This window comes from Ictidomys tridecemlineatus, chromosome 7, assembly GCF_052094955.1.
Source record: "Ictidomys tridecemlineatus isolate mIctTri1 chromosome 7, mIctTri1.hap1, whole genome shotgun sequence".
Classification (NCBI taxonomy): domain Eukaryota; kingdom Metazoa; phylum Chordata; class Mammalia; order Rodentia; family Sciuridae; genus Ictidomys; species Ictidomys tridecemlineatus.
The window spans coordinates 73,399,295-73,687,652 of record NC_135483.1 but is presented as its reverse complement, the minus strand read 5'-3'; the positions used below and the strand labels follow the sequence as shown (position 1 = coordinate 73,687,652).

Below are 288,358 nucleotides of genomic sequence, written 5' to 3'. Positions count from 1 at the left end.
AATTCATAATTTTAATTAACTAGATGAGGCATAGCTGGAAGAAGCAGGTCACTGGGTGGGGGGTGTGCCCTTAGGGATTGGACTTTTCCCCCTCACTCTCTGCTTCTGGCTGCTGTGAGTTGAGCAGCTTCCCCCAACATGCCCTTTCCCTGTGATGTTTCTGCTGTGGAGCCAGCTGAACATAGGCTGAACTTCTAAAACAGCGAGACCAAAATAAACTTTTCCTCCTCTAAGCTGTTCTTGTCAGGTATTTTGATCACGGTGACGTAAAGCTGACTAACACATTGGGGAATTGTGAAAGTCCTGGCTCTCCAGTAGACTTCCTTGGACATACCCCTGTGGGAGAGGGACGCCTTGTTACTGCTGGGTGGGGCTTGTTATCTTATGGTAGAGTGGAAAGACTTGCCTTTTACTTTGGCCTTTCTGACCCCACTATAGAGTTGGCATACCTCGTTGTAGCCCTGAGAGAGTAGGAGTAGATTTCCCAGATGGGCTTTGCTTAGAGGTGTGGGGTTGGGCCAGTTGGTTTCTCTGTGGGGTTTGGCCAGAGTAGAGTTATTGTTGTCCAAAAGTATTGTCTTGCTAAGCTGCTCCTTCTTTGGTCCTTTGGTTAGAGAGAACAGACTTTTGTTGTTAGTCATTGTCATTATTTTCCTGTCTTGTTGACATTTCCATGTTGTTCTCGTTGACTAGAAGAAGTCTGTGATGTATTAGATAAAAAAGAAGACCCATGGAGGTCACTGCCACATCATTTTCTGGGCTCCCATCTTCTCTCCACCCCTTAATGTCTTACTTGCTTTAGGTAGAATGTCCGGGTTTTTGTCCTCAGGGGAAGATGGCTTATTTCACATGATATAATGTCACCCAGGTTCACTCATGTTGTCGTATGTGACAGGACTTCCACTCTTACTTCTTCAGGTTTTCCCTTTCAACATTTCTGAAACCTGTTCCTCTTTCCTGCAAGCTACCCTGTGGCCGGTGTCTCACATTCCTCCTGTGTATGGAGTCTGAGGAAAGAGGAGAGAGCTCAGCTGAAACTGCACGTGGTCTTTGCCTTGTATTAAGGTTTCTCTAATCCTAGGGATGTACTTTGGGCTTCACATAATTTTCTAGTCCAGCGAGAAGCTTCAAAACATAAAAGTTGCTCTTTATTTCTTCAGATTTACTCAAGTCTTCGTAGTAGTAGCGATTTCTGCGACTTCCTACTACTCAAATATAATGGCTTTCAATATAACACTTAGGCATAACATTTTATGGAGTTAATCTAAATTTCTTTCCTGAGCTGCCAACTTTCATATCAAGCTGTGTATCTGATATTATACGTGCATATTCAGTTTTAGGTATATTAACTACTTGTTCTATTTGTATTTGTTTGGCTAGTCTATTATGATTTGATATTAAAGGTCTCCCAAAGGCTCATGCGTTAAAGTATTGGTCACCTGCCTGTCCTGCTATTGGGAGGGGATGTAACCTTTAGGAGGTGGGGCTTAGTGGGAGGAAGTTAGGTCACTGGAAGGGTATGTTCCTGAAGGGGATGATGGGATACTGGCCTCTTCTTCTCCTTCACTTCCCGGAGGCCATGTGCTCCCACCATGATGCTCTGTGCCATCATAGGCCTAAAGCAACAAGGCTCAATGACCAAGGACTGAAACCATGAACCAGAACAATTGCCCTCCTTCTGGTTGTTTATCTCAGGTATTTTGTCACAACCATGGAAAATTGACTAACACAAGTTCATTCTTTTTCTCATTTTTACTTTTTGATGCAGCCACTTTTCATATGTGACTTTCTTTGGTAGTGGATGTCTTTTCAGTCTCTGTTTTTTTCACTAACTCATCTTTTCAATTTTGTGCCAATCATTATATCATAATCCTGATTGGTTTCTCTTTCTAGTAGCTCTTGATATCTGTTGGGCAAGATCCCCCATTTTGTTCTTTTTCAAAATTATTTTGGCCCCTTTACATTCCATGTTAATTTTAGGACTGATTCCAAATTCCAAACAAAACTTGTTGGGATTAAAAGTTTTCAACTTTATTGAAATGAATTGGAATCAATTTTTTTTATTTTTTCCTTTTAGTTATACACGACAGAAGAATATATTCTGACATATCGTACATACATGAAATACAACTTCCTGTTCCTCTGGTTATACATGATATGGAGTTACACTGGTCATGTATTCATATATGAATGTAGAGAAGGAATATCTGATTCATTCTATTATCTTTTATGTTCCCATTCTTTCCTTCTCTTCATTCCCCTTTGCCCAATCCAAAATACTTCTATTCTTTCCTACCCCTCTTATTGTGAGTAAGTATCTACATATCAGAGAGAACATTTGGCCTTTGGTTTTTTAGAATTGGTTTATTTCACTTAGCATGATAGTCTCCAGTTCCATCCATTTACTGGCAAATGCCATAATTTCATTCTTCTTTATGGCTGAGTAAAATTCCATTGTGTTGAAGTAATATTCTATTCATCTGTTGAAGGGCACCTAGGTTGGTTCCATAGTTCAGCTATTGTGAATTGAGCTGCTATGAATATTAAAGTGGCTGCATCATTATAGTATGCTAATTTTAAGTCCTTTGGGTATATAGTAAGGAGTGGGATAACTGGGTCAACTCATTATTCCATTCCAAGTTTTCTGAGGAATCTCCTTACTGCTTTCCAGAGTGGTTGCACCAATTTGCACACCCACCAGCAATGTATGAATGTACTATTTCTCCCACATCCTTGCCAAAATTTATTTACTAGTATTCTTGATAATTGCCTTTCTTGTTGGAGTGAGGTGAAATCTCAGTGTAGTTTTAATTTGCATTTCTCTAACTGCTAGAGATGTTGAACATTTTTTTCCTGAATTAGTTGGCCATTTTTTAAAAAGATTTTTTAAAAAATATTTATTTATTTATTTAGTTTTCAGCAGATACAACATTTGTATGTGGTGCTGAGGATCGAACCCGGGCCGCACGCATGCCAGGCGAGCGCGCTACCGCTTGAGCCACATCCCCAGCCCTAGTTGACCATTTTTATTTCTTCTTTTGTGAGGTGCCTGTTTAGTTTCTTTGCCCATTTTTTGATGGGGTTATTTGTTTTTTGGGTGTTAGTTTTTTTGTATCTTGGAGATTAATGCTGTATCTGAGGTACAGGTGGCAAAGATTTTCTCCCATTCTATGGGCTGTCTCTTCACATTCTCAATTGTGTCCTTTGCTGTGAAGAAGCTTTAGAAAATACTTTAGAAAGATACTATCCCACTTGTTGAGCTTGATTCTACTTCTTGTGCTTTAGGGGTCTTGTTAAAGGAGTCAGTTCCTAAGCCAACATGGTGAAGGTTTTGACCTACTTTTTCTTCTATTAGGCACAGGGTCTCTGTTCTAGTGTCTAAGTCCTTGATCCGCTTTGAGTTTACTTTTGTGCAGGGTGAGAGATACAGATTTAATTTCATTTTGCTATATATGGATTTCCAGTTTTCTCAGCATCATTTGTTGAAGAGGCTATCTTTTCTCCAATGTATGTTTTGGGAGACTTTGTCTAGTGTGAGATAACTGTATTTATGTGGGTTTGCCTCTGTAACTTCTATCTGTACCATTGGTCTACATGTCTGTTTTGGTGCCAATACCATGCTGTTTTTGTTACTATGGCTCTGTAGTATAATTTAAGGTTTACTATTGTGATTCCTCTTGCTTCACTTTTCTTGCTAAGGATTGCTTTGGCTATTCCTATTTTTAAAAAATAAATTTCTTAACTGCTTTTTCTATTTTTAAAAAGACCATCACTGGAATTTTAATAGATATTGCATTAAATCTGTATAGCGCTTTTGGTAGTATGGCCATTTTGACAATGTTAATTCTGCCTATCTAAGAACATGGGAGATCTTTCAATCTTCCAAGGTCTTCTTTAATTTCTTTCTTTAGTGTTCTGCAGTTTTCATTTTAGAGGTCTTTCACCTCTTTTGTTATATTGAGTCCCATGTATTTTATTTTATTTTTTTGAGGCTATCATGAATGGGGTAGTTTTCCTAATTTCTCTTTTATTTGATTCATCACTGATATATAGGAATGCAATTAACTTATGGGTGTTAATTTTATATCCTGCTATTTTGCTGAATTAATTTATGAGCTCTAGAAGTTTTCTTGTGGAGATTTTTGGGTCTTCTAAATATAGAATAATGTCATCAGCAAATAGGGATAGTTTTCTTTTCTTCTTTATATTCCTTTAATTTTTTCTTCTGTCTAATTGCTTTGGCTAGAGTTTCAAGTGGTGAAAGAGGGCATCCCCTTGTTTTATCCCACTTTTTAGGGGAATGCTTTTAGTTTTTCTTCATTTAGTATGATGTTGGCCTTGGGTTTAGCATACATAGCTTTTACAATGTTGAGGTGTGTTCCCACTATCCCTAGTTTTTCTAGTGTTTTGAACATGAATGGGTACTGTATTTTGTCAAATGCTTTGAACTAAATTAAAAAATTTGTTTTTAGTTGTAGATGGATTCAATATCTTTATTTTGTTTATCTATTTTTATATGGTGCTGAGGATCGAACCCAGTGCCTCACATGTGTGAGGCAAGCTCTCTACCACTGTGCCACAACCCCAGCCCTGAAAGTAATTTTTATACAACAAATGCATTCACTTTAAGTTTTCAATTGGTTGAGGTTTGACTAACATATATCCATATTACCATTACCTAAATATCTGTCACACAAATTATTCCCTGTCCCTCTTCCCTTTTAATTCCTTTCTTAGCCCTAGCTCTAGACAACCACTGATCTGGCTCTTTATTATGTATTTTTTGTGTGTGTGTGTGTGTACGTATGTGTGTATGATACCAGGGAGTGAGCCCAGGACCTTAAGCACACAGGTAAGTGCTCTATCTATAAGCTATTTCTCCAGCCCTTTTATTTTTTCTTATTTTTTTATTTTTATTTTTTAAGAATTTTAATATTTTATTTTTTAGTTCTCGGCGGACACAACATCTTTGTTGGTATGTGGTGCTGAGGATCGAACCCGGGCCGCACGCATGCCAGGCTAGCGCGCTACCGCTTGAGCCACATCCACAGCCCTCTCCAGCCCTTTTAAAAATTATTTTACTTTGAGATAGGGTCTCACTAAATTATGCAGGCTGGCCCTGAACTTGTGATTCTCCTGCTTCCACCTTTTGAGTAGGTGAGATTACAGGCGTGTACCACCACATCTGGCTTGTGTTTTTCTTTTTCTAGCGTTTTATACATATGGAATAACATTACTTTTTTTTTGTAGTTGTGTATGGACAGAATGCCTTTATTTGTTTATTTTTATGTGATGCTGAGTATCAGACCCAGTGCCTCACACATGCTAAGCAAGCGCTTTGTCACTGAGCTACAGCCCCAGTCCTGGAATAACTTTAAATTTATTCTTTTATGTCTGGCTTCTTTTACTCAACAATCTTCCATATTGATAAGTGTATCTTTTTTTCTTTTCATTTTATTGCAAAACAATGTTTCAGGGTATAGAAATATCAAAATTTGTTTAGACATTCGTCATATGATGAACATCAAGGTTTGCAGATCTGACTAGTAAAAGGAAACTTGTTATAAACTTTTATGACAAAATTGTTATGGGACATACACTTTCATCTGTTTCAGATTAATTATTTAAAAGTGATATCGTATGATTTGCATGGTAAGTATATATATAACATTTTAAGAAACTGCCAAACTATTTTCTAAAGCATTGTACTATTGTACATACCACTACCAATTAATCAGAGTTACAGTTGCTTCAAGTACTTGACAATAGTTGGTTTCATATCTTTAAGATTTAGTCTTTCTAATGAACATGTGGTGGTATAATGGCAACAGCAACAATAACAATATAATAATAATAATAATTTGTATTTCTCTGATAACTAAAGATATTGAGCATTTTCTGTGTGATTATTTTCCATCCCTGATTTTTTTAAAATATACTTTTTAGTTATAGATGGACACAATTCCCTTATTTTATTTATTTATGTGGTGCTTAGGTTTGAACCCAGGGCCTCACATATGCTAGGCAAGTGCTCTACCACCGAGCCATAGCCCCAACCCCCATGATTTTCCTTTTATGTGTCTATTCAAGTTTTCTTTTTGCTGCTTTTCAGGTGAGTTGTTTGTTTTGTTATTAATGAGTCAAGTGCATTTTTGTATATTCTAAATACAATACTTTTGTCTAATATTTGTATTGTAAATATTTTTGCCAATCTGTGACTTGTTTTTTTATTTCTTGATGGTATCAAAGAAAACAAGTTTTAGATTTTGATAATGTTTAATTTATGAATTTTTATAGTTTGGATTTTGTGTCCTAAGAAAGCTTTACCTAACCAAAGTTTAAAAATATTTTTCCTATTTTTTATAGAAATTTTATAATTTTAGGTTTTATATTTTGGTTATAATCAATTTTGAATTAATTTTTGTGTGTGGGTTGAGGTTCACAGTTTTTTTCATATGAATGTACTGTAGGTCCTTTTCTTTTTCCATACTAATTGTATCATCAGTTTGTCAGTTTCTCAAAAAAAAGGCTTTAGGGTTTAACATTAAAAATGAGTCAAGCATAAAAATCAGTTTCAGAAGAATTAGCATTCTAAAGAGATATGAACTTCCAATCCATGAGCAACTCTCTCAATTTTTTAGATCTTCTTTAACTTCTATAATCAGCATTTTTATTTTTCAGTATTTAAATCTTGCCCATTTTTTATTTATTCCTAAATGTGTTTAATATAGTATTAAAAATTGTAGTGTATTTTAAATTTTAACTTTTAATTATTTGGAGATGCAGCTACTTTTAAAAAATGAACTTGCATGCTGTGATTTTGCTAGCTCATTTAGTTCTAGTACTATTTTTGTACATTATTTGAGATTTTTCTTTGTAGACAATCATGTCATCTGTGAATCAAGAATACACCTTTTTCAATTCATAAGCTTTTTGTTTCTTTTTCTTGTCTTATTGCATGGGTTAGGGCCTTCTGTAGTGTTAAAAGGGAGAAACACCTGAATTTTCCTTCCTTTTATTGTGATATGACTCATTGACAAGTCACTTCCCAAGAGAATAAATATGCCTTTTTCTCCTTCTAAAATCTACCTTGCTTACAGTCATATTTAGAGGCAATCAAACACTTTGGCTTGAGAGGAGGGTAGAGTAAATTTCAGTGGTTTGGGAGAAGAGAAGGTGAATGACTTAAGACTTATGATGGCTCTTCTTGTGGGAATAGACCCCTGCTGATTATGGGTCCCTGATTGATAGACTACAAATATCTCTTTGGGATATTTTCGTTCAGAAGAGAATGGGCATTCCTTTAATTAAGAGGATGGGTCTGTAGGCTAGAACATAGCCAATCTAATGAGAAACTTTTTGAAGCAGGTGTGGTTTTGAGTAGATGGAGGGATCCAGGGGAGCATCTACCTTCCAAAGTCCTTGCCAGTATGTAATAAGATCAAGCAGATCAGCCTTTGCTTTAGACAAAGGGAGGACAGCATCCAATGGCTATACTGTGTGTCAGAGATCTGATAATTCCAGTGGCTGTGGTTTGAGAGATGCCAGAGTCTTGGAGTCTTGAATCCACTTGGGAGAAGATATTAGTAGGATCTCTCTTTGGATTGCATAAGACCCTGAGGTTTTTAGATGATCAAGAAAAGTATAAGAGCTTGGTGCAGTGGTGCATGCCTGTAATCACGCCTGAAATCGAGTGCCCCCGAGTTCAATCCCCAGTCCAAAAAAAAAAAAAATATCAAAGAAAAATATAAAAGCATAAGAGAGAGCTCCTAGGATGTTGAAAATGTACTTTCCACCAATCACACCAATGTGAATTCAGATCAATTTTAATTCTATGCAATAGAATAAATGAAATGTACTTGAATTCCAAGGATTTATATTGATGACAAGTTGAGATAGGTTTTATTTTTATTTTTTGGTACTGGGGATTGAACCCAGGGGCGCTTAACCACTGAGCTACATCCCCAGTACTTTTTATTTTTTATTTTGAGGCAGAGTCTTGCTAAGTTGCTTAGGGCCTCACTAAATTGCTGAAGCTAGCTTTGAACTTGTGATCCTCCTATCTTAGCCTCCCAAGCTGCTGGGAGTACAGGCATGTGCCACCACTCCCAGCTACAAATTGAGATTATAGAGACTCATAAAGATTAAATAAACTAAAGTGTTTGAACTTTTTTTTTTTTGGTGCTGGGGATTGAACTCAGGGGCACTCGACCACTGAGCCACATACCCAGCTCTATTTTGTATTTTATTTAGATAGTCCTACTGAATTGTTTAGCATCTTGCTTTTGCTGAGGTAGCTTTGAACTCGCAATCCTCCTGCCTCAGCCTCCCAAGTCACTGGAATTACAGGCATGGGCCACTATGCCTGGCTAAAAATGTCTGAACTTTAATTAAGCACAGAATCATTTATTTTTCTTTGTAAAGAAAACATGGATTTGTAAAGGGTACCATAAGCAAAGGTGTACTTGTGCTGTACCATTCTCACAGGTATAGGAAATTACATGGATACAGAAACATGGGATCTGGAGCAGGTAGTTCCTATGCTTGACTTCGATTAGCATGTTTGGAGTGAAATGGCACCTAAAGTATACAGCAGCAGTGGGCTGTTGGTTAAGAGACTCAACACTCTTTATTATAACTTTCCTACAATGAGTTAAATTAAGGCAAATATCTGAGCATATTTCCACTCTTTTTGTTATCAGATTAAGATTCATGTTAGTGGGTATTTCTTAGAGTTATCAAGGGAATAGACTTATTGTTCATGTAGAGGGTGGCAGCTCCATTTACCAGGGAGAACCTATTTAAGAACCCCACAGTCTTGGGCTCTTTCCAAGGCATTGTAAAATTGCTTTACAGTGTCTGATTTACTTTAAAGCTTCTTGTTATTGCAGTTTAAAAACAAAATCTATCCTGCACACATCCTGTTTGAAATAGAATTTTCTCCTCTGTTAGGTAGAGATAAAGAATGCAAGAATGGGCACTTTATAGCATTGGTTGCACCTTGATATTAGATGAAAATTGGCCCCAGTGCTTTTAATTATCAGGTTATGGACAAACGGGGTACAAATTAAATATACATTTGAAAATGTAGTTTTGTTATATCTAGAATAATTTTTTGTGGTTTTTTTCATATTTTTTATTGGTGATTCTATTTGTATATCATGGTGGGATTTGTTGTTACACATTTGTAGATGCACACAACGTCACAATATAATTTGGTTATATAATTCCCCAGTATTTGTCCTGAGTAAGTTCTACACATATTAATGGAAAGAAAACTCATTTTTCCTTCTTTCCTCTCCCCCACTTTATTCATTTTCTTAACCTTCTTTTTTAGAAGTGTATATTTTTATGTATACAATCAAGATACTAATTCAACATTTAGAGCATTTAGACATTGAGTAGTTCTCTTTATGTTTTTTCTTCCTTTTTTTGAAAACAGGGTCCTTACTGTGTTGCCCAGGATCAAATTCATAAGCTTGAGTGATCCTCCTGCTTCAGCGTCCCAAGTAGCTGGGACCACAGGCATGTGCTACTCTGCACAGTAGAGGTTGGGGATTGAGCATCTCTAATCCAAAAAATCCAAACTACCAAATGCTCCAAAAATCTAAAATATTTTGAGGGTTAACATGAAGTCACAAGTGAAAAATTTCACACACAAGTGGGAAATGCCACTCTTGTAACCTCATGTGACAGCTCATAGTTAAAACTCAGGTATACTAAAAATATCATACAAAATCACATCCAGACAATATACATAAGGTGCATATGAAACAGGAATGAATTTTGGTTTAGATTTAGGTCCCATCCCTAACTTGGCTCTTGATATATATGCAAATATTTCAAAATCTGCAAAAATATCAAATTGCAAATACTTCTGGTCCTGAGCATTTCAGGAAGGGCGACTCAACTGTCCTGTTTTGTTTCAGAATTCAGCAGCACACTCCTTATGCTGCATGGTGGACTGGAGGATGGCACCTGTTCCTATCCATCACAGGGACATAAACATGTAGAGCAGCATATCCTTGCTGAGCAGCCCAGGTGACTGGCGGTAGTGGTGGTGGTGATGTGGGATTGTGGGTGAAGGGCTCGTGGGCAGCATACTATTTTTCCCTTTGCAATCCTACAGCAGATTTATGTCTTTTTTTTTATTTGTTTGTTTTTCTTCTATGACACGTAGATTCTATCAAGATATATGATTTTTATTGGTAATCAAGTCTGTTTTAAAAACTAAAAACAAAAACAAAACAACAACAACAAAAAAAACCTTACTAGAGATTAAACAACCAAAATGGGGTAAAATTATTAAAAGACAGAAAGGAGCCATTGTTCACAAAGCACTTTTACCTAACATTTAAAGTCAGTGAACCCTAGGAAAACCATAAATGTGTCTTTTAATTTATGTTAGCCTATACATAGAGTTTCTCCAAAATCCTTTTTAATTTTTTAAAAAATTTCACTTACAAGTTTTAACATTAAATGTTCTATGGAGTAGAGAAGCTTTAGTACTCTTTCTATGTAATGTTATCTTTGAATTCCCTTTATCTTATATTATTCACTCAAATGGTTCTGAATTCTAGGAAGTGCCAGGCTTTGCTAAGTATTTGTCCATCTCATGGTCTTCTAAGTATTTAAGTCTTTGATCCTCATGAGAATTAAATCTTCCCATAAAATCAAAAGCCATGGTGATTTTCCATATCAATGGCATGATGGAAATTTAATAGATTCATGTATTTTGGTATAAATGTCTTTACTGACCAAGGCCCTCACCAATGTTATATGTGTTCCCCTCAAATCATGGAAAGAGGAAGGTAGAAGGGTCCCTGCACTGTGCATGGGGCTCTGGGGATCTGATCCGCATCTTCGTAGTTTCCAAGTCAGTTTGTAGAATAGGAGTCAGGCTTTCCAGTGGGAAGCCTCTGAAAGAATGAGGTTCCTACATGCTGGCTCAGGAGATCAGCCTAGTTAACTGGTTAACACTGAGTGAGCAAGCACCTAAGGAATAGGATTTTGCTGGGAGTTTCAAGGAGTTTTTCCTTCCATCTCCTCTCCCCTCCTCCCCTTCTTTCTCTTTCCCTCCCCTGCTCTCCTATCCTCTTTTCTTTCTCAGTTATGATCTAACCCAGGGCCTCACACATGCTAGACAAGTGCTATCCTACCGAGCTGCACTCCAGCACACTCTAAGAGTTTTAATATTGATTGGCCTTGACTATGGGCCACTGAAGCATGATGAGTACTCGATTTGTTTCCTTTCTCTGATGTCTTTTCTTAGGTAACCCCTGGGAAAATGCCAATCTTGTGCAGAACATCCACATTCATCTCATTCTGGAAATAGGGTTCCTTCCTGAGAGTGACTTCTTTCACTTGCCCTCACCCATTTCTTCCTGGTGCTGTCTGTGACTCCTCCTGAGCTCAACCGGTCCCTTGACTTCTCTGGGAGGTCTCTATGGCTTTGATCTGGAAGGTCTTTCCCTGCCCTGTGCATCTGTCTTTGCTGGCCATTACATCCACTGGTTAGGTGCTGGAGAAGCTCCTGGTTTTAAGTAAATACTGAAACTCATCTGACTCTGTGCTACCTCTGGTCTCAGGGAAGAGGCTTCCTGTCCCATGTGAGTTCTTTAAACCTATCAACCAGAATAGTGTCATCTGCTGCTTCAAAGCTAGTTTTCCCAACTATGACTAGTTATTGAATGCTTCTATAATCAGATAATTTATCCAGCAATCCAAAGCAGGAAGAGTGAAGCAGGTGGTATCACTATACCAGACCTTAAACTATACTACAAAGCAATAGTAACAAAAACAACATGGTATTGGCACCAAAACAGGCTGGTAGACCAATGGTACAGAATAGAAGACACAGAGACTAACCCACAAAGTTACAATTATCTTATATTAGACAAAGGTGCCAAAAACATGCACTGGAGGAAAGATAGCCTCTTCAACAAATGGTGCTGGGAAAACTGGAAATCCATATGCAACAAAATGAAATTAGGCCCTTCAACCCCTATCTCTCACCACGAAAAAAACTCAACTCAGAATGGATCAAGGACCTAGGAATTAAACCAGAGACTCTGCATCTAATAGAAGAAAAAGTAGGCCCAAATCTTTATCATGTGGGATTAGTCCCAACTTCCTTAATAAAACCCCTATGGCACAAGAATTAAAACCAAAAATCAATAAATGGGATGGAATCAAACTAAAAAATTTCTTCTCAGCAAAAGAAACAATCTGTGAGGTGAACAGAGAGCCTACATCCTGGGAGCAAATTTTTACCCCTCACACATCAGATAGAGCACTAATCTCTAGGGTATATAAAGAACTCAAAAAGCTAAACACTGAAAAAACAAATAACCCAATCAACAAATGGGCCAAGAACCAGAACAGACACTTCTCAGAAAAGGATATACAATCAATCAACAAATAAATGAAAAAATGCTCATTATCTCTAGCAATCAGAGAAATGCAAATCAAAACTACACTAAGATACCATCTCACTCCAGTAAGATTGGCAGCTATTATGAAGATAAACAACAATAAGTGTTGGTGAGAATGTGGGGGAAAGGTACACTCATGCGTTGCTGGTGGGACTGCAAATTGGTGCAGCCAATTTGGAAAGCAGTGTGGAGATTTCTTGGAAAACTGGGAATGGAACTACCATTTGACCCAGCTATTCCTCTCCTTGGACTATACCCAAAGGACTTAAAAACAGCATACTACAGAGACACATCAATGTTTATAGCAGCACAATTCACGATAGCTAAACTGTGGAGCCAACCTAGATGCCCTTCAGTAGATGAATGGATAAAGAAAATGTGGCATATATACACATGGAATTTTACTCAGCAATAAAAAAGAATAAAATCATGGCATTTGCAAGTAAATGGATGGTGTTGGAGAAGATAATGCTAAATAAATTTTGCCAATCCCCAAAAAACAAATGCTGAATGTTTTCTCTGATATAAGGAGGCTGACTCATAGTGGGGTAGGGAGGGGGAGCATGGGAGGAATAGATATATTCTAGATAGGGAAGAGGGGTGGGAGGGAAGGGGTGGAGGTAGGGGATTAGCAAGGATGGTGGAATGTGATGGACATCATTAAACAAAGTATATGTATGAAGACTTGAAAAAAAAAATCTATCCAGCAAAATGAGTGTCACTCTCTTTTGCGATGACAGATTTCCTCCTTAGCTAGTCCTACAACCAATCATACTCATCATCTAGACTTTCTGACTCAGTTTCCTCATTAACCAAGCAATCTTCTTCTCTCTTTTACCCACCACCCAAGCTTTGGTCTTCTGCACTCTTATATGTTAAAATTTATAGTTTTAATTATTATTTTTGTTTCTGATTCCATGTAATGCAAAAATCAAACCCAAATTAGCTTAATCAGCATCGATCTTATTGAATCACACAACTAAAGTGTTTAGAAATGATAGGTTTTTTTGGTCATGATTAGATTTAGGGACTCAACAATGTTCCCAGGATCAAATTTTTTCCATTGGTTCTGATTCCCTGGGGGTAGACCCATTTTTAGATTTCACCTGGAGGTAAGATGATTGAAATGGCTTCAGGACTTCGTGTCATGGGATCCAAGTCCGGGGAAAATGACTGTCTCTCTCCTGGAGGTTCCAGTAAAATGGTTCCTGTGTTTTACGTACTGTGGTCACATGCTGGTCATTGCTGAACCAAGCACCAAACAGAGGAATGGTTCCTCTAGTCAGATTTTAGTCTTGCGGAAAAGGAAGTGGGCTGATAATTGAGGGAAACTTCCGGAAAGAAGTCAGGTATAATGGCCAGAATTAGAGCAAATACCCAGAAGCAAACAACCCCCAAACCAAAATAGGTATTACTTAAAGAATACAAATCCAGAAAGAGGGATTACATTTTAATAATGAAGTTGAAAATGGTGAAATTTGAATCGGCAGTTTTAATAATGAAGTGGTTTTGTCTCCTTTTATTTTATTTCTTAATTTTTTTGGCACCAGGAATTGAACCCAGGGGCACTTCTCCACTGAGCTACATCCCCAGCTCTTTTTTTTTTTATATTTTATTTAGACAGAAGGCCTCACTGAGTTGCTTAGGGCCTCCCTAAATTGCAGAGGGCTGGCTTTGAGCTTGCAATTCCCCTACCTTAGCCTCCACAGTCACTGGGATTGTAGGTATGCACTACTGCGCCCTGGCAATAGTGGAATTTTACTAGTGCACTTTAAAAGTCACATGGTAAGTAGCTCTGCGGGGCCTGGACATCAATCATTTCAACTCTGGTGCACTTAAAGACTATGCTGTGCTGCCGTCCCCAGGGAGTGGTTTAGGACAACAGTTTAGGACCTTTTCTTTCTTCAGTGTCTCATTAACCATCACTTTCAAGATGGTTGCCTGGGTTCCAGATTTGAAAAAGTCCATTTAGAATTAGGCCAACAGTTGGCTCTTCATGAACTTTGAGGCCCTTGCTAGGGTCATAGAGAAAAGAAGTAGTAGGGAGTAGGGTGGGTTGTGAAGGAGTAAGAGGACATACTTTTGTTTAATTGATCCAAGTTTTAGCCTATCCTATTACATCTAATGGCTCTTGTATTCTGAAATAAACTATCTGGGCTCTGTATCCCCAGATTCAACCAACTGTAGATTTAAAATATTTTTTTTTGGGGGGGGAAAGGAAAAGAAAAATGGTATCTGTAATTAAATCTGTAACAGATTATTTTGTCTTGTTTTTATTCCCTAAACAATATATTATAGCAACCATTTATATAGTATTTATACTGTATTAGGCATTAAAGTGATCTAGAGATGATTTAAAGCACATGGGAGGATGTATGTAGGTTATGTAAAAATATGCCATTTTATATAAGAAACTTGAGTATCCTCAGATTTTGGTACTCATGAGGGCTGGGGAATTCTGGAACCAATTCTCTGGAAATACAGAGGGACAACTATAAATATATACAAAGGAATATTATTCAGTATTTAAAAGAGGAAAATTCTGACAAATACTACAACATGGATGTACCTTGAGGACCTTATGCTAAGTGAAACTGACCAGTCACAACAGGGCAGATAATGTAAGATTTCACTTACATGTGACATGCTGTCATCATCATCACAGGACCATCTCTTTCTGACAGAGGATGTAACTGGGAAAGTCGAGGTGCTGGCATTGGTGGGGAGGATGGGGGAGAGGTACCTTTCCTCCTTACATCTTAGAGTAGAGGGAGGAAAAGGGAAAAGTGAATGGCATACCTAGAAGATAAGTTGGGTGACAGCCAAGGTATTTGAGGAGCATTAGTTCTGTGCATGAAGTAGAAAGGAGACTTCTGCTGAAACTGAGGGTAGCATGTGAGAAATGTGGGTATAGGAAAAGTGCTCTGGAGGCAGCCCTTGAGGCCACTAAGGACAGCAGAGCCTCTTGGTCTTCTCAGTGCCCATGGCTATGTGAACCACCAGCAGAAGATGTTGTGGCTTTATAAACGGGCATTGTGCCACCTTGAGTTATGGTGTGTCCACAGGGACAAATACCAGTACTTTGCTTGTTTGATGAGAGTGGGGTTTGAAGAACACAGGAATGAAAAGGATATGATAAAGGGCACCCAGCTCTTTAGGGAGGCAGAAGAAGAATTCTGGCACAATCAGCACCCACAGCCGTGTATCTTCCCTGACTCACCTGGGGGCACCTCCTGTGAGATATAGGAGTGCTACAAGATTCTGGAAAGGTGCTTAGATCACTAGCATCCTTCTGAGAAGGCATTGTATCCTGATTTATTTTGCCAAGAGAGAGCAGTGGAAGAAATTATGAAGGGAAAGATGGGAGCAAGAGGTTAAGCACCTGCAGGAGGAAACCCCACCAAAGCTCCTAAAACTCAAGCTTTGCCTCCTACCAGGAAGGTAGGTGATCTGTCCTCACTATGGTGGCACATTGTGACCAGAAAACGACATCGGCCCATGTAGAGAGAGAGGAGAGGCAAAGTCACCTCACTATACATGCAGGCAAATAAGTTATAGAACATGCACACTCTTGCCCTAATAATAATAACTAAATATAGTCTGAGGTATTCTTCTGCTGAAGACTACTGTGATGCCAAGTGACTGTGCCATGTCTTTGTTACTTGTCATTTATGCCACATAAAGAAAATTAGTCAGATGTATAACAAATCTTTTACTGTTTTTTCCAGTATTGAGGATTGAACCCAGGATTGGACCAGTGAGTCCTTTTTATTTTGAGACAGCGTCTCACCAAGTTACCAAGGCTGGCCACGAATTTGCCAATCTCCTGCCCCAACCTCCCAAGTGGCTGGGACTATGGGTGTGTGCCACTGCACCCAGCTGTGATAAGTCATATTGATAGCATGTTATCATTTAGGGAAAACTTGGCAGCACAAGTAGCTAGAAATTTTACTTTGAGTATTGAGTTAAAGGCTTAATTAGCTGTGGTGACTAGAAGAAATATACAAAGCTTAAAAGAAATACTGAGGACTTCAAAATACTTTTTTGATTTTCTAAGAATTCCACTAATGGAATTTAGTATATTTTAGTTTTATTGATTTTATTTTTTTAAATACACGACAGCAGAATGCATTACAATTCTTATTACACATATAGAGCACAATTTTTCATATCTTTGTATATAGGGTATGTTCGCGCCAATTCATACCTTTATACATGTTCTTTGTTTTTTCTTTGCATTACAATTCTTGTTACACATATAAACCACAATTTTTCATATCTCTGTTTATATATAAAGTATATTGACACCCAAGTCGTGTCTTTATACATGTACTTTGGATAATGATGTCCATCACATTCCACCGCCCTTGCTAATCCCCTGCCCCCTCCCTGGCCCCCCCACTCCTCTTTCCTATTTAGACTTCATCTAATCCTCCCATGCAAAGGACAACTCTCCCTAATAAAGGACAGTCTACAAACAGGAAAAAAAAAAAAAAGAAAAGAAAACTGCTGTGGAATGGAATGTAAGCTCACACATACAGAGGAGCAGTAGGTCCAAGCTCCGGATAATTCACCTGGTGAGACTTATCAAAAACACAGATTCTTGGGCTCCTGAGTCAGAATCCCTATGTTAGATAATAAGCTTTCATTTGGCTTTATTGTTACCAGCCTGGTATCAGCCAGTATGCTTGAGGAGACACTGTGCTAGATAGTCATGGAAGAATCAGACAAAAATATAAAATGCCAACGGCAGCCGTATGGATCAACTGGAAGGCTGGTTGTTGATACAGTTCTTCTGAAATAAACCACAGTTGACCAGAGAACACTGAGCTGAAAATAAGTTTTAATGAGTGGAAAAGTTGATTTCTTTGCAGCAAAGTGGTTGAAGTTACCATATTTGGAGCTCTCCTTAGAAATGGGTTGGCTCATAAGAAGCACTGATGTTGGGGAGAATGTTGAGCTGGCTTTCTCCTATACAATGTGCAAAAATAAAATAGTGTCTTATATTAATATTTATTCTACTAAGCCATCATGAGTGAGTAGGTTTATGTGCCCTGCTTTCTTCTAACCAGGCCAAAATTAAGAGGGACCAGGATTTAAGGTTGAAGCTTCATTTAAAATTCCCTCCAGGTAGGAGAGGTCCTGGAGCAAATCTATTTGTTTTAAGACCTGTAATTTCATTTCTGTGTGGAAGGATACAAAGAGAAGAGCCTGGCCTTCATCATTTCCCTTGGAAGTTACATTCAAATACTTACAAATTAAGCCTTTTTTTTTTTTTTTAAAGATGCCCCGGGAAGGGGGTGTTTCAATGGAATTGGGTGAGGTATAGTGTTAAACTTTATTCCCTTTCCTTTTGTTCTCTTGGATAGTGCTCTAATTCTTTTTATCTGAAAGCATTTTTATCATCTGTTTTTGTGATGTCAAGCATGGATTGATAAAGCCTGGATTTTAGAATATACGTAATCTTAGCCTTCCTGAACATGGAGGGGCTTTTCATCTGGAGCTTTTAACTTGGAGCCTGCGGATGACCTTCTGAGAGAAAAGAAATCCCTCAAATTGGATGCCAAGTTTCTGTACATCTTTTTTTCTAGGGGAGAAGACTCAGTTGTTTCCTTAGATTTTTCTAAGGGGCCTTTAGTCTCAAAGTGATTAAAAAAAAAAAAAACTAGTACAATCTTGATGCCTAATCCCAGTTCTCTGCAGGAATTTGGCAGTGCTAATCAGTGGTCACTGGATTACCAGGTGTTCCACATCTGAACAATAGAAAGTAATCAGAGACCATGGAAAGTGGACCTCTCCACTTTGGGTCTGAGGGCAGCTTGGGCCGGTTCTCTCTCTCTCTCTCTCTCTCTCTCTCTCTCTCTCTCTCTCTCTCTCTCTCTCTCTCTCTCTCTCTCTCTCGATAATGCCTCTGTTCCTTATTTTGAAACGTGGGCTGCTAAAGAGGTTGAGGAAAGGGACTGAACTGGGAGTGGCCCTCACAGATGTTGCAATGCAAAGAGGGGTCACGACTCAGATAACCCTCCACCCAAGTGCGTTGCATCAAGCCAAGCCTGGACTTCACCTTGAACACTGAGATGTGCCAAGCAATGGTTTTCAAAGACTAATCTTCTCTTCCTGTTGGGTTATCTTGCAAACTGAAGGAGGCTATATAAAGGGATTGTCCTGATAGTGACATGATAATTGATTTTTATGAGACTATATACTTTAAAAAATTACTTTAGCATACTGATTCCTGTTTCCTTAGAACACTTGAGCATGACTAGTTATGTCCAGGAAAGAGAAGAAGAAAAGAAATCATTTTTGAGTATCTAATGTATGCACAGGATTATCTTAGATGATTTCTTCTGGTAATTTATTTCATCCACAATCGACTCTGTGAAGTAGTGTCATGCTTGTTTTATAGATGAGAAGGTGAGTTCCAGAATTGCCTAATACCAATAAGCTGGTGAACAGCCTCTTATGACTCAAGACGAGGACTCTGACGCAGTTTCCAAGTGATTTCCACCTATCACATGTCCCCTAAGCTCTAGATGCAGTGGAGTTAAGACCATGAAGCTTCTCTGTTCATCTCCTCTGTTAATGCTTGTCTAATTATCCCCCCGACCCGCTGCCTGCTGTTCCTCTTGCCTCCACATCCTCAAGTGTTCCCTAATCAAAAACAACAACAATAAAACCAACAAAACACCTCCCCCAACAAAACAAAACAAAATAAATCTTTTTTTAAAATTTTTTTATTACTTGCTCAAAACATTACAATGATCTTGACCTATCATACATTTGATTCAAGTGGGGTATGAATTCTTTTTTTTCCACATGTACAGATTGCAGTCTCACATTGGTTATACAACCACGTTTATACATACAGCCATATTAGTGTCTATTGTATTCTGCTACCCTTCCTATTACAAAATAAATCTTAAGCCTACTTCTGTCCTTTCTAAGTAGATGGACTATTTTTCTTTCCTTAAGACTGGCTGTAAAAAGTTGCTTTGACTTTGTCTTCAGGTTCTCATTTCCATTCCCTCCTCATCTTGGCTTCTCAAACACCATGGGAAATTCTGAATTGTCAACTTATCTTAACAGCCAGAGGACTGACTTGATCTGGGAAGAAAAGTGACTTTGAGAAGGTTGTAGAAAGCTGGGAAGTGGTAAAAGGACAGAAGTGGTCATCAGCTGCCTCTGCGACAGGGGCTAGCCTTCTCAGGAGCACAGTTGAGTACACAAGAGAAAGCTGTGAGTTCCCGAGAAAAGCCAAAGCGCATGATGAAATTCAAGTGTGACAGAGGCATCGTCTCTGCCAAACTTCTTGCAATCGATGAGATCCTCCACCCTGCTCTGTGTTATTTTCCTGACAAGTCTCAGAAGTTGTTAAACTCTTCCAATTGCTTGTCCAATTTTCTTTGGTCTTATGGATTTTATTCCCACCTGTGTGCAGACCAAAATGTAGTCACAGACCCAAAGAAACGTCTATCCAAATTTCTAAAACTCTTTTATTTTTTTAAACAAATTTATTTATATTTATTTAGTTAGTTGTAGTTGGACACAATACTTCTATTTATTTGTATGTGGTGCTGAGGATCGAACCCAGGGCCTCACATGTGCTAGGTGAGCGCTCTACCGCTGAACCAGAACCCCAGCCACCTCTAGAAATCTTTTTTGTGTATCCTCACCTCTGCTAATCTGCTGCATCAATTTCAATTTTCTCAGCCTCCCAAGGTCCAATCCCCCTTTCTCTAACTCAACACAACTGCTTGATTCTTCTTGCGTTCTCTTTTTATATGTTTTTGTAGTACTTCACACCAGGTGATATATTATTTATTTATTTTTTGATCTCTCCTTGGTAGGAAGGAGGGCAGCTACTATCATATACTAGGATTACTATAATATTTTCAGCTTGGAGCATAGGGTTGGGCCTACAATAGGCCCTCAATGAAAATAGACATATTCTGTATGATGATGTATTGGTCAACAATTGAACTGCATATATAACAATGGTCCCATAAGATTATGTTGTCTAGTGTTGCCAAAGCCATCCGGTTTGTGTAAGCACATGCTATAATTTTCATACAATGAATAAATCGCTTATGGATAAAATTCTCAGAACATATACCCATCACTGAGTGGTGCATGATTCTGATTCCATTAAATGATTTATGAATGCATGAACAGAGAAAGTTGGTTGATAACTTTTCTGTTCCTCCTGCTCATTTTTATCCAGGTCATTGTGGGAGAGATACCTCCATATTCTTTTCTCTGCACTCTCTTTTCTGAGATGTAATCTGCACATTAGAGATGCTTTGAAAGCCCAACTGGATTAGCTTCCTCTTTTCTATTCCTAAGTCTATCTGTCTTCAGTGTTCCTTGTCTGGAAAAGCAAGGAATAGAAAAAAATTTCCTCGATTGGAAATAGCAAATCTGTGTTTTTACTTAGTTTTTATTTTTTTGACATACTGGGGATTGAACTCAGGGAAATTCTACTACTGAGGTATGTCACCATGCCTTTTTATTTTATTTTGAGACGAGGATCTCAGTAAATTGCCTGGGCTGGTCTCAGACAGGGAGAAACAGATATCGAATAGTACTAATTAGAAACATATCTTTATATTATCTATGTCAGTTAAAAGTTTTCATATAAACAAACCTAAGCTTAAAATCAGAATATCTAACAGAGAGGTCTTATTTGTAATAATAATGGTAACAATGTACAGAAATGAACTATATAGAAAATATACAGAGACTATATGAAGATAATATTTGGGGGAATTAAAGAGGATTCAAACAAGTGAAAAATACATCTTATTTTTGGAGAAGAAAATTATATCTTAAAAAAATTTAAACAGCTGTATTGGGGAATAATGGACATAAAATTAACTACAAACACTTAACACATACCATTTGATAAGAGTGAAAAATGAACACTGCTGTGAAACCATCACCAGTATCCCAATGAAAATAGAAAACTCAGAAGTGTCTATATGCTTCTTTTCAATCCTTCCTTCTTCTCTTTCCCCCCACAAACTAACAGATTAGTTTGAAAAGATTTCTAGAGAATTATAGAACTGGAATCACACGGTATACACTACTCTTTGGTCTGGCTTATTTGAGATTCATACATTAGTGGTATGTATCAGTAGCTTATTTCTTTTTTATTCCCTGGTGTGGATAAACCACAGTTTGCTTATCTATTCATCTGTTGCTGGACAAATAGTCAAAATAGTTTTTACTAAAAAAAAAAAAAAAACCACAGCTATAAGCATTTCAGTTCTAGTCTTTGCGTAGACATCTATTTTCTTTAGTTTAGGTTAAGTACCTAGGAGTGGAGTGACTGGTTCCTAAGAGAGTAAAAAACTGACAAACTATTTTTCAGAGTGGTTTCATGATTCATTTCCACAGCAGTAATGAGAGTTCTAGTTCCTTTACACACTTAACAACACTTAATATGGTTACTTGTTTTAATTTTAGCTTTCTAGCCATTCTAATAGATATATTGTGATATCTCATCATGGTTTTAATTTTTATTTTTAATTATAAATTGACAAATATGTCTGTACACATTTATGGGATACAAAAGTGGTGTTATGATTAATGAACGTTGTGAAATAATTACATCCAGCTAATTAACATATCTATCACATCAAATACTTATCATTTTTTTGTGATGGGAACATTTGAAATTTACTCAGTGATTTTGAAAAGCATAATACATAATTTACAATATCCATCATGCTGTGCAATATATTTCAAAGGCAAATAAACCTTATTTGTTCTGTATATTTGAGGCTTGTTGAGTTTGACTATCATCTCCTCAATCTCCCCACCACCCCCAGCCCTTGATAAGCACTGTTGTACTCTCTGTGTCTTTGAGTTCAATTGTTCTTGATTCCACGTATGAGAGAACATGTAGGTTTGTTTTTCTGTGTTTGGCTTATTTCACTTAATGTTGGTGAAAATGACAGTTTTTAATATAATGCTGAATAACATTCCATTGTGTATGCATGTGTGTGTATGTGTGTATCTCGTATTATTGATTAATATGTGGATGAAAAATTTGATTGATTCTATAACTTGTCTATTGTTAATAGTGCTGCAAGAAGTATTCGACTGCAGGCATCTCTTTGACATACCAATTTCAAATCTTTTGGATAAATACCCATAAATGGAATTACTAAATAACAGGGCAATTCCATTTTTGTTTTTTTAAGGAATACTCTGCACAGTCTTTTATAATAGCACTACTAATTTACTTTCCCAGCAATCACATTTTTTATTGCATCTCCTTAGGAACTAACGATGTTGAGGATCTTTTCATATATATGTGCCACATATATATTTTTTGGTAGAGTGTCTGTTCAAATCTTTGCCTGTGTCAAAAAATTTCTTTTTGTTGACTTATGAACATTCTTCATATATTCTCTATATGAACTTTTTATCAGCTATATGCTTTGAAATCCTAGCCTATAGATTATCTTTTTATTCTTTTGACAATGTCATTAAAGAACAGAAATGGTAAATTTTGAAGAAGTGAAATTTATCATTTTGTTTCTTTCATGGATTATAGTTTTCCTGTGGTATCTCATAAACCTTTGATTCAAGTCATGAAGATTTTCTCCTATGCGTCTTCTAGAAATTTTGTTGTTTTAGGTGTTACATTTTGGTATATGATGCATTTTGTGTTATTTTTTTTACATATGATGTGAAGTAAAGATCAATTTTCAAGTCTTTGCATATGAACATCAAATTGTTTTGGCACCATTAGTTGAAATTTATATATTTCAATTTATAACTTATCTATTCCTTCTTTCTATTTCTTCTTTTTCTACTGCATTGTCTGTCAATTTTCTATATGTATGTGGGGTTATTCTGGATTCTCTATTCTGTTCCATTGACCTAATTGTTTATCTTTACAACAATACTATGTTTTTTTTTTTTTGTACCAGGGATTGAACCCATTGGTGCTGAACCACTGAGACACAACCCAGCCCTTTTTAAAATTTTATTTAGAGACAGAGTCTCACTGAATTGCTTAGGGCCTTGCTAAATTGCTGAGGCTGGCTTTGATCTCTCATCCTCTTGCCTCAGCCTCCAGTGCCACTGGGATTACAGGTGTGCACCACTGCACCCAGATACCATGCTGTTTTGACTAATAAAACTTTGTAATGTGTCTTGAAATTAGTATTGGTTTTCTAAATTTTTTTCCTTCTTTGGGATTACAGAGATGCTCTGCAGTGCCTGGCTGGTCTTCTTTCTCAGATATTCTAACTAGTAGAGGTTCTCTGTGTTTCCATATGAATTTTTAGAGTCAACTTTTAAATATTTATAAAACAAGCCATACAGGATTTAGGTTGGGATTGCATCAAATATATAGATTAATTTGGAGAAAATTGACACTTTAACAATATTCAATTTTCCAATATTTCCAAGCTATATCTTTCCATTTATTTAGGTTTTTAATTTCTCTCAGCAAAATTTTATATATTCAGAGCATATATTCATATATTTTATCAGGTTTATCCCCATGTATTTCACACTATCTGATGCTATTGAAAATGATGTTGTTTTATGAAATTTAAATTCCTGATTTTCTATTAATAGTATGTAGACATATAATCAATTTTTGTATATTTAATTTTGTAAACTGAAAATTTTGCCCAACTCACTTTTAGTTGTCTTAGCTGTTTTGTAAATTCGGTCAGATTTTCTACATAGGTAATTATATAATTTGTAACAAACACAGTTGTATTTTTTTGTTGTTGTTCTTGTTTTTTCAGTGCTAGGGATTGAACCTAGGTACTTGTGCATGCTAGACAAGCACCTTACCACTGATTTACATCTCCACTCCCTTTACATTTCTTTTCTTGCCTGATTGCAACAACTAGAACTGTAAGTATAATATGGACTGGAAGTAGCCCGAGGTAGCATCCCTATCTTGTTTCTAATCTTAGGGGAAAAACACTCATTCATCACTAAGTACAATGTTAGTTGTAGGGTTTTTTATAAATGTCCTTTACCAAAAACAAAAAAAGTTAAGGATATAACTTTGTAATCTTAGGTTTTGAGAGTTCATATTTGGAATAGATGATATATTTTGTTTAAAATACTTTTTGTCTGTTCCTCCCATGCTTTTTTTTGACAAACTCTAGATAGGGCAGAGAGGTGGGAGGGGAAGGGATGGGGCAGGGGATTAGCAAGGATGGTGGAATGTGATGGACATCATTATCCAAAGTACATGTATGAATACATGAGTTGGTGTGAACATACTTTATATACAGAGATAAGAAAAGTTGTTCTCTATATGTGTAATAAGAATTGTAATCAGTCCACTGTCATGTATTTAAAAAAAATAAAATTAATTAAATGTTAAAAACAGAAAGAAAATACTTTTTGTTATAGGTTGAGATGATCAAACAGTTTTTGTTTTTAGTTTCATAACATCATGAATTATTATATTAATTGATTTTCAAGTTTTAGGACAGTCTTGTTTACTTGGGATAAACCTCATTTGATCATGATGCCATTTCATATATTGTTGTATTTGATTTACTAAAATTTTGTTTAGAATATTTGCTTCTACATCCATGAGGGATACTGGTCTGTAGTTTTATTTATTTGTTTATTTTCAGTACTGGGAATTAAACCCAGGGGTGTTCTACCACTGAGTACCCCTGGTCTCCGGTTTGAATTGAGAATCCTGCTCTGCCTCACACACTGTAAAAACAAACAAATTTCTGTCTTTATTTACAAATTTCATCTATGTAGGAAATCTGACAGAATTTACAGAAAATCTAGGAGAACCAATAAATGAATTTGGTAAGATCTATGGATTATTTAAAATGCATTTTGTAATTTCCAAATAGTTGGAGAATTTTCCAAAGATCTTTCTGTTATTAAAAGTGATCTTGTGGGCATGGTGGTGAATGCCTGTATTCCCAGTGGCTCCGGAGACTGAGACGGAAGGATCACAAGTTCAAAAACAGCCTCAGGAAATTAGTGAGACACTTATCTCAAAGTAAAAATTAAAAAGGGCTGGGGATGTAGCTCAGTAATTAAGCACACCTGTTTTTTTTTTTTTTTTTAAGAGTGATCTTAAAATCTTTGACTGAATAGAGAATTTATCTATTCCTTCTTCCTATTGTATCACTTTTGTTTTGTTTTTAAATATTTTTTTTAGTTGTAATCAGACACAATACCTTTATTTTATTTATTTATTTTTATATGGTGCTGAGGATTGAACCCAGCTCCTCGAACGTGCTAGGTGAGCGTTCTAACGCTGAGCCACAACCCCAGCCCTCGGTTTTTGATTTATATATTTATAAACACTCTGTTAATTGGCATATATGCACTTACATTTTTATGTCTTCTTGATTATTATGAAATGGCATTATTTTGCCATGGTAGTATTTTTCCTCTGAAATTGACTTTGTCTGATACACATATAGCTTCTCTAGGTATGTATTTAGGCTAGTGTTAGCATAATCTGTATATTTCTACCTTTTATTCTTACTGTGCTTGTGACTTTATATTTAAAGTGAGTTTATTATAGGCAGCATATATTTTGGTTTTGATTTTGTATTCATTCTGATAGCCTCTGTATTTTAATTAGTATGTTGGACCATTTATGCCTAATGTAATTATTAGTAAGTTTAGATAAATGATAAAGATAATTTTTTTTGAGTCAGTATTATGTTATATTGTCCAGGCTGGCTTTGAACTTAAGACCCTCCTACCTCAGCTTCCTGAGTAGTTGGGATTACAGGAATGCCACCACTGTGCCTGGCTTTTTTATCAATTTGACTTGTTCTTTTTTTCCCCCATGTAATTATCCAAGTGATTTTAAAACTTTAAACTTAGAGATATTCTGGGGTCTTTCTGTCATTTTCTTTGCCAGATTATTTTTCTTTGTGTACACAATCCTGTTTATATTTGCAAACTATTTTTGTAGAAATAATTTGGGGATGAAATAGTTTTTTCTCTTCAGTGCAGTATATGTTTCATCTTAAAATCCCCTTTGGAAAATAGCACTTTGAGACCAACTTAATTCAATTTTAAGCAGTCAGATGATTCGAGCTTAAACTCCTTTAATATCAACAGGGCCTCCAGTTTATCCTTATTCTGGGGTGTGACTCCATGAAGTGACACCCAATACATACTGGGTGTGGGGGACATTCACTCTGGCCTGATCAGGTCTGAAGGCTAAAGATATTCCCTCTGGATCTATGAGCTCTTCAAAATTGTGCCTTAACTCTTTTAGTTTCTCAGTTTTTCTCTGGAATTGCCAACTTTTTCCAAGGCAGAAGTGCCCCAATACAAGGCTTAATTCTCTGGCCCTCCAAGTTTTTGGTTTCTAACCTGGAAATTCTTCATTATCTTATCATTCTGTTACTTTTTGTTTTGGGCTCTGGGGATTGAAACCAGAGGTGCTTTAACACTGAGATATATCCCTAGCCCTTTTCATTTTGTCACAGGATCTCTCTAAGTTGCCAGGCTAGCCTCAAACTTGTAATCCTCCTTCCCCAGCCTCCCCAGTAGCTGGAATTATAGGTGTACACTTACCATTTCTGGTTAGATTAATTTTTAGGAATGACTGGAACAACATTAAATTTTACTTCAGGAGCACCTTAAATTTATAAAATTCTAGATTTCAAGTCATGACTTTTCTTTTGAAATTAAAAGTAAAAAAGCTTCTAAGTTAAGAGAATGCAGGTTTTTCTCAAAACAGAATGTCATGTTAAGACAAACTTTCCAGAAATTCTAACAAAAAGCTAATAAAATGCTGCCTTACATAATTTAATTTCTTCAACTGGCTATGTCTTTACGGAGTCATTACCACGTGCAACATAATGAATTAGGAGATGGGAAGACACATGATATTCATGGCTGCCAACAAATAGTGCAGATTACTCAAAGGAGTCGTGCATTTATGCTAGGTCTACATTTCCTTGAGACTCAAATTTCCTGGTGAGAATTTTGATGCTAGTGGGAGAGGAAACAAGAGCCCTTACAAGGAACAGAACTTCCTGTCAGGTTGCCTGTTGTGTTTGGCTCATGGATGGCCTTGTAGATGTGGCCAAGAATGGGGACAGCTTATAAGGTACAGGGAATGTTTGCTTTGTACCCTGTGTGTGTGTGGGTGCCTGTGACCAGTGCACTGGCTACTTGGTGTCCACCATTAGGGGGCCTGTTTCACGGTAGTGATGCTCACTGCTTTGAGCATGTGGGCCCATTTGGTATCATCACTGGTGAGACATGCTGCACCTTTCTTGGAGACATTTTTAACTAACATATCACAAGAAAAAACATGTGGTTCTGCCTTGTGTCTTCTGTTTGTCTTAAGCATTAAAAAAAAAAAAGCAAAGTTACTTAAGGGAATATAGTAGTCAGTTATTACTTCTCATCTCATTGTGGTGTCCGAATGTGTCGGTGGCAGATGTTGACCCCTACCCCCTTTTTAATAAACAGACACCAAATTTTTCTCTTACTGAAATCAATCTTACAAGAGAGAAACTAGAACTTCCTTACTATTATTTTTTTGGTGTGTTTGAAATATTTTATCGAGCAGCACTATATATTAGAAACTAAAGGAGAGAGAATCATAAGCAAATGAGTAAATTACATCTTGTTAAGTGTTGAATTGAAAAATGAATGGTTGAAATATAAAAGTGATAAGGAGATCTGCTTTAAATTAAAAGTTAGAGAATAATAAATAGAGCAAATTAATATGCTTTCTTTCTTTGAAGACAAAAAAGTATTCATTGTAAACTTACTGGACTTGACTCCAAGCCATTTTATTTTCTTGACCACACTGTACTGCCTGCTCTTTTTTTTTTTTTACTAATTAATTAATTTATTTTACAGTAGAATGCATTTTGACACATTGTGCACAAATGGAGCACAACCTCTCATTCCTCTGGCTGCACATGGTGCAGAGTCACTCCACTAGTATAATCATATAGGATAATAATGTCTGTCTCTTTCTATTGTCCTTCCCATCCCATAACCCCACCCCTCCCCTGACTTTCTTCAGAACTTCCTTATTATATTAAACGAAAATGGGCCAACTTTGGTTTTAGGCTAAGTAATGGATAACAATACTGTGGTATTTCATGTGAACAAATTTTCTGCTGTTCAATGCTTCTTTTTTTCCTGATTTAGAATTGCAACCATACACATAATTTTTATTGACTGGTATATAATGAGGAATCTTAATGGGGTTCTTATGATTTGGTTTAAAGCAAAAGGAAATGGTATTTTAGACATTTTCCTTAAACATTCTTCTTCTGGGCAGGAAGGGGCAGTGTCAACTGAAAGTGTGGCCGTCAGACAGGAGGGGAACCTGATGGTGTAACAGAATGCCTACCTTCCGTACTTGATCTTGCTAACTTAGGAATTAAACTAAAGCTCATAACATTGCAGGGAGAAAGCAGGTCTAAACTGTAGATGGAGGTGCTTGGGTACTGACTGTGGGCAGAGGCCCTGTTACTGAGATGGGAGCTACAAGGGCTGTCTTCTGCAAAAAGGAAAGACAGTCCCACTTATAGGGTAAGAATTGTATCATAGTCAAGCCCTATTGCTTACTTACTGAGGGCCTTTTTATAAGTCTCTTCTCAATTTCCCCATTATAATGGAGATAATAACATGGAAAGTTCTATAACACCAAAATGATATAACTCATTGGAAATTTTCTTCAGGTTCTCAGAAATATTGTACAAATTTAAAAGCATGGTACTAAGATAATCTAAGTGAAAAAATGCACTTCTATTTTATTGAAAGGAATGCCCGTATTTGCCAATAATATAAATTTAGGTCTATGAAAATAGCACAATCTCCAAGGAGCCCAGCTTGTGTGTTATATTTGCATTTCTTTACATTCTCTTTTCTGTGTTTTTTTTCACAAGTTTTTCTTTAACTGTTAAAGATATTTACTGTTAAAAATAAATAGCTATTGGTTATTGGTTATTTACAATGTGTAAACGCTGTATAGTTCTTTGTGGGACACTCACTCACACACACACACACACACACACACAAACACACACATACACACACGATGACCAAATACTGCTTTCATCCTCACAGAACTTACACTATTTACATTATCTTGGAACTATGCGTTTTGGTTTCATTATTTCTCATCTGTGGATTTTAATAGAATGCTTCCTAAAATCATCCATTGTGTGATGAACAAAATTAATCATGGCTCAAGTGTTAACAGACATTTTCAATGTAACAGTTTTCACCAGATAATATAATGTGTTTCTTAGAAAGGAAGTTCAAAAGGACCAATTCTGTTACATTGCTGACCTTGACCTCCTGTGGCCAAAAATCCTGTTTCCCTATGTTTTTAAAGGAAATACGCTTGAGAAAAGCTCCCCATCCCAGATTCAGTGGTTTTCCTTAAAGCCTGTTTGGAGAGACAACAATGGAATTCTGGGAGAGATCTGACATAAGTAGGTTCATCTGATCTCTCTCAGGAGAGAGGAGTGTTTGTTTACTCTGCACAGAGCGGGGATATTCCTATGCACGTGCTATTATTAGATTCCTTTGAAGTAGAAAAGTCATATGTCATAGACCGCCTTGTGATTAAAAACTTGAGAGTTGTTTTTCTGTTAGGCACGAAGAGTTGATGGAAAAGGAGAAACACCTGTCTGTTGAAAATGAATTCTGAAGAGTTACTGAGCAGAGGTTTAGAGGTTTAATTCTCTGTTTGGTGTGTTTTTTTTTTTTTTTTTTTTTTTTTTTTTTTTTACATCTAGGCAGCTTTACAAGTGTTTTCAGACAGATGGCCTTTAAAAGGAAAATACGACTGCATGTGGAACTGTGGAAATTTATTCAGAATTGTGTGGGATCTAGACACTGTGTCGGAATAGAAGTTACTTTGGAAAAATGAAGTGCCTGCCCTGAGGATATATATTGTGAAGAGCAAGTAAGATAAGTCATGTGAAATCACCTCTAGCACATAGCTTTTGATTCATTTCTTTAGCTCAAGCCCCCTTTTTAGAAGATCTTTTAAAACATAAAAACAGAAAACCCATATATTTTTAAATGGTATGCAGTTTAATTGTTTTACTCCATAGCAATATATCTTTTTTTTTTTTTCTTTTTTGATGGTTCTGGGATTGAACCCAGGGCCTTACACTTGCTGAGCAAGACTCGGCCACTGAGAGAAGCCCCAGCCTGGCAATATACTCTTGACTTTTTTTAATATCTAAATTTTACATTTCATTTTTTAGTGACTATCTAAAATCCCTTGTTTGAAAGTGAAATACGTTTCCTGTATTGGTGGATATTTAAAGAAATTTCTGTTTGACTATTTTTATAAAAAGCTACCATGAGGGATTGGGGATATAGCTCAGTTGGTAGAGTGCTTGCCTCGAATGTACAAAGCCCAGGGTTCAATCCCCAGCACCACAAAAACAAAACAAAATAAACACACACACACACACACACACACAAAACTACAGTAAGCATCCAAGTTATCAATACTTGTATATGTTCTCAAACATCTGTCATTGAAGGTAAGGTATGAGAAAAGAGAAGAAAGACATACAAGATGATATGCTGTTCAAGATGTAAGCTAATTGAGTTTATACTTATTAAGGGATAAAACTTTATATCACGCACTAAGAAAATAGACTATAAGGGTTCAGTCATTTAAAAATTGTAAAAAGGCCACTCCTGGAAGATGGAGTAGACATTTTTTCCTATTCTCCTTGATAATTACATCTAAAATGCTGGACATTTTATATAAAATAAATATTAGAAGACTCTGGAAGATGGAGAACTAAAGTACTGACTAGACACCTTGAAACCTGGATTTTTGGGTGGTCTCATGTATTCCAGGCTTATTAGAGAAACTGGCAGCTTAGAAATGCCAATATGTGTAGAAAAACAAAGATAAGAAAGTTTGCTTTTTTTAGCCAAAGGACCAAGAAAATGGCTCTCTAGCAGGAACACTAATGTTTGTGGTATTTCAGTCCAATACCATAAAAAAAGGTACTTGGTCCCAACTGCCCCACACCTTCCTGCCAGAAAAGGCCTAGAATTCTACCCCTGCCCTTCTGTCCTGGGGTGCCCACATCCCACTGGTATGGGTATCAGTGAGGGTTGCAATGAGAGCTGGGAATTTTACCCTGCTCTGTATTGTGAGTGGACACCACATGGAATGTTACCACCTCTCTCTCCTGCTGGGTGAGGTCTGAGGAAGCAGAGGAGAGAGTCAGGACTTTCACCATGGTGATGTGGGAATCGGCCCACCCCTCCTCAGCGGCAAGACTACATGGTCAAAAAGAATGATGGACCCTTTCCCTTAGGTGTGGACAGAGCCTAAGGCAGAGACCTGACAGTAACAAGATGATACCTTCCTTCCTTTACCAATGTGATAGCATAAAAGGTCGGCTAGAACACAAGAATTAAATAAGATACAGATATATAATACTCAAAAAATTGTAAGTGTTGTACACTCACAGTTCAACTGAATATCATTTATCAGAGCAAGAAACAGGAGGATCTCAACTAGAATGGAAAAAGGGAAGTAAATAGGAGCCAACACTCAAATGATATAGATATTGAAATTATCTAATAAAGATTTTAAAGTATACATCATAAATGGATTTCTGTGAGCAATTACAAATATAGTCATAACAAAACAAAACAAAAAAATAGAGTCTTGGGCTAGTGTCCTGGCTCAATGGTGGGCACTTGCCTAGCATGTGTGAGGCACTAGGTTTAATTCTCAGCATCGCATATAAATAAATGAATAAGATAAAGATCCATCAACATCTAAAAAAATTTAAAAAAATAGTCTCAGCAAAGTGATTAAAAAAATCTCAGAAAGGTATTAGATGATATAAAGAAGAATCAAATAGAAATTCTGGAGTGGAGTAGTATAATAACCAGAGTACAAAACTCAATGAAGGAGCTCAGCTGAGTGGAAAATACAGGTGAAAGAGTATGTGAGATTTTTTGGGAGGAGGGTACTGGAGATTGAACTCAGGGATAGTCAACCACTGAGCCACATCCCTAGCCTTTTTAAAAAAAATATTTTATTTAGAGACAGGCTCTCATTTTTTAAAAAATTTTATTTTTTATTGGTTGTTCAAAACATTACAAAGCTCTTGACATTTTATATTTCATACATTAGATTCAAGTGGGTTATGAACTTCCATTTTACCCCAAATACAGATTGTAGAATCACATCGGTTACACATCCACGTTTTTACATACTGCCATACTAGTGTCTGTTGTATTCTGCTACCTTTCCTATCCTATACTATCCCCCCTCCCCTCCCCTCCTATCTTCTCTCTCTACCCCAACTACTGTAATTCATTTCTCTCCTTTTTTTTTTCCCATTCCCCTCGTGAGGGGAATGAGACAGGCTCTCATTGAGTTGCTTAGGGCTTCACTATTGCTGAAACTGTCTTTGAACTTGCAATCCTCCTGCCTCAGCCTTCTGAGCCACTGGGATTACAGGCATGTGCCACTGTGCCTGGCATATGCGAAATTTAAGACAAAAAAAAGATAATATTCAACCTGAACTACAAAGAGAAAACAGTTAAAAAAAATCAGGTACCTGTAGAACTATTAAATATCTAATGTTCATGCCATCAATGTCCCCAAAGAAGAGAAGAAACTAGGTGGAGTTGAAAAGTTTTTGAAGGAATAGGACTGACAGTTCTTTGAATTTGACAAGAAACATAAACCTATAGATTCAAGGAACAGAGTAAACCACAAACAGGATAAACACAAGCATTTCTGTGCCAAGACAATTCATAGCCAAACATTTGAGAGCTAAAGATAAAGATGTAAAAGCAGCCAGAGAGAAATGCTGCTTCACCTGTAACAAATAATGTGTCAGTGGTTTCTCATCAAAACTTAAGACAGCCGAAAGGGAAGTGGCACGTTTTTCAAGTCTGTAAAGGAAAGATGGATCTGTGTATTTCAAAATTTTATATTTGGAGAAAATATCCTATAGGAATGAAGAGGAAATCAAGACGTTGTCAGTGTATGAGGATAAAATTGGTAACCTTTTCCCCAAACATACCGTAATCGCTAGAATCTAGAGATTAAAAGACGTTGTCCTACATGGATAAAAGTGACTTATCAGATGTGATTAAGTTCACAATCACAATCTTGAGATAGAGAGATTATCATTGACTGTTTGGGTGGGACCAATGTGATCCCAAAGTTGTTTTTAGAAGGAAGGCCGCAGAGTCAGAGACAGAGAAGAGAATATGATGATAGAAACAAAGGAGAGGAAGAGAAGAAGAGAAGGAGAGAGAGAGAGAGAGAGAGGAGAGAGAGAGAGAGAGAGAGAGAGAGAGAGAGAGAGAGAGAGAGAGAGAGAGAGAAAGAAAGAGAGAGAGACTAGATTTGAAGATATTACCAATTGTTTTTAAGGAGGAAGGGGCAACAAACCCAAAAATATAGAAAAAATAAGGAAAGAAATAACTCCCTAGAACCTCTAGAAGGAATTATCAAGGCTGTCTTCTTGGTGTTAGCCCTGTGAGGATAATTTTGAACTTCTGACCTCCATAACTATAAGATGATAAATATTTACTGTTTTAAATCATTAAGTTTTTGGTAATTTCTTATAGCAGTAACAGAAAATTAATATGCTCAGATAAAGGAAAACCAGGAGAATTTGTCTCCAGCATATACACTTTAAAGAAATAGCTAAGGAAATTTATCTAAATAGAAAAAACAAATTATAGAAAATAATTTTGGAACAGGAGATCTGAAGAAGGAACAATGTAAGCAAAAATATGGGTGCACATGATAGATTTCCTTCTCTCCAGTTTTTAAAATTATGTTTGGCAGCTAAAGCAAAAATTATAGTGTGATATTTATTCTTAATGTATGAATAGGAAATATTTGTCAATTATAAGCAGAGGAGAATAAAAAGATGTGAGGGGAGATAAGGTTTCTATATTTCATCCGAACACTAAATTGTCAACACCAGTAGATTATGTTGTTATTGTATATAATTTAATACCTGAGGTATCCACTTAAAAAGCTATGCAGAATAACTCAGGAACACACAAACAAATTAGCTGGAATTCTTTAACAAATTCAAATAACACAAAAAACAAGAAAAAGATGATGGAAAAATAAAAAGTAATAAACAAATAGGAATCACAAAGTAAAATGGCCTACTAAGCCTTAACATATTGCTATTGCAGTAAAGATAAATAGTCTCAATGGACTACTTGGTGGAGACCTGTTGTCAGAGCATAAAAAAAATGGCCCAAGAATATGCTATCCATGAGAAACTCCTTTCAAATATAATAATAAAAAAGGGATTGAAACTAAAAGGATGGTGTAACAGTTAATTTTATATGCCAATTTAACTGGGTCATATGGTACTAAATATTGGCCATGTACTAGTCTGGGGGTGTCTGCGAGGGTATTTATATAGATGAGATAAACCTCTGAGTCAACAGGTTGAGTTAAAGTGATTGCCTTCCCTAGTGTGGGTGGGCCTCATCCAATCAACTGAAGGTCTGAATAGGACATAAGGATGAACAAAAGGGAACTGCCTGCTTATTTGATCTGGGATATTGGGCTTTCTGGTTCTCCTACTCAGATTGAAACATTGTTTTTCAAACCTGCTGGCCTTGAGACTGGAGCTTATACACTTGGCTCTCTTGGTTTTGAGGACTTCAAACTTGGACTGCAAGTATACAACTGTTGTCTGGGTTTCCAGATTGACAAATAAAGAACTTCTCAGGATTGTGTAAGACTTTTCAAAGTGCATGGTATAAGTATTTATGTCTATTTCTTTCTCTGTACCTAGATAGATAGATCTGTCTTATTTATATATAAATATATCTCCTATTTGTCCTATGTCTCTGGAGAACTGTGACTAATACAGATGTGAAAAGATATACTATGCAAGCATTAATCAAAATAAAAACTCAGTATCATCAAGATCCAATAGGATTTAATTGACATTTCTAAATTATTTCATCCAGAATAGCAAAATAAAAATTTATTTCAAATGTTTGTGGGATATTTCCAGAGAGTAAGTTTTACTGATGGTAGCCTCTGATACAAAATTTTAAACTAGAAATCCATATTAGAAACATAATAGGAAAATCTTCAAACACTTTAGAAACTGAATGATACACTTTTAAATAGTCTTTAAATCAAAAAGAAAATCCCAAGGGAAATAAAAAAATACATTAAATAGAATGAAAATGAAAATATATCAAAATTTGATAAAAGTCACAGCATTATTGACAGGTAAATTCATAACATTAAGTGTTTACAATAGAAATGAAGAAAGATATTAAATTGGTAACTAAGCTCCCATCTTAAGGTCCTAGGGAAAAAAGATAAGGAGAAAGCATGGAGTAATAAGCGAAAGTAAAAATTAGTGAAGTTGAAATTGAAAACAGCAAATTAATAAAGTCAATGGAAAAAAACAGAGTCCTTTGTAAAAGTCGATAACAGTAGAAAAACTCTATCAAGACTAACAGAGAAAAAGGGAGAACACAAATTACTGATATCAGAAATGAATTAGGAGATAGTACTACAGATCCTAAAGATATTTTAAAAAGTCAATATTTTGAGCAATTGTACATATGCAAATTTAACAACTTAGATAAAACAGGCTATTTCTTGTGAAAGTACATATTACCACAATTCATCCAATATGAAATATCTGAACAGCACTGAAACAATTAAGAAAATTGATTCTGTAATATAAAAAGTCTTGAAAAAAAATTCCCAGACCCAGATGTTTTCATTGGAGAATTTTACCAAATATATAAAAAAGAATTAATACACATTTCTCCTTCAGAAAACAGAGGGAAAACTTCCCAATTCATTTTATGAAATCAGCATTACCCTAATATCAAAATCAGACAAAGACAATATAAAAAAGAAAACTAATATCCCTCCTTAATATAAATGCAAAAATCTTTCACAAAATATGAGAAATTAGAATTCAGCAATATAAGACAGTATGAACAGTGGAGGTTATTCCAGGGACTGAGGACAACTCGTTGTTTAAAAATCAGTCACTGCATTAGTAGGTTAAAAAACGAAAATCACGTGATAATATTGACTGAAACAAAAAAGTATTTGAAAAAAATCAAATGATAAAAAATCCAGAAAAACAGAGTAGTGGGAAATCTTAATTTGATTAAAAAAAGCCTATATGGCTAATATTATTTTAATGGTAAAAGATTAAATGCTTTCACTCTAACGTGGGCCGTCTATCCTCACCACTGCTATTCAGCAGAGTGGTGAAAGTTCTAGCCAGTGAAATAAAGAAAGGAAAGGAAAGAAAAGGTATATAGATCAGAAAGAAAACAAATAATTTTTTATTTGTCCATGACATGATCATGTAGAAAATCCCTAGAAATAAATGAGAAAAAAAAAGTCCTCCTAGAACTGGTAAGTGGGAAAGATTACAAAATTTAAAAAAATATTAAAAATCAATTATATTTCTTGGTCATACAATACCCTTGAAGATTAAAAAAAAATGAGATATTTACTTGTAACTAACAAAACATGCATAGAACTTGTAAGCTAAAAACTATGAAATTGTGATTCAAAAAATCATAGACTATCTAAGTAAAAGGAGAGACATTCTGTATTTCTGGATTGGAGGTCTTAACATAGTAAATTTATGTCAATTTTCCCCAAATTGATAAACAAGTCAAACACTATTCCTATCATACCTGTAGTAGGATGTAGTTATAAAATGATTGTTCTAAAATCTACATGGAAAAGCAAAGAACTAAAATAGATTTACAAAAAGTTTAAAAATGAAGATAAAATTTAAGGAATTTACTGTACCTAATTTTAAGTTATTATCCAGCAATAGTAATCAAGACTGCATGGTATTAGCAGAGGAATAGACATAATAATCAATAGAACAGAATAAAGTATCCAGAAATACCCCATAAAAATCTGGTGAACTGAATTATGACAAGGGTGCTAAAACAATTCATGGAGAAATTTTCAATGAAGAGTACTGGTGTAGTTCTTTTTCCTAGGCAAAAAATGAATATGAACCTCACTCTTTTTTACAAAAATTAGGTAAAAATTGATGATAAATTTAATGTAAACTTAAGAACCAAATAGAGATCAAATATCAATGTATAACATTTTAAGAAGATAACATGAGAGAACATCTTGGAACCCAGGGCTTGAGAGTTATTGGAGTTTCAATCAATCAAAGAAAAACTGATAAATTTGATTTCATCAAAATAAAAATTGCTACTCTGCAAAACTAAGAGAGAAAGAAAAATTAATCTAAAACTGAGGAAAAATATTTCAACTACATATATGATCAGGAAACCCATATTTAGAATTTGTAAAGGACCCTCAAAACTCAACAGTGAAAAACAATCTAATTAGCAAATGGGCAAAGGACCATGCTGAGACATTCCACTAAATATATATGCAGATGGTAAATAAGTACATGAAAAGATGTTCAATTTTGCTAGCTTTCAGGGATGAGATTTCACTACATATCAGAATATCACAAAGGAAAAAAAAAAAGGGAAATTATCAAATGCTGACCTAGATTTCAGAGGTATCTGTGTAATAGGACCCCAGATCCAGATCAAGGCACCATTCAAAACTCAGGAGGTTCCAAATAAAGATACAGATTTTCAGTTTCTTTTCATAGATTGGAAAAGTCTCAGAGCACTGGGCAGGCTTGGTTACACTACTACAGCTTAGGAGTAAGTACTCCCGTTAGAAAGGTCAGCCCTGTTCTAGTTAGAACAGTTATTGAATGCCTATATAAACTCGCAATTACAATGGTTTTGGGAATATTTTTAAAAAAGCAAATTTTCCTTCTTATAGTTGAGCTAGCTGTAACATAGAACATTTCATATAATAAATATTTTAAAATTTCAAGTTGGAATTAAGTACTGCTAGAGATTGAATGTCTGTATTTGTCAGATTTCATTGTTAAAACATCTGCACTGCGGTGTTTGGAGGTGGGACCTTTCCCTGGTTGATTTAGATCATGAGGAATGGGATTGTGCTTTCATAAAGAGGCCCCAAACAGCTCCCATTCCCACTTCTGCCCAGGGAATTTGATGAAATTCTACTTAGGACTACTTACCAGCAAGAAGTTTCCATCTATGAACCAGAAGTAGGAGCCCCTTCTTAGATATCAAATCTTCTGCTTACTTAATCTTAAACATTCCAGTCTCTAGAACCAGGAGAAATGAACCTTTTTGTGTGTGTGATGTTACAAATAAGTTTGTTGTCAATTATTATTAATTATTCCTTTAACACTCATATTATACAATACCCAATCTATGTATTTCGTTATAGTGGCCTGAACAGTGGAAGATAGGTATGCATCTAATTTTTATAGAGTCTTTTTTTTTTTGTTTAGTCATAAAAATTTCATAATGTTGTTCTATTCTTTCACTAAATTATTTCTCAATTCCTAATTGACAGGTTGTTTCTAGCTTTTAGAATTATTTTTTTATACCATTCCAGTTAAAATTTAAGCATAGGATAATTAGGTAGGTTTTATGAATGAAATATAAGATGGTTTGTTACTTGAAAATATATGAACACTTTATCTATTTTATAAAAATTTTAAGGGGAAAAATCACAATTGTATCACTAGACAACACAAAAAGCAAATGATTAAATTTAGGAGCCAATTCAAACTCCCTTTCTGAAAATAACTAAAGTAAAATAGGAATAGAAGAAAATGACCTTAGAGAGAGTACCAAATCTTAACCACTAGATAACCAGAGAAGGTAAAAATTACTGTGGAAGAAAGAAGCATAGTTGTCATTTGCAGATGGTATGATAATATTCCTAAAAATAAAATAAATTCAACAGAAATGGCTAGACAATTAAGAAAATTAATAAGTTGGATATTTGCAAGATAAATTGCAACAGTAAGTATTACTTGGAGTAACCTGCAGGGCTAATGGGTACAAGGAGGGTGGGTGAAGCCATCAGAGATGAACAATAATAATAAAGGCAAAGGAAGAAAAAAACAAGTAATACTTTCCTTTTTATTAGCACTAAATAATTAGCAATACTTTATGGGTTTTGTATAATATGAGTGTTTAAGGAATAATTAATAACAATTGACAACAAACTTCTTTTTAACATCAAACAACTATTCTTCTAAAATGATGTGCTAGATTATAGTAAGACTGTTCAGGAAAAGGCAAAGAAATAAGAAAAGTTATACCCAAGATTTTGTGAAATTAGTTTTTAAGACATCAAAAAAATAATTTAATAAGAGAATTATATATCCTTTTTTTTTTTTTTTGGAGGGGGGTACCGGGGATTGAACTCAGGAGCACTGGGCCACTAAGTCACACCACCAGCCCTATTTTGTATTTTAATTAGTGTCAGGATCTCACTGAATTGCTTAGTGCCTGCTTTTGCTGAGGCTGGCATTGAACTCATGATCCTTCTGCCTCAACCTCCCAAGCTGCTGGGATTACAGGCATGTGCCATCACGCCAGGCGAGAACTGTATATTCTTAGTAAGAGACATAAGATCATATCAAAATGAGAGACATATTGAAGTTTTTTCTCTTTGGAAGAATAAATGGCATATAGAAGTTGCTCTTTCCCAAATCAATATGCAACTATAATGCAAATTTGATTAGGATCTCAATGAATAGTTTTAGGAGAATGGATTATTTGTATGTGGAAGAGTATACTTTATAAAAGAATAGTCAAGAAGGGGAATTTAGTCTTTAAGACATTGAGAAGTATAAGTATGAAGACAAAAATAGTTGGATAGCAGTACAGAAGTGGATAAATAGTACAGTGGTACATAATAAAGAATGCATAAGCACTCACTTTGGTATATATGGATTTATTACTAGGATAATGAAGGCAGAAAAATATAGTAGATGGGTTTAGCATTTAGATGGGGGGAAAATCTACATTGTTAGTGTAACTCTGCTAAAATAGCAAAATATTTTAGGATTACAGTGGCTTATTGTAGGAAAGCTTCTTGATTATTCAAAGTCTGAAGAGATACTGGGGACTTTTCAGAGCAACTTCCTTCCACGTGGTGACTCAAGCACCAAAGCTGTTTCCATGTTTTGGAATTTGGAACAGTTTTGAGGTGTGCTACTCAAGGGGAGAAGCAAGCTAGAGTCACACACGGGTCTTCAGGATCAGGGTAGATGTGACAAAGACCTGTGTACTTTACTTCTGCCCATATCTCATTGGTTAGAATGCGTCACATACTTTAAATTAATTCTAAAAGAGGCTGGAAAATGTGGGAGGCTATAAATGGACATTCAGTCAGCATTAAATGTTTAAATACTAGAATTATTAATGTCAAATATAGAGTCACACGTTTATAAACTCAGTTTTGGGGTGATTTCTTAAGATTGTCTAGGAAAGAAAAACCAATAAAGGGGAAAATTAAATTGGATTACATAAGAGTCAGGATTAAACCGTGAAAGATGTGGAAATGCAAAGTTAAATGACAAGTGACAGATTAAGAAATGATATTGGCCATATACATAAATGATAAATATTATAATTCCTAATGTCCAGAGTGTGTATAAATAAAAAATTGCAAATCAACCAATAGAAAAAAATAGCAAAGAATACTAACAGTTCAAAAATACAGATGGTCAGTAATATATAAGGAAGTATTGCAGTATCGTGATAGCAGCATAAAATTGTCAATTAAGTGTAGTTTCATTTTCTCCACCTCCTCCTCCTCCTTCTTTTTGGTGCTGAAGACAGAATCTTGGGCCTTGTGCATGCTGAGAAAATGGTCTATTGCTGAGCTAAGAGAGTCTGGCAAAATCATTTATGGGATGTCTACAGAGTTGAATACCATGAGTCATTAAAAGGGAAAAGGTGGATATCTACACCCTAACATAAACAGATGTCCTTGATATATAAGTGGAAAATAAGATACATAATTCTCTATGGACTGTGACTATTATTTTGGGGAAAAATTAATAAGTTAGATAACATAATACAATAAAAAATAAAAACATGACAAAATCAGGAAGGATATAAACAGAACTTAACATTTTAAAAAAATGTTTATTTTTTAAGTTTTAGGTGGACACAATATCTTTATTTTACATTTATGTGGTGCTAAGGATCGAACCCAGTGCCTCATGCATGATAGGCAAGTGCTGTACCACTGAGCCACAACCCCAGCCCAGAACTTAACATTTTATCTCTAAAATGGGGACATTCCCATGATAGTTTTTATAGTTTCTTAAGTGATAACTTTTGTCGTTTTGAGTTCTGTGCCTTGTTTGAATAAAAAACCCGTCAATAATATTCACTCATTCATCATTTATACATCCACCTATCTACCCAACCGTCCATCCATCATCCATTTATTCATTCTCTAATAGGAGATAGACCTATTCTCAGACATTGTGTTTATCATGAATATTGCAATTAATATTCAGGTTAGCTCAGCTGGGAGTAAGAAGGATGCCCATGTGTTTTTTCCTCCTTCTTGTCAACTATTTAAAAACCCACCAAAAAAACATAAAGTGTTTGGTTAGTGGCCTCCTGTACACACCATCTGGCTTGGCTTCCCTAGCCTCTGGCCTTTGTCTGCCCTGAAGATGACAGATTAGTGGGGGACATCCTTTATAGTCGGAAATGGAGGTCAATAAAATTTGCACCAGGCTTTCCAATTTAGTATCATCCCAGTCAGGACATCCCAAAATAAAATTTGTTTCAAAAATAGATCTAGGAGGAGAAAAGTTAGAATTGAAAACAAACAATTAATCCTCTTATGTCACTGATTCTTTGAGAAAACTTATTGAAAAAAAAAATCAGTTTCTTGCTCAGGTGCAATGATTTTGCCGGTAGAAAAAAAGCAGAACAAAAATAGTGCAGTCAAAGAGCCCGGTGAGATAAAGGATACTATAGAACAAAACAGGAAGTTGTTTAATGGGAGGGAATAATTGACCTCAGAGTCAAGAGACAAGAGATCTTTGGATACAAAAGGTTTTACATTTCTGAAATGTTATATTGATACTTTAATCACCAGATTTCAATTGCCACAGTGTGGATTCTTTTGTGCCAATCCACTGGCTTAGCTATCTGGTGAAGAGAGGGTCTTCACAACATTGAATGATAAATTATTTGAAAAGTTATTACATTGGAAAGAGAAACACGTTTCTATTCTAATGCATGTACTTCTGCAGATAGATATTTGTGTGTGTGCATGCACTTTTATAACTTTAATTGGTTTCAATTGATTTTATGTGCAATTGGACAGATATCTCAATCTAAAATGAGAGTTTCCTGTGACAATCTTAAAAATACAACAGATTGCTGGGTGTGGTAGTGCATGCTTCTAATCCTAGTAACTCTAACTTCTAATGCCTAAGTCTGAGGCAGGAGGATCACAAGTTAAGGCTATCCTGGCAATTTAGGGTGACCTTGTCTCAAAATAAATAAATAAATAAGAAAAGAAAAGAAAATTAAAATAAGGATTGGGAATGTCACTCAGTGTCCCCAGGACTGTCAAAAAAAAAAAAAAAAAAAAAAAAAAGAAGAAGAAGAAAGACAGAAAGAAAGAAAATTAAAAAATTTGTATCTTAGAAATATACTTCCTGGGCTGGGGATGTGGCTCAAGCGGTAGCGCACTGGCCTGGCATGTGCGGGTTGCTGGGTTCGATCCTCAGCACCATATAAATAAAATAAAATAATGATGTTGTGTCCACCGAAAACTAAAAAAGTAAATATTAAAAAATTCTTTCTCTTAAAAAAAGAAATATATTTCCTTTTCTTATTTTTTCCAAATTGCATGTTTAAAGTAGACAGTCTTAAAAGGGAGAAAAACATCATCTTAATATTCCATATATTTGGTTCTGACTTCTAGTTTCAATCCAGGAAAACAGGTTCTTCCTGAAGAATTTAGTTCTGTTAAAACTTTTCATCTATCAAAATAAAAATAAAAATAAAAATAGATCTTTAAAGTCCTTACTGGGATAATTCAAGCAAAAGTTCTCCTTAAAATGAGGTAAAGGAGAATATGTAGCAGACTGCTCGCTAGGAGGCGGTTTTATCTTCATTGCCATCTTACAGGGGAGGAAATGAATATTCAAGGAGATTCCGTGACTTCCTCAAGACCCAGCCACTAAGTGGAAGAGCCGGATCTTCCACCAGATAAACCCATGCCCCAAACACCAGCAAAAGGCTCTCTTGAGTCCCCAAAGGGAATTTGTATCTTTTGACTTGCTCCCCTCTGTATTCTTGCCTGTCTGCAGAGAGACTGATTCTAACTCACAAAGACGTGGAGATGATTACAGAATTGAGGATTTTGAAAGAGAAAAGGTTGTTTGTTTTGTCGATGTGTCCCCTAGAGGGGACCTGGTCAGCGCTCGCAAACACCCAGGCTGTTCCCGCTAATTGGCCTCGGAGAGAAGGATCTGGCCTCCCACCCGGTTTGGGGGGAGGTGGTGGAGGGGCGGGGAGGGGGTGCTGCAGACAGAGCCTTGGTCGCTGGAGAAAGGGAAGGGGCATCCCGGGGATCCGCCCTGTCGGGGGAGGGAAAGCGGGACAGGAGGCAGCCGACACGTAGGGGACGCTTGGTAGGAACCCCGGCCCCAGCAGGCTTCCTGAGCTGCGTCCCACATCCCTTCCCTGCCCGGGCGAAGCCGAGGAGTCTGACAACTTGGCCTGGGGCCAGGGGTTTGTAGCCAAAGGGCACTAAATCAAAGTGAAAAAGAGGTGACATTTTAAAAGCAAACGACATTTCTTGTTTGTTTGTTTTAGAGGGCAGAGAGAAATCAGTTATTGTAATGGCAAAAGGGTCGAAGATATAAAACAACATGGCCTAGAATATTTTAAAGTTATTTGTTTGGAAAAGCCCTTTCTTTAATGAGTGCATCCCATTCTTACTAAGCACTTTCCCAGTATTTCTCCAGATAAAGATGATGAGTGCATAAATTCCGGTTTTGTCTGAAAACTGAAGACTCCATATGAGTGAAGCTCTGATGCCTTTAAATTAGAATACTCTAGTTCATAATTTCCAGAGGAATGTTCAAATGTTTTCTGCAATAAAAATTTTTGGTTCCAAAATTTTTCTGTTTTCTTAATTTGAGATTGGTTTCTTATGTTCTTCATGAGTGTTTTATGTGACATTCAAATATGAGAAAAAGTTTCTGAATTCTCATCTCCCACCTTCAGTTGTGAACAGCTTTACATTCCTAGAGAAAGACACTTGGGGGAGTCAGGACTGGACAATGTTATGGGGGCACAAATCTGGGGATGGGTTTCCAAAGAACGGAGGGAAAACCCAGGCATTTGATTGTTTTTGTGATTATAGCTTTATTTTACTTATTTTTTACTTAGAAGTGTAAATATTTCAGGAATATAGAGACTGTTTAAAGAATCTACTTGCTGCCTTGATTAGGAAATAAGGTGAATCACAATTTTATTTATAAGGGAAAAAATACCAAGCTACCAAAGCATGAATTGGAAAACACTGTTAAGAGTAGAAAGAAGGCTAGCTCTGTGGTTCCTTTAACTTTATTAGCAACCTTTAATGAGCTTCTGTTTGTGTCACTGAGGTTGCAGAGATGAAAGGTGCCCTTCCTGACCTCAGTGTGATTCCAGACTCTGAAGAAACTCATGCATTCTTACACACACACACACACACACACACACACACACACACACACACGGCACATGTGCACACACATCCAAGCTTTTACAGACCTCAGGAAGGGCTATGGCAGAAGGCTCTGGGAACTAAGGGATCCCCTGCTGAAGAGCAGGAGGTGAGGATAGACGTGATTGGTCAGCAAATGTTTCTCAGGGAAAATGATCCTTGAGCTGTGTTTGGAAGAGGCAGCTTTAAGATAGGCATACCAGGGGATAGGGTGCACCAGACATCTGCAGAACACTGGGGTGGCACAGAGCACTGGTGAACTGGCTTCTGCCATGAATATGATTGATTGGCTGCACTAGTAGGCTTTGCTGTCCAGGACTGGCAGGAACCACGGAGGGCCAGGGAGCCCCCAACCAGAGAGCTGAGGCTTTTGAGCAAGGAATTCAAATGATCACATTTGCATTTGAGAACAAGTACTCCACACAGAGACTAAAGGTTCTGGAAGAATCTGAAGACAGTTTCAGGGACTCTGCAAGCCCTTGGAATTGTATGCATGATGAGGCTTCTGAGTGGTGTGTATGTGTGTGGGTGTGGGTGTGCGCCTTCCCCTGGGAAGATCCCACTCCGTTCTTCCATCTTACAGTGTTTCATAACTCAAAAAGAGAAAAGATCTGTACTAAGACAGAGAGCATGATCAGATGGGAAGGTGATTGCACTAGTTGAGATGACAAATCGTGAAGTCCTGGATTGAGACATTGTCCTAGGGATGGAAGGCCAGTACAATTTCAGAGAATAAAGATTGGCTGTGAAGGATCAGAATCTAACTGAATGTACAGAGAGAGGGAAGAGGGAGAAGTCAAGTACAAGGCTTTCAAACTTTGATGTGCATGTAAATCACCTAGTCATCTTTCAGATGTAGATTCTGACTAGAAGATCTGGCCAGAAGCCAGCGATTCTGCCTTGACTTCAGGCTTCCCCATGGGTGATGGTGATGCTGGACTACACTCTGGAGAGTGACCTAGCACACTGTCCCTGCAGGATTCTCAACCTTGGCTAGCCACCACCTCTTTCTTTAATAATTCTATATTGGGGACAGGGCATGGTTAGATATTTAGCAGCATCTTTGGCCTCTGGCCATAGGCAGACAGTAGCATTTCCCTGACAGTATAACCAAGATTTTCTCTGAGCTTTACCATTTTTACAGGTGTGGGTGGGGAAGCACTACCCACTGGGACACAGCTCTTCAAAGGATTGGAGGTGCATTAGGAACTGGCCTTACCCGGACTGATTATAGGACTGATTATATTCTAATCTCTGATTGGAGGAGAGGGAGGGCACCAAGGCAGCTTTCTGGAATCCTGATGTGCAACCCACGTTGGGTTGGGAAGGACGACCTGGTTTGGTGGCCGGAAGCACCTGAAGGCAGAGGGGAGCTGGTTGGGTGGGGAGTTGAAGTGAGAGTAAAAGATAAGACTTCAGATGTAAATGACATGAGCTCAGTGTGCCTGGGGGACATGTAAAAGGAGATGCTCATTTTGATTGTCTAGGCCTCTGGAAAGCCTTGTGACCTTGGGCCATGTTTTCAGGTTATTTTCTTCATCTGTCCATTCTGATACTATCTACTTTATATTAAGGGTTGAGGGAAAGGGAACATAAATGCTAATGTGGGAGGAAGTAACAACCATCTCACACTATTACACACACACACACACACTCACACAAACACACAAACACACTGGAGGGTTTTTAGAATTTTATTTGAAAAAAACATATTTTGGAAGTTTTAAGGAAAAATAGGGCAAGATCTTATCACATCAGGGCAAGGAGTGATTTTCAGAAAAAACAAACAAAAATATAAATCATAACTGATAAATTCAAGCAAATTAAAAATAACAATTTTAGTACATCAAAAGGCACCATCAGTGAAGTTAAAAGCCAGACCAAAGATTGGAAGAAAACATTTGCATATCATATAACTTAAACAGCTTTAACATAGAGAATATGCAATAAACACCTAAAAGTCACTTAGAGAAAGACAAACAACCCTAGAGAAAATAGGCAGGAGATATAAATAGGTAAACTACAGGAGAGGAAACTGGAATGACCAGTAAATTTCATATAAGATGCTTAACCTCCCAGTTACAAGGCAAGAGCAAGGTGGAACTGCAGTGTGTGACAAGTCTGATAGTTTGAAGTGTTGCTGAAACTGTAAGACAGAGGAACTCATACTGTATAAATTAGTGTGACTACTCTATGAGCAACTTGATAATATTTAGTAAAGTTAAAAACGCCCAATAACCTATGATACTATAATTTCATTCCTAAATGAGGTATATATGTATAGAGATGATCCTTCCAGTGTTATTTCCAAAAGTGGAAGCTGAAATTGTCAAAATATGTATTTCTGGGAGAATGGATAAGTAAAATTGTTTTTTTAAATAATGAAATATATGCTTTCATGAAGAAGTGTTCTATGTATTAACATGGATAAATATCAAAGGTGATGTTGAATAAAATGATAAATTACAGAAAAACAAAGAGTATCCTGTTTATGTGTGTAAGGTATAAAATACACAAAACAGTGTCATATTTTATTTATAACTGTATGCATTCATACTTAAAAAAGAAATATAAAATTAATGCATGAAAAGACTAAAGTCCATATTCAGGACATTGGTTGTCGGCTGGGGAGGGAAGAAATGAGATATGGAGGACTACATCAGGTGCAAAATTTAAATAATTTGCCCTCCTGTCCATAGCTAGAGGAGAACAGGCGATAGACCCCACCCTAGCCTCTGGTCCAACACCAGAGCTCTTGTGCTATCTCTTTGCTTTGTGGTTCATTCTGCATTTAAAACACTATCTCCCTACTTAAGTTTTCTGGATGAGTTGTTTGACTCAATCCCTTTATGGTAATTTAATTGGAGAGATTCTTGACCAGGTGTCAGTACTGATGAAAGAACAGGACTCCCAAGAGAAATATGGAGTACCTCAAAGGAAGTGGCCAAGGTTGACTATGATGGAGGGACTAAGCAAGGAGGTGGGAATACAAGTGGACTGTCCAAGGAATGCAAAGAAAAAAAATGTTTGAAGAAAGAGGAGTTGGATACTATGTCTTTTGCTGCTCTGAAATCAGTAAAGTAAGAATTGTTAGTCACATGGTAGATAATCTTCAAAGATGGTCCCTAAAGGGCTAAAAAGATATGCTATCTATTCTTCACCCTAAGTAAAAATATTGAAGCTGACACTCCCCTCACAAAAAACAAAGAAAGAAAAAGAAAAAAAAAAGACTAACAAGAGAAGAGCATGAAATTGATTTAATTAAAGTTTTATGAGATGTGGGAGATTTCAGAAATAAAGACCCACAGTTTTCTATTTTCTCACTGAGACAATGTTAACATCTGGTCAGGATAGGAGTGAATATTTTTACGAATTAAGAATTTATCACATGGAAGTCCTTATTGTCTATGTTTAGTAATTAGAATTGCAGTCTTTACTTTTTGTTTTAGGAAGAGAAGTGAGAACCATTTTAATGGATTTTGAAATTACATATATATATATATATTATTAATAGATTTTGACTATATATATATTATTAATGCATTTTGAAATTAAGAATGGTCCGTCACGTGGAAATGTCATTAGACTAAAGGGTATAATCTAACGGTCATAGATGGAGAGGGAAACCCAGCAAAGCCTGTGTTCAGATTCTTCTCAGCCTGAGTACCCCTCAGGTATGGAGCAGGATCCCTCTGGAATGGGGGATCTTTAAAGGAGAAGGGAAAAGGGAGAGAATGAGTTTTTTTAGGTTTTATGGCTTGCTTTGGGGGAGAGAGGTTCTAGTTTCCGCGTCCTGTCTCAGGAAGAGGAATTTAGGTTTCTTTGACTAGTTTCTAGGAGGAAAAGAGGCTGCAGACAGGAGGGCAGGAGAAGATCAGAGAGACCTTGTCCCTGAGGCTCTTCCTTTCATTGTGCTTCAACTTGAAGTAACTCAGTGTGCCAAGGTACTACACTTTGGGGTATTGTGTTCTGATCCCTGACGCCCCCCCACCCCAACCCATCAACACCTTCCTCCCACATGAATGTACTGCTCCTTGAATCAGGACTGGCCTCCTCTGACCTGAACAACAGAACAGTCATGATAATGAAATTGAGACTTCCACTGCCAGGTCATAAAAACCTTGGGGGCTTCTTTAGCCATGACTTCTAGAGTCTTTGCTCTTGGTAAGCCTCTCTGGGAAGCCAGCTGCCATGCTGTGAGGAGCCCCAGTCACATGCAGAGGGCTCTGATGGACAGTGCCAACTGAGATTCCAGACAACAACTAGAATGAACTGCTGACTTGCGTGGGCATCTTGGTCATCCAATCCTACGGATCCTTCAGATGACAGCAGCTTTCTGAAGAACCCTGTGTGAGAGCCATCTGGATGAGGCAGACAACATGTGGGCCCAGGAGATCAGAGTACATTGCTATTTTGAGCCACTAAATTTTGGGGGTAGTTTGATGTAGCAATGGATGACAGAGACTATGGTGACATAGAGCTTGTTGACTAGAGATATCTCAGTGGGTTGGTGGCAAGTAGGAGTGAGGAGAGGGAAGAGGTAAGGTGATAGGGAAAATCACTTTAGCTCTTATATAGCATGAGCTAAAGTAGAAGGGACTCGCCCTTCCAGGTGGGATACCCCTCCCACCTGGGTGTCCGGAGAGCTTGTATACACCAAAGCCAGGGTAGAGGGGACTCGCCCATCCACGCAGAAGACCAGTCCCACCTGTGTGTAATGGGGCGCTTGTATACCGCCTTAGCCAGGGTATGGAAGACTGGGCTCAGTTCCTTTAAGAAACTTCGGGGATGGGAGTGAAGAAATTGGGTGATAACTGAAGTTGGATAAGGGGGAAAGAGACTTTTTTTTTTTAAAGTAGAGAATTCCATGTTTAGAATTCACACATCTTCAGAATATGTTTGATAGGATAGAGAAGGAGAAATAGGTGATGTAGGTTATAAATGTAATTACGAAATGAAAAACATGGCCTTTGATGGGGGTATTTTACTGATAGCAACAGAGTAGACTGCATAATCTGGGTGTAGCAGCAAGTGGATTGTTCCTAGGCAGAAAGAGGATGAAAGCCCTCCTATCTGGTAGTTTCTGTTTTCTCACTGAGACAATGCTAGTATCTGATCAGAATAGGGGAGTATATTTTTACGAATTAAGAAATTATCACATGGAAGGCCTTATCATGTATGTTTAGTAATTAGAATTGCTGTCTTTACTTTTCGTTTTAGGAAGAGAAGTGAGAACCATTTTAATGGATTTTGAAATTTTACATATATATATATATATATATATATATATATATATATTAATGAAAGCCACAACAGTGTCCACATTTGCTTCTGGATATATTTGAAGTGTTTAAAGGAAATGTCCATGGATTATCAGGATTAAACAAAATTATGTGCATTGTCAAACTCTGATGTGTGTAGTATTGGAATGCCACCACAAAGTCAGCTAAAAGTCATTAAATGTCTTAAGAGTATGGTTACCTTCCTTACTATGGGACTTGAATTATATAATTTTGAATTGTATAATTTTTTGTTTGGTCATTTTTTTAATATTTATTTTTCAGTTTTAGGTGAGCACAATATCTTTATTTCATTTTTATGTGGTGCCTCACGCACACCAGGTGAGCACGCTACCACTTGAGCCACATCCCCAGCCCTTGTTTGACCATTTGTAATGGCTAGCCAGAGAATGAAAGTGTCTTAGTAAGAAAGTGTTTATAAAATCAAGTAGATCCATTTTAAAAAAGTAAGTCTGTTAAACATGCTCTATTTTTTAAAAAACAGGAACATTTAACAGATCGATTTTAGATTTCAATTAGTATTTATGGTGAGGGAGCATTTTTCTGTTTGCAGTTGCACAATATGTTCACTGGTTTCTGTTGCTCTAACAGGATAACTGAGATTGGGTAATTCATAAAGAAAAGAGATTTATTTGGGCTCGCATGTTTTGGAGGCTGGAAAGCCCACAAGCATGGCACTGGCATTTCTTTGAATTCCTGTGAGGGCCTCCTGCTGCTTTCTGGCATGGTAGAAAGCAGAATGGTAAGTAGGAATTTATGGAAGAGACAGAACATAGCTGGTGGGCTCACACTCTCATGGTAACTAACTCAGTCCTTGGAGAAGGAGAACTCACTCCTGTGAGAGAGGCATTAATCCCTTTTAACAACCCACTCACCTCTTAAAGCCCACCCCCACCCCCCAATCAAATTTCAACATGAGTTTTGGAGAGGACAAACCATAGCAGTCACCAAATAATCTACACAGTGGTGGACTGGGTCTGCATCAGAGCCCACGGCCTGATCCCCCAGTGGCACCCTGCTGTTGTGTTGTTTCATCCAGGGACATCCATATGGAGGGGTTGAGGAATCCGTCTGTACTTCAGTGTTCTAAACAATTTTTTATTGCTAGAAACTCTAAATCTTCTAAGGCTTGTTTTGTTTCCCTAGAGTCACTGTGTATTGGGAGATGGGAGAGGGTTTCTAGTTTTCACTTTCTGTGATTTTGTGAGCCACTATGTAAAGTGAGGGAGCAGAACTCATCCCCAGTGTCTCTTTCTGTTGTGTGTCTCTGGTCTTGTATAAGTTAAATTCTACCTACCACCCATTTGTAAGTATTCTAAGCTGTTTACTTTTACAGTCACATTCATTGTAGTGCTTGCTGCAAGGGAGGCATATAACCAGATGTTTTGGCTAAAACAGGATGGTAAGGCATTTCTTGGGTTCTAAATAAAAGTATTAACGAGTCTCATTAACTATCACTGGCAGGCTGCTTACATGGATGATATCTCCTTCGTTCATTGTATTGGAAGAACGAGGTGGAAAGGGAAAGAAAGAAACCTAATACTATTCCAATGGTGTAAACTGGAGATACACAAATCCCTTAAGATGCAGATGGCACTTGACTGCCGTTTTATAATGTTGTTCTTTCAAGTGAAACTATTACATTGCCTCTCGATTTCTCTCCAAGTGTCAAACAGTCCTTAATACCATTCAAGATATTTACTTGCCACTCCTATTTAATTCCTGTAAATTTCTTTTTAGTGACATTTTTAAAGCTAGCATAAGTCATCTTGCTTTTTAAGAGTGCACTTTCAGGAACCCAAGATCTACTTTGCTTTTCTCTATAATTGTTTTTGGTCATCACTTAAATAGAAGAGAACTGCTACTTCTTCCTTTCTTTCTATCTTTTGATTTCTTCCTTTTGATCTCCTCTTGTGTAGGTTTCTTTACTTGTATACATTAAAAACTTTGAGGACTTCATCACTCACTCCAGATGTCAAGGTGCCCAGAGCTGTGCTTAACCTTTACTCTTTTAAAGTTGATTACTCAGGTATTTTGTTATGGTGACAGAAAGCTGACTTACACAGTCATATAAATAGAGTTATCCAATAGGAAATCTTTTGTGTCTAGCTTCTTTCACTTCAAAAAGGCATTTAGGATTTATCCATGTTTTTGCATGAATTAATAGTATTTTTGCTTCTTATTGCTGAGTAGTATTCTGTCGTGTGGATATACCCCAGATTGTTTAACCTGGAAGGGCAAGTGAGCGCTTCCTTCAACTTTGCAGTCTTATAGGAGTGACAATCCCATGCATGAGGCTGAAGTCCTTATGACTTAATTACCTTCCAAAGGCCATACCACTGTTGCATTGTCAGCTTTGCCTGCCGTGACCAAAATACCAGACAGACACAACTTAGAGGAGGGAATTTCTTTTGACTTACGGTTGCAGAGGTCTAGTCTGTGGTGGGCTGGATCCATTGCTCTGGGCTCAACCCAAGGCAGAAGGGCTTGGTGGAGGAATGCTGCTTCATTCTTAACCAGGAAGCAGAAAGAGGAAAGGGAGAAGGGATTAAAAAGAAGATGAATCCTTCCAGAGCTTATCCCTAGTGATCCACCTTCCCCGGACACACCCTACCTGTCTACAGGCAGCCTTAGCAGATAAAAACACCTGTTAAGCATTTTATAAGTATTAACTCGTTTAATCCATACAATCAAACCATGAGGCATGGAAAATGGGGCAGGGGCCGGTTGTTAAATACCATAAGAACAAAGCAATCAATGTAATCCAGAATCTGAAACATTCCACAGGTAAATGGTAATACTTTTCCAACAGAATAATGGCATGATTAAAGAAAAAGGAGAATTAAAGTTGCTTAAGAGACAGTAACCATGTCCAACATTGGGCCTTATTTGTGTACTGATATGACACACCAATTGTAAAAATACCTCTTTATTTTTTTTTTAAATTTTAAGACAAGTTTTTACTTTAAGACTAAGCTGCTTAGGGACTAAGTTTCTGAGCCTGGCTTTGAACTCGAGATCCTCCTGCTTCAGCCTCCCGAGTTGCTGGGATTATAGGTGCATGCCACCATGCCCTGATAAAAAATATATATCTTTGAGACAATTGAAGATATTGGTTATGAACCAGATATGAAATGATGAAATGATGATAAGGAATTAATCTTTCTGGATGCTACAATATCATCCTGGTGGTCATGTTAAAATGCATAATTTGTCAGTGTGGGTGAAATGCCCATACTACCAAGGATCCAGAAAAAAAATATTTGGGACCGGCTTACACCTACTGGACACTACCCTAATGGCCATCACACATAAATGGTAGCTCACTCTACTATTCTTTTACTTTTAACAATGTGTTTGAAAACTGAATTTTATAGAAGCAGAGAGTAGAACAGTGGTTACTAAGAGCTAGGAGGTGGGGAAAATGGGGAGATATTTGAAAACTGAATTTCATAGAAGCAGAGAGTAGAACAGTGGTTACTAAGAGCTAGGAGGTGGGGAAAATGGGGAGATATTTGAAAACTGAATTTCATAGAAGCAGAGAGTAGAACAGTGGTTACTAAGAGCTAGGAGGTGGGGAAAATGGGGTGATGTTGGTTAAGGATACAAACTTTCAGTTATAAGATGAATAAGTTCTGGGGATATGTTTAAGTCAGCTTTATGTCACTGTGACCAAAATACCCTACAGAAATAACTCAGAGGAGGAAAAGTTTACTTGGGTTCACGCTTTCAGAGGTTTGGTCCATGGTTGACTGTTTCCATTACTCTGGGCCTGAGGTAAGGAGGGACATCATGGTTAAATGGTCTGGTGGAAGAACACTGCTCAGCTCATGGTCACCAAGACACAGGGAGAAAAAGGGGACGGGGATGTAAGGAAGAACCCTTCTAGAACGTGTCCCCAGACCCATCTCTTTCAGCCATATCCCATCTATCTACAGTTACCAGCCAGTCAGTCCACTCAAGCTAGGATGAATTGATTAGCTCCTGCTCTCGGAATCTAATCATCTCACCTCTGAATATTCCTGCATAAACACAGGAGCTTTGGGGGGACATCTCATATCCAAATTATAACAATTGAGACTGAAGTTTCAGCCTGAATTTTTTTAATGAAAAGTAATAACTTTATGAGTCATCATATAAAAATGAAAACTATTATCAGGTGATAATACCACTGTATACCCACCAGAATGGTTGTATTGGAAAAAAGAGAGTGATTATCAAAATTAGGCTGTAGAGCAATAAGAACTCATATACACCTCTGAGAAAATGTTTATTTGTATAACCACTCTGGAAAAGTATCAGTGAATAACTATTAAAGCTGAATATGTACATATGTATATTCACCAAAAGATATATATGAGATCCTTCATAGAGCACTATTTGAAATATCGCCAAACTGGACACTACCCTAATGGCCATCAATTGTAGAATACATAAAGACATTGTATTATACAGGGCCATAAGCAACAAGAATCAACAGTCTGCAATGACATGTTACAATATGGATGAGGGTCACAAATATGATCGTTTGAGTAAGCACCAGACACAATTGATAATACTCTATGATTCTATTTACATAAAGTGCAAAAACAGGCAAAACTAGACTGTCCTTAGAAATTAGGACTATGGTTGTGTATGATGGTGCACACCTGTAATCTCAGCAACTTGGGAGGCTGAGGCAGAAAGATTGCAAGTTCCAGGCCAACCTCACCAATTTAGTGAGACACTCAAAAATAAAATTGAATTAAAAATAAAATGGACTGGGGATGTAGCTCAGAGAGCTACTGGGTTCCATCTCTAGTCCCCAGGGTTGAGGGAGAAATAAATCAATACAGGGGTTATCCACAGGGAAGAGAAATGACAGTGAGGGGGCTCAAGGAGATTTTGGGGAATATAAAATTTACATTCTCTTCCTTGATTTGGGGAAAGGTCGAGTGGGTTGCTAATTCTGTGAAAACTCATTCAGCTGTACAAATAAGTATCAACCCGACTTGTGAAAGGGACATCATCATTCAAACCATATAGTATTCTAGTTACAAGTCCTTTATCAGATATGGGATACATAAATAGTTTTCTCCCAATTTGTGTCTTGTCTTTTCATTCTTTTAACATTGTCTTTTAAAAAAGCACAAGTTCTAGTTTTCTAAAAGTCCAATTTATCAATTTTTCTTTTATAGGTCATGCTTTTAGAACATCTAAAAAAATTATCAAACTGAGGGTCTCACAGTTTTTTTCTCCTACATTTCTTCTAGAAGTTTTAAAGTTTGAGGTTTAGAATTAGGTCAATTATCTATTTTGAGCTTTATATAAAACATGAGATACGTGTCAAGGTTCTTTTTTTAACACAGGGATGCCCAATTGTTTCAGAAACATTTGTTGATAAGGTAAAAACTTTCACCATTTAATTGCCTTTGTTTCTTTGCCAAAATGCAATTCATTGTATTTTTATGGGTCTATTTCTGGGTTCTTTATTCTGTTTCATTATAATTTCTATCTACCTTTTTCACAATATCATATGATTTAAATAAATGTGACTTTATAATAAGTTTTGAAGTCAGGTTTAATGAGTTCTTCAACTTTGCTTTTCTTTTCAAGATTTGTTTTGGCTTTTTCTAGTTCTTTTAAATATCCATATACATTTTAGAATTAGTTTGTCTGTATCTTCAAAAACTTTGCTGTGATTTTTGTTTGGACTGTACTGAATGTATACACCAATTGAAAAGAGTGGAAATCTTAATAACATTGAGATATAGTTCTTTGTTTATTTAAACTTGTGGTATATCTCTTTGTTTACTTCAATTTCTTTCATTAGTATTTTGTGCTTTTCAGGATGCAAATGCTGCACATATTTTGTTGTATTTATACTTAAGCATTTAATTTTTGGTACTATTGTGAATGATTCTCTTTTTGAAATTTCAAATTCCTACTGCTCATTCTGTGTATGAGAATACACTGATTTTTGTATATTAGCCACGTGTCCTATGACCTAGTTACACTCTCTTTTCAATTCTGAAAGATATTTTTGTAGATTTTTAAAAACTTTCTCCATAGACAATTGTGTCACTTGAAGTCAGAGACAACTGTATTTCTTCCTTTTCTATTTATATGACTTTTACTTCTTTATCTTGCTTTATTGGAAAGGCCAAGGGCTTCTAGTGTGATTTTGAAGTGATACTGAATAGGAGTGGTGTTAGAAGATTTATTGTTTTTGTTCCATTCTTATGAGAAAAGCACAGAGAGGTTTTTTTTTGTTGTTGTTTTTTTTTTACTATTAAGGGTACTTGTAAGTTTTATATAGATATGTAGATATGTTTAATAAGATTAAGATTTTTTTTCTATTCCTACTTTCTACATTTCTGGGAGTTTTTAATCATGAATGGATATTAAATCTTGTTGAGTAATATTTGTGACATCTTTTGAGATGATTATAAAGTTTTCTTCATCAGTCTTTTAATATCATGAATTATATTAATTGATTTTTTCAGCTGTTGAAACAGCCTTGCATTCTTTTTTTTTTAAAGAGAGAGAGAGAGAGAGAGAGAGAGAGAGAGAGAGAGAGAGATAGAGAGAGAGAGAGAGAGAGAGAGAGAGAGAGAGATAGAGAGAGAGAGAGAGAGAGAGAGAGAGAGAGAAATTTTTAAATATTTTTTTTAGTTTTCGGCGGACACAACATCTTTGTTTGCATGTGGTGCTGAGGATGGAACCTGGGTGGCACGCATGCCAGGCGAGCGCGCCAGCACTTGAGCCACATCCCCAGCCCCAGCCTTGCATTCGTGAGATGAATTCCACTTGATCAGATGTATAATCCTTTTTATATACTCCTGGATCCAAATTCCTGGTATTTTATTGAAGAAATTTACAACTGCGTTCTCAAAGGATATTGGTTTGCAATATTTTTTCTTGTAATGACTTTGTTGAGTTTTCATTTAGGTTAATCTCAGCCTTATAAAATGACTTGGAAAGTCTTTCCTATTCTTTCATTTTCTTGAGAAGATCATATAGGTTTGTTATTATTTTTTCCTAAACACAGGTCCAATTCACCTAGGGAACCATCTGGGCCTGGAGTGTTTTCTCTATTGGAAGACAGTATGCAGGTTTTCTATATCTTTTTCAGTGAAATTTGGAAATTTATGCCTTTCAGGGGATTGCCCTGTTTCATCTAAGCTGTCAAATTTATGGGGATACAGTTGTTTATTCCAGTTTTCTATGATCCTTTCGATATCAGTGAGGCCAAGAGTAAAAGTCCCCCTTTGTATTTTCTGGTATTGGTATCTGTGTCCTCTAATTTCTCTTGGTGCATTTGACTAGAGGTTTTATCTATTGCATTGACTTTTTCAGAGAATCAGCTTTTGGTTTCATTGATTTTCTGTTTTTTTTTCCTATTTTTAATTTCATTGATTTCTATTCTTATCATTATTATTTCATTCCATCTGCTTGCTTTGGGTTTAATTTACTTTTTAAGTTGGAAATTTTAAGATGGAAATTTAAAATTTAAGATGACAATTTTAATAACCCCCTGCCCCCTCCCTTTCCCTCCCACCCCTCGGCCCTTAGAGTTCATCTATTCCTCCCATGCTCCCCCCTCCCTATTCCACTATGAATCAGCCTCCTTATATCAAAGAACACATCCGTATTTGTTTTTTTGGGATTGGCTAAAAAGTTATTAATAATAGTGGAATGTGATGATCATTATTATCCAAAGTACAGGTATAAAGACACAAATTGGTGTGAACATACTTTGTTTACAACCAGAGATATGAAAAATTGTGCTCTACATGTGTCATAAGAATTGTAATGCATTCAGCTGTCACGTATAAATAAATTTTTAAAAAGATGGAAATTTTAGGCAATTGGTTTTATATCTTTGCTCTTTCTTAACTTAAGCATTTGATACTCTAAATTTCTTCTGACTACTGTTTTAGCTTCATCTTACAAATTTTGGTATGTTATGCTTTTGTTTTCATTCAGTTCAAAATATTTTCCAATTGGCCTGAGACTGTCTCTCAGACCCATGTGTTATTCAGAAGTGCATAATTGATCTTCTAAATATTTGGACATTGCCCCAAATTTGTATATTGATTTTTAGTATATTTCCATTATGTTCTAAGGAAAACACTTGTTATATGATTTCTATTACTTTAAATGTTTTAAGGCCTATTTTATGGCTCCCAAATTGGTCCTTTTTGATGAATGTTTCATGTTCCAGTGTATTCTACACATCAATTACTCAGTTGGCCAACAGTTTGTTCAGGTCATCTATGTGCTTAGTGATTTTATGTCCATTTGCCTTATCAATTATAGAGAAAGAGGACTTGACTTCTGCAATTATTATTGTGAGTTTGTCTGTTTCTCCTTTTGAACCTATCAGGTTTTGCCTCTTTTATTTTAATGCTCTGTTAGGTGTTGACATATTTAGAATTGTTCTTAGAAAACTTTCTTAGAAAACTCACACTTTTGTTATTAGTTGTTTTCTTTGTTCTATAGTCTACTCTGCCTGCCTTGAAATCAAAGTTCCTCCAGCTGTATAGCATTTTTATATGTTATGCATATATATGTAAGTATGGATTTTCATATTTTTACTCCTAACTTATTTATAGCTTAGTGTTTCAAGTAGGTTTGTTATAGACAACACATAGCTAGGTCTTGATTATTTTACCCGATAAAGCAACCATTTTCCTTAATCTTGATTGTTTAGTCACATTTAAAGTGATAATTAATGAGGTTGGATTAAAATTGCCCATTTGTCATCATGCTACTTTCTGTTTGCTCTATTTATTCTTTGTGTATTTTTCCCTTTTTAAAAATGCTCTCTTTGAGTTTATCCAAGCACTTTTTATTATTCCATTTAAACTGTTTTTTATTGATATTATTTATCTCTTAAGCACTTTTTAGTTGTGGCCCCAGGGTTCACATATAATTTTAAAATAATCAATTTTCATTTTTAAATGATCTGCACCTGCCCCAAAATAACAGTATACCATTCATATGTCATAAACAAATTTGTAGCAGTATGCTCTCAAATTTTCCCCACCATTCTTAGTGCCATTGTCATATAGTTTACTTTTATATATGAATGAACATTTTTTTTAGTATTTACTATTTTTAAACATTCCATTATTTTTCAATTAAAATTTAAAAAGTAAATTAAGAAAGTATATTTTTTTTTAGTTGTCAATGGACCTTTATTTTACTTATTTATATGCGGTCTGAGAAACGAACCCAGTGCCTCACACATGCTAGGCAAGCACTCTACCACTGAGCCACAACCCCAGCCCCTTAAAAAGTAAGTTTTATTTTAACTTTATATTCACCATTTCTAGCACTCTTCATGTCTTCGTGTAGATTGACGTTTTTGACCTCCATTATATTCCTCTGACATTTCCTGCCCAGCTGGACTGCTGTCAGTGAACTTGGACTCCTGCCCATACACTCCTGTCTGCAATCCCCGGGGGCTTCACATTCTCCTTCTGCCCTGACACTGGTCTTTCAGCAATTCATTAGAAATTTCTAGCGGAATCTTCTTTCTGGTTTGTATAACGTCCGATGACATCTGCCCCAGGTAAGCTAAGACTTGGGAACTGTTTCTCCTTGCAGTCAGTCACCTGTTTCTGAAGACTTTGGCTTCATTGCTTCCTCTTATGAACTCAGTTCTCTAGCAGATTCCAGAGAAGTCATGGCTTCACCATTTCTTCGGCCTTTTGCTTGTTGTAAGAGTGGGCATGACACATTTCTCTGCATTCTCATGCGGAATCTAGAAATATAGTGAGTTTAATTTCTATTTTTTTTTTTGTATTATTGGGCTGAGATGTTACAATTTTGGAGTTCATAAATAGGAAAAGTTCATTAATAGGAAAAAAAGATTGTCAGATAAAATGGCCTCTGTTTATTTCCCCGAGGGGCATTGGTCCCAAGGAGGTCTTGCCAGACCTCACCTCCCCCTGCTGTGTTAGGGACTCCCGGAAGTTTCTTATTTCCATATTGTTGTCCCCCAGACGGTACATCAGTGGGTGGGATTCAGTGCCACTGGTTTCTTCTCAGAACTTATCATCACTGTCTTGGGTATTGATTGTCTATGTGACCATGCTGTTTTACTTACACTTTCCTTCAGACCATGAATTCTGAGTTTAGTTTGAGAAACATATTTATATTCCTGATACTGGTATCCCAGGAAATTATTATCCTCACTCCCCCCCCTCCCCAGTACTGGGGATCAAGTCCAGGGCCTCACATATACTAGGCAAATGCTCTACCACTGAGTTATATTCCCAGCCCCATCACTCACCCCTCAGTTTAAACATTTTAATCTTCTACTCCTTCCTTCCCCTCTGTCTCTGTCAGCTTCCAGCCACTGTGACAAAATACCTGAAACAATCAACTTAAAAGGATGAAAGACTTATATTGGCTTTTGGTTTCAGAGATTTCAGTTCATGGTTGCCTGATCCCATTGCTTTTGGGCCTGTGGTAAGGCAGAGCATCATAGTGGGAGCATGTGGTGGAACAAAATGACTCATCCCAGAGCAGCAGTGAAGCAAAGAGAGAGAGATGAAGGGCCTGGAGTCCTGATATCCCTGAAGAGCATGCCCAAGTGACTTAACTTCCTGCCACTAGCTCCCCCTCTTAAAAGTTCCACCACATCACAGTAGTGCCACAGGCTGTCAATCAAGCCTCAAACACATGGGACATTGGGGGACCACTTAAGATCCAAGCCATAACAATTTACTGGAACAGAACTTACCTTTGCACACTTTGACAGATCACTGCCCGCAGCTGATCCCTGACCCCCAATTTAGCCCATGACTTTTTTTTTTAAAGAGAGAGGAGAGAGAGAGAGAGAGAATTTTTAATATTTATTTTTTAGTTCTCGGCAGACACAACATCCTTGTTGGTATGTGGTGCTGAGGATCGAACCCAGGCTGCACGCATGCAAGGCGAGCACGCTACCGCTTGAGCCACATCCCCAGCCCCAAGCCCAAGACTTTTTAAGCCCCCTTTGAAGGCAGGTGGTTGGTTGTGTAGAAATGTCTCCTTAGTCCTAGCTGTTTTAATTCCCTAGAAGTCTACACACCTGAGTAGCCGGGGAAGGCATACCTACCTTACCTGAAGACAGTGGGCTCCAGATATGAGAGGAGCAAGATGGAGTGACCAGGGTGTCAACCTTAGTAAGGTCAGAAGGAAGCTGCTTGGCTGACTTAGCATTGCCTCCTCTTTATTGCTGCCCATTTTATGTATTTATTTATTGTTTATTTTTAATTAATTAATTAATTTTTGCATTACAATTTTTAATACACCATTATACCATAATTTATCATATCTCTGATTATATTGCTGCCCATTTTAAATCAAAGATTTCTTAAAGATAATTTCCAAATCATAATCAGAAGAAAAGGGTAGTGAAAACATATTTTAAAAATTTCTCTTTACCCATATAGCTCATTAAAAAATTATTTTCTAAGCCATCAACGTAGCGTTACATTTATTTATTCACTGTGTGAACAATGAAGGTCAGTTTGATTTTACAAAGAAATGTTGGGAGGAAAAAAGCATTCACTGTGGAGATCAAGACAGCTCTGCAAATACGCTCCACCTGCCTTGCGTCATTCCTCCTCACCTCTGCATGCTCCTCCTCCTTCCCTGTCCTCCAGGTGCGCCGATGCCTGTGCGCCACAAGGTGGAGCCTTCAAAGCAGTTTATCTCTCAGGTCTTCCTCTCCAGTTCCCTCCCAGAGAAATGCAGATCTGAGACTGAGAAAGAACAGCAAACACTCCAAGGCAGAGGGGCTCAGGTAGCAAAGGATCTGCAGGCTGGTGCTAGTCCTTGTAAGGAAAGCTGACCTGCCCTTGACTCTCGATTAACATTGCTATCAGCAAGATTCAGAAGATCTGCTCAGCAGGTGGGCAGATAACACAGGCCAGAGAGGATAATAAGTGCATTTCAATGGCAAAGATTCTAGAAGCTTTCAGTGAGCAGAAACGGACCAGATGCAAGTGGACCGAAGCAAATGTAAGTTTGTTTTTGATGGAAGAGTCAACAGAATCTCTGACGGTGGAAGAGAACCGAATACGTGTTCAAGACAATGTAGCAATAGTCACCAGGGGACTGAGATGATTATGATCACAGTGTAACCTAACAGCTTCACTCAGCGCCTCCCGACTGCCAGCTGGCAAACTGCCAGAAGGTCAGTGAACTTCATCACGAAGCCTGTTATTTAGTAAAGCACCCCCTGCCTTCCTCTGCAGTTTTGCTTTGTGGTTTCGGTTATCTGTGATCAACTAGAGTCCAAAAAATATTGAATGGAAAATTCCAGAAATGATGCCTGTTTTAAGTTGCACACTTTTCTGAATAGTGTGATGAAATCTGGCACTGTCCCACTCTGTCCCACCCCATCCCACCTGGGATGTGTCTAGTGTGTCCACACTTTATACGGTTGCCCTCTCAATTATCTGATTGACTGTCCTGGCATCACTGTGCTCTTGTTTGGGCAACCCGTATATTACTGAATCACAGCCCCAACATGCAAGAGTGGTGATGGTGCTGGCAATTTTATTACAGTTTATTATTGTAATTATTCTATTTTATTATTTGTTATTGTTTTTAATCTCATATTATGCCTAGTTTGTAATTTATGAGAGGTATGTATAAAAAGGAAAAACATAGTATATATAAAATTTAATACTATGCATGGTTTTAGGCGTTCACTGGGTTGTATCCCCTTTGGTTAAGGGGTATGACTACCGATAAAATTAAATTTTGGTGAAGGAAGCAAGGACTCAGTCTATATTTCAGGAACAACCTGCCCTTTGAGCAGTGCTGAATTTTAAAGGCTCCTATGTACTAAGTATGTAGTACTTAGTACTAACTGTGTTAAGTACTTCAAATATATCATCACATTAGTGCAGAAACATAGAACATGTGGAGCCAGCATGGTAGAGTGCTTAAGTACATATGTCTGGACCACACTACCTCACTTTCCTCATCTGATGGGTGGTAACATAAAGGGTTGTCATCATGAAGGTGAGAAGTTTGGAGCACCGAAGAACATATTGCTTCCTTGCACATGATACATGCTCAGTACAAGGATGAATTAATGTGTTTCTCCTTAATAACTCTTTGAGGAGAGTACTGTTACCCATTTTATTGATGAGGAGCTGAACTGAGTTTCTAAAGAGCTTCATGATGTCCTTTCTGCCATTTCTAAATGCCAGACCCCAGACTGTAAACCAGAGATTTTCTGGCTGTATATTTCAAACAAATGCCTATCTATTATGGCTGACTGCTATCTCCTGATTGGACTAGATTGATGGTTTTATTTTTTTTTTTGTGTGTGTGTGTGCCAAATTTCAACTATGGTCATAATCTACATAAATATATAATTGTGTATATAAATAGTTGTGCATAAGATATGAAACAACAAACTTTTTTCATTACTGAGGATTAAATCCAGGAGTGCTCTATCACTGATCTACATGTCCACTCTTCTTTATCTTTATTTTGAGACTGAGTATCACTAAGTTGGCCCGTCTGACTTTGAACTTGACAAACCTGCCTCAGCCTCCTGAGTTGCTGGGATTACAGAGGTGTGACACTATGCCCCATTTGAAACAAGAATTTAGTGAAATAAGACTTGCCATTCACTTGCAATGAACTCTGATATATTCTATTCTATTTTATGTCTTGGATGGATGGATGGATTTATTTATTTATTTATTTATTTATTTATTTATTTATTTATAGAGCTGGTGGTGACTGTCTTAGTCCATTCAGGCTGTTATAAGACTTAAATAGCCGACATTTATTTCTCACCGTTCTCAAGTCTAAGATCAAGGCTTTGGCACTGATGTTTGGTGAGGTCTCATTTTCTGGCTCAAAGATGGCACTTTTTCTCACTGTGCCCTTAGATGCCAAGAAGGGTACGGGGGCTCTCTGGCAGGTCATCTATGAGAGCGCCAATCCCATTTAGGAGAGCTTCATCCTCATGACCTAAACATGATCCAAAGGCCCCACTGTTAATATCATAACATTGATGCTTGGAATACCACTCTATGAATGGGGGCAAAGAAATATTCCATCCTACTAGTGACCTACTAAATTGATTTCACAGTCCCCGAATGGGATATAACCCACAACTTGAAAACATGGTCAGGTTGAGTAGCCCTTACCCAAAATGCTTGGCACCAGAAGTGTTTGGGATTTCTATTTTCTTTTTAAACTGTGGAATATTTGCATATACATTGTAGGATATCTTGGAGGTGGGATCCAAGAGTAAACACAAAATTCATTTTCCGTTTCACATATGCCTTGTATACATCCTATGAAAATATTTTTTTTGCAATATTTTAATGTGCCCGTGTTTTGACCGTGACTGGTCACATGAGGTCAGGAGGGGAATTTTATTCTTGTGGCAAATGTTGGCTCTTAATTTCTGATTTTGGAGCATTTTGGATTTCAGAATTTGGATTAAAGATGCTAAACCTATACCAGCAGTTTCTTGAGAATCTTCAGTTCTAATGTTCTTTGATTCTCTAAAGACAAAAACACAAATAAAAGGCTTCAAACCCAAGCTGATTAGCCCAGACAAAGACCTTGACTTGGGTGCAATGCATGTAATAAAGAAGTAAAGATGTCCACCTAGGTCAGTGTTTGTGAACATTGGACTGTGGGGATAGAAAGCTCACTTTAATTTCCACCAGGAATCTTGTGTTCTCTCTTATGTACATGTCACATTTTAAGAGAAGTCAACAACCTAGAATATGCTCAAGGTACAGTCAAGGTGGGGAAAGATCTTAAGTTATTTCAGGAGCTAAGAATATTTAATCTGATTTAGAAGGAAGCATCTCCAATTTATTTTTCTTTTTTTTAAATTGATTTTATTTTTTAAATACATGACAATGGAATGCACTACAATTCTTATTACATATATAGAGCACAATTTTTCATATCTCTGTATATAAAGTATGTTCATATCAATTCATGTCTTCATACATGTACTTTGGATAGTGATGTCTATCACATTCCACCATCATTGCTAACCCCCTGCCCCTTCCCTTCCCCTTCCACCCCTCTGTCCTATCTAGAGTTCATCTATTCCTCCCATGCTCCCCTTCCCTACGCCATTATGGGTCAGTCACCTTATATCAGAGAAAACATTTGGCATTTGTTTTTTTGGGATTGACTAACTTCACTTAGCATTATCTTCTCCAACTCCATCCATTTACCTGCAAATGCCATGATTTTATTCTCTTTTATTGCTGAGTAGTATTCCATTGTGTATATTCGCCACATTTTTAAAATCTATTCATCTACTGAGAGGCATCTAGGTTGGTTCCACAGTTTAGCTATTGTGAATTGTGCTGCTATAAACATTGATGTGGCTGTGTCCCTGTAGTATGCTGTTTTTACGTCCTTTGAATATAGACCCAGGAGAGGGACATCTATAATTTAAAAAAAAATATGATAGTATTTTGCTAAGTTAGTAAAATTATCTTTCAGGATGGAATAGGTCTTGGCTCATCTTAGGGATTACCTCATGTAAAGCTTCTTTCAATACATTTTTTAGGTTTTGTTGTCCAAAGTTTCGAAAGTCTTGCAAAATGACTGTCAATATACTCTCCTCATACAAGGGGCTGTGTAGAGTAGGCAGGAAACTGCCCTTCCTGTGGAAGGGGAGGAGCCCTCCCGCTTGGCATTGGTTGGAGGCTTTTTGGGCAGCTTTGAAGGGATTGGAAGGATGGTGGTGGGCTTGAGTCTTGGAACGCAGGCACTTTTGTGCCTGGGGTCTGACTTGGTCCTGTGGGAAAGCCCCAGGTTCCTGCCTGTCTGAAGTGGTAAAAAGCATTTGCCAAGGTGGTTTCCCTCCCTTCTTAGGCCCCATAAAAATCAGGAAGGAGACAGAGAAAGGAGTGAGCAGTCCCCTTCCAGGTTTCCATAGTGGGGTGTGGGGCAGGAGCACCTGGAATTCCCCTGGGAAAGGGAGCTACATCATGGAGGTGAGCACTGTGGTTGTTGGAGGAGGGCATTTTACTGATGTAAATAGCAGCAGTTTTGTTGGGAGCTTATTAAATTCATGAAGGAATGGGGAGAAAGGAATCAAGCATGATTGCAAAGTTACTCTGTGGCAAAATCTTGGAGCAAGAGGCGGGGGGGGGGGGGGCTGGCAAAATGAGGTGGGAAAATTGAAGTCATAAATGGTGGGGAGAAAGGATGCAATTTCTTTCTTTTCTTTTTTTTTTTTAAAAATTATTTTAGGTGTCAATGAACCTTTATTTTATTTATTTATTTGTGGTGCTGAGAATTGAATCCAGTGCCTTACACATGCTAGGCAAGCACTCTACCACTGAGCCACAACCCCAGCCCTGGTATTTCTTTTTTTAATTTTTGAAATAATTTTTAATTGGTGCATTATAGTTATATGTAATGTTATTTATTATGGCATATTTGTATATGAATATAGTTTGATCAATTTAATTCCCCAGTACCTCCCTTTTCCATCCCCTACTCTGTCCCCGATTCCCTTCCTCTACTTTTCTGGTCTTATCGCTGCCCTCCCCACCCACTTTTCTAAATTGATGCCTTATATATAAAAGTGGGGTTCATTGTGGTATATTAGACATACGCATAGCATAATTTGGTTGATTTCATTTCCGAATCCTTCTCTATGCCCTTCCTACCTCCCTCTCCCTCCATCCCCATCCTCCACTCTGCTGATCTCCCTTTTACTTTCATGAGATCCTTTTTTAAAAATTTCCTTTTGCCCTCTCAGAAGCATTCCCATATGAGATAAAATATATGACCTTTGACTTTCGGAGTTTGGCTTATTTCACTGAACATGATGCTCTCCATTGAGGATTGATACTTCTGATAGAGTTGTATTTGTGGCTTCGAGTTGGAGCAGTGTCTGTGAAAGTTTGAAATGAAGCCAGAGTGGTTAAAGATATACTGAACTTGTGCCATCACCAACTAGGACCCAAAGTTAAATCTGGGGGCTTGTGCAAAATTCAGCTGAAGTGGTTCTTTGGCATGTTGAAAATGTTCTATGTCCCAGATCCACTATTTATTCATTATTTGTTAGATTAATTAATTAATTGATGTATTTATTTCTGCTGTTTCTTTAAGTAAACTTAAACAAGTTGATGAATTTTTTTTTCAATTTTTTTAGCACCTAACACAGTGTCTAGCACATGGTAAAAATGCCATAATATTATTATTATTTTTGCAGTGTTAGGGATGGAACCCAGGACTTTGTGCATGCTATGCAAGAACAGAGCTACACCTCTAACCCTGCAATAATATTGAATGAGAAAAAAAACAAAAACAAAAAAACAAGAAAACCAGTGTGTCCATATGATCCAGCTCCTTACTTTACAAAGCTCCAGTGAAGGTTAAAAAGTTGCTTCAGGAATGTAATCAACCCAGGTTTCTGGCTGGTCAACCATGGACTTTTTCCATTGCACAATCCTGCCCCCTGCTGTTTTTAACTTGTCAAGAAATGGTAAATGTTTCAAAAGGCCTAGGTTCTTCCAGAAAGAATTTCTTCCCCTCTGTAATTGACATTCCAAGGTCAGACTTGAAGAAACTTTGCTTCTTGCATGTTCCACCTCACACAAAAAGTTATTTCATGCATTGAGAAGACCAAATAAATTTCATCTTTGCTCTAAGCATTAAAACCGATATGAGACTATGACTGAAAAATTGAAAACCAAATAATTAATTGAAAAAATGCACAAAGGACTTGAACAGACATTTCTCTAAGGAAAACATACAGATGGCAAGCAGGTATATTGAAAAATGGTCAGCATCTTTCATTAGAAAGGCAAATCAAAACACAGTGTCATCTCACACCTGTTGGGATGGCTATTATGAAAAAGAAAAAAGAAAGTGTTGATAAAGATGTGAGGAAATTTGGAAACTTTGTACACTATTGGGAATGCACAATGGTGTAGCAGCTACAGAAAACAGAGGATAAATTCTTCAAAAATTGAAAATGAAACTACCATATGATCCAACTATCTCACTCTTGACCTATATATAAACAAAAGAATTGAAATTTGAAGAGATATTAGCACTTGAAGAGATATTAACATTCTATGTATATTGCAATATTATTTATAAATAGACAAGAAGTGGAAACAACAGAAATATCTCTTGATAAATAAATGGATGAAGCAAGTATGCTCTATCTGTCTCTATATATTGGAATATGATTCAGTCTTAAAAAAGAAGATCTTGTCATTTGCAAAGACATAAATGAACCTGGAGGAGATTATGCTTAGAGGAATAAGCTGAGCACAGAAAATACAAATGTTGCATGATTCCATTATGTAAGGGATCTAAAATAGCCAAACACTTGGAAGCAGAAAATAGAATGGTGGTTACCAGGGGATAGTGATGGGGAAATGGGGACATATTGTTCAAAGGGTCTAAAATTTCAGTTATGCAAGATGAATAACTTGTAGAGATCTGCCACACAGGATAGTGCCTGTAGTTGACAATAAAATATTGTCAACTGTGTACTTTAGAATTCGTTAAGAGTATATCTAATGTTAGCTGTTCTTACCACAAGAGGCAAACAAACAACAACAACAACAAATAATTACAAAAAGACACAAGGAATCTTTGGGGGTGTCAGATATATTTATTAACCTGATTGTCATAATGGTTTCATGGATGTATGCAATTCATCAGATTACATATATTAAATATATGCAATATATATTTACATATATGTATATGCAATATACATATACAGTTAATAAAACAACAAAAACAGGAGACCTTGAAACAGTGTTTCTGAAGATGTTGAGTGATCTGATACGTTTATCATCCTCTGAGGCCCCATTTCTCTGGGCCACCTATCTCTCTCAGTGCCTGAATGCCTGGCCCAAATTGGGACTTACATAGTTGTTTAAAGAAACAGTGAAAAGTTGACAGAATGTATGCATATTGATAATTTTATTTCTTTTTTCAGTTGTAGATGGACATAATACCTTTAGTTTATGAGGTGTTTAGGATCGAATCCAGTGCCTCACATGTGCTAGGCAAGTGCTCTACTGAACTACAACCTCAGCCCCTTGATAATTGTCTTTCTATAAAAGATAACTGGCTTGTGAACCAATAGGAAGTCAGAAGTTTTGTTTTCTCAAGGCCAGATTTTAAGGACACAGGCAGTGGAAAAATGTCTGTTGAGCTGAACCCATGTTCTTGTTAGAGGGATGTGAGTTTCATTCACCTCATAATGTCCAACTAAATTATCACACACATTGCAAGACAACCACTGAAAATATCAACCTCAAAATAAGGTAAAAACTCCTGTGTAGTTATGCCACATAATATCTACGTACTACAAAGGATGGTTTGCATAGAAAAAGAACACAATAAGTTATTTTGTTTGCCATCTAACTTAGGTGCTATAGTCGGAACATTTCTTTATCTGAATGAGAGGACTCCACGCACTGATACATAAAAACAGTGGAATTCCAGACCTGTGTTGTTCTCTGCTGGTTCTCTCTGTGTTTGAAAGGATGTTTACCGTTGCTACAGGTGATACTGGTGACTCTGTAAACAATATCTCTATTCCCTGTGACCAACACAAATAGAGGCCAAGTTCATTCCTCTGCAGTTGAGCTACAGGCCTGCAGCAAGATCATCATTTTGCTTTGATTCTTCCAAACTCTGGCTCTCTTGAAACAATTGAGGGATTTCTACATATGTTTTAGAAATCACAGGTACAATATCTGCATTTTTTCCCTCCTCCTTCTGCTCCTCCTCCTCCTCCTCCTTCTCCTCCTCCTCCTCCTTCTTCTAAGCAGGGAATGGTGACTAAAATGTTAAGTTTTTAAAATTAGGTTTTAGAAAGGAAAGGTATATTTCACTTTAATTTAAATGTGGCAGACTGCCAAAGATGGTAAAGGAAAGGCGTGGGCCAAATAACTTTTGGTCTTGGTTGCTACAAGGAAAGTGACAACTATTTTTCCTATGAGGCATTTTTGCAGATATTTCTGAGGACTTCTAGCTTTGAGAGGGAAAATGTTGTCAAGTATAAGACCCTGTGAACCACCCCTGGGGCTTGTACTTGATCTGTAAAATCTATGTTCCCCCAAATTCTTAATGTCCTAGAAAGCGATAAACAGAGGAATAATATGACCAGCCTTAGGTTTTCAAAGCAACAGTGACATTTGTTAGTGATGGAGCCAAATAGCAGAGTGGCTCATAGAGAGATGGGATCAGAGGGATGCATGAGACCCACCAGGAGGCTGTTGAGATGGACTGATGTGGGAAGACTTTGAGGGCCTGAGAAGGGCTAGATCAAGAGAACTGAAAAGAATAGGGAGAGGATGAGATGGAGTGGGGATATATTTTGATTTTTTTTTAACTTGGGTGATATTAATTTCTCTCGTTGAAATTGCAACTTTAATCATGTTTAATCAGTCAAGCCGCACATTTCCAGTCTGCAGTAGCTGGAGAGGAGAAAATTCAGGGCATTCCTCCTGGAGCACAGAAGTGAAATCAGAGGGCGTGGTCTGCAGATGCACTCTGCTCCCCTAGGCACCTCCAAGTTCCTCAAGAAGGGAGGAGTGATGTGGAGTGATCTGCCCCACTTCCCAGGAACTCCCACCTCCCAGGAGGGTTGGAGATGGTCAAGTTGGGCGAGACGGTCTGAGTGAACACACTTTCAGTGTTAGTTATTGCTTTCGATTTCTTTTCTTCCTGGGCAAGTGGAAGTTTATTTTCATTTCAGTTGAGTTACTAACTGCCGTGTCTGTAATGGAGGATCTCACACACACCTCCTAGAAGGTTGGAGCTGGAAGGAGCATTAGTGAGTCTATCCGTCTTATTTACAGAGGTAGAGATGGGCCCAACATCTTAGAGTAGGTGCCAGAAAGATGCAGGTGAGAAGTTCCCCTAGTAACTCACTCAGGGCTGTGTTCCTATTCCACACTTTGTGAAACATGGTTGGTTTGTAAATGTGAAGAATGTGACTGGTCTGTAAGGCATCTCATGGGGTCAGAGGCAGCATTGCCTAGCGATTCAGAACACCTGCTCTAAGATGTTTAATTGACCTGGTGTGCCTTATCTTACGTCTTGTGATTCTATTTCCAAATCTGTCATTGGGAATGATACCAGTAAGTCTGGGTAAACTATTGCATCCAGCATTTAGCAGGTTGAGAACTCTCAGTTTGGAAACAGGTATTATTTGTTTTGGGTTTCACAGGTAGCTCCACATGGCATGGACACATTTGGTGTCCTCTCTGTTGATGGTCTTAGTGGTGTGAGTGGGAACTAGAACTGGGACCTCCAGGTGGGGGTGCTGCTACCTGGTTTCCCCTCGTCCTTTCTGCATGGGGACAGGTGCCACTTTGCAGTTTCAGGAGGTAACAGGATCTGGAGGCTAGACAGATTGATACTGACTGGGGAATGGCTGTGGGACTCTTGGAGACTTGGCTCCTCAGAAGGGAGTCCTGTTCCTCTGATCCCATGAATCAAAAACCAATCAACCCAAAGCTTCAATACTTCAGCTTCTTGATGAACCCTCAAACTCTTTACTTCACTTGATAAATTTACAATGAACCCATTTTGTCCCATATCTCAGATATGGAACATTTATAAAAAATTATAGTGAGCTGGGCGTGGTGGCAAACATCTGTAATTCCAGTGGCTCAGGAGGCTGAGGCAGGTGGATCATGAGTTCAAAGCTAGACTCAGCTACTTAGTGAGGCCATAAGCAACTCAGTGAGACCCTGACTCTAAGTAAAGTATAAAAAAGGGCTGTGGATGTGGCTCAGTGGTTGAGTGCCTCTGGGTTCAACCCCCAGTACCCAAAACAAAAAACAAAAACACCAAAACTTAAAGTGAACAACAAATACACCTCTCATGATAATTTTGAAATGATTATTATGCTCACAGAATTAGAAACTTGGGACTTAATAATGGGTTAATGATGCAATACTTTTTTTTATAAGATATGCTACACAACACTTTTGAGCAACCAGAGTTTATATATAATCGAAAAAAATGTAACTCAGATTCTGAGTACACAAAGTGCTTATTTTAATTACTTGCCATTAACACCATAGCGATAAATGTTTGGTTTCTGTTTCTGTTTGTTTAGTATGTTAGATTCATTTAGTAGCAACATAATAGAGAAGCAAAACAAGCAGCTTTAGAAACTTTGTAAACACAGTAAGAGGACCGGACATTGCCACCACCAAAGCACTCCTTCAGGACAAGGAAATGCTGGAGAAGTTTGACAGGCAGGGTTAAACCAGCCAAGTCTTACAGAAAGTGAACTTCACAGATGGTCAACTTATTACAAAGCAAGTTGTGATTTTTCAGGTGATGAATTGGCAGAGTGTGTAAGCTTTTCGACTGGCTTCTTTTTATTCCAAGTTGACTCACTTGGTGAAAGAAAAATTTTAGTAAATATCAAACAGAAGAAGCATCAATGACAAATATCTAGATTGCTAGAACAATCTATAAGTAAACTGCTTTCTATGCATGGATGGTGAATGTTATATTTCAATTAATTGTATACCCTTATAACATACAAACAAATACCATGTTATCTTATACACAATAACTATACTTAATGAGAATACAGTAAAATATAAATGATTTTTTTCTCTTTTGAAAAAAAGAAAATTATTAAAAATATTTCAAGTTTTTGTGGCATTTCTGGGATATTAACGTCACTTGTTACACTTAGTGAAGCAAAATACTGTAACTACAGCACATATAGGAAATTAGCTTGCGATGACTGGATGATTCCCTTACTTATGTAGGGAAGGATGAAATCCTGACAATATTGAGTAATTTAAAATGATGTCCCCCACCAAATTCAGCAGCTTTTCTGTAATTCAAATGATTAGAACTTAGAATTTCCAATTTCTTATTATTATCATGTTCATATGTGAAACCAGTTAATGCAGCTGTAACATTTTTCATTAAGAAAATGAAGATCGATGATGGCTTTTTAGTGTGCGATTTCATGAGTCACATCTGAAGTTCCCTGACATTTCAGAGGAGGGATCCCTGGAGATGTGTTAGCATTCTTCTAAAATATGTAAACCGGTCTCTGGAATGAGTTAAAAATACATTTTCAGGAATATTAGGGTAGTGAAATATTAAATTAAATCTATAACGAATAAGATTTCAATATTAATTGATCAAAAAAGCCTTTTCATAATAGATGGTAGACAGACGGCGTCTTCTGCAAAAGAGAACAGAGCCAAGCAGTTTTTCAAAGGTTACTAAAACTCCCCAAGGGATTTCTGTGTGGAGAACGTGGAACCAGATAAAAACCTTCTGTTTTTCTCTGCATGGAAAATGCAGTTGCAGGTTCATCAGGCGGGATGTATGGGGTCACCCTTTACCAAGGCCCCTGCTGTGCCCAAGTCCTGTAACACTTAAGGTATCCCTGCAGCACAGCATGGCAGCCTCTTTTCCTTAAGCCGACACCCTCTTATCTGCCCCTTAAGTCTAAATCAACTCTACAGAAAGACAAAACATTGTCTCCTTTCATGGCCCATAGCAAAGGGTCAGCCCTGTTAGCTTCACATATGGCTTGTATTCTGGAGGGTATTTCACTAGCCAAAGGGTTTTCTCTGGTGCAAAATACATTGTCCACAGGATTTATGCTCTGGTCATTCAGATAACACATGAAGCTCAACTCATTCAGTTACACCTAAGCTCCTTTAGTGGAACTCTAGAAAATAATTTTTAAAGCTCTAGATCAAGAGGATATTACAGATCCAATCGTGAGTTGACAAATGAAGGGACAGCAATAATTTTTTTTTGTAAGAAGCAAAGAAAGGAAATTCTTAAAAAAAAAATGAAAGAATCGGTACCCCACGGGCTAGATTAGGAAAGATAACAGGAAACAAATCAATGTCCAGGAGGCCAGTGCATTAGGACAGGTGTCAGGTATTTCTTCTGTTTCCTTGTTGTGGGCTCCTTGCTGGTTACTTTGTGGCTTCCTTAGGAGATATGAGACTGGGAATAGGCCGGTGGATAGGGGAATGAAGAATGAGGGGTGGGTCTTATCCCCTCAATCATATGGGAAATGCCTCTGAGATACTTGGCTTGGGACCGGCTTCTCAAAAGAGATGGGCCTCAGGGAGCGAGGCCCTGGCAGTTTAAGAGAGATGCCCATGAGTCAGTGCGCTCTCATCTCTGAGGCATATTATTTCTGTGGGTCTATATTTCATGGACATGATGCCGATGAAATACCTCCCTTGTTGACGTGGTGGCACACAGCTACTCAGCAGGCTGCAGCGGGAGATCACAAATTTGAGACCAGCCTGGGCAATTGATCAAGACCCTGTCTCCAAATAAAAACTTAAAAAAAAAAAAAAGGGCTGGGTAAGTAGCTCAGGGGTAGAGAGCACTTTGCCTAACGTGTGTGAGGCCCTGGGTTCCATCTCCAGTACTGTTCTCCTATAGGATCCTTTATTATTTAAGAGGCCAGCATAGTTTGAAGGTCTCAGAATTTCAAAAGAGGGCTGGGGATGAATAAACTCATCCCTGAAAAAGCTACTTCAAGTTAAATTGATAGAATGGACTTGGTGGCCTTAGAACACACCTTTGGGGATGGAAAGAGCCAGAGGAGTTTGAAAGGTTGTTGATTTGGAAAGCCTGTGGATGTGCACATCGGGATGTGGGGAACCTGGGCTTCTCAGGAGGAAAGTATGACACATGGGTGTGTCATTGGGATGGGATATACAAGAGGCAGAGAACTTCTGTGGGATGTGTGCTCTTAGCTGTTTCTTAGAAGAGTGTTTACTGGGATTCACTGTGTGAGGCCCAGGAACACTGCAGGCTGCAAAACCCACAGCCATCACAGACTGTGAGCAACTTAAATCTGAGCCCACTCAAAGCCTTTTGTACTGGCCCATTAGCTAGGGGGGGATCCACCTAGATATCAGGGTTGCCTCCATCCTCCTTATGGGGGTGTGATGAAAGGGAATTCACAGAGCCCAGCAGCATCAGGCTGCGCTAGAGAGAAATTTCCCATGATGAGAATTCAGTCATATTGTATTAGGAGATCACCCCACTCCAGGGTGACCTGGTCTTAGCTGATGCATCTACAAGAAGCCCATTTCCAAATAAGGTGCATCGTGGGGAACTAGGGTTAGGATCTCAACATATAAAATTGGCTCTAGGGACAGGAGCTGGGTGGGGATGCAGGGTAGCCATGGTAATTTCACCTGTAACACCTCCCCTTTCCTTGACAATGATCTTCAGCTCCTCTCAACCCATCCTGAATGGCGTTCTTCTGATAAAGAGCGAGATAGAAAAAAAAACTGAAGTCCTGTTACAGAAGGCTGTGGGCTTATCTCAAATTATTCTAGACGTAGGTCAGGATGCTGACGTTTAATAATAAATTATCTGTGTAGACATCTTCCAAATCAAAGGAAGGTGCCCATTTTTCTGAAGAGCCTCACAAGGCAAAGCCCGCACCCCCATTTCCTTCTCTCTGGGAGAAGAGGTGCCAGGCAGGTCAAGGGCTTTCAATTACAGAATGTCCACCAGATGTTCCTCTTAGGACTCTGGAAGTTGGATTAGTTATTTTTCTCTAGTGTGAACCTTGGTGTTTGTAACCTGAGGATGGCTCAGGAGGGCTGCAGGGGGCAGCTCTCTGCTGAGCTCAGAGCCAATTCTTATTAAATTTAATTAATTAATTAATCAATCTTTTTGTAGTGCTGATTATCAAACCCTTGCCTGGTAGGCAAGTGCTTTATCACTGGCCAACATCCCCAGCCTATTTTATTTGTTTTTAATTGTTCAGAGCCATTTCTACCTCCCCAGGCCCTGGGCTTTCACCCTGTGCTAGTTTCAAAGTGATAGGAAACAGATTTAATGCTGACAGGTTTTACAAAGGGCTCAAACCAGCAATTACTGCAAAACACACAGACAAAACAACCCCAGGGCCAGGCAGAATGTACTGCAACAGCAAGAACTAAAGGGTAGAACAATTCCCAGGGCCCACGGTACATTGCAGAGAGCAATGGGAAGTAATTAGTGGGGTGAAGAGCTGGGGACTCTACCTGTGGGTCCCTGGTGGGAGGCCCAGCAGAGCAGACCTGGCCACACCTCTCACAAATCCTGGCTGCAATGTGGAGCTTACCCTTAGCCCTGGGTGTCCCCTGATTTCTCTACAATTCATTTGAATTTTTAAGTCCCCATATTTCAAAAGGTGATTTGAGTTTTGCTTCTCCTAAGAAAACTTTTAAAACTCTTTAGTCTGAGCAATTATTTTGTCTATCCATCTTTCTCTCTCTCTCTCTCTCTCTCTCTCTCTCTCTCTCTCTCTCTCTCTCTCTCTCTCTCTCTCTTTGATGGTACTGGGCATTGAACCCAGGATGCTACCACTGAGCTATATCCCCAGCCTTTTTATTTTTTGATTTTGAGACTGGGTCTTACTAAATTGCCCAGGCTGGCTTTGAATTTGTGATCCAACTGCCTCAGCCTCCCTGGTCTCTAGGATTATAGGCGTGCACCACCATGCCCAGCTTATGTTCTCTCTTTTGTCTAAAAGACTATTTGACATATTTGTTAGTTTCTGTTTTAGGCACAAAATGTACATTGCAATTTATCCGTCTTCAGGCAGACAGAAGGATGCCTGGTAAAATCTCAGGGGACTTTCCTTGTATTAGGATAAGTGCCAATTAAGGTGGGCATTTGTATATGGAAATTTCTTTTACACTCTCAATCCAACTACCTTTCCTCCCTATTCAGGAATTCCTGAAAGTACCACATAACACTATTGCTTCCAGATTACTGGTTCTAGCAGTGACGTAGTCACAGGTCATTGGGCATCTGCTGCAGCAGAGACTGGGATGGTGCCTGGTTTAAAAACAAAGTTAGAACTTTGTATTACAAAGAAGAAGGAAAAGATTTTGACAGAGAGCTAGCGAGCAATCCTTACTATGCTTCTCAAAATATATTTGTTCAGTTGAATTTAATCAATTGGGCAGAACTGGTGTTGGATATTTTGTTGATTGATCTTCCTCCATGAACAACTAGGTAGGAGATTTCTATAACTTGGGACTGGAGAGAAAGGATGCTGAGCACAGGTATATTTTTGGACTGACCCTGAGCTACCCTTGGTTCTTTTATTTATTATTATTATTATTATTATTATTATTATTATTATCTGTACTTGGATTAAACCACTGAACTCCATCCTTAGTTCTTTTCATTTTTTATTTTGAGACAGGGTCTTGCTAAGTTGCTGAGGGTCTCTCTAAGTTTCTGAGGCTGGCCTCGAACATGACATTCTCTTACCTCAGCCTCACTAGTTGCTGAGATTATAGGCATCCACACCTACACCTGGTGAGGTTTATAAGATTTTTTTTTAATTTTTAATTTTTTAATTTTTTAGTTATACAGGAAAGTAGAATGTATTTTGGTATATCATACACACATGGAGTATAACTTCCCATTTATGTGGTTGTACGTGATGTGTAGTTACACTGGTTGTGTATTCATATAAGAATATAGGAAAGATATGTCCAATTCATTCTAGTATCTTTCCCATTCCCATCCTTCTCCCTTCCCTTCATTCCCCTTTGTCTAATCTAGTGAACTGCTATTCTCCCCCCTCATCCCCCCAGCCTATTATGAGTCAGCTTCCCCATATCAGACAGAACATTTGGTCTTTGGGTTTTGGGGATTGACTTAGTTCACTTAGCACGATACTCTCTAGTTTCATCTATTTTGTGGTAAATGCCATAATTTCATTCTCCTTTATGGCTGATTAATATTCCATTGTGCTTATATACCACATTTTCTTTATCCATTCATCTGTCAAAGGACACCTAGGTTGGTTCCATAGCTTAGCTATTGTGAATTGAGCTGCTACAAACATTGATGTGGTAGCATCACTATAGTATGCTGATTTTGGGGTCTATATGTTGAGGAGTGGGATAGATGGGTCAAATGGTGGTTCCATTCCAAGTTTTCTGAGGAATCTCCATACTGCTTTCCAGAGTGGTGGCTTGCACCAATTTGAAGTCCCATCAGCAATGTATGAGTATGCCTTTCCCCTCGAATCCTTGCCAACATTTATTGTTATTTGTATTCTTGATAATTGCCACCTGGTGAGTTCTTTTATCCTTAAGGAAGTCGGATGTGAATGTGAGTGGTGTGAGACCAGTGCCTCCAAGTTCCATGAGATAAAAATCTAGTGCTCTCATGATGAGTGAGAAACATCTGAGGATCTCTTCAGTTTCCTTCTTATCATCTGTGTGTGTGATGGTTTCAGGGGAAGTCTCTGGTTTCCCTGTGAATTTTGAAATTGTTGACATTATAATTGGTTGTACCATTTAGTTTCCATATGACCATGTAAGTCATTTAACCTTGTTAAACTTCACTTTACTCATTTAAAAAATGGAATAATAAAGGTCTCTACTTTCCTGGGTTGTTGTAAGGATTAAAAAAAATTGCATGTAAAGAGCTTTGCTCAGTGCCTGGCACATACTAAATACTCAATAAATATTAATAATGCAAAACAGAAGAGAATAAGAACACTAAAGGTTATGCTCCCAGATAAGAACAAGTAGTCCTGATTGGATGATTAAGTATTGGAAAAATGTTACTAATCAGAAGTTGGAAGGTGGGAGGACTGATCAGGATAGGGCTGGGAAAGGAGATTGCATGAAGGCCAAGTTGTCTGTCTCCTTTCCCTCAAGCCTAAGAAGCCTGCTGAATGAACGGGTTTGGATTGTTGGGGTCCCATTGGCCACACTCTCTCAGGAATGCCCTTTGTATTTGATTTTGATTTTTTTGTTCCCTACATAAATTTTGATTATAATTTGGCTTGCCTTATGGGTCTGCAGGCAGGACAGCATGCATGTGCCACACTGGTTTGTGAACTCTTCTGCAATCCCTTTGTAAGATGAATGAGTTGGCATTCTGATGTTATACATCATTCCCTGGGAAGTTGGTCAAGGTGATTCTGGCAGCAAAGTAAGAGAACTTTTGTTGTCTTGCTGACCATGTGCTTTATGGGAAACTTCTGGAACTTTTTCACAAAAGCTTTGGCACCAAGGAATTATTGCAGAAAGCTGATTGCCAGATTTACTGAGAGCTTTCTGGTTGTCAGATACTGTGCTAAGTTTTGGGGATACAGCCATGAATAAGAGGGACACCATCCCCATCTTGTGGAGATTACAATCCAGCAGGTCAGAGAGCTGGTAGGCAAAATCATCACAAACAGTGAATTGCATCATGTCAAAGTAGAGTAGGAAGGTTGAACTGAGTAGAAAGACAGGGGGTTGGGTGTCATGTGGCAGGTAGGGGTTGGCATAAGAAAGTTCCCTTCTCAGTCTTCTTCTGAGATCCTTGGCACAAGTGAGAGTGGGAACCTCACGTTGGACTTGTGGGTGCTTCTCTGTTCTTTCTTGTTGTGAGTAGTGGGTGAGGTAAGGGGAAGGTACATCTTGGATATCTTCTTGTCCACTCTACATGTTCTATGGAACTTCCTGAGACTTGTGCCCTGCATGGCACCCAAGCTTGGTTCAAGCTCATGGGGACCCTAATGGCTTTATTCCAGGATTGCCATGATGGAGGGAGAGGAAAGAGCATAGTGACACAAAATCCCGCAGGATGGTTTTCATTTTTCAAATTTGAGCATTTAGTGTTCTGTGAGTCTTTCCTTTTGTGTAGTTGGGAGTGTGTAGTTTGGAGCCATTATCCAACTCTTCTTTGACTTTTTCAAACAAAGAAACAAACACCTGGAACACACTCTCTCACAGGAGCCTAACAACCCAAAGGGGTTGGAAAGAAAAACTGGCTGTGTGGTCTAGATTAAATGATGTGTGTTTATTCATAATTTGCGTTTCCAGTCTGCTAGACTCCTCGCTTACGTAGAGCACGGAAAGAATGCCATCGGGTCCAACCGAAGTCTAAACATGCCTTTGAAGTTTGGAAGTGAGTCATGAGGGGAGCCTGGAAGTGTGGGATTCCTTTGAAATAGTGTGTAACTGCTGCTGTTATAAACAGGGCCCACTCAGCACGCACTGACCGGCACAGGATCCATTTCTGTAGTAACTTGTGGCTTCACCACATGCTGAACAATACACTTGCTCCTTCTGTCACCAGCCTTACTTTCTCTTTTTTTTCTGCCCATCAAGACGGTCCCTTCGTTTAGAGAGGGACAGACAGTGAGAACTCCGTGCTGGTCCTGCCTGGAGCATGCACCCCATGCCCTTCCCTCCTTACTGTTGGGGTGCTAATTCTTCCCCTCCACTCTTGGTTTTCTCTTACCTTCACTCCATAAGCCTCAGGTGTTAGTCAGCTTTTTGTCACTGTGACCAAGATACCTGATCAGAACAACTCAAGGAGGAAAGGGTTATTTTGGTTCATGGGTTTGGAGTTTTAGCCCATGGTTGGCCACACTGTTCTGTTGTATATACACAGGGGGCAGAACATCATGGCAGAAGGGTGTGGCAGAGGAAAGCTGTTCTGCTCATGGCAGCAGGAAAGCAGGGAGAGAAGGAGAAAGAGAAGATCCAGGCACAGAAACAGTCCCCAAGGGCATGCCCTCAGGGACTCACCTGCCTATAGTCCTATACTACCTGCTGACAGTTACCACCCAGTAGTCCAACCAGCTATCAACAAATAATTCCAGAAAATGGATTAATCCACTGATGAGGTCAGAGCCTCTATCACTGCCTAAAAGTCCAACCTCTGAACCTTGCTGCTTTGGGGATCATGCTTCTAACACATGAGATTTTTCTGGGGACATACGAGGACCAAACCATAGCGCCTTGTTTGCTTAGGGAAGCCTGTCTGGCACACCCACTAGTCTGATGCTCCCAGGGCCACCTGTGTTTCCTTAGTATGTGTCTCACTTACAGCTTCTTGATGGAAACTGATCTTCCCTGGGAAACCGGATTTCCTCCTCAGCGGGATTAGGTCTTCCTGCTTATGGCTGCCCAGTGCCTGACGCGCTTAATAGGGGCTTGGTAAATATTTGTTCCTTGTCTGAGAGGCGTGGCCTCTCCCCTCCCATGGCCAGAGTCATGTTTCCCAGGGCCAGATGTGGACTCGGAGCCCCTGTGTTAGTCTACCTTTACCTGGAACCACAGTCATTGAGCTGGAAGGCTCACTCTAATAACAACTCCTCCTTTTCACTTGGGGCAATGGTATTAGTTTGCAAGGGTTGCTGAACAAATACAGACTATGCATCCCCAGTCTGAAAATCCCCAATTCAAAATGCTCCAAAAAATAGAAAACTTTTTGAGCATCACCATGATCCACAAAGAAAAAAAATTCTTCACCATGAAACATTTGTTTCATGCACAAAATAATTAGTAACGTTGTATTAAATTATCTTCAGTCTATGTGTGTGAGGTGTATATGAAATAGAAATGGATTTTATGTTTAGATTTGGGTCCTATCCACAAGATATCTCACTGTGTATATGCAAATATTCCCAAATAAAAAAAATCAAAATTGGAAACATTTCTAGTTTCAAACATTTCAGACAAGGAATCCTAAGTTTGTATCACAAAGTGAACTGGGTGATTTAGATAATGAAAATTGTCTAAATATTCTAGAGGCTAGAAGTCAACATCAAGATGAGTTCCTTCTGACAGCTGTCCAGGAGAATATGCACCATGCCTCTCCCTTAGTGATTTGATGGCAATCTTTAGAGTTTGTTGGCTTGTGACAGCAAAAATTTAATCTTTATATGGTACTTGCCCTGTGTGTGTGCCTGTGCACAATTTTTCCCATTTTTTTTAATGTACTGGGGATTGAATTCAGAGGTGCTTAACCACTGAGCCACACTCCAGCCCTTTTTATTTTTTTTATCTAGAGACACCTCTTGCTAAATTGCTTAGGGCATTACTAAGTTGCTGATGCTGGCTTTGAACTTGAGATCCTCCTGCCTCAGCTTCCCAAGCTGCTGGGATTATAGGCATGCACCAACATACCTGGCCAATTTTTTTCTGTTCTTGTAAGGACTGTAGTCATTGGATTAGGGTATTAATGATCCTAATGACCTCATCTTCAAAGACTCTTTTCCTTAAAAATTTCACATTCACAGGTACTGAGGGTTAGGACTTCAACATATTTTGGAGGACCCAATTCAGCCCACAACTGCAGCTAAACTTATAATATTTAATTCATCCTCCCTATTGAAAGATGGTCTTACATAGTCACCATTTACAGCGCTTGGAGATGGTGTTATTTTCCCAGGGATAGTCTTTATTTGTTGTCTTCTGTGAGTAAGATAAGAACTGGAAGACAGAGAATGCCTGGTTATAAATTAATAGCTGGTCAATAAGCTCAGAGTTGGAGCTTGTTGGCTAAGTTTGGAAAATTGACCTTACCTGATGCTTTTGACTGACATTAGACGCACTTGGCTGCGTAGCCTCGAAGAAACCCAGTCTCATGGGTCCATTTATTCTTATGGATCAATAAACATTTAGAAAGCGACCTTGTCAACAATTTAATTAATATTACCCAACCTTTGAAATTAGAAATAATTCAGGTTTTGCCAAGTATTCTCTGCGTGGCTGTAGGCAAGTCACTGAACTGTGTGGATCTCAATGTGCCATCTGTAAAGTTCCAGCGCTGGGTCAGGTAACCATTGGCTAGAAGGTGGAAGAAACTTTCTTTGGATTATGTGGTTCTTTTAATGTTGAAGGCAGAAAAGTCCTCTATGGAATTGGGCTCTGCAAGTATAAAAAGAGGTTAATTATTGAAATAATTTTTTATTATCCCCAGTAGATATGAGCTGGATCTAGCCTTGGCACAGAAGAAAGAGATGATTCTTGCTTTAGTCTACTTCTGTGTACTGAACATCTACCCTTTGCAAGAGATGGATCATCACACAGTAGGTCAGCTACTGCTGACAGGGCCTTGTTCCCAGCTCACCCCAGTGTCACTCCTATGCAGTGACAATTTGCATGGGTCAAATGTGTTGTCTTCATTTTCAGAATAATTGAGTTTTTCAAAGAGTTCTTTTTTGGGGAATCTGAGAATTGAACTCAGGGCCTTGTGCTTGCTAAACAAAAGCTCTACTTCTAAGCTAACCCCCTAGGTCTGAAGAGTTATTTCTGTAAGTATCTCATAAGATGTTTAAGCACCAGAGTGTTGGTTACTTGTTTCTTGTACAATGTAGCCCTCAGGGTGTGATGCTTGCCCTTTATAATCTTGGCATTAAAAATGCCAGCTATTAATAGAATCTTGAGTATAAATAGAGATTTTTAGGTGTCCTCATCTTCTATTGTATCACCTGTTACAATGCTCATTGTATCATAATCCTTTCTGGTTTTTTTTTTTTTTGCCACCAAATTGTGACTCTCGATTGTGGAGAGAACATAAAATAGACCAGATGTCTTAACTGAGTTTGGATAAATCAGTCATCACCTTCTATTTTCCACGAAGAAGGAGGCCTAGCAGCCTCCTTCACTTTCCATTCCATCTTTCCAAAGCAAACAGAACAGAGATGTCCAGGTCTGCCAACCATCCTGGGCCGGCCCTGGGGGTATTCAGTTTTAAGGATGTGATTACTGTTGCTGTGAACAGAAGGGGAAGTCAGACTGTCAGCACTTTGTCTCAAAGACTGAAAACAAAACAAAAAACAAAAACCCCGAAACCAAAAACAAAACCACCTCAGTAGGAAGAGAACCAAGGAGCCCACTCATTTCTAGTGTGACGTTCTAGAGGAGCACAGACCCACATAGGAAGCTGGAGAGACAAGCTCTTGATCCTGTAGCCTGGCCTTCAGATTCAAGAATTCTTAAGTTCACATTTAAATAGGAAGTGACTTTAGAGTCTTTTTTTTTTTCTTAAAAGAAGAAGAAGGAGGAGAAGGAAGAGGAGGAGGAGGAGGAAGAGAAGAGAAAAAAAGAAAAAAGAAAAAAATTGCCTCCTTACCAAGGTCATTATGAGACTGAGTGGATTTTATAGTCATAATAACAGTCAAACATCTAAGTGTCTTACCCAGATATGAGAGCCAGATGAATAAAAGGCCCGTTGTGACACTGATTCCCACTGATTCCAAGGGTGCCACTAAATGCAAGCCAGGCCAGTACTGGTGGAGTTAGGAGGAGAACTGGAATCAGGCCCTATGGGACTCCCAGAAATGAGAGAAACAGTTCCTCAAACCACTTTTAGGAAGAACGCCAATAATAAAAGGGACAGTGTAAGTGCCACCATGCAATTGCTAAATGATGCGATGGGGAGCCTAAGTGTGTGTGCACGTGTGTGTGTTTGTGTGTGTGGGGGGCTGAGAGCCTGGTCTCCACAAGCCTTTCTGAACCTGGTTCCTTCTTTGCCTGGTGGCGGCCACGCTGGGTGAGAAGAAAGAAAAGCCCTGTTAGGATTAAGGGGGTGAGAGACGGGCCTGAAGGATGGTTGGGATTTTCAGCAGATGGGACTCCAGACAGAGGGAAGGAACACGAAGAGGGAGCCGCCTAATGATGGGAACGCTTTCTATGGAGGTGCATTGCTTGGGTCGAGGCTGGGACCTGGGAGCATGTCATTTTGGGAACTTTAGACTTGGTCTCATGGCACACTCCCTCAAGAATTTAGGAATAGGTTTCAGTGAGTCTCAGAGGTTTTATTTGAAACTCCGAGTATATGTGCACCTTTCAGTTACCTGTTGTTGCACTGAAAACCACCCCAGAGATGACTTAAGAGGCTTAAGACGGCAGCTTCCCATTTCTTATGATTCTGCAGTCTGGCCTGGTTTAGGAAATAGAAACTTGCCCCAGGACCCCAGCCTTCCATTGGGGTCCTTCCACCTAATGTCAGAGGCCCTTCATGATTAGTGCCTGCAGTCTCGCTGAGAGTTGAAAGTGACAGCTAAGCCCATCAAGGGGTTCCCCACTAAAGACCATCTTTGGGGACGTTTTCACAATTCCCCTTGAGACTACCACTGCAGTCAAGTACAGGACTTGTACAAAAGAGTAGACATCTCAGAGGCCAGTTTTGACTCAACATGACTAATGACTTTCTTTTTTTAAATTGATTTTTTAAAATAAATGATAGCAGAATGCATTACAATTCATATTACACATATAGAGCACGATTTTTCATCTCTCTCTCTGTATATACAGTATGTTCACACCAATTTGTTTCTTCATACTTGTACTTTGGATAAAGATGTCCATCACATTCCACCATCCTTGCTAACCCCCTGTCCCCTCCCTTTCCCTCCCACCCCTCTGCCCTATCTAGAGTTCATCTATTCCTCCCATGCTCCCCCTCCCTACCCCACTATGAGTCGGCCTCCTTATATCAGAGAAAACATGCAGCATTTGTTTTTTTGGAGATTGGCTAACTTCACTTAGCATTATCTTTTCCAATTCCATTCTTATAGCTATAGCTTTCAACTATGAACTTGGCCGTAAGCCCGGGAGTCCTCTACTATTAGATGAGATTAAATAGAGGATGAATAATGGTGACTCAGGGATTCTGTAGAAGTAAATATTTCACTCCAAGAGTCTACTGCACTGGAGGGTGGTCTTGTGATGGCTGGTAAACAAAGGGTCCTGATCTACTTGTGCTTCAATATACAGAGCTCTCGAGATGGAGAAAAGCTGGGGAGCGGGGAGGTGCGGCAAGAACAGTGCACTTGGTAACTGGAAGTGTGGAAAATATCCATTTCCCCGCTGGTGAGAGAGGGGTCCTTTCTCTCCAAGAGTGCAGGCAGAGAGAAAGAAAGTACCGTTTTCTCAATCGCTCTTTAGTTTCTGCTTTCCCAATCCATGTGCTGTTTACATGTCCTAGGGAGAGAAAGGAAGAATGAATATGTCAGACTTAATGCTGATTAATGCTGGTAATCAGCCTGGCAACAGCTGCTGGCTTAACAACTTCATTAGCAGCCTTGGAAGTGTGTTTCCACTTCTTCTGCCTTACTTAACGGCAACCTAATTTACATTCGACCTCTTCTTCTGCGTTGAAGACATTCATCAAGGATACATTAGACACCAGAGGAGTCATCGACATCCATGTTAAAGAAAAAAGATGCCCTGTGGGTTACCACGAAGAGATTCTCACCTACAATTTCCCGTTTTAGCTTGGGATGGTAGTGTAGTGGATACTCCTTGTTGCAGACATGGAACAGATTACACTGCAGTTGAAACGATAGGAAAAGTGTTAGAAGACTGGAAGTGAAAATTCTGGGAAGTGATTTATCTTTAGGGCCTGAGTTAATCTCTTTCAACTTTGGGTCTGGAAAATCATGGATTTTGTTTTCTATACAAGACTCTCTACAGCACCAGCCAAAGGGAATGTAATTACCGTCAGGTAATTTTAGTGTGGAAAGAGTTATCGATAGCACAAGTTACATTCAGAGACATTTCTGAAAACTTGACTTGATTAAATTGATTGATCAGAGTTCAGAGTATATTTTAGGTTTCTTTCTAATGCTGCTATTTATAGTTGCTCTATGGACTATGCTAAAAATAAAAATATGAAATAAAAACTTCTTTGCCAGAAGTAAAACCCAAAATCCATAAATGGGATGGAATCAAACTAAAAAGCTTTTTCACAGCAAAGGAAACAATCAAGAAAGTGAACAGAGAGCCTACAGAGTATGAGAAAATCTTTATCAACTGCACCTGAGATAGAGCTTTAATCTCCAGGATATATAAAGAACTCAAAAAACTTAACACCAAAGCAAAACGAAACAAATAACTCAATAAATAAATGGGCAAAGGAACTGAAAGGTATTTCACAGAAGAAGAAATACAGTCAATCAAAAAATACATGAAAAAATGCTCAACATCTCTAGCAATTAGAGAAATGCAAATTAAAACTACACTGAGATTACATCTCACGCCAGTCAGAATGACAATCATCAAGAATACAAATAACAATAAATATTGGCAAAGATGTGGGGAAAAAGGTACACTCATACATTACTGGTGGAACTACAAATTGGTGCAACCACTCTGGAAAGCAGTATGGAGATTTCTCAGAAAACCTGGAGTGGAACCACCATTTGACCTAGTTATTCCACTCTTTGGCATATACCCAAAGAACTTAAAATCTGCATAAGATAGTGACACAGCCACATTAGTGTTCATAGCAGCACAATTAACAATAGGTGCCCTTTAATGGATGAATGGATAAAGAAAATGTGGTATATATACACAATGGAATATTACTCAGCCATAAAGAAGACTGAAATTATGGCATTTGCTGGTAAATGGATGGAACTGGAGATTATCATGTTAAGTGACATAAGCCAATCCAAAAACCAACCAACCAACCAACCAACCAACCAACCAAAGTCCAAATGCTATGTGGATGCTGACTCACACTCACAATAGTCCAAATCTCTCTGCTATGTGGATGCTGACTCACACTCACAAACAGAGGGGTAGAGGGAGGAATGGAAGTTCACCAGACGGGACAGGGGGAATACAGGGAAGGGATGGGGGATGGAAATGGGAAAGACATTAGAATGAATTGGACATAACTTTCCTATGTTAATTTATGAATACACAACCAGTGTAACTCCATATCATGTACAATCACAAAAATGGGAAGTTATACTCCAAGTATGTATGATATGTCAAAAATACATTCTACTGTCATGTATAACTAAAAAGAACAAATAAAAATTTAAAAAAGAAAAAATCTTCTTTATGTAAAAGGAAGCTGTCTAAATAGAAGGGAAACAATAATTGCTTACTTTGGGGGTAAAATTGTCAATAATTTATGTATGATTTATTTATAAAGAGGACTATGTCACTGTCATTGTAAAAACTGAGAAACAAATGCAAAAAAAAATGAGTCTGAATTCAAAGTTAATAGTGTATGTTTTTAGTATGAATTTGTACATTATTGCCCATGTAAATTTGAGAATAATAAATGATCAAATTCATATTATTAATAATGATAATGGTGAAAATGATTTGTTTAGTTATTATGCTACTTTACTTTGTTTAACCCTCAAAATAATAGTATAAGATACATACTATAACTTCTCCATTTGTAGATAAGGAAATGGAGATTCTGAGGTGAGTTAAATTTGTAGATTATTTGAGCAAGAAAAATGTAGTAGAACTAGGCAGTATTCCAGTTGAAGTTAAGTTAGAATATTCTGACCTGCCTCATGAAAAGGTGGTATTTATGGCCAGAGAAAAGGAAATAATATATGAAGCAACCCATTTGGCTGCAGTCACAACATTCAACCTTATATGGGCATTACGTGATGAGGCATTCGCCTTTTATAGACATGATTAGACAATTGGCAGCCTGTGATTGACTGAAGCTCTATGGCTGTGATTGGCTGAGACTCAGTTATCTGTAGCAGAAATATATTCTTGGGTTAGTCTGCAGTTTACTTACACACACTAAGTTAGAGTTCAGTTTCCTACCTACAGGGGCAGCCTTGGGCCAAATTTTATCATGCAAGTACAGAAACAGACTTCGGCCAAATTCATCAATTTAATAGGCTCCAATTGAGGAATTCCCATTGTCAAAACTACATTTTTAATGAGTCTACTTCACTTACTTTTCACAGAGTGCCGGGTAATCTCAGACTTGGATAAATTCCAATGAGGAGCACCTTGGTAGACATTTTCAGAAAGGAGGAAATAGAAGCACTATAATATTTTGTCTTTCTTTCTAGAGAAAGAAATGAGGGCTCAGAGGAATCAACTAATTTTTAAAAAATAATATTAGTTGACAAAAATTAGTTAAAACTTCACAAAAGCAGCTCTCTATATTATGCTATATTTTATTTCTTTTGCCTCTGAATTTTACTCTGGTGATAAAATATTTTAAACTTTCTAATGAGATTCCCAAGATCATATGGTCCCTTTCAAATAAAAATGTCTTATGCCATGACTTCACAAATTGAGTGACTGTGTTCTATTGTGCAGTGAATCAAAGGAAGACTGTCAGTGTTTGTTAAACACAAAGACATTGAGCTGAGGAAGTTACTTCATGTAAACCTCATGAACTCTGTGAGCTAGGTGTTAGTATAGCCATTTTTTTTCCAAGCTAAGGAAGGAATTCAGGAACATTAAGTGCCTTAACAAAAGTCCTGCGTGTTATAAAGTCAACCCAAGTCTGTCACCTTCTCTTCTTAGAGATAGATTGATGATTCCCTGAAAAATGATGGAAATCAAAACACTTTCCAAAATAAGCAGATTCTTTATAGTTGATTTTCCAATTTTCTTTGTTCTGATGCCTCATTCCTAAGATTAGTTTTTGACATAATCAATATACATTCCAATTTAAAGTCTGCTGCTGCAAAGTTTGCAAAACTGCATTGGTGTGTCATTACATGAACTGCCAGGCTAATCACCGTAGCCTCCTAAGTGTCCAGATTTTGACTTTGTGTTATGGCAGTAGACACACAGCTGCAAATCAGTAGCTACAGACAGCTTCATAGGATGATTCTTAACATTTCTTCCAAACAAGAGAGAAGAAAATCAGCAAACTGATGAGGAGTCGAGTCAGCACATTTTGTCTATTCAGATTCAGGAAGTTGGAGTGCAGGATCAATTCTGAAAGCAGAATAACTCAAAAGTACTAGTGACTCATATTCCCATGCAGATCTGCTCCTCTATTGTCACTTAAGTTTTGGTGTCTGGTAGCATTTTTACACTGTGTGACTAGTCTGGGGTGTTTGGGATTGGCTGTAGGAATGAGTCCTCATATCCTCTTAGGGCCTGGAGCCAGATACCTTAAAACACCTGGTCCCCAAATCTGTTCTGATTTTGACTCTAAGCTTTGGATAGGTCCTGAGTCCTTAAGACCACTGTGAAGTGGTCTGCAGTCTGAATGAGCATTGGGAACTCTAGTCCTTTGTCCTGCTGACAGTTAGGGAAGCAGGGACCTTTTTACTCTACTCCATACCTTGGCATTTCCATGGTTTCTGAGCTGGTTTCTCCACGCATCAGTCTCTTCCTCAGACTCAATCTGCATACAGAGCTGTGATACTCCCTTCTTTCTGAGCTTGTTTCAGAGACTCTTGGAGGCAGCCTGTCTCCTGGGATGTATAGTGCTCTGCTCTGTCCTCATCTTCATGTTGCTCCCAGATCAGGAGAGAGTCTTCTGCTTGGACTTGGAGTCCTCAACCAGGTACCAACATCACCCCACAGATGCCATAGTAATGGTACAGGGTAATGAGACAGTTGGGGACCACTAGAAGGTCAAAAGGGCAGATAAGGGGCTGGGATTGTGCTCAGATGTAGAGCGCTTGCCTAGCACATGTGCAGCTCTGGGTTCGATCCACAGCACACATAAAATAAATAATTTTTTTTTAAAAAGGTATTGTGTCCAATACTAAAAAAAAAAAAAAGGCAGATAAGTTCCAAGGTCTTAATCCATAATCTGTTATCTATTAAATCTTTCCCTACCCTTCCATTCTTTCAATACTATAAATGGTATGTGTCTTTCCTTACCTTCCTATTCTTATCAGATTGACCATGAAGAACAGGTGCATAATGGTACCATGATGTTTTCATCATGCTATCATTGCTGACTGCTGATCTGTATCTTCTGCAATGAAGAGACACTTAAAAAAATAAAACATACTCATGGCCAGTGGAGAAAAGCAGACCCTTGCCTACCCCAGCAACTTTATAAAAGGCTGGCGACTTGCTTCATTTGGGGACTGATCTGCTTTCTCTCTCAATCAGTGGTCGTCCCCCTCTCCTTGAGGTGAAACCTCTTTTCCCAAATGAAAGACTTTCCTTAATATTTGTGCTCCTTTGACTCAATATCTTTTTATCTATTTTTTAAAAAATATCACTGAGTCAGAAGTAGTGGCATCAATAGCAGAAAAAAAGAGTTGTTTTTTTTTTTTTTTTAAGATGGGCTTGATTGAAATATTGACTCCAATATGTTCACCTGGCTTTGAGACGCTTGGCAAGTCTCAGTTTCTTCATCTGTAGAATGAGGTGAATAATGGGGGTAAAGAACTATTGTAAGGTCAGAGCTAATGAATATAAAGCACATGGAATAGTACCTGGCATGAAATAGCCCTTTAATAATTCAGAACATTTATTAAATCTTTCCATGAACCATCTGAACAGTGGAAAGCAAAATGTAGTCTGGACTTTTTTTTTTTTTTTTTTTTTTTAGCCTTTGAGATACTTGGTAATAATGGCAAAGCAATGAAATCAGCACTGGAGTTCTTGTGTCTTAGCACCAGTGATCTTTAGAGAATGCCTGTCTGGCTTGGATGAGGTCCCACCCTTCCCAGGTAATTTAAAGGCAGATTCCTTAAGGTAGTGAAAATCCTCCCTTTAGTCCTGTAAATTGAGCTGTAGCCAGGAAAGTCCATGGAAACCTTAGGAACTTATTGGGAAGTTAAAAATTTAGACTGAAGAGCTGGAAGGGTTGTCAATTTCTCTGAAGGCTCATTAGACAGCAGAAGAGCTTTACAAATGAAGGGCCTGAAGCCCAGAGTCTCAGGTCATCTAAAATTAGACACTTGAGAATGAGCTATGCCAGCAGGAAGGGAGCAAGGTGGCCCAATGACCTTTCCACTTCTAATTTCTGTGAGTCTATGGAAAGGTCTATTACTTCTCTGTATTTACTAGTGTATTTTTTTTTCCTTATCCTTCTTAGCATTTTCACCCTTGGGTATATTTATAGATTCTACTGTCAAAGCTTAAAATTATAACAAAAATGCCATTTCATACCCTATGAGGTTTAGTCCATGTTTAATTCCATCTTGCACATTTCTCTTTCTAGAAAGCAAAGTTCCCCCATCCATGTTGCCTTATTTCTGTTGCTATTTTTGAGTTACATTTACAGTAGAGTTAATCCATTTTTGATAAGGAATTTAATATGCATGGCCAGGTCAACTAGTAAACTTTACGGTGTGAGTACTGCTGAAAATTATGAAGAATATTTCATCTTAGGTTATTCACTGGATACAAAAATGGTCCAGATATAGAAGGGAAACTTTGCTATAAAGTAGCAGTTTTTTTTTTGAAGAGAGAGAGAGGGAGAGAGAGAGAGAGAGAGAGAGAGAGAGAGAGAGAGAGAGAGAGAGAGAGAGAAAGAATTTTTTTTTAATATTTATTTTTTAGTTTTCGGCGGGCACAACATCTTTGTATGTGGTGCTGAGGATCGAACCTGGGCCGCACGCATGCCAGGCAAGAGCGCTACCACTTGAGCCACATCCCCAGCCCCAAAGTAGCAGTTTTATAGAAGCAGTCCTCCATGGTGGACAGCGCTTTCAGAATGGAATGTCAGGGAAGATTGCAATCGATTGTAACCACATGAAAGAGAATTGTGGAGCAAAAAGAAAGTGAAAACTAGATGGTGAAGGTAAGGGGATACCAGTAGGAGAGACCAGCATGAGATTAAGAGGGACCCAGAGCAGGTAAATCATAGCTTTGAGGTTCCAAGTAGGGCTCAGGGTCTGGACTGGTGCAGGGGAAGAAGCCAGGCCTGAGGAGTCAGCACATTTTTAAGATTAGAACAAGGGAAGTTTTAGGAAAGTAACTGCAGTATTAGGGTCTCACCATAATGGGAACAAGGGTCCCAGAAGGAGCCGGACTGATAGGCTAAGACTTTGGTGGTGGGAAAGGCTTTGCACATTAAATGGAGATTTCAGTGTAGCCCTGACATTCTGTAATTGTGGTGTCTGGTCAGAAGCTAGAGCTGATGTCAAAAGCCTGGAGGTGCAGGTGTAGGTCAGTGAGGATACCGGGCAGGAGTTTTCTCAAGCAAGACTTTTAGGAAGAGAGCTCGTGGCTGATTTTGCAACATCACCAGACCTAGGCTTTCCTTGATTTCCATGTGCTTTGATTTTCAGCTTTTTAAAATTTTTTTTCCAGATAATAGATGTTCTGTCTGGTAAATAAAGAGAAAAGGAATTAAATGAACATTTCTAGAATGCCTGCCATTGAAAGGTGCTTGCCTAGACACTTCACAAATGTTTCTCAATGAACTGTTACATAGCCAAAGACATGGTCACGGTTAAGTCTACCTTACAGGGGATACAGGCTTTGAGGGGTTAAGTCACTCATCCTGGTGCACGTGGGAGACCAACCTTGCACTTGACTGAGTCACACTCCCCAGCTGGGTGCTGAGGCGCTCAGTCACAGAAATGTGGTAGAGTTTTCCCTACCCTTCTTGGGTTCGAGGGTCGGTCTCTTGTGCATGGGTGTGTCTTGCTACAGCCCCAGGGTGAAGCTATGCTCATCTGTTCCTTTGTAATATAACCCCTTACCCTGTTTAGGATAGAATCTTCCATGGAAGTGCCTTGTGTGTGTCCCCTCCTCTTACTGTGCTCTTAGGTGTGGTCTACTCAGGTGTCAGTCACCTGCTGACAGTGGACATCATGAAGATAGACTCAGCCCCCTGAAACCTGACCCCTTGCCTCATTTGAATAGCTTCTCTCTTTTTTTTTTATTGGTTGTTCAAAACATTACAAAGCTCATGACATATCATTTTTCATACATTTGATTCAAGTGGGTTATGAACTCCCATTTTTACCCCAAATACAAATTGCAGAATCACATCGGTTACACATCCACATTTTTACATAATGGCATATTAGTGTCTGTTGAATTCTGCTACCTTTCCTATCCCCTACTATCCCCCCTCCCCTCCCCTCCCATCTTCCCTCTCTACCTCCTCTGCTGTTGTTCAGTTCTCTCCCTTGTTTCCCTCCCGCTTTCCCCTCACAACCTCTTATATGTAACTTTGTGTAACATTGAGGGTCTCCTACCATTTCCATACGATTTCCCTTCTCTAGCTTCTCCTCAATAAAAGGGGTCAGCGCGTGCTCTCACTCCCTCTCTTCCTGCGGACCCTTAAGGTCAGAGGAGCTGTCACAGCGACCCCAAAGAAAAAGGTACTTGTGTCTCTTGTGTGGTTATTTTGTGCAGCCCAGTTAGCCCAGTTCAACTGGAGTGACCCCTGAGCCTTTTAGTCCCGAGAACAGAAACCCGGCAGGTGCACACAACTAATAAGCTTTGGCCTTTGGGTTCACTCTCAGGTCTGTGTGATTCCAAAGTCCGTGCTTTTTACATCCTGCTCTGCTACTTTCTCCAGCTGTCCAGGCTAGGGCTCCAGCCCCTGGGCCTGGCTCACAGCAGGCCCTCTGTAAATTAGAGGCTATTGACTCTCCCCCTCTGCTCACCTTCCTCGATCTCTCTTAAAAAAAGTCTATTATTTTATTTTTAAAGAGTGTCTTAGTTGACTCTTTAGAATTATTGAATTAGGTTATAATGCACCCACATTTTCTCTTTCATTTCATGAAGCAGAATAATATCCTGAATTTGGAAGTTTTGGATATTTTTTGGAGAAGGGAGGGTTAAGCAAGGGTCTATACTATACTATTACTTTATTTTTAAAATTGAGACTCTTTAGTTTATTTATTTATTTATTTTCAAACATTTATTTCTTGGTATAAATGGACACAATACAATGCCTTTATTTTTATGTGGTGCTGAGGATCGAACCCAGTGCCCTGCACATGCCAGGCGAGTGTGCTACCGCTTGAGCCACATCCCCAGCCCAGACTCTTAGATTTTTAAGATACAATGGGGGCTGTGGCTGTGGCTCAGTGGTAAAGCGCTTGCCTGGCAGGTGTGAGGCGCTGGGTTCGATTCTCAGCACCACGTATAAATAAATACATAAAGTAGAGATCCATTGACAACTTAAAAAATTAAAAGAAAGTATATAATGGCTTTTAAGAAATCTATGAAATGAGGTATTTTCCAATTTTTCTGAGGGAAAAAAAAGTGGGAGATTGATTCTCAGAGCACTTAGGTGAGTCCCTTAAGCCCCACTTCAACATAAGTGCACATGCCTGAAGGTCACTTTCCTGCACTATGGTCATCTTTTCTTTGCCACTTAGCTTTCTTATCTTATTCCTTGTCATAAGGGGGTTGGACCTGCCCTCTGGCCAGCTTCTCACAGGTTTTCCAGCTATGTATTTGTAGATGTCTACATAACATCTCTAATCGGAGCTCAAGAGATCAAAAATCGGATGATTCTATCATTTCTGTTCTTTCCCCACCAAAGAAACATATTTTCTTCTCTTTCACATTCTCATGTTCTTTTAGTTCTCAATGGAATATTTATTGACGACTTCTTCTAATGCCCACGACCAGTAGAAAGGTCTTGCTTAAAATGAATGATGGGCAAGTCTCAAATGGGCAGCCAGATGACTCCCAAATCCTAATATAGTGTCCTAATAAATTGTCTTCTTTTTCCCAGATGATATCTTTCCTCAGTCTTCAAATCTCCTAAGTTTTCTCTCTTCCTGATCAATCAACCCAACTCCCTGTGTTGGACTCCCTATTTTCTGCCGCCTGCCTTCTGTGACTGGGAAGAATGTGCCCCTGCCCCCATGGCAGACCCATCCCTCCCCCATGTTCAAGGGTCCCATTTTCTCTCACCTTCCAATTTCTCTTTAGCATGATCCTGGCCCTGCCTTCCATCATCTGTTTCTGCTTGGTTATTCTGCCAAGCATACAAATACAGCTTAGCACCACCAGTTTTAGAGAAAATCTCCTTTGATCCCATCTCCTCTCTCTAGTATTATACCACCACTGTTTCCCTTCTCAGATACAGTCCATGAAGAATCCTTCTACTTCTCTCATCTCTTAGTCTAGTTCACATCTTTGTCCCTCACTACTGTCTTCCCACCCCTGCACTACAACGACCTCTGTTGTGACCTCCAGGGACTCCATCTTGCCACAAGCAATGAGTTACACTCAGTCAGAGGTGCTCCTGTAGCTCAACCATCCCCTTTCCAGAGAGCATTTTGTCTACAGGCTTTCAGGGTCTTGCCTATGTGGTTTCCTTCCTATCTTAATGGCCAGACACACTCAGTTTCTTTTGGAAGTTCTTCTTCTCTGTAAGACCTTGAAAAGCCTAAGGACTCTCTCTTCCTTGTTTCCTACAAAACTTTCTCCAGGTGTGTAGTGTCTCCCCTAACTGCAGTCATGTGGCTTTCAGCACCATCTGTAAGCTCATTGCTCTCAAAGTGACATCTCCATCTGTGGTTTGCAGCCTGAGCTCCAGACTCCCATATCCAACTACCTACTTGGCACCTGCACTTTGAAATCCAACAGGTGTATGGAAGAGATTATACCATAAATATAATTATAGATGCTAGCTCCTGCCCACTCAAGCCTTTCCTATTCCAGGACACAGTCCTACTCTCCACCAACCCAAGCTCGAATCTTTTCTTTATCTTAAAATAGTGCGTCCCAACAGATCCACACACAAACTATATATAATCCTGCACAATCTACTTCTCACCATTTCCCTGGCTTCACTCCTAATCAGAAGCTGCCAAGATTTTTTTTGCTCCAGCTACTTCAGTGACTACCTGAGAATGTTCCTGCCTATACTCCTGCTGTTCTCAACTTCCAGCCTGCCCCTACCAGCCAGAGTGATCTCCAAAATGTAAATCAGCATGCCCCCACAGAACAGAATCTAAACTCCCAACCCCAGCCCAGAGTTCCCTAACAATCTGGTCTCTTCTGTTCCCCGGATGATGTCTTTCTTTACTCTCCACCTGGCTTATATTTTTCAACCACACTGTCCTTTCTATTCTTGAGACATTCCCATTCCTACCCCAGGGTCTTTGTCCAGACTGTACCTTCATTTGGAAATGTTTCTTCTGTATCTTTGAATAGTCATTGCAGTTTTTTTCCCCTTAATACTCAAGTTTCACCTTACATGTCCCCTTCTCAGAGAGACCTTCCTTAACAAATTGAGCATCCTCATCACTTTCTACAAAATAGCCTATTTTATCCTTTTCAAGTCACTTCTTTACCTGAAATTCTCTGATTTACTAATTTGCTTATTTTTGCTATCTATAGTTGTATCAACTAGCATTTCTGCCATAAAAATCACTAATGGTTAAACCAAATGTTTATTGAGCACCCAATTTTTTGAGGTGAGGGCCAATTGGACTGAGCTCAAATGGCTTATCTTTTGGGTTAGTGGAGCTTATTCACATGTCAGTGATCTGGTTGGTATAAGTGGCTCTGCTTCTGGGATTCGGTTGGCTGTTTGCTGGGGTAACTTGAGGCTCCAGGACTAGGTTTCTCTTCCCTTCCAGCAGGCTAGCCCAGGCTTCTTACTTGGTCAATAACAGGATTCTTGGAAAACAAAAGTATACTAGTCCTCTTAAAATTTGCTTTTGGCACTTGCATAATATTTTGTCTTCCTTATTTTATCCATCAAAGATATATAGAGAGAATTGTAACCATTTTTGCAAATTACCCACCACAACAGTACATAACTTGTATTTTATTTTGGATACTTAGCATCTGAATCCACCCCCACTTTTTTTTGAGTTTGGGGAATTACCTTCTGAATCTTTGTAGTTTAAAGAATACTTCTTCCTGTTGGTGATGAACAAGCTATATACTTTATTTCCATTATGGGCACAGGCGTTTGGAAGAGTGCAAGCAGGCCTGTTGGGGGATTGATTTGCTGGTTGGGGTGGCATCAAAGAAGACTGGCAGGCTGGGCTTGACTTGCAGTGCCATTACCTTCCTAATGAGAAAGTGGCAAGGGTATAAGTTGTAGCCTTCACAGCCCTGCTATAGCGTGCTGGTGATTTCTTTTATGATGCCAGTTTTATGAAAGGTTTTGTGTGCTGTTTCTAGAATCTTCCATTTGAGCCTCATTTTTATTTTATTTATTTTTTTAGCCCTCTCAATATTCTGTGACCTGCTCAAATAGTTTTTCAAGTAAACGTCTTTTCTGTGTAATCCCCCAAGGTCAGATTTGGTTGCTTGTCATGAAGAGCTTCTGTTTTCAGCAACTCGTGCCAATAATGGAGCAAACTTTTTCCCATATAACAAGCAGAGATGGGGGTTGCCAGATCAGTCTAGCTGCTCATACAGCTACCCAGGACTCTGCGTCTGTCTTCCTGCTTGGACATCCTCAGTGTGTTAACCTTTTATTTCCGTGCTTGCTGCCTCTTGGTCGTCCCAGTTATTACTTCCTTATTCTGTTCCAGGCAGGAAGGGGGAAAATAGGGCAAACCCAGCTCTGTTTCTTTTATCAGGAAAGCAAAAGATTCTGAGGTGTGTTCTTGTAGACTGGCATTGTCTCAGCCTAAATAGATCAACTGGTCTCCTTCCCTGGGAGGTGAGTTCTTGGTATTTTGTGATAAAGGCACAGAAGGGAGAAAGCTTAGAAGTATGATTCAAAGAAGGTGTTGAAAGGTGCTGATCACATCATTGGTCCCCTTCCCCTTGCCCTTTAGAAGGGTGGGGTTTGGAGAGCCAGGGCTGTGCTTTATTCATTATTGTCCCCTCAAGGCCTGGAGCAGGGCTTGTCAAATATGTGGCTTCAACATACAGTGAAAGACTGGGTGATCTTTTTTTTTTTTTTTTTTTAAATTGTGCTGGGGATTTGAACCAAGGACCTTGTGCATGCAAAGCAAGCACTCAACCAGTGAGCTATATCCCCAGCCCCAAGACTGGGTGATCTTTAACTCTACATCAATGTGTAGAGATTCTTCCTGCAAGATATGTCTTATTTTTTCTTGCTTTCCTTACAGAACCACCACTTTATTCCAGGCTGTAGTGGATTATTAAAGATTCGTTTCCATTCTGCATTTCTCCTGCCAGTCTTTCCCATTCGGCTGAAGTGTATCATCTTGAATTCCATTTTTTGTCTCGTCCTTCTCTTCCTCAGAAATCTGTTTCATTGGTTGCTCTGTGGTGGTAAATCCTGGACTCTCAGCCTGAGATCCAACTACTTGCATTAAACTGGTCTGTGTCCTCCCCTACACCAGCAATTAAATTGATAATCACTCACAAGACCAGCTAATCTAAGGACCATCTGCTGTACACAGCCGTATCAGCGTATGCAGGGGGACAAGCTAGCTGGGACAAAGGCAGCAGGCTGAACTGTGAAGGGAATAAATGAGATCAGTGTAAGGAAAGCCCTCAGTGGAAGGTAACACATGCCAGACTGCTCTGTGGAAAAGAGCCGTCATGCCTATCACCATGCACTCTGAATTCGGGGGAAGTCTGCAGCCTCTTGGTTATAACTCATAGTGAGCAGAGGGTCTGACTGGTTGGAGCAGGATGAACTCAGTCGAATCCATGGGGCACTTGCAGAAGTCTTATCATTCCAGAGAAGAAATGGGGCATAAGCCAGGATCAGGAACTGTGGATCATCATCACAGATTAGTTTCAGACAGGCTACAGGAGAAGGCTGAAGGTCAGGGTGATGTAGATGTCTGTGAGCTTGCTACTTGGCCCAGCAGGCACCAAGACATGTCTAAGCCCCCACAGAGTTTGAGCTGGTGGACTGTCAGAGCTGGGGGGCTGCATCTGAGCTCTGTAGGATCTCATTTTTGTCAGAGAGTCTGAGTTGGATCCCGCAGCAACTGTTTCACCTTCCCTTTGCTCCTGTTTCTCTACCTTCACATGTGTTCCAATTTGGGTTATAGATGTATTCTTTGCTGGTATGCTACGAGGTAGATTTTGAAAAGTCATGGTGACAATTATGATCTCTATCTGTTTGATAAAAAGTAATTTAAATCATTATTATGTTAAAACAGTAGAGTCCTAGATAAAATTGGCACGATGTTTTTCAGAAAAGATTTTGAAACTTAAATTTCAAGCTTTGATTAAAACTCCAGTCTCTGATTATATATTCATTCTCTTCTCTCATTAGGGATACTTAGATGGAAAAACTTAAGAAGCACAAAATTCTAAGGCAAATAAAAGGCCTCTGCAGGTATTATCATTATTACAGAAGCTGTTCATTATAGAACAAGCTAGGAATTTAAACCAGAATTCAGAATTTTCCATTTTATAAATGAATTTAAAAAAAATTTCTTCAACAGGAAAGAAGAGTTTTTGATAATAGCATTTAGTGGTAGGACTTAGAATGAAACTGCTATTGAGGGGAAAAACATCTTTTTAAGGTAAAGATGTCAAGTCAGTCTAAAATAATTTTAAGGTGTTTTTCTCACTATAAAAATAAACTTAATATAAATAACTCTTTCCCCACATTACATTTTTATTCTAGAGTGTCTATTTCCTCCAAGTAAGAAGGATCCTCCAAACATGTTAAACTTAACAACTTAATCCAATTGCTTGGACAGAATGAGACTTTCTAATGTCATCTCTGTAGCAAGTTGGAATTTTCCAGTATCTAAATACTTCCAAGAATTACTTATTATTTGAAAGAAAAGTATAAACCCAGGATTTACCTACCTGATTAGGCAGAAATTTTCCCTATTGTTCTGCCAAGATATATAAAAATTATTTTGTGGATTGCTTGGTTTTAGCTTTTCACTAATACTAAGTTATTCCTTTCCAGGATAAAATTAGAAATGCTCTTTTATTATATTTCACATACTTTGGAAGATACTCTCTGGAGGAGGTACTTTATCCCTAACAATAAAACTCTTGGAGAAATCCATTGTTTTCATTCTTTTATCAAATATTTATCAAATTCTGACCAAAAAATAATAACTCAATAATTTGGTTTGAATTTAAAATAAGTGTCAAGCAAATAACAAAAATGATAAATTTTTTAATTTAGTATTGCTTAAGGAATCCTTGGGACATATAGAACTCTGAATTATGTGCTGTGTAATGATAGTTCTGCCAGCGACAGACTGTATAGATTCTGGGAGTTCCAGAAGATTATACTGTCCAGTGACATCATAATTACACTCTTAAGATATTCACATGATGATGGAATCACCGAATGTCATATTTCAGAACATATTCCATTGTTAAGCAATGCATGGCTGTATTTTAGTACTTTTTCTTTTTTAAAAAATGTTTATTTCTTAGTTTTAGGTGGACACAATATCTTCATTTTACATTATGTGGTGCTGAGGATCAAACCCAGTGACTTCTGTATGTTAGGCGAGCACTCTACTACTGAGCCACAACCCTAGCCCTAGTATTGTTTTTCAATAAGACTGTTGTAGACCTCAAGATGTTTTTTCATTCTTGTTTTACGCATGAATCAGAATCATTCTGAATTTTAATTTCGAGTTCATTTAGATCAGTTTCATCTGACCAATCACAGATGGAAATGTGAAATTCCATCTATTTTGGCATCTGTTATCTCAACATAACCTAAACTCTCTTATCCATTATAAGTTGTAACCATATATCACAGTCGGGTAGCTATAATTTTTAGTTTGTTTCATTGTATGAATGAGAATATTCACTTCTTTACAGTTCTTTGCTTCTTAGCTATCCCACGACACAAAGTACCTACACTTCCTGTCCTTGAACACTTCTCATTTCTTTTATTCTGAACCCTTGCCCAATGTCCAGTATCATATTAATAATCACATTTTGGACATCCCCCATGAACATTTTTCTTTGTCTTTTTTTTTATGGTGAAGGGGATTAAACCCAGGGCCTTGTGCATGTGAGGCAAGCACTCTACCAACTGAGCTATATCCCCAGCCCTGTCCTGAACATTTTTCTAAGATCTTAAACTACAATAAAATTAGAATGGACTTAATCACTTCCTGATTTAACATTATCTTTCTCTTATGCTGTCTATTTTTATTCTAGCACCATAATTTTGCCAAGCTTGTAAAATTTGAGTTACCCATTTAATCAGGGACGTAGCAAATATTCAGTAAGAGCCAACTCTTGTTTTCATCTGTGATCCTCATGCTTCATGAGGATTCATAAACTTATGCTCTAAATTAACATTCAGAATGATTCTGACTCATGCATAAGAACGAAAAATTCCTCAAGGTCTGTGATAGTCTTATTGAAAAAACAGTATTTTTAAATACAGGACTGAATTCTTTATTTACACTCCATTATTCATTCAAAGGATTAAATAAATTACCTGTATCCTTGCCTTCCATAATGATTCTATTGTTATGTTATTTTGGGTCTAACTCTAAAAAAATTTTTTTGGGGAATAATTTCCTTCCTTTCTATTCCTATTCTCATTACTCTAAGTCAAGTCCTTATGAACTCTTAATTTAAGTATTTTTTGAGCCAACTCACTGTTTTCTGCTACGATAGTCTCCCCGCTTCTAAACATCTGACGTTGCTATGTTCTGTTCTGATTACTGTTGTTTCCCTGCTCAAACACATTCAGGGTATTTCCATGTTAAAGGAGTAAATCAAAGCTCTTTAGTCTGGCATTTTCCACCCTCCACATTATGGTCTCCACACGTACACAGGCTCCAACATTAGACAGAAACATTATTGCAAAGTGGCTAAGGGGCTTCTCTTGTTACCAACTGTGTATTTGGTAAATTCCTGTTTCATCCTCTTCTTTCCTCTATTTCATTCCTTCTTTCTTACCTGGAAAACAAAGATAGTAATAGTTCATATCCCCTGGAATTGTGAGGATTAAGTGAAATATTTATTTAAATATTGAATATTTAAATATTTATTATTATTTATTATACTTGGCACAAAACAAGTTATCAATGTGCATTATTAATGTAGCAATAATTATTATTACTACTATTACAGTACTGCTACATGACCAAGTAAATAAATGGTTGTTTATTTATGGAACTAGGTATCAGTTCAATCCTACTCTTTTAGATGTTTGAGAGTTGGGAACTTGAGACTTGAAGATAATTAGGAAATATGCCTCCGTTCCTGTTCAGTCCCCATGTATTTCTCATTATTGATTATTTCTATATGAAGGACTATGCCTGTTGCCTTGTATAGAGCACATTAAAAATTGTTATAACTCCTTGCCTAATAGGATTTTTCATAAAACCCAAATGTCCATCATTTGATGGGAAGATAAACAAAGTGTGGCATATCTGTTCACCAGAATACTAATCAGCACTGAAAAGGCACAGTGTATTAATATATGTTAGAACATTTTGAACATCAAAAACATTTATGCCATACCTATGTTCTTCGCAGAATAATTCACAATAACTGAATTATGATTCTTCAAGGATATTTTCTCTGGATATAGAACTCTAGTTAGCAGTTCTTTCATTTCAGCATCTGAAAAATGGTTGCAATATCCTGCTGGTCTCCCTAGTTTCTGATGAGAAATCTGTTGTCATCTGAATTTTTTCCTTTTTCCTTCCTATAGGTAATGTGTCATTTATACCTGGCTGCTTTCACAGTTTTTCTTTGTCTTTAGTTTTGTAAAGTTCGGTTATAATGGTCTTGGTGTGAATTTCTTTGGGTTTATTGTCTTTGGGGTTTACTCAATTTCTTCAATCCATAGTTTTTTTTTTCTAAATTTGGAGAGTTTCCAGCTTTTACATATGGGATTTTTTTTAAGGCATATCTGTTGCCTTCTTTCTGAGATGTCTTGCTATGGTCACACAGGTCCCTGAGATTCTGTTCAAATTTTTACAGTCTGTGTTCTCTCTGTTCAAATTAGTTAACTTCTATTTCCTATCTTCTTATTTTCCATAGGCTGCTGAGCCCATCCATTGCATTCTTAAATTGTGACTATGGTGTTGTTCAGTTCTAAGATTTCCATTTGGGTTTTCTTCATATCTTCTATGTCTTTGCTGAGATGTTCTATTTTTTCACTAGTTTTAAGTGTGTTTGTAATTATAATTTCTCATTGTGTTTTCTTGTTGGAATAGTTTTATGGAGGGATGTCTTAAAATCCTTGTCAAGGATTCAAATCTCTGTCATATTGGTGTTGACGTTTGTTGGTTGCCTTTTGTCATTGAGGTTGAGATTTTTTTCTGGCTTTGGTATGAGTGATATTAAAAAATTGACATTTGGGGTACTGCATTAGGGGATTATGGGTCCTATCTAAATTTGGACATTATGCTGCCAGGGGAAAGGCAGCATGTCTCTATTACCAGGTGTGGATAGAAATCCACGTTACCCACAATGCTGCATTTGGTGCCATGGGAGGGCTACTTTATTGCTGCTGGGTACAGGTGGGATTTCAGGCTTCCTTTGGGGTCTCACTTCCTGTGGGGTGGTGGCTTCACTCTTGCTGAATGGTGATGAATGCTTTGGTTCATCTTTGGGCTTTCTCTGAAGAAAGGGGTGGGGTGCCTTGTCCTTGCCAGGGCAGGATAGAAGTCCTGGTCCCCTGCTTGGTCTTCAGTGATACCATCCTGGCATGGAGAAGGGGGAGAGGCCTCGTAATAGATGGGCAAGGACTGATGGGGAAGGAGAGGTGGGGACAGGATATTTTTTTCCATGGTGTCTGGCTGGAGTAGGGCTATTATTTCCTAAATGTATTTTTTGTGTTGCTAGATCCTGCCTTTTCTGGATATTTGGCAAGAGAGAGCTGACTTTTGTTGGGGAATTTTTAATCTATTCCCATTGACTTTCTTACTATCTGGTTTGGGATACATGGGATATAAAGAAAAGTTAGAGAATGGACTACTATGTCTTATCATGGGACCTATGTGCCCAGCCCTTCTGATTCCTTGGCTGTATCTTTCAGAGTATTTGATATATCTATATCTATATCTATATCTATATCTATATCTATATCTATATCTATATCTATATCTATATCTATATCTATCCCATGGTTTTTAGTGGAACTTAGAGTAGTAGGGAGAAATGTTAACCTGAATGTTGCTCTGGACTGTACATTTTTGGCAATTATTCATTTTTTCCATTCTGCTTCATAATGTGGATATATTGATTTGCCACATCATAGAATACTACAAGTAACTTGTACAATAAACAGAAAATGGCAAGCAATGGGGTTTACCAGATATACCTCTTGTCTATAAAAAATAAGCCTTAACATCCCATCATAAAAAAGCAGGCTAAGTGAAATAAAACCCAAAGTATTTTAATACGTGGACATACTATAGATGTACTGTATATTTATTTATTAATTAGTTTTTAAAAAGGAATGATAACTCTAAAGATTTGAGCAGGGATGTTCATAGAAGTTATTTCTGTGAGATCCCCAAACTGTAAACAACCCAAGTGCCATTCATCCAGTGGAAGAATAAATAAAATAAATCTATTCAATGAAGTACTATTTGACAATAGCAGGGAATGGAGTACTGATATATGCTACAACACGAATAAACTAAAAAAACATTGTGTTAAATAAAAGAAGGCAGCCAGGAGAGACATACTGAATAATTCCACTTACATAAAAATGTTCAAAATAGGCAAATTCATAGGATCACCAAGTAGATTCCTGGATGTCTAGGGCTAGTGCAGGAGGGGTGGGATGGGCACAAAGTTTCTTTCTGGAGTGTTCTAAAATTAGAATGTTCTAGATGTTCTATTGTAAATTGGATTATTGCACTTGGAATAACTCTGTGAATATAATGAAAACCACTGAGCCATCCACAGGTTAATTTTTTTGGCACCTAAATCACATATCACTAAGTTTTTTGGAATAACAGATGATCATGGTGGAAGACTGAATGTAAGGAAGCATTGAGGAGCCAGCCCACGCTACCCTCTCTCAGCCTGGTACTGGCTTGTGCCTGACTAGCCAGAGGTTGAGTGACCTGGCTGAGAGAGCGGCATGAGATGGTTTTACACACACACAGACCACAAAACAATGTCTTTTTTTTTTTTGCATATATTTGTTTCACATGGCAAATCACAACAATAAAAGTAAGAAGAGCAGAGGGAAATCTAGTGAAAACTAGAGTAAGTCTTAGATATGTTTACTGTGATAATGACCACAGACTTGTAGTCTCAGTCCTGGCCAGTTCTGTCGTCCTTTCAAGAAACATTTCATACTCCAGCCTGCTGGTTTGTGAAGTGGATTTGGGCTAAGTTCGCCTCCCTTCCAGCTCTGAGCATCATGAGGACAGTGGCTGAGGCTGCCTTTACTGTGCCATAAAGGACAGGATCTTTTGTTTGGTTTCTGAGGTCTCTTACCTGCAGACAGGCATGCTGAGGAATGGGAGAGGCCATTGGGGGTTGGAGATGCCCAGGTTCAGGAGTGCTGGAAATAGGCATTAAGCCATGGTGGATGGATTCCAGAGAAAATCAGAATAGATCAATAAATGGGCCCATCTTTTCCGATCATAGCAGATTGGTGCTGTGCAGTGTGAGCCAGGAAAGGGTCGTTGGGTGGCAGCCTGTATTGGTGCTGCTTAGAGTCATTTTATACTCATGGCTGTGAAACTGCAGCAGGTCGTTAATGCTGCCTGGAAGCCCATTGATCTCCTCTTCCAGTCCCTCTTCCACACCTCTGGGTGAGTATTTCACATCTTCTCCTCACCCACACTCAGTGGACAGCTTCAGATCTTAGGTCACTAAGTCAAAGAGGGACACATAAGAGGAAGCCACTTTGATATGCCTCTCTGCATCCCTTCCTGCTACTTGGAAAGAACTTCTCTGTAGTCCCTTCTAAGACATATAACTTTATTGTGCATTTAGATCCTATATCTGTTATCCACTCAGGACACAGCTCTAGCAATTTCCCCCTTTCTCACCTGCAGCACCAAATCTTCCCTGTGGACTGGATCATTCCCGATATTCAACAGGAAGCCAACAAACCCAAATCATCAAAAACATGGTCTCCACATACTGCTTCCAATCCATTTCTAGTTTTCTTTTATCTGTATCCCCACTGTTCCACCACAACTTGTTTTGTCAAATTACAGATAAAATTGGCATTGGGGAAGCTCATGCTTAATTCTCAGGACTCCTGTTGCTTGCCATGTTGGTACCATCTGACACAGTTCATTGCTTTCTTTTTGAAACACTTGCTTCCTGTGGCTTCCAGAATACCACTCTGTTGATGTACCTTTCACCCACCTCTCCTTTGCTGGTTCCTCCTTAACTCTGTGACTGTTATACTTTGGAGTTCCCTGGCCTTTGATTTGAGAACAATCCTCTTCTCCATTTACACTCACTTCTTAGAAGTTCTCATCAAGATTCATCCAAACTTTTAATGTTGTTGTGGTTTCAATATGGTGTCCCCACCAAACACTCATGTTGAAGTGCTGGGGTCTTTAAGAGAAATACATGGTTTTCCTAGTAAAGTGAGTTTTTGCTCTTGAGGGTGGAGCAGATTGGTTATAAAGCGAGCCTGGCGTTTCTTAGTCTTTCTCTCTCACATGCACGCTCTTCTGCATAGGTCTGTGTTTTCTTTCTGCTTTTTCATGAATTGAGCTGCCTCGAGATCCTCACCAGAAGCTGAGAAGATGCTAGCAATGTGCTTTTGAACTTCCCTGACTCCGAAAGTGTGAGCCAAAATAAATTTCTTTCATTTACAAAGTATTAAAATATTTTATTATAGTAACAGAAAACGGTCTGAGACTAATACCAATACTCTGTCAACGAATCCCACATTTATCCTTTTGTCTTACATTCTAGTCTATGTAAATCCAACTGCTTACTTACTATTTCTACATGGATGTCCACTATGCTTTGCAAGATGATGTTCACTGCCTGCACTGTTATTCCTAGGGACTTCTCCATCTGAATAATGAGCAACTCCATTCTTTCCATTGCTATGGACAAAAATCTCATCCTCTTTGACAGATTCTTTTACTCTCATTCCCCACACCCTGTCCTTATCCAATCTACGTCTGTGCTGTCTGCTAATGGTGTGAAATCACCAAGAAAATGTTCAGAATCTGTTTCCACCCTTTTCACAGCAGCTAATCTTGGTCTTGAGTCATCCTCATTCTTGTTTGGATTATTACAACACTCTCCTAATTGTTCTAACCATATATATTTTTAACAATCTAATCTAATCTTAGTCTCCTTTCATTTCAATTCAAAGAACTCCTTTTTTTTAGCATTTTGGGCAAGACAAGCTGGTGGAAACAAACTCCCTGAGCTTTTGCTTATTTGGGAATATCTTAATTTCTCCCTCATTTTTGAGGATGTTTTTTACCAGATGTAGAAATCTTAGTTGACATTTTTTTTTCCTCCAGTATTTCGAACAAGTCATCTCACACCTTCTGGACTCCAAGGTTTCTGATGAGAAATTGGCTGAGGATCACACGGGGGTTCCCATGTACCTGACAAATTGCTTCTCTCTTGCTGAGTTTGGGTTTCTTTTTATTAATCATTGTCTCAACACATTTGAGATCATCGAGCTTCTAAAATTTGTAGATTTATATTGTTTCATCAAATATGGGAAAATTTTAGCCATTCTTTTTTTCTTTTCTTTCTTTTTCTTTTTTTTTTTTTTTGTTACCAGGGGTTGAACCCAGGGGTGCTAAACCACTGAGGACCATTTCCAGGCCTTTTTATATTTTATTTTGTAACTGGCTCTCACTGTCTTAAGGCCTCACTAGGTTGCTGAGGCTGGCCTTGAACTTGTGGTCCTGCTGCCTCAGCCTCCTGAGTTGCTGGGATTACAGGCACGCATTGCTGCGGCTGGTCAGCTATTATTTCTTTCTCCTTTAATTTTTTTTTTTTTGTAGTTGTAGATGGACAGCATGCCTTTATTTTATTTGTTTATTTTTATGTGGTGCTGAGGATGGAACCCAGTACCTCACCTGTGCAAGGCAAGTGCTCTGCCACTGAGCTACAGCCCCCACCCTCTGTTATTTCTTTAAAGAAGTTCTTTTTTCCTTCCTCTGTTCTTCTTGAACACCCATAATGCACATGTTGGAACTTGACGGTGCCCTACGTGCCCCTTAAACTACGTTCACTTTTCTTCAATCATTTTTCTTTTTGTTCCTCAAACTCAAAAATTTTAATTGTCTGTCTTCAACTTATACTGATTCTTTTTTTTTCTACCTGTTTTTGAATTCCTCTAGTGTAATTTTCATGTCAGTTTTTGTACTTTCAGCTCCAGAATTTCTTTTTTGGCTCCTTTTTATATTTCCTGTGTTTACTGATATTGTTATTTTGTTCCTACATCATTTTCCTCTCTTGTCTGGGCTGTTATTTATTTTGTTCCTTCAGTGGGATATACTTTTCCGGTTCTTTGTGTATGTACATGCATGTATTTTTTAAAGACTGTATATGTGAATCTTACAATGTGGTAACTGTAGAAAGCAGATTCTCTCCCTTCCTCATGGTTTTCTTTTTCTTCTTTGTTTTATGAGATATGGCTCTACCAGCCTGCAGTGAAAGCTTAAAAATATCACGTGGTTTTAGAGCTCATGTTGTTCACTGGGCCTATGAAACAATTTTTTTTTTCCTACTGTATATACAGCACTTTTCATGACCTTTATCTTTAAATGTTTTATTCCCAAAAGGAATCTAGCAAAAAAGGAGAAACCCCTTTCCATGTGCTGTGCCTTTAAATTTCCTGGATATTCTGACTGTGACTACCACCTGTGTATGTACCTCTGCAATCAGAAGTATTAATTAGGAATCGGAACACAGAATCTCAATATTGGGAGAACCACATCTTTTATTTCCACATAAAGACCCACATGAAACTGTCAGTCATGGGGCTGGGGGTTAAGGGATAGGTAGCTACTATAATGCTAATGGCTGAAATAAAAAGAGATTTATTGTAATTTATCCGGCAAGCTTTTCCCTGGAAGCTTCAAACATTCAAATTGACTTCAGAGTTCCAAAAGAGTAACTTTATCGAGTTCCTGGGAGTGCAATGACTACTGGAGATATGGATTCCTGGGACCTCCTACTCTTGCTGTCTTCCCTCTGGTCTACCTGTGTTTTTAAAGTTAGTTTTTAATCACACAGCAGAAGGGATTCTTTGAAATGCAAATCGGATCATTACTTCTTTCCTGAAAACCCTACTTTGGATTCTCATTTTACTTGAAGTTAAAGCCCAAGTCTTTACAAGGCCCATATAATTTGTTCTAGTCACACTGGCTTTATGATTTCTCAAATATTTCAAATACTGCCCCCAGGATCCTGGATTCAGGATCTTTGCACTTATTCTACCTGCCAGGAACACTCTACTCTCAAATATCTGTATTTGATTTCTTCTCACTATTTTTAGATCTCTTCTGATGTTACTTTCCCAATCAGGTCTTCCCTGACCTCCACCACAACCTAGTTTACCTCGTTTTTCTCCACAGCATTTGATACTGTCTAACATACTATAGGCTTATTGGCTAATCGTCTCTGCTGGATAATATAATTCCAAGAATGCAAGGATTTTTTTTCTTTCTGTCGTGTTTGTTGCTGTGTGTGACTGGACGCACACATTCCCATAGCTGTTGAATGAGCGAATGAGGAAGGTTGTAGGAGAACCCCCAAGACTAAAGGGGATGTGTTAATTTCAGGATCAAGGTAATCCGTACTATGGAGAATGGTTTCTAAAGCAGAAGTCACCCAGGTTCAACATCTAGCAATTTAATTTCATCCTAACAGCCCACACACAGAACACCAAGTGGGTTGGGTACAAACAACAATGGGCTTATGTATTCCAGGCTAATTACACAAACTAATTGTTGTTTCCTGATAGGGGCTGATTTGTGCTCTGGGTTTCTTGAAACTGCCTGAAAAGGTAAATTGCCACCCCAACCAGCGTGGGCAACTGAATTAAGGTCTCTTGTGTGAATATGTAGTGATGCAAAATAAAACACAGACACGATTTACCTTTACCTAAGCTTCAGGACGGCTTCCCCCGGCTCAAGGCCTCAGGTTCCCCAAAAGGAAGAGCAAGAAAAACATCAGAGAGGCTGATGAGAGAGAGAGAGAGAGAGAGAGAGAGAGAGAGAGAGAGAGAGAGAGAGAGAAAGAGAGAGAGAGAGAGAGCAAGAGCACATTTGGAAGTCAGTTTTTATTGGGGGACACTGTTCTTAGAAAGTTCTATCCATAAATGGGCAGAAGGGGTAGGATTACAAGGGAGCAGGTGAGTGTTACTCAACTCCATGTAGGGTATGCCTACAAAGAAGATGGCCTTGCTATCTGAGCTGGGTCAATACCCAAGCCACCACGAAGATAGGTCAGGGCCTCATGTATCAGAATTGGAAAGTGTGGTCATTGAGAGCAGAGTAAACTGTAGCAGTTACAACAAGGCCTGTTCTTTATAGTGTTTAGATCTCTATGGAACAGGCCAAAAATTATTCCTTTCACAGACATTTATTGAATGCGTCTGCTATGTACAAGGCACTGAGTATTTTTTCTGGAAATTTAGAGATGATAAGCCACACTTCTGGTTCTTAATGAGTTTATTGAGTAAGAAGCCATCAATGACCTTGCAGCATAAAATATACTACGAAATAAACCTATGGAGCTAGGAGAGCACCAGGGTGCACAGTCCCCTACCCTACAGATCACAGGGGTGTGGTTTGTGGTAGTGTAGGGTGATTTTGGGAAAGGCTACTAGGAACATGAAGTGTTTACAAAAAAGATTAACATGGAAAAAGTAATAATTTTTATTTATTGAGCATTTATTTTCTTTTTTTCGGGGGGTGGTGGTGGTACTAGGGATTGAACCCAGGCTCTTAACCACTGAGCCACATCCCTAGCCCTTTTAAATTTTTTTATTTTGAGACAGGTTCTCAATGAGTTGCTCAGGGTGTCGCTTAAGTTGCTGAGGATGGCTTTGAGTTTGTGATCATCTTGCCTCAGTCTCCCCAGTCACAGGAATTATAGGAGTGTGCTATCGTGCCCAGTTTTTTCAAAAAATACTTTTATTTATTTATTTTTATGTGGTGCTGAGGATTGAACCCAATGCCTCACACATTCGAGGCAAGCACTCTGCCACTGAGCCACAATCCCAGCACCCCTGCCCCCCACCCAGTTTTACTGAGTATTTTTTTAAATATTTATTTTTTATGTAGATGGACACAACACAATGCATTTTTTTTTTATGTGGTGCTAAAGATCGAACCCAGGTCCCGCCCATGCCAGGCGAGCACTCTACTGCTGAGCCACAATCCCAGCCCCTTACTGAGTATTTTTTAAGACATTTAGACATTTTGTAAACACTCTGTCTTCTGTTTCCATTGGTTCTGTTTTCCATGGATTCAGACAGCCCTCCATATCCGTGGGATCTGTATCTGTGGAATTCTAACTTCAGGTTGAAGATATTAAAAACATAATTTAAATCTGAACTGAACATGTACAGACATTTTTCTTGTTATCATTCCCTAAACAATGAAGTGTAACAACTATTTATATAGACTTTACATTTTATTAGGGATTTTAGGTGATATAAAGTATATGGGAGGATATGTGTAGGTTATATGCAAATACTATACCCCTTCACATAAGGGACTTAAACATTTGTGAATTTGGGTATTTTCAGTGGGAAGAGGGTGGCCTTTAACAGCGTCTCCACATTTTATGGCCCAGAATGCAGACACAGAGTAAATTAAGTAAATAGCCTGAGATCACACAGCTAACTGAAAGAAGCAGGATTTGAATTAAGGTCTGACCAACTTCAAAGAATGGACACTTAGCCACTGTCCCCTGGTTTCCCATGATCTAGCTACTCTGCCATGGTGATAGAATTTAAGTGTTCAGATGTGAGGAGTAGTTAGTCTTAGGGTTCATAACTATTGAAGGCATTTGTGGGAAGAAAATTAATATGGGCCTTACTTTTTAGGCCTCTGGCATCCTGAGACTCATTAATCAAATTGTGGTCCAGGGCCAGCAGCATTAGCATTGGACTTAGCTTATTAGAAATGCAGACTTGCAGTCCCCTCCTGAGACCTACTGGAGCAGACTGCAGTTTAGCCCTACGAGAATTATGTGCATGTCACAGCTGGAGAATCAGGGGCTTAGACACAGCATGGCACCCGTCAGAAACAAGTGATGCTGGGGAGACAGACTGGTATCATGTATTGTAAACTAGGTGTCCCTGGAGTATAGTGTATATTATGGGAGATGCTTAGAAAAGGAGAGCTCCTTTGCTGTTTTCTTCCATGTCAGAAATTTTACTTTTCTTATAAGTGTCCCGAAACAACCCCTTTAGTTGAAATTCCTTCAGTGTTGAAATAGAACTGGTGGAGTTGAATTGTTTATCAGACATCGATGGTAGGATTCAAGGTAAAATCAGCAGAAATACTTCACATTGTCCTTAGCTATTTAAGAGCAGATCAGAGCTAACTCCAAACTTCAAGATTTTGTATTTCAATTTGGAGCTGGTAAAGATGCCATTCCCAACTATTGCTGCCATATAAACATGAATTTCCTGATCTATCCACTAACCATTTTTCTACATGTTGACAATGATAAATGTAAATAGAGGTTTGTGTCATGTTAAACACTTTTGTTGTCCTTATCTATCTGAAGAGGTCTCTTTCTCTCTAATCCTCCCTCTGTCTCTATTTCTTTATTTTTTTTTCTTTCTAGTGGTAGGTTGTAACAAAGTCAGTATTTATGAGGCACAGTGTGCACTTCCCACCTTTAGCTTTCCAAGTTATCACTCATTCCAGGGGCTGCTTTGTCCCTGATCACAGCTCTTCTTTGAAATTCTATCTTACCATAAATTATTCAAACTGAGCAGAAGGGGTATTTTTGTTTTTTGAAACTGTAAAGACACAGGTTCATGTGCATAACTGAGTCATCTGTAATTTATAGTCTTCTTTTACAATTCTCTCTCTCTCCTCCCCACCCCACACACACCAGAACCATTTTCAGGAGAGAGCTAAATGACTAACCAGGGTCTGGACTGGCATGTTGTCCCAGGTCCCAGATGATGGCACCACCATGTGAAATAGCATGTGTTTGAAGACAACATTCTGGGGCACATATTTAAAAGTGATTTCTCTTCTCCAGAGGACACTTACCATTTTGTTGTTGTTGTTGTTCACTACTGAGGCAGAAAGTCCAGTAAGAAACTAGATTAGGTGAAGCATCTTCAAAGCTGATTAGACCTCGAGTAGCCTTTAGAGGGATGATGTCATCTGGGGTGTCATCTGGGGACTTCATGTGTGGCGAGTCCTGACATGTTTACATCCCACTGTGGTGAAGCAGCGGTGGGCAAAACAGGGTTCTGCTGAGCAGCCACACTTTGACACTTACAGCCATGGTCTTTAGAATGACAACAACGTGGCACTGTCTAGAAGTGTCTAAATAAATATTAATAAAAAATCCCTAGGTTCTTCTCTTTTTTAATTACTACCAGGAGCAAATAGTGCCTCAGAATTACTTATTAACGAATGATAAAGTGTCAAACTATTTCATATTTTAGCAGCATGATAGTTTTTCCCATTTTACCATAAATAAATGGGGCTTTAAGGTTGTCAGGAAGATTTGGAATGCATAGCATGCTAGGAGATGTCTTGTTTCTGGCTGTGGTCCCCTTAAGGCGAGTTCTGTCTGGTGATTAGCATCATCTTGGATTAAATTAATTGGCTATACTCAAGCCCTGGGTAGACACGCTAAGAATAAATCCAGAGATATTAGTTCCTTCGCATGAAATGAGCAGGTTACGCATCCAGTGAAATTTATGTGAACTACACAAACAACTTAACCTAGTCTTTTTCTTTTCCTCAAGCTCTGGTAAGTACAAAACTATTTGAAATATTTCTTTGGATGAAAATAACCTCCTTTTTTTCTAGTTTTATTTAATTTTTTATTTTATAATCTAAATTACATGTCTGTGTTCTGTCCTTAACCAGTAGAAAATGTATAAATGTTCCTAATAATTATTGTCTTTTATTGCCAGCAACCTTTGCAATATGCTGATAGTGAAGAGAGAACTTCACTATTAGGAAATCAAGTTATTATAGTTTATTCAAATATGAGTAAAGCTTATGTTTTTTTTGTCATTATAAAATCACTATAGACTCAGGGTAGAAATCTGTGAAATACATTAGAGAAAAAGGAAGCTGATTGTAATTCAACAGTACTGTGATTACCACAGTGAAGAACTGGTGTGTACATCTTTCTGAACCTCCTTCTCCTAATTCCCATCCAATAGAGTTTGAAAAGTTTGTGAAATGAACTAATTTTTCTTACATCAAGTCTCTGAATTACCGTAAGAATGAATATTTTGAATGTATCAGTTTTCTATTTTGTTTTCTGAATTGCCTGATTTTCTACTATGTCGAAGAAAATTATATTTAAACACCATTAGTAAAATGGCATGTGAACTTTGTAGATCTTTATTTGTAGGTCAAGTGAGTATGAGAGCAAAGCCATAGCCCTGTAAGTAGAGGTAGCTATTTTGTTCTGAGCTGCATGGTCAAATACATTATTGATTGACACCCACCCACAAGAGCATAGACAATTATATTCATAGTTGAACACAATGAAATGAACAGTATTGGAAAATCTTAATCTTAAAAAGCAATGAAGTTATTCAGGATAGTTCCAGGGTATAACTTGAGGCAATGAAGAAACTCTGCAGAAAAAGGGGAAAGATATGGGTGGCAAGCAGTCACATCATTAGCAACAGATTTTAATGTAAATTGGGCTGGAGGCAAGAGATTTTTTTATCAACCAGCTTCCTTGCTAGGAAGCAAGTGGTAAGAAAAGTGGAGGGCTGCCAGATTATAGTTTTCTGTTGTTACCCCTTTCCGCCTCTAGTCTCCTTCAGTCTAAACTTTTGGGAAAAGAGTTTAAAGGATTTTAGGCTGCTTAGTTGGTTTGTGCCCTAGGTAGTCATTAAGCATATTACTGTCTTATCCCAAGTTCAGAGGGAAATACCTTGTCATAAAAATGTATGTGAAGAAAATTTACTTAATTCTCATTCAAATTCTGATTAGTTTTCAAAATTGATTAAGAAAGGAGCACAGTAAACACAGAATAATTTAAAGTCATGGAGGGTTGGTAACTCAGTTTCATAGAAAAGGGGATACTCGACTGCCAAGACTCAGTGACCACATTACAGGGCTTACCCCTATGTGCTGGCTAGGTGATGCTCTATTTCTGCCTTCAGAACCCAGTAGGGCATCTCCAGCTCTCTTCGCATCAGCTTTACAAGGCTTTCCTCACTCCTACTTCCAAGCCTTCAGGTGAGGTTAGACATCCCTTCTTGAATATTTTCTTGGTACTCTGACTCATCCTCAGTTTTACTCTTGAATTACCATGTGAATGTCTTGTGGACTCCACGAGATGCCTATGATTATGTCAGAGCAAAAACTGATCCACTTCCTTGGGAAATAATTTGGTTTGAACCCTCTTCCCCAATGACAGCATCATGTACAGAAAGAACATAGCTTCTTTTATTCAACAATAATATTGAATAGTCATCATGTTCCATGTTTTACACCCAAAGCCCACCTTAACATGGGTTCTTAAGTCTTACATACATGTATGCAAAATCTTGATGCTGCCTAAAACTTCCCCGAGTGACTTCTAAGAGTTTCCAAAGATTTTTTTTTACATGTGATGAAGTCATGAGAATTTGTATTTTTTTTCCCCTACAGTCTTCTTACCAAGGTGCTTGGCAACTGCCTTGCTATAGGCATTTTCTCTGCAAATGCTCCTCCATTGCTGGGCACGGGGTATCTTCCCAGGTCATGATGCCTTCAGCTCTTGCCTTTCATACATTGGGCTCAGAACTAGCTCAGGACCTGCAGCTGTGAAATAGAGACAATGGGGTTGCCTCTTGTTTCCTATTACCCTTATCTTCTATGTTTTCCCTTGTGGTCCTGGTACAAAATCTCCTTTATCATATTTTAGACAAAACCAAATACACATAAAATCCTTCAAGAGCTTTAGCATATTGGATCACACAAATATGTTTCCAGAGTGGTCACCAGGTTAACAACTCTCCAAATAGCGAATATGGGCAGGACAATAGCAACATTAAAAGCCTCAATAATAGGTAAATAGCATTTTCAAAATGAGGTGAAAATGGCGTCTCAAATACTGTTCATGTAAAATATGTTCAAACAAACATTCAAATAAACCATCTTAAAAAGTAACAGGAGGCAAAGATTTCTTTATTTTTTTTAATTTAAATACTAAAATATTCATCCTTTAAAAATATTTTTAATTGATGCAATGGGACATTTTAATATTATGCATCCAACGTGTGATGATCAGATCGGGTTGAATGGCATATCTGTCATCTCAGACATGGATAATTTCTTTGTGTTGGAAAGTTTAGAATCCTCTCCACTAGCTCTTTTAAAATATTTAATGAATTGTCATAGTCTTCCTGGTGTGCTCTTGAACACTAGAAGTTACTCCTCCAATCCAGCCGTACCCATGTGCCTGTTAACCAGTCTCTCACCTTATTGTTGCTGAGGGCAAGGGGATTAAGCAGCAGGCTCAAAGTCAAGCCACAGTTTATTAGATGATAAGAAGAGGTTGCAGTTTTGCTGACTCCATTGCAAAGCTGGATTTCTACTGCTGCACATGCTTGCCATAGCTGCTGTTACTTTCTTAAGAAGTATAATCACTGTAAGCCTCTGGGGAAGAGAGAAGGGAAGACACCATATTTCTAAGCTGAATTTCAAATGCTTTTTGTTAAGTTACTTATAAGTAATATTTGCAACTCATTTTAGAGATATATGAAAACTCTTAAATTAGAGCTCACAAACATTTATGTTGGTTGTTTGGATAAGGCATGCAAACATGCCTTTTTCTATCCTCATAATACCAATCATATTCTGTTTGTTCAATTTGCCTTTTCGTCTAATGAGTTTTCTTACTCTGAAAAAGGCAATAATAATTAAATTGATTTAATTTATTTATAAGACAATAGAAAATACTAAAAAATTATATATATATATAATTTTTTAGTATTTTCTATTGTTTATATGTGTGTGTGTGTGTGTGTGTGTGTGTGTGTGTGTGTGTGTGTGTGTATCCCAGAATCAGATAAATCTTCCCACAAACTGCTCATTTGGTCTAGAGTCTAGATTCACTGGGGAGTAGAAAAGGAAGACCACCATGGTTTGTTGAAAGTGTCTCTTCTTGAATTCCCTTCTGAATTTTTATTTTTAGAACCACTACTGCAAAGAAGTACCCAAATTAGACCATTTTTAGCATCCCATAGAAATGCTATCATTTAGTCAAAGAACACTTGTTTATTGCAGTATTTCCCAAGTAGTATAAGTGGTATGTCAGATGATTTGTTTGCATTTTCTCTAATCAGCCACGGAAACATCTGGTAGTATCATAATATGGCCCTTATTTAAGGATCTATGGGATACATTCCTCCTAGGACTTAAAGTAAGGTACATATTCCTCCAGATAAACTCATCTGGTTCCACCCCACAAACAGTAAGAACTTTAAAACCTTTTCCTGTCTTTGCTTCCCCTTTTCTCGACTGCCAGGACATTCAGGACTAAATTGATCAATTACAAAATTTGAATTTTTTTCATTGGATAATTTCCAATTTTTTTCCTCCTTTTGTGATTTTTTAAAAAGTTGTGCAATAATACTTGTTGAATTTACTTTTGCTCACAAAGTTTAGCAATGTATAATAAAACACAAATAGGATTGGGATGTAGCACAGTCCACTTGCTTAGCATGTACTATGTCCTGGGTTCAATGTGCAGCACTGAAAAACAAAAACACAAATACAAATAATATCCATAGCTGTGCCATCCCAAGATAACTGGTCTATATATTATTTCTAGACTTTCCCTTATTTCTATAAGAAATATGTTTACGTAGAAATCAATGTCCTAGCATATGTGTCTTACAAATTGCTTTTTCATTTAGCTGTATGTCATGATCATCTTTCTGTGCCACCAAATACATATCTATAAAGCAACTTTTAATGGTTGTATAGTTTTCTATTACATGGGTGTACACATCATAAATTTATTGACCTAGGCGCTTATATCTGTAGATTGTTTTATTTGCAAATTATAAATGTTTTAATTTAACTGTTTCATTTGTATCTTTTAAAATTTTAGGATAGACCCCTAAAATTATCTTTTAAAATGGATGGGTAGAATGAATGAATGAATGAATGAATGAATAAAATCCCAGGAATATCCTGAATGTCTGTGACTATAATTAGCCTGCATTAGCATTATCATGTATTTTTCACAGTGGTGCTGTTAATTCTGGAACTTTTTTTTTTTCCTCTCTCACTAGGTCTCAATCAAAATGAGTGAGACTCCTTCCACTGGTTTTTCCATGATTCATCCGAGTTCTTCTGAAGGTCAAGTTCGTTCTCCTCGCCACTTACGCATCACTCATCCTGTTGTGGCCAAACGGATCAGCTTCTATAAGAGCGGAGACCCCCAATTCCGCGGAGTCAGAGTGGTGGTCAACCCTCGTTCCTTTAAGAGCTTTGATGCTTTGCTGGACAACTTGTCCAGGAAGGTGCCCCTGCCTTTTGGAGTGAGGAACATCAGCACGCCTCGGGGAAGGCACAGCATCACGAGGCTGGAGGAACTGGAGGACGGTGAGTCCTACCTGTGCTCCCACAGTAGGAAGGTGCAGCCTGTGGACCTGGACAAGGCTCGCCAGCGCCCGCGGCCGTGGCTCAGCAGCCGCACCCCGGGGGCGCAGGCACAGGGTCACCCGGTGGTGGCCGCAGCTCCGGGCTTGCTGCGTGCCCCCAGGCGCCTAGTGGTTTTCCGGAATGGAGATCCGAAGACCAGGTGCGCCGTCCTTCTGAACAGGAGGGTCACACAGAGCTTCGAGGCCTTTCTGCAGCACCTGACAGTGGTCATGAAGTACCCGGTTGCCAAACTGTACGCCACGGATGGAAGGAAGGTGAGCGTCCAGGCTGGGGGTCTCCACGAGGCTGAGCAGGCATCAGGAGCCTGCGGGGGTTTGAGCTGAATATGCATGGCAGCCTTCTGCAAAGAAGGCCTCGCTCTTCTCTGTGTGTGTGTGTTTAAATTCTGTGCGTTTGTGGATGGTGTCTTTGCTTTCTTGTCAGAATCTGCAGAGGCATTGGGCTCGAGGTTCTCTTTTTACTCCATGCGTTCCTTGAGTTATAAGGCTGTGGGACAGAATCAATTATTGATAATTCTTGGATGAGAATGGCATGGATAGTGTTCTTCTAGCTAGGGAAAGCATTTTTTTTTTTTCTGTTTGCGGTCAGCAGCAGACAGCATGTCCACAAGAGTTCACTTTCCTGACCAGCTATGTCCACCAGACCGTTTCCCAGCTTGCCCTGCAGCTGCAGACTTCGGTGTGGAGTGACATATACATTTTAAAGATTTTTTTAATTATGCCAGAAGACCAGCCTGTCTTTCCAGTTAACATGTAGGCTTAATAGACTTCTTGGGTCTGTATTAGTCACCCCTACCCTTAGTGTTCTGTATTTCCAGTTATTTTATATACATCATTTTACATCATTTTTTTGCTTAAGAAAATGCTTGATGTTGTCTTTCAAACCTGAGAGGTTATTGCATTGATTTCAAGTTATAAAATTATTTCATGGAAGAAGAAAACCTGCTTGTGTAAGGACCACGACTCTGTTTTTTTCTAGGTTCCCAGTCTCCAGGCAGTGATCCTGAGCTCTGGAGCTGTGGTGGCAGCAGGAAGGGAGCCCTTCAAACCAGGGAATTATGACATCCAAAAGTACTTGCTTCCTGCTAGATTACCAGGGATCTCCCATCGTGTGCATCGGAAGGGAAATGCTAAATCAGAAAGCAGAAAGAGTAAGTCACTTACACAGAATAGGCCTTATTTTTAGTCCTGACAACTTTTGTCTCAAGAGCAAAAAGAGACATGCTTACTAAATGACCAACTTCATTTATCACAGTAAATAAAACATAAGAGGATTAAAACCACTCTAAAATGAAATTGGTTTTATTTTTAGTTGGAAAGAGTACAGAGATTATCTGGTAATTTAAAAAAGACTTTTCCAAATCAATGATATATCTGTGTAAACTGATAAAGTATGCTTTATTTGTTTTATATTTTTGCATAAAATACCTAGTTAAATCAAAATGTCAGACTTTATTGCTCTAGAAATGAATTTTATGGAATCTGTATAACATTTCTGGTAGTTGCTGAGTTTTCCCTAAATGGTCTCATGCAGCTTTCATAGCAGAGTTTAGCAGGTTAGTGCAGTGACTATATTTTTTTTTGTAATCTATCTGTATGTTCTACCTTCTTGAGTTATACCTGTAAAAACTATAGGTCTTTAGAACCACTTTTTATTTATTACAAAAGTTTCATGCTGACAAATCTTTCTGGTTGACAGTAATCTGGGTAGTTGATTCCTTAGGATCTTTTGCATGGTGTGACATTATCCTTTGTATAGGAGAGAAGAAGGACCTCTTAAGGCTTGGGGTGTCGGGTACATTAATCTCTTTCTTCATTGTGCTCAATATATCCAGGGAAATTTTAGCTCTATGCTAATATACTTATTGCCATTTATACTTTGATTTTAATTTTCATTGCTTTTAGATGCAGAATAAGACATACTATGCATTTTAAGAGGTACTAATCCCTCTACTTACTGCTAATGTGGAGAAAACTCATTTATTGTCATTTAATCATTTCATGGGTATCATATCTTATCAATGAAAGAATGGATAAGCAATCGATAAGCTTACAATCATTAATAGGTCATTGTTAATGCTTCTTTTTTGTAAGCATTATGCTGCCAGAAATGTTATGTATATTGTAGTACTATTCCACCTTGGTCATTTTACTGATGTAGTTTTATTGCTTTATGTCTGATATTGGCTGCTGATTATGATTTTTAATTTTTGATGACTTCAGGGAATCTGAGGGCTTTGCTACATTTCACTTCAAAAAATTAATAGTGAGACATTTTCATTTATGAATTTAGTAAAAGTATATCAAAAATAAAAATATTTTTGGATTTATACTCTGAAACACTAAAGATGAACACTTGGTTGTATTCTATATTCTGTAAGCATGTGCACATATATATAGACTACTAATAGGAATTTGATTGCATTGAAGAAGCAGGAGCACCAAGGTTAATTATAAAAAAAACTTTAAAAATAATATCATGACTGATGTGATTCTGCAACATGTACAATCAGAAAAATGAGAAATTATACCCCACTTACGTATAATATATACAGCATTCTACTATCATATATAACTAATTAAAACAAATAAAAAAATAATATTGGACTTGTGTCTTACTGTTCTTTTTTGTACCATGTAGTAAATCAACTGCAATGACTATACAAAGTGAATATTAAATTTATTATTTGATTAATTCAGTCTTAAATGCTAAAAATGTTTTCTGCCTTCCTAAAGCTATAGGTGTCTGTCTTGCATATACACAGATAGGTTACTACTGTTACTTGTTTAAATTGATAAGCATTTCTTGATAAGCTGACAGTTTTACTAACTGTAAAATCACGAAAGCCCTTCATTTCAATAGAGTCCTTAGTAATTTCTACTTTATTAAATTACCTCATAAATTTGTTTAAATTAAAACTATGTGAATCTTCTCATTGAAGTAGATTTATAAGTTTCTTTTAAGAGTAATTTGAAGAAATGTATGAGATATTACATTGTTTTCTCAAATAACCATTGAACATAGAGATTAGAAACATATCAGTATTATTTTACTGTGAAATACAGAAAATATGGTATTTTTGTACTAATATTTTCCTTTTTCTTCTTCTTTTCTTTGCTGCCTCCTCCATTGGATATTATAACTTCTCTACCTTTCATGTTATATTTTGATGTGGGCATCTTTTACTCTTAAAATCTTGAAAGTGAGCACACATATGTCTTCGATCCCAAGATCCCAGATTTATTCTGTTTCTTCTGACAAAACACATACTATTGACTGCTGCTCAGACTATTCTTTTGCTCCTAAAAACTACTTGGCCTTAGAAAAACATGGTTCTCAGAACTTATCGATATATCCTTCTGAAGATGATATTGAGAAATCAATTATTTTTAATCAAGATGGTACTATGACAGTTGAGATGAAAGTTAGATTCAAGATAAAAGAAGAAACCATTAAGTGGATCACCACTGTCAATACATCTGATCTTTCTAATAATGACGAAAAGAGTGAGGTAAGTTGTTTTCCTGGAAGAACAGATCCTCCATCACCTAGTTTCAAGTTTGCAGCGTGTTCAATGTCTGCAGATGCTAAAGGCAATAATCAAGAGGCCAGTTTAGCAGAAGAAATAAACACTCAAATGACAGTTCAAGAGGCTGAAACTTGCAGTTTTGCTAGTTGGGAGAATGCTGCTTTGGACACAGGTAACATCCATGGAACTCAGAATCAAGTGAAGCATCGTTTTTATAGACCACCTACACCTGGACCAAGGAGAGCAAGACAAAAGAAATCAGTGATGGGGAGTGTGACCCTAGTATCTGAAACAGAAGTTCAAGAGAAACAGTTTTCCTATAGTGAAGAAAGGGAAGGTGGGAAAAACAAATCTGAATATCACATGTTCACACATTCTTGCAGTAAAATGTCATCCGTATCCAACAAACCAGTATTTGTTCAGAACAATCAGAATGAGCAGATGGAGTCATCTTTAGAAAGAGAAAAGGAAAGTAGACTCCCCAAATCAAGAGCAATAGGTGCTGGTATTGTAGAAATTACAGGTCAGAAGATGGTAAAGATGTCCCATAATAGTGGCTTATCATCATCTACATCAGAGAACTCCACTGTGGAAGAAAGTACAGTTAATAGTGTAATACCAGACAACAAAACTGATATCAAGAACTTAAGAACTTACAATAGCACCAGTGATACGTTCAGTCCTAATTCAGCAGATGTAGCGAGCTCTACAAGTAACAATTCTGGGACTGACAGAAGTATTTCTGAGGCCACAGTTTCCGTAGGGTCTTCTACTGTCACCACAAGAATCGACAGATTAACTGATGAATTTTCTCAGCGTGGTTTAACAGAACTGCCAGAAAATCAAAAGCAGACTGTACTATCTGTTTCCCGAAAAAAGAAGAAGAAAGTTCAGCCGCAAGTAATAAGTTCCAGGTATCAAGATGCGGTAATTGCCACCAAAGAAATCTCCAAAAAGAGTAAGAGAATAAATACAGGAGATAGAATTGCAGAAGCCACCGTGTTGAAAGGTTCACACCGTCCCCTTAAAGGAGGGACACTCTGTGAGGAAGACCCCCATACAAGTGATATGGTAATCAAATCAAATCATTTTTATTCCAAAAGTATTCTCCATCCCACAATTTCTAAGAATTTCCATAGAAATAAATTAAATACTATTCAAAACCCTAAGGTTCAAGGACTTTTAATCAAAAGAAAATCCAGGCTACTGAAGAGATCAAGTTTAGGAACACCCCAAAAAAGAGAGATTGGTCAGGGAGATAAAGTACTAGCCCATAACGAATCTAAATATTACAAAAGCACTTTAAAAAATCAAAGATCATTTCATGTGTTTAATCACACTGAACAAACATCAAACATTTTTTGTGATCCAGAGTCTCAAGCAGAAATAGCATCTGGGAATTTGAGAGGAATGGCCAAAAAGAGTTTATTTCCAAAAATTAATGATTCACACATAATTTCAAAAAGCCCCCCCAAACGGAAAGGGGTTAAATTGAAATCAGGTGCTATTGTAAATAAGCACCATGCTAGAGCTAGGACCAATTCTTTAGCTTCTTTGAAAAAGGCTGATTTCCTTGAGGATATTGCCCATAATTCGGTTCATAATTATATACAGAGATGGTTGCAGAACATAAATCCATATCCAACTTTAGAACCTGGAATGTCAGCTCCACTATGCAAAAATGAAAGGAGAGTGGCACATTATAATCATGGCAGTTCTCCAGGAAATCATCCCCACACAAATATTGCAAAAGGAAATGATTTTGTCCTGCAAAGTAGTAAGCACATGACTAAAAATGCCAGTTTGACAGGAGATAATCTCTGTAAAGAGGCAGGTGAATCTCCTATTGCCAAAGATGACGGTGAAGAACCTAAAGATCTCGATGAGCGTCAGGTTGGATCTGTGAATGGCGCCCACTTGGTTTCACTGCACAAATATGGTACATTGTCAAAACCAGCTGTCAATGACCCTAAGACTAAAAGCCAGATATCTGCTGAAAAGTCTTGTTTGCCAGAAGTGAGCCTTGTTTGCCAGGGAATAAACCTAGCTAAGAAAGCACAAAGTGTAGAGGTTGCCATCCAAGTAGATCCTATGGAAGAGAGCAGTCCCAAAGACCTCTTATCAGTCCTGTTGCTTCGCCAATTCCAAGCTCCAGCTGCGGGTGTCCACAAGCCTCAGAATGGAGTCGTTCAGATGCCAGGTTCACTTGCAGATGTTTCTTTCCCTTCTTCCCTGTGTAATTCATCCACTAACCTTCTTCTTGCTTGGCTGTTGGTGCTAAACCTAAAGGGAGGTATCACTAGCTTCTGTCAAGGGGATGCTCACAAGATCACCAGCCGATCTTCAGAGACACTTGCCCTGTTGGAAGTTCTAAAGCACGTTGCCGTCACAGAGGAAGCTGATGAGTTGAAGGCTGCGGTTGCCAATTTAGTGGAAGCCACCAAACGTTGCCCTGGACCCAGTGGGGAAGAACCGGCTAGGGTTCCGGTAGGTCTGTCTGCAGATTGTGTCACAGCCAACGTTCAGAGAGTTTCTGCCTGCAGTGGAACTGGAAGAACCCTGAAAATCTCTTTGGAGAGAGATTTTCAGGGTTCTACCAATGAGCTCTGTGATTCTGAGGTCTGCGTTCCAGCAACGCCTTGCTCTCTGTGTGCAGTAGGCACTGTGGATGACACTTACCCTCCCGCAGAAATATGTCACCCCAGCGAAGCTGTTTCCCCTGGTGACGGTGGTGTTGGGGATCAGACCTCCTGGAGTCAACCTTGTTTCCTAGGACAGATCTGTGCGCTTCCTGATGCTGAGTTTCCCCAGGAAGCTTACACTGAAGAGGAAAATATCTACGAGGCAGCTTGCTCAACTGATGAGACCCACATTCCCACCAGAGTCCTCCATACTACTGACATTTTAGACTCCCAAGAAAACAGATATATTGATCCATTGGAATTAAGCGAAGAGTTGAGAAGAGTTGATGAAGCTGAGAAAGACCTACATGTTTTGGCAGACTCTGAGTATAAAAGTGGCTCTAATACATCAGCGTCACTTCGGCATGTCGGTGATTTAAGCCCTTGTGGCCTTTTCTCGAGTAAAACTGATCTCGAGTTTGATAAGCAACAGAGTTCTTCAGATGAATCTGAAAATTGTTCACTAAAGAAATTTCAGGAGAAAAAGACCTACACTTCCTTTGATAAGGAAGACTCAAGAACTTCCGAAGAACCAGGTTCAGTCACCAACAGCATGACATCAAGTGAAGGAAATACTATCTCGGAATTGGAGTCCTTTGAAGAATTAGAAAACCAAGACACTGGTATCTTTAATACCAAGGTAAATGCAGAAGAGCAAACCACTGAAGAATCCATCCAAAAAGAGAGAGAGGCTGGTGGAAATTTGCAATCCATCCACATGTCTAGTAGGAATATTAGAGAAGAAGAAAGAAGGAATGATGTAATTTCTGAGACCACCAATACGAGGCAGGTGACACCCCCATCTTTGGTGTTTTGTTACGATTCTAAGCAAAATACTGAAAAAGAGACTAGTGAAGGAGATGCTAAGAGGAGAGCTAAAATGATGGCGAGGCGCTTAGAAGCTGGGAGTTGTTCAGAGTCCTCTCTTGATTTTAAAAAATGCTTCAAAAGCCCGGCAACTTCTGACTGGTCAGACTATAGGCCAGACAGCGAAAGCGAGCAGCCACATAAAACATCCAGCGATGACCACAATGACAGCGATGACGCTGCCCAAGAGAAAGAATATAATAAAGGGTTTGTTAAAAGGGCCATAGAAAAACTTTATGGGAAGGCAGAGAGTATGAAACCATCTTTTTTCCCAGGGTCTTTACACAGATCTCAAGTTTCTCCTGACAATTCTGTGGGGTTTCAGTGTGCAAAGAAAGCAAATTCTTGTGTTTCTGGAGGTCGGTCATTTGGCTTCTCTGAACAGGTGTCTAGTAGATCCCCGATGTTGCAGGAATTCCAGGAGGAAAGACAAGGTCAACGTGATGCTAATGGTGCGGGGGACAGTTATCACGAGGTCGACATGGCAGACCGTGGTACCATAAAACAAAATGATCCTAACAGGGTCCTCAGAGACAAAGAGGAAGGAAAACTGATTGACAAAGGCAAGTGGCTTTTGAAAGAAAATCACCTGCTCAGGGTGTCCTCTGAAAATCCTGGCATGTATGGCAATGCAGACACTACATCAGTCGACACCCTCCTTGATAATAACAGCAACGAGGTGCCATATTCACATTTTGGAAATTTGATCCCAGGCCCAAACATGACGGAATTATCCTCTTCAGAGCTGGAGGAGCTCACTCAACCTCTGGAACTGAGATGCAATTACTTTCACTTGCCTCATGGGAGCGACTCTGAACCCTTCGGTGAGGATTTTGCAGATGTTGAGAATAACACCTTCGCCAAGGAGAGACGACCAGATGGCACAGAAGAGAAGGGTGATCGTCAATCAGAAAGAGTATGCACGTCGGTCACTCATGCTTTTACAACTTCTAGTAACAAAGTTCACCCTGTCTCTGATGATATCATTAAAACCCAACCGTTACCTGGCAGTTCCGTAACTCACAGTACACTTGAGGAAGGTGACTCTCTGGATAAACTCTACGCTCTTTGTGGTCAACACTGCCCCATACTAACTGTCATCATCCAACCTTTCAATGAGGAAGATCGGGGATTTGCTTATCGCAGAGATTCTGATATTGAAAATTCCTGGGGTTCCCATTTAGGGATGGAAGTATACCCCTATTGGCCACAGTCAAACAAAAACACATTCAAGAATCAGGATAATAATTCAATCAGGAGAAAAGAATTTGTTGATAACGCTATTGACGATCCATTTGATAGACTTTATTTCAATAAAATGTTTGACTTGATGGATAAAAGAAGGAAACCAAAAAGAATTAAGTTCTTGGGCTTAGAGGAAGAAAGCAATTTAAAGAAATTTCAATTATATTTAAAGAAAAGGTTTTGTGTAAATTTCTTGCACAAATCATTGTTAGTTGTGGGTGACGGGAATTCAGAAAAACAAAACCCCAGCAACTGGACAGATGGTGTTTTTAAGACAGTTGATGAGAATAACAACTTACTAAATGACAGATTTCAGAGCTCAAGAACAAATCTCAATCAAGTGGTAAGAGAAAATGTCAACTGTCATTTCTTCTTTGAAATGCTTTGTCAAACCTGCCTGCTAGATATTGGCCAAGTTGAGACATCCTTCAATGTTATTAATAGAAATATATTAAAGATACATTATATTTTTGAGGGTGAAAATCTTCTCATTTGGGAAGAGGAAAACCAATTAAATTTAATTGATCTTGAAAGCAGTAATAGGCAAGATGATTTATAATTTGTAATATCAGCACCATCTTTCTTTGTAATTATTTTTTTTCCAAAATAAGATGGAACATTGGGATGGACATATAGATGACCTCTAAGTAAATTTCCTACTCTTTAAAAATGAGCTTACCCTAGAAATCTTACCCTTGGATGAACTGATTTGACTTTTATTATTACTCTGTTCTTTTGTTTTTTCAGCATTTACAGATTTTATGTGGTTCTGTTCTGAACTTGTGATTTCTTGTATATATGAATTTTTGTCTAGGGCATCAAAGATGTGCCTAGGACAAGAATTATGTCTTTTTATATTGTTGGCTTTATATAACATGTTTATTGAATATATCCTTAAATAAATGGAATAGACACAGACTTAAAGTGCTTCATTTATTAATTTTAACTACTGATCTGATAAAATGTATAATTAAAAGACCTTCATCACAATGTCCTGGTTCTTGTGCCAAATATGTTGAGTCCTGGACCCTCAGAACATCTAGATTCACCATTTTCACACTGAAAAAAGGTGCTCTACCACTAAGCTGCTAGAAAGTACTAGAAAGTACTAAAAGTACTAGAAGGTACTTTTCCTAGAAATTATAATATTTTAAATAGTATTAAAAGCCAAAAAATATGAAGGGATCAGAAAAAGTGGAGACAAAAATCTTAAGACATTCTTTGGTAAGGAAAATTAAAGGAGCTGGAATGATTTAATCTGGAAAAGAAAAGAACAGTGACTTCAACATTCTCTTCTGGAAAGAGAATTGCTGTGAAGAATTTGACAGATTTCTTTGTGTCTTTTCCTGCTTTAATGAAATATTAATTTGATATAAATAAAAACATATTTCTTCCCAGAAGTATAAATAAGCTTGAATAGATTATAGACCATAAATTATTTTGCATAATTGTACTATGTTGCCTGGGTGTTAATCAGGAAACCTTTTGGGAATCCTTCCACTCCATGGTTCTAGGATGGTATAACAAGTCTTACAGGACTTGGAAATCTGTGCCTGTTGTCTAGAATGGACTTAGAGTAGAATGTTTACTAATGTTCCTGGAGCAACACATAGAGATGCTGAAATAACAAATTTGGTTTTGAGGGATGAAAAATAATTAATTACATCAATAATTACTTTTGTATCAGTTCAGCATGAGTCATAAATCCATAAAAAATTTGTGAATTGCTACTTTGCCAGCTAAAGACTACCTCTATATAGAGTATGCTTTTTCTTTTTTTTTCTTTTTTAAATTTTTTTATTGGTTGTTCACAACATTACAAAGCTCTTGACATATCATATTTCATACATTAGACTGAAGTGGGTTATGAACTCCCAATTTTACCCCAAATGCAGATTGCAGAATCACGTCGGTTACACATCCACAATTTTACATACTACCCTATTAGTAATTGTTGTATTCTGCTACCTTTCCTACCCCCTACTATCCCCCCTCCCCTTCCCTCACATCTTCTCTCAAGAGTATGCTTTTTCTACATGAAGTGATACCTTCTTTTTTAAAAATTATTTTTTAGTTGTAGTTGGACACAATATCTTTATTTATTTATTTATTTATTTTTGGTCTTTGGGTTTTTTTTTTTTGATTTTTTTTATTGGTTGTTCAAAACATTACAAAGCTCTTGACATTTCATATTTCATACATTAGATTCAAGTGGGTTATGAACTCCCATTTTTACCCCAAATATAGATTGCAGAATCACATCGGTTACACATCCACATTTTTACATAATGCCCTATTAGTAACTGATGCATTCTGCTACCTTTCCTATCCTCTACTATCCCCCCTCCCCTCCCCTCCCATCTTCTCTCTCTACCCCATCTACTGTAATTTATTTCTCTCCTTGTTTATTTTCCCATTCCCATTCTTATATGTAGTTTTGTATAACAATGAGGGTCTCCCTCCATTTCCATGCAATTTCTCTTTTCTCTCCCTTTCCCTCCCACCTCATGTCTCTGTTTAATGTTAATCTTTTCTTCCTGCTCTTCCTCCCTGCTCTGTTCTTAGTTGCTCTCATTATATCAAAGAAGACATTTGGTATTTGTTTTTTAGGGATTGGCTAGCTTCACTAAGCATAATCTGCTCTAGTGCCATCCATTTCCCTGCAAATTCCATGATTTTGTCATTTTTTTAGTGCTGCGTAATACTCCATGGCGTATAAATGCCACATTTTTTTATCCATTCATCTATTGAAGGGCATCTGGGTTGGTTCCACAGTCTAGCTATTGTGAATTGTGCTGCTATGAACATCGATGTGGCAGTGTCCCTGTAGTAGGCTCTTTTAAGGTCTTCAGGGAATAGTCCGAAAAGGGCAATAGCTGGGTCAAATGGTGGTTCCATTCCCAGCTTTCCCAAGAATCTCCATACTGCTTTCCAAATTGGCCACACCAGTTTGCAGTCCCACCAGCAATGCACAAGTGTACCCTTTTCCCCACATCCTCGCCAGCACTTGTTGTTGTTTGACTTCATAATGGCTGCCAATCTTACTGGAATGAGATGGTATCTTAGGGTGGTTTTGATTTGCATTTCGCTGACTGCTAGAGATGGTGAGCATTTTTTCATGTACTTGTTGATTGATTGTATGTCCTCCTCTGAGAAGTGTCTGTTCAAGTCCTTGGCCCATTTGTTGATTGGGTTATTTGTTATCTTATTGTTTAATTTTTTGAGTTCTTTGTATACTCTGGATATTAGGGCTCTATCTGAAGTGTGAGGAGTAAAAATTTGTTCCCATGATGTAGGCTCCCTATTTACCTCTCTTATTGTTTCTCTTGCTGAGAAAAAAATTTTCAGTTTAAGTAAGTCCCATTTGTTGATTCTTGTTATTAATTCTTGTGCTATGGGTGTCCTATTAAGGAATTTGGAGCCCGACCCCACAATATGTAGATCGGAGCCAACTTTTTCTTCTATCAGACGCAGAGTCTATGATTTGATATCTAGCTCCTTGATCCACTTTGAGTTAACTTTTGTGCATGGCGAGAGAAAGGGGATTCAGTTTCATTTTGTTGCATATGGATTTCCAGTTTTCCCAACACCATTTGTTGAAGATGCTATCCTTCCTCCATTGCATGTTTTTAGCTCCTTTATCAAATATAAGATAGTTGTAGCTTTGTGGATTAGTCTCTGTGTCCTCTATTCTGTACCATTCGTCCACCTGCCTGTTTTGGTACCAGTACCATGCTGTTTTTGTTACTATTGCTCTGTAATATAGTTTGAAATCTGGTATCGCTATACTGCCTGATTCACACTTCCTGCTTAAAATTGCTTTTGCCATTCTGGGTCTTTTACTTTTCTGTATGAATTTCATGATTGCTTTATCTATTTCTACAAGAAATGCCGTTGGGATTTTGATTGGCATTGCATTAAACCTATAGAGAGCTTTGGTAATATTGCCATTTTGATGATGTTAGTTCTGCCTATCCATGAACAGGGTATATTTTTCCATCTTCTAAGATCTTCTACTTCTCTTTTTAGGGTTCTGTAGTTTTCATTGTATAAACCTTTCACCTCTTTTGTTAGGTTGATTCCCAAGTATTTTATTTTTTTTTTGAGGATATTGTGAATGGAGTGTTTTCCTCATTTGCGTTTCAGAAGTTTTGTCGCTGATATACATAAATGCCTTTGATTTATGCGTGTTGATTTTATATCCTGCCACTTTGCTGAATTCATTTATTAGTTCTAGTAGTTTTTTTGTAGACCCTTTTGGGTCTTCTAGGTATAGAATCATGTCTTCCGCAAATAGTGATAATTTAAGTTCTTTTTTTCCTATTTTTATGCCTTTAATTTCTTTCTTCTGTCTAATTGCTCTGGCCAGTGTTTCGAGAACTATGTTAAACAGAAGTGGTGAGAGAGGGCATCCCTGTCTTGTTCCAGATTTTAGAGGGAATGCCTTCAATTTTTCTCCATTCAGAATGATTCTAGCCTGTGGCTTAGCGTAGATAGCTTTTACAATGTCGAGGTAAGTTCCTGTTATCCCTAGTTTTTCTAATGTTTTGAACATAAAGGGATGCTGTACTTTGTCAAATGCTTTTTCTGCGTCTATCGAGATGATCATATGGTTCTTATCTTTAAGTCTATTGATGTGGTGAATGACATTTATTGATTTCCGTATATTGAACCATCCTTGCACCCCAGGGATGAATCCTACTTGATTATGGTGCACAATTTTTTTGATGTGCCTTTGTATCCAATTCGCCAGAATTTTATTGAGGATTTTTGCATCTAGGTTCATCAGAGATATTGGTCTGTAGTTTTCTTTCTTTGAGGTGTCTTTGTCTGGTTTCGGAATCAGGGTGATGTTGGCCTCATAGAATGAATTTGGCAGAGCTCCCTCTTTTTCTATTTCCTGAAATAACTTGAAAAGTATTGGTATTAATTCTTCTTTAAAGGTTTTGTAAAACTCTGCTGTATACCCATCCGGTCCTGGGCTTTTCTTGGTTGGTAGTCTTTTGATTGCTTCTTCTATTTCATCCATTGATATGGGTCTGTTTAAATTGTGTGTATCCTCCTGACTCAGTCTGGGCAATTCATATGACTTAAGAAATTTATCGATGTCTTCACTATCTTCTATTTTATTGGAATATAGGTTTTCAAAATAATTTCTAATTGTCTTCTGTATTTCTGTAGCATCTGTTGTGATATTGCCTTTTTCATCCCGTATGTTAGTAATTTGAGTTCTCTCTCTTCTTCTCTTCGTTAGCATGGCTAAGGGTCTGTCGATCTTTTTTATTTTTTCGAAGAACCAACTTTTAGTTTTGTTAATTTTTTCAATAGTTTCTTTTGTTTCAATTTCGTTGATTTCCAATCTGATTTATTTCTTGCCTTCTGCTACATTTGCTGTTGTTTTGTTCTTCCTTTTCTAGGGCTTTGAGATGAAGTGTGAGCTCATTTATTTGTTGGTTTTTTCTTTTTTTGAGGAATGACCTCCAGGCAATGAATTTCCTTCTTAAAACTGCTTTCATTGTGTCCCATAGATTCCGATATGTTGTGTCTGTATTTTCATTTATCTCTAAGAATTTTTTGATTTCCTCCTTTATGTCTTCTGTAACCCATTGATCATTCAGTAATATATTGTTCATTTTCCATGTGATGTAGGATTTTTCCTTCCTTCTTTTATCATTGATTTCCAGTTTCATTCCATTATGATCAGATAAAATGCATGGTATTATCTCCACCCCTTTATATTTACTGAGGGATGCCGTATGGCATAATATATGGTCTATTTTTGAGAAGGATCCATGTGCTGCTGAGAAAAAAGTATATCCACTTGATGATGGTTGATATATTCTATATATGTCAGTTAAGTCTAGGTTATTGATTGTGATATTGAGTTCTATAGTTTCTTTATTCAACTTTTGTTTGGAGGATCTGTCCAATGTTGAGAGAGGTGTGTTGAAGTCACCCATAATTATTGTGTTGTGGTCTATTTGATTCTTGAACTTGAGGAGAATTTGTTTTATGAAAGTCGCAGCACCATTATTTGGTGCATAAATATTGATAATTGTTATGTCTTGTTGGTGAATGGTTCCTTATAACAGTATATAATGTCCTTCCTTATCCCTTTTGATTAACTTAGTCTTGAAGTCGATTTTATTTCATATTAGGATGGCCACCCCTGCTTGCTTACGAGGACTGTGTGCGTGGTATATTTTTTCCCAACCTTTCACCTTCAGCCTGTGTATGTCTTTTCCAATCAGTTTTGTTTCCTGGAGGCAACATATTGTTGAATTTGTTTTTTTAATCCATGTTACCAGCCTATGTCGCTTTATTGGAGAGTTTAAGCCATTAATGTTTAGAGTTACTATTGATATATGGTTTGTACTGCCAGCCATGTTTGATTATTTATCTCTTTTTTTTTAAATTTAGTTTGTTTCTCCATGATTAGCTTTCCTCTCGTCCTCTGTCTTTACCGAGGCACTTCCCACTGATGGTTTTGGTTATTGTTTTTCATTTCTTCCTCGTGTATTGTTTTGCTCAAGACGCTTTGCAATGCTGGTTTTCTGGCTGCAAATTCTTTTAGCTTTTGTTTATCATGAAAGATTTTTATTTCATTGTCGTACCTGAAGCTTAATTTTGCTGGATACAGAATTCTTGGTTGGCATCCATTGTCTTTCAGTGTTTGAAATACGTTGTTCCAGGATCTTCTTGCTTTCAGCGTCTGTGATGAAAAAACCATTGTTAACCTTATTGGTTTATCCCTGAATGTAATCTGCCTCTTTTCTCTGGTAGCTTTTAATATTTTCTCTTTGTTCTGTATATTGGATATCTTCATAACAATGTGTCTTGGCGTTGGTCTACTGTGATTTTGTGTGCTTGTTGTCCTGTATGCATCTACAATTTGTATATCTGTTTCCTTTTTTATTTCTGGAAAGTTTTCTGTAATCATTTCATTCAGGAGGTTACTCATTCCCTTGGTTTGAATCTCTGTACCTTCCTCTATCCCGATGACTCATAAGTTTGGTTTTTTTATGTTATCCCATATCTCTTGGATGTTTTTCTCGTGATTTTTTACCAGCCTTTCTGAGTTGGCTAGACACTTTTCAAGATGATATATTTTGTCTTCATTATCTGACGTTCTGGCTTCTACTTGCTCCACTCTGTTAGTGATACTCTCAATTGAGTTTTTAATTTGGTTTATCATTTCCTTCATTTCTAGAATTATTGTTTGATTTTTTTTATAATCTCTATCTCCTGATAAAGATGCTTAACTTCTTCTTTTATCTGTTTATGTAATTAATTTTCAATGTATTCTTTCACTGTTTGGATTTGCTGTCTCATATCCTCTTTAAGGTTCCATTCCATGTGTCTAAGGTATTCCTTGAGTTCTTTATATGACCATTTTTCTGATGACTCTAGGTCCTCCTGAATATTTAGGCTGTCCTTCATTGTTTGTGCTCCTTTTATTTCTTGCTTTTTTATGCTGCTCATGTTACTTCTTTTTCTGTTTTACTGCTGAGTTACTGTTTACTCTTATAAATTTATTTGATGCTTGGGAGGAAAGATATTAGAAGGGAAGGAAAGAAGTCACTAAAGAGAATGAGAGTAGGCAGGTAGAATTCAAAGAAGGGTGAATAAGAAAATTGAAAAGAAATGAAAAGACAAGAGAAAAAAAATAGAAAATAAAGAAAGAAAGAAATTTTTTTAAAAAAAATAATAATGATAATAAAAAAATGAAAATTAAAAATTTAAAAGAAATAATAATAAAATAAAAAATTAAAAAAATTAAAAACATTAAAAAAGTTAAAGAACAACAGCAACAACAAAAAAATGAAAATGAAAGAAAAAAAAACCCAAATTAAAAAAAATATTAATAAATGCAGTCATAGAGTTCGATTAACTTCTCTTCCAGTAGGTGGAGCTGTGCCCACTGGGCCAAGCTTCTCCTCTCAGTAGGGGGGAACCAATCACTGTGCAGCAGCTCTTCCTCCCAGACTGGGCGGGTCTCCAATCCTGAGTGTCTAGGGCCTTCTCTTGTGTTTCCTCAAGCCAGGCCCCGCTCACCTGTGACGCTCACCACAATACAGGCTACACGCCAGGTCTGCTGCTCCTGGGAGCCCTGTTTTCATGAACGCCTGGGCACACTCTCCCTGTTTGCCTCCCTCAGACCCTAAGTTTGTAGAGCTTGGGGCTGAGAATCCTCAGCAAATTTGCTTGCCCTCCGGTAGCCACGCCCCCGGTAGCTGGTGCAAGAGACCTCAGTTGTCAGCACTAGTGGGAGCGGTAGCCGGGAGTTCCGCGCTGTGAGTCCCGCGCCACTCCTGATTCCCTCGGTCTGGCTATCGTGCTCACGGGAGAGCTGGGAGGGGCCCTTAAGATTTCCCCACTGTGTGGAGAGGGAAGGCTAGGGGATTACACACCTGTCACCGCTGGTTTCAATAAAGTTATCTCCTTCGCCCGTGACATCAGTTCTCTGCCATGGTGGTATCCCATGCAAATGGCGACCGTTCGTTCCCTTTGCCGGTGACCAATGCAAGGGGTGGGTCCTGACTGTCTCTCCCAAGTCCCGTTTCAATCCTGTGGCCACTGCCTATGAAGGCTCGGTTGACTTTTACCTCTGTAAGTTCAGGAGGGCCGACCAGTTATTTCAGCGGGATCGTTAGTGCTGAGTCACTAGAAGCAGGCGAGCCAGAGCTTGAATGCAGCCGATCCGGGCTCAGTGTGTGTTCTGAGAGGCCCAGACTGTTCGCCCCAGATCCACGTCAGCTCAGCATCGCCTAGTGATCCTGAGCAAACAGCATTTAGACAGTTTACGACTCCCTATGCCAGCGCAGCTGAAGAGGTCAGAGACTTGATCTCTCCGTGCCCGCCGCCATGTTGGATCTCCACAATATCTTTATTTTATTTATTTATTTTTATGTGGTGCTGAGGATCCAACCCAGGGATGTACTAGGCGAGTGACCTACCGCTGAGCCACAATCCCAGCCCCAAGTGATACCTTCTTTTAGTCAAAATTTGGAAGTTATAATGTGTAAGTTTCTGTAGTGATCAGTGGGAAATTGTAAAATAAAAGGGCATAAGTTTTTGAGAAATAATAGGGGAGAAGAATTAACATTAATTTAGTGCCCATAGTATACTAGGATTATGATAGATTTACAGGTTTGTTGTGATCTTTTCTCATAAAGATGTAAATTTGACTTAATGACTCCATTTGTAAAATTATGTAATAGAAATTGGGAATAGAGAAGTAAATGACTTTCAACACTGGTATATAGTACATATCATGGCAGGATTAGAACCTAGTCTTTTGTGTTTGAAAATCTGCTCTTTTTGCTTTGTATTTTTTTTTCCACAAGAGGAAGAACAGTTATAGTGTTTAAAAAATGTAGTCTTCATTTCTTAGTGCAGAGAGACAGGAAATGACTTTTTAATTTGGAAAGAGTGTGGTATTTAGGTACACTAAGAAGTCTTGGGAAATAATACCCAAGAGATTTAGAAATTTAAGTTATACAGCATATGATTTTTGGTACCAATACCACATTAAACAATGTCCTGTGTGGCCCAGATAATATTGGGAAAAATAAACTGAAGTTATAATTGTGAATTAGTAATGCATACTTCTTACTTAAAGGAACATGGTCATATGCATTGGATTTTGAGATCTAGGGCTATATCTTATAACTTCCAGAACTAGAATATTAAAATTTTTTTTATAGTTGTAGCAGGACAGAATGCCTTTATTTTATTTGTTTATTTTTATGTGGTGCTGAGATTGAACCTAGTGCCTGGGAAAGCATTCTGCCACTCAGCTCCAGCCCCAGTCCCCAGAACTAGAATATTATTGGAACGTCATAAGCACCTAGTAACTGTGTGTTACAAGGATGAGAAGTGTTTTTGAAGTCACTTATTCTTTACCTATTATTAATTTCAGATCCATATTTGTAGAAGACTATGCAAATATGCTGAGGGATCGCACTATTTCTGTATTTTAAGAAGCAAGATTTAAATCATCTTTAAAAATATGAAGTTTTTTTCTTATAAAACATTCACTAAAGGATGTTTTTATTTTCATAAATCTTGCATTAAAAAACTTTTGTACCTGAAATTTAACATGTAAGTGAAGCTTCAGAGGGAATTTAAGAATTTTATATAAACCTCCCTTTCACTTTAGAGTAAAATACCTGAATGGCTAAGAAATGGAGTCCAGCTTCTTTTTTCAAAAACATTTTTATTCATTGTTTACTAATTTTAAAATTTTATTTATTTATTGATTGTGGTGCTGAGAATCAAACCCAGTGCCTCACACATGCTAGGCAAGCACTCTACCACTGAACCACAACCCCAACTCGGAGTCCACCTTCTTGTACCCAGAGGAATACAATGCTCCTCAACTTCCAAAGGAGTTACATCCTGATAAACCAATCTCCTGCAGATACCACCGCATGAGTTCAGGGTTTCTGGTCGCAGTGTGGCATGGTGAAATTTTGTTTATGTCCACTAGATGGCGGCGGTGCAATGCACTGTGCAATGTTCAGGCACCCTCAGAAGGCCGCTTTTGTGGTCCAAGGGAGTACTGTCAACATTAGCTGCAAGGAGTTGAAGTTCAGAAGTAAAGAGTTGAAATGAAAAATGATTTATAAGAGCTGGTCTCAAGGAAAACCCAATTTGAAGAGGGTAGGGGACATTTAATGAAACACCTAACCCAAGTTGAAGCTAAGTTAATGAGTGATTATCTCAGTGCGTAAGAGTAGTTTTGTTGTTGTTGTTTTTTTTTTACCCCCCCAGGGTGGGAGGTACAGAGGATTGAACTCGGGGGCACTCGACCACTGAGCCACATCCCCAGCCCTATTTTGTATTTTATTTAGAGACAAAGTCTCACTGAGTTGCTTAAGGCCATGCTAAATTGCTGAGGCTGGCTTTGAACTCTCTATCCTTCTGTCTCGGCCTCCCAAGCTGCTAGGATTGAAGGCGTGTGCCACTCCCAGCCAGAATAGAGGTAGTTTTTTTATATGATTCTTTTAAAAACAGTTTACCTCTTAACTTTCCAGTGACACAAAACAAATACACCATTTTCAAGGTTTGAACTTAAGTATTGAAATCACATTTCGTTTTCTGGAACTCATTTTGTTGGTTTCTTCATCTATAAAATGAGGCTGCTATTTAAAAGTCCTAATGAGGCGATTACCCTGTAAGTTTATTATGAGAAGATAACTAGAGATGCTCTTAGAGCTCTCAGCACAGACCACGGCCTCCAGTGCTGAATACATTTTGTCTATTAAAAAATAAAAAGCCATCAATGTTAGGACTTTTGATAAACTTTTGAAAAGTTGGTGTTCTTCCAATCAAGAAGTATTTCTCTCTGTTGGGTGTTAGGATATCTAAAACAAAACAAAACAAAAAAACATTTATTTCATGTTTTGGCCCCTTATAAGGTAAAGGTGACTAAAATTTTGAGCCCTGTTTGGTGTCAAGTATTGTTTTAGGTTCTTTATGCTGATTGGTCAACCCGCATAAGAATGTCCTCAGATGGGTCATTGTATCTTTAATAGCCAAAGGGGAACTAACTCTCACAGAGATAGACTAGGAAAGGAGCACTTCCACTTTCATGTGTGTCTTTCTTCCAAATTGTCCTGTATTTTGTGGTTTGGTCTTCTGTGTCTAGAACTCCTCAGGGTAGCAAAGTGATGAGAGTCAGTTCTCTGCTTCTGCAGGAGGGTGGGGTCTGTTTCAGCTCTAGGTCCCTGCATCAGAGGAAGCCCATTTGAGTGTTAGCAGATGGTCAAGGCAGGGAATGCCTGCCAGCATAACTCTGAGGGTGGCAGCTGAGAAAGCTGAGTTCTTCTCTAGTACTATGAAGTGCGTGTTGTAGCTCTTACTGGTGGGTCGTGCCCTCCAATGTCATAGCAATTCACTGCTCACTTCTTTTTAGGTTCAGCAACTTCTTTCCATGTTCTTATCTCATAAATCCAAAAGAATGAAATTCACAGACCATGGAAGGGCAAGAGAGAAAGGAGTAGGATTTATTCAAGGGGGAAGAAAAGAGAACTCTTGTAGGGTGAGAGGGGACCTGAGAGCGGATTGCCACTAGACTTGGGTCAAAGTTACTGGTCCAAATGTATGCTAATCGAGGTTTGGAAAAGTGCCAACGCTATTGCTGAGCCTTGCAGTTTCCATTAGGGTCTGTCCCACTTCTGTTTTCCTGCCTCTCACTGGAAAATTGAGGTTGCTGAAAGGTGGATGCTGGAGTTTGAGGCTTCTGTGCTGTTTGGAATGGGTGCCTGTACTGAGCCTAGTTGTGACAGGTCTGGCTTGCCTCATTCCTGGCTTATTGCACCTCAGGCCCACATTGGCATGGTGGGCTCCAGGGGAGATTAGTGGACTGGCTGCTAATTGGCGGGGATTAGTGGGCTGGCTGTGCAGCTCAGCCACTGGGGAGCCATGTCAGTAAGTCAAAGTTATTTTAATCCAAAATAGAGTACTTTCCCTATTGTTATACTCTCCCATCTATTACAGCATTAAAGGATAATTTTAAAACAAAATCATGAGTCACATATAGATAAAACACGAACATGTGCCAAGAACTTTGTTTAACTTATGGAGAGGGAACCATTTGCATATTACAGGGGTTTCAAAGGAGAATTTAAAATATCACAAAAAATAGGCAGCTGAAGGAATGCTGAAGTGAATATGGGTCTGTCTAGGACAATAATTAACTGCATCCCACTGGTCATAACTAATTTATACTTTTATGGACCAGAATACTTTGCATCATGACCTGCTTTTTTTTTTTTTTTTTTACAACTTACAGGATTGTAAGTTGATTTAAAAAATAATGAAAGAAGAGATAACCCTTAAGAGGATGTTTGACAAGACACAGTCCCCTGCGTTTTTTTGTTCACTTGATGAAGTTTCACAATTTTTTCTTTCATAATTTTTATCCTTCAGTGGCTTAAGTGCTAAGTTATTAAAGGAATATTTCCAGGTCATAGTAAACAATGTAGGATTGGAAAAGCTTACTAGAATTAAATAACAAAACAACAAATTTTCAAACAGGGACAAGTCTTAGACTGTTTGATGGTTTAGAGCATATTTTTTCATTCTGTTTTTAGGATAATAAACAATATACAGACTTTAGATGCAATATATAATGACTGATTTTAAACAACTGGAATTCTTCCATAGGGGATGTGAACATCAGCCTTTTCTCTACACATAGCTATTTCTGTACCTGATGAATATTTACTTCTTGATTTGTGAACAGAGATCATCAGAACAATAATAGCACTACAAAAAACAACAAAAGGCAACAGATGAAAATCATTTTGTTGTTTTTCCTCCTCTTGAGAATAGTTCTTATCTTTTGTAACACCAATGTTGAGGAATAGCTGAAGTCTACAGAATACTAACTAAGTAAGACTGCTTAAAGTTCAGATAAATCCATTCAACTAAGTAACCTAAAATGGAACATGAGGTTCATAGGAAGACATGAGTTATACATCATAGGGTTTCATTGTATTAGGGCTGAAAGTGGTTATTAGTGAGAAATGAATGACATTGAATACAATAGCTATATTTATAGGAATGAGTATTCATATATATGTGCATTATTACAGTACTAAATTTGTTTAATATAGTTAGTTGCTGCCTCAGCTTCCGTGTTAGACTTGAAATACATTATTTGAAGCTCAGTCTTTTTTCTCCTCCCACCACTTGAAATTGAACCCAGGGCCACTCTACCACTGAGCTACATCCCTAACCCTTTTTATTTTTTATTTTGAGACAGGGTCTGGGTAAATTGCCCAGTCTGGCCTGGAACTTACAATCCTCCTGTCTCATCCTCCTGAGTAGAGGATGCCCTGCTTGAAATCCATTATTATCCTGTCACTTTGGCCTAGTTTAAACCTCTCCATAGGGTCCTTCACCAGATAGCCTGCTTGGTGCTCGTCTCACTCATCCAAACCCAGTGTCCTCCACAACTGTTGTCTATGGTAGAGTATAATGGTTAACATCTGTCGTGTGACTAAATCTGCCCTTCAGGAGTGAAGGGGATAACATTTCTTTAAACTAGCAAATCTACAGTCTCCAAGGGAAGAACTCAGGGATAATGCCCATGGATCTTAATAAATGCATAGTTCTGTAGGCACCCCTTCCCCATTGAGCACCCTACTTCCTTTGACGTCTTTTTGGGGAGTCTAGTCTCCCTGGGGGCTGTGAGTAATACATTTCTTTTTTCAGCATTTTGATCTCACTCCCTCATTGTGTCTCACACAATAGACACAAACACACCCAAGCTTCAACCTATTTCCTGGTCGGGATTCTCTTGAGGTGGTTATCTTCATAGGAATAAACTGAACACAGGTCAGACCAGAGGCACAAGGATATCTTCCAATAAAAATAATTTTTTTTTTCTGTGAGAGGGACACCTGCTCATGGGCCAGACTCAGAGGCAACAGGTTGTTTACCAGGATAAAGAAGTACCCCATGAAAGGCAGACTGCAAATATCCATGGCCAAAGCTTTTAGATTCCCAATCAGGGAATGGCTGGAGCTTATGGCCATTCCCAAGGGACAAAGAAATCTGGGCTGGGGTTGTGGCTCCGTGGTAGAGCACCTGCCTAGCATGCATGAGGCACTGGGTTTGATTCTCAGCACCACATAGAAATAAACAAAACGTCCATTGACAGCTAAAAAAAATATTAAAAAGGGAGAGAAAGAGATCTCAAACTAAAAACGCCATAGGAATAATATCACAACATCTGTATACATATAAGTTGCATTTATTCTCATGAATGTGGTGCAGATAAGCCAAAAGAATAACACAATGTCATTTAAATAACATTGGAATTTGTTTTAGACTCATATTTAAATATAGACCAATATACATAGCCATATATAATATGAATCTTCACTAAGCAAAGATTTTTATATGAAGAAAGACTTAGACCCATAAAAACCGAAATCTGTGCTATCTATGCTATTTTCACTTCTGCACCTATGTTTGAGATACTTCCTTCTTCCCCTTTCCTAAAAGCTTTGAGATCTTTCTGTTTATTTCGGTATTTTGAAATTTCACAATGATACACACTTGTGGGTGTGTATATATATATGTGTATATGTATATGTGTATATATATGTGTGTGTGTGTGTATATATATATGTATATATAGATGTGTATATATATGTGTGTGTGTATATGTATATATATATATATATTTAATTTGTTATACTTGGCATTTAGTATCCATATTCTTTAGTTCTGGGAATTTGATTTATATGATTACTTTAATCTTTCCCTTCTGTTTCTTTTTTCTTTCATTTTGGAATTCCTGTTGTGAATATCATCCGAGGATGATGAATCTGTGGAATAATTTCTTAATTTTCTATTTCCTTCTATTTTTTTAAAAATAAACTTTATTCATGTGTAATTTACTTTCAGGAATTCCTTGATTTCATGTGTATGATTTAATGGGATTTGACCAACATATATATATTTATAATCACCACTGTGATCAAGATATAGAACATTTTTATGACCCTAAATAATACTTTTCATTCCTTTGTACAGCAAATTCCTGCCCCATTTTTATTGCTCTTGAATCAATAGTTTGTTCTTTATATATGTATACATTATATGTAAGTATATGTATTTATCCACCAGTTAATAAATATTTATTTTCCAGTTTTTGGCTGTTATGAATATAAGTTATGTAAATATTAATGTGTAAGTCTTTATTCAATTCATGTTTTTATTTTTCCTAGGTAAATCTGTAAGAGTGAAATTGCTGGCTTGTATGGTGATTTTATGTTTAGCTTTAGAAGACATTGCCAGCTGTTTTAAAATGTAGCAATGGTATTGTGCATCCCCCCAGCAATGTATGAGAGTTCTAGTTGCTCTGTAGTCTTGTTTGCATTTAAAATCCTTTAAAATTTAGCCATTCTAGTGTGTGTTTAGCTGTATCTCTGTGGTTTTGATTTGCATTTCTCTAATAACTTATGATATTGAATATTTTTACATGTGCTTATTCCATTCATATGACTTTTGTGGTTCAGTGTCTTTTAAAATCTTATTTTCTATTGGGCCTTTGAAGTCTAGAGCTGTAAGAGTTCTTATGTATTCTGGGTATACTATATTCTCTGATGTATGTTTTGTACATCATTTTCTTCCAGTGTAATAATAGCTTGTTTTAAAACTTTTTTTTAAATGGTGGAACTTTTAAGAAGCTAAATTTTTCACTTTTGGCTAAGTCTAATTTGTTAATTTTCTTTTTATGGATCAAGTTTTTCAAGTTCTATTGAAGAAATCTCTTCTTAGTTCAACGACAAGATTTTTCTCCTGTTTTAGGAGTTTCATAATTTTAGTTGTTCAATTTTCTTTTTGGTCATATTGTGTGTTTTCTTTTCTAATATGAAGGGAGGTAAAGATTAAGGTTCATTTTATTTCATATGAATATCCAATTATTCTAGCACTTTTTGTTGAAAAGACTCTCTCCTTTGAATTCTTTGAATTAAAAAGGATAATCTTTTGTTGAAAGTCAGTTTCTACACTCTCTTTTTACTTCATTGATTTGTCTATCTGTATGCCAAAACAGACTGTCTTGATTACTGCTGTTATAATAGTAAGCCCTGAAACTGAGTAGTGTAAAATTTTGCAACTTTATTCTCTTTTCAAAATTGCTTTGTCTAGTCTAGGTTCTTTCATTTACCTCTGCTTTAAACTCTGCCCCACTGTCAGGTGGACACCGAAGACTTAAGTTTTGAGCTTGCAATCCACTGTGGATGGATTTTTGTCCACAGTCAGAGACATGCCCTTGGTCTTATATTCGTAGATGAAAAGAGAGACCACAAAAAGATGGAGGAATCAAAGTAGCTCAATGCTTAGAGGCCGTGCGATGAAAAGTGTCAGGGAGAACTACACACAATGATCCTGGTATTTGTGAAGAAGCCCATTGGTGCCTAAGACACTCAAATTGCTATGTTAAGAGGCAAGGAACAGAAAAGAAACCTTTTTTTTTTTTGACAATGTAAGAGAAATATCTTCCATTAGTTCTACATCTTGAACTACTCAGCAGTTATTTATTTTATTGCCACCTCAATCAATCTTCAAACAACAATAGCTAAGATTAAACAGTCTTTACTTATTGCCTTATATATGGTTTTATTTCCAGTGGATTAACCCCAAGTATTTGGGATTCATATTTGGCTAATGCTCACCAATATAAGCTTCCTTACCGACAACATTGTAATACAGTGGCTACAGATCTATGTCTTAAAGGCTGATTCCCTTTCTCTCCTGTTTCTTATCTATCTATCTATCTATCTATCTATCTATCTATCTATCTATCTATCTATCTATTTTTATTACTGGGCTTGTGAATTGCAATCATTCAGGTGTATAGATAGGCACATGCCCTTTTTCTCTAACATTGTATTCCAGGAGATTAATTTTCATTTGTATAATTATGCTTTAGCCAGCTTTTTCATTGCTGTGTCCAAAAGACCCGACAAGAACAATTAAAGGAGAAAAAAAGTTTATTTGGATCATGATTTAAAATGTCTCATTTCACAGATTATAGACTCATTTTGCTTTTGGCACAAGATGAGGCAGATAATCATGGCCAAATGTCATGGTAGATGAAAGCATCTTAGAACATGGACCCCAGGAAGTAGACAGAGAGCTTTGCTCACCAGGAACAAAATATGAAACCCAAAGACACACCTCCAGTGACCTACCTCCTCTAACTACACCTTACTTGCCTAGAGTTACCACCCAATTAATCCATATCAGAGGATTAATCCACTGATTGGGTTAAGGCTCTTATAACCCAATCATTCAACTCTGATAATATTTGCATTGTCTAACCCATAAGCATTTGGAGGATGCTGATATTTACCATTACATTGTTTTTTTTTTGAAATTTATAAGGCTGATAATAGTCTTGCTGTGTAACTTTTAAGTAGCTTATTTAATTTCTCAACTTTTTTTCTTATCATTGCCTCCTGCTTAAGATTAAACATTAAGGAACAACATTTTGTTGGATAACACTAAGTTATATGTTCCCAGCTGATTTCCTCCACCACATTCTCCCACCATGATGTTCTGCCTCTCCTTGAGCTCCAAGAAATGGAGCCTGCTGTCTATGAACTGAGACCTCTGAAACTGGGAGCCCCCCAATAAACTTTTCCTCCTCTAAAATTGTTCTGGTCAGGTCTTTGGTTACAGCGGCAAAAATAAAAAGCTGACTAAAACAATTTATTAACGTTTTTGTTGAGAATTTTTTTATTTATGTTCACGAGGGGGATGGCCTTGTAGTTTTCTGAGGATATCTTTTTCTGGTTTTGGTATCAGGTTAATGCTTTTCTCATACAATGAGTTGGGAACTATTCCAAAGGGGTTGCGTTGGATTGATATTATTATTTTTTAAAAGCTTTGAGAGCAAACTTACTAGTGAAGTCTTCCCCTGAAATGCTTAGTGAAAAATAATTCAAACTATAAGTTTATTATTATTTTTAGAAGATATAAGAGGATTTAGATTTTCAATCTATTTTGTATTTGCTATGGTAATTTCAGTGTAAAATGCAATTTCTCTCACTATCGATTTGGTCCTTGCACATTTAAGCAAATTGCCCACTACCACACTCTGTATTCTCTAATTCATTTACCCTTCAATGTACTCTTTTTCAAATTAGGGTCTAAAAGGGAGATTAATAGTAAGAAGATTTTTAGAATTTTTGTCTTCTTTCTCCCATAATATTTCTGAGAAATCTGGGCTCCTTACACTACAAATTCTTGAAATCTGTGTCACTCACTTCTTTGCTTCTATTTAACAAGATTATGGTGCAAAATTTTGTACATTCTTTGTTTATACTAACATGGGTTTTTATTTCTTGGGGGGAAGGGCTTCTTTGTTGTTATCACTGCATTTGTTTTAATTTTTCTTATTTATTTTGTTAGTTTTTCTGTGATTGGGCCTCACCTCATCAAAATCTTCTATTGAGAGTAATTTATTTTTTCTTTTTGGTATGTTGACAACTACTGCACATAGTTACAGCTAATGGAGGACAAAGACATCACCTTGTGTTTTTTATCCATACTCCCCCCACCTCCCCTTCTCCACCCCGACACTGGATACCTAGTTATGACTGAGTGACTTGCTGCCTTTTGGTTGATCAAAGTGTAAGTGATAAACTAAAAGGTGAATCTTGGTTGGTCTACTTTCTTGTAGTATTCCCTTGCAAGGCTAAGGTTTTAATGATTTAAGGAGGTGCAGAACCTATAGTAAACCAACGATGGATTTCATTATTTTAATCTTTATTTCTACTCCTACACTTTTCTTCTTTTTCCATCTTGGTTGCTGGAAAATGCAATTTCTCTCACTATCGATTTGGTCCTTGCACATTTAGCAAGTATCGATTCTCCCCTAACCTCCTTTGCCTCATTTTTAAGAGAGCAGAAGTTGAAAAGCTTTATTTCATTTATTCAGACAAACACTAGCATACCAAGTGTTCTGCAGAACACAACTAGAATTCTCCCATCTCCAAATTTATAATTGTGATTTATCTGCTTCTGCTGCTGTTAAAGATAGGATTTCAACTTCTATTCATTTGTAAAAATTATGTTTTTATTTACTGAAAGATGGTAGCCTATCGTGGCTTTTTATCCTGTGTGGGACAAATAAAGTACAATTTTCTGTTTTAAAGTAGATTTTTACAAACATACACTAATTTCACATATACTTGTTATATCATATATGTAAAATTTGAACTTAGAACTTTATTACTTATTTTAGTGATAAAATGGGAAATATATATTGCTTCAAATTTGGTAGAGAGGAAATCAAAGTTGAATGAGTAGAATGTTGGTTAAGTCCCTAGTTCTGAATTTTATTACCCTGTATTCTTACTTCTTTTATGTAGTCTTGAGTGTGTTCCCTAATTCTCATTTTTCACTTGTCTTACATCAACTTTCTGATGTTTGCCCTAAACAAATCTCACAAAATTAAGTTGAAACCTTAGGAAGTTATACTATTCCACTACTAATGTGTTGTAATGTCTAATCAATCTCATTTATACTCACAATGAACTATATAATTTCTAGCACTGTTTTTATTTGTTGCTGAATGATACAAAATTTATTTAATGTTTATGAAACTCAGTTACTTTATCTGTTAATTAAGGAAGCTTAAAATAATAAATGAAATTGTGCCTGATGATTCCTCAAATCCTTACCTTATTGATTCTAATCTATATTCTTATGTAAGTTATATTTTAGGAAAGTGTCTAAACTCATAAACCTTTGAAAGCATAATGCAGAATGCATATATTACATGTTAGAGCTAAGAATATTGGATACATTTTGGCAAAAGGTTGGGAGCTTCAGAGAAGTTCTATAATGACTCTTTGAGTCCAGGCGTGACCAACGATGACAGGATATTTTCACAGTCACATTGTCAGATATAGTAATCTTATTGGGTATTTTAAAAGCCAAGTCTTAAGTTCTCTGTTGTGGCACTTTTCTCAAGGAGCTGACCTCTATCTGTCCTATCATCTACTAGCTTCATGATGACCTGTCCTTCAGAGTCTTTCATTTCTGTAAGTTGACACAGTGTTGGATATTATTTGTACTTCTGCAGGTGGTAACTGGAAAGTTTCCATAATCACCAGCGACTTGCCAAATGCAGGGACCAGCTCACAGATTTATATTGTATTATATGGACAACATAGAAGTTCAGCCCCTATATATCTTTATGGAACAGATGGGACCCGATTTCAGGATGGCCATGAAGACATCTTTACTGTAAGTAATAAAACGGAGTAAAACTGTTAATAGAAGTGATGCAACCAGTAAGTCCTTTCGAATGACTGCAGTTTATTAAACCCGGCTCTTCCTATTGTAACAGATGTGCCCTGTAGAAGATCAATCAAAAGAAATTCACGGCACTCTTTGCTCAAGCAAATTTAACACAAGTAAATCCACCATATGGAAGAGACAGTAGTAGCATGAGAGAAATACTAGATGTTCAGCATTTATTGTTCTTATAAGGGTGACTAACAGCAGCAAGGCCTTATGTGTCTCAGGCGCTATAGAAAAGTTTCAAAGCCAAAGTCAAAAAGGGCAAAATAAAATTATCAAACAATGAGGGCAAAGAAGTTGTCTTCAAGTTATTAACTATGAGTAGTAGTTTTTCCTTGTTATTCAGGGAGAGACACCTTTAGAGACACTGAGATCAGAATCTAGAAAGAAGCAGAGGTAGAAAAGATGAAGTAGGTGAGACCAGTGCCATGTTGTTAAACCAAAGTAAGAAATGTCATCCATCAGTGGCAAGGTGGGCCAAGCATTGAGTAGTTTGTAGGTGCTGCATAATGGCTGTTGAGTGAATGTCTGGGTGCATATTTTAAACCAGGTGGAGAGAATGAAATCACAATCAGAAAGTGGTATCTTCAGTATCTTAAGTTTTCACGGGGCAGCCCCTTCCATGTGGCACTAAATGCTTGGTTTTCCTGCACCCACATGTCACATGTCACAGGGGTGGCCAAATCATTCGAAAGTATCATTCCTTTTAGATTGGTGTGAACTATCCTTTCCATACTTTATATGAGTTTTTTTTTTTTAAAACTTTCTTGTATTGATGGTCACTAGAAATAAAAGTTTTAAAAAATGAAGATTCTTGTCATTATTTTTCATATATTAGAAATAAATGTAGAAGTGACTATATCAAAATTTATGTAAACTGTTTTTCTTTTTTGTGGGTACTGGGGATTAAACCCAGGACTGCTCTACCACTGAGCTCCCAGCTCCCCGCCCCCCGCCGCCTTAAAACTTTTGAAACAGGGTCCCCCTGAGTTGCTGAAGCTGACTCCAAACCTGTGACTCTCTCCCCAGAATCCTGAGTCCTGGGGGTTACAGGTGTGTCACTACTCTCCGATGACTTGTTTTTCTTGTTACTGTTTTGCTATTGTATTGTCTCGTGGTTACTTTTAAATCAAATTTTACTTTCAGGTAATTTATAGGGCTAGATCGTTTTGAGTTCTGTAGTACGAAAGGAGTACATTTAAACGCTCATTCCCATTTCCCACAGAAAATCATTTACATAGTGTGACGCTTCTTGTTCTGTTGGGCACTGCTACCTACATTTCAGCTGTCGTTTTGTCTTGCCCTCTTTCTAGAGCCTTCTTGGTGTGGCTAAATTTGTCTTTGTAGAGTTGTTAGCTTCATTGAGTTTAGTAATTTTATTCAAATGTTGATCCTAGCTTTATTTGTCCTGGTGAATTGTATTTTGGTAAGGGTTCTTAGGAAAACCTTTCTTTCCCATTCTTCTTTCCTTTTGCCTGTATCTTCTTCTTATAGATCTTCTTCTTATTATTATTGTGGTAGAATGCATAGGACTATACATAAGGGTTCCCATTTTTACAATTTTAAAGTGTACAATTCTGTGGCTTGTAGTACATTCACAATATTGTTCAACCATCTTAAGTCACCCTAAAAGGAAACCCCGTTGTGCAGTAACTCCCATTCCTTTTACCCTGAACTTCTAGCAACCTCCCAAGTGTTTTCTGTTTTTCTTTCCATACGAAAGCTTTACATTTCTTCTTCTTGCTGAATGATTCTGCATAGAACTTTTAATACAGTGTTGAATAGGGGTGATAAAAACTGGTATCTTTGACTTGTTCCTGATTTCTGATTTAGGGTGAAAGCTTTCAGAGTTTCATCTGTGAGAATGTTATCTATAGTTTGTTTTTTTTAAATCGATGCCATTTATCCATGTCCAGGAAGTTCCCTTTTATTCCTAGACTTTTTAGTGTTTTTACCATTCACAAAGGGTGTTGAATTTTGTGAGTTTTGTTTTTTCTACCCCCATCCGTGGAGATGGCTGTTTTGCCTCCCTTCAGTCCGCTTATGCAGTATGTTATATTCTTTGTGTGTTGACCCCATCTCCATTCCTGGGATAAATCACACATGGTTATGATGTATAGTCCCTTTAATGTGGCTCTGGACTCAGTTTGCTAGTTTGGAGGCTCGTGTGTGTGTGTGTGTGTGTGTGTGTGTGTGTGTGTGTGTGTATGTGTGTGTGTGTGTGTGTATTTGTTAGGGGTCTTGGTTTGCCCTTCTCTTGTCTCTCATCTGGCTTTGGTATTAGTGCACTGCTGATTTTGAGGAATGAGTTAAGACATGTTCTCACCCCTTCTATATTTTGTAAGAGTTCGGTATAAATTGGCATTAGTTTTTAAAAATTAATTAAATCAATTTATTTCAAGGCAGGGTCTGTCTGTGTTGCCTATGTTGCTTAAGCTGGCCTCAAATTTAGGATTCTTTTGCCTCAGCCTCCAAAGTAGCTGGGATTATAGATCTGCACTACCATCTCGCCCAGTTTAATTCTTTTTAAAAATATTCTTTAGTTGTCAATTGACCTTTATTTCATTTATTTATATGTGGTGCTGAGACTCGAACGAGTGCCTCACACATGCTAGGCAAGCACTTTACCACTGAGCCAAACCCCAGCCCCTCGCCCAGTTTAATTCTTCAAATATTTGGTAAAATTCACCTGTGAAGACTTCTGTTACAGACTTCTCATTGTTGGGAGGTTTGTGATTACTGATGTAACTTTTTTAATTGTTATAGACCTACCCATGATTTTTCTTTCTTTTTGAGATAGTTTTGGTGGCTGTGTGTCTCTAGAAAATTTCCCATTTCATCTGGGTTAGCTACTCTGTTGGAATATAATTGTACACAACATTTTTTTCATAATCCTTTTTATTTCTGTAAGGTTGTTAGTCATGGCTCTACTTATATTTCTGATTTTAGCAATTTGAATCTCTGTTTTTCTAGGAGACAGGTTCTTTCTGTATTGCCTATGTTGTTTAAATTGGCCTTAAAATTTTATCAATTTTGCTGATATTTTTCAAAGAACCAATTTTTGGTTTCAATGATTCAATTGTTTTCTGTTATCTATTTTTTTTAAATCATCACTCTGATCTTAATCTTTTCCTACCTTCTTCTAACTTAGAATTTAGTTCTATATTTTCTAATTCTTTAAGGTATAAAATTAAGCTATTTATTTGAGATCTTTTATTATATTTATATATTTTTATTTTTCTCCTTTTTAATATATATGTTAGAGCAATAAATTTCCTTCTGAGCTCTAATTTCACTACATGCTTTATGCTATTTTTTGTGTCATATTTTTGTTTTCATCCATCTAAAAGTATTTTCTGATGTTTTTGTAATTTCTTTTTCAACCAATTCAATGAATTGTCCAGTTTTACTTCTAGTATTGATTTCTAGTTTCATTCTATTATGTTTAGACAAAATAGTGTGTATGATTTTAGTCTTTAAAAAATTTCCAGATTTGTTTTTGTTACACAACATACAGTCTATCTTGGGAAATATTCCAAGAATACTATGTCTCTTGTTGAATGGGGTGTTCTATAGATGTTACGTCCAGCTAGTGTATGATGTTCCAGTCCTCCATTTCTTTACGGTTTTGTCAAGTTATTCTATCTATTACTCAAAGTCAGGTATTGAGATCTCCAACTATTATCATGGCCTGTTTCACTATTCAGTCCTGCTAAATTTTACTTCATAAGGCTTGAATTGTAGCTCATGGAGCATATGCTTGGCTCATGTGAGATTCTGAGCTCAATTCCCAAGTCCCATTCCACCCCACCAAAAGAAAAAAAAAGCCTCATATATTTTAGTATTTTAGTGCTCTGTTGCTGGATATGCACATTTATAATTCTACTCTAACATCTCGATGAACTGACCTCTTTATCAATATATAATGTCCTCTTCTGAACTGTTTTTAAGTGGATTTTGTGAAATTACATTGAAAGATATTTCTTTGACTTCTTTATAGATTACAGTTGGAGACATTGGAACAGTTTTTAAAATTCGTATTGGCCATACCAACTCTGGCCACTCCCCATCCTGGCACTGTAAGAAGGTAAGGATATATCAATAATATTCTCTGCCCCCTTTTCTTTTTGCAAAATTTTCTGCAAATTTCTCCAAGAAATTAACTCTCAGGGAGACATTTTATGTCTACAGCAGGTTGATATGTCAAACCTGGACCTTTTCGGTCAGTACATTTCTTAAGGAAGTAGTATCATATGCCCTTATCAATTCATTAATCCCTAATTGGTTGGGGGAATTTCCTGAAATAAGCAATACTTTCACTTCTATTCAAAGAAAAGGAAGTCCTGGGATAATACTCTTGATAAACTCACATAGCATTTTTTAAAGAGCTTTATAGTTATACATGGTTGGGTTGATACTGACAGAATCATACATGCATGGAATTTGACTTCAGTTCACATTCCCCCTTTTTCTCTCTTTTTCTCCATCTCCCCATTCTCCTTCCTCTACTAATCTTTATTTCTCTCATCTATTTATTTATTTTTTAAAGTTCATAGTCATATTTACTCTGCAAACATTCCTGAAATGGCACACTTATGGATCAGAACACTTTAAAACATTATAGTTCAATAGAAAACCTTAAAAAAATCTCAAAATACAAACATATACACAGTATAAAATATATTCTTGGCCAGTCCTTGCCCCTGGATGAGGTATGTTCAAAGATCCTAAACAGGTTGAAGTTGGCCAGGTAAAATCTTAATTGGAAATTAATATTGAGCCAAAGTAAACAACCTGTATGTTATATCACACCTTTGAACTATTCTTTATGACTGAGTAATTGAGAATTGTTCAGATATAGTTTGTTGTTGGAGAGATTTCTCAATTAATATTTTTATTAAGTAGGAAAAAGAACTAATTTTGTTTGTAATAAAATACTGAGCCCAAGGATTTCTAACCTGTCTTATTAGATTATTCTTTTTTTTAAGATTTATTTTAATTAGGTATATATGGCAGCAGAATGCATTCTGATTCATTGTACATAATGCAGTACAACTTTACATTTCTCTGGTTTTATGTGATGTAGCATCACACCATATGTGCTGCCATACATGTACCTAGGGTAATGATGTCCACTCATTCCGCCATCTTTTTTGATAGATCCTTTCTATTTTTACATAAAGGTGAAATCCACTGTAGTATATTTAATATATGCTCATAGCAAAATTTTTAAAAATTTATTCCACAATTTTTCTCCCCTTTCCTATCTCTCTTCTCTCCCTCTTGATCTCCTTCTATTCTACTGATCTTCCCTTTTTCCTTATGATATCCATTCTTCCCCATTATCTTTTCCTTATTTTTTTCTACCCTCCACATATGAGAGAAAACATTTGACCCTTGATTTTCTGAAACTGGCTTATTTCATTCAGCAGGATGTTCTATAGTTTTCATCCATTTACTAACAAATTACATAATTTCATTCTTCTTTATGGCTGAGTAAAACTCCATTGAGTATGTACACTGCAATTTCTTAATCCTTTCATCTATTGACAGGCATTGGAGTTGATTCCATAATGTGGCTATTGTGAATTGTGCTGCTTTAAACATTGAGATGGCTGTATTGCTGTGGTATGCTGATTTTAGCTTTTGGATAAACACCAAGGAGTGGGTCATCTGGTACTTACATTCCTACTTTTTTGAAGAATCTCCATACCCTTTCCAGAGTGGTTGTACTAGTCTGCAGTCTCACCAACATACACATAACTTTTTGATATACTTGCATTAATGATGAAAAGATGTCTAGCTATATAGCATTTGCATAAAAAGTTTATTAAGATATATCATTGTATTGATGACTTCATGATATACTAGACTTGAATTCCAACCCTAGAATTTAGTGTGGCATACTAAGCAAGATACTAACCCTTGAGTATTCTTAAGAAGGAAAAAAAGATGAGTTAAATTTTCTACATTGTTTAGAATGAAAACTCTGTTCACTTTCTCCATCACTGGTAAATGCAGATCTCTCAAACGGAAATCAATACGGCATGTCATCCATTTTTTGTTATGATATATTTACATCATATAATTTCAAAATAAATGATCTTTAACTAAACCAGTTCTTAGAGAGCAGAGAGTATCTAGTTACATATTCCTGATATTGTTGACAAACTTGTTCTTCTACAGTTTTGGAATATGTGAGAAAATTAATAGAAAATTCATGGAAGATGAATAATTACTTAAGACAGACTTTTTATTCTACCAGTAGAAATGAATAGTTGTTACTTATGCCATCTTCTCTACATTAAAGTCACAAAGCATCCTGAAGCAGAATGAAAAATTAATATAAAATCTAGTTTGTGAAAATATAGGATGTGGATGTTAGATTTCAAAACTCAAAATTATTGCCTGGCTTTTATATGCAATAATGTTCTCTTTTATGCCATATAGAGCTTTTGATGTATGCTATTAATGCTTAGTGTGGTGGTATATGCCTACTATCCCAATGACTCAGGAGGCAGGAGGATGACGAGTTCAAGGCCAGTCTCGGTGATTTAGAGAACACGCAGCAATTTAGCAAGACCCTGTCTCCAAATAAGCAACAAAAACAAAACAAAACAAACAAACAACATAAAACAAAAAAATGACTGGGAATTTAGCTTAATGATAAAGCACCCCTGAGTTCAATCCCCAGTACCAAAAGAAATAAATCATGATATTCAAATTGATACTTTTAATAATTATATAATATCATCTTTTCCCTTTTTCTCTGTTTAAAAACTGATTATAAAAATTATCATTAATGATTATACTATCTCATTTGATTGATAACCAATAAGAAATATTATATTCATTATAATGTTGGGATGCTAAGATAGTTGTTAAGTTGTCTGAAAATATTATGTACTATTGCAGAGGAATGATATAAAAATCAGTCTGAAAATTCCTATTCTCTTTCTCTCCATGATAACTACTTACTTTTTGCAAGACAATTTGTTTGCCTGAGGTTTACCTCACCTCTATTTGAGTACCAGTAAAGAAGACACTCTTTTTGGGATGGGGTTGCTGGGGATTTAACCCAGGGCCTCAAAGATGTTAAGTATGCACCCTACCACTGAGCCAGCCCCCAAACATTTCTTAAATCAAAGTTTAATTCTGAGTGAATAAAATCTTCATGTAATTCATCTCAATTAATATGCTGATAATAGGTTGGAATTTTTCTGTTTAGTTTTTATAATTCAGTTTAGAAGTTTGAAGTTTGACATTTTAAAGAAGCCAACTTATACCTATAACCTGAAGGGATTTGAGTGAAAACTCTGCTTTCATATATAATACCAACAGTGATACAACATTTCCATAAAATAATCACATTGCTTTTAGGAACTTAATTCTTTCACTTTTAGTTGGGGAAGAGTACAAGATAGAAAGTTAAAAATGCCGGTTTATTTTCTGTTTCTCAAATGATTAGTTTTGGCCTTAATAGTTTAATTGCAAACCAATGATTATTCTCCGTGGTTCTCAGGGAGACTTTCTAAAAGTGACATTGTGTCTGAAGTGTACTTGGAATGCATTTATAAATGTGAATTCCTGGATCTGTGTGAGACTCACAAACCTTAAAGTATTAGGTCCTGAAGATTTGCTTTTTAATGATATAATTTCTAAAATACATTAAATTACATCATTAAAACTCTTAATAACATAAAACTTGGGAGAAATTGGCATGTTTCATATGAACATTTCAAAACAGAAAAATTACAAATAGAAACATTTCAAAATAATAAAAAGAAATGCCATTGTACAATAAAAGATCAAATTGGAGTAAAAAGAGTAAATATGCTTTTTTGGGGCAAATAATCCATAATTTCTTATATTAAAAAATGTAAAATGGTTTCTGAGCTAAGTGGAGTGTTTGGACAAATTTTGTTGGAGACTTTGATAGGAGATTCTTTTGCAAGTAATATTGTTGCTATCGTAGATACAGTTGCAGAACATGAATTCTGGAGAAGAGTTTTATATACCTGTACAGCGATGGTTGGCGCGAGATCAAGAGGATGGAGAAATCTGCCGAGAATTGCCTCTTATAAATAGAGGACAACCCATCCTTCCAGGTAGGAACACTCCAAACCCAGGCAGCACAAAAAAACCCTCGTTTGCCTAAATGTTGAAGGACAGGGAACTCAATGAATGCATGAAGAATAAATGAATGAATGAATGATTAAGGACTGCTAGTTTCTTATCAATTACCTCTGCTGCTGTGCCAGCTGCATCTAAATGTGCTTTAGTTGTTTCACATGCTGGCATTCAAGAATATGTTCTTGTCACTGTTAGCCCTGTAGGAAGGTCAACTAAAGTGCCTCTCAATCAAAACAAGAAAATTAATTCTTAGAAGGTCATGAGAAAATTGAATGTCAAATGAAGCGAAGGGCTAAGGCATGCAAGTTAACGTGTACTTTTCCCACAAGGTTCTACCGTGCTTTTGAAAATTGATCTCTTTGATCAGGAATTGAAAACACAACAGCTCAATGACTTTCTAAACATTTGCCCAGAAGCAGAGATATGTTCAAGTTTTATGTACTTGTGGCTGAGACTAGTTTTATCAAGTGCGGCTCTTGATACGCTTAGAATTAGGTAGTGACTGTTCCCCACCACAAGAATCCAGGGTGACCTTGTCTATAGAAGCTATTTGTTTTTGGGGTCTAGTTACTAGCCTATGTTTTGGAAGATAATGGGAAAAAGGTATATGAGAATTATTAAATTGACAATTGGTAAATAGAAATATTTTTCCAATTTAGGCGGTGTCCTGCCATAATGTTATCTTGTAGTTTTCTAAAGAAAAAAATAGTAAAAGTATTATCTGCAGAATAAGAAGAGACCCACAATATCAGATAATCTGACATTTGGCTTACCTATTTGTGTAACTTTCTGATGGAACGTAGACTGGTAAAACATTTGCGCAGACTGATAATTTCCCTGTGGTTTTTAAATAAGGTGCGCTAATAAATTTTCTTGGGTTTCTGAAGCTAATGTATTTTGAAGACATGAATAGCCCCAATTTACTGAAAAGTGAAGATTGTATGAGCATTGTTCTCAAAATTCATAAAAGATTTTCTCACTATTTGTAAGTATTTTTCTTACCATTCTTCTTTATCATTCCACATGTACCACCTGAAAGAAGTTCACCAGGTACCCTATTCTATTACTATTAGTAAAAATTTAGGGGTTAGAAATGATTTAGAGGCTATATTTGCTTTTTCCTCTCCCCATTTTAATTGCAAAATTCTGATCAAAAGAGACGTACTCTAGAAACACATACTGATTTTCTTTGCTTCCCCTGTAGTGCTTGGTATTTATTAACAGACATTTTTCTTTTCAATTTCTCCACTTGGCTTGGTTTTCTAACCATACTCTATCATGTGCTTTGTATACTCTGTGGTAGGTTAGGGATAAATGAAGTAAATGGGTAGCTGACTCTAATAATTTTTATCTAATATCCTAGCAATGATTGATGTGATATCTGAAATGATGTCATTATAGACAAGCAGCAGCCTTCACTAGAGGTAGACACATCATTTCTTAGGGATATAAATAAGGCAAGCTTCACTAGTATATATATATATGTATTTTGCTATATTTTGTTCCTTTAAGTTCATGAAGAGTTATGGTAGTATTTGTTATTTAAGACAAAAGGAACTCTGACAGAATTTGCCTGTTTATCAGTATACTATCATATATGTACCTGAAAAATACGTTTTCTCCAGTGGTGGTGCATGCCTGTAATCCCAGCAGTAGGAAGGCTGAGGCAGGAGGATCACAAGTTCAAAGCCAGCCTCAGGAAAAGTGAGGTGCTAAGCAACTCAGTGAGACCCTGTCTCTAAATAAAATACAAAATAGGGCTGGTCATGTGGTTCAGTGGTTGAGTGTCCCTGAGTTCAATCCCCGGTACCCCAAAAGAAAAAAAAATACATATATATATATGTTTTCTTATTATGGAATTATTTTCTTGAAGAGGATACAGGTTGTTAAGAAAACTGAGCAAAAGTGAGTTTCTCGGATTGGTGAGCTATTTATAAAATTTTTATTTTTTATTGTGTTAGTAAATAACACAAACATTAAATTTACTATCCTAAACATTTTTAATCATACTCTTCCCTATGATTAAATGTATTCACATTGTTATGCAAATGGCCTCCAGAACTTTACCATCTTACAGAGCTGAAACTCTGTACCATTAATTTGTAATCCCTCCTGCCTCACTGCCAGCCCTTGGCAACCACCTTTCTACTTTTTGTTTCTGTAATTTTACCTACTTGAGATCCCTCATCTGAGTGAAACCATATAGTATTTATATTTTTGCGATTTGGTTTCTTGCCCTAGAGTAATATCCTTGAGGTTCATCCATAGTATAGTGTTCCCATAGTACAAGGGTTCCCTTCTTTGAAAAGGCTGAATGATATACTACAGTTTCTTTGTTTACTTAGCAATGGACATTTGGGTTGCTTTCACTTCTTGGCTACTGTGAATAGTGTTAAAACAAACCTGCATGTGCAATTATAAATATCTCTTTCAGAATCTGATTTGAAAGCTGCTGGATCATATAGTAATTCTCTTTTAATTTTTTTGAGGAAACTCCATACTGTTTTCCATAATAATTGTAGCATTTTACATTTCTACCCACAGTGCACAAGGGTTCTGATTTCTTTCTATACATTTTCTTCAACACTTGTTTTCTGTTGTATTGATATGGGCCATTCAATGGGTAGCAATTATTTATCCTTGTAATTTTTATTTGCATTTCTCTAATAATTGTTGGTGTTGAGTTTTTATAATTATTTATCCTTGTAATTTTTATTTGCATTTCTCTAATAATTGTTGGTGTTGAGTTTTTATATTCTTGTTGACCATTTGTATTTTTCTTTAGAGAATTGTCTATATTCAAACTCTTTGCCTTTTGTGTGTGTGTGTGTGTGTGTGTGTGTGTGTGTGTGTGTGTGTGGTGGTATTATTGAATTGCAGGATTTTCTTTTATTTTCTGTATATTCACCCCATAGTAGACATATGAATTGGAAATGGTTTCTGTAACTTCAATGGATGCTTGTTCACACTGTGTTTTCCTTTGCTTCTTAGAGTTTAAGTTTGAAGTAGTTCTGGTTTGTCTATTTTTGCTTTTGAAATCTGTGATTTTGGTGTCATACTCAAGAAATCATTGCAAAATTTTATAACTTGAAAATTTTCTCATGTTTTCTTTTAGAGTTTTATAATTTGGGGTCTTGTATTTAGGTCTTTATATTTTTTGAGTTAATATCTATATATGATATAAGATAAGGGTTAGGGTTTTTATAAGCTGAAGGCCTATTGCAACCCTGCATTAAGCAAGGCTGGAGGTGCTCTTTTCCTAATGATGTGCTTTCTTCTTGTGTCTTTGTGTCAAAGTTTGGTATTTTATAGTATTCCACGCTTCTTCTTACTACATCTCTTATGGTGACACATGATCAGTGATTTTTTATTTTTACTCTTGTCTTTGTTTTGGGGCTGCACAAACTATGTCCATCTAAAGTGATCTTAATGCACGGATGTGTGTGTGTGTGTGTGTGTGTGTGTGTGTGTGTGTGGACCACTCCACCAACCAGCCATTACTCGCCCTCCTTAGGTGTCCTTCCTCTTCAAAACACAAAAATATTGACATTTGCCCAATGAGTAAAGTTACATTGTTCCCTAAATGTTCAAGTGAAAGAAAGTCATACGTATCTCCCTAGAAATGAATAAGAAAAATCTAGAAATGAGTAAACTCAGTGAGGAATGCATGTTAAAAGCCAAGACAGGTGGAAAGCTAGGCCTCTAGCATCAGTTAGCTATGCAGTGAATGCAAACGAGGAGTTCTTAAAGGAAATTAAAAGTGTTGCTCCAGTGAACACACAAATGATAAGAATGAAATAACCTTATTGCTTACATGAAAAAAGTTTTAGTGGTCTGGATAGAAGAGCAAATTGGCCATAATATTTTCTTGAGCCCAAACCTACTCTATATGTGCTCTAAATGTGTAAAATAAATTGCAATTCATTCCACTGTCATATATAACAACAACAACAACAACAACAAAAAGCCCATGTGATTTCATTGTGATATTTGTTTTATTACAATAGTCTTAATTGCATAGTCTAGAGCAAGGACCTAACTTTCTTAAATTCTATAAAGGCAAGTGAGGAAGTTCCCAAAGAAAAGTTTTTTTTTTTTCCTCCCCATTGTTAGTACTGAAGACTGAATCCAAGGGCAGTCTACCTTGTGCTACATCTCTATTCTTTTTTTATGTAAAAAATATTTATTTTATTTGTGCATTATAATTATACATAATGTGGAAATAGCAGCCCTTTTTATTTTTTGAGACAATTTCTCCCTAAGTTTCCAAGGCTGGATTCAAACTTGTGATCCTCCTGTCTTAGCCTCTTGAGTGTCTGGGATGGTAGGCAAGTACCACCATGCCCAGTACCAGAAAAATTTGAAGCTAGCATAAGGTTTAATGAAAGTAGTCTCTATAACATTAAAGTGCAAGTACTGATGCAGAGGCTGCAGCTGGTTCTCCTTAAAAGATCTTGCTAAGATCATTGACAAAGATTATCAGTTATATTATGATGAACATTTTATCACAGATTTTCAATGTTGAGACACCTCATACTGGAAGAAGATGCCATCAAGGTTTTCCAACGACAGAAATCAATGTCTGGCTTCAAACCTCGAAAGGACAGAATGATTCTCTTGTTAGAGTCTAATGTTGTTGGTGATTTTAAGTTGAAGTTGGTGCTCATTCACTATTCTGAAAACCCTAAGTTTCTTTAGAATGAAATGGAATCTACCCGTGCTCTGTAAATGGAACAGCAAAGCCTGAGTGATGGTACATCTGTTTACAACATAGATTACTGAATATTTTAAGTTCAGATAAAAGTTTCTCTTATTATTGCTCATTGACAATGCCCTTGTTCACCCAAGAGTTCTTGTAGAGGTGTACTCTAAGATTAATGTTGTTTTCATGCCTGCTAACATAATATCCCTCCTGTAGCTCATAAATCAAGGAATAATTTAAACTTTCAAGTCTTATTATTTAAGATATTCATGAGCCTATAGCTGCCATTGACATTGAGTCCTTTTTTTTGGATCTGTGCAAAGTAATTTGAAAACCTTCTGGAAGGGATTCACCATTGTACATGCCAGGAAGAACATTTGTGACTCATGGAAGGATTTCAAAATATTAACATTAACATAAGTTGATTCTAACACTCATGGGTGACTTTGAGAGGTTCAAGACCTCAGTGGAAGAAATAACTGCATATGTAGTAGAAATAGCAAGAAAACTAGAATTAGAAGTAGACCCCGAAAATGGAACCGAATTGCTGAAATCTCATGATAAAAGCTTACAGGATGAGGAGTTGCTTCTTACAGATGGGAAAATAATTTTTTTTTTTTTGGAGATGAAATCTACTCCTGGTGAATGTATTGTGAAGATTATTGAAATGCAACAACAAAGGATTTAGAATATTACATAAACTTAATTTGTAAAACAGTAATAAATTTTGAGAGGGATGATTCCAATTTTTAAAGAGGTTCTACTGTGTATAATGTGTTATCAATAGTATTGAATGATACAGAGAAATCTTTCATGATAGGAAATGTCAATCAAGATGGCAAAACTTCATTTTTATCTCAAGATTTTGCCACTGCTACCCGAGCTTTCTGCAAAAACCACCATCAGGAGGCAGCTATTAACATCAAGCAAAAAGATTATGACTGGCTGATAGCTCAGATGATTATTAGAATTTCTTAATAACAAACTTTTTCAGTTAAGGCATGTGCATATTTTAATGCTATTATTGCATATTTGGTAAACTATGGTATAATATAAACAAAGCTTTTTTTGTTGTTGTTGAGATGGGGTCTTACAATGTTGCCACAGTTAGCTGTAAACTCCTAGGTTCAAGCAGTCCTCCTGCTTCAACCTCCCGAGTAGCTGTGGCAATAGGTCTGCGTCAACACATCTTGTCCACTGTTAGCATAATTTTTATGTATGCATTGTATAAACAAAAGGTCCACATGATTGGGAGGAATAGACAAATTCTAGATAGCACAAAAGTATGGGAGGGGAAGGGAAGGGCATGGAGTTAAAAATGATGGTGGAATGTGATGAACATCATTATCCAAAGTACATGTATGAAGACACGAATTGGTGTCAATATACTTTGTATACAACCAGAGATATGAAAAATTGTGTCCTATATGTGTAAATTAAATTATAATTCATTCCGTTGTCATATATAACAACAACAACAACAACAAAATCCATGTGGTTTCATTGTGATATTTGCTTTATTGCAATAGTCTGGAAACAAATCTGAAATATCTCTGAGGTATGCCTTTAGTGGAGAAAAGTTATTGTTAGAGCAACATTTCCAAGTTAACAATATAGAAAAAAGTGAACTTCTCTCAAAGATTACTGCTTATCAATTTTGTTTCTATGAGTCAGGTGTGTGGAAATATTACTGGTATGAAAATCCAAAGAATGGAATTGGTACCAGAGGAATTGTGCTCATGAGTACATAGAACAGGAGTCTGATTCTTTCTCCTTCTGGAAGTCCACACCAGGAATATTATTATTAGATCCTTTGTTATTATCCCACAGATCCCTGAGGCTCTCTGGTCTTTGCTTTCTCTTTTTCTTTTTGGTTTTGGGGATTGAACCCAGGGGGTGCTTAACCACTGAGCCACATTCCCAGTCCTTTTTATTTTTTTAATTTGAGATGGTCTCACTAAGTTGCTTAGGGCTCCCTAAATTGCTGAGGCAGGCTTTGAACTTGCAATCCTCCTGCCTCAGCCTCCTGAGTTGCTGGGATTACAGGTGTGAGCCACCATGCCCTGCTCTGGTCATTTTTATAGAAAGGTAATTTTCTGTCTTTATGTTCACGGGTGTTTTCCTTGTGCTTTTCATTCTACTCTTGAGACTAGTCAGAGACTTTTAAAATTTTAGTGGGATTTTTTTTTAAATTCTAAAACTTCCATCTGGATCTTTTTTAAGTTTTCTATTTCATTGCTAAGACTATTTTTTTAAAATTGTTTCTTCATTCCCATTTCCCATGTGAGTTGAGATTTTTGTGATTCTTAATAGTATAAGTAATATCCTGAATATTTTACATGTTATTATATGAGACATTGGTTCTTATTCAAATCTTGTGGAGAATGTTCATTTTTTTTTTTTAAGCATGCATATGACTTCTGGTTAGTTTCAGGTCACAGATTTCAATCTGTCTTCTGTGGTCTGTTTCTAATGTCTGTTCAGTTTTTAAAGGCTTTATAGATCCCTAGATCCTCTTTTTGGTCCTTTAGCTGAAAAACTGGGACTTGCTACTCTATTGGATTGTGGATTTCTGCAGTCTTTTCTGTCTAGGGCTAAGCAGTGGCAGGACAGAGAAAGTAAAGCAACAGGGTTGGGGGCACGGGGTAGGGCTGTGGCCCCTCTCTACTGAAGCCTAGTTTCACTGAATTGAAGAGAAGGTTCTTATGTGCTGTTGTTTCCAGACACTGAAATGTAAGAGAATAGAGAATGAAGGATATGGAAAACAGGCCCCAGGGAACTTCCCTTATCTCCAACTGTTCCCCTCCTGCCCTCCTGCCCTGTGCCTGGGGAGACATCTGTGGTAAATTGGAGGTTTGTCATTGCAGCAGGACAAAATAGAAGCCCAGGCCTCAGCCAGAGGAAAGGCCAGAAGGGAAAATGGGGGTAACTCAGAAGGGACTCCCAAGTGACCCCCACTGTAGCTGAACTGGCTGTCCCCAGTACTGAGCACCTCTGTTCTCTATGCACACCTTTTGAAGGACATGCAATATAACAACCCCCAAGGAGAAAGGGAGAGTAATGGGTCCTGAACTTGTTGCAATATTCTTTATCTACAACCCTTTCCCTGGCTGCCCAAGGTCTACCTCCAGCTGCAACCAACACATTTCCTCCTAGGACTCAGCCCCTCTAAACCCTATCAAACTCAGACCCTTATCAGAGCCAGTTGCCATTTATCCTCTTGAAAATGTGTCCTTCCACTGCTTAGTAAAGCAGGGCTGATCTGTTTGAGGTCTGTCTCTCTTTTTCTTTTTCATCTGCTTTCAGAGAAATGGAGGGGTGGGGAGGTAGAACAACTACCTTTTCTATGTGTGGAGAGTTCATGTTTTTGCTTCATTAGTCAGAACTAGAGGTCTTCTTCTGAGCCCTCTGTAGCTGAGCTCTAGTGAGTTCTTTCCAGCTTTCTCATGCACTGAATCCAGGCTGGAGGACTGTGGTGAAGATAAATGTCAACTTATTAACATTTGCTGTTTCTTTACCTTCTGGTCTTTCCCAATCCTCCTGCTCCTATGCACTGCCCAGTCTTCATATAGCTGTGGCATGCATTCAGCTAAGTTTTCATAACCTGCAATCAATGAGAGTGACTTACCTAGAACTGGAATGGTTGATTAGATTTATGTACTTAATTTTTAGTTACAGAAGTAATGCTTGGCACTTAAAGCCTATTTTTCTTCTGTTATCAGTGACAAAATACGAAGTGTTTGTGGCAACAGGTGAGCTATGGAATGCTGGAACAGTAGCAAATGTCTACATTTCTATCTACGGGAAAAAAGGAGACACAGGATCCAGACAACTATTTAGATCAAAGAACTCCTGTAAATTTTTAAGAGGACAAGTAAGTAAACAAAAATTCCTTTGTCTGATTGAAAAAAAGATTTTTCCTTGTGGCTCAAAAACAAACAAACACGTAAAATAAGATTTCCTATCTTTACCATTTTTAAGCAGATTTTAAGTGCATTTCTAAGAGCATAGTTCAGTAGTGTTCAGTGCACGGTGGTGACAGTATGTCGCTTATAGTGGCTCAACATAACAATTTTTCGACTTTATCAGAAAAGCAGTGTGCAAGTAATATGCAGCCAGTAGAAATCATATCTTGAATTTTGATCTTCTCTTGAGCTATCAATGGGTAAGATGCTCTATTCTGATGCTGAGTAGTAGCAGTGAACCACGACTCCTACCAGTCACATTATCATGAGAATAAGCGGCTGAAACTCTATCTGCCCTGTGTTGCTGAGCACTGATATTGAGTAGGATAAGATTTTCAGCTCACTATTTTCAAGTTACAGTGGATTTATTGGGATGTAACCCCACTGTAAGTCAAGAAGCATCTGTATTCACATTGTTATGCAATAGCAGGTCTTGAGAAATTTTCTGTCTTTCCGAACTTGGAAATCTATAACCATTCAATAACAACTACCCAGTTCCCCAGGTCACCACCACTCTACTTTCTGTTCATGGGAATTTGACTACTTTCATTCGGTACATCATATTATACAATAATTATCTTTTTGTGACTTTTTTGAATTAGCATAATGTCCTTAAGATTCATCCATGTTGTAACATGTTAGAAGATTTTCTTTCTTTTTTACTGAATAATATTCCATTGTGTGTGTGCACACACTATATTCTGTTTATTGATTAATGTGCATCTGGTAATGGACATTTGGGTTTCCGCTACCTCTTAGCTATTGTGAATAATGCAGATACATACATAAAGTACAAATACCTCTTTGAGATCATTCATTCAGTTATTTTGGATCTATTCCTAGAAGTGAGATTGCTGTATCATATTGCAGTTTATTTTAAATTTCTCGAAAGTACAAGGGAATACTTAAAAATATAGTCTGATCACAAAAATTAACCTAAAGTTTTATGTATTTTTCTTGATTATTTGTAGTCTCTTGCCTTTTTATCCTGCCCTAAAAAAATTAATTTTGATTTTGAAGCACATGTGTAACCAAGTCAGTGCATCTTCTGATTAAGCCTATGAAACATTCCCATCAAAGAGGCTCAGATTAATTCACAAGGTTCCTCATGATCTGCATCCCACCCATGCCCTTCTCCTGTCTCCCCTTCCACCTTTCCTCTTGCTCATTCCACCCACCCACATTGTCCTGGAGCTGTTCTCCAACATACCAGCTTGTATATCTTGGGGTATCCAAGTTATGCAGTTATGCCTGGGGTGTTGTGCTTGCAGGTAAGCACCTCTTCTAGACTTCAGACATAACTGCCTGTGTTCAGTCCTGGCTCCATCGCTTTGCGCCTACGATCTTGGCCAAGTTCTATTCCTCTCTGTGCCTCAGTTTCCTTATTTATACAATGGATTTATTACCTAGCTACCCAGTTTATAGGTTGATTGTGAGAATTAAATGAGCTCATGTATGCAGAACACTTAAAATAGTTCCTGGCACATGAGGACACTAATGCTCCCTTGGGTTTGCACGAAACCCCTTTCTTTACCTTCTTCAGGTCTTTATTCAAAGAAGGCTACTGTGACGTTCTCATTTGATATTACAGCCTTCTACCACTTCCTCTCCCCATTTCCATTTTTTAAATTATTGGTTCTTTTAAATTATACATAACATTAGGATTCAGTTTGACCTAATTATAAATGCATGGAATATAATTTGTCCTAAATCAGTCCTCAGTTACTTCCCTTTTCCTTCCTCTTCCCTGCCCCCCCATTCCCTTCCCTCTCCTCTACTCCTTCTGCCATTTATTTACATTTTTTTAAAATTAGTGTCTTGTGGATATACATATTGGTGAGACTCACTGTAGTACATTCATAAGAATTTTAGATAAGAGTCATTCCACTGTCTATTCTTATCTTATCTCTCCTCCCTTCCCTTCATTCCATTTTATCTACTCCACAGATCTTTCTTCTATTTTTTTTATCCTCTTGCTTATTTTGGATTAGATTCTGCATATAAGAGAAAACATTCAATCTTTGGCTTTTTCAACTACCTTATTTCACTTACCATGATAATCTCCAGTTCCATCCATTTCCTGGCAAATGTCATGAAGTCATTCTTATGGCTGAGTAATACTCCACCACATTTTCTTTATCCACTCATGTGTGGAAGAGCACCTAGGTTTGTTCCATAGCTTGGCTGTTGTGAATTGTGCTGCTATAAACACTGAAGTGGATGCATCTCTGTAGTATGCTGATTTTAAGTCTTTTGGATATATACCAAAGAGTAGGATAATTGGGTCAGATGGTGGTTCCATTCCTATTTTTTTGAGACATCACCATACTGCTTTCCAGAGTGGTTGCACTAAATTGAAGTCCCACCAGGAATTGTGTGTTCACCTTATCACCTGCATCCTTGCCAATATTTATTGTTATTTGTATTCTTGATAATTGCCATTTTGACTGAAGTGAAATGAAATCTCAATATAGTTCTGATTTTCATTTCCATAATTGCTAGAGATGTTAAACATTTTTCATATATTTGTTAACCATTGTATTTCTTCTTTTGAGAAATATCTGTTTAGTTCTTTTGCCCATCTATTGATTGGTCTTTTTTTGGGGGGGGGTGTTAAGTTTTTTGAGGATTTGAATGTCCTATCTGAGTAGTAGGTGGCAAATATTTTTTCCCATTTTGAAGGCTTCATCTTCACTCTCTTGATTGTTTCCTTTGCTGTGAAGCAGTGTTTTAATTTGATGCCATCTCATTTATTGATATTTGATTTTACTCTTTGTCCTTTAGGAGTCTTGTTAAGGAAGTTGGTTCCTGTGCCAATATATTAGAGTGTTGGTTCTGCATTTTCTTCTAGCAGGTGTAGGGTTTATGGTCTGATTCCTTGGTCTTTGGTCTACTTTGAGCTGAGTTTTGTGTAGGGTGACAGGGGTTACGTTTCCTTCTATTATATATGGATTTCCAATTTTCCCAGCACCATTTATTAAAGAGACTAGCTTTTCTCCAATGTATGTTTTTGGCACCTTTGTTTAGTATGAAATAACTATATTTATGTGCATCTGTCTGTCTTCTATTCCAATGCGCCTGTTTTGGTACCAGTACCATGCTGCTTTTGTGGCTGTAGTTCTGTAGCATAATCTGAGGTCTGGTATCGTAATTCCTCCTGTTTCGCTTTTCTCACTAAGGATTGCTTTGTTAATCCTGTTGTCTTTTATTTTTCCAAGTGAATTTCATAACTGCTTTTTCTAGTTCTGTGAAGAATATCATTGGAATTTTGATGGGACTTGTGTTGAATCTGCATGTCACTTTTGGTAGTATGGCCATTTTGACAATATTAATTCAGCCTATCCAAGAACACAGTAGGTCTTTTCATCTTGTAAGGTCTTCTTCAATTTAAACTTTATTCATTGTTTTATATTTTTCATTGTAGAGGTTCTTCAACTCTTTTGTTAGATTTATTCCCAAGTATTTTATTTGTTTATTTATTTGAGGTCATTGTGAATGAGATAGTTTTCCTAATTTCTTTTACAGCAGATTCATCATTGGAGTATGGGAATGCAATTGATTTATCAGTGTTGATCTTGTATCCTATTACTTTTGAGAAATTCATTTGTGAGTTGTAGAAGTCATCTGGTAGAGGTTTTTGAGTATTCAAAATGTAGGATCATGTCATAGCAAACACCTAATTTGAGCTCTTCTTTTCCTATATGTATCCCTTTAATTTCCTTCTCTTTTCTGATGGCTCTGGCTAGTTTCAAGGACTATGTTGAATAGGAATGGTTAAAGTGGGAATCCTTGTCTTTCTCCTAATTTTAGAGGAAATGCTTTCAGTGTTTTTTCCACTCAGTATAACATTGACCTTGGGTTTGTCATGTGTAGCTTTTAAAATGTTGAGGTAAGTTCTTTCTGTCCCTAGTTTCTCTAATGTTTTAAACATGATTGGGTACTATACTTTTTCAAAAGCTTTTTCAGCATCTCTTGAGATTCTGTGCATCTATGTGATTCTTGTCCTTAAGTCTATTTTATGTGGTGAATTATATTTATTGATTTCTATATGCTGAACCAAGCTTGGATCCTATGGATTAAACCCACTTGATCATGGAGCACTATCTTTTTAATGCATTTTTTTGTATGTAGTTTGCCAATATTTTATGAAGAATTTTTGCACTTATGTACATCAAGGATATTGGTCTGTAGTTTTCTTTCCTTGATATGTTTTTGGTTTTGGTATCAGGGTGATACTAGCTTTGTAGAATGAGTTTGTCAGTGTTACCTCCTTTTCTATTTTATGGAATAATTTGAGGAGGATTGGTATTAGTTCTTTTTTTAAAGATCTGGTAGAACTTGGCTGAGAGTCCCTCCAGTCCTGGGCTTTTCTTTGTTGGAAAGCTGTGACGGCTGCTTCAATTTCATTACTCAATATTGTTCAGTTGAAGTTTTTATATCCTCATGGTTCAATTTGGGTAGGCCATATATATCCAGGAATTTGTTAATATCTTCAAGAAGTTTTAGTTTATTGGAGTATAAATTTTCAAAATAGTTTCTGATGATCCTCTGGATTTCAGTAGTGTCTCTAGTGATATTTCTTTTTTCATCTTGAATTTCATGATTTGAATTTTTGCTTTCCTTCATTTGTTGAGTTTGGCTAAGGGTTTATCAATCTTATTATCCTTTCAAAAAACAACTCTTTTTTTTCATTGATATTTTGTATTTTTTTATTCTCAATTTCATTGGCTCTGATTTTAATTATTTCCCATCTTTTACTGATTTTGATGTTGGTTTGTTTTTCTTTTTTCTAAGGCCTTGAAATGTAATGTTAGATTATTTGTTTGATATCTTTCTATTGTTTTAATGTATGAACTCAATGCTACGAATTTTCCTCTTAGAACTGCATTCCAACTACCCAGAGACTTTGATATGTTGTATCACTGTTCTCACTTCTAAGAATTTTAAAAAATTTCTTCCAAGTTCTTCTTCTATCCAACCATCATTCAAAAGTGTATTATTTCATTCTATTATGATCTGATAGAATGCAAAGTATTTTTCTTTCTTTCCTTTTTTTAAATACTGATCTGTTCTAATTCAGAAAATGCTCCATGTGCTGCTGAGAAGAAGTTGAAACCAGTTGTTGATGGAGGGAAATACTCTATAGATGTCTGTTAGTTCCATGTTATTAATTGTGTTTTTTAGTTTTCTAGAATCTTATTTTATGTTTGGTTGATCCATCTATGGTGAGAGAGGTGTGTTAAAATCACCTAGTTATTGTATTATGGTCTATCTGACTCTTAATATTGAGAGGGTCTGTTTGATGTGCATAGATGCTCTGTTGTTTGGGGCATGAATATTTATAATCATTATCTCCTGTTGATGTATAATTCCCTTAAGTATGAAGTGACCTTCTTTGTCTCTGGTGATTAATTTTGGCTTGAAGGCCACTTTATCTGATGTGAGGATAGCTACCCCTATTTGTTTATGAGTCCCATTTGAATGATATCTCTTTTCCCATCCTTTCACCTTCAGTCTATGAATGTCTTTGCCTGTGAAATGATGATTCTCTTGCTTACAGCATATTGTTTGGTCTTGTTTCTTAATGTATCAGCCAACATGTCTTTTAGTTGAAGACTTTAGACCATTTACATTTGATGTTATTATTGAGAGTTTTTTATTCCTTGCCATTTTGATTTGTTTCTAATTTTTAAATAGGATTGATTCTTCTTTAATTGACTATTCTTCTAGTCATTCTTCCTATGTTGGTTTCCCTGTTTGTTTTTTATTCATTCTTCATGAAATATTTCACTGAGTCTGTTTTACAGTGCAGGGTTTCTAGTTATTAATTCTTTTTGCTTCTGTATATGATGGAATGTTTTTATTTCATGTTCAATTCTGAAGTTTAATTTTGCTGAGTATAATATTCTTGGTTGGCATCCATTTTCTTTCAGAACTTGGTATATATTATTCCAAGCCTCTCTTGGCTGTTAAGTGTCTGGGTTGAGAAATCAGTTGAAAACGGGATTGGTTGACCTATAAATATGACCAACCATTTTTATCTATCCTTATTTTGCATGCGGGGCATTTTTGTTAAATATGTCTTAGAGTGGATCTTTTGTGACTTTTGTGTATTTGGAGTTCTATATGCCTCTTGTATTTGAATATCCATCTCATTTTTAAGGTTTAGAACTTTTTATGATATTATATTATTGAAAAGACTGTGTATTTCCTGTAGCTTGCATTTCAGAGCCTTAAGACAATGACTCTTACATTTGATCTCTTAATTTTATCCCAGATTTCTTGAATATTCTGTTCATGGTCTCTGAACATTTTTTTCTTCATGGTCAGCTTTATTTTCAAAATTATATACCTTGTCTTTGAGGATTGAAAATCTGTGTTCAAAGTGGTCTAATCTATTGTTGATGCTTTCCACTGAATTTTATTTTATTTATTTTATTTTTTATTGGTTGTTCAAAATATTACAAAGCTCATGACATATCATCTTCCATACATTTGATTCGAGTGGGTTATGAACTCCCATTTTTTACCCCAAATACAAGTTGCAGAATCACATCAGTTACACATCCACATTTTTACATAATACCATATTAATGACTGTTGTATTTTGCTACCTTTCCTATCCCTTACTATCCCCCCTCCCCTTCCCTCTCATTTTCCCTCTCTATCCCATCTGCTGTTGTTTAATTCTCTCCCTTGTTTTTTTCCCCCTTCCCCTCACAAACTCTTATATGTAATTTTGTGTAACAATGAGGGTCTCCTTCCATTTCCATACAGTTTCCCTTCTCTCTCCCTTTCTCCCACCCCACTCGTCTCTGTTTAATGTTAATCTTTTCCTCATGCTCTTCTTCCGTGTTCTGATCTTAGTTGCTCTCTTTATATCAAAGAAGACATTTGGCATTTGTTTTTTAGGGATTGGCTAGCTTCACTTAGCATTATCTGCTCTAATGCCATCCATTTCCCTGCAAAATCCATGATTTTGTCATTTTTTAGTGCTGCTAATACTCCATTGTGTATAAATGCCACAGTTTTTTAACCCATTCATCTATTGAAGGGCATCTAGGTTGATTCGAAAGTCTAGCTATTGTGAATTGTGCTGCTGTGATCATTGATGTGGCAGTATCCCTATAGTATGCTCTTTTAAGGTCCTCAGGGAATAGACCGAGAAGGGCGATAGCTGGGTCAAATGGTAGTTCCATTCCCAGCTTTCCTAGGAATCTCCATACTGCTTTCCATATTGGCCGCACCAATTTGCAGTCCCACCAGCAATGTACAAGTGTACCTTTTTCCCCACATCCTCGCTAGCACTTATTGTTACTTGACTTCATAATGGCTGCCAATCTTACTGGAATGAGATGGTATCTTAGGGTGGTTTTGATTTGCATTTCTCTGACTGCTGGAGATGGTGAGCATTTTTTCATATACTTATTGATTGATTGTATGTCCTCCTCTGAGAAGTGTCTGTTCAGGTCCTTGGCCCATTTGTTGATAGGGTTGTTTGTTATCTTATTGTTTAATTTTTTGAGTTCTTTGTATATTCTGGATATTAGGGCTCTATCTGAAGTGTGGGGAGTAAAAATTTGTTCCCAGGATGTAGGTTCCCTATTTACCTCTCTTATTGTTTCTCTTGCTGAGAAAAAACTTTTTAGTTTAAGTGAGTCCCATTTGTTTATTCTTGTTATTGACTCTTGGGCTGTGGGCGTCCTATTAAGGAATTTGTAGCCCGACCCCACAATATGTAGATCGGAGCCAACTTTTTCTTCTATCAGGCGCAGAGTCTATGATTTGATATCTAGCTCCTTGATCCATTTTGAATTAACTTTTGTGCATGGCGAGAGAAAGGGGTTCAGCTTCATCTTGTTGCATATGGATTTCCAGTTTTCCCAGCACCATTTGTTGAAGATGCTATCCTTTCTCCATTGCATGCTTTTAGCGCCTTTATCAAATATAAGAAAGTTGTAATTTTGTGGATTGGTCTCTGTGTCCTCTATTCTGTACCATTGGTCCACCTGCCTGTTTTGGTACCAGTACCATGCTGTTTTTGTTACTATTGCTCTGTAATATAGTTTGAAATCTGGTATCGCTATACCGCCTGATTCACACTTCCTGCTTAGAATTGCTTTTGCTATTCTGGGTCTTTTGTTTTTCCATATGAATTTCATGATAGCTTTGTCTGTTTCTACAAGAAATGCCGTTGGAATTTTGATCGGCATTGCATTGAACCTGTAGAGAACTTTGGGTAATATTGCCATTTTGATGATGTTGGTTCTGCCTATCCATGAACAGGGTACATTTTTCCATCTTCTAAGATCTTCTTCTATCTCTCTCTTTAGGGTTCTGTAGTTTTCATTGTATAAATCCTTCACCTCTTTTGTTAGGTTGATTCCCAAGTATTTTATTTTTTTTGAGGATATTGTGAATGGGGTGGTTTTCCTCATTTCCATTTCAGAAGTTTTGTCGCTGATATACAGGAATACCTTTGATTTATGCGTGTTGATTTTATATCTCGCCACTTTGCTGAATTCATTTATTAGTTCTAGTAGTTTCTTTGTAGACCCTTTTGGGTCTTCTAGGTATAGGATCATATCGTCCACAAATAGTGATATTTTAAGTTCTTCTTTTCCTATTTTTATGCCTTTAATTTCTTTTGTCTGTCTAATTGCTCTGGCTAGTATTTCTTTTTAGTTATGGGCGGACACAACATCTTTGTTTGTAAGTGGTGCTGAGGATCGAACCTGGGCCGCACGCATGCCAGGCGAGCGCGCTACTGCTGAGCCACATCTCCAGCCCCTCTGGCTAGTATTTCAAGGACTAAATTAAATAGAAGTGGTGATAGAGGGCATCCCTGTCTTGTTCCAGATTTTAGAGGGAATGCCTTCAGTTTTTCTCCATTTAGGATGATGCTAGCCTGAAGCTTAGCATAGAGAGCTTTTACAATGTTGAGGTAAGTTCCCGTTATCCCCAGTTTTTCTAGTGTTTTGAACATAAATCCACTGAATTTTAAATTTGGTTTATTTAGTTCTTCATTTATAGGATTTCTGTTTGGTTCTTTTTCAGAATCTCTGTTTCTTTAACGTGGCCTTTCACTTCCTGGATTTGCTAATTTCACTCCTTACCTCTTCTTTTAGCTCATAGAACATTTTAATTATGAATATTCTAAATACGTTTTTAGACATTTCCTCCACTGTGGTGTCCATGGTGCCAATTGTTAAAGCATTGTGGGCTGTTTGGGATGGCTTGCTGCCTCACTTTTTCATATTGTTTGTATGTTTACCCATCTATTGGTGTAGTTCTCACTTTTTTCTTTTAAGAAAGGGACTACTTTGTGTGCTTGTTTCCCTTAAGAGCCCCGAGTTGGGTGATATTGATATCTAAGTCAATGTGTGACCTCTATTGATCCCAATATCAGTACTACTTTGAGATGTCACTGGACCCTATTTACTATAATCATTTCAGGGTCAAGCCTCATACTCTTCAACCTTAAAAGAAACAAAAACTCATTCTCCATGTTTTCTCAAATCCAGATATAAACTTGTAATAAAGTTCTGGAACAGGCCAAAAATTTAGTTACTAAATTTAGTAAAACTACTAAAACCCTAAGTGAGACCTAGACAAAAGAAGAAAGACTGGGCAAAAAAGATAGGGGAAGAGAGAGAAAGGAGAGAGAGAGAAAAGACATAAAAAATGATTCACGTCAATCTAGAAATGGGAGAGAGAGAGAGAGAGAGAGAGAGAGAGAGAGAGAGAGAGAGAGAGAGAGAGAGGATAAACTCTTAAGCTCACCCACTTAAAGTCAAATATCCATCTGGTGGACATTTGAAATAGTAGCAGATAAATAATACAAGAGGATGAATGGGGGTAAGAGGAGAAAGTACAAACTAGAGCTAGGAAAACAAAGAAGATTGATTCTAATTAATGGTTTAAACCATTAGATGAAATACATTCAATTGGGTTGAAGGTACAATATAGGCTATTGGGGTAACAACTATCATTCAAGAGTTATTTATATGATCAAAGTTGATGTTGGTGTTATTTATAGTAAACCACGTCCAGGTGAAGAATATTCTTGTTGAATCCTGGTTTGGATTTCATTGCGGTTTAAATATTTAGCAAATGTCCATCATTCTCTTTGGCCGTGGATCTCTCCAGAGTTGCCCCTGCAGGAGCCAATTCACTAGTTGCTATGAATCTTGCACCAGCTGGTTCTGGTTTATCAGCTCAGGGATATGCAGCTGACTGCTTGGAGGGTGCAGTGTCATGGCTTGGTTGATTTTATTATTTTCAGGAGTTCAGTCTGCAGGCTCTGGAGCATTTTTGTGATTGCTTTGCTTCATTTTGTACCTGCTCCCCTCTATAGGGTCCTTTTTGTGGTGGTGAAGATCCTGGTGGCTGTCTGTGAGCTCAGGAACTCTGGTTGTGGGTTTTCTGCAGGTGTTTTGTGATGCAAAACTATCTCCCCAGCTGATGCTGCACTCTGCAGTGCTGTAGTGAAGAGACTCGGGTGGTTCACTTGGGCACTTGCTTCCACTGCCCCAGGTGTGAATGGTGGGTGCTGATTCTCTCTGCTTACTGTGTTTGATGCAAGGTCCTGCCAGTATCCAAACAGTGCCGTTTCACTCACCAGTCATGATCACAGATCAGGATATGTGTGGTTAAGGCTGGGAGCAGCTGCTTCTTATTGTCTTTGTTCTGGTAAGTTTTTGCCTTCACTGATATCTTTCAAGCTATCTTTGCAGGTGCCTTCAGCTTAAGTGTCCCGGGTATACAAGAAATTTATCCTAGCCACTTCTGTCTATGGCTGCCACTATCCAGGAACCTGGTCTCCATGTCACTGGATAGTCAGGCAACTTCCCTGTGGTAAGGTCCCTTGATCCCAGGACCATTCCTAGGCTTCCCGTGGTGCCTCCCTGCAATGTCATGATTGGGGCCTGGTGAGTTCACCTTCTTCTGCTTGGGATAAAGCTGTTTCTTTGCTCTCTCTGTTTGAGCCAAGCACTTTCTGCCCTTGCCTGGATCATGGAGACTGAGCAGGGTTATGTGCATCTCCAGGCAAAGGTTCACTTTGCCCCACTCTTCTTGTTTACGGTGAGGAGGAGAGGGAGGGGGTTTCAGCAATTTTTGGCTAGCAGTAGTTCCTCTAGAAGTTCTTTCTGGCAAGAGTCTTAAAAGGTCCTACTGCAGGGGACTTCCCTCTGGTTTAATTTGCAGCTATCTGAGTGTGGGAAGACCCTGTGCTGGTTTAAAGGAGCAACTGGTTTACTGAGGGCTCCACAAAATGACTTTGGACCCTCAGCTCAGTTTCTTTTCATGACTGGTTTTAAGCTTGTTTGCTCTGGTTTAAGGGCCATGTGGTTACTGTCAGACTTCAAATGGGTGAGCTTAAGAGTTTTTTCATTCCCTCTCTCTCTCTCTTTTTTACTCTCTATTGCCCCTCTTCCTTCCTCTACCCTGATTAGGGTTGGGGGTTAGGGAGTTTTGAGTTTATTTTGTACTCTGATAACCTTCTTCAAGTCTCTTCAGGTCTCAGACTTTGCAAAATTGAGTCTTAGATGGGCTGGGGATGTGGCTCAAGTGGTAGGGCGCTCACCTAGCATGTGTGAGGCCCTGGGTTCGATTATCAGCACCACATAAAAAGAAAACAAAGATATTGTGTTCACCTAAAACTAAAAAAAAATACTTTTTAAAAGAATTGAGTCTAAGAGCATTGATGTCACCTATCTTTCAATTTTTTCTTTTCCTTTGCTGCCTTCTTTCTGTGTTGTGAGGAGATTGGAACTTGCTGCCTAGCTCACTTCTGCCATCTTTAGCAGAAATTTTATTTTTAAGTTTTTAAGAAACTGCCATAATTTCTAATTTTTTTTCAGTCCTGGGCATTGAATCCAGGGCTTTCACACATGTTAGGCAGGTGCTCTGAGCTAAATCCTCAGCCTGCTGTGACGTTTTTTGATAGTGATTATACCATTTTAAAGTCCAAGAGTTCTCATTTCTTCACATCCTTGCCAAGGCTTGTTAATTTTTAAAAACAGTCACCATTTTAGTGGATATGAGTGATATCTCATTGTGGTGTAGGTTTGCATTTCTCTAATATTTAGTGATGTTGAGCTTCTTTCTTATACTTATTAACTATTTGCATATCATGGTTAGAGAAATTGAATTCAAATCCTTTGCCAAATTTTCAATTGGTTCATTCTTTTTCTGCTGTTGAATTATAGAAGTTCTTCGTGTATTCTGGACTTTAAGCCTTTATTCTTTATACTTCTTCATCTCTTTCAATAGGAAATGGCTTCTAGCCTGCTTGTTTTGGGGACACTGATGAATTTGGCACACCTTAATCTCCTTCAAGAGATGAAAAAGTAAAGGTTTAAGGTACAGAATACATGAAGAACCATATTTAGAATTCCCTGTTGATTAAATTATACCTCCATTTCATTAGGGTAAATTTATAATTAATCTTGTTATTTTTTTAAGAACATATTCCTTTCTTCATGTTCTTTAACTTTCTTTTTCCCTAACATTGGACAAGAACCAGGTCTCCCAGTATTCTCAGATTTGTTTCATATAGGAAATGAACTCACCAATAAGCTTGGTTAGAGATTGTAGTGTGCTTTTCAAACCTTTATGTTTGTCCAAACTGCTTTGTTTTTAATAGCCTCCAGAGGATTATGGTGTGCCAAATTCACCAGTGCCCCCAAACAAGCAGGCTAGAAGCCAGTCCCTCAAAAAGCAGCTGGGAATGTTGGGATGCTAGATGGGTGAACTAGTTTCTTATCTCCTCAGGGAAAACCTGGGAGCTAGAGTTTGTTTCCCACTTCCTCTGTACTAAGGTTAGGAGAGGATCTGAGACCAACATCTGCACTAATGTTCTGACCACACATTTTCAGCCTATTACTTTGTTCTTTGATGCCCCCAGGAGCCTTCTAAATGCATGGTTCCATCAGCTTTCAGGGACAGGTGGGTGAGCTGGAGGCTGGGTTCCATCTCAAGAAAGAGCTGCATGAAGTGTCCAGATACCTGTCCAGGTGCTCAGTGTCCTGCTGACTGCTTGTTCTGTCAGTTCCTAGATGCATGCTGAAGCAACAGCTTCGTAAGCTGGGACAATAGGTGTGTGGTCAGATCTTTTCCAGGGACAGACTGAGAACTGGACATTTTTGCCTGTTCACTTTGTGCTAATGGCTCTGGGGATAGCTGCTGAAAGTGTTCCGGTACCCATTTGAAATCATCTTTTTGTTCTCTGTGGTCCTGAGGGATCTTCACATGCTGAGCCCCTAACCTTTGAGAGCTAGGTGATTTGGGAGCCAGTCCTTAGAGTGGTAACTGTATAAGTTGGGGAGCTTAATGTGTGGACAGTCTCTTTCTAGGCAGAAGTTACAGACTTCATTTTATTACGGGGGTGAGCTTGAGTGTAAAGTCGAGGGAAGTACCCACATGCATATTCCTGTCCCCAGAAGTTTACTGGTTACTTGCTCCATTGACTCTCTGTCATTGGCTATTTAGAAGCTTGACCCTCAGGCAGCAACTGGAAAAGTGTGTAGTTAAACCCCCTGTTGGGAGAAATGGAAAACTGGACATTTTTCTCTGCTCACTGCATTGGATCCAGGGGGATCGTGACCTTGTTGTTCTGTGTGGTCTCAGGGGATTTGCAAATGTTGAGCCTCATCTGCTCTCAGAGGTAGTTGATTCAGGAGCCATTCTCTCAGGTGGCAACTATTAAAGTAGGGGCGCTCTATTCATGGTCTCCAAACTTCACTCTTCAGGAGGCAGTCAGGAGTTGGGGATTCCCTCTTGACGATGCAGCACTATTTCCAGGCTGTTTTTTTGCATGACTCAATTTTCCCTACCGGTTTCCATGTAGATGTTTTCTCAGTGCCAGCATGTAGAAAACTTTTAACAAATTTCTGGATCTTTCTCCAAAGGAATTGGCCTATGTATAGTTGTTCATTTGATATAGGAGTGTTGAAAATTGGAACCTTCCTATTTTGCTGTTACTTGACTAAATACTTATTTAAAGAGCGACTTTGTCTATTTTCCGCATACTTGTAGATTTTCCAGTTTCTTTCTGCTTTTGTTTCTGGTCTCGTTCCACTGGGCTCGGAAAAGTTTCTTCGTATGATTTTAACTTTATTGAATTTGTTGTGACTTTTGTGTCCTAATTTGTGATCTATTGTGAAGAATTTTTTTTTTAATGTGGGTTTGAGAAGGATACATATTCACCTATTGGTGATGGTTCTCTATGTCTGTCAGGTTCAGATGGCCTGTGGTGTTGTGTTCTCTGTTTCTTTGTTGATGTTTTTATTTCATGGCTCTCTCCATTATTGAAAGTGCAGCATTGAAGTTTCCTGCATTATTGTGTGGCTATTTCTCCTTTCAATTCTGTCACCATTTGCTTTTTACATACGTGAGCTTTGATGTTAGCTACATACATATTTATAAATGTTGTATCTTCCTGGTGAATCAACACTTTATTCATTGTGTCATGTCTTTTTTTTGTCTTTTTATAGCAGTTTTTGACTAACACTCTATTTTGTCTGATATAAGTATTGCTATGTTCTTTTTTAGTTCCAATTTGCATAAAATATCTCTTCCCCGCCTTTCACTTTCAGCCTAAATTAAATCTATTGTAAATAGTATGAAGTTAGATTTTGTTTTTTAATACATTTAGCCTATTCATGATTTTGATTGTGAAGTTAATCCATTTACACTTAAAGGATTTCCCAATAGTGAAGGACTTACTATTATCATTTAGTTAATTGATTTCTGTATATCTTGTAGCTTTTACCTGGTTCTCTTTTCTCTTTCATCACTGTTTTTGGTATCTTATTGATATTTTTCCTAGTGACCTGCTTGATTCTCTTCTTTTCACTTGTATTCTACAAATATTTTCTTTGTGGTTACCAATGTGATTATACAAAAACATCTTCAATTTCTATTTTATTTCTAACTTCTAATCTATTTTATTTTTTCTCTTTCCAATATTTTTTATTGGTACATTGCAATTGTACACAATGGTGGAATTTGTTGTATATTTTTTCAAAAAAGCTCTCTACTGTGGGAGACCAACCTTACACGTGACTAGGTTATACTCCCTGGCTGGGTGCTGAGGCACTCAGTCACAGAAATGTGGCAGAGCTTTCCCCACCCTTCTTGGGTTCCAGGGTCGGTGTCTGGTGCATGGGTGTGTCTTGCTACAGCCCCAGGGTGAAGCTATGCTCACCTGTTCCTTTGTAATATAACCCCTTGCCCTGTTTAGGATAGAATCTTCCATGGAAGTGCCTTGTGTGTGTCCCCTCCTCTTACTGTGCTCTTAGGTGTGGTCTACCCAGGTGTCAGTCAACCTGCTGACAGTGGACATCATGAAGATAGGCTCAGCCCCCTGAAACCTGACACCTTGCCTCATTTGAATAGCTTCTCCTCAATAAAAGGGGTCAGCACTTGCTCTCGCTCTCTCTTCCTGCCGTCCCTTAAGGTCAGAGGAGCCGTCACAGCGACCCCAAAGAAAAAGGCACTTGTGTCTCTTGTGTGGTTATTTTGTGCAGCCCAGTCAGCCCAGTTCAACTGGAGTGACCCCCGATCCTTTTAGTCGGGAGAACTGAAACCCATAATTCTACCCCTTTCTCATTTATTTCTTCCTGTCCCAGAATGTGTATGTTGGTGACTTGATGGAGTCCTGGAAGCCTCTCTCTCTTCATTTTCCTTCTTTTTTTTTTCTTGTTCTCCTGACTCAATGATTTCAAATGACCTACCTTAAAGTGATGTGAGTCATTGTCTTCCTTATCAAGTCTGATGTAGAACCCTTCTGGTGACATTTTCAATTCAGTTATTATCAGCAGCAGAAGAGAAAGGGGTAGGCAGTGTTTCTATTTGGTTGTCCCTTGTAGCTTCTATCTTTTGTTGATATTTTACTGAGGCCTGATCTTCCTGATTTCTTTAGTTGTCTGTTAGTGTTTAGCTCATTTAACATCATTAAGATAGTTGTTTAAAACCTTCCCCCCCCCCAGGAAACTTAGTGAAACACATTTCTATGAATTTTTTTTGTTCCTTTTATTGGGTCCTGTTTCCCTCCTTCTCTGTAGGCCTTGAGATCTCTTGTTGAGTGTCAGGCATCTCATAGTTGTTGAGGACAGGGGAAATCTTGCACTCTTCTGCTCTCAAACCTTTTCTGCTGCTGTGTCTTCTTTGTATACTTTTAACTGTCTTAATTTCCTTAAGTGATTCCTCCTATTTCTTATCTGAAGCCCACAATCTCTCACTCCCTGGGTTACCTGCTTGTTGTACTGAAGGATCTCTGTAACCGTCACAGGCTGCAGCCACAGCCTCTCTTCCTAGGATTTTAAACCCTGCTGTTGTTCCTGTCATGGCGCTAGGCCAGGGGAGACTGAAGCAGTCTCTGGGCGGTCTCTAGGCAGCCACATTTTGGACATACCCCATTCTTTTGTTTCTGTCTTGAGGGAGGATTTGGGGGATGGAGGGTTTCCTTCCTCTTGTCCTGCTAGGTAGGGGTGGGGCACAGGCAGGTAAACTTCCTTAAGTTTTGCTACTCTACTGAGATAGAGTCACTTCTTAAAAACATTTTTCTAATTGGTTATACATGAGAGTAGAATGCATTTTGATACATTGTACATATAGGGAATATAACTTTTCATTCTTCTGTTCCTACATGGTGTAGAATCACACTGGTTGTGTTATCACATATATACATAAGGTAATAATGTAGGGTTCATTCTATTACCCTTCCTTATATCTCCTCCATCTCCCCTCCCCTCCCTTCACTCTGCTCTGCTTAATCCAAAATACCTCTATTCTTCCCTAGCCCCACCCCACTTTATTGTGAATCAGCATCCATATATCAGAGAAGACATTCGGCCTTTTTTTTTGGGGGGGGTCTAACTTATTTTGCTTAGCATAATATTTGAGATGGAGTCACTTTTTGATTATACATTGACCTGAGTGCTACAGCTCTTTAAGTGGTCTTTAAATCAAAGAGAGTACTCTAGTCCTTGTAATACTGTTAACTTGCCTCCATGGGAGGGAGCAGGGACTAGAGCTTTCTAACTTGCCATGTGTCTCCCCTTGCTGTTGTTAATTTTTAAATCTCCATCTAGATTGTTAAATGTGGCAGTTATTTATACAACTTTCATTGTTCAATGTGAAACTGAATGCATTATATTATTCCACCATTATTACCTAATAGTATAAACAGAATATTTAGTATACATGCCTGCCTGCCTGTTCTTCCTTCCATCATATTTTGGTTTCTTTGATGACCCAACTAGTCCTCTAACAGATTAGTTTGGTGGATAAAAGGATGACAATATTACCCATTAAACTATATCAACCATGAGCTATGATTTTTGCTAACGAATGCTAATGGTTTTGTTACCTATTATTTATACTTATAACAGACCACTTCCTCCCAGGGAGAGTGGTTCAAATGGAAAGTGGTCTTATGCTATGTCAGAGAAACTGAGCTCTAATCCCAGATCTGTGTCTCACTTTTATTGTCTGTAGCAAGGATATTTTGCTGTCACTGAACAATTTTTGAGGATAAAACAAAAGTATGTGAAAATATTTTGAAACATGTAGAATACTATACCATGCAAAGATTTTTCTTCTTGGTCATTTTCAATAGATTTGCTATATTATGTATTTTTCTTACACTGAAATCTATAGCATTATCTTAGATTTTATCAAAAATATTCTGTGATATTCACATTCATCTATTTTCTGAGTATATAAATTGTTGAAGCATGACCATAGCACCTTTCTATTTGACAGCAGATTTGACTTCAGATAAATGAGATACATTTCTAATATTTTTGTATTAGTATCCTAATGTTACTTCAGAAGCATTATATTTTCAAATGGCCCATAAAAGTTCCTAAAAGTTTTTTTTTCATTTTCAATTTTTATTTGAGAATTTCTGCTTGTTTGTTTATTTATTTATTTATTTTTATTAGTTACACATGACAGTACAATGATCTTTACATATCATACATTTGAATCAAATAGGGTATAATTCCTCATTTTTCTGAATGTACAGTTTGCCAGGATATATATGAGTTATTTACATTGAAATGAGTATGAATTTTTAGAATATTTTATAATCATTATTGTTATGCTATGATTATTTGAAAAATATAGTTGTAGAGAGTCTCCAAATGTATGCTCACATACTAAAAATTTTCAAGAAAGTAGAGGAATATATTTAAAAATTTACTATATTCTATAAACAAATGTTACTCTTTTGTTCATACTTTCCTAATATAGAGGGATTTATATATTTAGTCAAAGAACATACTTTTTACAATTAACTTTTACTACATATTAATTTATACTCTTGATAGAAATCAGAATGAAAATCTAGATCTAACTGTACTGTGTTTTGATTGGTTATAGACGGATGCCTTCTTCCTAGAAGCTGTACACCTTGGAGATTTGTACAAGATTGTAATTGGCCACAATGGACTTGGCCCAGGTAAGGCTCTTCCACAGAGTTAATGAAGGTCTGGTTCTACTCTATTTATGTGAAATCTTATACAAGACTTGAAAATAATGTGTGAAAGTTGTAGGAAACAAACTTCCAAGTATGGACTGTGTGAAATAAAAATATTGGCCCCAAATGTCTTTTAAAATAGATGTGTTTCTCTTCAAGATGACATAGGCTTGGCTAAGTTGATGGATAGGCCTGGATTGCTAGAAAAATCGATTCAAAGAAATAGAAGGAATTTGGGATTTGTATGCGGTGGCAATAGCAGTGTTCAGCACACCAGTGGAAGCAGCCGTAGGGTCACTTGGTGGTGATATCCCTGGAAGGCTGGTGATTGTCCAGTTGTGGTACTTTAAGGAGGCCTCAGAGGTGTCTCCTGCTGCCATCTTGCTCATATTTCATCCCATGTTTCCTCTCAGCTTTGTTAGAATCCGTTTTCCTTAAAGCAGCCATGACATACACAGACTCCATTGACAAAGCAGAGCGCTAAAAGGGACATACCGAAAAAGGATAAAAAACAAACAAAACAACTCACACAATAACAAACTTGTTGACTAAAATGTGTCAAGGTATGATTTTCATGTTGAGAATGAAATTCCCCGGCTGGGGTTGTGGCTCAGTGTTAAGGTGCTTGCCCAGCATGTCTGGGTTCGATTCTTAGCACCACGTATAAATAAATGAACAAAATAAAGCCCAACAGCATTTCTTTGCTGAGTGTGGTGGTACATACCTGTAAATTCAGCTCTCAGATGGCTGAGGCAGGAAAATCACAAGTTAAAGGCTATCCTTCAGTAACCGCACCCCCCCTCAAAAAAAAAAAGAATAAAAGAAATTCATTTCTTATAGCTCTGTGGTTCTGGAGGTTCTCTAGTCTGGGAAGTCAAGATCAAAGTGAAGGCAGGGGGGTTGGAATATGGGTCCATGTGAGACTGCTTGGTATTTAGGAGGCCCAGCACAACAAAAAAATAAAAGCAAAAAAGAAAGAAAGAAAATGTAGGCACAAAATTATACGTGTACTGAACATGTGTATACAATTTTTTTGTTGTTATTCCTAGAATGATATAGTATCATAACTCTTTATATAGCATTAACCTTGTATTTAGTATTATATCTAGAGATGATTTAAAGGATATGGGAGGATATGTGTAGGCTTCACGTAGATACTGTACCATTTTATACATAGGACTTACGCATCCATCAAGTTTGGCATCCTTGTTGGGTGGTGGTCCTAAAACCAATCCATCAGGGATAACATGAGATATGTATCCACTTTCTAGATTTCCTTCAGAAGGTGGTGGGGAGAAAATTCTTTGAACAGATTTAAATGAATAGGAATATAAAAATAAATTTTCTCCTTCAAACCTGTGGATTTCTAGTATTTTCAGCATAGAGAATACATGACTGACTATTAGGAATAATAATGTGATTTATGAAGTTCAAAGGTATATTCAAAACCTCACTTCCACCAGTGTTGTTCTGTAGGAAACCCAGTTTTCTCCTACTACACTCTTAACATAAAACACTTCTCTTACCAAATGAGTGGGATTTTTGTTGTTGTTTTCTTCAACAGAAATTTCCTAGTGGATACCTATCAGGTGTCTTACCGCTTAATTCAATTCTGACCCTATCTACCTGGGGTTAGTTACCCCAGAGTTTAAGGGCTTAGCTCTTTGAGACTGCCCTTATCTCACATGCTAATTTCAAGTCTGGGCCTCAAAAATATCAGACCAAATGTTTACAATCAAATGGTTATAAATTGTGGATTCCCTGGAGTCTCTTCAGTGATTTGCTAGAGTAACTCACATTACTCAGGGAAACACCAACCTTTACTGGTTTATCATAAAGGATATTATAAAGGATACAGAAGAACATCTAGATGAAAAGGAACAAGGACTCAGATATTTGGGAAGAATCCATTCCAGGTACCTCTCCTTCCTGGTAACTCTGTATGTTCAGCAACCTTGGAAGCTTCCTAAACTCTCTTCTTTTGGATTTTATGAAGGCTTCATTACATATGTATGATCAGTTAAATTATTGGACATTGGTGATCGGCTCATCTTTCAATCTTTTTTCTCTGTCCCGGAGGTCTGAAAGTGGATTTCTCAGGAGATCAATCCCCATTCAGGGGCTCTATACTATCAATCATATAATAGCATATTAAAAGATCTCGCTTTTGGAGATTCCAAGAATTTTAGTGTAGAATCTGTGTGCCAGGAAACATGGAAGAAGAACAAAATACACATCCCTTATTATAAATCATAATATCACAAGTGATTAAAGAATGAATAAAAGAAGAGAATTTGTGAATTGAGTAGATATTGTTACTATAGAGGTTGATGGTTATTTTCTTTTAGGACTGGAAACACATAATTGCAAACCCTCCTGGCTTTTAGAGTTTGTGCTGAGACAGAAAGTTATTCTGATTGCCTTGCATCTAAATGTGACCTGATGCTTTTCTCTGGAGTCTTTTAAAATTCTACCCTTGTTCTCTATGTTAGGCATATTAATTATAATATCTTGTTGGGAGTTTCCTTTTTGATCTTTCTCTTTGGGATTTTGAATGCCTCCTATATTTGGATGTTCATCTCATTTTCAAGTTTTAGAAAATTTTCTGTTATTATTTCCCTAAAGAGGTTTTCCATTCCATTAGCCTATATCTTATAACCTTTCTCAATTTTGATGATTCTTAAATTGGGTCTTTTAAGATTATCCCAGAGTTCTTGTATATTCTGATCATGATTACTTCTTTTCTTTTATTCTGTCTGAATGTTCAAGGATTTCCACTTTTTCTTCCAGCTCTGAAATTCTATCTTCAGCCTAGTCTACTGTATTAGAGAGTTTCAATTGAAAGTTTTATTTGATTCATTGTATCTTTAATCCAGTATTTTTGTTTGGTTATTTTTTAATATTTCTGTCTCCTTGAATTTCTCATTCATGTCCTGTAATGACTTCCTTAATTCACTCAGTTGTTTTTATGTGTTCTCTTGGAATTCATTGATCATTCATATGAATCTTTAAAATTTTTTGTTGATATTTCCTCTACTTCAGCATCTTTGGGGTTAGTTTCTGGTGAAGTATGAACTTTATGAGATGTTGTGTTATCTAGTTTTTAAGTATTTCTTGTATTCCTGTGATGGATTTTATGCATCTTTTAGGAAGGATTTCTCTTCCTCTATTATGTGTTGACCTTTTTAGGGTGTAGACTTCTTTTGCCAAAGTGTCCTTGAGTAATCTAGGTGAGACCCCCCCCCACTTGTAAGTGTGGTATCCATAGGCTTTGTGTTTTTATTATTATTATTATTATTATTATTATTATTACTATTTTGGTAATAGTGGATGTCTATGAGTGGGACCAGAAGATCTGTCTATATCCTACTTGGGGCCTAGTCATTGGTTTGGGTTTTTGTCTCTTTTATTCTTTGTATTAAAGTACAGTTGAAGTTTGTGTATGATTCATTTGTATGTAGAGCAAGGTTATTATCTTTTGTCTAAGTTCAGTTCAGCAGCAAAGTCTCTTCCTTGTGAATTTGTAGTGTCCTCGTAGGTTCTCAGCACCTCACAGAATAGAGAGAAACAAACAATCCTAACAACTGATGCAAGCAATATGCAGCCTTAAAATAAATACCCAATTCCTACTGTGAGATCTATAACATGAATTCCCTCAAAAGCAAGAAAGGGGAGGTCAGCAATTGTCAATAGCAACAAAACAATCAACAACCATGAAGTAGATCTGGCTTTAAAGCATATACAACAGGTGTCATGTCATCCACAGCAGTAATAATGGCAACAGCATGAATGGTGAGGGCAGGGGTTATATAAATCAATTACTTCCAAGAGATGGGGAAAATGTAGTTAAGAGAAAGGAATATGTGATAAGAAGATAGAAAAGAGTTTACAGTGTTAAAAAGGTGACAGATAGAGGGATGTAGTAGTTTATGGTTATAAGGAAGGAGGAGGGAAAATAGGGAAAACAATATAAAGGGAGAATCAAGGAGAGGAATCATCTCCAATGAGGTAGTCGAAATAAGAGAATAGACGGTAACTGCCTATGCCCAACTGTCCTTTTCATTTCTTCTTGGGCTATAAACAGAGAGGGGATGGGGCAATAAGAACACAGTTTTTTTTTTAACCCCTTCTTCTTTTATTGCTCAATAAACAGCCTAAGACTGAAGCAGGTTGAAATAACTCTCAGCTTCCCTCCTGTCCAGTGTAAGGTAGGGTGGAGGGGGAGGTACTGACAATTGGAGTTCTGTTTGCACAGACCAGATCAATGCACTCCCAGGATGGGACTGCAGCAGGGTTCTATGAGTGGAGTTCCTGTCATTGGTGCTTAGGTCTAATCAGGCCTTAGGGTCTTTTTTTTTTTTTTTTTTTTTTTTTTTTGGTATCTGCTCTACGGAGACTAGATCAACAGACCTGTAGGGCCCAAAGTTGCCTATCTCTGCTGGGATTCTGGATCTCAGGAACCTCCAGGAAGTCTGATCCTGGGGCAGGCGAGCCAATCCTCTATACGCTCTGCTGCCCCCAGAGTCTTCCCAGGCTTAGTCCCTGAGTGGATTCTTATCCACCTCTTCAGATTTCCAGCCCTCTCCTGCTGATCACATGAATGGCTAGACTCAAAGAAAATGCTGAGTTGGGCTCCCTTTCTTTTTTTCTGACTTGAATACCCCTGGGTACAATCTCTCTGTGCCTAGTTAACTCTCCTCTGCTGTGTACACCCTAGGCCACAAGGTAGGCACTTGTTGGTGCGATATGGCAGCGTTTGCTGTGATCTCTAGGATCCCACAGCAGTAGCTACAGAGTGGCTACCTCAAGATTACTGATGCCTGCAGCTTTCTGCTTGCCAGTTGAGAAATACAGAGCACTTTTCGTACACTCATTCATGGTGCAGCCTCTGGATCAGCTAAGTAAGTTCAGGCTGCTTTTCTGATCTTAGGATTTTCCTTACCAAATCTTTTCAATGGGTTTTCCTCCCTCTGTGTCATTCCTGTGTTTGGTGGACACCCATCATGTGTCTTACGGTTTAATTCAATTCTGACCCTATCTACCTGGAGTTAGTTACCCCAGAGGTTAAGGGCTTCTGTGTACTTTCTTCTTTGTTTAGTGCATTCAAATTTCTGAGTCGTTGTCCAATACTGAATTTTAATGAAATGCCACTTTCACCTGCCTCTCTATGAAACAGTACACCTGTTGCTTGACTCCCAAGCTACAGAGCAATTAGGAATGCAGGCTTTCTCTAACCTGTCATCTTGAATCTCTAATTTTATATTTTCAAATGTAATTTCATGAATAATACAGAGAAATTTATCTGCACCTTTTACTCAGTTTCCACTAATGTTAGCATCTTACAAAGCTGTAGTACAATATTGTTACCAGTATGTGGTTATTGATATAGTAGGACATAAAATTATACTACCTCAATATTATGTTTCTCTTCTTGCCTTTTTGCTACATTAACATCCCTTCTTCTTTCTCCTTCTCCTATCCCTTGTTCTTAACTTCTGGTACCTGTTAATCTATACTTTATTTCTAAAATTTCTTGAGAGCTATAAAAATTGAATTATATATTATGTAATCTTTTAGTTTTGGCTTTTTTCTTTATAATTTCCTAGAGACTCATTCAAGTTGTATTTATCAATAGTTGATTTTTAAAAAATTGCCTTTTGTACTCCAAAGTATGAATTTCCCTCAGTTTGTTTATTTTTTTTTTATTTCTTACATACATGACAATAGTGGAATGCATTACAATCATAATTATCCATTCACAGAACAATTTTTCATAACTCTGTATATATAGTATGTTCATGCCAAATTATGCCATTATACATGAGCTCCCTTATTTTTTTAAAATATTTTTATTTATTTATTTTTAGCTGTAGTTGAACACAACATCCTTATTTTATTTATTTATGTGTATGTGGTGCTGAGTATCAAACCCAGAGCCTCCCATGTTCAAAGTGAGCACTCTACTGCTGAGCCACAACTCCAGCCTCCCTCAGTTTGTTTAACCATTCACCTATTGAAAGACATCTAGATTGCTCAGTCTGCAGCTATGATGAATAAATCAAAAGGCCAAGGCCAAAATATATGGAATGGGGTAGGTTGAGAGGAAAAGAATTGTGGTCAAGTAATGTAATATTTTGTGAGTAATATTACTTAGTGTTATTTGAAAACCACACTAGTTCTACTCAAGAATTCTGTTTCCAGAAAGGTAGCCAAAAGAATTGATAAACATAAATAAAATATTATGATCAAAATTGTGGATTTATTAGGCATAATACCAAATTTCCCTATCTCATAATAGAAAAAAATTATATATATTATATATAATGTTAATTATATATAATTATATATATTAATTACTGGGAAATTAAAGGCAAATATAGATTAAGAAAACCAATTTTGCAAATATAGAAATAGAGGAGATATGATTTAACATCAGAATGGAATAAATTACTTAGGTGTTTTGGTTGACAGCTCAGAGTGAGTCAACTATATGAGGTCATGAGAAGAAAACAATGTGAATTATCATGAATTCTGAAGCTGAGTATCTGGTTTCATAATCAAAGTACCTACTTGATTCTAGGTGTCATGGTTTTAGAGGGACTTAGGTCTGAAAGCAATATAATTCTTGAAGTTGTTTTAAGTTTTTTTTTTTTAATTACCAAAATAGACAAGCTACCAGCTAACATTATCAAGAGGAGAAAGGGTGAAAGCACAAACATACAAAATGAGAAATGACAATGGAAAAGGAGCTGTTAAAACAGGAAAAAAAATTACTAGATACTTTTTAGGCCTCTATGCAGGTACATTTAAAAAAGCTCTGATGAAATGTATAATTTCCTAGGGATGCACTGGTTACCAAAATTGATAAAGATATAAAGTTTAGATAGGCTAAAGAAGAAATAGAGAAACTTATTAAAGAAATGTTGTCCAAGAAAAGGAGCAGGCTCAGATGATTTATAGGAAATATATTTTATGTGTTACATCAGTACACAGAAATGTTACAGAACTTTAAAAGCAATGGCTAATAATATTTAGGAAAAATGTGGGAATACTCATGTATAATGTCAAGTGAACAATGTAGATACATGTCTTGGGTAATCAATGCTCACTAGCTGGAATAACAATCACCTCAAATGCTGAGAGGTTCCATGCAGCACGGGTTTGTTTGTTATTCATACAGCAGTCTGATGCCAGCTTGAAATTCTCTCAGGCAGCTATTCTTGGAGCAGGGCACCACAGCTCTGGGTCCACTCGATTTGCAGAGACTTCAGGTGCTCTCTGGCTTCCAAGGTCCCTACAGAAGGTGGAGCTGGTCAGAGATTCTTGAAGGGTGTGTTTCAAGGCTAGGTCTGCAAGTGATGTACCTTGTTTTTGTTTTCATTTCTTTGGCAAGAAATGAGTCATGGATCTCTACCTAATTTCAAGAGAGACTGAGAAATGTAGTCCATTTTTTTTTTATAACTAGACAAAGGAAACAATGCAGTAAGCACCTCGCTTCTGTGTACCACAGCAGAGCACCAAACTCTTACATGGCAGGATCCATATTTATGACATATAGAAGGGCTGTACATAGGCATTGAAAATGTATAAAGTACCTATAGTGTTGTTTTTTTAAGTAGGTGCTAAAATTTTATATTATTTCAATGCCTTTTTTGGTCTATTTTTTTAAAAAACCCAATCCAGTATAAAATAAACATTATATTAAGTAATGAATAATGTTTTGAATATTAGAAAACCACTCATTCTGTGCATTATATTAAGAAAGTAACACATTCAGTGGAATTTAATATTACTTTGTTGACTCCTATTCTTTCTGCCTAATCTTTCAGAGATAGCTTGGATTTCTTTATGAACTCATCTTTTCTCTTTCTAATTTCAGTCCTGGGTCTTTTTCACTTATGGGGGAAAAATGTAGACAATATATTTGTACATAAATACTTTTAGATGAACTTATTAATTTATAAAGTGTTATTTTATAAAATATTTTTATTGATGAATTATAATTATACATAATATTAGGCTTTATTTTAATACATTGTACCCGCACATAGGATAATTTGGTCTAATTCATTCCCTCATTTCTCTCTTTCCCCTTCTGTCTGCCCTTTATTTAATTCCTATTTTCTATTCTCCTGGTTTCCCTTTTATTTTTATGATAAGGAACATCAGTAGAATTTCTCAGTAATTTCCATTTATGAGAGAAAACACGTGATCCTTGATTTTCTGAGTCTAGTGTATTTTACTTAGTATGATGTTTTCCAGTTCATTTTTCTGGATAGAACTCCAGGAAAAAATAACATGACTTCATTCTTTATGGCTGAGTAAAACTCCATTGTGGATAGGCACCACTTTGTTTTGTTCATTCATTTATCGACAGACACCTGGCCTGGTTCCATACTTAGATATAGTGAATTGTGCTGCTATAAACATGGCTATACATGTATTCCTATAAGTATGCTCACTTTAATTCTTTTGGACAAAGACTGAGAAATTGTTTCGTTGGGTTATACGGTGGTTCCATTCTTAGTCTTTTGAAGACAGACTCCACAGTGGTTGTACTAATATCCAGTCCCTCCAACAATATATGAGTGTTAATTGTTTCCCAAATCCTCACCAGCATTTATTATTTGTATTCTTGATGATAGTCATTCTAACTGAAGTGAGATGAACTCTTGATGTGGTTTTGATTTGCATCTCCCTGATTGCTAAAGATGTTGAACATTTTTTCATATATTTGTTGGCCATCTATTTTTTTTTTATTTTGAGAAGTGTCTGTTTATTTCATTTGTGCATTTATTGGATGGGTCATTTTTTAGTGTTAAGTTTTTTGAGTCATAAATTCTGGATATTGATCCTCTGTCAGATGAGTAGTTGGCAAAAGTTTTCTCCCATTGTGAGGGCTGTCTCTTCATGATTTTATTTCCTTTAATGTGAAGAAACCTTTTAATTTGATGCTACCCCATTATTAATTCTTGTCATACCATGCTGTTTTGTTAGAATAGCTCTGTAATATAGTTTAAAATTGGGTATTGTGATGTCTCCAGCATTGATTTTATTGCTCAGAATTGCTTTGGCTATTCTGGGTGTTTTATTCTTCCATATGAATTTTAGGACTTTATTTTTTAAAGTTTTGGGAATAACATTCTTGGTAGTTTGGTGGGGTTTGCATCAAATCTATAGATTGCTTTTGCAATATGACCATTTTAACAATATTAATTCTGTCTGTCTGAGAACATGGGAGGTCTTTCCATATTCTAATGCCTTTTTAAATTTCTTTCTTTGGAGTTTGATAATTTTCATTGTAGAGGTCCTTTACCTTTTTGGTTAGATTTAGTCCTAAGGTATTTTTTTAATTTCGTTTTGTTTTTAAGCCTATTGTGAATGGGATTGTTTTCCTAAATTCTTTTTCATTGAACTAATTATTAGTGTATATAAACATTGTTGTTAATTTTTGTTTGTTAATTTTTTATCCTGTTACTTTACTGGATTCATTTATTAGCTCTAGAAATCTTTTGATAGGCTTTTTGGGTCTTCTAAATATAGGATCATATCATCTGCAAACAGTGATAATTTGACTTTTTCCTTTCCTATTCTGTTTATTTCCTTTTCTTGCCTAAATGTTCCAGCTAAAATTTTAAGTGCTATTGGATAGGAATGGTGAGCATGGGCATCCTTTTCTGGTTCCTGACTTTAGAGGAAATATTTTCAGTTTTTCCCTATTCAGTATGATGTTGGCTTTGGGTTTTTCATATATAACCTTTATGATGTTAAGGTAAGTTCCTAGTATCCCTCATTTCTTCAGTAGTTGAAAATGAATGGGTGTTGAATTTGGTGAAGATTATTCTACATCTCTTGAGATGATCATAGGATGATTGTACTTAATTCTGTTTGTTTATTGATTTGCATTTGTTGAACCTTCCTTGTGTCTTTGGAATGAAACCAACTTGATCATGATTTGTAGTCTTCTTAATGTGTTTCTGAATACAAATTACTAGTTTTTTTATTAAAGATTTTTTCATTTATGTTCATCAGGAATACTGGTCTGTAGATTTCTATCCTTGACATGTCCTTATCTGGTTTTGGAATCAGGGTGATACTGGCTTCATAGGAGGGTACCTTTCTATTTCACAGAATCAGGAGAATTTACATTGTTCTTCTTTAAAGGACTGATAGAATTTAGCTGGGCTTTTGTTTTTTGAAAGAATTTTTACTGGTGCTTCAAGTTGATTGCTTGTTGGTGTGTTTATGCTTTCTTGGTTTGATTTTGGTAGGTCTTATGTGTCTAAATTTATCCATTTCTTTTGGATTTTCAAATTTATTGGAATATAAGTTTTCAAAGTAGTTCTTAAGAGCCTCTGTTTTTCAGATGTCTGTTGTGATATCTCATATTTATCTCTTTTTTTGCTAATTTGGGTCTTTTTTCTGTTGGTTAGTTTGGCTAAGGATTTATCAAACTTGTTTATCTTTTCAAAGAATCAGCTTTTTGTTTCATTAACCTTTTTCATTACTTTTCCACTTTATATATCATTAATTTCAGCTTTGATATTAATACTTTCTTATACTGGTTTTGAGTTTGATTTGTTTTTGTTTTTATTGAACCTTGAGATGCATTTTTAGCTTTTTGGGGGATATTTTTGATTTTTTTTTTATGTAGGAAATCTTGTTCTTACATTTTCTCTTAGATCTTCCTTCATAAAATGTTCCAGAGATTCTGATATGTTGTCTCTACTCTCAGTTGATTCTAGAAATTTTAAATTTTATATTCTATTTTCATCTTTGTTTCATTCATCATCCAAAAGTATATCCTTCAATCTCTTTATTAATAAGTAGTTTCCATAGTTGTTTTGCTATTGATTTTTAATTATATTCCATTATGATCTGATAAGATGCAAGGGCTTATGACAAAATTTTTTAATTTGTTAAGACTTGCTTTGTGATCTACAATATGGTATATTTTGGAGAGGATTCAATGAAATTTGAAAAAAAATGAATTTTGCTGTTATTGGATGAAATATTCTATAGACACTTGTTAGCACAATTTATTATATTTTTTTTAGGTTTAAAGAGTTTTTTACTGATTTTATGTTAGGATAACCACCTATCTGTTGGTAAGAGAGGTGTATTAAAATTGCCCAGTATTATTGTATTGGGGTCTGTATAGGTCTTTGAGTAGTGTTTGTCTTAAGTAATTAGATACACTAGTGTTTGGGGCATAAATATTTATCATTATTATGTATCTTTGCTGAATTTTTTTTTCACTTTACCCTTATAAAGTGACCCCCTTTGTCTCTTCTGATTAATTTTGGCTTGATGTCCCCTTTGTTGGATACGAGAGTAGCTACTATTGCTTGCATTTAGGCTCTATTTGCATGGAATATAATTTTCCATCCTTTTACTTTCAGTCTGTGGCTGCCTTTGCCTGTAAGATGAGTCTTTTGAATACAATATGTAATTGGGTCTTGTTTTTCAATGAACTATGCCAGTCTTTGGCTTTTAATTGGAGAGCTGAGAACTATAATGCCTGTCATTGTATAATTATCAGGACTAAATTAGTTCACATATTCCAAAGTTCTTTGTGAATTCAAGAGAAACACACATGTGAGATAATTATGACTCATGTATTCCTCAGTCAGAACCCATCCCAAGTTACAGACAGAGACAGGGTTTCTGAATAACTGTTCATTTTTATCTGATCAAAACATTTATTTTATTTATATAGACTTAGTCCATATAAACTTTAATAAGCTTTAATAATTTTCTGGAAATATAAGATACTACTAACTCATCAAATATATATTCTCTGGAAGATTAAGTTCAGGATTATCAATATAGTTTATAAAATCAAGAGCAATGGAGAAATTATCCTATTTTCATTTATTTGGAAAATCATATTAAAATATTTATAAAAATATGAAGTTTTAAAATAATGCTGTGTTTGTTGCATGTATAAGACATATGTATGTTTCATACAGTTACTTCTGTTATAATTTGTTTTTTTATGAAGTACTAAAGTTTTATGTTGCATAAGACTTTTTTGTATGTTTGGAAGTAACAAGCAATTTCTCAAAACTTGAAGTAATCCCTGGACCATATATATTTACATTATATTTTTCTTTCTTTAATTTGTGTTTAGGAAACGGCTGGTTTCTTGATGATGTTGTGGTCAAGGATCCCACAACAAATCGTGACTACGCTTTCTTCTGTCACAGGTTTGTGTGTTTTTACATGGAACAGATTATAATTAGTCAATTTTATGTTCATGTGCTTTTGAGAACTAGGTAGCTTATTGAATTATTCCTGGTAACAGGTGCTTTGTTGAATCACTTTAATGAACATTAATCTTAGGGACTTGTGCTTCTATGGAGAAATGTATCTATTATGTTTATTATCATTCCTGATGATATAAATTTAATGTTTATTAAAATATATTTAAAATTTTTTTTATTTCCCTCTACACATTAGTAAGGAGAATGAAAATCTCTGACAAGAAAACATACTTTCTTTTAAGTTGGTTCCAATTTCCTTTCAAAAATAACAAATGTGCATGCTAAATTTTGCATTTGGCTTGTAAAATGGCAATGACAGTGATAACTTGTTGTCCATAGGTCTTGACATTTTGTTATTATGCCAGCAGTGGTGATAGATTTGTCTTTTTGAAAACACTTTTTGCCTCTTTCTATATGGAACCAGTAATAACTGACTGGAATTGGTGCTGCAAGAACAGAGTAAAACAATTGGTCCAATGGATGTACTGTCTGTGACCTTTTCAAATAGCAGGATGACTGATTAACTCCCCTGTGCATTAGGGAAAACATGTGATCCTTACCAGATGGCAGCTTCTTCTTCCTTGCACTCTTGTGATCATTCTGGGATTTCCTGTTCCATTCTGTACTATTTTGCCTTTATCAAGTAGGTATACAGTACTCCTCCCAGATCCAGCTATTCAGTTTTTTCTGACTAGAGTAGATATTCGCTAATAGTTTGAGTAAATATAAAGCCTGAAAATAACGGATGCACTTTTCTTTCCACAGATGGCTGGATCAAGGAGAAGATGATGGTAAAATTGTCAGAGAACTGTATGCCAGGACTAACGGTATCTTCTCTGCAAGTGAGTGTTATTTACAAATGTTTTTTTTTTGGAAAATTATATTTTATGATGATGGAAGAAAGCATGACACTACTAACCTTCATGATCCTCTCTTTTATCTTCTCAGGGAAGAAGCTAGAACTTCAGAGAAAAGAAACAGTGAGATTTTGCTTTGGGCTTTAAACTATTTAGTACAAACCATGTTCAGATAACTATTTGAGGTGTTAAAACAGAAGAGTGTATAATGTTTAGTAAGAGACATTACTTTGTAATTTCTTCTCTTGGTATTTTCTCACTTGGTATTTTTGTTTTTAGTGGGCTGCAGAAAGCTGGAAGTTTACAAAAGGAAATACCCTTCAGTTCTACAACAGGCTGACTGGAGGGTTTGTCCGTCTGCATCCAGATGGCACAGTTGATGCCCTTGGAGAGAAGACTGACAAATATGGTAAAGCCAGCAGACAAGCATGTGGTGCTGGGCAGGCCTGGGAGTGGAAGGACTGCAGGTTTCTAGGCATAGCATGATTTGCAATTTTACTCTTTCTTTTTTGGATGCCTTTACACCAGTATTAGGCCATTTAAATAATTAACTATCTGCATTACAAATGATCAGTAGACAACAGGCTTTAAATATGTGCAGACAGCATAATGCAGAACAATGTGCCATTAAAAATTTATATTTGGTATTAATTAAGTGAAGAATAAAATGTAGGCAATTACCATTAACCATTCATAAAAAGCAGCAGCTATTGGCTCTTGATGGATATGATTATTGGGGAATTAAGTTAGTGTTCCTAAATACTGAGCACCCACTCTCTTCAAAATATCATGTTAATTTGAGAGGCATGAAAGTAACTAAGATATTCTTCTCAATTCCAGAGATTCATAATCTAATGAAGAAGGCAAGCATGGGCAACAATTCTAATAGTGGTAGTTTGTAGCTAATGGCTTAGTAAAGGTACAAAGGGAAAATGAGGCAAAGAAAAACTAGATTTGATATTTAACATTAGCATGACATAAATCCATACTCATAGGAATAACAAATAAGGAATAGACTGATTATGGTGGGTCTTTGATTATAGACCCTAATCTTCAACTCTTTTTGAAATTTGGAACTTCACTATTTAATATAAAATTCGCCTGCTGTATCTATGAATGTAATTTTCCCATACTTTTAATTTTTTTTAATTTTATTTATTTATTTTTTATTGTAAAGTATTTTATTTTATTTTTTTCCTTTAATTTTTATTGTTGGTTGTTCAAAACATTACATAATTCTTGACATATCATATTTCACACTTTGATTCAAGTGGGTTATGAACTCCCATTTTTACTCCATATACAGATTGCAGAATCACATCAGTTACACATCCACGTTTTTACGTATTGCCATACTAGTGTCTATTGTATTCTGCTGCCTTTCCTATCCTCTACTATCCCTAACCCCTCCCCTCCCATCTTCTCTCTCTACCCCATCTACTGTAATTCATTTCTCCCCCTTGTTTTTTTCCCCTTTCCCCTCACTTCCTCTTGTATGTAATTTTGTATAACCATGAGGGTCTCCCTCCATTTCCATGCAATTTCCCTTCTCTCTCCTTTTCCCTCCCACCTCTCACCCATGTTTAATGTTAATCTTCTTCTCATGCTCTTTCTCCCAACTCTGTTCTTAGTTACTCTCCTTATATCAAAGAAAACATTTGGCATTTGTTTTTTAGGGATTGGCTAGCTTCACTTAGCATAATCTGTTCTAATGCCATCCATTTCCCTGAAAATTCTATGATTTGTCATTTTTTAATGCAGAGTAATACTCCATTGTGTATAAATGCCACATTTTTAAAATCCATTCATCTATTAAAGGGCATCTAGGTTGGTTCCACAGTCTTGATACTGTGAATTGTGCTGCTATGAACATCGATGTAGCAGTGTCCCTGTAGCATGCTCTTTTTAGGTCTTTAGGGAATAGACCGAGAAGAGGAATAGAAGAGGAATAGCTGGGTCAAATGGTGGTTCCATTCCCAGCTTTCCAAGAAATCTCCATACTGCTTTCCAAATTGGCTGCACCAATTTGCAGTCCCACCAGCAATGTACAAGTGTACCCTTTTCCCCACATCCTCTCCAGCACTTGTTGTTGTTTGACTTCATAATGGCTGCCAATCTTACTGGAGTGAGATGGTATCTTAGGGTGGTTTTGATTTGCATTTCTCTGACTGCTAGAGATGGTGAGCATTTTTTCATGTACTTGTTGATTGATTGTATGTCCTCCTCTGAGAAGTGTCTGTTCAGGTCCTTGGCCCATTTGTTGATTGGGTTATTCATTTTCTTATCGTTTAATTTTTTGAGTTCTTTGTATACTCTGGATATTAGGGCTCTATCTGAAGTGTGAGGAGTAAAGATTTGTTCCCATGATGTAGGCTCCCTATTTACCTCTCTTATTGTTTCTTTTGCTGAGAAAAAACTTTTTAGTTTGAGTAAGTCCCATTTGTTGATTCTAGTTATTAACTCTTGTGCTATGGGTGTCCTATTGAGGAATTTGGAGCCCGACCCCACAGTATATAGATCGTAGCCAACTTTTTCTAGTATCAGATGCCGTGTCTCTGATTTGATATCAAGCTCCTTGATCCATTTTGAGTTAACTTTTGTGCATGGTGAGAGAAAGGGATTCAGTTTCATTTTGTTGCATATGGATTTCCAGTTTTCCCAACACCATTTGTTGAAGATGCTATCCTTCCTCCATTTCATGCTTTTAGCCCCTTTATCAAATATAAGATAGTTGTAGTATTGTGGATTGGTTTCTGTGTCCTCTATTCTGTACCATTGGTCTACCCACCTGTTTTGGTACCGGTACCATGCTGTTTTTGTTACTATTGCTCTGTAGTATAGTTTGAGGTCTGGTATCGCTATACCGCCTAATTCACACTTCCTGCTTAGAGTTGTTTTTGCTATTCTGAGTCTTTTATTTTTCCATATGAATTTCATAATTGCTTTATATATTTCTACAAGAAATGCCATTGGGATTTTGATTGGCATGGCATTAAACCTATAGAGAACTTTTGGTAATATCGCCATTTTGATGATGTTAGTTCTGCCTATCCATGAACAGGGTATATTTTCCATCTTCTAAGATCTTCTTCTATTTCTCTCTTTAGGGTTCTGTAGTTTTCATTGTATAAGTCTTTCACCTCTTTTGTTAGGTTGATTCCCAAGTATTTTATTTTTTTTGAGGATATTGTGAATGGAGTGGTTGTCCTCATTTCCATTTCAGAGGATTTGTCGCGGATATACAGGAATGCCTTTGATTTATGCGTGTTGATTTTATATCCTGCCACTTTGCTGAATTTATTTATTAGCTCTAATAGTTTCTTTGTAGACCCTTTTGGGTCTGCTAGGTATAGAATCATGTCATCTGCAAATAGTGATAATTTAAGTTCTTTTTTTTTCTATTTTTATGCCTTTAATTTCTTTTGTCTGTCTAATTGCTCTGGCCAGTGTTTCGAGAACTATGTTAAACAGAAGTGGTGAGAGAGGGCATCCTGTCTTGTTCCAGATTTTAGAGGGAATGCCTTCAATTTTTCTCCATTCAGAATGATTCTAGCCTGTGGCTTAGCATAAATTGCTTTTACAATATTGAGGTATGTTCCTGTTATCCCTAGTTTTTCTAGAGTTTTGAATATAAAGGGATGCTGTACTTTGTCGAATGCTTTTTCTGCATCTATTGAGACAATCATATGGTTCTTATCTTTAAGTCAATTGATATGGTGAATAACATTTATTGATTTCCGTATATTGAACAAGCCTTGCATCCCAGGGATGAATCCTACTTGATCATGGTGCACATTTTTTTCATATGTTTTTGTATCCGATTCGCCAGAATTTTATTGAGGATTTTTGCATCTAGGTTCATTTGAGATATTGGTCTGTAGTTTTCTTTCTTTGAAGTGTCTTTGTCTGGTTTAGGAATCAGGGTGATGTTGGCCTTGTAGAATGAATTTGGAAGTTCTCCCTCTTTTTCTATTTCCTGGAATAGCTTGAAAAGTATTGGTATTAGTTCCTCTTTAAAGGTTTTGTAAAACTCTGCTGTTTACCCATCCGGTCCTGGGCTTTTCTTAGTTGGTATTCTTTTGATGGTTTCTTCCATTTCCTCCATTGATATTGGTCTGTTTAGGTTGTCTATATCCTCCTGACTCAATCTGGGCAGATCATATGACTTAAGAAATTTATTGATGCCTTCACAATCTTCTATTTTATTGGAGTATAAGGATTCAAAATAATTTCTGATTATCTTCTGTATTTCTGAAGTGTCTGATTTGATATTGCCTTTTTCATACCGTATGCTAGTAATTTGAGTTCTCTCTCTTCTTCTCTTTGTTATCATGGCTAAGGGTCTGTTGATTTTATTTATTTTTTCAAAGAACCAACTTTTAGTTTTGTCAATTTTTTCAATTGTTTCCTTTGTTTCGATTTCATTAATTTCAGCTCTGATTTTAATTATTTCTTGCCTTCTACTTCTTTTGCTGTTGTTTTGCTCTTCTTTTTCTAGGATTTTGAGATGAAGTATGAGATCATTTATTTGTTGGTTTTTTATTTTTTTAAGGAATGAACTCCAAGCAATGAATTTTCCTCTTAGAACTGCTTTCAATGTGTCCCATAGATTCCGATATGTTGTATCTGTGTTTTCATTTATCTCTAAGAATTTTTTAATTTCATCCTTGATGTCTTCTATAACCCATTGATCATTCAGTAACCTATTGTTCATTCTCCAAGTGATGCATGATTTTTCCTTCCTTCTTTTATCGTTGATTTTCAGTTTCATTCCATTATGATCAGATAAGATGCATGGTATTATCTCTAATCCTTTATGTTGTCTAAGAGTTGCCCTGTGACATAATATATGATCTATTTTTGAGAAGGATCCATATGCTGCTGAGACAAAGTGTAACTGCTTGATGTTGGGTGGTATATTCTATATATGTCAATTAAGTCTATGTTATTAATTGTGTTATTGAGTTTTATAGTTTCCTTATTCAACTTTTGTTTGGAAGATCTGTCCAGTGGTGAGAGAGGTGTGTTGAAGTCTCCCATGATTATTGTATGGTGGTCTATTAGACTCTTGAACTTGAGAAGAGTTTGTTTGATGAACATAGCTGCACCATTATTTGGGGCATATATATTTATGATTGTTATGTCTTGTTGGTGTATGGTTCCCTTGAGCAGTATATAGTGTCCCTCTTTATCCCTTTTTATTAACTTTGGCTTGAAATCTATTTTATTTGATATGAGTATGGACACTCCTGCTTGTTTCCGAAGTCCATATGAGTGATATGATTTTTCCCAACCTTTCACCTTCAGTCTATGTATGTCTTTTCCTATCAAATGTGTCTCCTGTAGGCAGCATATTATTGGATCTTGTTTTGTGATCCATTCTATTAGCCTGTGTCTCTTAATTGGTGAGTTTAAGCCATTAACATTTAGGGTTATTATTGAGATATGGGTTGTTTTTCCAGCTATATTTGTTTATTTATGTTACTAAACATGGTTTGTTTTCCTCTTTGATTATTTTTCCCCCCCTTACTGTTCTACCTCCCACTGTTGGTTTTCATTGTTATTTTCCATTTTCTCTTCCTGTAATGTTTTGCCTAGGATTTTTTCGATAGATGGTTTTCTAGCTGCAAATTCTTTTAACTTTTGTTTATCGTGGAAGGTTTTAATTTCATCTTCCATCCTGAAGCTTAATTTCGCTGGATACACAATTCTTGGTTGGAACCCATTTTCTTTTAGTGTTTGAATATGTTATTCCAGGATCTTTTAGCTTTCAGAGTCTGTGTTGAAAGATCAGCTGTTATCCTGATTGGTTTACCCCTAAATGTAATCTGCTTCCTTTCTCTTGTAGCTTTTAAAATTCTCTCTTTATTCTGTATGTTGGGCATCTTCATTATAATGTGTCTAGGTGTGGATCTCTTATGATTTTGCACATTTGGCGTCCTGTAGGCTTCTAGGATTTGGGATTCTGTCTCATTCTTCAAGTCTGGGAAGTTTTCTAGTATTATTTCATTGAATAGATTGCTCATTCCTTTGGTTTGGAACTCTATACCTTCCTGTATCCCAATGACTCTTAAGTTTGGTCTCTTTATGTTATCCCATATTTCTTGGATGTTCTGCTCATGGTTTCTTAACAGTCTTGCTGAGCTGTCTTTGTTCTTTTCAAGTTGAAATACTTTGTCTTCATTGTCTGATGTTCTATCTTCTAAGTGTTCTACTCTGCTGGTAGTATTCTCAATTGAGTTTTTAAGTTAGTTTATTGCTTCCTGCATTTCTAGGATTTCTGTTTGTTTTTTATAACCTCTATCTCCCTATATCATTGATCTTTTGCTTCTTGGATTTGTTTATGTAATTCATTGTCGAAGTGATCTTTCATTGTTTGATTTTGCTGTCTAATTTCTTCCTTGAGACTCCAGATACCTGAAGCATGTATATCCTGAATTCTTTATCTGACATTCCATCAGCTGCAGATATTACCTCTTCTAATGTTGAGTTGACCTGCATTGCTTGTGGTCCTTTCTTTCCTTGTCTTATCATACTGTTCGCGTTTCTTTCTGCTTGGTGAGAGTGTTGTGTTATTGAATTTTCCCCCTATATATTTATATTGCTCTTGTATAGTTGCAAAGTCTCCCTCAGAGGCGCGGGCGGCGGCTCTGCCCCTCCTCCAATTGGAGTAATGTGCCTACCACGCCGACAGGCCACTGGGCCTGTTCTGTTGGTGGTCACAGTTTCGCCTACCTTGCAGGCGTGGGCCGCTGGGCCTGTTCTGTCTGTTGGTTGCAGGTCTGTCTACCTTGCAGGCGTGCGGCGGCTCTGTCCTTCCCCCAACCGGGGGGATGTGTCTACCACACTGGCGGGTCACTGGTCCTGTTCTGCTGGTGGGTCGCAGGTCCACCTACCTTGCAGGCGCATGGGGCGGCTCTGCCCCTCTGTGGGTTGCTGGGCCTGTTCTGAAGGTGGGTCTGTTCTTTCCCATACTTTTTAAAAGAAACTGGGCTGTTCAAATAACCTCTAGAATGTTCTGGGGACAGTAACCTATAGCATATTCTCTTTTACTTGACATTAGAGATCCTAGGGAATCATCCAGTTTTCTCATCTATGAAAATAGATGACCATTAAAAAATATTTCCTTTTTATCCTTCATGGCACTGGAGAATGAACCCAGGGTTTCACACATTCTGGGATGGCAGGTACTCTACCACTGAGCCACATCTCAGCCCTCAAAGAAAGTTTCCATGTCACTTCTCCTTCCAAGAGTAATCTATTTATATATTTTACGTATCTCTTGGTTTCCATCTGAGATTACTAATCAATCCAGTTAGATCAGTAAAAATATTCCTTCATATCCTGTTCCCTTTGTTCCCTATTTATTAGCATGGTAGATGGTATTTGCAAATATGACCACAAAATTATGTCCTATTGTTAAATCAGAAGGCATGAATGCTCTAAGTTTTATTCTATCTGCAGGAAACACCAGACCACTGGTCAGACTGAAACCATTTATTTCTGACATCCAGTGCAGCAGCTAGAGAGATATCTTGTGTCAATTCCCTGAACCATAGTTCCATTGTGTCCTGAATAGAGAGCCTAAGCGTTCTGTGCAGGCAGTTGGATATATTAAGGGAGAGAAAATTCCCAAATCAGGAAACTCTTTTATAGGGCTGCATATCTTTTCTTCCAGCAAATGAGAAAGAGGGGGGTGGGGAGGGAGAGAGGGAGGGAGGAAAGAAGGAAGGAAGGAAGGAAGATAGGTAGGAAGGAAGGAAGGAAGGAAGAAAGAAACTGAGAACCTATCTTTATTCTGGAATGTAAGCAAATCTCCAGGGAGGGGAGGGGAAGGAAAGGAAAGGTGTTACCTTTACTCCCCTGGGACATCTGGAGAGAATGATATGTCTTCTTCACTGCATTGTAATGTCTCCTTAGAAAACCATTTTATAAATGTCTTTGCTCAGAGATATTGGATTGTGCAGGGGTATGAAGGATCTCAGAACTGGGAAGGATTTTTTTCTTCTAGCATCTATTCCATAGGCTGGTTTATAAAAGGACCTTGACACATCTTCCTAAAAGATGTGGAGCCTCCTCTTGATAGACCATCCCTTTTTGCATGTTCTCACTAATAGAAATCAGCTAAAGCAACACTTTAGCTTCCAAGAGCTTCATCTTCTGCTTTCACATCTTAGATTAATCTTTCTTGAAACCCAGTCCTAATTTCAGAAAGAAGCCCAGGAAGTTATTTTCCCAAGGAAGGAACTGAGGCTCTGGCAGCCCCAGATGAGTTCTTGACCTGTGGCCAGCACTTGACTCTCTGTAGACCAATCCGACTGGCAGGAAAACACACAAACTTTTTACCCTTCAGAGTTTCCAGAATTTGAATATGCTATTCCTGCAAAACATAAAGCAGAATGAACAGCTCTAAAAAAGGCAGGTGCGGGATGGTATGAGTAATTTTCCTCAGTGTAACTGACAGTTTGACAACAGGAGGTCTTTTATGTGCAATAATTACCCACAGGATTACTTCCTGACGTTTTTTCACACTGTCCCGTAAATTCACACTAATCAATCAGTTTTCTCACCGGATGAACACTGACCCGGGAACACCTTTTCAAGGAAGTATCTTAGGAATGTTGGAAATATATTGACTCATAATTTTTACTTCACAAAATAATGTTTTTATCATTGTAAGCCAATATTTCATTTTGTGATTAAGCTGGTAATGAATGTAGCTATTTTCATACTCAGAATTAGAATGCTTATTTCACTAAAGGCTACTGAATCATTTCTTGGCAATACTAAACCTAAAAGCAGATGCATAGCATGAGAAGTTCTTTGAAATTGCACAGGGAACTGTTATGATCATGAGCTCTTTCAGTTACTAAAAAACAATTCTGTGACATTATTGACAGTGACAGATACAAATAAGCCTTCTTGTCTCTATTTTGGGATCCTATAACTAAAAGGAAGGACCAAGTAACCAAAGCTATACTGTTGTTTTTTTTTTATCAATGCATCCTTGATAGCTATTTTTATGTCTGGTTCAGTTTCACAAACTTCATATCCCTTAAAATTTCAAAAGATTTACTCCAAGATAGAGATTCATATACCCTTCTCATTTCACGGTAGTAGTAGTCTTTTAAGGAAAAAAAAAACTCCTCATAACCTAATTTTAGATATATTTGACTTATAGTCCTAAAAGGATTAAGTTTGCTTTTTAAATGTTTTCAATATATCACATAAATGAAAATGAGTAATGTGTCATATTCTTCTGTCTTCTGTATTATCTTTGTATAGTTCTGTGTTCTGGGTTTTGAGATAGGATTTTTGCTTTCTATTTTTGGAGTGTTTATTTTGTGCTATGTCAGACGATTGCATATGCAAGAGGTGTCTGCATTTTTCAATGTGGAGGTTTTTAAATATGTCCACAAATAACAAATAACCAAGGTAGACCTTAATTCCTCTCTCCTTGAGTAAGAGCTAAATTTAGTGACTTTCTTCTAACAAATAACATGTGGTGAAATCACTATGGATGACTTTTAAGAGTTTGTCCAAAAAAGCATTACAGATTCCTCCTGCCTCTCACTTTTCCTGGGAGAAGCCAACTGCCATGTTATGATGACATTCAGGCAGCCTAGTGGAGAGGCTGGTATGACATGGAATAGAAGCTTTTGTCAATAGATACAGGATTCAGACATCTTTTAGGAGGGCCCTCCTGATCCAGTCTAGCCATCAGATAACTGTAACTGCAACCATCAACTTGATGGCAACCTCATTACAGACCATGAGCCACCCACAGAAGTTGCTCCCAACAGAAGTTATAGGAAAATACATGCTTGTTTTGAGCTGTGATGTTTTAGAATAATGTTTGATCTACTTTAGATTACCAGTATACAGTTCATACATTGTTCTGTAAGGTAGCTACTCACAGATCTTTCTCAGGATGGGCTTCCCTTTCCCTTCATAGTAAGGGTAGGAATGAAAAGGGCAATATCTGTCTCTCTTGTCTCTGATTGGGATTCTCAGCTTCTTTCTCATGCTGCTGTTTAACTTCTAAATTCTGCACTGATGTGATGGAAAGTCCTTAGTATTCTGTGTAATTTTTCTGCAGCGTTAATATTGATGCCACTTTGGTGACTGTGGATGTACTTATAAAATGCTTTCTATAAAATGCAGTGCAAGAATTAGGAAAAATGTTTCTAACATAAAAGTAATGAGCAATATTTTTTCATGAAAATATATTCTACGAACTAGGGATAGAAAGAAATTCCTTCTGCATGGTAAAGAGCATTTATTAAATTGTCAAAGGTAGTATTTATTAGTGGTAAGAGAGAGAACACCACCCCCCCATCTGGAAAAAGAAAAGGATGACTGCTATTACCACTTCTATTTAGCCTTTTACTGATAGTTGTAGATAGAGCAGTATGCAATAAAATAAAGGCATCCAACATAAAAAAGGATGAAGTAAAATTATAATTATACATGACAAGATCTCATATATATAAAATCTTAATGGATCCACAGCAAGGAAAGTATTATGCCTAATAAATAAAATCATCAGTGTTGTAGGATATATGATGGGCACTAAAATATCATTTGTATATATCTGCAATAGAAATAATTCAAAAGTAAATTTCAGAGAACAATTTTAATGATAATAGTATCAACTTCTTGGGAATAAATTCAACCAACGAGTGTAAGACTTGTACACTAAAACTATAAAATATTTTTGAAAGGAAAAAGACTTACCAAGGTGGAAATATATTGTACACTTATGGTATTCGAAGTTTTAATATTGTTAAGCTGGTAATACTTCTGAAAGTGATCTACAGATTCAATGCAATACCACCAAATACCAATACCTTTTCTGCAGAAATAGAAACACTTCTGAAAAGAATTTCAACGGACCTCAAATAGCCAAAACAATATCGAGCAAGAGCAAAGTTGGAAAATTCACATTTTGATTTGAAAAACTGTTATAAAGCTAATGTAATTACAATAAAGGGATATTGGTATAAAAATAGATAGGAGGTAGGTTTACAGCTCAGTGCTAGAGTGTTTGCTTAGTATGTGCAGGGCCCTGGGTTCAATCCCAAGCACTGTAATAAAATCAGTCAGTAAATAAAAAAATCCTACATACATACATACAAACAAATACATGGAATAGAACAGATAAAAATGAATCCATACATCTATGGTCAATTATTTTTCATTAAGGATGTCAAGACCATCCAGTGGGAATAGTCTCTTAAACACATGATGTTATGACAATTTGATGTCCAAATAAAAAAGAATGATGTTTTATTTTTACCTCACTACACATACGGATTTTAATTCAAAATGGTCTAATGGCCTAAATGTAAGAGGTAAAGTTGTAACACTCTGAGAAAGGAAATGTAAAAGTAAACTTTATGTCCTTGGAAGTTTCTTAGTCAATGGCTTCTTAGATATGAGATTTAAAAACACAAGTAATAAAGAAAAAACCCCAGATAAAATGAACATCAAGTTAAAATTTTTTTGCTTCAAAGGATATTACAAGAGATGAAAGATGACCTGCAAAAGAGGAGAATATATTTGCAAATCATATATTTCATAAAAGTCAATACGCAGAATATATTAAAAACTCTTAAAACTGAACAACAAAAGGCAAACAATTAAAAAATGAATAAGGAACTTGTGTAGACAATGGTCCAAAAAGAGATACATAAATAGACAACAAATACATGAAAAGCTGTTCAGTTACATTAGTCCTCATGGAAATACAAATTAAAACCAAAATGATATACTGTTTTACATCCACTTGGATGGCTATGATACAAATAATGAAAATTGCAAGGATCTGGTAAGAATGTGGAGAAAAATTGAAATCTTTTTGAGTTGCTGTTGGAAGTGTGAAAATTATTTAGCAGCTTTGGAAAATACTTTCATGGAATTAGAATTATTTTGTGATTTAGCAATTTATTCATAGGTATATGCCCAAGAGAATAGAAAACAAAAGTAATTATACAAATGTCCATGACAGCACTATTCACAATAGTGAGGAAAATGGAAACAACGTCCATCAACCAATGAATGAATAAACAAAGTGGTGCATTTAGCACAGAAGGGAATGAAGAACTGATGCATGTTATAACATGGTGGGCCATCAAAACATTGTGTTGAGTGGAAGAAGCTAGACACAAAAAGTCTCAGCTAATTCCATTCATATGAAATCCAGGAGATATAAATTCAAAGAAAGCAGAATCCTGGTTGCTAGAGAATGGGGAGCAGGGAATGGGAAATAATTGCTTAATGGGTGCAGGGTTTTCTTTGGGGTAATTAAAATGTTCTGATACTAGATAGTGGTAGTTGCCCAACACTGGAAAATTATTCCATTGCTCCTGAGGTGTATACTTTAAAAAAAGAAGAATTTTATTTTATATTATTTTACCACAATTAAAAAAAATAATAATGAGCCATTGTGCTTTGTACAACAGTAGGGATACTATTCACATTTGTAGTTGCTATGAATTTGTATATTTATTAATTTTCTAACACAAAAGCAGTACAGTGTTTTCAGGGAGGAACTTGTAGATCCTGTATCTATTTATTCATATATACATACATACATATGTACCCACTCCCACATGCATTTCCTCCCCCTTTATATAGGAACCTACATTTTCTTGATAGCACTATTTGTAGGTGTTTCTTTGCTAGACACTAGACTATTTTGGTGGTAAATAGATACTTTCTCTAATATAAATCAAATTTATCTGAAAATATATAGAAAGGTATAATTTTTATGTTTATCCAGTATTTATTAATGTGCTACTGTGTATCAGGCATTGGTCTAGTTATATAATTACCTTATAGCTTACTACCTTACTGCACTCTCATTAATTATAGTAACATATTGGTTATACTATCTCTGTACATATATGAATGTACCAGAGTGAATATCCTGTGGATAAGATGCTTCTTATTTTGATAAACATACCTATATGTTCCATCACTGCTAATGTTTCTATGCTATTAGATTATTTTTGTAACAAAAATTCCAGAAGAATAGAATTACCAGATTAAAGATAAAGAGTATTTTAAGTCTCTGTACATATTACCACATCTCTTTCTAGAAGTTATATAAATTTGAATCTCTTCTGTTGTGCATGAGTAATCTTCACCTTAGTATACCCTTACCACTAGGGCCAAAAGAATAATAATAAATGCATTGAATTTTATTCTCATACAAACTTGAAACATATAAATGTAACTTATTCTCTAATTTTAAAAAGTGAGACTAGGTTTTATTTTTTTATAAAGTGTAACTTTAGGTAAAGTGACTATATACTCTGTTGTGACTCAGTTTTCCATCTGCCTGGCGTCCCGCTTCACTCTCACTAGTGTCCTGGTGGGATGATCAATTCTACAGGCTGATGCATCTTTGAAAATTTTCAGTTTCAGTTTCAATTAAAATAAAGTGAGAATTTAAAGAGAACTGTTTCATAGTGGATATAGCTTCTTGACTCCTAAAGCTTTCAAGAAGAACTTATTTAAAAATTTTCATTGCTGTTTTAGTAAATAATTTACAGAGTATGTCAAAGAGGATAATAACTTTTCCCCTTTGCCCTGTAACTTTAAGAAAATGTTCTTGGACTGATTATTTCCTAATTCCCCTTAAAAAAGAAAAACATAACCAGCTCTAGAAATTACCATCTCTGGATTTTCTTTGGTTTCCTTAGCCATGTACTCAGTACAGATAGAATTATTCTACTTTTTTCTGTTGCTAGTGATTGACCAACACAGTTTTTAAGTCATGTTTCTCAGGACTATGTGGCGATGATTAGCAGTAATTCTTTTCTTTGTCTGATTCTCTGGTACTTTGGCCTAATAATAGATATGAAAGAGTGTAATTATTTAATGTGTAGCACTAACTATAGAGTGGTTACTTTGTCTTCTGTCCAGCTCTTATTACTTATTTTAATCTTTATTGGTGAATTACAATTGTACTTAATAGTGACGTTCGTTTTTATATAATCATCTATGCACACAATATAACAATATAAATTTGTCCCTGAAATTCTATGAAATCAAGAGGCCATTGACTTTACCATTCTATTTTCTGAGAGGATTGTGAAGAACCGTCTCTGTTTTAAGTTGGAAATGAATGGGATCTGGACTGGAGCACATAGTCAGTGCAGCCCTCTTTTACTGAGAACTTTAGTCTCTGGATACAGAAGGAAATCTTGGGGAAAGAGAGATAAGAGAAAAGGATTCTGGATGTCTCAGAAATACATCCAAATTCTTTTAGAACATATCCCGAAACTCTTTGGTTTATAGTTTAAGACAGGGAACACCTTTATTAATCTGTAGTAAATCATGGTTGTTTGTATCACTAACTGCTGAAATTCCCAATTTGAGGTTGCACAATAGAAATGTTCGTTTCAAGTTTTTTATGCTGCCTATGCTTGCAACAGTTAAGTGTTTAATCTCATTTTTTACCTGAGAAGCCTTAAAAACTTTATGTACTACGCCACCACTACGACCATATCATCCCCTGTTAAAACCATTCATTCTGCTAGTGGCCCAGAGCAGTGTACCGCATTTGATAACTTAAACCTTAGCTACTCCATAATTCCTCTTTGCCCCCCATGAAAGGCTCTGGAAAGAAAGCCAGCCCTATGTCTACAAGTCACTTCCCTTATTCCCTCCTGGTGATGGGAGATAGCTTTGGAGGGATTTGAAACACTGGCAGTAAGTGGAAGTCAGACTTGAAGCATATAGAAGAAGAGTAGAGAACAAAAGAACTTTTTTCTTTCTCTTTTTGTTTGACATAACCAAAAAAGTGGGGGAGGCTTACTTAGAACTTGAGGGAAAGGTACAGAAGGTTCACTCACTTCCCATAGAGGGGTCAATGGTAGCTGTATTTTTAGGAGTATCTGCTTAAGTTTATATAATCTTCATTTCTGTGGCTGCTGATTGTTCAGATGTTTTCAGCTTCATTTCAATTGTTTCATTCAAGTAGGAGTGCTTTTTCCCTTATCATACTTTTTTCTTGTACTCCATGGAATTCCAGAGGCTCAGATAACTGTTGTAGAATTTCTCAAAAATAGTGTATTTTTTTTCTCTATTGAAAATACTTTAATTTCCTGAAGCTCTCATCTATCACACTGACTTGATTATAATTTTACTGGAAAAGATTCTATTCCTAATATGTATTTTTAATTAAGAGTCACTATTTTAAGCTTCCACAGGCAAGGACATTCTCTACTGTGTTGAATTTCTCAAAATAGAGATGCTTAATTTTTTTTTCCCTCAACAGTAGTCAAGGTTTCAGAGAGTTCAGTTCATGGTCAGCTGGCTCCAAGGCAGGAACAACATGGTGGAAGGGCATGGCAGAGGACAGCTGTTCTGCTCATGAAACAGGGAAGGGCAGGCAGGTGGATGGTGGAGGGAGAGAAATAAATCTCCAACTAGTAATACTTAATGACCTCCATTTAAGTACCACTGGCCAATCGTTCATTCAGCCCATCCAGTTAATCCAGCAAATGGATTATCCATTAATGAGGTCAGCACCCTAATCGTTGCCTAAATGTCTCATCTTTAACCCTTGCCATACTGGGGACAACCCTTCCAACACATGAACTTTTGGGGACATTTCAGATCGACAGCATAATGCACACAGAGTGGCTGAATGAAAAAAACAAAAACAAATAATATCCAACTCTTTGCTACCTACAGAAGACTCATTTTACCTGTAAGAATACACATACTGAAAATGAAGAGACAAAATAAGATATTCTGTGTAAATGGAAACCAAAAGTGCACAGTAGTAGTGATACTTACATCTGATAAATTAAATTTAAAGTACAAAAACTTTAGAGTCATTATATGACAATAAAAGGGTTAATTCAACAAGGAGATAACAATTGTAAATACAGGCATGTCCCACATAGTGACATTTTGGTAAATGTCAGGTAACATATACAGTGGTAGTCCCTGAATATTATAATAAAGCTGAAAACTTCTTATCTCTTACTAATCTTGTAGCTACTAGAACTCTGGTAACATCTTTGCACAATGCCTAATTTATGTGTTTGTGGTGTTACTGCAAACAAATCTACTATGTTACTAGTCATATAAAAACAGATCCAATTATGTATGGTACATAATCCTTGTTCATGTTACTAGTTTATGTATTTTCTATACTTCTATTCTTATTTTAGAATGTATTCCTTGTGCTTATATAAAAACGATTTTACTATAAAGCTGAATGCTGTTATGCTGGTACTAGTCATACATCTAGTTTTATTATATTTATTGATTGCATCAAGAGCTCATGTTGAGCAATTGACCTAGACCATCTGGATTTATAGAATTGTATTTTCTTGTTTGTTCAATGACAGTATCACCTAAGAACACATTTTTGAGGAATGTATCCCTGTGGATATGTGACACATGATTATATGTATCCAAAACGGGAGGTCCCAAATATATAAAGCAAATATTATTAGTTCTAAGGGAGAGATAAATTACAATACAGTAATAATAGTGGGCTTCAACATCCCATGAAAGCAATGCTCAGATCATTGAGACAGAAAGCCAACCAAGACACTCCAGATTTAAATTGAATTCTAGACCAAATGGGCCTAACAGACATTTATAGAGCATTCTATCCAACAGCTGCAGAATACAAATTCTTTTTTATTGCACAGTTTCTAGGATATATGTGGGTCCACAAAAGAAATCTTAACAAATTTGAGAAGTTAAAAATCAATTCAAGTATCTTTTCTGAGTATTATGGTATAAAAATAAAACGGGAGAACTTCAGGAACTTTACAAATACACAGAAATTAAACAACGTGCATCTGAAAGTCTCTGAGGCCCTGGTCTGGGCAATGATATTTTTGAATATGACCTCGAAAACAAAGACAAAAATAAAAAATATACAAGATTACATCAAACTATAAGGCTCCTGCATAGCAAAGAAAACAAAGAGACAACCTACAGAATGGGAGAAAATATTTGCAAGCTACATATCTGATAAAGAGCTAATATGCAAAACATTGAGGGAACTCAATAACAAGATAAGAAAAACAAATATAAATAGGTGTTCAAGAGTCATGAATAGACACCACTCTAATGAAGACATGCTAATGGCCAACAGGCTTACAAAAGGACACTCAATATTACTAATCAGATAAATGCAAAATGGCTATTATTATATAGACAAAAGGACAAGTGTTGGTAAAGATGTGGAGAAAAGGGAACCCTTATTCACTGTTGGGAATGTAAACTAGTTCAGCACCAAGAAAAAAAGCATTGAGGTTCTTCAGGATATTAAAAATAGTACCTGTAGAACATTATGTTCAGTGAAATAAACCTGGAACAGAAAGACTAAGGTGGAGTTTAAAAGAGCTAATCCCTTAGAGAGACAAGGACAGATTAGAATGGTGGTTATCAGAGGCTGGGATGATTAGAGAGGAGTGGAGGATAGAGAGAGATTGTCAAAGATACACAATAACAGTTAGGAGGAAAAATAATATGTCTAGAATAGGCAAGTCTATGGAGACAGCAGGTGAGTAATTGCCTGGTGATAGTAGGGTTTGAGGAGAAAGGATTGGAGGGGAAAAACAGGGAAGACAAATTGGAGTGACTGCTAAAGATGCTGAGTTTCTTTCTGAGATGAAAATGTTCTAAAATTGGTTGTGGAAATGACTGCACAGCATTGTGAACATTGTGTGTTTGTTTGTTGTACTGGGGATTGAACTCAGAGGCATTCAACCACTGAGCCACATTCCCAGCCCTATTTTGTATTTTATTTAGAGACAGGGTCTCACTGAGTTACTTAGTGTCTTGCTTTTGCTGATTCTCAAAATTCTCCTACCTCAGCCTCCCCAGCTGCTGGGATTACAGGTGTGTGTTGCCATATCTGCAATTTTTTTTTTAATGCTGAGAATCAAAGCCAGATCTTTGCATGTGTAGACAAGTGCTCTACCCCTGAGCTATATCCCCAGGCTGCAATACTAAGCATCATTGGATTAATGGGTAAATTGTACCATATGTAAAATATGTCTAAATAAAACTGTTACAACACAAAAATAAATAAAATAATTGTAATAATTTTTAGAAACAGATAAAAATAATGCCTTTAGAGTTTTTATGGATTTATATTCTGGTATTTATAAAATCATTAGGTCAAATTGACAATTGAATTAAATCGTGAAAATTATAGTTAGCACATTTGTAGTAATAGTTCCTTAGTTTTCAAATATTTCCATCAACTCATCAGTTAACATGATTAGAGCATCATCCGAATAACATTCCTTCGGGAATTACTGCTCTGATTTTATTAATGAGAAAATGAAGACAGAGATACAAAGCGATTTGCCCAAGGTTATTTAATGAGTCAGTGTCATACTCAAAGTCCTAATTTTTGCCTCTTAGTTTTCTGCTCATTTCAATAACACCCTGACCCCCCAGCATTATCTATAATTACTTATCACCACTGTTTAGTTTTATAAAGGTCCTTAATTCTTAACCATTAAGATGCATTTTATTAGGTAGTCAAAAATAAATTAGAGATTAATTAGGCCGAAAGTTTTCCATTTGGAGTAATATGTTGAACTAATCTTCAAACCTTTCACTTTTAGAAATATGACGTTAAAAGAGTAGAAGATTATTTAAATATGTAGTGGAATCTTTTTAAAATCTGGAATTCTGTAGTCACCCTCTGCATCAGACTTTGCTCTTAAAAGTGTTTGCCCATGTAATTAACTGGAATAAAAATATAAAGGTAGAATTTATTCATTACATTTCTTAATACTAGATGAATATATATGTATATACATATACCTATATATATGAATATATGTATATATATAAGCCACCTAATTTTATATATGCATGTTTATATATATATGTATGTGTATGTGTGTATAAATATATATATATGCATATATATATGAAAACATATGCATAATTCTATATTAGAAATTGGGATTTGGGGAGCCTAAATTAGTGAATAACCCCCATAATCCTCCTCCACTTGATATTGATTAGCTTGCAATTTTGAGTTAATACTAAATGGGCTATGTTGACAGTGGTAAGAAAGGAAAAATAGGTTCATTTTAGAAAACCAAAATGACATCATTCAACAGACACTATATAATGTATGTTACATATTTCATATTATGTATTTTATATAAATACACGTGTGTATATTTAGTGTGTATACACACACATACAACACAAACTTCAGCAACTCGTTAGGAAATGCAATAAGTCCTGGCTAAGGAATGATGCAAATATGCCTATGCAGAAAAAGTAATATATTGTATTATGAATTTTCACAAACGAAACATACTGTACCAGAGGCATTTTACCTTTGACTAATTACAAATATATATTTTTAAGAGAGAAAGAGAGAGAGAGAATTTTTTTAATATTTATTTTTTTTAGTTTTTGGCGGACACAATATCTTTGTTTGTATCTGGTGCTGAGGATCGAACCCGGGCCGCACACATGCCAGGGGAGCGCGCTACCACTTGAGCCACATCCCCAGCCCCCTAATTACACATATTTTATTGAAAGATATAAAATGTATTGTTAGGAGAATTCGATTATGTGCTAACATTTTTAAATGTTTTCTAGGACTCTTTGATGTTATTTTCAATAAAGGAAATATATGCATTTTCCAGAGTCATGAGATGAGGCATCTTTCTCTTGGTATTGACAATGGCTTTGTCACTGGAGTGGTGAGTAGTAACTTTTCTCTTTGACATATATAAATAGAATTGTATCTGCATAGGATATATTTTTCTATACAATACTTTTATACAGTCATCAAACTATATTTTACTTTGGCTGATACTTGTGCTCTTTACAATTTTCTGTCTTTCGTTTCATTTATTTTTGAGATTCTGGTGCATAAATGATCCTACTTTCTAGCAAATGAAATTTAAACTAGAGGAAGTATACCGATTCTCTAGTAACATTGAAACTTTTAATGAGCTTTCCAAAGGACTTCTGACTTCTCAACGGCCCCTTTAGGGAACATATTATCAGGAAAGAAAGAAATAATCTTGCCTAGTTATGATTTGTATTGCTTAGTCTAGTATGAAATGTAGCTTTTAATATATAAAATTGTCTTTAAAATGAATGCTTATTATTTATCTTGAAAAATGAAACTGGAGGATAATTGAAATGCGCTCTTCTAATTCTTATTATGTATTATAACATTTAAACCTAAAATCTGCCCCATGAGGGAATCCACTCTTATCACTGTTTAACAGAAGCAGCACATGATATATAGAAAGATTGAGTTGCTCACAAGATAATAAGGGTGGCTGCAGGAATTGAACACAGGCCATCTGACTCAAGCTACAACTTCCTCACATAAGGTTATACAATTTAACATAATGATTTGAGCTCATAACATGTTATTTAATTTAAGGGAAGATACTAATGTAATTTGTAGCTCTGCAGTTTAGACTGGCATTGATCATTCAGATGTTCTCCATAAAGGAATTACTCCTCTGCTTTGGACTTAGCATAGTATCTTATATTGTACTTCATAGTACATATGTCCTATTACAAAGGCCATAGTAAATGCTTAATAAATATGAAAGTAATAGATTTGGAATCTATACAGTTGAATTGAGATTTGAAGAAGTGTTCCATTATTATAATTTTCTAAAATAAAGTTAAATCGAAGCCTCTATCCCACTAGGTTGCACTAGGTTGGTGGGAGATTCTCTCTTAGTTATTATGAAAGTTATATGCTGGTCACTATGATATACTCATAAACCATCACATATTTTCTTAAAGGTAAACAGCTCTACTAATAAGAACAAATAAAAGATATATTAATAAAAAAAGATAAACAGCTCTGTCACTCCCCTGCCATATGCAGGATTAAACTTTGCTGAGGTTGTCCCTAGCATCTTGGGACACTGTAGGGAGAGGCCCTGAATCCTGAATGCCCTGTTACATAACCCCCTCAGTTTATCTACTGTTTTGAAAGCAAAATCTGGAAATGAGGTAAGACTTTTGTTTCTTTCAGGTTTTGGTTCCAAATAGTCTTGAGTTAGGAAAACTCAAATGATTAAATGAAAACTAAACAATGGTCAAATACACATTAACGTCTCATTAACTCATTCCTGCTCCTAGTCTTATTTTTTATTGTTATACAACATCTGCCTCGGGTCCTGAGAAATCAAGAGAAGAAATTTTTGGAGGAAGTCACTGACAATCAGGCCAATAAAACCAAGGAATAAAAGTAATTAAATTGTAAAAGCATGACACTCTATAAATAGAACAAGGACTGCTTAGCATGAAGTAGATCTGTATGTACATGTAATATCAAGACATTTTAAATTTAATTGTCTCTTGCTAATTCAGAGCCGGGTTTTAATTTTTTTCCCATCTTCTTTTAGGCTTGTGGTGGAGCCTCCAGTGAGCTGCGGGTGCTTTATCAGTCCAGCCGCTGCTCACTTCTTACATCGGCAGCGGTTCCTGGCCACATGGTGATTTTTGATCGTCATGGAAAAATAGCTGATGAGTCCTCAGGAGGCTATGCAAACCTTTCAAAAGAATTTGTGATTTTTGTCAAGGTAAAATGGAAGAAAGTCATCAAACTTTATATGGCTAAGTACCTACTTTCTTGTCTTTATTGAATAAAAAATTTGAGAATTGAGTCATAACCGCAGTAATGAAGTCTCTTTCCACTAGGTGGCATTGATGCCTATATCCAGTCTGTTTACCCAGATTTCGAAAAGCAAATAGTGATCATGGCGTCAGGTGCAATGAAACTGGGATGGTAGTAACATCCTATGTCCAGCTGATGTTGGAGGTTAAAACTATGGACGTGGAGATTATTAATAAAAAGTTAGAAAATCTTGCATCTGGTTGTCAAGAAATGTATATATTAAACTTTTCTGATTGTTAGGATTAATACACTTTGATTATTATGCATATGTGGTAATTTCCTACTGTTTATGTCTCTTTACAGTGTTTATAAATTTATTTAAAAAATAAGATTTCATATTAATACACTACTTATAATTTATGAGACTGCTTATTTTACTAGAACTTTAATAGTGTTGCACCACAAACAAGACTACACTTAATCATCCTAAAGACATTGAAGATACTATTATCTGTATTTTAAGGTAAAGGTAAAGAATTTCAGGGATAATAAGAGTCTTGGCTTATATAGTATAATTAGTAAATGGTGGATTATGACAAACCAAACTGTATTTGCCATTAAAATATTTTATATAACCTCTCATTATTATTTTTCTTAAAACATCATAATTTTAACTCAGAGCATATTATTTAATAATATTTACACATAAGGATTTTGTAAATGTATCCATCTTTTAAAATTATTAGACATTTAATATTTCATTTCACTCTTACAGGAGATATTTTAATATATACTTTGACATATGCCTTTGACCATATTTTTTATTTTCTTAGCTTACAAAATTAAATATTGAATTTAAAGTTTTGACTATGAAACTTTTAAGCTGCTGGGAACATAATATTCAATCTTCCCCCCCCCCCAGAAATGTGTGTATCTTACTCTTGTGAAAGTTATGCCAGCTATGAAGTTAGAGGGTCTATACAACCACCTGCCTCTGACGCCAGCCTCAATGTGTGGGGTTCCCTGAGACCACTATAATTAATTAATCACTGGAAGGAACCAGAGCATCATTGAAAGTGATTAAACACACAGTTACAGTTGATTACAGTGAAGGATATAGATTAAAATCTGCCAAATAAGGAGATTCATAGTTCAGAGCCTAGAAAGAGCAGCAAAGTGGAACTTTTAGTTGTCCTTTCCCCATGGAGTCAGGTCAGAGTTACTTCCTCAACACTGAGGTGATGACACACAGAAAGAATTGTGTGTCCAGGGAAGCTCACTTGAACCATGGTGTCCAGAGTCTTTACTAGAGTTTTATCATGTAGGAAGTTCTGTGACTGGTGGCTGACCTCAGTCTCCAGCCTCTTAAAAGTCACTTGATACCTTGTGACCCAAAGTTCTACACCCTAAATGTCTGGACCATGGCCCTAAGGCAAATAAAGCACTCCCATCAGGCTTGACACTCCAAGAGCTGACAAATTACACTTCTTACTACCCAACTCCCTTCAGAAGTATAGGCAAATACCTATCTCATTGACCTCTGTGTTGAGTATGGTTCCAAAAGAGAAAAATCTTTGACAATTTGCTAGAGGAATAAACATTTCATGTTAGCTTTTAAAAAATTTATAAGGATGAATTACTTTTCCTTGTTTATTTTTATTTGCATCTTATGATTTGTCTTTTACCATTTCTCTACAGAATTAGTGTATTTCTAGTTAACTTTCAAGAGCTTTTAATATCTTCCTCCTCAGTTAATGATTGCATAGCATCGACTGAAATATACCTTATTTGTGTTTGCTGTCTCTTTTCATGCATTCTTATATACATACTACCATTCATAGAATGCATTCCATAATTCAGGTACTCTTATAGCATAGTCTTTTTATTCTACATTAATACAGTGTTAATAAAAATAATATTGATGTAATATTAAAATTATGGTACTATTGTGAGAAATAAAAAGTCTGATGATCCATTTTCAAAATATAGTATTTAGCTTGGAATGTAAAATTACTGAGGATGTTGAAAGAAAACAGCCAATGGGGAAATAGAACAAATGGTTACTAGCAGTTAATACACGAGTGACAGATTCACAGCTCCTTAACAAACAGGAGCTGAGGGGAAAAAGGGCTGACCTGACCAACAAAGATAAATAGCACAAGTATACTTCTCCCAAGAAGACCTTCCAGCCACAAGAGAACAAAGGGAGTTAGGGCAACTAAAGGTACATTTCTTTAAATAACCCAATAGGAGACAATAAATCCTAGGCAACCTTTGGAAAGACTACACCTCATAATACTCAACCAATGAGGATCCTGGGGAGAGAGAAGCCTTGCACACTAGGGAATAAAATGCTAATTATAATCACTCTGGGTGCTCCTGCTCATCCAGACACCTGATCTTGCAAGACCATCAGTAAAAGTCTCATTTTTTTTGCACTATTTTATTTATCACAGTCCATTCTTTGGGTTTGTGCAGGTGAACTTGTTTCCTATGCTGTGAGTTCCTTAAGAGAAATATTTGCATGTGTGTGTTTTTACCTGTTAAAAAAGATCTCTGTAAATCTGATGCTCAGCCTTCAACTTGCAAAAATGGTTGAAGTAAATTGACCTCCTTTTGTTTTGTTTAGCTTTTTCGCAGTTACATTATTTCTTTTGCTCATTCTCAGCTACTTAGCTTCTGGTAACATCCTGATCACTGCAGCCTTTGTGAGAGAATTGATTCCATAGCCATCTCTCCAGTGCAATTTGAGCCTGTAATTTACTGCCTTTCTGTTGTTTGTTGCTCTGAAGGGGGTGTTCCTCAACAGTGCTGTGGTTCTCCTTGCTACAAGCCTGTGCCAGGCCTTGTGTCTCCAACCTGATGGGACCTGCACTGGAGCAGGAAACCAGTCTGAAAAATCCTACTGGAAAGTGCATAAAATCAGCTCTGGGATTTGCATGTTTGAAAGTGTGAAAAATGCACGGATGTATCTGAGGATTAAGGATGGTCGATGTGATGGCACAGTAAGCATCTGCTCTTATTTTTCTCAGCACATGTTTAAGACATTTGCCAGCAATAGACACAAAAACACCACTTTCTGAGGGTTTTGGTTTTTCATTTTACCTACAGATATTTTGGAAATTGGATGTTATATGGTGGTGATCCCTCTTGACTGTCATTTTTAATAAGTAGGGAGACAGTCACATGCCTGGTATAATAATAGAGAGATTCTGACTCTCTGGACAGTGCTTCTGAAATATAGTTTGCATACAAATTACCTGGGAGTTGTGTTAGAAAGCAGACTCTGATTTTGAAAGACTGAGATGGGAGCTGAATGTCTACATTTATAACAAGCTTTCAGCCTTTGCTGCTGATGTCCAACCACAAACTGCTTTTTCCAAATCAAGGCTCTAGAAAAATCCCAGTTCAACAATGAATTCTTACTGCTCCTTTTAGTGCCTGGATTTCCACCATTGGAAACACTGTAATTTAACTATGGAAGAAACTTTGAATCCACAACAAACTGGTGACCGTTGTGAGGCAAAGAGTCTGAAGGTATCTCTGGACATCACTCATTAGCATCAAATGGGGGCGGGGGTCATGTTGAGCTGAAGCTTGGGACAAAGTCTGAAGTTCCTTGCCTGGTGATCTCATGACATGTACACTGGGTGGTCTCTATGATGTGCTTCAGTGTTCCTTCTTTTGTACCTCTTAGATGGATGTGATTGCATCATTCATTAGCCTGGTGTGTTTGGTAAATCCATGTGTCTGGTGGCTCTGATGTGATCCAATAAGCCCATATGTTGGTGTGCCCCTGATTTGATTTGATAAGTTCACAGGTGGTAATTTTTTATTAGCTCAAATAATTTACTTATGGTTCTGTAGTGTAGGCTTTTACTGGACAGATGGTGGTTATTTATATGCAACAAGGTACAGAGTCATTCTACCCTGGACACGTGTACTCAAAATGGTGTAGTTTAGGGCAAGTAAAGTGCAATAACTCAGGGACAAAATAGAGTAACTAAGAGCAAGGTACAGCCTGCTCTAGACATGCATGCATAACAATGAGGAAATATCATTTTTCACTTTTGCTGTATCTGACCAGGAATCACTAGACTCTGGAATGGCATTGCTGTTGAAAATAGAATGATAACAATCCTCTTAATTACTCTATTTTCGTATGTTTAGAGGCGATGGTAAAGCATGCTTATGTTCTCCACAGGGATTTAAGATGCATTCAAAGGTATATGATAATGCAAACTCCTATCACTATACTTGAAAAATCTAACAGTGCCTCAGTCCTGGTTGCTACTCAAAAATGCTTATTGTAATAAATTGAATTTAATGAAAGCATTACTAGTTCCAATGTGTTTGCCATTGTACATTTGAAAACATTTCTTACAGGCAAACACACATTTAAATCAATTGATGCTGATCTTATAACAAATGTTTCTATTTCTGTTACCATAAAATTCTTATTCTGTAGGAGTAAATCACTCTAATACATTTTGATGTAGTAGAGATTCAAGTTAGCAACAAACAGCAAGCAGTTCACAAGGGACAATTGTAAGGTTGTTAATTTAAAGAAAAAACCCCCAAGACTCAAAACAACATGGGTGGAACTTGCTAAGCATGAGTACAAAGGGAGAGAAAAAAAAGATGTAGGAGTTGTAGGAAAAATAAGCTCAGTGTGATCAGTGCACCAACATGATACAACAGACACACCCCACACAAACAGGATGCTTATTCATGGACAAGAGTTTAGTTTATAGAAATTAGGAAATATTCTGTCATTGCAGTTTATCTAATTTATCCTCTTCACTCAAAATACACATGTAAATAAATTTAAGATGAAAGGAAACTAATATTTGTAAGGAGTTGAAATATGAAAGCTGTGTGTGCTTGCATACACACACACACACACACATATACAAAAAAACTCTTGAGACTGAGGAAACTGAAGTAAAAGGGTTTCTTGAACTGTTATAGGTATTAGCCCACTAAAGGACAGGTCATGGCATAAATCCCCTCAACTTCTAGGAACAAAGTTAGAGAGCAGTCGGAAGAATGTCTGTTGGACTTGGAGCTTAATATTTCCATATCAAAAATTTGAGGAAGGAAAGCACAAGTTGTACATTGAACCTATATTAGCTGTGGAAAAAGGTGGGCAGGATAATGCGAAGAAAGCTTTGGGATAGGACAGTTCATAGGGGAAGGTGAAGTGCCTGCTGCTTTTGGATGGGTTGAGTTGTGTGGTACCCAGGGGTAATGCTGGAATTCAAATTAAAGTTTTACTATCCATCCAGAAATGTGAAAAGGTCTTTTGTTTTGGCCCTTAGCTGTTAACTGATTCAATTCTCCCAGCTTTCTTCTGTTTCTTTCTCTAGCTCTTGTGATGTAGGCCATCCCAGAATTCTGTTTTCTTTTATGGATGATGAGTTAGGTATACACGTTGTTAGGCCAGTAGGATGAGAAGTATAAAATTCAGTGAAAATCTTACTTAGTTTTATGTCAAGAATTATAAACTGTGTTTCATTTAAGCAAACATTTTTAAAAGAAACTTATTTTAATAGAATTGTGCTGTATACATAGCCATATGCAAGATAAATTATTTTGTTGGAATTTCCTGGAAAATGATCCTACATTTTGTTGTTATTATAGACTGGAGTTTATGTGTTAGTTTTGATCTTTAAAGATCAAAAAATATGAAAAAATATTTGAAGAAAATACGGGGGGCCCTCCAGGAGAGCAGCAGAGACTTTCTCCACTCAGGAGCAAATATGCTTTAAGAAAGGAAAAATCATTGAGTGATTGATTCATCTTGAGAAAGAGAAGGCTGATGAGTTGCATTAACAGAACTCTATTGTGCAAAATGTGTATTAGTAGGATGAAAGAGTCTTGTTTGTCTTGTTCATTAAAATATCACAGATCCTACTGTAAGACCTGATATTTTGTAAGTGCTCAACAAATATTGAGCGAAAAAGAAGTTAAAATATCAATTGGGTAATGGTAACTAGGACTTATCCTTCTGCAAAGGAGCCAAAGAGAGAGAAATTGGCATTAGATGTTATATTAGCCTGCAGTGGTGTGGGCATGTATTCCATAGTGGCTTTGTTCAGTTAGGTATTTGTTGCTAATTATTAACAGGGAAGTGAAGAACACTTCTGCATTCAGAACTCACATATTTTAGTTCCCACTTACTTCCTTTTAACTAGTTGATATTTGGATTAGGTGTAAATAAGATATTTTTAAATGAGAAAAGGACAGATGGAATGAAGGGAACTAGAAATGTTTATTGTTTTAAAATTTAGTTATGTTAAATCTAATTTTCATTCTTATCACTAATTTCACTTAATGCAAGGTTAATAATATCATTCCTTGAGGTGCTGTTGGAGGAAGCAAATATGTACTAGAAAGAGAATACTGGCGAATCTGTAATCCCATTCAAATTTGGTTCAACTGCTTGTTTGAAGGATGAGGGGAGGCAGTTGAATTGAGTGGAATAGGAAAATTGGGAGAAGTTTCTTGGAATTATGAATTTCAGAAAGAATAACTCCACTTTTTCAAAGAAGAAAGAGGAAGACATGATAGGAACAAGTTATGAGCTTAAATATTAGCAAACAAAAGAATTTTTTAAGAGCCAATAAGCATTTATAGAGTATCTACTGGGAGGTAGAAATGCTATAGTAAACATAGTAAGGCATCCCACCCTCTCCCCATCCTTAGGAAATTTGTAGTCTGAAAGGGAAAATGACTAAGCTTCCAACAAACAAACCTTTGGAGGACATACTCAAGCCATATCCAAACTACAGCAGTGTGCAAGTTCAAATGAGGCTGATGCTGTTGTCTTAACATTCGGGGCCACAAGGCTCTTGAGACTCCAATGTAGCCTCTGGTTTCAAGAGTCCCAACTCAGTGGCCAAGTTGTCACAAGTACAGTCCTCTCCTAGGCGTTAGTCTTCTCAGTCATTGTGTCTGCTACAAAAGCACAAGATAACACTTGGATCTCCTGGTCTTTGTATGAGCTGTGGAGAATCTAGAAAGCTATTATCAGTGTCATCTTCTCAAATTCCTTCCTCAGACATTTCAAATCCATCTTATGAGCAGCTCCATGGTGCTCTGGTACTAGGCTGAACATCAGGATAGTTTAAGAGAAATTTGTAAATTTCTGGGGTGATGCTTTCAGCCCTTTTATTGGAGATTCTCTACTAAAATATATGGGTGTTTCTACTACCTCTCATTTCTTTTCTACACTAAGAAACAACTCCACGTGGGGTTGAAATAGGACATTCATGTCTGCTTTTAGGCCATTTACTCCAGGTCATTACTCCTAGCACTGATTGGCCTTCTTTTCCTGTGGGGTGTAAATTTCCTCTGTATCATATAGAATATCCACTCATTGTTTTCTACATTTAAACTCTGGTTTACAGTCATCCACGCTTGGTTCTAGGTATATTAAATCCGATTTTGCAATTTCTTTTAAAAATCATTTTATCTTTCAGTGAAGAAAAACACTTTCCTTTTGATTATTTGCTGAAGACTTCCTGTAGCCCTTATAATTATAAACTCAAAGTTTAGGACAACTTTTTTTGTTTTAGCCTGGATTCTACTTACCCATGAAACAATGAGCATTATTGATCTGGTAGGTAAGGGAGCTTTGGAACAATAATCAATGAAAGTATATTTAATAGTCAAAAATATGATTCTTATTTTAGACTGTGATTATAGTGATCCAGGTGATGGGGCATGTTATCTGAGAAATAATGAAACAGAAGATTTGCATCAAATTTGAAAGACACTGTTGTGGAGTGTCGAGAGCCATCGGTGGTTGTGTGTGGACTACGTCCACATCTCAGCCTAGTGAGTAGGAGAATCTGGTGTCTGGGAACTTCCAGTGGACATTTCCTCTGGCTGACTGCCGAGACACATTGTGAGCCCTGTTCAGCTCTGCCTGGTCTCACACAGCACCAGAGATGGGGTGACCTGCTGAAGCCACACAGCCTCTCAGAGACAGGTGTGATCTGCCAAGATGCCAATCAAACTACTGAATGAAGTCACCATGAAGCAAGACTCCACCCCTGAAACCTGATCCCTGCCTTTGATGTATCCCCTTAAATAAACCAAAGGAGCCATTTTCTAATTGTCCAGCTCCAGGACCTGGGAGAGCTGAATCTATCAGGCACTTCAGGCTCCCTTTGAAACTATCTTTTCTGACTCTTTTTCTTGTGTTCATCAGTAGTTATTTCTGACTATAAATTCTTAGCAGGCTTATTTCTCTGAGCAGGCAAGAGTTCCCTTGGCAAGGTGATGACCATCTCGTGATAGTGGAGCATTTTGTATTAATGTTGATTGAATATTTATGGTGAAAATAAGGAAAACTATCAGCAAATTATGAACAGAGGGGAACTTTCTATTCTTGATAAAGAATATCTACAAAAATCTTACAGCTAATATCATATATAATTATGAAAAATTACATGCTTTCTCTCTAAAATCAAGGGGAAAAAAAGATGTCCCTCACAGTAATCCTTGCAACATTGTTGTGGAAGTCCTAGGTAGTGCAATGAGACAGGAAAAGGAAATAGATTTTGAACAGGTTGGAAATATATAAATAAATAACACTGTCTGTTCATATATGACATGATTAAATGGTTCAGTAATTTTTTTTTTGCCACTGTGACAAAAAGACTTGACAAGAACAATTTTAGAGGAGAAAAAGGTTATTTGGGGTTCATGGTTTCAGAGGACTTAGTCCATACATTGGAGACTCTATTGCTCTGGTACTAAGGTGAGGCAGAAAACCATGTGTAAAGGTGTGTAGGAGGAAGACATCTCAAGAAATAGCAATCAGGAAGCAGAGAGAGAGAGAGAGCTCTGCCCACCAGGGACAAAATATAAACCCCAAAGGCATGCCCCCAGTGGCCTACCTCATCCAGCCACACCCTACAGTTATAGCCCAGTTAATCCATATCAATTAAAGTACTGATTAGGTTAAGGCTCTCTTAACCCAATCATTTCACATCTAAGCTTTCCTGCACTATCTTACACATGAGATTTTTGGGAGACACATTTTATATCTAAACCATAATAATTAGGCATATAAAAATGCCAGAGATTCAATAGAAAACCCTAGAACCAATAAGCTATTCTAGCAAGACTGCAATGTACAAGTTAATATACAAATTCAGTTGCTTTCCTATAGACTAGCAATGAAAACTTGAAATTTTAAATTAAAAATGTAAAGATAATTATATTAGTCCAACAAAATATATGAATCTAACAAAATATGTATAAGACCCATATATGTAAACTATAAAACTGGTGAAAAAAATCAAGATCTAAATAAAATGGACAGATTTTACATTCGTAGGATTGAAGACTCACAGTTGTTATCAGTTCTTTCCACCTGATTCTTAATGGAGATGTGTCAAAGGATATAGAAGTCATCTGCAAAAGCTCCCAGGCTGGAACAATTGGAGAAACAAAATAAAAAAGTATTGGATTATAATGCAAAGTCTGAAATATTCATGAGTCCTCACTGCTATAAATAAATAATTGAATAAATAGATAAATGGGGCAGAAGAGACAAATCTCTTGTGCAGAAGATTCCAAATAAATTGTGTGAGATACTCAGCCTTAAAGGGGTTGGAGCATAACTCCCCATGCATCAGCATCCCTCAGGTGTGGGTTGAGCATGGTAACTTTCTCCTTGAGCACACGGTATGCAAAGTTGGGAAGGGAGTAACGGGGGGAACCTGACAACCACTGTCTTAGATGATCTGGCCATCATTAATAATTACAAATCATGTTTAAAATATGTTATGCTTGTTGTGATGTGATGAAAATGGAATTTCACCTCCATGGTCTTCCACTCAATATCTCATAACACCAGTTTAATTATGAGAAAAGCAAACACCTTCCAATAGTGGATTATTGGAATAATAGTAATAATAATTGAATAGCCTACAAAATGCTTTACCAGTGCTTCTCAAAACTTTCAAGGTCATCAGGAATACAAAGAGTCTGAGAAAATGGCACAGCCAAGAGAAATCTGAAGAGTAGTCAAGAAAACTTTTTGAAAATTTTCTTCGAAGATTTGAGAGTTCTAGAAAATGAATTTTGTGAGAATGGATTTAAATTTCTGTGGGAAGCCATTCTAACACGTGATTGGGTGACTCCCGTTAAGGGCCTGAGGCGCTTTGGCTATGTCGAAGCTTTCCCGACCCTTTCCTGATGAGAGAGCCCATCTGTGTGGGGGTGTGCCTGACCACTGTCCCCGGGGACCCAATCAATCACTGACCCTGACCTTGGAGTGCAGCCCCCCTCAACCTTCATTGGATGGAATTCTCCCCTGAATCTCTTGTTCCCCAATAAAAGGCTAGTCCCCAGTGTGTTTACTCTCTCTCTCCTGCTAGCCCTGAGTAATCCTTGCTGCCCTGCTGGGCGGCTAGAGGAGCGAACCAGGGAGGGGAGCCGTCTCAGACCTAGCAATAGAAATAAGGTAACTGAGTCTTGTGTTTTATTTCGATCTCTTCTAACTAACTTTATGCCTAGAATTAATTAATGAAACCATTGCGCAGGCTGCGTGGTAGAAATTTCCAATGGCAACTATTATTTTATTTATAATAGGAAATTATGTTGTAATCTCAACTTAAATGTGAGCTGTTGTCACTAAGAATCACACGACTTTCTGTCTCTCTGCCCTGCAGACTCTCAAAAAGTTTTCATGAATACTAAATGTAACATGGCACCCGGGATAAAATGCTAGGGAGAAAAGGGATACTAGATAAAAAATTGAGAAAATAGGAATAAAGCATCAGTTAATAGTATGTATCAACATTGTTCATTTTAGAAACCACAGGAATCTGTTTCTTGCACATGTTTATTCTATTATCTGTATTATTATTTTTATGTGTATATGTCATTGTCTCCTGTGCTTGACAATGAATGAATCAAGGCCAGAGTCTTATTGTATCCATAATAAGAATAGGAGGTTAAAGCTGCTCAATTCACATTTGTAAAATGAGCAGGGCAGGGAGACAGACAGACAAATGGCTCTTAGTGACAACAAGCTCACATTTGAGTTGAGATTTCTCCCTCCAACCCTCCATCCCCTCTGTCCAATCAATCCCCTCCCAACATTGTGAGTCAGAATCCACATATCAGAGAGAATATTCGGCCTTTGTTTTTTTGGGATTGGCTTATTTCACTTAGCATGATAGTCTCTAGTTCCATCTATTTACCAGCAAAGGCCATAATTTGATTATTCTTTATGGCTCAGTAATTTTTTATTGGGTATATGTATCACATTTTCTTTAGCCATTTATCTATTGAAGAGTACCTAGGTTGATTCCATAGTTTAGCTATCGCGAAGGAAGCTTGAGCTGCTATAAAGGATGTGGCCAAGTCACTGTATTATGCTGATTTTAAGTCCTCTGGGTATATGCTTTTGTAGTCTGCTTTTTTGCTGCTGTGACTAAAGGATATGACCAAACAACTATAGAAGAGGGAAAGTTTATCTGTGGGCTCATGGTTTCAGAGGTCTTAGTCCCTAGAAGGCCGACTCTATTCCTTGGGGCACAAGGTGAGGCTGGACATCATGTGGAGAGAGGGTGGCAGAGGAAAGCAGCTCACATCATGGTGACCAAGAGGCAGAGAGAGAGATGCCACTCACCAGATACAAATATGTACACCAAAATCATGCCACCAAAGACCCACCTCCTCTAGCCACACCTTACCTCTTCAGTTACCATTCAATTAATCCTAATCAGGGGATTAATTCACCGATTGGGTTGACTTTCACAACCCAGTTATTTTCCTCAAACCTTCTTGCATCATCTCACACAAGAGCTTTCAGGGGACACCACATTTGAACCATAATGTATGCCAAGGAGTGGAATAACTGGGTCAAATCATGGTTCCATTCCAGGTTTTCTGGGTAATCTCTATACTGTTTTCTTATCAGCAATGTATGAGTGTATCTTTTTCTCCACATCCTTACCAACATTTATTGTTGCCCATATACTTGATAATTGTCATTATGACTAGAGTGAGATGGAATCTCAGTGTAGTTTTAATTTGCATTCTTCTAATTGCTAGAGATGTTGGACATTTTTTTTCACATATTTGTTGACTATTTGTATTTCTTTTCCTATGAAGTGTCTGTTAAGTTCCTTTTCCCATTTATTGATTAGGTTATTATTATTTTTTGATGTTTTTTTGTGTTCTGTATATCCTGGAGATTAATGCTGCATCTGAGGTGCATGTGGTAAATATTTTCTCCCATTCTGTAGGCTCTCTGTTCACATTCTTGATTGTTTCCTTTGCTGTGAGGAAGCTTTTTAGTTCGATTGTATCCCATTTATTGATTCTTGATTTTACTTATTGCACTTTAGGAGTCTTATTGAGAAAGTGGATCCTAAGAGGACATGATGGAGATTTGGGTCTACTTTTTCTTCTAGTAGGTGCAGGGTCTCTGATCTAATGCCTAGGTCCTTGATACACTTTGAGTTGAATTTTGTGCAGGGTGAGAGATAGGGGTCTAATTTCAGTTTGCTACATAAGGATTTCCAGTTTTCCCAACACCATTTGTTAAAGAGGCTGAAATACATATATTTCTCCAATATATGTTTATGGCGCTTTATCTAATATGAGATAACTGTATGTGGGTTTGTCTCTGTGTCTTCTATTCTGTGCTTTTGGTCTTCAGGTCTGATTTGGTGACAATACCATGCCTTTTTTGTTACCATAGCTCTGTATTATGATTTTAGGTCTGGTATTATGATGCCTTCACTTTTCTTGCTAAGGATTCCTTTGGCTATTCTGGGTCTCTTATTTTTCCAAGTGAATTTCATGACTGCTTTTTCTATTTCTATAAAAAACATCATTGGGATTTTAATAGGAATTGCATTAAATCTGTATAGCACTTTTGGTTTTATGGCCATTTTGAAAATATTAATACTGCCTATCTAAGTACATGGGAGATCTTTCCATCTTCTAAGGTCTTCTTCAATACCTTTTATTAGTGTTCTATAGTTTTTATTATAGAGGTCTTTCACCTCTTTTGTTAGATTGATTCCTAAATATTTTATTTTTTTTGAGGCTATTGTGAATGGGATAGTTTTCCTGATTTCTCTGTCAGTTGATTTATCACTGATGTATAGGAATGAAATTGATTTATGGGTGCTAATTTTATATCCTGCTACATTTCTGAATTCATTTATAAGTTCTTGAAGTTTTGGGGTAGATTTTTTTGGGTCTTCTAAAAATAGGGCCATGTCGTCAGCAAATAGGGATAGTTTGAGTTCTTCCTTCCTATTTATATACCTTTAAGTTTTTTCATCTATTTGCTCTGGTTAGAGTTTCCAGAACTATGTTGAATAGAAGTGGTGAAAGAGGGCATCCCTGTCTTATTCCAGTTATTAGAGGGAATGCCTTCAATTTTTCTCCATTTAGAATGATGTTGTCCTTGGGTTTAGTATATATATCTTTTTGTTGATGTATGTCCCTAGTTTTTCTAGTGTTTTGAACATCAATGTTTGCTGAATTTTCTCAAATGCCATTTTTTGCTTTTATTGAGATAATCATGTGATCTGTGCCTTTAAGTCTATTTATGTGATGAATTACATTTATTGATTTCCATATGTTGAACCAATTGTGCATCTCTGAGATTAACCCCACTCGATCATGGTGCACTACCTTTTAAATATGTTTTTGTATGTGATTTGCCAGTATTTTATTGAGAATTTTTGCACCTAAGTTCACCAGGGATATTGGTCTGAAGTTTTCTTTTGTTGATGTGTCTTTGGTTTTGGTATCAGTGCGATACTAGCTTCATAAAATGAGTTTGGAAGGATTCCCTCCTTTTCTATTTCATAGAATTATTTGAGGAGAATTGGTGTTAGTTCTTCTTTGAGAGTCTGGTAGAACTCAGCTGAGAATCCTTGCTTTTCTTTGTTGGTAGGCTTTTGATGGTGTCTTCAATTTTCTATGTTCTCCTGATTCAATTTGGGTATGTCATATATCTCCAGAAATTTGCCAATGTCTTTAAGATTTTCTATTTTATTAGAGTATAAATTTTCAAAATACATTCTAATTATTTTCTGTATTTCAGTAGTATCTGTTGTGATGTTTCCTTTTTCATCTCAAATTTTAACAATTTGAGTTTTCTCTCTCTTTCTCTTTGTTACCTTGGCTAATAGTTTATCAATTTTATTGATTTTTTTCAAAGAACTGTTTGTTTGTCAATTTTTTTGTATTGTTTCTTTTGTTTCAATTTCATGGATTTCAGCTCTGATTTTAATTATTTTCTGTCTTCTGCTTTTGGTGTTGATTTGTTCTTCTTTCTCTAGAGATTTGAGATGTAATGTTAGATTATTTATTTGTTGACTTTCTATTTTTTCAATGAAAGAGCTCAATGCAATGAGCTTTCCTTTTAACACTGCCTTCATAGTGGTCCAGAGATTTTGATATGATTTTGATATTGTCATTTACCTCTATGTATTTTTTTAATTTTATCCCTGATTTCTTTTGCTACCCATTCATCATTCAATAGCATATTGTTTAGTCTCCAGGCATTAGAATAACTTCTATTTTTTATTTTATCATTTATTTCTAATATAATTCCATTATGATCTGATAGGATTCTATTTCATTTTATTCTATTTTTTTTCTATTTGCTAAGAGTTGCTTTATGGCCTAAGATATGGTCTATTTTTGAGAAGGACCCATGTGCTTCTGAGAAGAAAGTGTTTTCAGTCATTGATAGATGAAATACTTTATATATGTCTGGTAAGTCTAAATTATAATTGTATTTTTTGTTCTATAGCTTTTTAAATTTAGTTTTTGTTTGGAGGATCTATGTAGCAGTGAGGAGGTGTGTTAAAGTCACCCAGTATTATTGTGTTGTGGTCTATTTGCTTCTTCAAATTGAGAAGGGTTTATTTGATGTACATAGATGCTCCATTTTTGGGGGCATAAAATATTTAAGATTATTATATATTGTTCATGTATAATTCCCTAAGCAGTATGAAATGTCCTTCTTTGTCCCTTCTGATTAACTCTGGCTTAACGTCCACTTTATCTGATACGAGGATGGAAACCCCTGCTTGTTTATGTGACCTAGGTGAAGGATATGTTTCTTTTCCCATCCTTTTACCTTCAGTCTGTGGATGTCTTTGCTTATGAGGTGAGCCTCTTGGAGATGCATATTATTGGGTCTTGTTTTCTTATTCAAATCCACCATTATATGCATTTTGATTGATGAGTTTAGGCCCTTAATGTACAGTTTATTATTTAGATACGATTTGAGTTCCCAGTCATTGAGTTTATTTCTGGTTTTTAATTTGAATTGGTTTCTCCTTTGATTGACTAGACCTTTAGTGTCGTTCCTCCCTTTCCTGGTTTCACTTATTTCTTATTTCTTTTTCATTTCGTCTTCATAAAATATTTTGTTGAGAAATGTTCTATATAGTGCAGGCTTTCTAGTTGTGAATTCTTTCAACTTTTGTTTATCAGGGAAGGTTTTTATTTCATCTTCAAATCTAAAGCTTAATTTTGGTGGATATAGGATTCTTGGTTGGCATCCATTTTCTTTCAGAGTTTGGCATATGTTATGCTAGGACCTACTAGCTTTGAGGGGGACTGAGAAATCAGCTGATATCTGAATTGGTTTCCCCCATCTGTAATCTGATATTTTCCTCTCACAGCCTTTAAAATTTTATCTTTATTCTGTATGTTAGTCATTTTCATAGTAAATGAAATTGCACTGGGGATTTCTTCTTCATTTTATTTTATCCAACCTTCTGAGTCCCCAGTCTGCTTCGAATCTCCAGTTTTAATTTATAGTAGTGTCCCCCCCCCCAACTTCTTTTGTTTATACACTTTTCTGAGTGTATGAACACTGTCTGTCTGCTTTTCTTGGTTTCATGACACAGAGCAGCTAGGAAAGTGACCTCCTCTATTCCACCATCTTGAAAAACAAATATAATTTTCTATTGTAAGTAAAATAAGTTTCTGTTAGAAATTTTGAATCGTTTTCACCAAATTCAGAAATTTGATTTCACTAGAAATCTGAAATCATATGAGAAAACTTTCAACAAATGAATGGTTAAATGTTTTCTGAGATTATAAATGCCTGAAAAAAGGGAGATTTCATTATTCTGGAGGTTATATAGATTACTTTTGGGCTCTTCATTCCTGAATGTTTTGGTATACAGTCTTTGAGAAGTTTATTTACACTCTATAAAAATTTAGTCTGGAAAATGCAGAATAGCACCGAAAATTGTTTTTTATTTAAATGCAAATGAACTTGGGATAAACTGCAGTTTTTTCTGTAATTTCTGAGTATAGGCATAGGCTACCTAATTTTGTCTCAGTCAATAATGCACTGCATGTATGATGGTTATACTACAAAATTATAATGGAGCTGAAAAATTTCTCTTTCCTAGTGATATCGCTGATGTCATATTTTTTGCAGGACAATGTATGTGGAAATGCTGGTGTAAACAAACTGTGCTGCCAGTTGTAAAAGTATAGTATAATACAATTATGTACAGTATATAATACTTGATAATAATGAGTGACCCTGTAACTGGTTTATGTATTGACTTATTACGTTCTTATCTTTTTTAAAAGTATTTTTATATTTATATAAAAACAGCTTACTATAAAACAGTATGCTGTTACACCATCTCAAATTTAGTGCATATCCTGAAAACATTGTTTTTATTGTGCTTGATTTAATCTTTTAATCTCATTTTGTTTTTGTTTTTCCAATGGCTCTAGGTGCAGTGGATAATGTTACATAAATGTGTGCATACACACACATATGCATGCATACTTATATAACACTAATATGTATGTGTATGTGTATACCTATAAATGTGTGTGTGTCTACTATATAGCTTAAGTATTCGTTGTAGGTTTGTATAAGTGCATTCTGTGGTGTTTGCACAATGACAAAATGGCCTAATGATGCCTTTCTCAGAAAGCATACCCATCATTAAGTAATTTAACATTTTAGTTCTGTATTCACCTTTGGAGGTGAGCAACTCTGAAATGAAATACAACACACAGCATACTCTTTAATTGAAGCACTTCTTTGGTTTGGAGCCCTTTGTTTGATATGCTTTTGAGTCAGGCGGTTACACGATCTGTGATTCTGAATCTTATGGATCAGGATGCAGTTTGTGCAAAAAGTTTCTAGATTTATCAAGACAATTTGAAAATACAGCAAAATTGCATTCTTGTGGAGTAAGTGGCTTTAAATTCTGTCATTAATGTTTGCTCACACTTATCAAATCACTTTGCCTTATTGTAGGGCACTGGAGATATTGACTGTCATTTTAAAATTAAGAAGAACTTGGAAAATGCATCCATAAGCCTAGAATCTACGAGGAGCCCAGGGTTGTTTGTTGGACTTCAAGCAGATGGTCTGGCAAAACCTGTAATTTATACCAAGGATGAGAATGTTTGTTTCTACCCACAAGTCATCCAATGTACGTTTATTCTAAAGTACTTCAACTTTGGTTTGCTTGATGATGGTTTGTGCACAGTGGTAGACAATTTCATCACATATTTTTCTAAGAAAATCTCTGGTGTTAGGATTTATTGTTCAATAATCCTAGAAGTAGTGTAAGAAAAACATAATGAAGACCATTTGCCTCAAATTTGGGTAGTAGTTAATGTTAGGTGTATTTTGCTGGTTGAGCTCCTTTATAACTTTTTAAATTGTGTGTGCATATTTGACTCTTGTTACTTAAGGATATTTCCATATACACTGAGAGAAGCTGAGGCTGTTAGAAATTCTCAGCTTCATTGCTATTAATTTTTAATGCGTGGTTATAAAAAAAGAGTTGGCATAAAGATAAAAATAAATGGGATTTGGATTAAAAATAGAATTGGGGGAAAAAAGTCCAAGGATAGGACAGAAATGTGAATATTTTGAAACTGGTCTCTCTCATATCTAAGCTCAGGTTCTTTAGCAAATTGAAAATCTTAGAACTTTTTAAACATTTGAAGCTTAAAATATATTTTCTTGAACACAAAGGCTAATTAGGTAATGTTATTGTGCTTTTAAATTATTTCAAAGTTTAGTGTGCTGATTTTTGCCTAATGTTGTTTCATGAGCTTTGGTTTAATCAAAACCTAGATTTTCTTAGTCAGTCTGACTCTTATTCAGCTTCTTTTTTTTTTTATCAGAGTCCATCTATACCTGTGTGTGTGTGTGTGTGTGTGTGTGTGTGTGTGTATATGAGAGATATCCTAGATAAGGTGGTTTAAAACAAAAGCATAAAGCTTGATTTAACAAGACAGTCTATCTGGCCCTATTTTTTTCCCCCTTACCTCCATCAGTTCATTTTCAGCTTTTAGTTACTGTATTTAAAATCTTGCAAATTCTTGGATGAGTAGACCTTAATTTGCTGCCATCTATATCACCAGTTTTCCCGCCCTCTGGTGCTCCACGGGCTGGCACACTGGTACTCCCACTCAACAAAACGGGTCTGCCATCTGCCTCTGGAGCTCAGAAGAGAGAAGCAGGTGACTTGAATGCAAGCAAAAGGGTACAGGGTGGAGCAGGAGAAGAGTAGTGAGAGATACTTAGCAAGGGACATCAAGCAAGCGGGAAAAACACAAGGGAAAAAGTAGAAATAATGAGGAAGAGGTCAGAGAAGATAACCTGAGAAAGAAGAGATAGCAATAATTAGGTGACAAAAGGGAAAAATAATTCTGGCAAGATATGATCAAGAAATAATAAGAGGTGCCACGTTTATTAACATGGGACCAGTAAAAATAAAGCTATTCTTTACAAGCTCCATAATTTAATTTGGTTTGATTGCTAAAGCCTCAGTGGTTTTGTTTTATTTTTATTTTTTGCTCTATTTATTAGAGGGAACTTCCTGTTTTTCTATTTTAGCAAGGGTAACAATAATACAGGAGACCTCACTTTAGAAATCGTTTATTGGAACAATTCTAAGCATTTTGAGGAAGAGTATGCAAAATAAATGGGATTTGGATTAAAAATAGTATTTCTTCAAGAAATAATTAATTTAATAATTCATTCCCATGTTCATAAGAAAAGAATCCCAGTGTTAATCTGTGTGGGTACCTCAAGCCCTTCAGCTTCCACAGCAAGTTTGAATTTTTCCTGTCTGGGATTATAATGAAAAGCATGCCCACAGAATAAGCTACCACAACTCCTTTAAGAGATTTATTTGGACTCTAATTAATCATTAGACATTGAACACTTCAGCAAATGGAAATGCAAATAATGGTTCCTGTACCAGGGCTCATGTGTGCTATATTGGGGTGCACCATTGCAAATTCTGTTTTGTGTAGATATTTATCCTCACTTTTACCTTGAATTCTCTAGGAAATGCTGGTTTTTCTGTCAGATCAGAAAAACAATGGAGTGTGTGTTCTTCTCTAAATTTTTTATTACTCCTTCGTCTTCTGATGAGGTACTTAGTACATTGAGTACTGAATGGTACCTCATCTTGTGGTATCTCCAGGGCTTAGCACACTCCCTGGCTCTGTCAGTGTATGTGGTGTCCTTGTTGAACAAATTCATGGTATAACATACACAGAGTGAGATTTCATGCCTGGGTGTTATTTTTATCTGCTAACATCATGCTCCTAATTTACCACCTCAACTTCTGTTTTGTCATCTGTAAATATAACGTTGCCTTACAGTAAGAACTTTCTGCCTTGAACTTATGAGTAAACACATTTTGAGTAAATAAATAATACGCAAATTTGCATGAGTGTACATTGGAGGTGGGAAGAAGCATATAACCTTTAGATTTTTCAAAAAGATCGATGACTCAGTGTTAAACTCTCTTACAGGGTTTTGTCACGGGTGATAGAATGTTTATTCAAACTTTAGGGTGATTCCCTAACTCATTTTCTAATTTTGGAATCTTTTCTAGCTAGACTATCTACACAGGATAGACTGAAACTTCTCTATATTGAAAAGAATACCCTTGATATTTTTTGCGAGTTTTTAATTGTATTTCAACAGAGAGAGAGAGAGAGAGAGAGAGAGAGAGAGAGAGAGAGAGAGCAGACTAACTCTGTAGCTTGTTTTTACAGCATATATATATTTTTCTCATAGTTCTCAGGAAAGCAGTGTGGGGAGTTTTGAAGTGCTCTGAGCAATAAGGAATCTGGGGTAGAGATAGTAACAGGAAGAAAACAGTATTGCCTTTCAAGAGACTCCTGTAGAGAGACCTTCCCATGGAGAATGTACCTTGTTGTCCCCAAACACTCACCCTGAAAGAGTCTCCTTGATCTCCTTGGAAGTATCTGCACCTTGTGTATGCATTTACACACTGCTTAATCTGGCTTGGTTCAGAATCACATGGAGGTACTGTACTGTCCTGTCCTGCCTAGGATAAGTGTAGCCTAATGGACTGGGTCTACCCAGCAAACAGTGAGAGCCTTGGAATCATAGCTGGGTAGGGGGCAGGGTGGAGTTTCAGCACACAGGTTCTGAGGGCTCTAGCCCTGGTCAATGTCCAAGCCCTAGTTTTGGCTATTTCCAACTTGTGTTCTCATAGGTCCTGAACCTCTCTTCTGTAAAATGAGGACAAAGAGTGCCTTAAATTAGTGGTGCTATGAGAATCACATGAATGAACACATGCAAGATGCTTAGTAGAATCCTGGTACTCAGCAAATGCTATACAAGTATTTGCTATTATGATTATCAGACCAAGAAGAGCATCTCATGTATCTTAAATAGAATTGACAGATTTCTGAAAGGCAGGAAGTGCCATCTCATCACCTCTATTAATCACTTTGGATAAATCACTTAACTTCGATGTGACTTGATTTCTTCATGTATATTTTAGTTAGGATTTGGTTTAATTATTGTGTATTAAGAATTTATAATAAAAGTAATTTATCCCACTACCATTTAGCTATGCTAACTAGCTTATGCAGCAAAACCTCTTCATTCTCTTTCATGAATTTATAATCACAGTACTATAAAACTTATATACAGAAAAAAATATAAAAAGATCTGACCTCTTGAGTCTACATGACCAGTTATTATACTGAGCCAATGGAGAGATTCGCCATTTGTTATCTGCATATGTGGATCATTTAGAAATTTTAATCATATCCATTGCTCCAGATAATGAGCCAACACTTATAATTTTATATAATACGACCTCAATGCTGGATATTGTTGAAAGAACTTTGGATCAATATAACTTGTAAATTTTCATTAACTTCAATGTACTGTTACTTTTATAGAACACTGAGGTAAGTGTGAACATATTCGAGTTTTCACAAGTATTATGACATAAACTTCTGTACAAAATTTGCCTTCTCTTATTCTAATTCCAGCCCAGTTTTATGGCATGAAATTTATATTTCATATCAACAGAAACCTGTCTATAAATCATGTTATCGGTAATTAATTTCAGGTTTCTAAAGACATGGGATGGAAGACATGGTTTAGATGTTGCATTTTTACTAAAATAAGAATTTCTTTAAGATTCAAGTGCTATAGAAGTTCATATTAAATATGTTTGGAAAATTGATTTTTGTTTCATTCTAGCAAAATATAAGATGGTTCAAATATAAAAATTTATAAGTTATATTGATCCAAAGTTCTTTCAACAATATCCAGCACTGAGGTCTTATATGACCTTATAAGTGTTGGCTCATTATCTAGAATAATGGATAGGAATGACATTTCTAAATGATCCACATATCCAGATAACAAACAGACACACTCTGCTGTCTAGTTGGTGGATCTTGATACAACTCACATATTGGATATAATGAGACATTATCTGAAGTGAATAATCACCCAAATCCAGGTGTATGTGATATATATACACACACACACTACATACAGACACATATTTTTTTTCTGATAATATTCTAGGTTAGACAATTCAAGTTCTTTTACATTCATCACAAGTGTTATTTTACATTGCTGTTTATAAATTTTCATATTCTTTTTAAATCGTGAAAGTTAGGCAAAGAAAGCATACAGGCAAAGAAAGCATATCGCTCCAATTCAGAGTCTTATTGGAGATCCCCTCAGTAGTTGAATTTTGTACCTGGCCTAAAGACAGAGTGGGCAGCTCTCTGTATAGAGGGATAGGAATATCATCCTGGTGACACTTCCAGAAACATCTTCCATGTTTTGAATTTCCTGCCACTGTGTTCTATAAAGAAATATCACTATCCTTTTTGAAAGGGTGAGGTGGAATGTTGAGAAGCGGTGGGGAGGGGAGGGAGTGGGAGATGTTTATCCTCATTTCAGCTCTCCCTAGGTGGACCCTGTTGTGCAAGCTTTCTGAGTTGTTTCTAATCTCTGCACTGGCATGTCATCGTCGTCTCTTTTATATTCTCCATGCATCCTGTGCATGGGTCTGTTCTAACATTCATCAGAGGTCATCGCTTATGTGTCTCCCCTCTGGGATGTGACCCCATCAATGTCAAAAAGCCATGTGTTATGCACTGAATTATTTCTAAGTCTATGGAAGCAACTAGAAGATTAGTTTATATTCCCTTATCAGTTCTGAGTTTGACATTATTAATATATAGGCAAATGGAACCTTAGTTATATTTAGGAATCTTTTTCTCTCTCTACAATTGTTCATTTACTCTCCATGAATATATTTCTACTTATTTCTGATCTATATTTTACTATTTGAACTTTCCTTCACTATCATCAATCTCCAGTATCCAGGCATTGTATTGTAAAGAAATGATATGGGAAAAAAATCAATATTTTGTAGGGTTTTATGTTTAAAAGATTATTATTATATGAAGTTTATCTTATAACACTTAAAGGATGTATATAACAATGTGTTCATGGGCAGTTTTTCAGACATCAGTGTTGAGTCGTCTGTGCATCTCTCCCTATGATTGTCATTAATTCCATACCTATGAGGTTGTCATGCCTTACTTATGAGTTATCTAATTTGTTGACTGAAGTTGTGGTATAAGAAGTAGCTGCTGTTTAATCAGACATCTGTGTAATTTTTCTTGCTCATGTGGTCTCTTAAATTTGACATTAATAGTGTGAATTGCTGTCACTTAAAAAGTAAGTGCCCATCCTATGCCTGATTCTAAAGAAGGAACACAAACAATTTCAACATTGAAAACCTAACATAAATAGCACTCTTGAGTGTACACTATAAAATTGAATCATTATTCAATTAAATTGGAGATCTACTTTTGAGCAAGGCTCCAAAACAACTTGCTTCTCTATAAAGGATAGAAGTAGCTAATATATTTTTTTTACTTGAAGGTGTGTGTATATTTCTTTGATTTTTACATTCCGGTAAGATCATATAAAATTATGTTTAGAGGATACTTTAGTCAGTTTCCTCTTTTGAGGAAGGCAAACTACCAGATTACCAAAGGAGTTCTCACTTAGAATCTAAGAAAAAGGATTTTGAATAAGTCATTTGATTCATATTGTGATGTTAAACTGTTGCTTGGATTTACAAAGCAGTGAATAGGTTTTACAGGAATACCATCCATGCATAGCCTGCTGGTAAGAATAACAAGTCATTTTCTAGTAACTATGTAATGCAGAGGGAAGATTTGACTAGGCATTGAAATAGAAACAATGAGAAAGCTTCAACTTGCTTAGCTGAGCATATGGTGAGCATTCTGTGAAGAAACAAGTGATTTTGAAAGGATGGCGTCTTTTAGAATTTTAATTTCAGTTGGCAGAGAAAACCCAATGGGGATGTCTGCAACACCCAGCCAAGGGGAAGAAAAGATCCATGAGTCACAAAACCACAGTGTAATACCATCAGGACCTGAGGCCGGGCATCTCTTACCTTCTTCAGCTGCAAGTAAGCACCAAATATTTTCTTCCTCTTTTGGTTTGTTTAATAGCATTACTACTTCCTATTTCATATAGCATACATTATATATATATAATTATAATGTTATGTATTATTATGTATATGTATATATTACATATATGATATGTATATAAATTATATATAATATTATATGCATGCCATATGAACTGCTCTTAAGCTTTTTTATGCTTAGTTTTATATTGCAAAAATGTATGTATTTTAAAATGTGCTATTTCTTTGTCTTAAATTTAATTTTGAGTTTAGAACAATGACTTCAAAAGAACATAGTTTTAAATTATGACATTAATGGACTACTAGCGATAAATAGTTCATGAATATATTTTATAAACAAAATACAAATTCACAACAAAATATAAGCAGATAATACATGTCTTATAATACATGTCTCATAAGATAATACATGTCTTATAAGCAATAATAGAAAGTAATCTCCATTTTTCTGACATAGAAACTGAGGTATGAATAAAGTACTGTAGGTTGTAGAGGTTTGGATTTCTAATTTCTACCTTTGCCTGTTTGATCATTTTTCTTGCTCTTACATGTATTACATTCCCTGGACTGGGAAGTATAATGTATGCTCTCTGGCAAATTCTATGTTTTAGAATCTAGTCATCCTTGGATAAAATAAAATAGTGGACTGCTGTCTTCGAACTATTTTTTTAAACCTATCTTGGGAGAAAACTAGAATGTTACCTTTAAAAAAGTGATTTTTTGACAATTAGTTATTGGGTGTGCTTTCTTTTTCTTTCAGATAGTGAGCAGATAATACATGTCTCATTGACAGCCTATTATATTATAACATCAACCACAGGGAAATTGCCAGTTTGATTTTTGCTGTGTTGGACTAGTTCTCGTTCCGTATCTTCCTGTGTTACATCATGAATCCATGTAGCAGGGTGAGAAACTGCACTGCATGAGAAACATGTGCTTAGTTAAAATTTCTCACAGAAGAATTAAATATTGTGTCAGGAAGCAGTGGTACCTAAATTAGAGATGGCTACCTCAAGTAAAATTAGATGTGGTTAAAAATAGTTGAAATTTCTAGGAATAGACACTTTTTTTATGGGTTGCCAAATGCTTAAGAGAGAACCTTCTACATGTCTTATAAAATTTGTCTGTTCTTGCAAAAACATTTTAAAAAGCGTTATCATTGTTAAAATGTTAAGAAATGAAAGTCATAAATTTTTGATTGAAGGAGATCAAATATGTTACCTCTGTACTACTACTACTACAACAGAATACTTGAGGCAACTAATGAGAAAGAGAAGATCACAATTTTGTAGATTCAGAGCCCAAAGAGTGACATGGGAGAGGTTTAGTAAGGATTGCCCCTTGACTGCATCTGTTCCTCATGGGGCAGAAGACAAGGTGGAAGTACATGTTGGGGTAAAGCAAGTGATCACACCTCAAAGTGGAGAGAGTTTGGAGTCCCCTTCAAAGGCCCGCCCCCAATGACCTAAGGAGGTATCATCATATTTACCAATAGAGCCACCCTAAAAATGAAGCCCTTAACTAACATAAGAACCTTTGGCAGACATTATTACTCTCATTCAAACCACAGCATCAAATAATTTGCAAAATTAGTCTTCGTTATATATATATGTGTGTGTATATATATATATACACACACACACACACATATACACACACATATTTATATATATGTATGTATACACACCTACGCATTTTCAAATAATTCTTTCACTTAACCTTCAAATATGCATTGCACATTTAACTAAAAGTCAGATGTAAGGAAATACAGTGACAGCCAAAACAGACTTGGTCTTAGCCATCTTAAAGCTTACAGCTGAGTGGGTCAGATAAACATTAAACCACACAGATACGTAAGGCTAAAAACTAACAGTTGAGATGAAGGATGTTTCCAGGGCATGCTAGTCACAAAATAAAATTTGACCCATAATACAACGTAAAAGTTCCTCATTGTAGTTAATGGCAATATACAGAGTTGGGAGACTGGACCAAAGAGTGAGAAAAGGGAGTCTGAGCTTAATTTATTTATGAGCTACTTAAATCATTGGCATACCACAGTCTTTAGATTAGAACATGAGATCCTGAAAATCTAGATGATAAAGTTCCTCTAATAAAAACACCATCCATAAAATGAATGTTCATGATTTGTTTAAAGTTTTCCATCTTTGATTCCAATAAGAATCGCTTTTATAAGCATCCATGACTTCAAGTAGGGAAAAAATGTCTTTGTATATGAATATTACCTAGAAGGCTCTCATTCATTGCTGAGTAATTAGATCATGGCTTCCTTTAGTAGTCTTTTCTCTATTAAGAGTTGCAGTAGTTAAAATTGTTTCTTGCAAGAAACACCTTTCTATTGGTTTTGCTATTTAGCTGTCATACTAGATAGTTTGGGTTGTATTATCCATTCATATAAAATATGTAAGAGTTAAAATAAAGTATTTTACAAAACTTCTTTCTTACTCTTAAAGACATCTAAGATCAACTGTCAGTTTCTGAATAGTATGTTTACTAGTTCACTTCTGGGATAGGGCAAGATGTATGGTTTTGGGGTTTAGGGATAATAGACAAAATGAATTTGTACTCTGTTGTCCAAATGCTTATTTAATAAAAAAAAGCTGGAACTTTTTTCATGTACATCAAAGAGGCATGAGGATTTAGAACTTCAAACATCATATATACACCAAATATTGCTTTTGTAGTAGTCCGTACAGATGTATTACGTTGAATTTTCAGGGTTTTTCTTTAGGTCCAAATTAAATCATATTAGCTTTGTTAGGATGGGGGATATAAGAAATGAATATTAGGATTTTAGAGAATTTTTTTTTCAATTGTGCCAAACTTCTGATATATAAAAGTAGAGAGAATGCAGTAATGCATCCCCATGTACCCTCTACCCAGCTTCAACAATTATCAGCATTTAACTAATCTTATTTTAATTATGACCCTTTACAGTATCCCACACCACTCCCACTGGGTTATTATAAAAGCAAATCTCAGACATCATACCACTTCATTTACAAACACTTAGGAAATGCATGTTTTAAAAATTATTTAGGGGAGAATAGACATTACTTCTGAATAATTTCAAGTTTGGAAACATTGTATCTAAATGCATTAGAGCCAAATATAGAAAGAAAAGAACTTATGATTGAATGTTTTAAACTAAAACCATCCTATACATTTTACTATCAACTCTTATTTTTGCAAATGACAAAATTGAGGCCCAGAAAGGTGAATGTGACAGGAGTCTTAACTCCAGCCCTGTGTCTGCATATGGGCACTTGAGAGAGCAGTGTGGCCAGCATGCCAGTCCTTACTGTGTCTACGGTGGATGCTCAGCCATGGTGCAGGACAGGCCTAGTCTATGCCTTTGTCTCAGTTAAGGCACATTCTTTCTTTAAACCTCTTCAGGCATCAACACTTTAAAACACAGAGAAGCATGGACAAAAAATTACAAAACGTATATCCAGTTGAAAAATTCCTTAAAAGCAGTTGTTACTAAATTAAATATATTTCAGAAAACTGTGGAACTCCTAAAGCATAAAGAAAAATATTAAAATTATGCCACCTTACTCCTTCCAAACAGCACTTTTAAAATTTATTTGTATTTGTGTGTGTTTAGATATACACATATAGGTTATATTCACTATTCAATTTTGTAATCTGCTTTTCAGTTAATAGAAGGTAGTTAACATTATAAGTATTTTTAATAATATTGAGTATTTTTTTATAGCTATAGATGGCCCATTGTATAGATATACCATAACATGTTCACCTAGGACTTTGCTAGACCTTGCAGTGGGCCCTCATCTATATTTTACATGTTTTTAAGAATAATTTCTAGAAAGGAAATTACTAGGTAATGGATGATATTGATTGCTCTTCCTGTTATGGTCTTAGCTCCTTTTTAATATTACACAAACCCCACTCATCATTCAGAGGAAGTGTAGGTTTATGTTTCATGCTGCTGTTATTGTAGTAAATTACAATGTGAGGGTGGTGTCAGTTTTCATTTATGATAAAATGAGAACGTGAAGAGACCTTTGATATGACAAAGACAATGGAGAAGTTCACATCAAGATTGCAGAAATAAATGATTCATCTCACGCTATCCTAATCACTTGAAAGTACCTCTCAGTGTTGAGCAGAAAACCTACTGGTAATTTCTTTTGTCCTACAAAACATCAGGGTCCTCCTCTATTAAACAACCTTTATTGTTTTTTTCTTAGTATAACCTCATTTGTTTTCAGTATATTCTTTATATACATACACATACACACAAACTAAAAAGTGGATTTTTAGTGTTTCTTTTTAGTATAGTCTCTTCTGTTTTAATTCTTTCTCTAAAAATATGGTTTTTAGACTTCTGTGAATATTTCTCTTAAAGTGTGAATCTTCAAACAGCAGCCTCTATTGGTATAAAATCCAAACAGTTAGAATAGTGGTATTCCTTTAATGTGGATACATCAGTTAAGACTGTCTTGGTTTGTGGTACATGTTTTGGTCATCTTTATTGCATTTCTGTATATATTATCATCATTAAGATATTTTATGTGTAAAATATATAACTGATGCTTTCAATCAAGAGGCAGACTTTTCCCTTGATACTGATAAGTTTTTAATCTTCCTAGTATCAATCCAGCATTCCAGCATCTTGGGATATCTTTGATTATTTGATCTTGATTTCTCTTTGTTAACTGTTCCTACTGGCTTTGTTCATTCTGTGCTCTGTATAAATATACCTGCTATACCTCAAATCAAGAAACGGATTATCAGGACTGTTCAAGACTATTCGTGTTCATTTTATAGAAGTAGGTATTTTTCCTTTGCAAGGTAACTCTAGGGAAAATGCTTTAACTACTTTTATTTTCCGGATGGCTTTACTTTTTTTGAAATGAGGGTTAATCCATGACCATTTTTTTTCTGATATTGTGCTATCAAATGATTAAGGGCAGTTGTTTTCAATTGTTGCTCTATATTTTAGTGTTAATGAGCTTGTCTTTTTATGGCCACGCTCTGATAGTGATTCATGCCTTAAGCTGACTTCAACTTTGATCTACCTGGGAACTATTAAAATCGGTTAATTAATTTATTTCTGAGTTATTTTTCTTCCTCCAGACCTGCAAGAGACCAGCACCACAAAGGTAGCTTAGCGCTTTTGTTTTGTTCTGAGTCAACCTGATGGCAGCCTAATTAAAATGTTCTGTCACCCACACGGAGGGTATTTTTGAGTCATCCAATTACCTTTTAGGGACCATAGATTTTGTTCAGGGAGACCCTGAAGGAGTCTGTTTCCTAATCCAACAGGACCATAATAAAACATTCCCCAGCTTAGAGTATTTTTTAAACTTCTAGTCAACAAAAGCAGCTGCTTTTATGGTTCGCAGATGGAGAAATTTATAGTCCGAGACTAATGGACCTTGGTTCATTTCCAAAAGCTCATGGCATTAGATGGTGTTCATATTTAATTGATAACAGCCCAAACTTTAATACATCATTATATATTATAGATTATGCCATATGAAGTTATCAATTTTGTAATACGAGTACACCTTCACTATGTGTTATATTTGTGCAAATGATGTCAGAAAATGTTAGCACAGGAAGAAGGAGCCCTGGAGACCAACTCTTTTGCAGATGATATCAAATAAACAAGTATATACACACATGTGGACATCCAGAAAACTACAGTAGCCAAGGCCTCTTGACCTCATTCCAGGACTTTTCTGTGTGTTTGTCCCCTGTTCAGGATTCATTTTTTACTGGTATTCTTGTCTCAGGCTCCAGCTCACCCTGTATTAGACTGACCCTTGTAATACTTCACGCATATTGCTCTCTGTTGCCTGCACAAAGATATGTCAGCTCCCTTGCCACCTGCCAAACCTTTCATGATCTCACATCATATCTCCTGTTATGTTCAGCTGTATATTGGCATTGCTGCTGCAAGCCCCACGGTACTGGGAAAGCTTCTGTCCCTTCTGTCTAGAAGTCCCTTCCGGACTCCCCGCCCCCATTTTGATACATCTTTCTATTTTCAGCACTGAGGTTCCCCTAAGAAGCCTGTTCTGCCCACTCCTCCACAATTACTACTCCTGGCTCTCTCTGGCATTTGAACTCCAGTGCTTCTTTTGTTTTCTATGAATTTATTTGCAGGTTCCGAATACAAATATTTATGTCTTTCTCCACTAGATGGCGTGTATCTTCAGGGCAAAAATCTGTCCAACTTAAATCAGTGCCATTATAAGAGTAATAAACCTAACACAGTACCCAGTAAATAGTAGAAATTAAATAATGTTTTCTTGAATTGAATAAAAGTGGTCTTTTTTAACATGATTTAACATACTCATAAGATAGCGAATAAATGATTAGCATCTGTAAGAGCAACCTGCTGACCTGAGATCATTAACTATTCTCTTGACTCCTGGGTGTGTTGCAGACTTGTTGGTAGGTATCTGGTTACGCTGTTGTCTAGCACCTGAAGAAATTACAAATGTGTTTGATTAGAAGTGGCATGAAAAACAGTTAGATATTCACATGTAATCTTTGAATCCTGAATATGAGTTTTTCTTATAAAATTGTATTGAACCAATTTTTGTGGACTTTTCCAAGTCAATTAGCCTTGGTATTATATCCAAAATGGCCTGGAAATGCACACATTATAACAGTATAATTTGACCAATATCCCTCCCCAGCACTTCCTCTCCCTCCCCACCTCCCACCCTCACACTTTCTTTGCCTGGGTTGGAGGCTTTTGCCTGTGAAACTCTGGGCAAGTCATTTAATCTGAGGTTTGTCCACCTGCTTAACCATGGGACTTATAGGACTAGGGTGAGGATTCAGAAAGTCTGTCATGATAATATCAAGCACTGCTGCTGTGTCCTGGTGAATTTTGTTTAGATTATAGAGCACCTTCAATCTTGTTTCAGTACAGGGCTTTCGATTTAAACATTCCACGGTTTATTTATAATGGGATTTGATTTTAGTATTTAAACTCTTGTCTCTGCAACTTAAAATAGACCTCATAATTTGACTCACCTCATAGATTTGTAGTGACGTTTGAATGAAAAAACGCATGTAACCCATTCAGTACAGAGCTCAGCAAATAGTAGGAGCTTAATAAATGTTGATTGCTACAACAGTTGAAGAGACAATTCCAGCTGTTATAATGACAGAGATTACTCAGGAGACTAAAGAAAAAGTAACGCCAGTTCTTCCATAACATTTTTTTTCATTTATTACTTTTTATTTTCAAGTTAGTTTTGCTATAGCTTAGCAGAAAATAAATAACTAGTTATTTGCTGAGTTCATTGGTCTTGATGCTGTACTAATAAGATCCTAGGTGCTATCCAGGGCTTCCACTGGTTTTAGGCCATAAAATTAAAACTTTTAACCCTTCTAACCCTTCTAACCCTTCGACATGGGAAATTTATCTCATTATCTTGAGTGTGTAATATTTCTATGTAGAAATATCAATTAAGAACTAAGGTGCCATTGACGGACCAGTTCCTGACAGTGCAGAGTAGCTGTCAGCATTGTTCTCACATGTGTCAGCAGGCTCACGAGATGGTGAAGAAGACAACCATACTAGTTTGGGACTTCTTAGCTGTTTGGGCACTGCTAGCTGCTCGAGGCTGCCCTGTGAAATGTTAGTGCTGTGCAGCCCCCATTCTGACAGGCAACTGTTCTGAGCATCTCAAGAACCATTTGAACATGTGAAAATTCTCTTTAGTTCCAAATCCTTTTCATTGCCCTCTCCACATCAGATTTTTTTTTCAGAAATATTTCAGAAAATTTTTCCTGTGTTCTCAATTTGATATTTTAATATTTCATTTGAAAACATGTTTTAATTTCATGTTTTTTTCTTACTTTATATTATAGTAGTTTTATATAAAATCCATGAGACAGGCAACCGCTTTATGGAAAATCCATGGGCACAGAACTGCAAAGTGTCTTGCACTCCTGTGTCGTTGCATTGAGAACAGGCAGAAGTTTACCAGGCTCCTCAGATATTTATTGTTCTAATTTAGCTTACTTTAGTAGTCGAGTTTCAGCTGACCAGAACCTTACTGTAAGGAGACAAGCACAAATCAACTCCCTGGAGTCTTCTCAGTGCCTCCTCACACACTCCACCTGATTTTGATGTCCCTGGGCTCCCATGTGACAGAGGATTTTGTCAACTTGATGTTGTATCTGATCTGCCACTAATGCCCTTTTTCCGCATACAGAAGAAATCAGACGTTCCCAAAGCAGCGAGACTCTTCTGTCTGAAGATGAATGGAAGGTGATAGTGCTGACGGGAAATACAGGGACAAAGGCCAATGTCACACTCTGGGTATATGGAGATGAAGGAGTCACTGGACCAATCAGTCTTAGCAAGGACAGCCCAGAGCAGCTCTTCCTTCCAAGACAGGAAGATGAGTTTCAGGTAAACAGAATCATCAACAACACTGTTCTTTGAAGTTTGCAATGACATTTCTGAAATACAGAAAAGTGTGACTGTGTGTTTGTGTCCTATCTGAAATAAATCTTTAGTCTATTAGCATCCCCATCAGTTAGTTATGTTAATTCTCATTCTAATAATCAAAGGAAACAGTTTCGCTCACATATCTTACATAAGCAAGGAAATTTATAGGAGAAAAGTGTTTTCTTTAAAGACGATTCATTTTAGGTCATCGTTTAGAAACCGGCCCCATAAACCATTAGCTTCAACTCAAGTTATAACCAGGTTATAAGCAATCTAGATTCTTCTGGTAATGAAAATCCGTCTTTTTTATACTTGCATATATTTTTAGATGTTGCTCACCTGAGCTGTAGGGGTTTGAAATTATTTTCTTGGCATCTTTATGCACCAGATTCTAAAGCTCTGTCGATGCCTATTCTAATTTCTCTTTTACTTGCTGGTGTCAGAGAACACTGTGCTTTGAATACAGCTGTTTGTCCCATCTTTGTTCCTCAGAGTGTTGGCCAAATTTCAATGAGGACAATTGCGTTCTACTCCACTGATTCACACCTCACACCCTGCAGGGCGCAAGCTATCTAGTTCTTTGGTGCATTGTTAAACAGCAGTCATCTCCTCTGGAGAGTTCTCCTTTTGCATCTTGAGGCTGGCTAGAAAATAACAGAGAACCAGAAAAGACAACCAGGGCCACTAGACAAGGCTCCTGCGGGCTGCAGTACCTGGCTTTTAACTAATATCCAAATGGTTTCTAAATCTTCAGACCCAAACTTGTCCATTCTACTTTCTCCGTCATTAAGTTAGAAGAAAAGTAGTCGTCTGCAGTCATGAAGGAGCACTTTGGCTCAAGGCACCTTGTATGCAATGGATTTCCAAAGATTATTTGAAGATGATTGTTTAGAACTCAGAGTGCATATATTATGATTAGATCCTAAGGCCATCCCACAGAAGACTCATTTTCCCATAATATACCTTATGGTGCATGTATTTATGGTCTGATAAATCCTTTCTATGTTTTTTTCTGGAAAAATTTACCCAGCATTGAATCTTAGAATGGTATAGATGCTCATGATTGCACATTGGAATCACCTGGGGAGTTTTAAAAACGACTGATGACTGGTTCCACCTCCAGAGATTCTAGTTTATTTTTTTCTGGGGTACAGCCTGGGCATGGAGATTTTTAAAAGCTCCCCAGGTGATTCTAAAGTGCAGTCAAGCTTGAGAAATCTCATTACAACACCAGAATGTGGATCAGGTGAGCTGGGTTGGAGTCCTGGCTTCCCATATGTTAGCTGTGTGTGATCTTGAATACGTCACTTCATTTCTCCAGGCCAGCATCGTCTTTATGGGTAGAATGGAGGCAATAAGATCCATCCTTTCTAAATTCCAGGGAAGTCTGATAACAAAAAGTGAAAATGTATAAACGTTAAAAAGAATTTATTGACATACAGGAAATGTATTCAATTGGTTAAGAATGGAAGCTTTGTAGTTGTGGCTGCCAAATTCAAATTGAAATCAGCCTCTCACTAGTTCCCTAACCTTGAATTGATTGCCTGTCCTATGAATCCTGAGTTTCCGTTTTAGTTGAAGAAGAGGGTAATGATACTCACTCAAAAAGCTTTCTGGGAGATTTAAAGAATATTTGGGATTGTATGTGCTCTTCACATGCCTGGTAGATGGGAAATACCCAATAGATGAAAAGTATCATTACAAAAGTTGCCAAGAATTCTCCCCTTCCTGGTCAGAGGCATTAGGCTATATTCCCTCCTAGACTCTCATTAACCATGAAGTGAGGGCAGAGGCTCATCCAGCACCAAGCTGTCATCTCATTGGTGATCAGGAGTCCACTCAAGAGTTATATGGACTCCAGGCCAGCATCATCTGGGAGCTGGTTAGACTTGCAGAATCTGACTCCCAAATCCAGTGGGATGGAACCTGCATTTTAGCAAGATGCTTTGGTAATTTTGTGTGCATATTAAAGTTTGAGAAGCACTGGGTTAGGGGTTACTAGACATGGATGCTGGGGACTCTTGATAGTCTGACAATCCTAAATTTGGATTAGTTAGCTCACCCCTACTGTCTCTTTCTCTTCTGTGGGCTTTGATTTCCTTTAAATCGGTATCATTTTTCACCTCTGAATTTCTCTCTCATTCTCTTTTTCTTCCTTTCTATCAAAGGGAGCATAAAACCATTTTTGAGGAAGGTGGGTACCTCTGACCAAGCAGGCTTGAGTTCCAGTTTTACTTTTGGAACTTATTGTGTTTCCAGCTGTGTGTCTCCAGACAAATGATTGAATGTCTTTGGATTTCTTCATGTGTTAAGGGAGACTCTTGGAAGAGCTTTCCTCTTCCCAAAGCTGCATGCAGTTGGAAGAGAGCAGGCCTGTCCAGCACTTGCACCCTGGCTGGCACTTCTCACTGCTGCATAGTTCAATCTGCGGTAACAGCAGACTTGCATGAAGTTACACGTTTGCCCGATGGCTCAGACACCTCTGTATTGTATTCACTTAGAATGTGGAGAAAGGGGAAGTCTAGACTCAAGTTCTAAGAGATTCTTGAGACAACAGAAGGAGATCTAAAGGTTGGTTTACCTTTCAGAGTTAAACCAGGTCTCAAATGAGGGCTTACTTCTGGCTTCTTCTGGTAGGAAGAGCCAGCCTTTGAGTTCTGGGGTTATGATCCTCTCTGGGAATAAGAAAGTAGGAGGGGATTGAAATGGACCATGAAGGATTAGCATCTCTCTTTTACTCCCTTCCAGTCAACACCAGCATGATTTTTCCGAAACTGCTGCTGACACAGGCTCAGGTCTGTTTTATTTGCTATATAGTTTGGGGGTAAGGTGAGGAGGATGTGGTGGTGAGCACTTAAAAAATAATAAAAAAAAAGAATCTCAAAGCAGAGAACATGGGTATGAAGTGGGAGTTTTGATATATTTTGGATCACCTGACTGTTCCAACTGTGTTGGGATCTACCATAGATATGCAATGATGTAAGTCAAATAAAACCCGTGAGCAGTACCTGCCTATTTGTTTCCAGTCATCAGATGGTTACTTGTAGTAGAAATAAGGATGATGGTTATTATCAATTCAGTCATTAAATAATAAGGTGATAAAATATAGGTTTTAATCCTCATGGTTTAGTATCCTGGATGTATTTTCTTATATGGAAAATGTCTGCTTATAAATCTCTTTCTCTAGGTTCTGTATTTCTCCAAGTTAGAAACTCTGCTGTTATATTTATCTTTGCATACCTGTGGCCTTCCACAATGTCTTGAGTATTGTTTTAAAAAATCCTCATGAGTTGAAATGAGAATTTTATGCAGTAGCATTATGTCCTTTTGATGGAGGAAGGACCAGAGACATAGAACACCATGTAGTACTTAGTGTGTAACAACCAGCATTTCAGTTGAGCTTGAGGTAATTCTATGGCTATTTCTCCACACTATCTGGATTAACAAATACTCTGGGGTCATATCCAAAACTAACTTTAGTTCCCCTAACCTGTGGGCAGGTTTGTTTGTCTTCCTTGAACTTACAACATCTATATCTTATCCTAGGAGGCAAAAAAGAGAGGATTTTTCAGAGTGGAAGGAAGTTCTAGACTCACGGGGACTTTATTGTAGAAATTGCTGTATATTTAGCTTTTGTGTGTGAGTGTGTGTGAAAATTGATTTTTTTTCCCATCTTAAAATAAGAGCCTATCTTTCTGTCATTGGAATTCAGAAAGTGTTGGCTTCCAGTGAGAAATGTGTGGTAGTCAGAGAACCGAGCATATGCATGTTTTTTTATCCTATTCTTTCATCTGACTCTTCCCTGCATATTTTTAGCCACGTTTCAGGATATTTCTGTCTCGTATTCTATGTCTGTGAAGTTCACTGATAGCTTGAGAGGACTTCATCTCTAGATCCTGAAAGGGTCCCTGAGAGCTTTTCAACTATTAGCAATACAAAATAACAACAACAACAACCAAAAAAAAAAAAAAACCCCAAAGAATGTAGAAGTTCAATATGAAGAAAAGAAAATAAACAGCATGCTTAATTTTAAAAACTGTGCAATTTGTTTTCTCCCTTGTATTTCATTCAGGTTGAAATAAGAAGGGTTGGAGAGATATATAAAATAAGAATAGGACATGATGGGACTGGCGGACAACCCGAGTGGAGCTTGCAGAGGGTAATCTTTTTTTATGTTGAATGCTTTGTAGTTATTCTATAATGAAAAGCCAGCAGGCCATGTAAAGCAATGAGAAAGATAACATATTTTACTAATTGCTGGAAATAATGGTAAAAATATGTTTGAATATAACACTTTAAAATGTTTAAATGTTTTGTTTTTGTATAAGTTTGTTTAAATGGCATTTTTTTTAGAGTGATATTGCAAAGGTATCCATTCATCGGGGCAGAAAATTTGAAGAATACAGTAAAATGCAAGAATAAAAGTATGTTGTTATTCATTTATTTTAAGTGACTACTCTGGTAGTTTATGGTCTTAAAATCTTTTTTTTTTTTTGAATGAATCTCATATGCACATGACTTTCACTCTTTCCAAACATATATATATATGTATGTGTATATATATATATATATATATATATGTATGTATATATATAAAATATGTATATAACATGTAAATATGCATTGAGATTCATAAACACAAGTATACATTTATAATCATATTTTATATAAAAGTAAATGTTTTTTTTCCTTTTTAATGAAATTGAATTATGCTACGTATATACTTTTGGATTCTATTTATTTTTCCATTTTCACTTAATCATGGCCATAATTAGAAGCTTTTGTTCAGTGCTTATCATGTGTCCACTGACTTATAAATACTACTATATTTTTGCCTGACCACAACTCTTTGATTTAGGTATCATTAATATCCCTGTTTTATAGCTAAGAAAACTAAGGCCTAATAAAATGAAATAATTTTAGAGGTCACTTAGTAAATTGTCTTATTTATTACATGATGGAATTGAATCTAGAGACTAAGGTCTTAAGCACTGTTATTAACCCTAAGTTTACTTTCAAAAAGAGATGTCACTGAGTGTGGTAGAGCATACCTATAATCTCAGTGGCTTGGGAGGCTGAGGCAGAAGGATCACAAGTTCAAAGTCAGCATCAGACTGGGGCTGTGGCTCAGTTTTCAGTTTTTGGGTGTCCCTAGGCTCAATTCCTGTACCAAAAAAAAAAAAGATGATAATTACTCTTGGTGGCCTTAATATTTTAAAATGGAAGCATTATATTATAGGGAGTAAGATAGTTTGAATTATAGAACATCTCTCCTTTCTAGCTTTTAATACGATGTCTGCCACTGATTCCTTTATAGTACATGATGTGTTACTTTAAAATGTTTGAGGCTTAAAAATGTGGATACCACTGATAGACTCTGACAAAATATTTTTCAATTTTAAGTGTTTCATAATCTTATCTATAATTTTTCTTATTGTATCTTTGATTGTCTAATGAAAGAATGAGAAAATGTTAATTTCACTGAAATATTAGTTAAACAGTTTTTTAGCACACACATAATACAGTGAAGCTTATTCCCTTTAGTACAGGAAAAGGTGAGTACATTGCAGTCAGTCAAATATTTCTTAGCACCTAATACACACCTGCCATTGTGCCAGATGCTCTGGGGAATGGGAGGAGATAATATACATTGAAAGATTTCAAAAGAGAACAAGGAATGACCTGTTAAGAAGGGGATGCAAAAACCCATGTAAAACTTCAAAGTTTTAGTAAAATTACAACCTTTATTCTTGTGTATTCCTGGGAAGGTCATACAAAAAAAATTACTTCTGAGTTAAGTTATTCTGTAGTTACTGTACGTGTACATTGTACTTTCTCTGGGGCCTTTGAGGAAGGTGTTGAAGGGTGTTTTATGTTTTTTTTTTTCCTATAACAACATACCTACCTGAGTCTGGGTGATTTATAGAGGAAGGAAGTGTATTTAGCTTGTAATTCTGGAGAAATCCTGGTTGCTGAATCTTATAAAGGTTTCATGTCATACATGGTGACAAAAAGTGGAAGGACAAGTGAGCACCTAGAAAAAGACAAAACACAGGATGGTCTTGCTTTGAAATAACCTACTCTCACAGTAACTAATCCAGTCCTGTGAGAACTGCATTAATCCTTCCTAATGACATGGTCACCTCCTAAAGTCTCCGCCTCCCAACACTGCCACAATGACAATCAAATTTCAACATGACTTTTGGAGGGACAAATCCTATTCCACCATAGCAAGGTGTACAGCCGCATCACCATGAACATAGTGACTCTCCAACTAGATGGAAGAACTTCTCGAGCAGAGGGTGTTGGAAGAAGGAGCACTGAGTTCCTGGAAATAAGGGAGGGATTCCTCTGCTCAATGATAAAGGCTTCTGAAAAGATCAAAGTGGGTGAGACATTAATTAACCGATTCAACAATTGAATTGAGCAGCTAGAACTGTAATGAAACACCAAAATGTTTTGAAAGAAGAGACATTTTTCAGCACTTAATTTGTTTTTTTTATCTTGAAGTGATTTTAAGTTTATATAAAAAATTAAAGAATAGAAAAACATTACCTGATTTCACCCAGATTTGTCAGTTGTTTAAACTTATGCCCCATTTAATTTATTATTCTGTATTACAATTTGTGTATGTGTATGTTTTCACCATTTGAGAGACGTGATTAATGAATTCTAATTGTACTTTTAGCATGTGTGTGTCTTATTCATCATAAACTGTTTACCAAGTTTAGCATCCATTGATAATTCTTGTCTGAATCAGTTATTACTATGATGGTTCCCAAATGATAATTTTCTGATCCTGTTGTTTTTTCTCCTTTTATTGTCAGGCTACTACTAGATAGAGCTTTTCAATCTTTTGGCCTTAAATCTCTCTTTTTTTTGTGTGTGCACACATATACACACAAATGGAGGTTCTGTAGTTTCTATGGATTCAACCAACCATAGATGGAAAATATTTTTTTTAAAAATTATGTCTTTGTACATAGACATTTTTCTTTACTTATCCTGTAAGCAATATAGTATGACAATTTTTTATGTAGCATTTATATTGTAGTAATTATTATAAGTAAGCTAGAGATAGTTAAAGCTGTATGGAAGGATGTAAATAGGTTGTATGCAAATACCATGCCCTTTTATATAAGGGACTTGAACGTTCATGGATGCAGTCAATCCCCTGTGTACCAAGGGATGATTCTACCAGCATCTAGTTATAGATTTTTATTTTATTTCATAGGTTTCATCTATTTTTATCATCATCTTTTGATGTTGAAATCTTCCTTAATTTGGCACTTTAAGCTCCAATATAATTTTGACCTCTCACTATCCATTCTATGAAGGCTTCTTTACTTTTTCACATAAAAAGACATTTTAGGATCATCTAGTTATTTCTTTCCCCCAGCTCTGGAATCAACTATTTTTTCCAGAAGCCCTAGTTTCTTTTAGCGCACAATGGTATTTATAAACCAATATTTATTCGAGACATACAGGGAGAATTTATTATTTTTCCCCCTAATGCCCACCCACCCATGCCCAGGGGCTACTTCCTCTGATGTGATAACCTGGCTGTGCATCTACCTTCCCAAGATTCTCTCCACTTAATGTTTCCATGGTGAAATGAGTATGTGAAACCCTGAGCTTTTCATTCTTTTCTCGGAGAGTCAGAGTGCATTATAAATATAGTAAAGGCTCTGAGATGCCCTCTGGTAAAGAAATCTGTTTAACAGCATTTCCAAAACTAAATTCACCATGGGACCATATTTTTTTTCAGGTAAAATCTATTAACATCCTATGAAATAAATATTGTGTATTATTGTAGAGGCTTGAGGTGTTTGGGAGCTGATCTAGGGAAAAGCTATGACCATAGGGCAGAGACAGGAGCACACACAAATTTAATTGGGTAATGCTTTGAAAAGTTTGGTGTAGGGGAAATTCCTCCCAGCAGGATCCTTCTAGAGGCTTCCCTGCCTTGTGAGGAAAGGAGGCAACAAAGCTCCCAGGAGTCTGGGTGGAGTGTCAGCAGGGAGTGTGCGTGTCTAGGAGTTCCCTCGGGCTGTGGTGATAGTTGGGGTCTCATAACAGTAGCCATATCTTACAAATTGAGTAGCATCAGGGTGAGGTTTTGTGGGGCATGCAGAGCAGGCAGCCTCCAAGTAGCTGAAGATTTACTTTGGGGATTTTTATTTTATTATAACAAAAATCTGGGATATTTAAAAAAGTTATTAGATATGTAAAAACTTGAATTTTGTGTTCATGAACTTTTGCCCTAATGGGTCTCAGCCTGCATGAAGAAATAAACAATGTAGGGGCCAATATACACAAGCCATCTTTGGCTCATTTACATAAATAACAATTATATGCTAGGAAAAACACTTTTATGTTTGTATGAATCCAATCATAGCTAACAATATAGAAGGGTTTGTAATTTACATGACTTAGAAAATGACCAACTAATATGCTAACCTGTTCTTTTGAGCTGTCTAGGCCAGTGAGAGATCCACAAGAGGTGATCAACACTAGATCCCAAGGTGCCACTTTTAACCTAGAAATAGCTAGGTGGGTGAATGATTGGGTGATGATGGTACATCTGAGAGAAAGGGATTGATTCAATATAGATCCAGCCCTAGTTATTGCAATGATACAAAATTAGAGTGAACATTGGTCTGTTTCAATCTGGGTGGAGAACAAGATTGAGTAGCAAATAAATTAGAGAGCAGGTAAAAGCCCAACTACATGCTCAAGCCTTAGTAGTAGTGGGTTTCCAATGAGAAAGATGAATGTGTTCCCTAGAGGAACTGGGAAACCTTTGTGGACAGAGGGCACCTCAGAGAATAGAGAAGTGTGAGTCAGGGCAAAGCTGGGAATGGCGAGTGGAATGTGAAATGCATGTTACCTGTTTCATTTATCAGTGGTGCCTGGGGACGGCCAAGAAATATTGTATTGCTACATATGTAAAAGTGTTTTTTTGGCCAATGAGAAGGAAAGTGCCTATTTGCAAAACTGGAAAGTTTTCTTGTGTTTGGTCTTTAAATAGACTGGAATTTATCAGACATGAGTTGCTTGACCTTGTTTAGGTAGGTGCAGTTTATAATAGACTTTAGATCTTTCATCACCATTTCTCTCATTCCTAGTCAGGTGTGTAGGGATAATTCTGTGTTGATCATTACCATCTTCTGTATCACAAGCTCCAGTCATTTCTTTTCTCAGTAATTCATAATTGCACTGGAAGTTTATTACTATGCAATGTGAAGTTTTATTCGTCTGTCTTCATTTGCTCTGTGGCACAATTCGGTAATTTTCTGTGTATTCTACATAGCCTTCTTAATCAGTATTTTCCTTTTGTTATATTGCATGGGCCATGCTAGTCAAATTAACTTTATATTTTAGGACAAGTCAGAACCAAAACTATTTTTGTTTACGTTTCAGTGTGTCAGGGTATAAGGAAGAGAAGAATGATTCTTTCTTTGGGCTTTGATGCTAAAATAAACAATAGCACAGATGCATAAAAGTGTATATAAATGTACTCATATTCAGAAATTTCATCAAATGAAGCCAACGCACCCATTATGCAGAAGGGTTCTGCTAGATATTTGAACATACCCACAGGACTGAGATACAGTTCTTGTCTTTAAAGTGTTCATTCCACCATTAACCTGATTATAAGCCATATTCTGTTTCGGTTTTCCTTTAGAGTAGTAATTTTAATTCTCTTAAACCAGTGAAATTACCTCTTTATCTCTCATTCTGCATCTGTCTTCTGAAAGATTTATGGAAGGAACTAAATTGATTTCTCCCTTTCTCTCAGGTTCTGAGCAGAAAGGTTGGTAACCTGAGAGGTATTATAACCTCAGTGTTGAATTTTAGTATGTTAATTCAGACATTGTAAGTATCACCATATGTCTGTTCCAGTCATCTATTTTTAGTACTTGTATTTAACTACTTGGCTGAAATTTCTTAAAGTAATCCAGGAATTTTAAGTTTTTAAGAAACCAGGAGTGAGTGTTTTAATGATACTGTTCTCTTGTGAAACAACTAATATTTGTTGTTGTAAATCAGCAGGGGAAGATCAGCAAATGAACTCTAGTTTCTATTGAGGCCATTTCTAAGGTTGTTTCTTTTCATTTAGGCAATTAAAGCAAATGCTGAATATTTTATGTTATAAAGACTCTAGGTTTCCTTCTTAATTCATTTTTTTAAAAAGAAAAATATTTTTGGAAATTCCCTTTGTCTTTCCTTCATTTATTTCAACCAACCTTAAGTTTGGCTTTGAAGCTTGGTATCAGTAGACTTTTTTTTTCCTGTCATATTGACCTTTTGTACTACTTAATGTTTGGTAGTTCTGTTTTAGAGCTAAAGCAAAAGTCATGGCTTTGGGTCTTTTTAATATAGACTGAATAATTTGAGATGATGCCTTAATCTGAAAGTTAGTTGGAAATACCATTTTTTTAGAAATAAATGGTTGATTCTGTAATGATCAAAGGATTCCCTCTTATAAGTTCAGAATATCATAATGTCCACCATTATGAGGATATGTACCATGAGGTACAAGCACCCCCACTTGTTATGATGAACTATTTATAGCCAATAGCTTCTTGTAATTACCAGTAAGATCTCTTTGGGGAAATTATTATTAGGGGAAATCCAGTGCTTCCAAGAAATGTTTGTTGAAATGATTTCCTGTATCCTAAGTTAAAATGGGTGAAAACCTACTTTTTTGCATTATATTTAGATTTTGAGATGGGCTAGCTACCCCGTTTCCTGACACTCTGGCAATGTAAGGCTCTTGATCTTAGTGGTATATCTGTGCTATCATACTGAGTTTCAGACTTTTCTTTTTCCATGATTATATGGTTAGAGGTCTTCTTGGAGGTATGACTTGTTATCCTACACATATTAATACACATTAATCAACTATGCTATCTAGTGTCCAAAAATACTATAATAAAATATTAATCTAAGTCACTAAATTCATTCCAATTCAACTTTTGGATCATTTGAGCCCAAATAAAATGGCTATAACTGAACATAGTAAGAGAATAATTATCTTTGAATATTAGAAAAAAAATAGAAATGCATTTTAACAAATGCTGTCAGGTAAAACTAATACTTGTTTTTGAATTTTACGTTTCCTTTTTTTTTCCTCCCTGCCATTGGCTGTGATTATTTTAAATTAGGGTAATAAATTTTAGAGTTGAAGTCAAAAGACTTGAAAGATGTTTAGTTTCTCAAAGGTCATCGTTTTCTCTGAGTTTTCCCTGTTGCAAAATAAAGCTCAGTTATGCTTGCTCTGCCTCACAAGTTGTGCAGATCAGGTGAAAAAATTAGGTGAAGCTCAAGCAGCACTCTTTATTCCCCAACTGAGCCTACTTTTCCCTCTCTCACCATACCCTTAGTTATCCAAGCCAGAACCCTGCAGATTTTTGTAGACTGATTCATTCTCTTGCCTCCAAAATCCAATCCCTAAGGAAACTGTGGACTATTACTGAAGCTTACCTTGATTTTATCTATTTTCTCCATCTTGTCACTATTTTCTCCATCTTGGCCCAAGTTGCCATATTTTCCTTCCCTCTGCTTCGAGTCTCCCACCATAGCTGTCTAGCTTCTTTGGTTCACCTGCTGTGTCCAGGCTTCAGAGAGCAGGCAGAGGGATCTTTCCTTGGCATTAGTCTCATCAGATTTCCCCCTGTCTAATCTGTCCCCTGTCTACTTCCCTGAACTGTTTTCACACCTCTCTGCCTTGTCCGTGATGCTGAAGCCACACTAGTCTGCTTCAGAGTGGTCTTTGCCTCATCACCCAAAGGGAGCACCCAGTGGCTCTTGATCACATCAGCCTTGCTTATTTGCTTTATAACATGTCACTCATCTGATATTTTAAAATTTGTTTATTGTCTGACCTCTACTAAAAAGTGAGTAACACTGGAAGGTTTTTTTTTGGTCATAGCCAAGTCCTAGAACAGTGCCTATCAGGTAGTAGATAATGTTGGATAAGTATTTGTGGAATGAATAGCTTCACAGAATACGTTTTGTTCACTTAGTAAATGTTTATGATATATGGGGATTAATCTGTCATGCTAGTATTAATTGAAGGGGAATCAGACAGTTGTGCTTGGTTTTTAGGGAATGGGGGATAGTCTTGCATGGCTGAGCCTTGGTGTGTGGGAAGGGCAAATGAAGACACAGCCTGGAGAGTAAGAGGTCTGGCCCATTCACACTAGGGCATTGAGAGGAGGCCGGTGCTGGGGCATTGGCTCAGTCCACCTGTCAGCTGGTTCTCACATGCTACCTGTGACTTGGATAAATTGATTCAAACACAAAAAAGAGCTCTCTTGAAACCTCTGATTCCTCTGATACTTTGAATTAAATAGGGTCATAGGTTTTGGTGGATTTTCTAGTATTATTAACCTAACATGCTCCATATAAGCTCCAGGCAGTCTTAAAGATTAGCTAGGAAGAAAATGGCTTTATTTATTTATTAATTTCTACTTTGAAGTTTTAAGGCATCTCATAAATATTTCTAGTTCCTTTTCATTTTTAGTTACTTTTTCATTTCAGGTTTCCAGAAAGTACCATTGAAGGGAAAGAAAAAGTTCTGAAATACAGTGAGAAAAATAGTTCGTTTTTGAGGATTTTCTACTTCAGTGAGCAACAGGAAGTATCAGTTTCTTCTCACAAAATCTCCAGTCAAATGCTTAATCTCAAAAGACTCCAGCAGTTTAGAGAAACATCCTCAAAGTTGTGTCAGCTTATTTGAACCAAGGATAAATTCATGTACTTGATAGTCCCTCTGTCAATTGTAAAAACCATCTTTGATCCTCTGTGTCCGGGTGTTGTAACAAATAGGGTGTTTGTACAAGGCACAGGAGGGAAAATGGAGAGATTTAGTTTCCAGTGTTGACTCTGTATCTGATTGGAAGGGATACTTAAAGTGTTCTCTGAAAACACATGGAAACCTTATTATATTTTTGTGTTTCTGACTCCAGAAAGAATATACTAATGGCCGACCTTGGAACTCTCTCTGCCCTCCCCAAAACCAGATATTGTAAAGTACATTTAATTGTCTAATGCATGTCTTGGTGAATATTTTTTTTTGGAGGAGAAGTATTACACATATTTTCGTTTTATGGAACAAAGGTTTATAACACTTCAGAACAGAATTCCTAAAAGCAGTTTTCTCAACTTTTCTCTTTCTTGATTGTACATCTAGAGTCAGACTACCGGCCATGTGTGTAGCTCTCAGAAAGTTTTGTGCATGTTTGTGTGTGTGTATGTTTAAACTTTGATATTTTATCATTTCTTCTCTAAGCTTAAGGAAAAAAAATGAGATGAATTTTGGGTTAAACAAACACATGAAGGGTGTTTTATAAGCAAAGTACAATATAGATTGTAATGATTACTGTTGGCTATTGTATTTAGTCACAATGTTAATAGTCAGGAAAGAAGTGGAGCCACATTAGGGTAGCTGATTCACTCCCTACATGACTCTGAGTGTTCTGCACAGGGATAGCATCCCTTCTTCCTACCCAGTCCTATCCTTATTGTGCTGGTTATCTTGATTGACATTAAAGATAGGCAGAGAGGACAGTTAGGGAAAGGATAAGGGTATTATCAAGAGAGGTTAACCATGGAGGAGAGCTGAAATGGTGCTAGCACCTGTGGTCTGGAGAGGAATGGACACCCTTTTCCTTATGTGTTCCTGCCTGAGGTAAGAGGATCAAACTGGGAGCCATCTCAGGGAAGCTGTGCAAGGATTCTATAGCTGGGGACCTGGGAGACAGGTGTTTATTTCTATAATTAATTTTGATGCTCCTACTAGGAACAATAAACATATATTTAACACTCAGGATTTACATTACCACATTTAACGCTTATACCACCACAAAGTAGATACTATAATTCATCCAGTTGAAAAAAATTGAGACTTTGAGAAGACAAGTCACTCTCCTTGTCACAGAGCTAGTATGTGGATTTAGGAAGCAGTGGTCTGACTGCTGGGCAGCTTTACCACCCTCTTCTTTTGCCAGCCTGGAAATCCAGCTGTTCTGAAAGGACACTCCCTTAGGAGACACCTGGGTTTCAAGGCCCACTCTTTGGAAGGCTTTTCTTTGAGAGAGAAATTGCTGTGTCTAGTCACTGGTAGTTTGCAAACTGTTTCTATAAGGTGTTTTCATCTCATTTTTTGTACATGAAACACTCTTCAATCTAATGAGATGGGTTATGACACCAGTTTTCTAAACAAGGACCTGAGGATCGAGAGTCATCTGTCCACCTTCTACTCAGCAAGGCTATCCACCTGGGAGGTAGCAGTGAGGATAGAAAGCAAGGTCCTTTGAACCCAACTCCACTTCTGTTCTACTTGCTGCATTCCTTTTTCTGATTCCTGCCATGAACTAACACATGACTGGGCTTATACACTGTATTTTTCTAAGAATTCAGTCCTCTTTTATAACTTTAAAAATTAAATTTTTTTTTTGCATATGAAAATAAATACAACTGAAGATAAGATCTATGTCTGCCTACCTGTTCTGTATTTACTTTTATCACTCTGTTTAATTATGGAATTATTTATTAGGCAATGGTTTATTTTGATATCCCAGGATTTTTGAACCTTGGCACTATTGGCATTTGGGGCTGGATGGTTGTTTATTGTTGGGGGCTGTGCTGTGCACGGTAGAATGTCGAGCATTATCCCTGTCCACTGTCTACTGAGTGCCAGGAGCAACCTCCATAAATGAGTTGTCACAACCAAAAATGTTTGAACATACTGCCACATGCCCCCAGGGGGAAAATCTCACCCCATTGAGAACCATTGGCATATCCTTTTATAGCTTTGTAAAGAATGAACAAACTTAGATTCTTTGTTTTCCTCTTTTGAGGCATTATGAATTTGAGGGTAAACGGAGCTCATCTGGAGTCCCCACCCCAGAGGGTTTCTAGTGGTGACAGTGGGATTGAGCTTACATAAAATCAGTGGAACTGTCACCAATGAGTACCTCTGAGGTGGAAATCACAGTGGGACTCAGAAACCAGGGGCTCCCTGCAAGTTTCCATGGAGGGTTTAATGTGGAGGAAGAACCTAATGGGGTTTTAGGAAAAGTCAACTTGTAAAAGCCTTATATGTCATGGAGAAAGCTTCACGTACAGAATCTAAAGGACTCTCATTCATGTATGACCCCTGTTTATCATCATGATGAAACAACGTGATCCGTCTGAAATTCTTCTATCCTGATTGCTACATTATTTAGAATCTATTCACAACTTAGTGTGAATTAATTAATATACTTCTTTTATGTACGTTTCACATTATATTTTTAAATATTTTGAATCTGTGCCTCACAGACAATCTATAAAATCCCCCTAATGGTAGAGAGCATTTCTCTTAAACTTCCAACTATACCTGTGCCGTGCTCTGTGTATCTGCATAAGAAACGTCGGTGTGATGAGGCCGAGGGTCTTGTGTACCCCCTCTCAGAGTCATCTGCCACACACACATAGCAGGACAAGGTGCTGCCCTGCGTCTTTGGTTAGTTCTTTTTGTTTAGGAATTCCGTTTTCTGGCTCCTCAGGGTTAGGTTCATCTATTTAGCTTTAGGGAAGAACATCTCTTTTTGCTCTAAATAGAGCAAAGTAATAAACTCATTGACTCAAGGAAGGGAAATAAATTGGATCAGACACCCTCTCTCTGATTGCTAAAACCTGAGCAACAAGGTGACTAAAGACAGAACTTCAAGTATAGGATGGGGACACTCTTCTTTCATTCCCTCACCACCACCATCTCTCTAGTTTCAAAGTCAGTGACCCAGGCTCTGTGTCTTAGGACTATTGGAACAACAGAAGTTGATTATGATTAGACTGAAGGCTAAAAATAATGGAATCGGAGCATTGTATCGGATTGGCACCCCAAAGCATATGTATCCTTATGACTGCCCTCTTTTACCTGGTGTCTTGAATTTTTCCATCTAATTTTCTTAAAGTGTGATACAACCCAGTGGACATTTGCAAGTTCAGTAGAATGTATTATATTAACCTCTTTTATATTTATCCATGTAAAAACACATAAATCTGGCTCATGTTAATATGAAGAATTTATACAGTTTCTATAAACTTTTCCACACTTCTTACATATAATATCATCTATTCTCTACCACTTTGTGAGATGGTTATTATATGTTGGAAAACTGTTCTTTTCAGCATCTCTTCCCTGGAGCAAGTAAAGATGCAAGCAGGATTTGTAATGATTTGTATGAATCAGTCTTATTATTTGTATTGTTAAATACCCATTTCATTTAGCTACTCAATCTTCATTCAACAAGAAAACCAAGGACTGGCTTGTGAGAGCTTGAGGAATGACCAACATAAGAAGGACTTGGTCCTTTCCCTCAAGTCCAAAAAGGGTGTGAAGTCATGAATGGATAGGCTGCCAGGGATCCAAAAGGAGGGTTGCCTGGCCAGACTAGGGATCATAGAAGACTTCTCAGAAAAGGACACATCTAAGCTCTGTCATGAAGGATGAGTCAACTCATCCAGGTAGAGTCAGAAGAATGCTGTTCTGAGTAAAGAAACCAGTATGTATGACTGATGAGAAGATATGCATCCAGGTTGCAGAACCAGGAGCAGTTCACTAGAACCAGAGTAGGAGGACAAGAGAAGGAAGTGTCTAGGAAGATTAGGACCCAGTTGTAAGCTGCTCACTGTATTAGGATTTTGAATTTTATATTATACATACAACTATTGAAAAAGTTATGAGCAATGTACAAAACGATCAGATTTTTAAGTTAGAATAAGCTCTCTTGAAAGAGCCTTAAGCTGGGGTTGGAAAAGAGTGAGAGTGGCCAGCAGTGCGAAATGGCAGTGGAATCTAAGAATAAGCCCCTGAGAAATGGTGGCATCTGCACTACCAGGTGCAAGGAATGCAGAGGAAATGGAAGAGGGACACGTGGCTATTTAGAGTATTAACGAATATCTTAAAAGGAGAACATGTCATCCACTGTGATAGGAGAGAAGGCAAGCAAATCCTCTGCTGGTGTGCTGAGATGGGGAGGAGAAGACAAAGAGAAAAGGAACTTGTCTAAAATAGCCCCCAAGGGAGCAAGCCCTAAGGAGGCACCCAGTGAGCACCGGGGAGAAGTGCAAGTCCTGTGACGCAGCAGCAGCTGAGGGTTCACCCCCAGCCTACAGATGTATAAGTGTGCTTACAAGGATCAGAAACCTCCTCTGGAATTCCTCCCATAGATTACTTGTTTGGTCACTGCCACAGGCAAAATTGACACCTTCAAATAAGACATAGTCCATTCCATATTTCCAAGCCTTCATTTTCTTATCTATAAACTTAAAGAATTGTACCAGTCTATTTGGTGATAGTTGAAATGTGATTTTAAAAAAATCACTTGCATAAGCCTTGGGAAATAATATTGACCTACCTAGTAACCCACAACCACTAGCAACCACCACCATGACCACCAGAGTGCACAGTCTAATCGTGCAATCCTTGGGGTGCATTTTGAATTCTGAGTTCTATGAGAGGTTGGAAGCCTTGCAATTTGATCATTGTTTCTTCCAATCTCAGGTAACCATGAAGCACATGAGGAGCAAGAAGATGCTAGATTTTGTAGCCGACGTGTTGCTCTCTGGGATCCAAGTGGATGGGGACCTTGTCTGTGAGCTTCCCGTACTCAGAGATGGACAACCCATTTTTCCATGTGTGTTTATAATCTTCAGTAGCATGTATTACATATTTAAATTGCTTTATAGCTTCTTGAATTTACTTCTGACCTATTTATTTGCAGAATATTTTTCCTACTTCTTAAAGAGTTGTTTTACCCACTGAGAAGTGACTTTTTCAGTGTTTCAACATAAGTCAGTGGTGGATCTGGAATTAAGCACATCTCACAATGGTTCTTATGGTCCATCCACAGTCACAGAGGCTTAGTCAATGGAAGATAAGAAATGTCCTGGCTTTGCCTGGGACCAGCTGGTCACCTCTTGCCATCACCTCACTGTTGTTTATTTCCACATTAAACTTTACATCATTGTAAACTTTAAGCATCATATACAATAACATCTTCAGCCTCAATTCTAAAATATGAAGCATAAAATGTCCTCCTATGTCATACATGGAAGAAGAGCCTTTTAAATTATATTTTATTTTTGCTTTTGAAAAACTTGTAAACACTCTGAGCATTTACTTGTTCATGATGTGAAAATACCCATTTGAAGCTAAAGATAAAATTTAAGGGTCAATAATTAATAAATGGATAAATGAATTAAACAGACACTTCTCAAAAGGAGAAATACAAATGGCCAACCAATATATGAAAAAAAAATGCTCAGAATTCTCAGCAATTGGGGAAATACAAATCAAAACTAAACTGAGATTTCATCTCACACCAGTCAGAATGACAGTCATGAGAATACAAGCAATAATAAATGCTGGGGAGGATGTAGAGAAAAAGGAACACTTTCACACTGTTGGTGAGATTGTAAATCAGTACAACCACTATGCAAATCAATATGGAGGTTTCTCAAAAATCTAGACATGGAACCACCATATGACCCATCTATACCAATCCTGGACATTTATTTTAAAGAATTAAAGTCCTCATATTATAGTGATACCTGCATAACCCATGTTCATAGGAGCACAATTTATAATAACCAAACTTTACAACCAGCCTAGGTATCTACCAATAGATGAATGGATAAAGGAAATGTGGTATATATGCACATAAAAAAATGAAATTGTCATTTGCAGGAAAAATGGATGGAACTTGAGAATATTATGTTAAGTGAAATAAGCCAAACTCAGAAAGTCAAGGTCATATATTTCTGTCAGATGTGAAAGCCAGAACAGGAAAAGAAAAATAAAGTGTGTGTGTGTGGGGGTGATTTCATGAAAATCAAAGGGAGATCAGTAGAAGAGAGGAAATAAACCAGGGGTGGGAGGACAAGAGGGCTGTTGATCAAATTATATTGTTATATTGTTGCATATACTAAGATATAACCACAAATTCCCCCATTACATACAACTGTAATGCACCAATAAAAAAATGCAGAGGAGAAAAATCTAAGGGCAAAGTCTCTTGATAAATACGAAATGTCCAAATTAGGAGGTTTATCATATAGTTTTTTTTTTAACAATATCCTGAGAACACATGAATCTGGGTTTTGTTCGTATGAATTCTGAGTTAATAGTTTTCCTCCTGTTTTCTCTTCCTTGCTGCTTGGCCAGTGGTGAGGTACCATGTTGATGTCTACACTGGGCAGTTGAAACAAGACAAAACAGAATCTGAGGTCTCCCTCTGTCTCTATGGGGAGAGGGGAGACTCTGGCCTTCGGCTGCTGCGCAAATCCAACATGCCAGTAAGATTCCAAAGAGGACAGGTAAGTCTGTGTAAAGGGCTCCTCCAGGTTCTTGGCATCCTTTCTGTTGCTGGCCACGTGTGATTTAAAATCTAAAAGGTGTTGGTCACTTTTCAAATTTTAGTTTGGAGACATCTTAACACAAGTTTCCTGACCTGTCTTCCTAAGGTTGCTTGCTGTGTTTTATAAATTGTTCTTGAAAGAAAAACGGGATGTTCTAAAGCTATAATAAATAATGGAACAAAGAAAAAGACATTAAAAGTTAGTGATAGTGAAAGAAAAAGAACAAAACGAGTTGAAAAGATATCAAGGAAACATGCTTTCTCAGGACTGAGACCTACCAAGCATTATTCTAAAAGGTCAGACCATAGAAGGATGATTATAGGATATTTTATGTATTTTATATTTCATATAGTAACACTATGGACTTTCTTTAAGAAATATTGAATGGAGCCAACTATATTTTATTGACATTCAAAAGCCTTCAATTCCTCATTATTCTCTTTTGTTCTTTTTATACAAACATAATTCTTTCTAAATATTAGACATTTGAGAAATCACAATGGGAAATCTATTAACCTAATTTTTAATGTTACTTGTTGCGTATGGAAAGAGGATAGTACTTAGAGATTTGAAATTAAGTAGTTATCCAAAGGTTCAGTTTGTATGTATTTTTAAGAAGGAAGATTCCTTACACCAGCTCAAGATTGCTGTCTCTCAGACTTTTGTTGTAGTTTTTCAAGTATTGTGAAACATCAAAGATCTTCAAGCTCACCTCTGCCTTTTATTTGTTGTTGTAGATTACACAAAAGCTTTCCCTGAAATGAATAGGAAAGCTAGTTCTGCTTTGAATGAGACAAAAACAAAATTATACCTAATTTTTATCACACCTGAACTAATTTAGAACAGAAACAAAATTCTAGATACTGTGATGTTATTAATATTATTCTAAATGATTAGTGACATTATCCCCTGAAAGACACCTCGAGTTTGGCGTTAGCCCCAGGCTCCTCACCCTCCCACTTGGTGATAAATTGTGCTGGCTCCCACTCCTGGCTGGTGCTAGCTGGCTGGCCAGAATGTAGTACTTGGTGGCAGCTCCTAATCATGTGAAGTTGCTAAGATGTTGCAAGTCATCTTCATGATTGGTCTTCAGGGCATTGTGTATAGCATTTCACAGAGTTGGTAGGGTATATTATGGACTGAAATTAAAATGGGTAGGGGGTATAGTGGCCATCAGGGCATAAAGTCTGGGTTTAATGTTATCAGTTTTGAAGTTTGGAATCAGAAATGCAAAACTGCTTTTTCTTCCCTGGTTCATTTTCGATTTTACATTTAAATTTTTTTCCCCTCAATTCATGGAATGTAATGGTGTTGCCAAATGGTTTCAAGAGGTCTGTAGTCAAGAAACCATGGTAACAATCTTGGTGTCTTATCATTAGATTTGTGCCATCCCAGCCACAACTCACATCAGAAGCCCCGGATTGGACTGGTTGTTGTCATTTTCTCTACATGATGTCCAGTGATGTAAACAAAGGCAGCCACATGCATCACAGACCCTATTTAATCCTGTCCTCCAACCTGAGGTTGGTTTAAAATGCAAGAAAGATATTGTAGTTTGAGTTTTCCCCAAAGCAAACCAGGAGACACAGGCTTGGATGCAGGTAGTTTATCTGGGAAGTGATCCCTCTGAATCTGTAGGGATCAGATGATGGCGCATCTGATGGTGGCGCAGGAAAGGGAGAGAGGCCAACATAGAGACACCAGCGAGCCGCCCACCGTGGGGCTTCATGCTTGGGACCATCAGAGGAACCCCAGGCACATTCGTCAGAATGGTCACCATGTGAAGCCCTCAAACACACGAGCAGGAGACCCAGGAGATGGAGCTGGCAAGTGATCAGTAATCCCAAACTGGCTACCAAAGCAAACAGATGTACCTAAGGATGATACCAGAGGATGCGGGAAGGGACATCATCTGCCTCTGCTACAATAGGTGATGTGTGTCAAAAAATGTCCCCTTGTGAAGGCACACTAGGAATGAGGGATAGTGAAAATCAGGTTATCAAGCCACATCCAGGAAGAGGTACCCCAAATTCTCACCTGGTTTACAGAAACATCACCATTGAACAAGTAATGATTTTTGTCTGGTTCAAACCAGGGCAGATTTCCACTAATAATAACCAACCGACAATTTGAGACCCAGGTAGCATATCTGAAATGACCAAAGTGAAATTTAACTTGGTAACAATGCTGGGGCAACCCATCTCCTGTAGGCAACACAAACAATACTGGATTTGCATTTTTTACCACAAAACAGGGTCACAGTGGCTAACAGTCTACAGATTTAATGAGATTCACCACCTTTTCTCAGATAATTTTAGGACGGTTATTCTCAATAACAATATAGGAGGAATTTATGTATGAAGTTCTTTTTTTTTTATTCCAATCAGCAAAGCATTTTCTTGAGGTCCTGCATTTCTCCGGAAAATGTCAGTGAATTTTTGACATGACACACCAATTCTATTTAGAAAGGAAGATTACAGAATTCTCTTTACAACAAACCCTATTTTTATTTGTAGAGGAAGGTACAGGAGAGGGATTTATTAAAGAATGGAAGAAAAGAGAGTAAGAAAGAGAAAATTGTCCACCTGCCTCAAAGTAGCTCATCATTCTGGAAAGCAAACGTTCACATTAGGTCACATGTCACCAGCCTGACCACCCAGTGAACCGCTTCTCAGGGGGAGGAGTGGAAGTGAGAAAAAAGCCATAGACTGGAGGCTTTGGTGTTAGGGTTTTTTTTTTTTTTTTTTTTTTTTTTTTTTTTTTTTTTACACTGGCCGATGCTATAATGGAGAAAATAAAACTGCAAGAGAGAAAAGAAACACAGCCAAAAAATATTTTTAATAGATAGAAAAAGTAATTTGCTTATTTTTCTTCTTTTATTGCCCTTTTTTGATGCTAACAGTAGTGACATTATCTCTTTTAAAGCTGCTTCTGGCAGCCTTGGGCTATAATGATTGCCGGTATTTGTCATTTGCAGGACTCTAGTTATTTCCAAGGGGTTTTCTGTCTCTTCCACCAGATTGATAAATTTCAAGTTGAAGCAGTGTCGCTCGGAAAGCTGCAGAAGGTGCTGTTGCACTGTGAGGCTAGTGACAAATCCCAGTACTGGTACTGTGACAAGGTCATAGTCAGAGAGCCCAGTACAGCATCCGAGTCCATCTTCATCTGTGAGAGGTAATATGGGTCTAGACCTATGGCACTTCAGAGGAGTGTGGGTATGTAGTGTGTGTGTGTGTGTGTGTGTGTGTGTGTGTGTGTGTGCGCGTGTGTGTGTGCATGCTTGTTTGTGTGTGTGTGAGGTTGTGGTTTCATGGATTTTTGTCTTTTACTCAGAATTGCACATTTAGAGCACAAATTGCTTAAGTAAATGGTCTTTTGCAAAGCATTGTGAGGAAGTCTTGTAATTACTTAGTGTCAGAATGCTATATGTCATAATAATTTCCAAAGTTTAATATTGGAAATCATTGCATAAATAATGAGAATATCTGTTTAAATGTTGGTTTCTTTACATTACCAAAATTTAGTGCTACAGGGTGGAACATTTTAGACAGAAGAACTTTTAGAACACAGTAGGTAAAAGACAGGGTTTCAGATCTAGGCAAGTTGTGCTTTCCTGAGGCCCCATAAGGGTAAGTCATAGAAGCAACTCGCTTCATTTCTGTTGCCTTTAGGCCTGAGCCACGAATCCTCTTCTGCTCATCAGAAATTCAACATCTCCTTGCTTAAGGAAATGACCTTTATTTTCTCAGTAGAAACCTTGCCCTCCAGATCTCTGCTGAATCCTGCCATCCCAAGAAAACTCCCAGCTTTGGCATTTATGTTTGCTTGATCTCTTGGTCATCAGGGAATAGGACCAGCCTCAGCTTCAAGAAAGGGATTGAGCACGATCAGATTTTTACACTAAAATGCCATCTATTGTGGGCATGGGGGTAAGAAACGGGGGATCCACTTTGAAATTTTGAATATTCAGTGTTGTGAGCTGCCCTACAAACCCATTTTTTAATATTTTTTTTAGTTGTAGTTGGATACAATATCTTTAATTAATTAATTTATTTTTATGTAGTGCTGAGGATCGGACCCAGGGCCTTGCCTGTGGTAGGTGAGCACTCTACCACTGAACCATAACCCCAGCCCCTGCCCTACACCCATTTTTTTTTCCAAACAGATAATCAATGGGAAATAAGGCCAAAACCAAAACAAAACAAAGACAGGTAAACCAGGCAATTAGAAAATCCAAGGGTATGGATTTGGAGATGCCAAGACAATTGTAACTTTAAGTGTTAAGAAAAAAGTATTAAAAAAAGGTGAGATGATTGAATTAAAAATACTAACGCCACGCCACTCAAAACGGCAGACACCAGGTGATTGAAGACAACTCTAGATGAACAGCAGCCCTGAGACCCACAGTAGGCCTTCCTCCTTCTTTGTCCCTTTAGTCATTAAGTTCAATCAATTCCTTTTCCAGAGGGCCTGTTAGTTCACCCCTTTTCTCTTATTGCTACTGCCCTGACTGGTGTTCTTGTTTTGTCAATGCTAGATTATCACAGAAAAATCTCCTGACTCTTGAGTCCTTCCTGTCTAGCACTTCCGAGCTAATTATACCACAATACATGTAGCATCATTCTGACTTTACCTGATTTTCTTTGCTTTGAATCTTCTTGAATAGTTTTACCCTAAACTTTTCAAGAAAAAAAAATGTGGGCAAAATATCATCCTTAAAGCTGAAATTACATCCCTCCTCTGTTTAGAAGTCTTCAGCCATCTATCTCTACCAAAAAAGCAAAGCAAAGCAAAACAAAATGAAACAAAACCAACAGCATGATCTTTCCAGTGAAGGTTTTATATCCTCTGACTCCATTTTCTCCCTTCCAATTCATTTTCATAACTGTCCTCTTGCCAGATCTCAGGCAAATGAGACCACCTGTCTCATTTGTTAGTTCTACTTTGCTTCTCTACGTAGAAGCACCCCCACCTTAAACTCCTGTCCTTGTTAGAACCCAGTCTGTCCTTTAAGGTCCCATTCAGATTTGGCATCTAGCATGAGAGGCACAACCAGAAAGTTTCTTTCTCATCTCCCAGTGGTTAATCAGAGCTTAGCATAGCCCAGGCCTTCCCATCTTGCAAGGACATGCAGCACTGAAGAGAACCCTGAGCATCTCTTCCTAGCCTGTTGCCACCTGCAGGGCTTGGGTATCTCCTGGACTGGGTGGCACATGTAGCTTAGTTGCCACATCAAAGAGCTAGAGAGTGCTCCACCAAGGGCTTTCTCCTTATGTTCTGACATACTTGGTCATACCAATTCAGCTGATGTCTCTTAAATATGAAATCTCCTGGGGATCTTTTAGTTGTATTCACACCACCGTGCATGCATGCACGCGCATTCCATGCATCTCTGTAGCCCTACCAACTGCCACTCCACTGCCTCCACCCACCCCTTCATGCATCCTAACTTCTAATTTGTGATGCTAACGTGGCCTCCTCCGGAAGGAGAAGACTTAGTGATAGCTTAATTAGGGCCATTGGATTGTATCTGAAAAGAATTTCTTTACAGAATATATGAAATTAACCACAAAAATATAATAGCTATGGACCATCTTGATGTATCAAATGCTGCTATTTGAGGCCCTATGCATAGTAGGTCCTAAAAAAAGTTGTAGCCAATCAATACTCATTCATACAATACCCCGATGAAGATAATGGTTGCTAAAAATCATGATTTCTTATTCTGTAGCTGTAAGAGATGGGGCAGTCCCTGCTTCCATAATTCTTTTAAAGAGGCATAAGAGTGTGGATCCAGGAGCTGAAAAGGGCACAATAGTTTCCTTTCTATGACAGAAAAATACTCTGAGGCCAATTACAGTGGTTTCTGAGCTCTTGGAGCCTACATGTGAAAGGTCAAAGATAATGTCCTCTAAGGCAGGAGGAGTTGGAAGAGACCTTTGGCTGCACACAGGAACTGCACTGGGCAGACCTGGTAGGGGAGCTTGGATGGGCAAATGTGAGTAATTTTGTTCTGGGGTGTAGGAGGCAGAAATCGACACAATTCAGAAAAGAACAGAACTTTCTCAAAGAGCAAAAAATTTACAGCACACCTGAATTAAGGTGAAAGACCACCGTGTGCTCATTTGTTTTATGAACTATTGAGGGAAAATGCTGAGGTGAAATACACAACTGACCAGTGAGGAGAGTGCTTCTCACTAGCCTTCATATCATCTTTTCCCTCTTCCACTGAACACCCACACCCATATGATTTTATTTTTACTTCTATACCTAAAGATACTATTTTTCTGCTTTTTGTACCTTTAAAATAGATCAGAGTATAACCAGTGAATTTCTGCAACCGAAGCCTTGGCCATTTGAGGTTTGGAGCATGAAAAATTTGTATTCAAATAAGGTCAACGTTCAAGAGGCTTTATAAATTGTTTTGAATATTCTTATTCATTATTCCTTTTGGATGCTGAAACAAATGACCACAAACTTGGTGCTTTCTTTTTTCCCTGCCAGTACCAGAAATTAAACCCATGGATGCTTAACCCACTGAGTCACATCCCCAACCCTTTTTATATTTTATTTTGAGATAAGGTCTCACTAAGTTACTCAGGCTCTCACTGAATTACTGAGACTGGCTTTGAACTAGCAATTCTCCTGCCTCAGCCTCCTGAGCCATTGGGATTACAGATGCATGCTCACTGTATCCTTCAACTTAGTGCTTTTAAATGACAGAAATTTATCCTATCACAGTTCCTGAGAGTGGTAGTTGGAAATCCAGGTGTCAGCAGAGCCCTGCTGTCCCTGAAGGCTCTGGGAAACAGTCCCTCTGTGCCTCCCCTACCTTCTGGTGGCTGTCTGTGGCTTGGGACTGCGTCATCCCAGTATCTTCTCTGTAGTCTCCTAGTTGTCTTCCCTTGGTGTATCTGGGCATCTTCTCTTCTTAGAAGGACGCTTGTTTTTGAACTAAGCCCACTTTACTTCAGTGTGACCTCAGCTTAATGTGACATCTGCAAAGACTCTACTTCCAAATAAGGTCCCATTCTGAGGTTCTAGGTTGACATGAATTTGGGAGGGCACTGTTTAATCCATTACACTAGTTGAGTGGCTCTCATAATGTACCATGCACTGCAAAGTTTCTTAACATTATATTAGGGATCGTTAGGTTTTCTGTGTTACCAACTTGTTCTAGTCTTGTCTTTGTGTGTATATGTGTGAGCCTTGACTTAAATGATCAAATTATTAAAAGTAAGTATCTTTTCACACAAACAATGTGATGTATGATATTTATTTGTTAGCCCACTGAACCTAGGAGGGACTAGACACCTAAGCAGTTATAGCCAAACTCTTTAGCCTGAAGACAAGAAGTGCCCTAAGTCTGTCAGTGTCACCCTTCATGACTCCTGATTGGAGATGGCATTGACTGAGCTCACAGGAACAAGTTATTTGAAGTAAAGGCCCTCCCTGGGGCAATTCTAAATATAAGGAGAATTTATAGATGCAGGAATTGAAAAGTTAATGCAAATAACTGATTTTTTTTTTTAAAAGAAGCTACCCTGACATCAGGCAGAACAGCATGACCCGCTCTGTCTTTTCAAAAGGAAATCATGGCAGGATAAGTAAAGTGACCTGAGGCATGTTCCCCTAAGGAAGGAGGACAAGATGCTGCACAGTGTTCCTTAGAGTTGATATTTCAACTAACACCTTTAAAATGTTCTTGCCTCATTTTTATTCAGAATTCTGTACTTTTTTTTTTTAAAAAAAAGAAAGGTTGAGATCATTTCCCTTGGGTAGAGTGATATAGAAGAAAAAAAGACTTAAGAGGTTTTGACTATGGATATAACCAACTACCAGTCCATCCTGGATTGATGGGAGGTGATGGGCCAACTTCAGGGCCACAGAGTCTTCAGCAACTTACTAATTATTGGGAAAGAATCTGCAGTTTCATTAAAATAACTAGGTCCTGGTGGGTAAACGAGATAGACCTTGGGCAGGGGAGGCCAAGAGGCCTTCTTTGTACCCCTAGGGCTCCACTCTCTGGGAACCATCACTGCTGACGCCAGCCTTGACCACAGAGCAGACCTTGGCCATGCCAGGGCCTGGATGACAGGGCTCTTCTCTATTCTTGGCCTTCAGTAAGTTCTCAGCCGGTGCTCTCCTACCTGAGCTTGCCTAACCCTAACCTTCCTGGTTCCTGGAGTTGTGTAGGCACTTGGTGCCATATGTCCTGGTGAATTGACAAGAGCTGTATCACTTCTGCCAACAAGTGTATCCTGAAGCTTCAGGTTGGAAAAGTCGATTCCTGTGCATCTTTCATGAGGCACGTGCCCATAACTCAGTGTTTGCTATACTGAATTATGTGTGTGTGTGTTTTTCTGTCTACCCCACATCTCCAACTTTCAGTAGACTTCTCCTCATGCCTGTGTTTTATATTTTTACTTCTGATCCCTACAGAACTATTCCATCGATCTTGGAATAAATAGGTTAAACTTACATGTGTAATAATTGAACCAAGGGACATGTACTAACCAGGACAGTCAAAGTCCTAAGAGAAAGCACAGGAAAGGGTGTATTTGGAATGAGGACGTGATATCTAAAAAGTCTTATATATGTCTTAATCTAAGACAGATATAAACAAAATGATCATTTACTTCCCATTTTAAATGTTAATGATAACAAAGAACCAGAGAATTATTCTTTGAATTGCACAGGCATTTAAAAAATCCAGTGGTGTTGATTTTCAAGCAAACGACAGTGACATCCCACCCTAGCTGTCTGTCAGGGAATGTCACATTTTCTACTGCTCCATTACTAAAGTCTCAAGTACCTTTGGGGCCACATCTTGATGGAGGAAATCTTGAACTTCTGCAAGGCTGGTCTTGCCCCTCCACTACTCCGTCGATAGTCATGAAGCATCTTTTCTTGCTTAATTGTGTTGTGCCAACTCTGGTGTTTATTCCGAAGATATTACACATGGAGACCCATGAGCTTAGGAGGTTGTAATCAAAAACCTTCATTGTCTACAGGACAAATATAGAACATAGTGAATGCTCAGAAAGTATGTGTCAAATCAGTAAATCACTGATGAGGTCATAAACTAAGTCCCATGCAGATTAGAACTGAGTATATTATTTGTGTAGAAAGACAGAAATACAATCAGGGACAGCACCCTTTCTTTTGCTTCAGTTGGCAAGGGAACTTTACACCTCGGACAGTTCTCGTGAAGGTGTTAGTTTATAGTGACAAGTTCAAAATGAATTATACTGCCACGCCTTAGCCATTGAGCTTTCCAGTCTTCTTTTTCAAATCTCTCGAGTTAAGAGTGACTTTTACTTTCTTACTCCCAGGACATTGGTCCTATCTTAGGTCATGTGACTTAGCTCATTTTATTTTTTCCTCTGCTTATTGAAATCTTTATTCTTCAAGACCCAAGTCAAACCTCTTATCCATTCTATGAAACTTTTTTCTGTTCATCTTTATTCTCTTTAAAATCTCCCAAGGCTTGAATTAGACATCTATGCAATACTTACCATATAATGCCATCTATTGTGGTTTTAAACAAGTTTGTCTTATGTACTTCTTAAGGGTCAGGTCTCATACATTGTCTTTTTAATTGTCCAGTATGTTTCTTGTACCAAGAAGGGTTTTGACCAATATTTACAGAAAAATGGGGGAAGGAAGAAAGGAAAAGGAAAGAAGAATAGAAGAAAAGAAAGAGGGAAGGAAGGAAAGAAGGATAAGTAAAATGGAATCTCAAGTTGGAGAAAAAGTTAGAGGTCACCTAGTCTTTACATGAGTTCCCTCTATAACCTCTTCAGATGCCTCATTAAAAATAATTAACCTATGTACAAAAGGTTACATTTTCCTTTTCTGGGAAATAGGGGGAAATGATGAATAATACAGATAAAAGGGGATGTAGAAATTTCGATCAAGTACAGGAAAATCTGAAATACTATTTCTATAGGGAGAACAGAATAAAAATTATCATGAGACAGTGAGCAATCATTTAACTTTACTGATTTTTTTTTTCCTGAAAGAGGCCACTATTAATCATTTCTTGCTATTCTGAGCATGTATTTGTGCTGCTGCAGATTTCTGTGCTCTTCTTTGTCAGTTTGAGCCATTCCTTGGTGCGAAAATGACAAGGAGTGATGGTGGGAAACTGACAGAATGAGGCGCAGGGATGAGTCTTGCTCGGTTTTTTTCAGGATGGGGGTGGAGACGTAGAACTTTCAAGCAAAATTTCTTCCACCATTTTCAATGTGGGTGAGTGGTTGCCCTATCTAGAATGTATCTCAGACAATTCTGATGTCTAACCTGTATCAGCCCTTGCCTTTCCAAGCCCCTTCCCATATGGGTTAGGGCAGGACCACTCAAGCACATTCTTTGGCTTGTCTACTGTGAATCTCAAAAGACTTAGAAAGTTTTTTTGTGCTTTCTGGGTAGGACGTTGACAGGGAACCCCCTGGTGATCTGGGGATTTGAGGCATTCTTTTGCTGATGGCTGCATAATATATATGTTGTTCTTGGACAAGCTAGCTTCTCCTTGCTTTTCCCCTCTTCTTTTCATATCACTGTTATTCCTCTGAAGCCACACTGCTCTAATGCTCCCATCTGCTGGGGTCTTGGAGGAATATTCTTTTCCAAATGCAGAGACACAGTCCTTAGTTTTTAACTGCTAACCTTGGCTAGTTTCCTATTGCTTTTTTTTTCTGGTTTCTTTCAGAACATTAGGTGTAGAAATTAAATTTTGAAAGGATGGGCTTGGACACATGCCTGGCAGGTATGTGAAAATATGTATATGGAAGAACATAGGCATATGCTGTGAATACTCTTCCTTAGAGCAACTAAAACCCATTCTGTTCTCTTCATTTAAAATGGATCAGCAGACTCACTTCTGTTACATACTCACGTTTTTACATAATGGCATATTAGTGACTGTTGTATTCTGCTACCTTTCCTATCCCCTACTATGTATTTGGGGAGTTCAAATCTCAATTGAGTCGAATGTATGAAAGATGATATGTCTTGAGCTCTGTAATGTTTTGAACAATCAATAAAAAAAAAAACAACTAAAAAAAAAAAAATAAATAAAATGGATCAGCAGTGGGCTGGGGATGTGGCTCAGCGGTAGAGTGCTTGCCCAGCATGCACGAAGTACTGGGTTCGATCCTCAGCACCACATGTATGTAAAATAAAGATATTGTGTCCACCTAAAACTAAAAAACAAATATTAAAAAAATAAAATGGTTCAGTAGTAAAGATATAATGGCAACATTAAACTATTTTTAAAATAGAAATCAAAGGAAATTAAGAAAAATAGTTTGATGACTTCAAGATTTTAAGAAATATCAGGCTAGAGTAATCTAGAGAGAATCATTTTTAATAGGCACCCAGTATTCTACTATCTCCAGGGATTTCTGTGTCACAACAGTGCTTTGTCTAGTATATTCTGAAAAAAGAAAAATTATAGAATAGACTTTTCAGGAAGGAACTACATCCAAGACAGGTCAAGATTGTATGATTTTTTTTTTTTTTTGGAAAATTTCAATTAGTTCATAAACTCTGCTTTGATTGTAAGATGATAAATTCACTACAGCCCATTTTAGGAAGGAGAGATTTAAAGGTGACTTTTATGGAAGTAGGAAATAAGGCTGGAAAAAAGATAAAACTGGACATGACAGACCAGGAAGGCATCAAAGAATCACTCACCCTCTAGATTGTCCAGCTGTCTCTTCATCAAAAATCTTCATCCTTCTTTCTTTAGACCAGTTTCTTCTGGAAGGTTCTTCTCACCCGTATCTCTGTGACAGACTTTGGGTTGCACAGTGACACTTTTCCTTAACAACACTGTGGAGATTCCATGTTGTTTCTCTACCTTTTAGTTCACAATATTAAGGGAAAATATCTGATTGACTAAGCCTGGGTGAGGTGTCCCTTCCTGCTCCAGCCAACTAGGAGAAGGGGCCGGTCCAGTGGCCAAACATTACTACCTAAGGCCTGTGTCTCTACAACACATCTGAAAAACGAGGAATCATTGTTGGTTGACTGAAAGTTACTTCAAATATATTTGCTATAATGCCAATTATGTCCAAGTACCATGTTTTGCAATGAGGAAATAGTAGTAACTGAACATTTGTTACATATCAGAAACCATAATAAATTTATATATATTTAGTTCTGTATTCCTATTGTGTAGGTATTATTATCTATAAGTTATAAATTAAGAAACTGAGGCTTAGAGAGATCAAGAACATGGGTTAAGATTGTACAACTAATAGGTTTTGAAGTTAGATAGGTCTGACTTCACGTTAAATCTGGAGCCTGCATTCTTAAGCATAAAGCCAACTCCCTTTATTCTGATTCATAAACTCTTTAGAGAGACATTTTACCTGGAAAAATGGGATGCATTGATCAAAACCAATTAGTAAACAAGATTGCAGAATTAAGGGCTAACTCCATGTATAAAATAAGTTGTGTGTGTCATTAGATCCCAGAGAAGGAAGAGAAGGCACACAATGATCTGCGGTGGTCAGGAGAAAATGAGATCTCTTGTAGCCTTTGAAAACTGCAGAGTTGAGTGATCTTGATGACTGGGTAGGACTGCATGAGCTCCCACTGGACCTTCTCCCGCATATCTGACCATCATCTGGGATTTCAAGGCCAGTGTGGTAGAGTGGCCCCCACAGCTCTGCCTCTTAGTTCCTCGGCATTCTCAGATATCTCCCCATAAGTAAGCCACACACTGCCACCCTACCCCTCTGCACACTCACCCCATGTCCTAGCTTGTCCAGTAGCTTCCTGTGCTTCAGCTGCATGGGATCCCATGCTATCCCTGTACCTCTGCCAACACTGCTCTCCCTCAGTTGTGCTCTTTCTGGACTCTAATTGCCACCTTCAGCTCAAGTACCACCTCTTTGTTGAACTATTTTTGTTCCTCATTCCTCTGCACTTTCCCATTCCTGCCATTCAGAACTGGCTAGTCTCCTTTTGTGCGCCTACTCTGCTGTTATTTCTTCTACCACTGTTTTAGTCAGCCTTTTCACCACTGTGACTAAATGACCTCACCAGCCCAATTGTAGAGGAAGAAAACGTTTATTTGAGGGCTCACAGTTTCAGAGGTCTTAGTTCACAGAAGGCTGACTCCATTTCTTGGGGCTCCAGGTGAGGCAGAACATCATGGCAGAAGAGTGTGGCAGAGGGAAGCAGCTCACGTTTTGATCAGGAAGGAGAGAGAGAGAGAGAGAGAGAGAGAGAGAGAGAGAGAGAGAGAGAGAGAGAGAGAGAGAGAGGAGAGAGAGAGAGAGAGAGAGAGAGTGAGTCTCCACTTGTTAGATACAAATGTATTCCTCAAAGCTACACCCCAATTCCCAGCTCCTCCAGCCACACCCTACCACTTCCCCAATTCCCAGCTCCTCCAGCCACACCCTACCACTTCAGTTCGGCTAATCCCTATCAGGGGATTAATTCACTGATTGGGTTAAGACTCTTACAACTGAATCATTTCTCCTCTGAACCTTCCTCCATCATCTCACATCCAAACCCTAACAACACTCACTGCAGTTCATTGCATTTTTATCTTTACATGTCAGTTCCCTTCCTTGATCTTGGAAGCTCCCCCAGATTCCTTACCTCTGCTGTTGTTCTTGTAGCCCAGCCCATAGCAAAGTGTCTGGCACACAGAAGGTACTTTGTAGGAATTTATCAAATGGGCAGATAGATGAATGATGGAAAGAATGGAAGTATGTTTGAATATAGGATAGCAATAACAGGGTTTTTTGATATGATAATGATGTTTATGCACTATTTAATAGCATTCAGAACACTTGTGCATGACTTTTAATTTATGCTTCACTATATTTTTATGAGACAAGTAATTTAGTCAACCAAAATAAGCTTTAGGAAGTTACTATCACAGAGGGGCACAGTGGCACATGCCTGTGATCCTAAGCTACTTGGGAGGCTGAGGTGAGAGGATCATAATTTCAAGGCCATCCTGAGAAATTTATGGAGACCCTGCCTCAAAGTAAAATTAGAAAGTAAAAGGGGTTGGGGATGTAGCTCAGTGGTAGAGTGCTTACCTACCATGCACAAGACCCTGGCTGGGTTCAATTCCCAGCACCTGGAAAAAAATAACAAGGGAAAGATTAGAAAGCTGGTTTCTGAGTCCAGTCTTGATTATTTCTGCAACAGAGCACTTCTAACACAGAAGTTTGGCTGACCTAGGTGGAAGTTACCAGTATGAGCTATTACCCTAAGTACCTTTTCTGAGGTGGTGATATTTTCACCAGGTCTTAAGGTAATATGATTATTTTTGCAGACACCGAGGAAGAAATTTTAGAGGAAGTCACGTGAAATCAAGATAAAGACTTCCATAGAGGAAAGACTAAAACGTTGAAATTTATTTTTTCTATGACAAGTTGCCCTCAAATCAATGGTCAGTCTATACTTTCTAGGCTGGCCCAGGGACCAGGCTCAAGATCTTAAACCCATCCTGGTCCTGTTCTGACTTGGTCCTCTGCATGTTGTGCTGCAGCCCCAATGGTTTACATGCTGGTGATTGTGGATGGTAAACCTGGATAGGTTATATTTTATGCTTCAAGCCACATTCATGATGCCATTCTTGGCACAATGATGAGTACGTAAAAACATTGGATTAAAAAGCTATTGTTGTAGCTACCTTCCACCTGAACAATTAATGCAAAATCAAGCTTATTGTGAAAATCAACAAGATGAAACTTACTTTCTGTTTTCTTCTCTTTTTCCCCCCTTTTTCTTCAGATGGCTTCCCTTCATGTCTCAGGGCATAATTCATTCAGAAATTGAACTTTATCGTCAAGGTGAGGATTAATGACACCAACAGTAGAAGAAAGTACAAGATGACTTTGTACATCTGGACATCATGGAAGATGATTTGCCAGATGCCCCCAGCATATCCCCTTCTGTAGTTTACTTTTTGTGTAAGATTTATAGAGTATTCCTTGCAGTGAAAATACATGTAAAAATATGTCTTAACAATGTTATATGCCTTACTCTTTGTTAAAAATCAACTTAAGGATTTGGCACTGTTTAAAGAGTTAAACTCACACTTCCTATTTTTTCCCCCACTTATAATGTCATCAGACAGATCTATTATTAACTGCACTTCACTTTTATTTTTGCAGAAATGCAAATAAATCATCAACCTAAAATACAAGAGGAAGCAAATGGTAAACGTTGTTGTCACTTTTCATCTTTTAATCTATTTCTGTTTCTAGATTACCTGCCTTGCATATTTTTATGGTACATTCTTATTGAATTTAAACTATAGATTAAAAAATACTTTAAATGAATGAAAGAATAAGCATTAGATCATAATTTGATTTATATAAAAGAACTAACATGAACAACGTCAGCTCCAAATGTGTTTTTGCTTGATGTATCCCTTCAATAATTTAAATATATAGGGAAAATAATCATTTTCTAAATGATTAATTTCTATTAATTGTTGTTTTTTATTGGTTTGCATATTGGTTACTAAGTTTTCTCTTATACATCTTTTGTCATTAGCTTTTTTCTATTAGATCATCTTCCAATTGACCTGCAGTTGTGTTATTAATATGTTTACGTTCTGAAGTTGATCTAAATGAGATGGATGAATACAGATTACTAATATGCATATCAGGTTAATAAACCTTTATGTTTTTTAAAATATGTGTACTTTGTTCCGTAATTTGAAATTAGGCAGGAGTCAGTGTAAGTATTATTGTCTTCTTAAATTCATTGATTAGGATAGTAACGGAGATAAACAGTTCATGTCCACTGTGACAACTAGCTTAAGCTAACATTTATATTTATTTATATTGGAAAATGTATTTACGCTTCCATTTTACTTTGTTATTTATTTGACAAGGAAAAGTTTGTATATGACTGTTAGAATAATTTTGCTAATGTTCCAGAATCTCTCAGTAATTTTAAGGGGCCTCTAATGACATTCTAAGTAGAATTGATTATCCATTACTTCCAGAACTTGGTGGGCATATGTGAGTAACAAATATTAATAATTTTAAATTAAAGATTATAATTAAGGCTGAAAATGTCCAAAGTCCTTCATCAGTAATCAACGTCTTTGATACTGATCAAGATGAAGTTGAATTATACCGGAGAGGTGTTTACCTAGAAGTTGGTTAGATCAACTTCTTCAAGTGTAATTTTGATTAAAATAAAATACTATTACATGTTTTCTTGTAATTATTTCTGTTGTCTTAGTTTATTTTTATGACCTCCTTAAAATGTCCATTTCTTGTAGTACAAAAGGGGACAAGTCACAGGCCTTACTTAGTTCATGAGACACTAGCATTGTAAATGGATTTCTTAGTTCACTTTTAAATTCTGAAGATTATTTTATTTAATATTTCTTGGGATGTGATTCTTGAAGTACATTAGTGGTCTCACATTTAGGTGAAGCAGCTAATTTGTGGTGTGGATAGAACCTGGGAGGTCAGGTGCTGCAATCTGTTGGAGCAGGGTTACATGGTGGTTAAGAGTGTTGAAAAGCAAATATAAGTTGTAGATTTTGAAAGTATATGAAAAATGTTTATGTCATCCATGCCTTTCTAGACAGTGGCAGTGGGGACAAAACAGAGCAAAAGGCTATTTCAGTTTAAGAGTGGAGGGAACAAAGAAGAATTAACTGAATTCATGGTAACCTCTTGTTGACGTGATAAACACTAAATACAATTATGCATCCTATTTCATTAAATCCTACTCATAACCCTAAATATTTATAATTCATATAGATAAAATACTCATTCTTCATAGTAAGATTGACCAAGTTACTGAGTTAGACTAAGCTTAATTGTAAGATTTTTATTTTATTTTATATTTTTAGTATGGGGATGGAGTACTTAACCACTGAGCCACATCCCCAGCCAGCAAACATATATATATATATATGTATATGTGTATATATATATATATATATATATATATATATATATATATATATATATATATTAGAGACAGGGTGGCACTAAGTTTCTTAGGGCCTTGCTAAGTTGCTGATTCTCTGGCTTTGAACTTTTGATCCTCTGCCCCAGCCTCTCCAGCCACTGGGATTATAGGCATGTGCCAATGTGAGGTGGTATTTTAATATGTATCGCTGGATTGAATTTCCTGTTAGCAATGCCTTCTGCATTTTGCAATTACATCTTGTTACTATGCTAAAACCTCTCATTAATTCTAATAAATTTATATTCTATAATAAACACATGCTAATTCTAATAAATTTTCTCATGATACTTTTTGACTTATCTGTGAAGGCAGCCATCTTGTATCTTCATAATGACATCTTTTCTGGCTCTAATCTGCTACCTAGGTCCCTGGTACAATGGGAAATAGAAGCAGTAATGGTAATGTTAATACTGAATATATCCAGTAATTACTACGTATTCTAAGTGTTTTAGCTAAATCTGTGTAGCTTAAGTGTTTGTGCTAAATCAATTAATTTATTTAATCTTCATAAAAGGACCCAGAAGTTTTTTTTCTGGGGTGGGGGTTCAAATTCTTTTTTTTTTTTCCTAAAGTCACATAGGTGGCATACAGCAGACTTAGAATTTGAATGCAAGTATTTGGTAGTTAGTCTCCAGAGTCTAGATTATTTTTGCTTTAAAGGAACTGCTTTTAATGGCTCCCAGCCATTAGCAATATATGTGTGTGAGCATGTATCTTCCATGTCTTTGGATTAATTTTGTTGTGTTATTTTTCTAGCTCCTTATTAAGCTAGATTTTAGTTCTTTAGCTTTCAGCTTTGTTCTGGGCCCAGGTGAAAGGATGTTTTTAATTGTCAGGGGAGAGTATTATTTTCATTTTTGTTTTCCTATTTGATTTTCTTTCTTTTTTTTTTTTTTTTAACTTCAGAACATTTGTGGAGACAGATTGGGTTTTGCTAAGCTTCCTTTGTTGCAGTGTACTTGGAAGCCAATCTTAGGCTAAGGTTAATGTCCCTTGTGGCTTACATTACGAATTCAAGTTCAGGGCC

At 37.1% G+C, this 288,358-nt stretch overlaps 1 protein-coding gene and 1 pseudogene across 3 annotated transcripts; both read left to right on the top strand.

The window, feature by feature from the left end:
• The first annotated feature begins 15,527 nt into the window (after positions 1-15,527).
• On the top strand, positions 15,528-15,938 carry LOC101963403 (NADH dehydrogenase [ubiquinone] 1 beta subcomplex subunit 9 pseudogene; annotated as a pseudogene).
• A 98,417-nt stretch (positions 15,939-114,355) lies between these two features.
• Positions 114,356-286,569, top strand: Rp1 (RP1 axonemal microtubule associated). 3 transcript variants are annotated; one of them, XM_078017164.1, is made up of 24 exons: positions 114,356-114,565; positions 119,070-119,696; positions 120,421-120,592; positions 148,385-148,548; positions 152,606-152,692; positions 156,581-156,713; positions 165,163-165,314; positions 183,799-183,877; positions 196,029-196,104; positions 196,927-197,003; positions 197,110-197,141; positions 197,298-197,427; positions 216,639-216,742; positions 218,423-218,599; positions 221,427-221,639; positions 235,937-236,114; positions 242,313-242,444; positions 250,697-250,896; positions 255,008-255,094; positions 268,496-268,628; positions 270,158-270,309; positions 273,371-273,525; positions 285,121-285,179; positions 285,504-286,569. In XM_078017164.1, the coding sequence occupies exons 2-24, from the start codon at positions 119,082-119,084 to the stop codon at positions 285,647-285,649; spliced, it is 3,453 nt and encodes a 1,150-aa protein (XP_077873290.1). In that variant the 5' UTR covers positions 114,356-114,565; positions 119,070-119,081; the 3' UTR covers positions 285,650-286,569. The 3 variants fall into 3 exon arrangements, with proteins under 3 accessions (XP_077873290.1, XP_077873291.1, XP_077873289.1); XM_078017165.1 differs by having other exon boundaries at positions 114,359-114,565; positions 285,121-285,579; XM_078017163.1 differs by lacking the exons at positions 148,385-148,548; positions 152,606-152,692; positions 156,581-156,713; ... (16 more) ...; positions 285,121-285,179; positions 285,504-286,569 and adding an exon at positions 122,646-128,682 and having other exon boundaries at positions 114,456-114,565.
• The last annotated feature ends 1,789 nt before the right edge of the window (positions 286,570-288,358 follow it).

Coding starts and splice junctions, on each gene's coding strand:
- Rp1 (XM_078017163.1), top strand. CDS start 119,082: ATGAGTGAGACTCCTTCCACTGGTTTTTCCATGATTCATCCGAGTTCT. Junction 119,697..120,420: donor ACGCCACGGATGGAAGGAAG/GTGAGCGTCCAG, acceptor GTTTTTTTCTAG/GTTCCCAGTCTCCAGGCAGT. Junction 120,593..122,645: donor TAAATCAGAAAGCAGAAAGA/GTAAGTCACTTA, acceptor AAATCTTGAAAG/TGAGCACACATATGTCTTCG.